The sequence below is a fragment of the Euprymna scolopes genome, chromosome 40, assembly GCF_053919585.1.
Source record: "Euprymna scolopes isolate OS-2025 chromosome 40, ASM5391958v1, whole genome shotgun sequence".
In the NCBI taxonomy this organism is placed as follows: Eukaryota; Metazoa; Mollusca; class Cephalopoda; order Sepiida; family Sepiolidae; genus Euprymna; species Euprymna scolopes.
In genome coordinates this window covers 43,456,708-43,730,941 of record NC_136521.1, presented here as the reverse complement: position 1 = coordinate 43,730,941, position 274,234 = coordinate 43,456,708, and the positions used below count along the sequence as shown (strand labels likewise).

Sequence of the window (274,234 nt, the reverse complement as noted above, 5' to 3'; positions counted from 1 at the left end):
TCAGTTCTTATCATTTTTTTAAAAAAATACTCAAGCTGAGATCAAAATCTAAAGACAATGAATCCAGTACGATAACCATTAGGCCAGCTTGCCACGTTTAAAAAATCTTTTCCAACTTACTTATTCTTAACATAAAGAAGCTGTCTGGTTTCACAACCACTCATGCACATTCGTGAAGCAGGTGACAAACAGATAAAAATCCACTGACTCCCATGTACTAATTTTTCAATTTTTACTCCCTTAGCAGCCAATTTTCTGGATGAAAATTGATTTAAAAATTTTCCACATGTCTGAATACCTTATATACCAAATTTCAAGTCTGTAGATCAAAAATCCATTGAGTATATAGGTTGAGAAGTGTCCTCACACACGCACATTCTTATTTTTATAGATATGTAGAAAACACAAAATGGAACTTTATGGCTAATCGACGATCTCTTGCAGGATAAGGGAGCTAATTCTAAATAATTCAGACGTTTGCAAGATTTTAGAAAACCATTCTTAACATGGGGAGGGAGGGCATTAGAAAAACTCAGATTTGCTTAAAAATGAGTTTCTTTATAAAAGTGAAACTTGATCAATTTATGTAATTTTTTTGATGTACAATATTTTATTTCTCTTGTCGGCATGTATACCGCGCAGATATTTCTTTATTTTTGTTTTTTCTCGGAGTTGGGGGGGGGGGTATGAACAAGGAAAAAGATTTTTTTTCTTTTTATAAAACAAGAAAAAAATAAAATATTTTTCTATGAAAAAACTGTTTCTTTCTATTTTTTTTTCTCCACAGATTTTAAGTGCTCTGTGCTTTTTTTGGATGATCATTATTAAACAAATCAATTTGCATCTTTGCAACAGCTGTTTACCATTGAGTTCTTGCTAAAAACAAGTAATGGCATTCTTTAAAATTTGAGTGGCAATAAGCGTTCTCAGGATTCCAGTACTCTTTCTTCCTTCCCTTCCAGTCAAGGTCTGGATCATGTTATCATCCCCCACCCACCCCCACACACACACCAGTTTTTCTATCTTCTCAAACCCTTCAGTTATTTTCTGTGGTACCAACCATTGTTGCTGCCGCTAAATATTTTTTGTGAGTAAAAGCTGTGTGGAGAGGCACAAATTATTATTTGTATTAGTAATCTTTTTTTTTTTACATTTTCACCCCAAACAAGGCACAGGGGTACAATGTAGGGAGTTGGGCAACAAGATGTTGGTTCACGTTACATTTGAACATTCTAGGTGTTTGTGTATTTTTCAAGTTTTAATCTGACATACAAACTTTTGCTCTTCTTAGCAGAGCAGAGGGTGGGGGGGGCGACCTTGCTGGTTGTAAAATTGTGCTAACCAGCAAGATTTTAATCCATATATTTCTTTTGCTAATGTCTTTTCCCTCTGGGGAGAAGAACCTATCTTTGAAACTCCGTGGAATAAAGAATTTTTTTCACATTTATCTCGTATTCCTTGTTTTGAATAAAATATTGTAAATTTAATTCTATAATATCATGACATCTTTTATTTATATATATATATATATATATATATATATATATATATATATATACTAGCAGGGAGAACCGAAGTTGCCCGGGATTCAAATCTTAAAAAAAAAAAAAAAATGACTTTGGTGCCATCAGCTAGAACCAAATTATTTAACTATCCAGCAGTGTTCTCTACCGTTTGAGCTAACCTGACAGGGTAGAGTAAAATTAAACCAATTCTATCTATGATTGTATCCAAATAAATAGTAATTGATTTCCCCTATATTGGATCAATTACTGAATAGATACTACCCGGTCCAAAGGCCAGCCGTTTGCGTTCAAATAGTTTCGCTTTATTTGTACAAAAAAGACAAACAAACACTGGGGATTTTTTTAACTTGATCAAAAAAAAAAAAAGGAAAGAAAAGACGTCTGTTTGCAAATGCGAGATATTACGATCTGGGAAGTATGTGAAAACTTTTTGCGGATTCTAACCGACACAAGAAGTCTTTCATGGACATACACAAACGCTTGCGCCCATTTTGCCCTTTATATAATAGACTAGCAGGGGATACCTGGCGTTGCCCTGGTATTTGTAGGTGTGTGTGTTTGGGGGGGGGGTAAATCAGAACAAAAAGGAAACTTAACGATAGCGATTTAAAAAAAAAAGATGGGAGGTTGGTGGCATGTGGGCTCGAACACGGAGCCTTGAGGCCTATAGATTGAGCCTGAACACCTGCGCTACGGCGACAATGTTAATGTAAGAGCGATTAAAATGAGTCAAGTCAAGGAGGTTTGATTGACAGGTGACCACTAAATAAGGTCATTGCAGGAGTGTTACGATGACGGGGCAGTTTTTTGGCGTTTGTTTACTTTGTTTCACTGCAGGACAGTTTGGGCTTCCCCAAGATGATGGGAGGGCGGGGAAACCAGCTCCCCATTAAAAGGGGATTGTCCAAATTGAATAGCAATTGTCTGATATAAGGAAAAAACCGCATTGATCAAAGCTGATTGCCTTTGGACGTTCCCGGCGATCGTGCTGGGAACAATGCAACAACCTTCGTATTAGTTTTGCTTTTATTATACGAAAAAGGTGAATCTACACACGCCGATCGAAAAATGTTGAATATTTAGCTTTTGAAAGTCGGGCAAATTAAATACACACGCGACCCCCGTTCATAACTCGTAGTTATTATGATTTCAACGTGATATAAAAAGTTTTAAAAATGAGCGACAGCCTCGAGAAGCCGTCAGAAAAAATCCTTTTGCGGACATACACAAAAAGCGGACATACATACATACACAAATTTTCGCTTTTATATATATATAGAAGAAGATGGTTGAATTCAGGTTAGGGAGGAGGGTGCATTGATTATGATGATTTCTTTTTGTTGTTTTTTTTTTTTTGTTTGTTTTTTTCCAAGTGATTGGTTACCATGGAACTTTCCTGTGAAAATTTTAAAAACACTTGTATGTTACTGATCACGAGTGTAATTAGAATCATTCAAGGATGCTGGGACGGAAGATGTGTCTGGTAGGGATTAGCAGGTTACATTAGTCAAAAATGGGAGGAACAGGAAGTTGGAGAGAGTGCGAATCTGAGAGAATGATGTCATTGGAGAAGTTGAGATTTTTCAACTATAACATTCTTCGCTAAATAATACCAACCTCTTTCTGGATCTGCCCCTGTATGGAAACAAGCCTGCATTTTATTTTAATAAGAAAAAAATAAATAAAAACTGAAATCGTCAGATATAGAATTGTTCAGACTTTTTAGCTTTTTTTTTTTGTTTTGTTTTGTTTTTACTTTTAAAGTAAGGAAAACATATAAATAAGAATGACAAATAAATACAATCAACACACATACGCGACTAAATAATGCAAATATGTTAAAGAACGTCTTTCAAAGTTATAAAAGAAGATTATATATATATATATATATATATATATATATATATATATAGGCAAAATGTTCGAAATTAAAAAATAAATATCAGATATAAGTACTGCAGTCTGACAATATCTGGGTATTTTTTTTTTTGTTTATTTTTTTTTTTTTAACCCAAGGTACTCTTTTTTTCAATTTTTGCTTGATTTTTTTTTTCTATTCTTTTTGAGTCTGACGATATCCGGGTGTTTTATTTTGTTGATTATTTTCAGTTTATTTAATTCAATTTTTTTTTTACCCAGATGTTTTTTTTTTTTTTTTTTTTTTTTAAGTTTTTTTTTTTTAATTATTGATTCATGAGTTGACAAATTTAGTCCATGCATTCTGTCAATCTTTGGGAAATACGTGATTGTTATTTATTTGTTTGTTTGTTTGTTTTCTTTTTTTTTCAATGGCTTAGTAGTAATATGTATGTATACCATGGTATAAAGAGTTCCTTTTATATTTATATGTATATATATACCATGATATAAAGAGTTTGTTTTATATATGTGTATATATATATATATTAATATATTTTAGAGTATCATGTCCACGTTTGCTTCATATCTAGCTGTATATTTATATGTATATGAGTGTAATTAATGAACAGAAATTCATAAGCCCGCACAACTGTTTGAAAAACAAAATTTTTTAAATACAGAATATTGTTAAAAAAAAAAAAGAAAAGAAATTGACAGAATTATTTGGTAGGGAAATGTACATACACACAGGCATTTTCACTTTTCTAGATATATTTTAATGTTTAACCCATTTCAAACTGATATACATTATTTCATGGTGAAAATAATTAAATTAATTATTCAATCAAGTAAAAATTCCGCTTTTTATTTGATTACTAAAAACGGAATTTATACCTGATTAAATAATTCGAAATAATGAAAAGAAATTGAGATTTACCTTCCTTTTCAAATCGTCCAATACACACAGCACGAAATGTAAGTTACATGTTTGTTTGTTTGTTTATTATTTTATTTTTTTAAATTTTTCTTAATCACTTGTATACTTACCATTATTCATTGAATGATTACAAACACTCATATATATATATATATATATATATATATATCTCATAATTTAGGAATTTAAATTTTATGACTTAAAAGGGTTAAATTTCAAATATAGAATTTTTATTGTATGCAAAACAAAGAATGCAGTTTAGTAAATATATTTCCTTAACCCATGAGTTTTCGATGTTTATTCATCTCCTCAGAGGAAAAATATTAGCAAATATTTTTATTGGTTTGCACCTCATTTGCTGAAGGTAATAAATATAGAAAAATTTTTGGATCTGAAGCTCAATATCCTTTTTTATTCTGCATCAATATCTAATTTCCCTTATTCTATGTAGCTAAAATAATTTTAAAACTTTCAATTTTTCTATGTTTATTACCTTTAGCAAATAAGATGCAAACCATTTATAACATTTGCTAATATTTTTCCTCTAAGGAGATGAATAAACATCGAAAACTGTTAAAGTTAAGGAAATATATTTATTAAACTGTATTCTTTGTTTTGCTTATAATAAGAATTCTATATTTTAAATTTAACCGTTTTCTAATCATAAAATTTAAATTTCTAAATTACGATTTATCTGGTATATTGAGCAATTTTATTTAGCTGGGATTGTCTTATATAAAATATTACATCCAATAATATTTTGTAAGACCTATAATCACTGGATTTGCATACCAGTAGATTTATTGCATTACTAAGGTTAGTGGGAGTGATCCCAGCAGTGCTTGATTATTAAGAACGTTTTAAAAATAAGAGTGTAATATTTATTCATAATGTGTTGCTGAAGATCAGAACCACATCAGTATCGTCGGTTTCAAATCCAAAGAAACAAGTTTTATTTTTGGTCGCCCATGTCAGACTCTCTTCATCCTCAGAGGCAAGGCAGATATAAACAGGAACTGAAGAGAATGCGACAGAGCCGACCTAATATTGGTTCCCTTTGTTTGGATTTAAAACTGACGGTACGTATGTTCTAATCTCCTGTACCCCCCCCACACACATATATAACAGCAGCAATTAAAATGACTTATAATTACATAGATATAATAAAGTTTGTGACAATTTTTTCATTGTTGAAAGGGTTCACAGTTGCCTACGTACTTTAATTGCCGTCTTCAGAAAATATTATAAAACCAATATTTAGAATTTTCAGTAAATTATAATGCACTATAGAATAACAAATAATATAATACACTACAGCTTAAATAATTTTTATAGTTGATTGTATGACTTAAAATAAACTTTGCCTTGAAACAGCTGTAAACATGTTGAATTATCTAAGGAAAACGATATTAAGTATCCGTCTGATCACAATTAAATTTTTTGAGTTTGCTCTTTCAACAAATAATTGTTAGAATGATCAAAAAATTAAACTAAAAGAAATCATAAACATTTAATCAGAGACGTTTATTATATATATATATATATATATATATATATATATATATATATATATATATATATATATATGTGTCTGTGTGTCAGTAAAGAGAAAAAATGAAGGTATAAAAACTATATAGTAATATCTATATAGATTTATTCATTTATTCAATAAAAGTATACATCAATCACGGGTTTGGGGGTAAAAAAGAAACACTTTATACCATGGTATTTCAAAGCCTAGTGCTTCTCATCAGAAGAGTAGAAAAGATGCTAATTAACATAATGGGGATGCAACGTCTAGCAATAGTTTCATTTGGAGCGAAATAATTTATTGAGTCTGTTTTGGGGAACTATATTGATCTCTGTGATAGGGGAGGAGTGTAGCTTGTAATATATTATGTTGTAAGTTGGTGTATAGCATGTCTATCATGGTGAGTTTAATGTATAATAATAATGTATGTGGACAGTATGTGTGTTTAAACTCTTGGGGAGAATATAAGGTAAGTTGCAGGAGGCTTCTTTTTTAGCCATGTGTAGATGTGTTGTAGCTATGGGAGGTTTTTGCATGAGATATGAGGTTTATGCTAAGTCGGAATTTTTTGCAGGGTTATCTGAGATCACAACAGCACTTAGAAGAGTTATGTTAGAACTCTTTATGCCATGCTATTTCGAAGTCTAATGCTTCTCATCATATTACTATATAGTTTTTATACCTACATTTTTTCTCTTTACTGACTCCTATATAAGCTCCAAAACAATTTGTTGAGCTTTGTATTATCCTGATAAGTCTCCTTCTCTTAAAGAATCGATTTTATTCTCTTCCTTTAACTCCCCCATATGTGTGTCTGTGTCTGTGTGTGTGTGTAATAGAATAGTTCGCAAAATTCCAAAGGTCAAGTTTTTTCTTAAGGTATACATTACAATATTGTTTCATTTGCAACTAACAAGTTGGAAGAATTATGTCTTTAGTTGTGAACGCAACAATATTGTAATGTATACCTTGAGAAAACAATTACCAACAGGAAAAAAAAAACAAAAAAACTAGATCTTTGGAATTTTGCAAACTATTCTATTTCACTATATATGCTCTGGAATCACAAAACATATTCATTGCGCTTGAACTTTTTGCCTTTATAAAAAATTTTATTGATTAACATTTCAAGTAAATTATCAACCTATGTATATATATATATATATATATATATATATATATATATATGAACAAATGATTAATAAAACATGTTAAAAAACATCTTGAAAAAAAAACATATTTAATTTTAAAAAGGGAGCACAAGATAAGTGGATAGTCCTTAATCCGTGGAGTTTCGAAGAAATACTCTCCTTCTCATCAGAGGGCAGGAATTAGCAAAATGCGGGATCGGATTTTGCATGTAAAAGTATTTAATGAAACCACAAGCTTCGAAACTCCGCGGATTAAGGACTATCCACTTATCTTGTGCTTCCTTTTTAAAATTAAATATGTTTTTAACTCTTTTTCAAGATGTTTTTTAACATGTTTTATTAATCATTTGTTCATATTATAAGCTCTATTTCCTTTTCGGTTTTATTGAGCTTTTACATCTGGTTGAGATTACTTTACTTGTAAATATTAACTCTTTAATATTTATAATATATTTTAAGTTTACCATTTTGATTACCTTGGTAAACTTATTGTAATATATATATATATATATATATATATTTATATTTTGAATGTTTTCATACCACTGGTTTCGTTACTTAGAAATGACAAAATGACAATTATCCAATTTGCTTCAGATTTACGCATTCATTTCTGTTCAGTGTAAAAAAAAAAAAAAAAAAAAAAAAATGCAGTTCTTAATTTTCAAGTTCCTTAAAAAAAAAAAAAAATACGTAATCACTGGTATGGGACAACATCCAAAATGTAAAGATCTTTATCAATAAATATATTAGACGCTTTCTTTGGTAATTGAGCACTCTGGGTAATTTTTATTTGAAAAAAAAAAAAAATATATACATAGATGTTGGAATTTGATCACCAACAGTAGTTTTTAAGCTTTAAACCGTTACCAATTCTTTCAAGACTTTTTCAATGTCACCCCCTTCCCATCATATTTCCCTTTCAAACTAAATCCATGACACTGTAATAACATCTTAAGCATGCATTTTTAGATGGAAAAATACGAAAACAAAATACGGTCTTCCAGGCAAATTACATAATAATCACTCACAACAAACACTTAATTTCATAGTCGTAATCATCAAGTACAAAGGGAGATAATTTTAAAGGATCAGATAAAGAATTCTCTCCCTTTGATCCTACTGAACTTTTTTCTTTTTCTTTTTTTGCATATTTGTAAGAAATTTGTTTTTCTTCTTTTCGTTTCTTTGTATGTTGTTTCTTTTTAAGAAAGCAATCCATGGTAACTGCAGTAAATACGTTGTTCTAATTTAATCTCATGCAGAATTGTTATGATGTAGAAAAGTAATATTTAAAATTTTATTTTTTTTATTTGAGATTTTCAAATTTTAATAGCTCGCTCTTTGAAGTTCGTGCAGTTCCATTTTGAATAATTTAGATTTGATCTCCATTTGGTTTGCCTCCCCAAGAGGTCAGTTTTACACGTAGAGAAACATCCAGCTTCCCAAAAGGGGTACTTTGGACCAGGACAAAAATCAAAATTTACCTCACACAAGCATTTTACCTCTTCCTGACCGTAGACAAAACAGATACTACACTTTGATCGTAACCCGAGAGGGTGCGGTAGTGGTTCAGATCAAATTATCTTCTTTTTGCAAATTATTACGTACATTTGGATTTTCTTCATGTGAACGTTCAAAATAGTAGCCATCCTGAAAAACGTTCAAAATGATAGCCGTCTAGAAAATCGTCTCCAAAATGAAGGTTTTCAACATACACTTGTTTTCTTTTGCTATAATTTTAAATACACGATAAAAAGCCTGCATGACATAAAAAAAAGATCGTAATTAGTGAGGAGTGTTATGCTTGTACAAAGAGAGGTGACGGATCGATTTTTTTTTTTTTTAATATGTCGTTTTAAGCAAAAAATAATATTACATACTTAATTGTCATGTCGAAAATAGTGATATATCCAAAAATTACGAAAATTCATTGAGTGCAACCAACAACTGCTATTGTGATTTTAGTTTTAAAAAAAATCTATTGCTATCGCCTAAACATGTTAATAATCACCATTATGATATAATCTAAAATATGCTTTCTGAGTTATGTCCCTTGTTTCTGCAATCTTCATGGTTTACTTTAAAACATCAAAAAAAAAAATGCAATTTTCCCAATTTTCCATAAAAATCACTTTTAATAATAAATAACTTTCTACTTGATGAATTTTCATAATTTTTTAATGTATTACTTTTTTTTTACATGACAAGTAATATTGCTTTTGTTTAAAAGGGCATTTTTTGTTGTTGTCTTTTGAAAAATCGATGTCATCTCTCTATATATAAACACCGAATAGTCAAATGTGTTTAAAAAAAAAAAAATAAATAAAAATAAAATAAAATTGACAACCCCCCCCCGACTTTTATATATATATATATATATATATATATATATATATATATATATATATAATCGAGGTTGTGTTTCCCCCGGAATATTTTCTTGATCAGTATTTCCTCTAATTACTTTTCTGGTACTTTTGCAGTTTACGGATCATGCTGAAATAATGTTATTATTTAGAAAACCATTCTTAACATGGGAAGGATGAGGGATTTGTTAACTATTCTGTACTTTCACCTAATAATTTAATTAACAAAAGATATCACAAAAATTGAATTTAACTTGAAAATTCCATCTAAAAAAAAATAAAAATAACACGGTCCATAACGTAAACTGCACAAGTACCATTAAAAAAAAAAAAAAAAAAAGCACACAAAGTTATCTGTACAGGCATGGCTGACGTAAAAGTAGGTGTAATCTCGCATCTATGATACTTTGTGTCATAATACAAGTTTTTGATTGTTGCTTGTCCCATCAAACATTTATGCAAATAAAAATAAGCAATGAAAGACCTACTTCCACTGCCTTATGATATGCGGATTATTTTCTTATTTTATTTAACGTGACACACGATGGCTCACTTAAAAGTAGGCCCGATTTTCCGATGTTTTTTGTGTCATTATTTACTTAGCTCGCCACAAGAGCAGTCAGGCACAAAGTCAGTTTTGTATGTGGAAGAAAAATCATGCTCCCCAAAAAGTGGCGCTCTAGATTAGACCTCTCGCCAAATAAAATTGCCTCAGTCTAGATGGACCTTTATTTCATTGACTGAGCATATTTCTGATTGTGTAGAAAGCTACTTCGAAAAGTAATAAAACTTTGTCTATGTGCAATATAGGCAAAGGGACAGTGTGTGGACCATTTTATTATTCGACATTTGGGTGGCCCACTTAAAAGTAACCTGACCTCTAATTTATGATATCACGTGCGTCTTTTTACGTGTCTCTCACAGAGAGACACGTAGAGACAAGATTAGTTTTTCATGTGTACAAAAATCCAGCAGTAGTACCCTTCCCCCCAAACTCTGGATTACCCAAGTCTAGAAAGGCCGGTCCTTCTCTGACTGAGGAAAGAAAAGATGAAGTATACAATCAGAACAAATACTACACTTTGATCTTAATCCACAATGAAAGATCTACTTCCACTGCTTTCATTATTAATCAAATTCTTCTAGTTGATTAGTATTCGGGCTGTATTTAAATGGGCCAGCCCATATAAAACATTGTGTTTATAGACCAAATCAACTCATCATCGTTCAAATGTTGTATTGATAACGCAGATAAATGGACAACAATCTTAATTCTGTGTTATTTACGGTTTTATAATCAGGGTTTTACATTGCGAGTGAAACGGTCGCATTTGCTAGTGATTTTTTTTTTTTCCAAGTTGAGTATAGAAATAATAAAACACTTATTTTTTGGCGATATTTTTTTTATTTTTATTTTTTTTCTGACAATCTAAAAAGCTCATTACTAAGTGAAAAATATCTTTTCAATTTTTATTGCATTTTTTTTTTTTTTTTTAATAAAATGAGCACAATCCTAACCTAAAGTTATGTGATAATAGAAACCAAGTGAGCTATTTTTTAATAGCTTACTAATCCATTTATTTATTTATTTTTTTAATCAATGTGTTGTGCCTCAATATGTTCGAATATGTAACATTGAAGGGAGGTAATTCAGAATATAACACAAGAAGCAGCTGATTCAAAGTACAGATTCAACACCGATTTTCCGGCATTTCTTTTAATTTGGAATAAACTCACAAGAAGGATCTTAATAATCCATCTGCTGCCAGGCTAGTTTACTTACGGTGCTGCATATAATTTATAATACTGTAATAGTTAGGTTATATTATTATGACATTGTTTGGTTATTAAATTATTAATTGGACCAAATTTTTATAAAATCATAACCAATTTAGTTCAGATAAGGTTGTTTCAATGGCAGCTTAATAAAGCTGAAAAGTTCAAGATAACCATATTTTTCATTCAGAAAGAAATTAAATTTCATCATGGAAACCACTATGCACACTAGTACCAAATATCAAGGTCTCATGTATGATATGAAAAGGAACTGGAATCTTAGAGAGATATCAATCATACCAGTTATTATAGGTGCCACAGGGCTTATGAAGAAGAACCTGAGGTCCTACCTAATTAATATACCTGGTGAACCAAGTGCAAGAGAGATCCAGACAATTGCACTTAAGGGAACAACGAGGATACTAAAAAGAGCTCTCGGTTGGTTTAAATAAAAAGCAGGGCAATGTTGGCAGCTGGTTTGGCTGTCCCATACCCAGCATTACAATCTTCAAAGAAAGAAAATGTAAAAAAAAAACAAATGTATGCCTGTATTGTTTCGAGGGAACACTGATCTTCACCCAATTCACCTTTGAAGTGGGAGTGGGGGGGGGTCATTACTCCCAGGTTAAGAACCAGTGAGTTAAAAAGAGATTGGGAGAAAAAGTGAATGAGTCATTTGTTAAGAGACAGTGGGATAGCGAGTGTTTCATTCATAACCCATCAGGCTCTGACATAAAAAAAAAGAAATGGAAAAAATACATTTATTATGAATAAAAGAGGCTCCAGGGCATTAGGCATTTACAATAAGAGAGAGAGAGAGAGAGAGAGAGAAAGAGAGAGAGAAGAGAAATTTGTGGAAGTAGTTGGTAGAAATTAAATGTCAGATGCCATTTTATATATATATATATAATGAAAATTTTGTTCTAAAGATGGTCTTGTGGTGTAAGAAATTTTCTGGTTCATTGTACAACTTAAAATAAACTTTGCCTTGAAACAGCCGTAAATAACTATAACTTTGTCTGCCCTTTATTTGGAACTTGATTGGAAAAATCATTAAACACACTAATGATCATTCTGTTTGCCTAAATTGAATAAAGCAATATCTTGCTCTTTTTAACCTCATGAAATTCAAATGGTTTTTACTTTTGGATATTTTAAACCTTGAACAAATGCCCAATGGTTTTGTTAGTATTATTATTAGTTGTAGCAATATTAATGAAAACTATTTAATAAAAAAGGCTAGCATTCTGAACAAAAATTTCTAATTAGATTATTTTGAAGATCAAATGACAACTTCCAGTTAAGTTTACTCAGGAATACATTTACACACATTAACAATGGTACTCATCCTTGGCTACTACCCAAGTTTTTCCATATGTGATATGTAAGAAACGTTGAAAATCAACCAACTGTATAACAAAGATTTGAATTTTATTTAATTTTTTAAAGTATATATATTTTTTTTTTACAGTTTTGAATTTTTGAGATGAGGGCTAATTGTTTGCATTAATTGTTTTGATCAAACTATTATTCTCATCTTGAGTGTTTGTGCAACGTTTCGGTTAGTGTAGCCTTCGACCATTGTCAGGCGAAGGCTACACCAACTGAAACGTTGCCCAAATTACACTCAAGTTGAGAACAATAGTTCGATCAAAACAAATAATATATAATTTATTTTTTCTATTTACTAATTTTTCTTTTCTTTCATTAATGTTTTTTTTTTTTTAAATATATGTTATATGGTTGAAAATTTGTTTCCCATGTCCAAATGGGATGCTGGCGAATTTTTTTTTTTTTTTTTTTTTTTGCTAGGTGTATCTGAGACCTGTTGCATCATAACCACTGACACTATTTAGTTTGGAAATTACTTTCTTAGAGTGTTATGGAGAAGGTCTGGGTAATCACTAGAACACAAGGAGTCAATCCCAGGAATAAGGTGATCTGTAATAGTGTTATGGAGAGGTGTCCAAGCAATCAAAAGAACACAATGAGACAATCCCGGAAATAAAGTAACCTGTATTCATGGTGCCTAGAATGCGTCAATATTACGTCAATTGGCCAGGAAAGCTAACCGATATTAAATGGGTCAGACCAAAACCAGCAAAAGTACAATAAACAAAGCTGGTGAAAATAAGGTAATCAGGTCAATTGACACAGGAACTCTGCCCCAGAGAGTTTGGGAAACAATAAACAAAGCTGGCGAGAGAAAGGTCATCAGGTCAATCGACATAAATAAAAAAGAAGAGAAAGATTGGAGGGAGACACAAAGCGAAATACAGGTCGACACAGAGTTCTGCAAACCCACCCTTTCTCCACTAACCTCCACCGTTGCTGTGTAAATAAACAAAGCTATATTGAAATAATAAAAAGTGTCTCGTATCCATTTTAAAGCAAAAATAACTTTTCGTTTGTACGGCCAAGAGAACTTGATGATCACAGCCCATTCATATACGTAACAAGAGTCGTCCAAGACATGCGAACATATGAAACAGACGTTAAATAAAATGATTATTCTAGTTTGATGTCATCCGAAACTTCATATACCATCTTTTATGAATTCTTCTTGCATCATTAAAAATAAGTCTCTAAATAATCCTTATTATTATTATACGAGGCTACTCGTGACTGTTGGGTCAGTATATGTTATAGATAGCTATGGAATAGTGAGCATATTAGTTATGCCAAAAATATGCATGCTTGCACGCATAACAATGGCCACCACTTTTAACACAAGGAATTATATTGCTTAATATCTGGAAAACAACTTATTTACAGAAAATTCAAATGCGATATTCGTTTTCAGTATACCCGAAAACCTATAAAAGTCGTCATTTTAAAGGAAAATATTAAGGTGGAAACCAAGTAAAAATTTACCGCTTTAAAAAAAAAAAAAATTTTTTTATTTGTAATGCAAAACAATTTTGGTTTTATTTATTTATCAATATTGTAAGGAGCGCAGAAAAATAAAAAGTATAAATCTATTTAAAAATAAATTAAATAAGAAAGAAGATGATCCTATGAATTGTTGATTGAAAAAAAAAAAATTTTTTTATTTGTAATGCAAAACAATTTTGGTTTTATTTATTTATCAATATTGTAAGGAGCGCAGAAAAATAAAAAGTATAAATCTATTTAAAAATAAATTAAATAAGAAAGATGATCCTATGAATTGTTGATTGAAAAAAAAAAAAATTTTTTTATTTGTAATGCAAAACAATTTTGGTTTTATTTATTTATCAATATTGTAAGGAGCGCAGAAAAATAAAAAGTATAAATCTATTTAAAAATAAATTAAATAAGAAAGAAGATGATCCTATGAATTGTTGATTGAAAAAAAAAAAAAAATTAAAAAAAAAAATTTTTTTTTATTTGTAATGCAAAACAATTTTGGTTTTATTTATTTATCAATATTGTAAGGAGCGCAGAAAAATAAAAAGGTATAAATCTATTTAAAAATAAATTAAATAAGAAAGAAGATGATCCTATGAATTGTCGATTGAAAAAAAAAAAAAAAAAAGAAGCTTTTATGGCTTTGTTTTTATTTATTTACGTATGCACAGAATTTTTGGAAACTGGAAGTCGTAAACCGAAACTTGTAAAGCGGAAGCTGATGGGCGGTTTCAACGCCCAAGCAAGACGATTTGAGTTTTATAGTATAATAGACAGAAGCATTATTATCATGTCGAAATATTATTAATCGAAAGGTCAGTAATAATAAAGATAGACAATGGTATAATAAACAAAAGTATGTTACGGAAAGTATACGTCTGATTCTGTGACCATAACTGCCATCAATAATTACCACAGCTTAGTCGTAACTGCAGTTATTGTATCTGAGTAAATCCATTCACTCCTGAATTATTTTTATGTGAATATATTATTTTTATTATTATATCGACTGTACCGAAACGACACTCAACCTAGGCGGGTTGAACTAGCTTCTTCCAAAGAAAAAAGTTTCATGGGAGTATTAAAGTCACTTATAGATCTCAGTTAAGGGAAACAATGATTTTAGGTTCTTGCAGTTCTTGCGAGAAGGTGTCTATGTCCTCCTACATACAGCACCTGGTATTCCCAAGTGGTCGTCCATTTAGTATTGAATTGGGTTAACATTGCTTAACTTTGGAGATCTAACATGACCCAGTGTGTTACCTTGATTATGATGTATATCATTATGTATAAGTATTATTATTATGATGATGTATATCATTATATATAAGTATTATTATTATGATGATGTATATCATTATGTATAAGTATTAGTAGTAGTAGTAGTATTAATATTATGTATAAGTATTATTATTATTAGTAGTAGTATTAATATTATGTATAAGTATTATTATTATTATTAGTAGTAGTATTAATATTATGTATAAGTATTATTATTATGATGATGCATATCATTATGTATAAGTATTATTATTATGATGATGCATATCATTATGTATAAGTATTATTATTATGATGATGCATATCATTATGTATAAGTATTAGTAGTAGTAGTAGTATTAATATTATGTATAAGTATTATTATTATTAGTAGTAGTATTAATATTATGTATAAGTATTATTATTATTATTAGTAGTAGTATTAATATTATGTATAAGTATTATTATTATTAGTAGTAGTATTAATATTATGTATAAGTATTATTATTATTATTAGTAGTAGTATTAATATTATGTATAAGTATTATTATTATGATGATGTATATCATTATGTATAAGTATTATTATTATGATGATGCATATCATTATGTATAAGTATTAGTAGTAGTAGTAGTATTAATATTATGTATAAGTATTATTATTATTAGTAGTAGTATTAATATTATGTATAAGTATTATTATTAGTAGTAGTAGTATTAATATTATGTATAAGTATTATTATTATTATTAGTAGTAGTAGTATTATGTATAAGTATTATTATTATTATTAGTAGTAGTAGTATTAATATTATGTATAATTATTATTATTAGTAGTAGTATTAATATTATGTATAAGTATTATTATTATTAGTAGTAGTAGTAATATTATAAGTATTATTATTAGTAGTAGTATTAATATCATGTATAAGTATTATTATTATTAGTAGTAGTATTAATATTATTATGTATAAGTATTATTATCATTATTATTATTATTATTACTAGCAGGGAGAACCGACGTTGAATGATGATCAACGAATGTTTCACACTCCCATATTTTTATTGTCATCGAAATCAGTGAAATCGCCCATTTTTTAATCAAATCGATTGATTACCTGATCTAGTTGGGGATCCATCCTGGTGCACTGGGAGGAAGCTTCACATGCCTCCCCGCAGTGACTTAGTCAACAATAAATACATTATAAAGAACCTGCGGTTAATTTTATAGAATTATTTTTATATATAATGGCTTGAATTAAAGTTAAAAATGCAAAAGTCAAGTATCATGGTTCAATTGTGTTCCAAACAGAAACAGTTATTTCAAACGCACTCCTGTCATATCAAAGAACCTACTGTTGATTTTATATGCTGAGCCTTTCTGCTTGCGTGGTAATAAAACTTTTTAAATGCACTTGTGATGTTAGGATGTATAAGATGTTAACTTTGGTCAAAAATCGCCTCTTCCTTCTTTCATCGGATTTTTTCAGTTGTCGATACTTATCGTAGACATTCCGATAAAAACCTATTTAAGAACACTGCCAGATACATAAATGACATACATTTGTGTGAAATTTCATAAAAACTCGACCCAGACATTTCGGAGTTCATAGGGAACAAACTCTCTCTCTTACACACACACACACACACACACACACACACACTAACACACACAAAGTTCCTTCTATATAATAGTAGAGATTTAATCGTATGTTTTTTGAGATGAGGATTCCTAATTTGTATTACTTGGAATTTTTTTGGATGGATTTTCGTGTTCGACAAGATGCACCTGATGAAGGTCAGAGGTTACATTTGCATTACATTGTTTGAAATGTTTTGAGAATAACAACCAAGACGAGAAGAGTAGTCTAAATAATTAACCCAAATTTAATCTTATTTTTTTTATATGTTAAGAATTTTGCTGTTCTGGCATGTATCAACTTGGATGTTGAAAAAAAAAAAAAAGGGGGGGGGGAGGAAATATAGGATTTGGAAGCAAACGTTTGGTGCATCAAATTATACAACACGTGAGACAACATCGTTTGTTTGAAGCAATCACAAAAGCAAAATACAGCATTGGCTTGAGGTTCTGTCTCATTAGTTTCTTGTTTTTCCACAGACTTTTTTTTTTTCTTCTTCAGAAAGAATGCGATTATTTATCTATATATCTTTAAAAGTGAACGCGTCTGTGTGTCTGTGTGTGTCTGTCTGTGTACATTTCCTTATGCAATAACTCTGTTAATTTTCAGTCTACAGACTCGAAATTTGATATACAGGGTACTGAGATTTGGGAAAATCTATGTGATCGGTTTTCGGTCAGAAATTTGGCTGTTAAGGGGTCAAAGTTCAACGATTTGACCTTTGAGAACTCTACCAAACTCCTCCGACAATTTTGGGTTTAAACACTTGAAATTTTAGATATAGGTTCCTTGGACATGTATCTAACTTAATAACTTGATTTGAGTCCAAAGCATTAAATGTTAAGGGGGCATAATAGGGATCAAAGTTAAAAAAATTGACCTTTTTTTTTTTTTTTTTTGTTTTTTGCTCAGCATACACCTCCAAACACCCGGGCAACGCCGGGCACCCATCCTAGTATGTATATATATATATATATATATGTCTGAAACATGGATCTAATACCATAACTCACGACAGAAATATTCTTTAGATTTTTTTCAGATTTATGCAATCATACCCATTTCTTTTTAAAGTTAAAAAGTTCCTATTTTTCTAATGAGTCAGTGTGGAAAATATTAAAAATTGACATAATTACATGATTATTTCTGCGCTACGAAACAGGTGGTGTCAAAAACAAAACAAAAAAATGGATGTTTTGACATGCTGAAAGAAATAGTAAGATAAACAGCATCTTGAAATTTGAAATATAGCTGTTTTGTCATATATATGTATATATATATATATATATATATATCAGAATCCTGAGGCGAATCGGAACACAAATTAATGAATCCTGTGGTATTGAGTTTTATATAATATTACCTCCTAAAAATATTTTGTAAGACAATCCCAGGATTAATACGACACCCGGATACCATAATTTCATATCTTTTCTTTGTTTCTACATTTATTTTCTTTATCTATGTTCCTTAAAAAGATGTAATTTTTAATATATTTTCTTTGTATATGCTGAATACCAAAATGATTTCAAATTAGATCTAATATTTGCTAATGACTTTTCCTCTGAGGAGATAAGCCTACATCAGAAATGCATAGGTTAAGAAAAAAAAAACTCTGAATTGTATTCTTTGTTCAAATAATAAATTTCCGTTCTGAAAATTTATATTTTTCTGAATGAAATTTAAATTAAAAAAAAAAATATATATATATATATATAATATATATAGTCTTGGAAGTTTTTTAACCTTTAAAATTATAAAAAAAACTTATTTTTATACTTTTTTTATCATTCGTTGGAAAACTATTTAGTCAGTAAGTCATTTAATCACTATTTAGAAAACTATTTAGTCAGTAAGTCATTTAATCACCTCCAATCGTTGCATAAACTTGCTTCCTCAAATGCACAATAGTCCTAATGTTATTTAAGGAATCATCAGTTGTCTACCATGAAACACAGTTTCGGGGATATAAAAACAAAACAGTATATTAAATCATAGCTCCCCAGCAGTGTTGATCAAACACCACCTCCCTTAATCACAAAAATATATTCCAGATATTAAATCCAGTTTCCTGCTCAAGATCAATTTGGCTAACCTATTCATGTTATCAAAAAAAAAAAAAAAATATCTTCCTTACCTGTGAGATTCGTCCCTATATCCAAATTCAAAATGAATATAGTTTTTAATTTACCTGTGTTGTATTTATACAATTCGGATTAATCCGTTATACTAGTTATCACCCCCTACTATTATTAGTAATTTTTTTTTTTTTTAATTTTTACATTCTAATTCTATTATATTAAATATATATATATATATATATATATAATTTTGTTCATCAAAAAATATTTGTAAACTGAAAAATAAATATTTAATAATCTTTCCCTATATTTAGAAATCGAAAAAAAAAAAAGAAAAAAAAAAACAGCTGTTTTATTATGTCGATCACTGTCAACATTGAAAATTATTTATATCTACTTAAAAAATATTATCAAAAATACAAAATGAGTATTTTTTTTACATAAAATATTTGTTGTAATGGTGCGGAGAGGTATAGAATTAAGCGGACACGGTTTGCATGTGCCTACTGTAGGAAAGCAAAGACGTTTGTACCTTGAACCTTTCATATACAAGAACAATGCGATTATGCAAATTTAGACACTGCTTGGAGTCTGATATGACTTCTGCTTTGCTTATTTTGTGGGGTTTTTAAAATCTAATTAATAAAAAAAAAATAAAAAAAAAAATATCAGTATTATCTTTCACAGAGCCATCAGAACCTTCTGTCCACAGTCTTTATTCTAAATAATAAGTGTCTCTATATTACTTTTTTTCACACTTATGCATAGATAACAATCCTGTAGCTAACAGATTTAAATCTAAACACTGGACCTTAACTTTTGAATCAATTAATTATTTTTTTTTTTTTAAGTGAATTGCTTTTTATTAAACTGTTCACAAACAAATGTGAGGAAGATGATATTTTAAGAATTAATGCTAAGTCAATATTTTAGTTATCTTTGTTATGTAGAAGTTTTAAACTTGTAATTTTAAAACTTTTGGTTGTTGTAGTCTACAGCTTTCTTCAGATGTCTTTTTTTTTATAGTGATATAATAATAATAATTATAATAATAATAATTATAGTGCTAGAAACGGTATTTTCCAAGGTTAACCCTTTACCGTCAGAATCTTTTTATTATGCAATAAATAATTTTTTTTTTAATCATGAAACCCACACGTTATGGAAGTTAGCATGCAACTGACACATGAACATAAACAAAACCCTCATTCACTTGTTGAACCATACACAGGCCTATACTTTGAAGACCAGTTGGGCTAACAAGCCATAGCAGTAAGAAATATTTCCTGTACAGGTGTTTTTTTTTTAAAGACAACTTGAAAGTACAATTTTGTGGTAAAAGGGTTAAAAGTAAACTGAGAAGTGAAAATTTCCATTTGAAGTTAAAAAAAAAAAAAATTAAATTAAAAGTTATGGCTATGATATGACGTTACAGACAGGAAGTTTGAGATGAGACGTGGCAAAGGAAAGAAAAAAACGTCTTTTTCTTTACCAAGTGAATGGATTGAGTTCAGCCCCCCCCTCCCCATTACCTTATTTTTCAATATATTATTCAAATAGTCAACATGAGTTATTTTTCCTTAATGTGTTTTGACATCAAATTATCAAAATATGTATTTTCTTCTCTACAAAATAATTCTCAAACAATATCCAATTATCTTTGTCTTAAACAAACACAAAAGTTCCATTATAGTTAATTCAAACTGAAACAACTTTTAAACATTCTACATCCTATTTTTTCAAGGTTTTGCTTTAATTTCAATGATTTAAAAATTGTCACCTCTATCAAGATAGGAATTATATTTTTGGTCAAGTTTGTTTTTGTACAATCTAAAATCTACATAGCTTGACCAATTGTCACCAAACTTGGTCAAAATATTGGAATGATCTAGTTTTAGGTCAATGTCATGGAAAAAGGTGAAAGTCATATTTTCAGGAATAACAGGTTCTGTTCATTGTAAAGACTCACTACTTGGCACATATTGTAGCCAATGAAGTCCCACATCATAATGCCCCTGACAAGTATAAAGAATTTTGATGGAATTTTTACTTTTGATTTTTCCAAACTTGATGTATTGATCTAATGCTCTTTTATAACAGTAATCACGCTGCAAAATTTTAATGTTTCCATGGCAAAAAGGCAGGAATACTTCATATAATATGGAGAAAAAAGATCCAGAAGATTTTTGCTTATCCTTGCCAAACAGAGGTATGTAGTCTTATGAATGACGTATGCTTTTATTTTGACTATTTTAATGACTTCATGTTCACATGTAATCAAAACTCTTTCAGAGTACTCAATATTAGATTCATTTTATTTATTTATTCTTTTTTTTATATAAATCAAAGTGTAAAAATTATTGATTTATATATGTAATACTTGCAAATAAACCGCCATTGTCCAGGAACAATTTTTAAAGTTGAAGCAATTTTGTTACAAATATTTATTTGGAGTTTTATTGATTTTTTTTTTTTTTTTTTTTTTTTAATAATTTTAAATTTAAATATATCTTTTTAATTTGGGTTCTTATTTTTAATATTTCTAACTTAAAGAGTTTTCTTTTCAATAAAGAATACACAAAACTAAATTTTTTTAGATAAGGCTTGATAATTTATATTATTTTGGATTATTTGGACTATCATTTTCATCTTGAGTGCGGTTTTCATAATGTTTAAGATGATTTACCCTCAGACCTTCGTCAAGTGTGTCTTGTTAAACTCGGCAATCTTTCTGTCAAACTCGAGAATCCACAAGGACCCATGGTCTAACGGATAAAGTATTAGATAAAATTCAGTTGTAAATGACATTCTTCTGGAGGTTGAAGGTTCAATCCTCACTGCGGGCAATACTTAGAATACAGTTGCAAATTACTTAAAACTTCTACCCGGTTGTGGATGATAGAACGAGAGCATGCTACTGCTTCTCCCATGGATTAAATAAAGGGTTGCATTCGTTATTGCATGCAAAAAGATTTCAAAGTTCGACAAAATACACCTGAAGAAGGTTGGAGGTTATATTGAGCACAATACTTAGCCTTTCGGCCAGGAACAAAGTGCAGTATTTGTTCTTATACTGCACTTCACTTTTTTTTCGTCCTCGGTCAGTGGAGGAGAAATCCTTCATGACTAAGACAATTTTTATTTTTGTTTCTATCCAGAGTGCCTCTTTTTTGGGGAGCTGGATTTTCCCTATATTAAAAACCGACCTTGTGTCTTACTCTTCCCTCGTGGGGAGGCAAATAAATAAGAACACTCAAGATGAGAACAGCAGTCCAAAGAATCCAAATAATACGGACATAAGACAACTTTCTTTTATGTGGATGTATACATGTCTTTGGCATGACGTCATTGTCAAGTTAGTATTCGGCCAGGTCTGGTTTGGCCCATGTCATTCTAAAAACCAGAGGTTGATTCTGATCCCGGTGTCTTTCTGTTTGCGAAGCCTTGGATTGGTTGAAGAAAAACAATAATAACAACAACAACAACAACAAAAAATGCCTTTGCATGGAAGAGCGGTTGACAATAATATTTAGTGCTGAGACCAAAAATGAGACATGCTGTGAAGATGTGGCAACTTTGGATGAGATACGGAGGAGACAGTGGCTGCTGGAACATTACACAATGCAAATGAAAGAAATTGACAAAAAAAGGGAAGGGGGTGGAAATTTGGGATCTGTGCTGGTGCTGAGAACCTTTTATTTAATATTTAAATAAATCAAATCCTCATTTAGTTGCTATATATATATATATATATATATATATATATATATATATATATATATATCATTTTATTCAATTTAGGTAAAGAAAATTACTATTCATCACTACGATAGATCTATTGTTTCAATCTAAAAAGGTTTAATCCAGCAAACATAGCCTCAGGTTATTTTCATTAAAAGACTTGCCTCAAGAACAACCTAACATTATGATTGTCTGATGAAACCTTTTTAGATTGAAACAGTAGGTCTATTGTAGTGACCAACGGTAATTTTGTTTACCTAAATTGAATAAAATAATATCTTGCATTTTTTTTTTTTTATTGAGCATTATCAATAACCTCGTTAAATTCAATTTTTTTTTTTTTAGGGAGGGGGAATATTTTTAACCTGGAATAAATATTCTGTATATTTAGAGTAGACAGAGTTTAAATGTTTCTTTATATTTAAGCTATTTAATATAACTTTTCAAATCTAATTTAGCAAAATATTCAGACCTTACAAGTAAATCATAACAGAAAAATACAAATCAATATCAGGTATGATGAATCTGACATCATATTTTTATGCAAAAAAGCTTTTTTGTTTATCTTTCATACATGTTAGAACTACAATTTCCTCAGGCAAAGAAAGTCATTCTTTCCTTTAGTTGTTCATATTGAAATTTAACTAAGCCATTGGTCACTTTTTTTTCCCGTGAATAGATTGTAAAAGGGTCGACATGTAAACCTTCGAAATGCGAAAGTGGTATTGAAAACCTTTCAATTTTCAGTTAAAAAGTAATCTATATATATAAAAGCGAAAATGTGTGTGTATGTATGATCGCTTTTTGTGTATGTCCGAGAAAGAAAGGCTTTTTCCGAGAAGCGATCGGTCGGCTTACTTCTTAAAACCTTTTATATTACATCTAAATGATAATATCTACGAGTTAACAATGGGGGGGGGGGTCGCCTGTCTATTTAATTTGCCTGAGTTTGAAAAACTAAATATTCAACATTTTTCGATCGCTGCGTGTGGATTGGGCTTTTTCGTATAATAATAAAAGCGAAACGAAGCTTAAGACATCCTGGAAACGTCCAAAAGCAATCAGCTTTGATCAATATGGAGTTTCTCCTTATATCAGACAATTGCTATTCAATTTGGACAATCCCCTTTTTATGGGGAGCTGGTTTTTCCCCCAACATCCTGGGGAAACAAAAAAAAATCACTAAAGAAAAGCTGCCCCCGCAGTAAATAAAATATTGCCCCCACAGTGAAAGTTAACCTCATTAAGTCATTAAGTACGGGCACCTGCCAATTCTTGATACTTAAATAAATTCAAACATGTTTCCGTTACTATTTCATGGTGGCCCAGTGGTTAACGTCGCGCATTTTTTTTCCAACTTCGCCTCAAGGGTTTGGGTTCGATCCTTCATACTTACCTACCAAAACTTAAAAAAAATTTTTTTACCCCCCCCCCCGACACAAACACCCGGGCAATGGTTTTTTTATTATTCTTTTGTTTTGATTTACCCAAAACCACACACACACACCTCCAAACACCCGGGAAACCCCCACCCCTGCTAGTCTATATATATATATAAAAGGCAAAATGTGTACACATTTTTTGTATGTCCGGCAAAGGCTTTTTTGAGGGGGGGGGGGTTCTCCATGGGGTTACTACTTTTAAAAACTTTTTATATACCGTCTATGTCATAATATCTAGGATTTGCGAACGCGCATCATGTCGAGATTTATTTTTACAAAATTCTTGCTATTTCGGCTCTCCTCGTGTGTGTTCGTTTTTTTCGTATAAAAGCGAAACTAATCTGAAGCGAAGACACTTTCCCGGCACCCCCTTTAGGTTTTTTTTTTTTTAACAAAAAAAGTCAAGTATTATGATTCATTTGTGTTAATGAACTAAAAGCAAGTGTGAATATTTGCACGCAACTCTGTTGTACCAAAGACACCATTTTCTAAACTAAATGCCTATTTTATAAAAGTAAAGCAAATACATTAATTTTTTTATTTTAAAGAGTAAAAAAAATTTGTTAAAATGGTCTCCATGACAACAGATGAACTGGTTTGTTGACATGTTTTAAATTCATTTTAACTTATCTCCCTTACATGTGTAGCTTTTCGTAAAAAATGTGCTAAGTTTATGGTGTTTTATACTTAAGACCAATGGTTCTTGCTCAGAATTCCCGTTGATTAGAGAATCAAAACTAAAGAAAGACCCGCATGATGCATGTATCAATAACAAAATGAAAATATATTCCAAAAAAATGTAGTTTTATTTTCATAACGAAAATCATTTTTAGCACTTAATGGAAGTTCATAGGCATTATATAAATCTTGCAAGTTTGAATTATTGATTTACTTGCCCCCCCCCCACACCTTTTTAGATTGTTTTCAAAATGGCGGATAATACAAACTGTTCTTCTGTTACTCAAAAAATTTGATTCTCTTATTTAAAAAATAAAAATTCTTTATCAATTTACATGATTTTTGGAATACGATATTTTCGTTTCATCATGGGTACATACATCAGACAGATTTAAAAAAAAAAAATTCAAAACATAATTAAGCCAATTTAATGCAGATTTAAAAAAAAAAATAAAAAGATTTATCCGTTTAGAAATCAAAGTACTTCTTCATCAGGATAGACAGTTTTTTTCATCGTACTTATGCCAATAAGAAAAAGAAAACCCATTCGGTGTTATCAACGGTGACTATACTGATAAAGACCTTATTACGTCAAAAAGTACTTTGATTTATAAACAAATAAATCTTTATTAATTTATTTATTGCGGACTATCATTCTCATCTTTATTAGTTGTTGTTTCACGGTGTTTCGGCCAATTATTCCTCTGGCCTTCGTCAGGTGGTAACTGCAACGGATAGGAACTCCGAATCTCCTAACTGCATTCTCAGCAATTACTGCCAGCCAGAGTTGTTGTCGTCTCACCACAATTTGACCAAGTAAGCTTCTTTGAGCAGGATTGAAACTACTATCTTCAGACAATTCTCATTTGGAACCATAGAGATTCAACACCTCTATCAACTGCGCCACGGGGCCCGAAGGGCGATCAAGGTTTGGATTTTTTTTGTCTTATAAATCTGATCTTCCATGGTCAGGTCCGTACCGAATGGTATACATATTTTAATTGGAATTCATTATTGAGATGAGTATTATTTATATTAATTTATTTATTACGGACTATTATCCTCATCTATTCAGATGAGGATAATAGTCCGCAATAACTACATTAATAAAATAATACTCATCTCAATAATGAATTCCAATTAAATAATATGTATACCATTCGGTATGGACCCGACCATGGAAGATCACATAATATCCTATTATCCTCATCTATTCAGATGAGGATAATAGTCCGCAATAACTACATTAATAAAATAATACTCATCCCAATAATGAATTCCAATTAAATAATATGTATACCATTCGGTATGGACCCGACCATGGAAGATCACATAATAAATAAACGTGGATTTATAAAATAAAAAAATCCAACCTTGATCGCCCTTCGGGGCCCCGTGGCGCAGTTGATAGAGGCGTTGAATCTCTACGGTTCCAATAATAATATAGAAATCTTTGTTTATTTAAAAAAAAAAATAATAATCTGCGGTGAATTGGCTTACTAAACTTACATTTGGAATTTGCACTTAAATAATAGTTTTATCACAAAGAAAACATATCTCCACATGAAAAAAATTTTTTTTGTTTTTTTTTTAATATAGAGGAAATTCTGGGCAAGAATCAGACCAACTGCTGGTGAAACTAAGGACCAGAAGTAGAAGCCTATTTCAAAATGAATTTAATTTCAAATATCTAACAAATTAAATTTTTTACACTTAAATTTTATGATATTAACTTTCCATTACAAAATTCTTAATTTCTTTAATCTTCCTGTAAAAAAATAATTTCCTTTTATGTTTTTATGTATACATTGCCTAAAGCAGATGATTTAAAACCCAATACAGTGATCAAGATATAAAATGCTTACATAAAATATCGTCAAATCAATATTTTAAATTCAATTTAAAAGTTCTTTAGTTTTATTTGTTATAGAAATAATCTAAAATAATTGCACATAGTTAATTTATCTCTTATCCTTTTTTTTTGCTTAAATCTTTCAAATAAAATGTTTAAATTCGATAAGACAATGTTAAATGTTTAAATCCAATATGACTGCCATTGTCATAAAATTCTCAAAATAAAAATGATTAAAATTTAAAAGGTTTTAAAATATTATGAACACGATAAAATGTTATAAAATATTTAAAAAAAAAAAAAAAAAAAAATCAATATTTCTTTTGTAGCAAAATATAAGTGTATAGATGCTTATTTTCTTTATAACTGATTAAATTACTTTTCTTTTTAAATTATTTTTTTTATATTAGGGAATGAAATAAATAACCACGAAATAAGAAAAGAAAAATGAAAAAGCCAAAGATAAAACATTGACAAAAAGAAGAAAGCTTTAATAGAACCACAATTTTTTTTTTTCCAAATATTTTTTTTTTTCCTTATTTATAATTTTTCTCCTTTTTTTTTTTTTTACATTGCTACAAAATAGCATTTTAACAAGCAAAAAAAAAAAAAATATTCAAAAATGGATAACATGCATTTTATGAATTTCTTTCCTTTCATGTTTGTGTTTTTCTTCTTTTTTTTTTTTTTAATTTTTTAAAATTTTCTCATTCCATTTTCTAGCAGTGTTTGTCAAAATTGGAGGGTGACTTTTGTGAAGGAGGGTAGGGGTAAAAAAAAGTTGTTTTTTTTTTTACCCCTTTTACAGGTTTAAAGGTTGTTTTTTTTTTAAACAAGTGAAAAAGGAAATGAGACAAAAAGATGGTGTGAGTGATTTGTTGCTTAAAAAAAATAATAAATAAATAACCAATAAAACAAAAACATTGCATAAGGAGTTATTTGCAGATATATATAAATATTTTTTTGGTTGTCATGTATTTTTTGTTTTCCTTTCTTGAATTGTAGTAAAAGAAGGCCAGACATAAGACATAAAGCAATCTTTACCGACACATGCATAAGTTTTATATTAAATGCAAGTTTATCAGGCATATTTGCAAGGAAAGGTGGATCACAAAGTGGATTATGCTGTATAAAACCATTTCTGAATTTTATTTTTTAAAGATTTTGATGGCAGGCTACAGAAAAAAAAAAAAAATTAAATAAGAAAACAGAGCTTTTCAGACAATTTTTTTAAAAACCTTAAACAATATACCATATTTAATGTGTTATTTACTGGATACATAACTAAACACAATTTATTGCAGATTAACTTTTTATGACTTGAAAATTATATATATAAGGAACAAACCAAGTCACACGTCCATCAACGTTTTGTCCTTATTGTAAGACGACTTCTTACAATAAAGATGAAACGTTGATGGATGTGTGACTTGATTTGTTCCCTTTTTTTTATCACTCTCTCATCGGAATACCATTTCCATTATTCTTATCATATATATATATATGAAAAATGAAAACCAAAAAGTGCTTATATTTTCGTTGAGATTTCGTCTTTCTTGTTCAAAGACTTTCTCAAGATGATAAAGACAAAACGTTAATCTTTGGTTTTCCTTTTTTTCAATATATTGAATTATTAATACTCATAATTATCCTCAGCATTATATATATATATATATATATATATATATATATATATATATATATATATATATATATATATATGAATGATAGGCATATATATAGTGTTTAATGTTTACACAATCTTCAGTAATGTTAATTACTGCCAGTAGAAGGATTTGAACCCAGTTTCAAAGTCAACTTTGACTTTACAGACTGATATTCAACCCCTAGGCCAACATAAATTAACATGTGAAAGAAGAGAATTGAAACTATATAATGTTAAATAAGCAGGACATATCATAGATGGTAAGCTTATATATTTATATATATATATATTAAAATAAAAATTACAATTTACCAAAATGATCCAAGATGGTAAAATTAAAGTATATTATAAATATTAAAGAATTAATATTTATAAAATTATCTCAGGCAGATGTAAAAGCTCGATAAAAGTGTTTTTTAACATATTTTATTAACTGTTTGCTCATATATATATATATATATATATATTGATTATATATATATATATATATATATATATATATATGAATATATATAGTTATACAGTGATATATATAGTCATATAGTGATATAAACATGAATATATATATATATATATATATAAAATCATATAGTTACATCAATATTAATGTAATCATTTAAAAAATAATAAATAAAAATGGTTGCATACATTAGCCGAGACATGAAACAATAGCGACAATATTGCACATAAAAGGCTAGATGCGTGTAATAGCGGGGTTTTCACCCCCCCCCCCCATGAGTGATCTGCATCATCTCTTTCTGGTTTGTGCAATTGTAATGGGAGCCGCAGCAACATGGTACACCCTGCATGTAGGTATAGGGAAGATATGTATAAAAGAAAGGGGAGGATCAAGGAGAAAATATAGGATATTTGGAGGGGCAGGGATAATACAATAATACATATCTGCCAAACAAACAAGGACATCAATATTTTTTTGTGTTAATGTGTGCATATATATGTTCATTTATACCAACATTATTGACTACATATGTGCATACATATTTCTATAGTTTCTCTTTTAAGACACACTATGTAATCAGGCCAAACGTACTTCAAGATCATATTGAAGTTGAAAACAAACTACAGAAACATGTATGCACATATGTAGCCAATAATGTTTGCATAAATAAACATACTATAAACATGCTCTGTTTATTCATCGAGCACTTTTTTGATAAGCACAAGAGTTTCAGTCGATGTACATCTATGAAACTAAAAATATACAACATAGTCACTTAATGAATTAAAGGAATAAATTGTAAGATGGTCAATCTTTTGTCATTCATTCATTATATTGCTCTGTAATTACATTGAGCTTCTTAAATAACGATTGGTATATATTATAAGGAAATAAAGTATATTTCCACAGAAATATGTGTGTGCGTGCCTTAAATCAATAATTGCAATGTCTTTACCGAATGAACTATTCAGTGTTAATGTTATTTATTATCTTACATATTATTTAAAGATGTGATTTTATAAGACTTTGAACAAATCATAGCATTTTATTACAAACATTATATTATAACTGCTCTATTGTACTTAGTATTAAGCACTTTTGGATTGACTCAAATATATTACTAACAAGTAAATGTCTAAACTGATCCATTGAGACGACAAGCCTGAGAAAGTTGTATTTCAAACGAAATCACAGCTGAAATATGTATGCACACATGTAGCCAATAATGTTAGCATGAATAAATAAATTTATGCTATGATACTACTCTATTTCATATTGAGCACTATTTTATAAACACCAGAGTTTTATTGAATTATACACCAAGGAAAACACACCAATACAATTATATATCATTTTATTCGATTTAGGTAAAACAAATTACCCTAAGTCGCTACAATAATTCTACTATTTCAGTCTTAAAAATGCATTGTCAGGCGACAATATACCTCTGTTCTTATTGGAAGCCAGTCATTTAATGAAAATCTTTCATTAAATAAATTCTCATTAAATGTATGGCCTCCAGTAAAAACAGAGGTATATTGCCACCTGGCAATGTTTTTTTAAAGATTGAAACAGTAGGTCTATTGTAGTGACCAATGGTAATTTTTTTTTTTTTTTTAAACCTAAATTGAATAAAATGATATCTTGCTCTTTTAATTCAGCACTATCAATGTTTTTTACTTTTAGATATTTCTAACCTGGAATGTGTGTGTGTGTGTGTGTGTGTGTGTGTATATATATATATATATGTGTGTGTGTGTGTGTGTGCAGATATCAGAATAATGAGATGAATTAGATCACAATAAATTTTTGTTTTGAAGTTATATTTTTTCTGAATGAAATTTAAATATAAAAACTATATATATATATATATATATATATATATATATATATATATATATAAACTAGAATGATTAAAAATAAAAATTACATTATTGATTAGTTCAAGTCTAAACTGATTTGTAGAGACTTGTGGCCTACACAAGTTGGATTTCAAAAGAAATCGCAGCTGAAATATATATGCACATATGTAGCCAATAATGTGTTATCAAAAGTTTAAACAAGCAATGCAAGAAAAGATTTATTTCTATATTCTGTATTCTATCTATATTATCGAGGATCCATTCATTATGATACGATAAAATATTTGTATGGTTCAATATGTGTGTGTGTGTGTGTGTGTGCGCATGTGTGTTTCTGTATTTATTTCAACAGTATTCAATACAAATTATACTTATCAGACACAAACAAAAGAGAAACACTGTATTTCATGCCAAGAAAGAAACTCTTCAGGATTAACAAATATTTCTGTGTAGTTTGCTTGCCATAAGTATATTTTCATACTACCAATGAGTGTGTACATATATGTACATATATATATATATATATATATATATATAATGTGTGTGTGTGTGTGTGTGTGCTTGTATGTATAGATATAGGTGTATGTCTATATGATAAAAAAAAAAAAAAAAAAAAAAAATTTTCATAATATTCCCATATTGTTTTGGGTTGGGGCGAGCTAAATGAATTTTATTTATACATTTATTCCCCCACCCTGTGCTTTGGAAAACTTCTTATATATATCTCAACTGCATGTATACATATGTACACACATGCCCACATTCTTAGAATCAACAGCATAAACCCATAACAGCAGGAATTTACAGATATATACACACACACATACAACATCATAGAAGAATATGTTCCCTTTATGTTCATATTTATTTCTAATATTTCTATCGGCAAGTCCAATTATTTTTTGGTTATGTGAACATTTCACTTAAATACACATCAATCAAACACACCAGGAATCCAAGCAAAAGAATTTTAGGGTAGGAAAAAAATAAACAAAAAATATTCTTATAGTCCTAAAATTGTTTATAACTAAATTATGGATAAAAATACTTATAGACAAAAAAAAAAAGAAATCGATTAAAGCTAAAAGAAATTATTTTAATTTAAATTATAGTTAAGAATACTTACTTTTAAAAATAGATATTATTTCTAGCTCAATTGATTTTCAATCTTTCTCAAAGATTAGGGAGGTATTTTTTAATAGACTTTTAGAGATATAGCCAAGGATGATAAATGTATATTGAGTTTAGTTTTAAAAAGCTGTCTGATTTTTCCCATGATGCAACAGTGTAAAGATAAAATTAATTTAAAAACAAAGCAAAATATGTTCAATTTTTAAGATATTAAACTTTTTTTTTTAAAAATAAATGAAAAACTAAAAGAACAAACAAAAAGAGAAAAAAAAGTAGAGAGGACAGAGAGAAAAAAGGGGAGGAAGAGAAAGAAAAATCAGAGAGAAAAAAAATAAAAAAAAAGGAAGAGAGAAAATGAGAAGGAGAGAGAGAGACAAGACAGGAGGAGGAAGAGGGGAGAAAAAAGAGAAGAAAGAGAAAAGAGGGGGAAAAGGAGGAGGTTTGGTTGTTTCGTTTTACGGCATATCAATCCTTTTGGGGTTATTTAATGCCGAATCCAGTGATTTTGGAAACAGTTTTTACACTTCAAGTTCGTTATATCTTAAAATATTTATTTGTAGAGTTTGGTTTGGTTGTTTTGTTTTACAGCATATCAACCGTTTTCAGGTTATTTAGTGTCGAATCCAGATATTTTGGAAATAGAAATTTATTAACACAATTTAATTTAAAAAAAAAAAGAAGCATAATCTGTTCAATTCTAAGATTTTAAACATTCATGTTGCATCCAGTTATTTTGTAGAAGGTTTTTATTCTTCAAACTCTTTGTCTCTTCAATCGCTAATTCGTAGTGTTTAGTTTGATTGTTTTATAGTGGATTTTATCGTTTTTGTTCCCTGTCCCGCAGAACATGAATGAGTTTTGCAATGGGAGAGGGAAAAGGGTTACTGTATTAATGTTTGGTACATTTTAAGTTAGAAAACCAGTCAGGAAGTGGGGGAGATAGAAAGGGGAAGTGGGAAGAAGGAAAAGGGGGGGGGAAGACGAGTTGTTGTTTTTGGTTTTGCAGAACATAATTAAGTTTTGCACAAGGAAATAGAAAAACAAAAAGCATCAATGTTAGGTGCATTTCGTCTCAGGAAGCCAATATATTCAGACAGCCTGATCTGGTAGTACCAGGAAGGAGGAGGAGGAGACAGAGAGAGAGGGAAGAGATATGGGAGGAAGATAAATATGGGAGCGAAGGAAAAAAGATAGTGGGGGGGCGAAGGAAAAAGATATAGGGGGAGAGAAGGAAAAAAGATGAGGAGAAAGAGAAAAAAGATGGGGAGAAAGAGAAAAAAGATGGGGAGAAAGAGTAAAAAGATGGGGAGAAAGAGTAAAAAGATGGGGAGAAAGAGAAAAAACAAGAAAATTTAAGATGTTCTTTTCAAAAAGCGAAATATATATATATATATATATATATGCACATACACACTTTTTAAGATGTTCTAAAAATGTAAATAAATAAAAAAAAATCTTGGTTATTATTTGAAAAGTGATTCTTTTAGCAGTTTTAGAATTATAAAAGTAAAAAAGTCATTAGTTTTGACTTGTATTAAAAAATATTCAAGTTCCAACTAAACTTACATCCAACCATCTCAAAGCAGAAAGTTAAAAAAAAAAAAAAAATAAATAAATAAAAAAAAAAACCTGCCGACAGAAACATTTTACAGAAATAAAACTTTGAATAACTTACTTCCCACAACATAAACTCATTCTCTTTCTCTCTCTGTCACTAATATATACACTCCTTCATACACACGCACGCACACACACACACATAAGAGAGAACACAAGTGCGTAACACACATGCACACACACATATGTATAAAACCATACATATGAGTGTACGCATGTACGATGCCCATTTTTAACGTGTGGATAGCCTCACATTGTGTTTACGTCAGATGGAGCGCCTGCGGGGGTGAGAAACAACACCCATCCTACTTGTCCCCTGCCATCAACTCGGAGACGCCATTTCCACCAGCCCCGGACTTCTTCTTCGCTTTGGCCGGAGAGGTTGACTGGAACACACTACTTGCCGCCATCAAGTTTTCTATGTACTGGCCGAGGACCTGGTTCTCCGACTTGAGCTTCAAGTTTTCTTCCTTGACGGAGTCCACGCGAGACGAGAGGTCATCCAGGGTGTTCTGAAGCTCAAGGACCTGCGAGATCAGGCGGTGCTTCTCCTCCTCCTCGTCTGGGTTCATGTCGGGGTCCAAACTCAGAGTGCTGAAATAGATGCGAAATTGAAAGACATAAATAAATAAAAAAAAAAAAAAATAACAGTGGCGATTTCAGATATAAGTTAAATATGACAACAGTAATTTCATGCCATGCAGGTGCAAAAATAAGATTTAACCCTTTGAAGATTTAATTTGTTTAAAATTAGCAGAGATAGAGCCTCCCACCCCACCGTTTCTCTTTCTGTGATACTCTGGTTGACCTATGGCCGTTAAGGAAGGAACTAGGAAAACAAATAAAGTAGGAAATAGATTTTACAGAATTGGGACGAGATTTTGCAGTCAATAAATGGAGTTTTCAGATGAAAAAATAAACAAGTTTTTGTCAATTTTAATGAGCCACAATAGCAGCTTTCAAATTATGTAATTGAAATCACCTGAATATTACGGAATCATTAAACAAAACAACTTTAATCGTGTTAGCAGGTGAAAATTTTCCGCCATCTTGTTTAAACCAAAATGGAAAATTACCTCCCTTTTGAATTCTGTGTTTTACGATCATTTTCATCAAATTTTATTTTTTATTTTCTTTAATAATTAATTTTTCACCTTATCAATTTTCGTCATTTTTTTTTATAATCATCTTGACAATATGAGGACTACGCAGATACCATTGTTTTTCATGTGAAATTCAGTTTTACGATTTCCAAAATTTCGTCCCAATAGTGTAGAAGCACCAATAGATTTATCAATAGACAATGGACAGAAATTTCTTAACATAGAGAAAGAGAGATAAAGGTAAATTTAATTTTGGGTGTGACAAATGATCAGGCGACCAAATGACCGATAGGTAGAGAACAATTGACTAGTAAGCATTTGGTGGGGGGAGGGAGGGTTACTGTGAGTCAGAGGAACAATAAGGATGACAAAGCTGGACGGAGTTGGGACTTTAGAACAGTTAGAGTTAACCCTACCAGACCGAGTTACAGATATACTGGCAATTTCCGAAAATGCTGTACACGAGTTACCACTAAACTGATATTTTTCCGACCACGTTTTTGTGTGGCCAGGGAGCTAAAAATAACTACCCAATCGTAGCTTAGCATCAATTTAGTGCAAGTCTAACGTTCTGCAAATGGCTTCCTTTGTTTTGGCAGAGTTGTGAATTGTTTTGTAGACTGAAGTAGCCATGAAGTGAGCTAGTGATTAACCAAGCATTTTGACAGGTAAAAGACTGAGACCAAGGAGTTTCACGGTGCAACAAGTGTTGGATAAAGTGACAAATTCTGATTCAGATGAAGGCGAATTTGATCAGGAATTTGTTTCTGAATCAAGTAATGCTAGTGAGGATGAATATATTGAAGGAAAAAGTGATGATAATTCTGATGCAAGTAGACGGGCTCCACCTGTCGGGCGGATTGGCATACGAAGGCTGAATGCTGGCGGTAAAAAAATTATGGAAGTGTTTAAATTTTTTTTCACGATTTTGCCTAGGAGGCCAGGAAGAGTGGCAAATTAAGTTCAGTAACTCAAGTCTGGTACGGTTAGGGCCTAAACTCTGAGGTGAACAGTTAGACTTTGACTGCAATTGGAGACAGATCATGGCTTGGTCCAGGTCGGGAAAGCTTTAGGAGATGGGGAAATGAGCTGACGACAAGTGACTGACACAGCCTCGACAGAACGTATGTGTGGACTAGCGTATAGAGGGTTGATGGGTACACACACACCTATAGTTCTCCTCCTCCTCCTCCTCCTTTCTGGTGCTACCAGATCAGGTTGTCTGAAGATATTGGCTTCCCGAGATGAAATGCACCTAACATTGATGCTTTTTGTTTTTATACTTCCTTTTGCAAAACTTAATTATGTTCTGCAAAACCAAAAGTAAAAACAACCCACCCTTTTCCTTCTTCCCATTTCCCCTTTCTATCTTCCCCACTTCTTGATTAGTTTCTTGACTTAAAATGTACCAAACATAACTGTAACCTTTTCCCTCTCCCATTGCAAAACTCATTCATGTTCTGCAGGGCAGGGAACAAAAACGATAAAATCCACTATAAAACAACCAAACCAAACACTACAAACTAGTGATTGAAGATACAAAGAGTTTGAAGAATAAAAACCTTCTACAAAATAACTGGATGCAAGATGAATGTTTAAAACCTTAGAATTGAACAGATTTTGCTTTTTGTTTTTAAATTGTGTTAATCAATTTCTATTTCCAAAATATCTTGATTCAGCACTATGGGTATGCTTGGTCCAGGTCAGGAAACTTTAGGAGATGGAGAAATTGGTTGGGTACACACACACACACACCCATAGTCCAACTGTGAATGAAAAGTATCAGAGTCTGTGTTCATCTTGTTTCCTTGCGTTTATTTTATTTTTATACTTGTGGATCCATGTATCCCCATCGACAGTCGCCAGTGTGAAAAAGATAACGACGATGACACGGTCAGAACAAGAGCGATGAAGATGAAGGAGAAATCCACTGCACACGATGTCTGGGGTCAGCGGTGCGTTAATGGTATCATATTTTTTCTCTTTTTTTCTTTCATATCAGTTACGAGATAATGAATAGATTTAAAAAATATCTATATGAAATTTAAAATCTCATTAATGGGAATTAGAAATATGTATTGACGAGAACAACAGGTCTCACATTGATGGTTTGGTTTACTTGGTGGCCTTTTATTTTCGTAAATTAAGTTTTTAAGAACATGAAATTGGTAAAAGAATCTAATTAAACCTTAAACCCTTCTCCTCCTTTTTGTTATGAATAATTTAGAAATAATATCTCCTAGTATTTTGTTTGATAACTTATTGCTTTTATCCTTAATTTTACTTTTAACTAGAACCCAAATACTTAACCTCAGAAGTATAGAGTTACCCCTCCTCCTTTACCAAAATCAAACATGGCGACTTATACACCTGAAGAAGATCGGAGATTACATTGACTGAAATGTTGTGCAAATAACATTTAAGATGAGAACAGTAGTGTGAATTAATCCACATAATACAAACAACCATACCACAGCTCAAAAAATAAAAACTGAAATTACAGAGATACTTCAGATCTTGGAGGATTAAATCTGGACAGTATAGAAAGATGACCTCAGACGAAAATTTATTATTGGTTGTGAACTACCCAAGAGCCCAATCTCCTTCAGGGGGAAAAAGCAGGATCAAACTGCCTACGGTGAGTGCCATTGCAGCAACCACATTTTTTATACCAGCGTTTTTCTTAACTGGGGGGGGGGGGCATGCTGTGCCGACATGGAGCCGCATAAAAGAGGCTTTGTCACACAAGCTCAACAGCAAATGTGTCATTTTCAGCAAAAAATTTGCACTTTGATTTATAATTTGCAGCAGCTGAGAATGAAAGAAAGTGCAAGAAAAAGAGAGCGAGTGTAAAACAGAGAGAACGAGTAAGAAAGAAAGAGAGAGTGTAAGAAAAAGAGAGCGAGTGTAAAACAGAGTGAGTAAGAAAGAGAGAGTGAGTAAGAGAGAGTAATAGTGTAAGAGAGAGAGAGAGAGTGTAAGAGAGAGAGAGAGAGTGTAAGAGAGAGAGAGAGTGTAAGAGAGAGAGAGTGTAAGAGAGAGAGTGAGAGAGAGAGTGTAAGAGAGAGAGAGAGAGTAAGAGAGAGAATGTAAGAAAGAGAGGGAGAATGTAAGAAAAGGAGAGAGAGTGTAAGAAAAGGAGAGAGAGTGTAAGAAAAGGAGAGAGAGTGTAAGAAAAGGAGAGAGAGAGTGTAAGAAAGGGAGAGAGAGAGTGTAAGAAAGGGAGAGAAAGTGTAAGAAAGGGAGAGAAAGTGTAAGAAAGGGAGAGAAAGTGTAAGAAAGGGAGAGAGAGTGTAAGAAAGGGAGAGAGAGTGTAAGAAAGAGAGGGTAGAAGTGTGAGAGAAAGAGAATAGGGAGAAAGAAAGAGACTAAGAGAGACAGAATGGCTTAGTAACTTTGAACTGATACAAACGAGCAGGATATACACAGTACACGTTCATAACTCAACAATCCTAGTCAAGGGTTCATACCTTCCCGACCAACAATATTAGTGCATAAATAAGCAGAATAGATCAGATTTGTTTTGAACCCGGCTCAACTGATCACATAGGCTGTGATGGTATCCATTGGGCTAATTACATGACCAACAACCTCTAATACATACAAAGACTCAATTTCTTTTGCAGCTAGAAACTTTGCTCCCTTTCCCATCACATAAAACACACAGTAACTTTGGATTAATGAGAACCGGATTAGTAATTAATTAAATTCATTCAGACAAATTAATATTTTTGTCAAGCAGATAAAACAAATATATATGGAACACGTTTTTTTTTTTTTTTTTTTTTAAATGTCAAGTGAAATAGTACAGAATTATTGACTTTTGGCAATTTGTACAGCTTGAATGTTTTTCATATTTGCACTTGGATTTTGTTTTATGTTAATGTTAGCGTTAGAAACAAATACAACTCTCAAGTTCGTTAAAAAAAACTAGTTAGAAAGAGGAAGACAGTGTAGGACAGCTAGAGGAAGATAGAGTAGGAGACAGACAGAGAGAGAAACAGAGAGAGAGAGAAACAGAGAGAGAGAGAGAGTAGGGGAGAGAGAGAAACAGAAAGAGTAGGGGAGAGAGAGAAACAGAGAGAGTAGGGGAGAGAGAGAGAGAAACAGAGAGAGTAGGGGAGAGAGAGAGAGAAACAGAAAGAGTAGGGGAGAGAGAGAGAAACAAAGAGAGTAGGGGAGAGAGAGAGAAACAGAGAGAGTAGGGGAGAGAGAGAGAGAAACAGAGAGAGTAGGGGAGAGAGAGAGAAACAGAGAGAGTAGGGGAGAGAGAGAGAAACAGAGAGAGTAGGGGAGAGAGAGAGAAACAGAGAGAGTAGGGGAGAGAGAGAGAAACAGAGAGAGTAGGGGAGAGAGAGAGAAACAGAGAGAGTAGGGGAGAGAGAGAGAAACAGAGAGAGTAGGGGAGAGAGAGAGAAACAGAGAGAGTAGGGGAGAGAGAGAGAAACAGAGAGAGTAGGGGAGAGAGAGAGAAACAGAGAGAGTAGGGGAGAGAGAGAGAGAAACAGACAGAGTAGGGGAGTGAGAGAGAGAAACAGAGAGAGTAGGGGAGAGAGAGAGAGAAACAGAGAGAGTAGGGGGGAGAGAGAGAAACAGAAAGAGTAGGGGAGAGAGAGAAACAGAAAGAGTAGGGGAGAGAGAGAAACAGAGAGAGTAGGGGAGAGAGAGAAACAGAAAGAGTAGGGGAGAGAGAGAAACAGAAAGAGTAGGGGAGAGAGAGAAACAGAAAGAGTAGGGGAGAGAGAGAAACAGAAAGAGTAGGGGAGAGAGAGAAACAGAAAGAGTAGGGGAGAGAGAGAAACAGAAAGAGTAGGGGGGAGAGAGAAACAGAAAGAGTAGGGGGGAGAGAGAAACAGAAGGAGTAGGGGGGAGAGAGAGAAACAGAAAGAGTAGGGGAGAGAGAGAAACAGAAAGAGTAGGGGAGAGAGAGGTTATAGGGGAGAGAGAGAGGGTAGGGGGAGAGAGAGAGGGTAGGAGAAAGAGACTGTGGAGGAAAGTGTGAGAGTGGGGGTAATGGAAGAAGTAGGGGTAGAATCACAACAGTTTTGTTTTTTTAATGCAGCGTGACTGAGGATGTGTTACACAGAGAGAAGTTTAAAAAAAAAAAAAGAAAACAAAGATTCTGGACACACTTAAAAGAAACCCCAAATTCTCCTTAAGCCTAGGCAACACCGGAGAGTTGTGCTTGTTCCTAAGATGTGTTTATTCAATCTGCATGCATATTGCTTAAAAGCGCTATTTTAAACTTGTGACAGACAGACTGAGCCTTTCATAGGGTTTGCGAAGACACAATGTAAAAACATTAAATTTGGATTATCAGATTAAGAGATTAGAGGGAGATTATCCTTTCATTTTTAATGGGTCAATTGCTCTCATGCTGAAATTAGTTCAATCCATTAAGGAAAAAAAAATCTTAAAATACAAATTTTACAAATCAAGTTTCCCCTTGCTTTCATGTTTTAGTGCTTCTACAAATTGTTTTCAGTTTTCAAAACAAACTGGTACTGAAGTTGATATAGTTTACTTGAAGCATTGTTTAGTATGTATATAACGTAAATTTATAAAAAGCAATACAATGCAGAAGTGTAAAGGATAGATACAAACTGATGTGAATCAAAACATAAAAGGCGGAATCAGATATCTCATTGTCGATGCAATTCTCTACTTATATAAAAGCCAGGTACGTCCAAGGATGGAGTACTGTTGCCACATCTGGGCAGGAGATGCTAAAAAGACTTTATTCTGTCTTGACAGAGTTCAGAATAGATTTCTTAGCCTAGTGGAGGATGCCCTTTTCTCTTCCCTGCAGCCTCTTTCCCACAGAAGAGGCGTTGCAAGCCTGTCTCTGCTTTATCGTTATTTTTCATGGCAAGTGTTTGTCTGAGCTCCAATCTATGGTCCCACCTCGCCAAACTTTCAAGGAAAACACTCATCTAGCTGAAACCACTATCAATAATTTTCCCTCACTCTTTATCTGTGCCTAAACCTAAACTCAGATTCCATGAACAAAAGGTTATTTCTTAAACCTGCATGCCTGTGGAACTCTGTTCCATTTGCCTGCTTTTCAGCTGACGTCATCTTCAAGTCCAATGTAAACAAATTCTTGTTGAACCGTCTCATTAAGTAATCCAATTTACCAAATTCCCACTACTAACGATTACTATGATATTATCCCATTGACTACTGTACATATGTACTTTTTAACTCTTATCCTTGAGTGGCCCCCGGGCCTTGATAAGTGGGGACTCCTATGTAAAAAAAAAAAAAAAGCTATGCAGATTCACCTTTATTAATACAGTAAACCGTATTCTTTCACGCTATTCTGTGAGGGCTACGTTCATTAAACCACCTTCATATTTCCCACGAATAGCGTGAGAAAAATCCTGCTAATATCAGATGCAATTTTAAAACGTCTACATATGAGACTATATACAATACTAAATGTTTTCCAAACACTTTCTAAAAACACTCTTACTCATTAATATAATAACTAGCGGGACCTGTGGAAATTCCACAGAGAACTCATTCATATGTAATATATTGATGTTAGCATTCAGTACATGTTCAGTGTAAATGGAGATGCTCTGATATTATTGTACCTATTTACTATTCCTCCCCACGGTACAGAGTTAGACACCAGAGTCGTTTTTTAACGTGGAGAAAAGGTACAAAAATAAAAAATTGTCTCAGTTGTGAAGGACTGATCCTCCACCAAAAGAGAACAAGAAATGGAAGTGCAGCATCTGAAGAACAGATACTACACTTTGATAAAACTGCAAAAGTATTTATCTTAGCTAGCATGAACGCCCGACAAAGCCCAGTCGCAAAGTACGCTTAAATATGATATTTTAATTCTTGCAGATTTTGTATATATTATTAGAGTTAATGTTCTATCGATTTTTATATATTATAAAGTTGCGATTTAAAAAAAAAAAAAAAAAATTATATATATATATATATATATATATATACACACACACTGAGATAACTTTATAAATATTAATTCTTTAATATTTATAATATACTTTAATTTTACCATCTTGGATCATTTTGGTAAATTTAACTGTAATTTTTATTATATATATATATATATATAAATATATATATAACTTGAGTGCATTAACTTGAATCGAAACCGAAATAAAACTTATGAAAAAAAATTATGTATATAACTGAGTTCCTTCAGCTATATTCTAACCTGAAACCAAAACTTATGAAGATTTCTTGGTAAAATTATTTATGACAAGAAATAAAAGTACATAACAATTAAACTACCCGGATGTAAGCATGACACAGAAAATAACACACGCGCTATCGTATTAATATAGTAATGACGTAGTAATATTGTATGCAGTTATGTATTTTCATGTAGTCATGTAAACATTTTAATTTTGTAACTGATCTGATCTGTCACTTTATGGGTAATTCAGTACAATATTTGTCTACATTGGACTTGAAGACAGCCAAGTTGTAGTCTGTTGGGAAACATCCTCATGGTATTTGTTTTAACAGATAAGAGGTTCTAAGAAAGAACCTTTGTTCATGGAAGTTCTGTTTGGCTTTGGACACAGGAAAACAGAAAGGAACGTTCATTGCTGTGGTTGTTGAATGGTTGGTTTTTCAACAGCATATCGACCCTGTTAGGTAATTTAATGCTCTGATAGATTATTTATCATGGATTATTATGTGTAGGTTATTTGCATTAGTGTTAAGTAATAATTTTCTTTCATTCTTTTTTTAACATAAAAAAGTATTTGGAAAGTGTGTAACACAATTTTTGTGTTCTGCAAATTTTCATGTAAAGATAGACAAATTACAGAAAACAAGCTGCGTGTGCGTGGCCCCCCTCTTGTGCTGCATGTGAGATGACGCCACAAAAAATAGTGAAGAAATGATGAATGTGAGAAGTGTGAAGGGCCAACGTTGCCTTCACATTTTCGCCAAGTTTCAGAAAAATCTAATGGCTAGAGCAAAAGTTATAGGGTAAAAAGTGTCATTTTTTGCAATTTTGGGGCATTTGTGACCCCTTTTGAGCTCCTGGGAACGCCGAATCCCAGTGAAAAAGGACAAATGATGCAGTTTCATGCCGTAAGGCATGTATATTTGAATTCAGCACCATGGAAAACTACAAGTTCTTGAGTAATATGAAAAAAGAGCTCCAAAAAGCATGTTTTTTAGCCCTAAAAGTCCCAAAGTGATGCAAACTAGACTTTTGCCAGGGTCACCCATACTGAATTTATATTAAGAACAATAGCCTCCACATTTTGGCCAAGTTTCAGGAAACTCTAATGGATGGATCAAACACTACGGGGCAAAAAGTGTCATTTTTGGCCATTTTGGGGCAGTTTTTACCTCTTTTGAGACCCTGGGGCCACCGAATACCAGTGTAAATGGATTAACGGTGCAGTTTCAGGCCTTAACACATGTATATTTGAATTAACTACCGTGAAAAAACACTATATAGTCAAACATATCAAGTTTTTTGAGAAATATGAAAAAAGAGCCACAAAAAGAGATGTTTTTAGCACTGAAAGTCTCCGGGGACGCGAACCAGAATTTTGCCAGGGTCACCCATACTGAATTTATATATATTTATATATTAATGGGCTCCACATTTTGGCCAAGTTTAAAAAAAGTCTAATGGTTGGATTAAAAATCATGAGGCAAAATGTGTCATTTTTGGCCATTTTGGGTCATTTTTAACCTCTTTTGAGCCCCTGGGGGCACAATGGGAATTTTTGTAAAAAACATTTTTTTTACTGTGCACATTTATTTAATGAAATACAATTTGTGGCAAAATTTCAGGAAAAACTAATGGACGGTTATCTGGCAATAGTCTGGAATAACAGACGCATGGACACACTGAAAACATAGGTCCCTCTCCAATAAATCGGGGAACCAATTATATATATATAGTATTCACTTACTATTCCCAGGAGTTACCTTCTTAACCCCCCCCCCAAAAAAAAAAAACAAAAAAAAAAAACGAAAGTAAGTATGAGGATCGAACCCGAACCGTTGAGGCAAAGTTGTAAATTAAAGTGTGAAAAAAAAAAAAAAAAATGTGCGACATTAACCATTGCCCCATCGCGATATGCTAACGGAAAGACGTTTGAATTTATTTAATTACTTGGATTTGGCAGGTGCCCGTTTTAATGAGTTAATGAGGTCAAGTTTGACTGCGGGATAGTATTCATTTACTGCTGAACGCTTTTTTTTATTTTCCCAAGATGTTATAGGAAAAAGACTAACCCACATGCGGCGAGCGACAAATGTTGAATATTTATGTTCCCGAAATCGAGCAAATAGACAGGCGAGCTTCGTTGTTAACTGTGAGATATTACGATTTATATGTGTTTTAAAAAGTTGTGAAGCGACCGGCTGCTTCTCTGAAAGAAGCCTTTTGTAGACACACAGAAAAAGTGAACACACATACATACATTTTCGCTTTTATATTTATAGATTTTTTTTTTACAAGGAGTCACCACCAGCCATACAGATTCACTTTCATCAATACAGTATACAGTATTCCCTCACCACTCGTGGGGTGGGAGGAGGGGGTGGGGTGGGCTGTTACGTTCTTTACCCCCCCCCCCCAACTTTTGAGAATAGCAAAAATAAATAAATGCGAATATTGGATGCAGTTTTAAAATATCTACTTATGAGATTATATACAGCACTAAACGCTTCCCAGACACTTCAGACCCTCTGACTCATTAATACAGCAATAACATAGTAACGTTACATGCAGTAGTGTATTTCAATAATTAATGTAGCAATGGTAATGTTTGATACAGGTTCCGTTGCTGTTAGTTTCATCCAAACCAATGACCGTCTTCAGTGTCATGTCTGCTTGAAGGTGTGGAAGTCGCTGGTAGGACTGAAAGGTTATCTTTGAGCACATGGACTTTCAGTGACTGAGGGAGTGGCACTCCTCTGACAAGACATCAAAATCATCATCAAATATTTCCCAAACACTTTCTAAAGACACTCTTGCCCTTCAGGCCTAGATCAAAGTGTAGTATCTGTTCCGGCAGATACTGCAAGCAAAGACCATATGTGGGGGCAACCCCACATATAAGACCTTGGTCAATGTAGGGGCAACCCTTCATACCAATTGTCACTATCCAGCTCCCCTACTCCCCGGGGAGTTGGTCCCCATTTCCCCTTCACTCCTCACTTTAAAAATCGGCTTTGTGCCTAATTTGCTCAGTGGGGGAGCAAATAAATACCTCAAAGTGTAATATCTGTTCTTCAGATGCTGCACTTCAATTTCTTGTTCTCTGTCAGTGGGGGGAGAAATCCTTCACGACAGACAATTTTTATTTTTGTTCCTTTTCTCCACGTTAAAAAACGACCCTGGTGTCTACCTCTGTCCCGTGGGGGTAGACATTGTAAATAGGGACACTCTTACTCATTAATACAATAATAATGTAATAATATTGTATGCAGTGAAGTATTTCAATAATGTAGCAATGATAACTTTTTTTTTTTTTTTTTATAAAGGAGTCACCACTAGCTATGCAGATTCACTTCATCAATACAATATACAGTATTCCCTCATCATTCATGGGTGGGGTGAGGGGAATTTCGTTTTTACCTCACCCCCACCATCTCCCGAGAATAGCAAAAATAAATAAATGCGAATATTAGATGCAGTTTTAAAACGTTTACATATGAGATTATATACAATACTAAAGGCTTCCCAGACACTTTCTAAAGACACTCTGACTCATTAATACAGTAATAACTTAATATTACATGTAGTTATGTATTCCATTAATGTAGTAATGATAATGTAAACACACTTTAATGTTGTACTGCAGCAATATTTTAATCAAACAGAAACCCAAGTACAGGAGGACAGTAACACCACGTGTAGTATCTGTTCTGGTGCTACACTTCAATTACATAGTATTTGCAGCCCAAAATAACATCTCTTCAGTATGGTTAGCCCACAGTAGCTTTTATAAGCAATGGTGCACTTTCTCCTAGTGATGTTACATCAAGTAAGATCAAAGTGTAGCATCTGTTCTGATGCTACACTCCAATTTTTTGTTCACGGTTAGCGGAAGAGAAATCCTTCACGACTGAGACAATTTTTATTTTTGTTCCTTTCCCCACATTAAAAACCGACTTTGGTGTCTAACTCTGCCCTCACAGGGAGGCAAGTAAATAGTAACACCACTTAGCATAGTCACCCATACTGTAATAGTGTACTGTAAAGTCATTTTCTTTGTGTGCAACATATGTATTAGAATTTGACAGAAAGTGGAACAGATTTAAAGGCAAACTTAGATGAATACAATATGCACAGTTCAGGAAATAACAATATAGTACAATACAGTAATAATATGCAATTAAAAACATTATTAAAAAAATATGCACTGTACATACAGTGTATACATTTATAAAGAAACAATATGTACTGTATCGCAATAATAATGGAAAAAAATATATATTGTTTGTGCATTCACGAATTATGAATGATAATAAAATAATAATGAGCCTAACCCCTCAATATGCAGGGCCGCGAACTGGGGAACTGCGAACAGGTGAAGGTTTATCAGAGCTCTACAGACAAATTTATATTTGGTTGACCTTTGACAACTAAATATTTTCGTTTACTAGCCAAATAGAAAAGTTAAAGCCCATATGATTTTTAGAATATGACACCTTAGTTCTGTGACGAGTATGTACATCATAAAGATTGTTTTTTTAATAAGTGTAATTCTAAATATATACTGATTTTTATGTTGATACTTGAAAGTATAAACATTCTAATTACTTCAGATATTTTTTTAAACAGCCTTTAAAAAAAAAGAAAAATAGAAAAAAAAGAGTATATTGTTCTATTAAACTTCTATTGTTTAAATAATTTAACTTTGTTCGTTTTATATATAAAAAAAGGTTGAAAAGATATTCAGAAACGTAAGATATTTTTCATTCAGTAGTGAGTTTTGGAAGATTGTCGGTGAAAGAAATACAATCGCCAAAAGATAAGCGTTTCATTATTTCTAGTCGTCACTTTGAAAAATCACTCGTATATGCGACTGCTTCACTCGTAATGTAGAGCCCTATCTATGTATTTTTCCTTATATTTGCATTAGAATTGTCAGGTAGAAGTTTCATGTTGTATAATATTTTGGGGAAATTCTCCTTCATCAGATATGTTTGACTTTAGTTCAAACATCTGATGAAGGGATATTTTCCTGAAATATTATACAACATGGAACTTCCATCTGACCATGCAAGAACACAATACAAGAATAAAATACAAGAAACACGGATATTATATCAATAAAAAGTGAATTTGTTTCTGATTGTGTTTATCCGTTGCACCTCTGCATTATATTGCATTTTATAAATTTCCTTTGTATAGATTAGAAATGGTTGAAACAGTTTATGATTTGAACGCTGTGGGGAAAAAAAATGTAAAAAAGGCAGGCAGCACTAAAGCATACAAATGCAAAACAAGTTTTAAATTTTTTAGCCCCCCCCCCCTCAAATGAAGTTGAAAAAAAAGAAAAAGTTTATGTACTTAATGATTTTAAAATTATTTTTAACATGAACGGGGAGGGAGGGAGGGAGGGGGATGAGACCATAAACTTATGTCAGTTGTTTCTTTCAATATCGGTACTAAGTGACTGTGCAGAGACGGCTCAACCATTTCTGGTCTGTTTCGTAAACTGTAATAATAGTCAATAGAAGCGCTCTGAATAGTCAATAGAAACTGTAATAATTGTCAATAGAAGCGCTGTTTAAGTTCTAGCATCTTTTTAAAATTAATATCGAAGTTGAAATAGTTCCTCATTAAATATTATTTTAAGAACACGAAACCATTTTTATTGCAGTGCAAATCCAGAATTCAACCTAAAAAAAAAAATTAAAAAAAATAATGATACAAGAAACAAAGAAAAATCTTTACTGAACAAAGATATCATATTACGTATATTGATCAAGTAGTTTTTTTTTGTTTTTTTTTTCAACTAAGAAAATCAAACTTTATGAGGAAATGAAACGTATCTGAAACTTCCATATTTAATAAAGGGAGACAACTCAAGTCAAATTAACGTCATCAAGATCAGTCTTGTAATGGCTACGATTTACTATTAAAATCACTAAAAAAATTATTTTCTATACAAAAAAAAAAAAAAATATATATATAAATAAATAAATTTACATAATTTTGTGAATATTACATTTTTATCCCATGGCAGGTATGTACATCATAAACATTTTTCTGTATATTTTCTTTTTAAAGGTTGAACTCTGGAATTGTACCTTTAACGCCTATCCACAATTTTGAGGAATGTACAAGTAAATGTTAGCAAAGGTAAGATAAATTACTCTTCTACCTACCGGGATAATTTATGTGTTTAAACCTATTTTAATGTTTATTTACTTTGAAACAAAAGTAGTTTCAAGTCTGTTGAGTTAGAATTTAAAAAAAAAAAAAAAATGGTAATTTTAGTGCAGCATTTGGATGCACTTGCTTAAAAATCGAAAATTAAACAGAATAGTAGAAACCCACCCGACAAATGTCACCAATCACGTGAGAATGTCATGCTCTATCAGTATTGTTTCATTTTCGATTTTTGAGTTGTCATCGAGAGTCCAAATGACTGTAACGAAACCGCCATCGTTTTTTTTTTGTTCTAACTCAGGCATAACCCTGTTTTTGTTTCAAAGTAGACAAACACTTTAAAATAAGTCAAAACACACACAAATTATTTAGGTAGGTAGAAGTATAATTTATATTGACTTTGGTAACATTTTTTGTTGTATATTTATTTTTTTTCCACTCCTTTTTTTTTGTTTAGTTGCCTATTGTAAAAAAAATAGCCCTATTTTTTATTGGATTATGCTTACCCCCTCGAACTCATCATTTACTAAAGTTTTAATAGAAATATTTTACATTCTTGTTCTGAGCAATGCCGGTTAACCCTGCTAGTATAATATAGTTTGATTGGTTATTTTTGGTTGATCTGAAATACAGTTTTTTTTTTTTTTTTTTTTACATAAAAATTAATAGAAATCAATGCATAAAGATGTCATACACAAATCACTTGATTCGTATTTTTATTATTAACTAGCAGGTCTTGGGGTGCCCAGTTTTGCCCGGGCGTAAAATACGCTTAAATATGATATTTTAATTTGTCCAGATTTCGTATATATTATTATAGAGTCGTGATTTCAAAAAGTATTTAGGTGCCATCAGCTAGAATCGAAACCAAAACTAGCATTCAAAGCTGGTGACGTTACCACCGTACCAATGTGACATGCATATAAACTGATTAAAAATAAGATAATTGTACAAAATGTTTAACGATTTTTACAATTTTGACCCTTTTTTCACCCCTTAAAAATAATTTTAACTGGCTGAAAACCCATTAAAAAATGGCCCATAAAAAATCCTATCATTTGATGCCCCTAGTGCTGCTCTGCGACTTTTAGTTTCAAAGGAGATAGCGTTTGGAAATATGGAGACAGACAAACAGACATATAGCCATTTATATATAGATTTAAACTATTTTTTTTAACTCCTCACAAGAATTTTACTTGCCTCTTAATTACCTTATTGCATATATGCTGTTTGGTAGGTGTCTTGCATACCCGACAATATATATTCAAAATGTAAGTTTACTAAGCCAATTCAATGCAGATTAATAAATAAATAAATAAACAAGCATTTATTTATAAATCAAATTTTTCGACATCATCGAGTCCTCGTCAGGATAGATCAGTTTTTTTTTCCTCTTTTACTTCCCTTGTGGCATGATGCCACTAAGAAAAATAAAATCCGTGGGGTGTTATTCAATGATGATTTTTAAATATTCAAGTCATGAGATCGTGCGTGGAATGTAATATAAAGGTTTCTTTTCCCTCCCTCTATGATAAAAGAACGGTCCATAAAAAATCCAATCATTTGAGGTCCCTCGTGCCGCTCTGCGACTTAGTTTTGGAGGAGATAGAGTTTGAAAATATGGAGACAGACAGACCAACAAACAGCCGTTTATATATTAGATTTAGTATTTTTTAACTCTTCAGAAAAATTTAACTTGCTTCTTAATTACTTTATTGTATATATGTTGTTCGGTACAGGTCTTGCATACTTGACAATATATCTTCAAAATGTAAGTTTACTAAGCCAATTCAATGCAGATTAAAAAAAAATAAATAAAAGATCCGCGTGGCATTTCCCGGCCACGGCGCCTCAGACAATTAGCAATAAACTAAACCCTACTTAAAGAGAGAAGGCAAAGCGTTGGAGGGTAGACCGCCTAGAACTGCACAGAACCAGCATTACATCACAATTTTTGTGGGGTGGGCTAGACAATTGTGTATGTAAAACCAGGTCATTATAGGAATGGTCCAATCTCAGTTGATTTTCATGCCGAGGGGTTGAAATACTTCAGGGAACAGATGTAATCAATGTGCTATGCAAGCTAATTTTGTCAGTGAACATCATCTATCAGGGGAAGTTCTTTGTGTACAAAAATAAGTCTTCATTTATAATTGCTATGCATACACGTCTATAAGTGAACAATAAACTTAATATTCTCATTTTATTTTGTCATAATTATTAAAAATAATATTAAAATAAAATATTTAAAAATAATCAAAATATAAAAATACAGTATTTATACAGAATATGAGCCATGCTGAATAACGCTATCATTTAGAAACCCGTTCTTAACATGGGGAGGGAGTGTTAACTATTCTGTACTTTTACCTAACAATTTAATGAACAAAAGATACTGTAAAAATTAAATTTAAATTAAACACCATATCTAAAAAAAACAAATAGCATCATCCATATTTTGCACAAGTACAAAAAAAAAAAAATATTGTTCTTTCAAAATTTTATTTTTAAATTGAAAAATTAAATAATGAAAAAAAATAAAAGCTAAAAATTTTTTTTTCAAAGGTTTGATTTTTTTTTTAAACATCAAGGTGACAATTTCAATTTGTAAAAATTAAAATTCAATTAAAACCGAGCATGCAGTGTCTCCCTCTACGAGGGACAAATTTACTTTCACCATAACTAATGTTTGTGCAAAACTTTTTAAAAATCCAAGGCATGGTTATTGAGCAAAGCATGAACAAATGAACGAACGATTTTGGATCAATTTTACCCCTATAATGGCCCCAAGGGAGACAACCAGAATTATCCTGGAGAATCCATTCTGGCAAAAATTTACTTTCACTGAGTAATGTTTGTGCAAAATTTCAAAAGAAATCCAAGGTGTAGTTTTTGAGAAAAGTGCGAACAAAGGAATCGTAGTGAATCCCTCCTTTGTTAGGAGACCAAAACAAAATTTCTAAACTTTAGTAAAACTCAGAATTACAAATCCGTCAAGGTGACATCTATATGAAGTCTGATAGTCTTGAAAAAATATTTATAAAACAATAGATCTGATAGGACTTAAACTTCAGATTGAAATGGTTAACCAGGCATCACTCCATGCACATATAACATGCACCCCACTGTTAATTTTTTTCCATTTTTAAATGAGGTGTTTGTCTCACATACTCGTTATAAAATGGTCATTGACATCATGACAAGATTATAATGGTCCAGAATTATAAAACATTTTTAAAACACTTTAAAATATTACCCTTTTATGTGCAAAAAAAAGTCCCACCACTAACTAAGTCTGAATGACAAGCCCCCCCCTCACCTTAAAAAACAAAACAAAAAAAAAAAAACTCTTGTAAAAGTATACACAATTGTCTAGACCACCCCACAAAAATAAAGAAATGCACAGAATTTATATCTTACAGCAAAAAATTGCTGTTCGATTAATTTCTCTAAAATGCTAAAATTTATAATTTTGCGCTTTACGTTTGGCAAAATCATCATGGAGCAAATCTTAGGCAATGACGCCTGGTGGAGTCTATCCTTCTCTAGGCCTGGCCACGGCCGGTTTTCCCCAACTTGGAGGCTTTTCCGCCCTGATTGGTAATCTGCTTCTAGGAGATCCTTCGCCCAGTGGTGCAGTGTTAAAACCAACCCCTCATCTAATTTAGCCCGCCAGCTGAAGCGGTGAACCAGGGTGTGATGCTTAGAGTCATCATGTGAGAGATTCCTTTCACCATAATCAGGAAGCGCAAACTAAAATGCTTTGGCCAAGTAACAAGAGGAGAGAGGCTTGCCAAGACAGTGCTCCAGGAAACAGTCAGAGGAGGAAGATAGAACAAATGGGAAGATAACATCACAGAATGGACAAGATTAGTTTAGTGGGGGATGCCCTTTTCTCTTCCCTGCAACCTCTCTCCCACAGAAGAGACGTTGCAAGCCTGTCTTTGTTTTATCGTTACTTCCATGGCAGGTGCTCGTCTGAGCTCCGATCCCCCCCCCTTGCCAATCTTTCACGAGAAACACCCGTCTGGCTGAAACTACTGTCAATAATTTTCCCCACTCTTTATCTGTGCCTAAATCCAAACGTAGATTCCATGAGCAAAGCTTCTTTCTTAAAACTGCACGCCAGTGGAACTCTCTGCCGCTTGCCTGTTTCCCACCTGACTACAACTTGGACGTCTTCAAGTTCAACATAAACAAACTCCTGACAAACCGCCCCCTTAAGTAAGACACTATCTAAACACCCAATACTAATGATTACTACAATACTATCTCATTGATTACTGCAATAACCCTTATCCCTGAGTGGCCTTCGGGCCTTGATAAGTGAACCCCATGTAAAAAAAAAAAAAAGATTAAAGCCGAGCGAAGCAGTCAAAAGGGCGGAGGACAGGGAAGAATGGAGAGGACTTGACATGTCATCTGTAGCACCCCAACGACAACCGCCATGGGCCAAGTGAAGGTGAAGATTTGGCAAAACTGAGCCCCCACTTTTAATTAAAAAAAAAAAAATATTTCTTCTTTTCGCCAAGTTTATCAGTGTGTTCGCCTATAATCGCCTAAAAATAATAAACCAAGAACAAAAGAGTTGTGCTTATATAGATCAGTATCCATGGCTGTCAAAAATGGTTCCGTAAAAATTAAAAAAAAAAAAAAAAAAAATCCAGTAACGAGTACAACTGCAAAGGAGGGGGGGGGGGGTCACAGACTAAAAAGCTGTGTGTGCCAAGTTCGAATCCAATTTGTTCCACATAAACACTTCTATTTTTACTATGCTCCAACGAACTACAAGCCCTTGTACCCCTTCAACATAAATATCCTCAACAAACCCGACAAACAGTAAAATCCCACCTCTACGCAGTAGCGATCCCCATATGCTAGAAAGCCTTCTACTCTAACAGTTTCTTCCCCAGAACTGCTAGACTTTGGAATTCCCTTCCGGGTTCTTGCTTCCCCGACTGTACTGACATGCAGAAATTCAAGTGTAATGTAAACAGACATCTTGCTGCTCAACTCCCTACATAGTATCCCGGCAATCGTGCCCCAGATAGTAGCCTCCAACATCAAAGTGACACCCTGCCTTGTTTGTTTAAAAAAATAAATAAAATAAAGTTGTTTTTTTTCAACTCCTGATTTTTGTTAAGTCTTGCTTATGTTATACCGAGAAAAAGTTCCAGTACTTCTATATTGAACTAACGAATCGGAATATTGAATTTCACGTAAAACGAATGATACCTACGTAATTGGCATGGCCCAAATAGTAACATATTCAAAATGTATGAAAAACAAAGTTAAAAAAAAACAATTATTAATGAAAAAAGAAATTGGCGAAAAGGAACGAAATCGCTATATTATGCTTATTCGTTCCTTTTCGCCAATTTCTTTTTTCATTAATAATTGCTTTTTTTTCTTTTACTTTGTTGTTTTTCATAATTTTTGAATATGTTACTGCTTACTAAAAAAAAAAAAAAAAATAAATAAAATAAAAATAAATAAGTTGGCAGGGGAGATAATTAAGTTCCGTTACCCGTTACTTACATCATGTGGCGAACGTAATTGAAAATGTTGGACCAAAACTTTATCAAAATTGTTTCTTATTAATACTTATTTTTCTACCTTACTGTTTTCTGTAATTTTTTAATATGCTACTATTTACGACATGACACTTACGTAGGTACTATTATTGTTTTACATTAAATTCAATATTTTGATTTTCGTTCGCTCAGCATAAGCACCAAAGTTCCTTCTGATTTAATATTTACGTAAATTCTAGTTTAATTTTAAAATTGCATAAAGATTTTTTTTTATTAAGTTTTTACTTTGAAATGATTATTTTCGGGTTGTTTTTTTTATTTTTAATCAAATTTTTTTTTGTTCCTCTTTATACGAAAATTTTTATAAACTTTAAATTTCCTAATAAAGAACATATTCTTTTAATATATAAAACAATTCCGGACCCCCCCCCCCCAAAAAAAAAAAACCCCTATAAAGTCTAAAAGAATATATTTTTATTATAACATATTTTATGTAATTTATTCCAGAATAGAGAGAATAAAGGAATATACTGAATAGGTTATGAGAATATAGTAGCAACATTAATTAGGTATCATTGAAGGAATGATATTCTATTATTCCGGTTATTCCGAATACGTAAACACGTTTCAGCAATCTGAATCATCAGACTGAGAAAGATCAACTACCCAATTAAAATGTCAAAAGGTGAAAGGTCACTTTCATTGAGGTTGACTTTTGACATTTTAGACGACATTTAATTAAGTCAGTTAGGATGAAATAACGAAGTCATCTTAAAAAAAATTTAATATATGAAATATAGTTACGTTAAAATGTGATCACTATAATCGCGAACAGTCCAGTCTATCTTTTGTTGTTTTTATGCCTATGTATCTATAATAGTGGCTTTGTATGCCGGTCGGTCTGTGTGCTGATTTGTTATGCTTTAATTTTAAATTACACTTTTATCACTAAGTGTACAGATTGGATGGACGCAACTTATTCTGTATGTTATTGTTGGTCTGTCACTGTCACAAATAGCATCTTTGTCTGTTTGCCAAACTTAGATTTCAATTTTTACGACGTGCCCCAGCTATTATAAACATCCCAACCTCCATGTTAAGAACGGTTTCGGAATAACACCCCTCAACCTCGAAAAACTGTTCTTAACATGGGGAGATTGGGTTGTTTATAATACGCTGGGGCACGTCGTAAAAATTGACCAGATTTAAAATATAGCATAATTTTTCAAGGAGTCCACAAATCTCAATAAATAAATACTCCTGTCTCTCCGTTTGGTCTGTCAATTCCTTAGATATGTGTTCATTTGTTTTCCCCTCGTGCCTGCTATAAAGAGTGGTGTCATCAGCAAATATTCCCATCTCAGAGACAATTTTATCAGGGAGGTCATTTATGAATATCAAGAACAATAAAGGTCAAAGGATAGACCCCCGAGGTAGGTGTGTCAGAAACTTTGTGAAAAATATTGAATAATTCGACCCCTGTCTTTCCAAGCTTATAACTACTCGAAAAATGTAATTCAAACCCTAATTTTTTTCAATTAAAGGACCAAGGACCAAGGTTTCATTTAAAAAAAAAAAAACTTCGTTTGTTTTAAATTTGAATATATTATTTATTGATCTTTTATCTTCAATTGGTGATATATAAAACTTTGGTTAGTAAATTATTTACTTTTTAATAGACATTTCAAAAGGGGGGGGGGCGTGAATTAAAAAAAAATGTTTGTCTAAAATATTATATTCGGTTTATTGGAAAGAGCATAACATTTCACATTGACCACGAAAATATCGTAAAAATAGAATCAATAGAAAAATTTTGATAGATTTTTAAAGTTTAAAATTCAATTGATTTCATTACTATTTTTTTTTTTAAATAAAAAATAATATTTCTATTACTTTTTATACAACTTTAATAGTTTATTTTGGAAGTATAATCCATAAAGAAAATAAACAACCCACTTTTTAAAGAGAAATTACGAGTTTTTTTATATTTTATTTGCAGTTTCGTGTTAGAGGTGTCAAAAATTCCTAAAAAATTCTGATACACCTACCCCTGAGGTACTCCCGCATTTTTATCATATTGTTTAGATGTACGACTGTCGAGGACAACCTGGATTTTTCTCTTAAGAAGGATTTGATTACATTATGTATTCTTCCAGTGATACCATATGATCTAATTTTCCTTTGGAGACCATCATGCGATACCCTGTCAAAAGCCTTAGATATATCGAGGGCTACCGATCTACCCTCCCCTGTTTTGTCCAGTGAATGGTATATACGTTCAGAGATTACAGTTAGGATATCATGCAGTTTTTAGTTGTTAATCAAATGAAGCAAAAAGAAAATTGGGGGATTTCTTTTTTATGTAAAACAAGAAAAAAATAATTCTTTTAAGTGTTCACGCTTCTTTAGAATTAGAGTTATTTAAAAAAAAAAAAAAATACAAAAAAGTAATTTTTTTTATTTAAATTTTCAAAATGCTGAAAAATCTTTATGATGTACGTCTTTTTTTTTTTTTTTCAATAAAAGTTTCATATACACTAGCGGGACCTGTGAAAATTCCACAGCGGACTCATTCATATGCAATATATTGATGTTGGCATTCAGTGTAAATGGAGCCGCTCTGATATTATTGTAGCTATTTTGTTAAAACTGCAAAAGTATTTATCTAAGCTAGCACAAACGCCTAGCAAAGCCCAGTCATAAAGTACGCTTAAATATGATATTTTATTTTTTGCAGATTTCGTATATATTATTACAGAGTTAATGCTCTATTGATTTTTATATATTATAAAGTTGCGATTTCAAAAATAAAAAAAAAATATATATTTACTAGCATTTCAGCCTGGCGTTGCCCAGGTGTTTGGAGGTGTGTGTTGAGCAAAAAAAAAAAAAAAAAAAAAAAAAAAAGTGGAAGTAGGAAGGCAGGCTCGAACCCGTACCGCGAAGGAGGAAAAGAACGGAAAAACCTGAAGTCTTTGCAGTTACGACCACCACCAAACTGGAAGTGACATAGGTTTAAATTAAGGCTAGACACTCGAAAAGAGGGGATGACTTTTGAAAATATCGGTGAAAAAAGCGACCCCTCCCTGTAGAAAAGTGTCCAGTTGAGGGTGAAGAAAATGTTTTTAGCCAATTTTTCGGTATTCGTCTGAAGGGTCGAGCTTCAAAACAATACTGATCTTGTGAAAATTCGTCACCTCTGTCAAAAGTTTTAGACAGACATGCAAACATACATACATGCATTTATATATTAGTAGCTCAAATTTTCGACCCAAACCAATTAAAAAGCTTGCCCTATCTCGGAATACTCTTTATGCAAAATTTCAAATGTTTAGACGAGAAATTGTCTGAGTAATTTGGTAGAGACTGCAGAGGTCAATTTTTTTTTACTTTGACCCCTATTATGACCGCTTAACATTTGTTTTGGGCTCTAATCAAGTTATTAAGTTAGATCCATGTCCAAGGAACCTATATCAAAAATTTCAATTGTTTATACACAAAATTGGTGTAGGAGTTTGGTAGAGTTCTCAAGGTCAAATTGTTGAACTTTGACCCCGTTAACAGCCAAATTTCTGACCGAAAACGGATTACAAAGATTTTCCCAAATCTCAGTACCCTGTATATCAAATTTCGAGTCTGTAGACTGAAAGTTGACAGAGTTATTGTGTAGGGAAATGTAGACAGACAGACACATTCACTTATATATATAACTTGAGTTCCTTCAGCTATAATTGAAACCGAAACTAAAACTTATGAAGAATTCTTGGTAAAATTATTCATGACAAAAAATGGAAGTACATAACAATTAAACGACCCGGATGTAAGTATGACACAGAAACTAACACACCCGCTATCGCATTAATATATAGATTCTTTCTTTTTTAGAGTACTTATGGAGAATACGGATCGTGCTGAAATAATAACCTTATTATCTTAACCTGGAGGGGGAAAGGAGTTTTGTAACTATTCTATGCTTTTACTTAATTTTTTTGTTCACTTTTATATTATAAATAACAAAAAAAATATTAAGTAAAACAAATCGTCCCTACGTAATTGTCATGTCACAAATAGTAACATATCCAACAAACGATAGGGTAGGAAAATAATTATTAATGAAAAACAGTTCTAATCAGAGTAAAAATGTTGGGTAAGATTACATGCTGAGTAGGACATATAGGGTCACATGACATAAGCAAAATGGGAAGTACCTCAGTTGATAGCAGACAGAATTTATTCAGAAAACAAAAATAAACATGACACACACACATATATATATATATATATATATATATATGTGTATGTTTGTGTATTCTTTTTTTCAAAACACTTCTTGTATTCCTACACGTCAACACACAGGAAATAAATACAGAAAAGATATAAACATTTATATATTTTTCGTATTGAGTTTTTATTCACACACACACACACATATATATATATATATATATATATATATATGTGTGTGTGTGTATATATATACATATATATAATTTGTGATTTTTTGAAAAATAACTTTTAACTGTTTTAATTTTTATAAAAGAATAACTGGGTAAATGTGTAGTTAGTGGTGTAAATTATTTGACAGACAACAAATCATACAAACTATTTATTTTTATATAAAACATATTAGACCCAAAGGCTGTAATAAAACCAGAAAAAAAATTTCATGTTTATTATGTTTTCATCATTTTTTATTAGACTAAAATGTATGACATTCGAGGTCGCCATATTGCTTTTGAAATTTGGCACTTTTTGGTTTGACAAATTGGCATTTTTAAGGCCAAATTTGGCCTTTTTTACGCTCTTTCATTACAAAAAAAAAAAAAAAAAAAAAAAAAAAATATAGCGGCCAAAAATATGGTTCATGAAAGAGCATAAAAAAGGTCAAATTTAGCCTTAAAAAGACCAATCTGTCAAACCTTAGAAATGCCAAATTTTAGAAGCAATATGGCGGCCTGGTATGTTGTACATTTAGTCTAATAAAAAAATGAAAAAAAATAATAAAAATGAAATTTTTTCAGGTTTTATTTCAGCCTTTAGGTCTAATAATGTGTTTTATATAAAAATAGTTTTTTTTATAATTTTTTGTCTATCAAATAATTTACGCCACAAAAACTACATATTTACCAATAACTGATTGAATTTCAGAAATTGAAAACTTACTTCCTGTTAACTTTCCAATTCAAATCAGTAGATTTTGAAACCAAATTGCTAAATTTTATAAATGTCTTTTTTGATTAATAATTGTTTTTCTACCTTATCGTATTCCGTAATCTTTGGATGAGTTACTATTTGCGATATGACAATTATGTAGGTACAATTTGTTTTACTTGAAATTTAATATATTTTCGTTATAATATAGAAGCACCCCATTTTTAATAAAGAAAGATACTGTAAAGATTGTTTTTTTTTTTCTGTTTTTTTCTGTACTACAGGGTGATCTCATATAGGTTTATGTAATCTTATTGAAATAATAAATTAAATAATAAAAAATAGCATAAAGTAATAAGAGAAACTTTTAAAAATCCCTCATCCTGCCAAGTAGTAACATACTAGCAGATATACTCGCTGTTGCTGGTATTAAACATAACGTTAAATGGCTTAATTAAAAACACAGAAAGAAAACGAGACATGTGCATGCAAGTATTATGTCTTTTTCTAAACAGTTTACTTCTTGTAAGTAACAAAAAAATATATATATACTCGAGCTGAGATCGAAACCAAAAGACAGTGAGTAAAGTACGATAACCATTAGGCCAGCTTGACACGATCTTTATAAACTGTTTTCAAACCTACTTATTCTTAACATAAGGAAGCTGTCATGGGAGCGATTCGTGCATGTGCAGTCGTGAAACAGTTGACAAACAGCTAAAAATCTGATTACCCCCCCCCCGTCATAAATACTAATTTTTCAATTTTGAACCCTTTTCTGGATGAAAACGGATTAAAAATTTTCCACATGTCTAAATACCCTATATACCAAATTTCAAGTCCGTAGATAAAAAATTTATTGAGTATATAGGTTAAGAGTTATTCTCTCACACGCGCACACACATTCTCACTTTTATAGAAATACAGATTACTGCATTATTACACAAAATATGTACTTTCACAATTTCACTATTCATTCATCTGCCGTTATTAGAGGAGGGGTGAAATCTAACAAGACAAACTGCAGTTACCTCCCCTGTTTATTCTGTTTATTATTTAAGTATAACCTGCAATTTCTTTGAAAAATATTTTTCTTACCAATTTTCTAGTTTATCATTTTTCATAATTTTATGTTATTAATTTGGACACGACAATTAAGTAGATACCATTAGTTTTAATTCTTATCCTAAAAAAAAAAAAAAAAAAAAAAAACGTTCAAAAATGTTTATTTAAAAAACATTTGCATTGTATTAGCGTATTTAACTTACAAATTTCAATTCAAATAACACTTTAAAGACTAGTATGGGTGCCCAGCCTTGCCCGGTTGTAAAATACACTTAAATATATTTTAGTTCATGCAAATTTCGTATTTATTATTACAAAGCCAATTCTCTATTGAATATTATATTGTACCTAATATAGTGCTGATTTCAAAAGGTTATTTAAAAAAAAAAAAAATGATTTGCATGCCATCAGCTAGAATCAAAACCAAAACATTTAGCGCTCCAGCCATGTTTCCTACTATTTGAGCTATCGACAGATAGATAAGATTTAAAACCACTTTAAGCTATGAATGAATTTGCACATGCACAAAAGTAATAGAAATATATTGGCAAGTTAAAATGAACATCTTGAACTTCAACTTGCCGACATATTTCTCTATGCATCATTCATCCAAAGATTTTACTCGTTATAAACCTCGGTGTATGATTACAATTTCCTGTTAATTTCAGTGTTATGTGACCAGTAGTTTAAGAGTTTATCTGTTAAATATTTACATGCAGACAGACACATACATGTTTTATTTAGATAGATCAGATAGATATATTTTTGGATTGCCATAAAACCCTGTGTAGTGTGTGTGTATATATTTGTGTTGAACGATTAATCAGAAAAATTGGAACTTTTGGGGGTATTGAATCAATATTAGAAAAAATTGTACCTATTTTCTGATGCCAAAATTATTATTTTCGTTGTCTTTTTTTTTTTTTTTTTTAATTTTGTTAAACAAAATTTGCCACTGTTGGTACAAATGGTAAAATAAATATTTATCGTCAGGGGTGTGAGTTCTGTTATAGAAGCGTTTATTTAATTTGAATAAAATATGCATCAAGTGCGCTTACAAAGCAATATTACGAAAATAAATATTTTACTTGTTTGAAATTTATAATTTAAATATATTTCGGAGTCAAACTCCATCCTCAGTATTTTGTTTGTCTCTTTTTTTTTTTTTTTTTTTCTTCTGAGAGACAACGTGCGGATCTTTACTACTGACTTTTCTTCCTCCAACTTTACAGCATAGCAAGAAGGAAGGAGAAAAAAAAACAACATACTGAGGAAGGGGTTTGACTCCGAAATATATTGAAACTATAAATTTCAAACAAGTAAAATATTTGTTTATTTTCGTAAAATTGCGTTGTAATTTGGCTTTCAAGCACACTTGGTGCGCATTTTATTTTATTCAAATATTTATTGATTTTAAACTACCAGTAAAAAGAAAAATCTATAGATCACCCCCACGCATGCATTTTTTACATCTACATCTGCACATTTAACATGTTTTTATGGTAAACGAGAAAATAACAACTTTATAGTTAAATATTAAGAGATTTATAAAGAATCGGAATTAGTAATTATTGGGGCTATGACAACAACAGATTCTTTTCATTGTTTTGACTCTCGAGTGAGTATCCGTTGATATCTTATATGCTTTTATATAGAGTGATGTGGTTCTCGGTTAATTAACTGTGTGGGATATATACTCGAGAATCAAAACAATGATAAGAATATGCTGTTGTTATAACCCTAGTAATTATATCTGAATCGTTCCATCACTAGTATATATATATATATCTTCGCAAAAGTATAAATATGACGAGAGTGGGGAATGCACGTACATTACACTTTCCTGCACTTGGTTCACTGGGATATTTTCCAGGTACCTTTTTTCAAATTCATTCTCATGAGTCCAATTGTTTCTATAATTACCGGAATGATGAAGATCTTCCTAAGATTCCAATTTCTTTTCATGTCGTACATAAAACATCGGTATTTCATTATCTTTTCCCTCTCAGCTCTGTTTTACACTGGATCATTAAAGATACTAACCTCTAAAACTGCTTCCTTCTCCTCTACCATGCCCCCCCCTCTTTTTTTTGTTACATAGGGGTCACCACTTATCAAGGTCAGGAGGCCACTCAAAGAATAAAGGTTACTGAATGCACAGTAGTTAATGGGATAATATAGTAATCGTTAGTAGTGGAAATTTGGTAAATTGGATTAGTTAAGGGGACGGTTCATCAAGAATTTGTTTACGTTGGACTTGAAGGCAACCAAATTGTAGTCAGATGGAAAGCAGGCAGACGGAAGAGAGTTCCACAGGTGTGCAGTTCTAAGAAAGAAGCTTTGTTCATGGAATCAAAGTTTTGGTTTAGGCACAGATAAAGAGTGTGGAAAATTATCGACAGTGGTTTCAGCTAGAAAAGTGTTTTTCGTGAAAGTTTGGCGAGGGGGGGGACCATAGATTGGAGCTTAGACGAGCACTTGCCATGGAAATAATGATAAAGCAGAGACAAGCTTGCAATGTTTTAGCCCTGTTTTCTAGATAGGTGACCCTAGGAATTACATAGTCATAATAGTTGGTGCATGACTTACTGCCAACTTTTTTTCTGGTAGATGTCCATATCACTTACTGCTGCATTTGATATTAAACTTTTGACAGATGCTCTTGTATTAATATTTATACACGATCGTATATTGTATATGCTTAAATATCTATATAATAATAGGATAGCGTGTGTGTTATTTATTTCGTGTGTCACGCTTACATCCGAGTGACTGTCGTTTAATTGTTATGGACTTCCATTTCTTGTAATAAATAATGTTACCAAGAATTCATAAGTTTTGGTTTCGGTTTCGATTATACATGGTGGCCCACTTAAAAGTAGCCCAGAAAAAATGTAGTAGAGAGGAGGAACATTCTTTTATTGTTTAAATTACCGTAGTATTGTTTAAATTATATGTAGTGTTAGAAATGATGCTGGAAGTGCTCCCCGTTGACATCTATGCATTTCTGGACACAATGTTTGCAGATACCGTCTGTAGATCTTCTCTGCGTTGGTAATGTTCTTATGTTGGTCTAGATTGTGAGGATTATTTGCATAAACTTTTTGTTTTGAAGTAACCCCAAAAATAAAAATCACATGATGACAAGTCCAGGGAACGTAGAGGCCATAACCCTTTGCTTCTGTAAGCATGTCATGAACTCGTGTCAGTGATCTGTGGGACATGTGGCATGTAGCACCATCTTGTATGAAAAAGAATTACATTTTGTCTTGTGGTGTCAGTTGGTCATTAAGAGAAAGATTAGATTAGGTCGTGTAGCTGAAAGCACTCCAGTAATCTATTTTTTGATAAATAATTTTATCAAGAATTCTTCAGAAGTTTTGGCTTCGAGAACCCACTTCAGTTCCTGTTGTAATCTGCCATTATGTGTTCATACTGCAAGATCTACACGCTGCTCTTTAAAAATCTTACAACTATCCCTGATGGTTTTTTTACAGTGATCGATCTTTCACTTGCGTTTCTCAGTTATGTATATCCATCTCAAGTATTTTCAACTTATTTTTCAGAGAATCCTTAAACCTTTTTCTTGGTTTATGTTGTGGTCTTTTACCTTTAGCTATCACATCAGAAAAAAGTTGTTCAGGGTTGGTTGGTTGGTTTTGTTTTACGGCATATCAACCCTTTTCGGGTTATTTAATGCCGAATTCAAAGATTTTGAAGAAAAATTTTTTAATAGAATATATTTGTTGTTTTCAAGTCGGTTTCTATTTAACCCATAGTTGGGACCCTAACAGGTACTACCACTCTGGGTCAGAGTGGACCTGGGAGCAATGGTAATTAAAGGGTGGCTCCCCAAAGCCCGCAAGCTGGGGCCTCACCACTGGATATAGTTTAAGGTCATATCCAGGACCAGTTGTTTAGGGAGTTTATTGTCCTCCATCTTAACCAAGTGTCCAGTCTAGTGCATCTGATTTTGAATGATTTTCATTTCAATACTATTACTATTTGATCGTTCAAGAACTACAGTGTCCGGCGTTAAAGTCCTCCAGTTAATATTAAGTATTCTCCGAATACAACTTTGGTGAAACCTTTCCAATAACTTGAGATGCCTTTTATATATATATAATTTAGGAATTTAAAATTTGTGATTTGAAAAAGTTAAATTTAAAAAATATAGAAATTTCATCGCATGCAACACAAAGAATACAGTATAGTAAAATATATTTCTTAACCCATGAGTTTTCGATGTTTATACATTTCCTCGGAGGAAAATATTAGCAAATATTATAAAAGGTTTGCACCTGATTTGCTAAAGGTAATAAACATAGAAAATTAAATTAAATGTTTTTAAAGTTTTTAAATTTTCTATATTTATTACCTTTAGCAAATCAGGTGCAAACCTTTTATAATATTTGCTAATATTTTTCCTCCGAGGAGATGTATAAACATCGAAAACTCATGGGTTAAGAAATATATTTTATTATACTGTATTCTTTGTCTTGTATACAATAAAAATTCTATATTTGAAGATTAACCATTTTCTAATCATAAAATTTAAATTCCTAAATTATGATTTATTTGCTCTATCTAGTATATTGAGCAATTTTATTTAGCTGGAATAGTCTTATATAAAATATTACATCCAGTAATATTTTGTAAGACTGATAATCACTGGATTTGCACACCAGTAGATTTATTGTATTTCATTATTATATATATATATATATATATATATATATATATATATATATAGATATATATATATATATATATATATAATAAAAATAAAAATTACAATAAGTTTACCAAGGTAATCAAAATGGTAAACTTAAAATATATTATAAATATTAAAGAGTTGATATTTACAAGTAAAATAAACTCAGCCTGATCTCCTATTGCAAACATATGTCCAAGTTTAAATATGGTAAATTTGAAATCACATAGCTATTAATTTAACCCTTCAAATATATATCTTTTCCCATAATTTTTTTTTTTTTTTTTTTTAATAATCTTACCTTCTAAGCTTTTTATATTTTTAATTTTATTTGTTTTTCTTTATTTCTTTGGCCGGTTTTCCATCTGCTGTCTCCGTTTTATGGTATAAGTATACCTATTAATTAAATATATATATCAACCTACTCATTTTTATTCTATGTATTTGTTTACTTATATTTCACTATATGCATTTACATACACATTTATTTGCCTTATTCCGGAGTTTGTAGACACCGGCCTTTCCCTCCCCTTATTTTGTATGTAAGTATGTATGTTTTTGTTTAACTTGTATATGTTTTTGAATATGTGTATATATTTATGCATGCGTGTGTGTTTGTATATATATGCATATATATGCATGTGTGTGTTATTGTATATGTATACATATATGTATATATATATTTATATGCGTGTGTGTATGTATATACATGTGTGTCTGTATGTATGTATGTGTATATATATATATATATATGTATGTATGTGTGTGTATATATATAATTTTCTATTTTTTATTTATTTTTTTATTTATTTACTTTCACTTTTTTTTTTTTTTTTTCTTTTAAACCTTAATTTTTTTGATTTATCCAGCCTTGACAGACGTGTTTTAAATTTTATCTCCAATGCTTTTCTTTTAATGATTTGGAATTCATTCCATTTGCGCTTTTTTCCAAGGAACTCTGCCTTTTGGATTATTTTGGACCATTTGGAATTTACCCATTGGATTGAAATTTTAAATTTGACCGTTTTGGATTTACCATTTTTGGATTTTTACCCTTCACCGGAATATCCATTCATGTGAAATCTTTTTATCATTTTTCTTTTGCCTCCTGTTCCCCTTACCTCACCCTTTTTTTAACCAAGTAAGATCTGTGACTTACTTGTAGTTTCATTAAATACTTTTATATGCAAAATCCGATCCTGCATTTTGCTAATTCCTGCCCTCTGATGAGAAGGAGAGTATTTCTTCGAAACTCCGTGGATTAAGGACCATCCACTTATCTTGTGCTTCCTTTTTTAAAATTAAATATGTTTTTAACTCTTTTTCAAGATGTCTTTTAACATGTTTTATTAATCATTTGTTCATATATATATATATATATATATATATATATATATGCACATACATAAGTGGCAGACCTTTAAGCCAGATAGAAAGCAAGTGGGGAGGAGTAGAAAGAGACAGATAGGGTGGAGGGGTAGAAAGAGAGAAAAATAGTGTGGATGAAGGAAAAGAAATTAATAACAGAAAAATCCGGTCAGGAGAGGGAGAAGGGAGATTAAATAGTTGAGTAGGTAAACAAAAAAAGTATAAAACATAGAAACAAAATCAAAAAAAGGAAGAAAATATGAAGAGTAAAATATTTGGCTATGCAAAATCAATGTAAATTTTCGGGGCTTTTGATATTGAATTCATAAATAATATAGTATATCATTTGAACAGAATTGCTATCAGGTGATGCTGATGATTCAGAATAATAAATAGAGTCACTATTTCAGCTACCTCTTGTCCAGGTTTTGTTTTACAGCACACAATTCTTTTTAGATTATTTAATGACGAATTTGATCATTTTGGTAAAAAAAAATTTTTCAATAGATATATTCTAAAAAAAAAAAAAAAAAAAAAAAAAAAAAAAATGGCAAGAATCATGGAACTTCTGTTTGGACAATAAATTATATCAAGTGACACAAGACATACCAATAAAAGGATGTCCAGAAGATTGGATTCAGTTGTTTTGTTTTACGGCATATCAACCCCTTTCAGGTTATTTAATGCCGAATTCAGTCATTTTGAAATAAAAGTTTCATGCTTCAAGTTCTTTATATCTTCAAATATTTATTCATAATGTTTGGTTTAGTTGATTTGTGGAAGAAAATTGCTTTTGATGCGTTCATTCCTTTTTTGCGAACTATTCTTGTCAACTTCATAAGACCATAAAATCCAACCGTGATCGCCTTTTCGCGACCTATGTCGCAGAGGATGAAAGCACGGAGTTTCTACGTTTCCAGGTGAGCATTGTTGGAATATAACGGTTTCAATCCTACCCAAAGCACTCCAGAGGATTAGTTAGCCAAAACGCGGTGAAACAACAACAACAATAAAGGCAGTAATAACTAGGGATACAGACACTAGACTCAGCATTCCTATCCCGCCAGGGTTAACCACCTGAAGAAGGCCAGAGGATGAGTTGGCTGAAACGTGGTGAAACAACAATTATGAAGCCTCACCTCAAAGAATTCAAAAAAAATCTTTTAAAGTAAAAAATAAAAATAAAATAATATATGAAATTGTTTTTGTTTTTTCTACTTTGCAGAACATGATTGCGTTTTACAAAGGGAAATGAAAAACAGACAATAACATCAACATCTGATGCAGTTTAGTCAAAACGCAAAGAGGTGGTAATGACCAGGACCATGACAACAGCATATTCTTTTCATTATTCTGATTCTCGAGTATATATCCGATACAGTTAGACACAGTTAATTAACCGACAACCACATCACTATATAAAAGCATATAAGATATCAACGGATACACACTCGAGAGTCAAAGCAATGAAAAGAATATGCTGTTGTCCTAGCCCTAGTAATGACTAGACTTCGAATAGGACATACCTATGCCCCCCCCCCCACTCGTACTGACAGAAAGGTGAAGAAGTACAAATCTGCATACCATGCCAAGAACCCAGTGCATCAAATACTGACAAACGTTACAGATTTGAACATACTCAACCGAGACACAATCAAGAAAATAACCTAAAGGAGATCACCAACAAGGTTGAACCCAAATATTTTTAAATTTCTAAAAGACACGAAGCTATATAACAAGAGTAGTAGGGAGACTCAACGTTGCCCAGGATTAAACGATGATCAACAAATGTTTCACCCTCTCATATTTTTATTGCCATCGAAACCAGTGAAATCACCCATTTTGAAATCAAATCGATTGACCGCCTGCTCTAGTTGGGGACCCATTGCAGTGCACCGGGAGTGAGCTTCACGTGCCTCCCCACAATAACGTAGTTCAAAATATATTGTAGTCTACATTACATTGTAGAGAATCTACTTCTGATTTTATAAAATTATTTTTATATAAAACGGGTGCAATTAATGTTTAAAATGTAAAATTTAGTATTACGGTTCAATTGTGCTTTAAAAACATTCATTTTGAACGCGCTCCAGTCATATCAATGAACCTATTGTTGATTTTATATGTTGGTCTTTCGGCTTGTGCGGTAATAAAACTTCTCAAATGCTGCACTTGTAATGTTAGGTTGTATAAGGTGTTAACTTTGGTCAAAATCGCATGGTCTCTTCGCTCATCTGATTTTTTTGAAGATCGATACCTATCGAAAACATTCTTATACAAAACCTATCTCAGAACACTGTCTAAAAACACTGCCAGATACAAAGTACATTTGCGTGAAATTTCATAAAAATCTGCCCAACTGTTGTGGAGTCTATAGGGAACTCACTCGCACACACAAAGTTCCTTTTATATAATTGTAAAAGGTTGCTCTGAGACATTGACATTTAATTTTCATACACCATACTACAGCTAATGTTTCAGCATTCTCCAGGTGTGACAACAGTACACCATGTGAGAAAGAGGTAACAAGGAAGAGAAGAGGACATCTTCCACTAAATTTTGAAGTCAGTTTTGTACTCCAAGTGGCACCTCTCCAGGTTTGGCAACAGCATTCCATTTTAAGACGTATCCGACTCTTACAAATGGAGGATTGTTTCAGGAGTCAGATACTTTCTGTAGCGGTAGGAAAATCCAACCATTTTTCCAGCAACTTTAGAAACAGATTTGATGCAAGTCTTCCATTTGAGGTTTGGCGTGAAGGCCAGTTTTTGAAGCTTATAAAAGCAGGGGGGACCTCCTCAACAGTAGAGTCATTTATGTTGATTGGGGTAAAATAAGGATCAGAGCATTGGTGATGAAAGGAGAGAAGCTTGGTTTTAGATGTATTAAAAGTAACCAGCCACTATTTTTCTTTTATTATTTACTCTTGTTCACCCCAAACAAGGCATCGGACATAAGGAGCTACTATTACATGTTTACAGGGGACTATATAAGTGAAATGTCTGTTTACATTTAAACTTCGGCATGTCAGTAGAGTCAAGGAAGCAGGGAGGAAATTCCAAAGTCTAGCAATCCGAGGGAAGAAGCAATTAGAAGTAGGCTTTCCAGCATCTACGGACCTCTATATGCTCCAGGTTGTAAGACTACAAAACAAAGAGGTCTTGATCATTAATGCTTTTGGAAGTGTTGCCATTGTTACCTGCAGTATTAACGCAAAAAAAAAAAAAAAAAAATTTAGAATGTAATTTTCCATTGACAGCATGGAAACAGGATAAAGATTTTACCATATTTTTTATAATTAAAGCCGACTTTCTCTAAAACTGATCCAGATTATTTAAGAGGTATCCAATATTATTTACTAGTGGACTTCCTGAGAGCTATTTTATTATCTGTGAATTCCATATATGGTAGTGATGGGACGATTCCGATATTCCCCCCCCCCGATTCCGATACAATTACCGATTCTTTATAAATCTCTAAATATTTAACCATAAAAGTGTTATTTTGTCCAGTTTACTGCAAAAACATCTTAAATGTGCCTATATTTTCTCAAACGTAAAAACACACTTGTGAAGGGATGATCTAGAGATTCTAGTCTTACTGAAAGTTTAAATCAATAAATATTTATTACTTTTTATTACTACAAGCAGTGGAAGTTGTTTTTTAAACCAAAATTGAATAAAAAAAGATAATTAAAAGAATTGGTTTTGGCATCGAAAAAAAAAAAAAGGGGCAAATTTTTCCGATTCCAATACACCAAAAAGCTCCAATTTTTCAGATTCCCGATTAATCATGCCAACACTAATATATGGATATATAAACTTTGACAAAAAGGACTCGTCTAGCTACAACCACTATCAATGATTTTTCTCACTCTCTATCTGTGCTTAAATCTAAACACAAATTCCACGAACAAAGCTTCTTTCTTAGAACTGCCCGTCTGTGGAACTGTTTTTCTCATCTGCTTTCCGGTGACAGCAACACAAGTGTATTTGAGCATAATTAGAGTTTGTTTTCGGTAAATTTCTTCTCCTTGGAACGGATTAATTTTGTTTATTTTATTTCAAATGGGAATAATTATTTTGAAATACGATTTTTTCAAGATATGTCGGCAGTGATGGAATGAATTAAATTCATATCAAGGTACTACTGTAATCTATATGATTATAAAAATGCGCACTTTGCTTGTTTGCATCTTTTCTTCCAAAATCGAGCTATTCCATCTTTTAAAAAAAGGAATATATGTGTGTATGGGCGTGGCTCATGCCTGCTTGAATCTTGTCTTTTTGATTGATTCTATCTTTTAAAAAGGTGAATTTCTATATATAAGGACAAAGAATTAATAAAATATGTTGATGAACACTTTAGCAAGAGTTAAACGCATTTATTTTTCAAAAAGGAAACAAATAAAGTGGATTGTCATTAATATACGGAATTTCGAAAGAAATACTTTCCTTCTCATCAGAGAAGAGGAGTTAGCAAAATGTGGAATGAGATTTTGCTTGCAAAGTATTTAATGAAACTGCAAGTAAGCCACAGAACATACTTGCATACGCATATGGGTGTGGCTCAGAGGCTGAGAAATAAGGATGGAGAGTTGTATGTTTTGGTTTCAATTCTAGCTGATGGCACCCAAGTCATTTTGATCTCACTACTATATATTAGGTATAATATAATAACCAATAGAAAATTGTTTCTATAATAATAAATATGTAATCCGTACGAATTATGCTATCATATTTAAACGTATCTTATGACCGGACAATGCCGGGAAGGCAACCTGCTAGTTTAAAATAAAAATTGGATATTTTGCTTTTGGCGTCTTCTGCATTTCAGTACAATTGGGGAAGCAGGAACCTGGATGGGAATTCCAAAGTCTAGTAGTTCTGGGGGAAAAAACTATTAGAGTAAAAGGCTTTCTTATATCTAGAGATCTCTACTGTGTAGGGGTGGGACTCTATTGCTTGTTGAGTTTGTCGGGGGTATTTACATAGAGGGGGTACAAGGGCTTGTAGTTCGTCAGATTATAGATTTTAATTTATATTTGCATCATGGAAAAAAAAAATCTTGTTTCATACGAGTTATTCTGATTAGAACATATATGTGAAAAAAAAACAAAAAAAAACACCATCGAAGATTATACAGACTTTAATTTTTTATCAGGTCATGAAGAAGGACAGAGAAAAGAAAAAAAAAACACAAACTGTTTCTATGCCCGAAGATGACATTATACAGTCGAAACTAAGTTGATTTTATATAAACACTGGCTGTATACACCCGACGTTGCTCGGTTGAAACATATTGCCAAGTGAAGGGATTAGTCACTATTACAGATACACCGAATATCCCAACTTGTTACAAAAAGCGATAACATGTTGAATTTAGTGAAACGTAAGACATCCATCTTGGTTTATGAAAATCAAACGCAAAGCAATTCTCATAGCTTAAGTGGGAAATAACTCTCATAGCTTTAATAAATAAGCCTACTTCCAGTTTTAAACGCAACTGTTGTCAGCTATTGATAAGTGAAAATAAATTAAATATGAATTAAATTAAAAATAAATCATCTCTGAATAATATTTCTTAATAGAACAATTAAAACGATTCTATTACAACAAACAATCAGAATCGAACTAACAATTAAAATAGATTTCCTTTCATGTAATATGCAAATTGTATAAAAAATGTTTATACAATAACTTGTTTGTACTGCAGCATTGCTTCCAACAAAGCCTTATCAGATGATGACTCTCGGTTCAGGCATGATTTCAAGCCGAAGCATCACTACCACTAGCCCAGAGCGCCCAACACTACTTTGTTGGACTGTCGTCATTCTGTGGGATTGCCATATCCACGCTGGTGCAGATAGAGCTGTCTCATATATTCTCTATATATTTTTTCTTGTCTGACGGAGAAAGACTAAGATTATTCAAGAACATGAAGGTGGAGTTCGCAATAAAACCTCGGCATCCAACTACGATTAGAAATACAATTGTTTTCCTGTCATTTCTGACGGTCCTGGATATGACCTTAAACTATATCTGATGATGAGGCCCCAGCTTGCGGCCTTTGGCGAGTGTGGAGCCACCCTTTAATTGCCATTGCTACGAGGTCCACTCTGACCTGGAGTTGTAGTACCTGTTAGAGTCCCAACTATGGGTTAAATAGAAACCAACTTGAAAAAAAAAAATTCTATTAAAGAATTTTTCTTCAAAATCACTGGATTTGGCATTAAATAACCTGAAAAGGATTGATATACCGTAAAACAAACAACCAACCAAACAGCCATTTCTGACACATTCTTCTCGTAGATCCTCAAATCTTTCCAGCTTATGCTGGTGTGGCCAGTCAAAATTTTCTTCAACTGGAACTATTAATTCAACAACAAAAACTTTTTTCAAATTAACAGACTAAATGACGATATCCGGATGCTGATCCATTAAGGTTATTTCAGTTGGAAATATGAGCCGGTGTTCTAAGTCGAATGCAACGCACCAGCCCATACAGCCATCAAACCATGACGATCTGTCTATTTTTACATAAAGATTTTGAACTATTTCCTTCTTTAACAAAATGAACTGCCCTATTGGTATTTTAATAAATTCTACGGTATTAACATTCCAAACAGAGTTACTTCCCTTGTATTTACATTGCAGGTCGAAAACAAATATAGCTGATCCTTGTATCATGAACGTACATGTTCTATGACAATGGTTAAATTTATGCAAAGTCCCCAGACGCTTGCTGCGGACCTATCATACTAAAATCAAATATAAGAAAATGTATCCAAGACAAAATATTCCCAAAATATATATTTAAAAAAAAAAAAAAAAATTCTAATAAATCTTAATTGTAAGTAAGAAAACTTTTGGGGGAATATTCTGTATTGGATGCATTTTTTTTTACGATGCTTGATTTTAGTCTGACAGGCCCGCAGCAAGCATCAGGGGACTTTGCTTGAATTTTACCGAAAATTAATTTTCTTTTAACTTTGTTTTTTTATTACATTTTCACCCCAAACAAGGCACAGTGCATCTTTGATGTAGGGGGCTACTATCAGGGACATAAGTTGCAGGGATACTATGTAGGCGGTTGAGCGGTAAAATGTCTGTTCACATTAAATTTGAACTTCTGAATTTCAGTACAGTTGGGGAAGCAGGAAAGCGGAAGGGAATTCCAAAGTCTAGTAGTTCTGGGGAAAAAACTATTAGAGTAAATGGCTTTCTTATATCTAGAGATCTCTACTGTGTAGGGGTGGGACTCTATTGCTTGTTGAGTTTGTCGGGGGGGTATTTACATAGAGGGGGTACAAGCGCTTGTAGTTCGTCAGAGCATCCACCATTAAAATACTTGTAAAACAGGCAGATGGATGCAACATTTTATCGATGAGACAGAGGTTGAAGCTTAGATGACAGCTCAGGGCCTATCAGATAGACGACTCTCTTTTGAACCTAGTCCAGGAGCGAGATACTAGTAGCAGATGCACCAACCCAAATGTGACAACAATACTCCATACATGGTGGCCTTGTAGAGGTACAGAATACTTTCAGCTGTAAAATTTGATTTTTGTTCTAATACCGGAGAAGTGCTGAGGTTTATATTACATATATATAGAATAGGAATGCTGTGATTTATTTTAACAAGTATAAATTACCAGAGTGCTCAATTATATATGTAAAAGCATAATATTTTATTACAAATAACGATGCTTGTGCAGTTTACGGACCATGCTATTTTTTTTAGATAGGATTTTCAAGTTAAATTAAATTTTTATGGTATCTTTTATTAAACTGTTAGGTGAAAGTACAGAATAATTATGAGAAAAAAAACAAGCCTCCTTTACATGTTAAGAATGGATTTCTAAATAACATTATCATTTCAGCATGTTCCGTAAACAGCACAAGTGCCTACATAATGCTATACATTAATTTGAGCAATTATCGATACTGGCAATTTGTGCAGATTAGCGGTGTTTTAAACCAACACATTTCAGGTGAAAACATTATTGCATACTTACATGTCACGTGGAAATTAGTATACATTCCAAAAATTTATAAAAATGATCCAGTAGAAAAATAATTACAAGTAAAAATAGAATTTATCAAATTATCAAGTTTTATCATCTGATTAGCAGGCAACCCGGCATTGCCCGGTTGTAAAATATGCATAAATATATTTTAATTCATACAGAAACTGAGACGGGCATTTTCACTTTTATAGATAGGAAGATTTAATGTAAGAGAGTTGTGTGACCAATTCTGCAGGACAAACTGATTTATCTCCCTTGATTTAAAGAGACGTTGCAAGCCTATCTTTGTTTTATCGTTATTTCCATGGCAGGTGCTCGTCTGAACTCCAATCTCTGGTCTCCCCCCTCGCCAATCTTTTACAAAAAATCCCCGTCTAGCTGAATCCACTGTCAAAAACTTTCCCCGCTCTTTATCTATGCGTTAATCAAAACGTAGATTCCATGAACAAAGCTTCTTTCTTAGAACTGCACGCCTGTGGAACTCTGTTCCGTCTGCCTGCTTCCCTCCAGACTACAACTTGGATGTCTTCAAGTCAAACGTAAACAAATTCCTGATGAACCGCCCCCTTAAGTAGACACTTTAAATATCCACACTAACGTACTGTACTTACAATAACACTTATCCCTGGGCTTCCGGGCCTTGATAAGTGGTGACCACCTTGTAAAAAAAAAAAAGGTCTGCCATTTTTAAACACAAAATGTCAGGATGTAATTGTGGCTGATTTTCTGGTTAAAAATGCATCTAGCACATCTACTGGATCATTTTTTGTAAGTTTTGGAATTTATATTGATTTCGGCATGACACATATGTAATAATGTTTTTACCTGAAATGCATTGGTTTAAAATATCATTAATCTGCACAAGCACCCAATAAGGGTATGTTTTACTACAGACAACAAACTAAAAAAAAGTGTCCAAGAAACGAATACATAATAAATAAATGTTACCAACGGCAAGGTAAATTACTCTTGTACCTACCTGGAAAAGCTTTTTGTGTTTTAACATATTTTAAAACGATCATTTAATCAGAAACACAAGTAGTGCGGAGTTGCTGAGTTAGAACAGCAGCAAAATGGCCGATATGTTGTTTCCACCTTTGAAATCTCTATAATGGCCCCAAAATCAAAAATAAAACCTAATACTGATATAAACCCGCTTGATAACAATCACCATGGCATTTATTGAGTTATTTCTATCAGTATTTTATTTTTTTAATATTTTTGAGCCATTATTCAAAGGAGATAGCATCATGTCAGCCATTTTGTTGTCGTTCTAACTTAGTAACTGTACACTATTTGTGTTTTGGATTAATTAAATGTCTTAAAATAAATTAAAAATGAACTTAGCCAGGTAAATATGGTAAATATAGTAAAATTAGCTTGCCTTTCGTAACATATATTGGTTCTTCTTTGTTATTCTAGCGAAATTCGAAAACTGAAATATTGAATTTCAAATGAAACCAATGGTATCTAATGGATTATCATGTCACAGTAATGAATACACCCAAAAATTAAGAAAGACGATAAAGTAAAAAATTAACGAAAGTGAATTTTTTACTTTCTTTCCACCTTAACAATCACCTTCAAAATTACAAATTTTTTAGGTTTTCGGGTATGTGGAAAATGAATATCGCATTTAAATTTGCCGCAAACAAGTAGTTTTCTCCAATATCAAGTAATGTAATTCCTTATGTTATCACGAGGTTTGGACAAAATGAATGCTGATGCTCCAAATGTATTGATAGAAAAAAGTCCACTAATATCGGCATCAATTTTTTTTAATAAGCACAAAAGTGTCAATTTTAGCCATTTTAACCCGAAAGGCACCCCTAGAGGGGCAACCAGAGTTTGCCCAAAAAATCAATTCTGTTACTTTTTTACTCATATCATGTTCAATGTTTGTGCAAAAAATTCTAAGGCATAATTATTGAGAAACGTGCGGACAGATGAACGGACAAGGGTGAATTTACAGATTCACCCTTCTTTTGTCGAGGGGACCAAAAAAAAAAAAAAAAAAAAAAAGAAAAGACGTTGTTAATTCCTGTATTGATAGAACAAAGTCCACTGATATCGGCCTGCTGCTACGAATTCAGATGAAGGGCATGTGAGCAAGAAAAAGCAAAAATAGTTCAGGAGAATCAAAAACAGTTGACCTTGGCAGGCTAAGTTAAGTAAAGCCGGTACCCCATTGTTACTTTTGTGCATACGCAAAAGTAAGCATTCATAACACAAAGCCACTTGTTTTTTAGCATTTCGTATCCAGATTGCAACGACGCTGGAGCGATAAATAAAGACTAGATACGGGCAAAATGAATGCCGACGCTCAAAATGGATAAACATTTTCACCTCTCCCTTTACTTAAAAATTCAACAAAAATCAGGAAATTAACCAATTTTAATAAAATGTTCAGTATTTATCAAATAATGATCACGGAATATAATGAACTAATTATTTTTTATTTAAATCTTAGTGGAAATGTATTATTTTGTTTAAACAAAAAATACGTTTACTAAAGTTATAGCTTTCAGTAATAAATAAAATACGCAAGAATTTATTTTTGCTTTTTTATATAAATAAAGCATTGTAATTTGTAACAATAAAAATAAAATAATTTTTACAGGAACATTACGAAAAAAGCCCCTAAAGTCCGTATTAATGAATTTGATATAAATCGAAGAAAAATTAATTTCTCGAACTAAAGATATTACCATTGAATTGCGCATTGTTTATTTAACATTTTCACACAAAAAAATTATAATTGTAAAAAATATGTCTACTTTTTTTTTTTAAATTACAGATTTCGCATGATTTTTATATATATAATGTCCTTGCTCGTAAGAATGTGAAACTTTCGGCGTAACATATTTGTTCTATAATATTGCACAATAATTAAAAGAAAAATTTAAAAACAGGAACATAGAAACATAATTAAATTAAAAAATGGAAAAATTTATACAAACGTTTAGAACAGAAATGTACGGATACACGTCTGGGGGAAAAAAAATTATCACACCCCCTTCCTCCCTATTGATTATATGACGTCATTTTCAGTCTTTCGACTGGCTGAAATTTTGGGCCTCCGTATATTCCGTGTTTAGAAAAACTTTAGCTTGTTGTGTTTTGCGAACGGCAGAATCACTCTGTTTTCGGATAATTTAGGTCTTGTACAAACAAGGCGTATTTTATTTTTATCTTATTCAACATCTTAGGACTTTACTAATTATCTTTTAAATAGATCCAGAAAACCAATATCTATATATATAAAGGCAAAATGTGTGTGACCATTTCGTGTAAGTCTTTCAAAAGCTTTTCGAGCACACGCTCCCGGGGTCGTTACTATCGCTTAAAACTGTGTATATAGGTCCTATATAATAATATCTAAGAATTAGGAAAGCGCGTAGCGTATAGATTTATTTACGTTGATTTTTACAAAATTATTGCTATTTTGGCTTCTCGCATGTTGATTGGGGTTTTTAGCATAAATAAAGTGAAACTAAACTCAAACGACATCTTCTCGGCATTGCGCTGAGAAAAACGTCCAGAAGCAATCAGCTTTGATCAGACAGTTCTGGACAATTGGGAGCTGCTTCCCCCCTCCCCAATATCTGTTGGGGGAAGAAACAGTTAAATTTGAGTAAACAAACCCAAACGCTGCGTGACTTCTATTTGACCTGCTTAATTAGGCCAAATGGAAGCAGCAGAGTTAACTTTTATTGCGCACGTGTGTTTTTATAGTATAATAACCTGGTTAATGTTGTCTGTCGCCGTGGCTCAATGGGTAACGTAGTACGTTTTTTTTTTTCACACATTAATTTCCAACTCAAGGGTACGGGTTCGATTCTCATACTTACCTACCAAAACATTTATTTTATTATTTAACCCCCCCCCCCCCGGTTTTGATTTAAAAAAAAAAAAAAAAAAAAAAAATGCCGGAAATTATTCTCTAGAGTAGATAAACTTAGGACTTTATTTAAGTAGTATACTTAATATATACTATTACTGCAAGCTTGCCTGTATTGAAAATTCTTTCTTCTTGTTTTCGAATCCTACCTTATATAGTTAGCCTTATGTTCAAGTACATTCGAAATATAATACAGTGCAAAGAAAGTCACTCATGAAAACGGACCTCCTAAACTAAAACCTTGAATAATTATTTAAACCCTAATGTAAATTAATATTAAGCAGTCTTTACAAATTGATAATAGTTAATTATTGGATTTTAATTAATTATAAGATGAAACTTTAATGATTCAAACGAGATAGATAACCGACAAACTTCCACCCATTAATATGGGAGGGGAGATTATCACCAAAAGTGTCATGAATTATTAAGTTCGCACCGGACTTACTACTTAGATATAAGTTACTTGTACCCATTCCCCTTTCTCCCCCCCCCCCTTTTTTTTTTTTTTTTAAAATGGAGAGTAGATAATACAGTGGATGTGTTATCGGCAGCTCCAGTAACTCTCGCTTCTCCTATTTTGTCATTCAGTCCTCATTCAATGAGTGATGTTTCTGACAAAGGGTGAAGAAAAAGCTGCTTAAAGGTCGGTACTACTTGGTGACCAGTAGTCTGAGATGTCGGATATTTTTCTGTCTTTGTCTGTCCTTGTTGCCATGTCACTAGTAAGGGTGCTGGAGGTAAACGTTTTGTCTGGGCTGACGTTATCCGCCTGATAGTCAGGGACCCGAACCTTGGATTAACCACTAAGGAGGCTGTCCTATCAGCAGGCGCAAAGTACTGGGACTGCTGTATCGCCATTTGGTGAGTGGATCTGGACCATGCAGTAGTCTCTGGTGGGGCCTCTCGATGCCATACTAGTGGGTAATTGTTACGGCTTTACCTTTTCGTGTGCTACAAATAAAAAAAAAATTTTTCCTGTCTTTTTCTCTCTTACTTTCCCTCTCTGTACTGCTCTAACCAAGTATGCCGACCTATTCCACAAATCCCAAAACCTCAACATGAAATATCTCCAGAATAAAAACTCGATTAAACCTAGAACCCCATCTTCCATCGTAGACCCCTACTACCAGGTCTCCTTCTCCAATATCAAGGGTCTACGTTCCAACCTTCCAGAGGTTGAAACCCAATTACAGGAGACGAAACCGGACATATTATTTCTATGTGAAACTGGAATAGGGCCGACCACTTCCCTAGATGAGTTCATAATTAATGGATACTCCAATTTAACAGCTAAATCTGACTCCCAAGATCGCCATGGGCATGGAATATGTGCCTACATTAAGGATGGCTTCCCATGTGGCAGGGATATCTCTAGAGAAGATCCTAATTTACCCTATATGTGCTTCAGGGTTGCACTTGCTAACACCACTGTATTTATATTTGCCCTCTATAGGCCCCACAACAGCGGAGTTACTATCTTTAAGAGCATATCTGAGAAAATAGACCACATAATGTCTTCACATCCCTCGGCTAACATCCACATCTGTGGTGACTTCAACGTCCATAACGTGGAATGGCTAACCCATTCAAATAAGACAGATGATGAGGGGAGGTTTTGTCATGATTTTGCCATTGCTTATGACCTCACTCAGATTGTTCGCGAACCCACCCGTGTGCCCGATACACCCAATCAATATGCAAGCCTCTTAGACCTTTTTCTTTCAACTTCCCCTGAGCTATGTTCATGTACCGCTCATTCTCCTTTAGGATCCTCCGACCACTCCGTCGTATCAGTTAAGATAAAAACAAAATGTAAGAAGCCATCAGACGTACCCCTCCACCGTACTGTATACCGATACTCTATGGCTGACTGGGATAGCTTCCGTACATTCATATCTGATTTATCTCTGCACTCCATGTTTAAAAAGGAAGTGTCCTCTATAGTATCAGATCTGACCGAATGGTTAATTGTAGGCATAGACCAATTCATACCATCTAAAAAATTCCAACAAAAACCTAACAGCCAGCCATGGTTCTCCCCAGAATGTGCTGCTGCTATCGCGCACAGAAATCACTTTTTCCATAACTACCAACGTAATAGATGCACTGAGACTAAAGCTGCTTTCAGGACTGCCAGCAACCACTGTAAAAGAGTAATAAAAAATGCAAGAGAGCTATATGCCCAGTCTGTTAAATCCAAGGTAGCTGATCAGCGGCTTGGTTCCCACCAGTATTGGCAAATAACAAATAGGATCTTGAACAGAAGTGTGCGTTCTATCCCAACCATTATCAATGGACCAGAGGTTATCTCGTCAGCATCAGACAAGGCCAAACTATTTGCAAAGAACTTTGCAGCTAATTCTACCCTATGCGACGAAGGCCATCAACTCCCCATATTTCCTCCTATAACACAGAACAAGCTAGGTAACATACAAATATCCGTGCATGAGGTCGCCAAGCTAATAAAAAACCTAGATTCCAGTAAAGCAACTGGCCCTGATGGCATCCCAATTATAGTGTTAAAAAAGCTTCAACCAGAACTTGCTCCCATACTTACGAAACTATTTAAGCGCTGCCTTAAGGAGAAGTGCTTTCCGACCCCCTGGAAGACCTCCTCAGTTTGCCCTGTATTTAAGAATTCAGGTGATAAGTCATCTCCCTCTCAATACAGACCAATAAGTCTTCTCTGTGTTATGAGTAAGTTACTGGAATCAATATTAAATAGAGAAATAGTAAACCACCTCAGCAGGAATAACCTTCTTAGTGACACACAATATGGTTTCCGCTCTGCAAGATCTACCGCAGATGTGCTGACGGTTATATCCCACAGGATTAGTGAATCTCTTGACAAAGGCTTCCTTTCTAGGGCAATTGCTCTCGACATATCAAAGGCCTTTGACAAAGTATGGCATAAGGATCTACTTCACAAGATTTCCAGCTACGGTATAACTGGAAATGTTTTCTCAATCATTAAATCATTTCTCTCTGATAGGCTCATAAGAGTAGTGGTAGATGGACAAAAATCGGAGGCCTGCAATATAAATGCTGGAGTCCCTCAGGGGTCAATCCTGGGCCCAACTCTCTTCCTGATCTACATCAATGACCTCCCTAAACACATACTTAAATCATTCGTTGACATCTATGCTGATGACACGACCATCTACGGCAACACATCAAAGGCTGTAAATGACAAAGTTCTCTCGGATTCTCTCTCCTCTGATCTCGAGCGCGTGGTTCAGTGGGGGAAGATGTGGCTAGTTACCTTTAATGCATCCAAAACCAAACTCCTATCCTTACATCATCAACGCTCTGATCCCCAGCTGGCATCAATTGTGATGGATGGCTCTCGTCTGGGTGAGGCCCCGTGTTTTGACAAGCTTCTGGGTTTGACCTTTACTCCTGATCTGAAATGGAACACGTACATCAAGTCTATGGCCAAGGTCGCAGGAAAGATGGTGGGATCCTTCTACCGCTCCAGAAGATATCTCACTACTGATGCAATTCTCTATCTATATAAAAGCCAAGTACGGCCAAGGATGGAATACTGTTGCCATATCTGGGCAGGAGCTGCCAAAAACAGCCTATCATGCCTTGACAGAGTACAAAATAGACTTCGTGGTTTAGTGGGGGATGCCCTTTTCTCTACCCTGCAACCCCTCTCCCACAGAAGAGACGTTGCGAGCCTATCCTTGTTTTATCGTTATTTTCATGGCAGGTGCTCGTCTGAACTCCAATCCCTGGTCCCCTCTCGCCAATCTTTCACGAAAAACACCCGTCTAGCTGAATCCACTGTGAAAAATTTCCCCCACTCTATATCTGTGCCTAAATCAAAACGCGGATTTCATGAGCAAAGCTTCTTTCTTAGAACTGCACGCCTGTGGAACTCTGTTCCGTCTGCCTGCTTCCCTCCGGACAACAACTTGGATATCTTCAAGTCTAATGTTAACAAATTCCTAATGAACCGCCCCCCTAATTAAACACTTCATAAAATCTCCTCACTAACGTGATGTACTTACAATAACCCTTATCCCTGAGTGGCTTCCGGGCCTTGATAAGTGGTGATCACTGTGTAAAAAAAAACAAAAAAAAAACCTCAAGACACCCGGGGCATCGCCGGGTACTCCCCGCTAGTTTATTTTGTAAAGGATTTTTTGCAATGAATTTATTTAACTTCAAAATTTAGCTGAATTGAGTAGCTCGCTATGAAAACATTTTTCATAACTTTCTTTTTTTTCACGTGTACAAATATTTATTTTGCTTTTGGAAATTAAGTTTAGTCCTTAATCTTTCAAATGCAATTAAAAAGTAGTCGGAAACCTACAAAAAAAAATTATGATAAATCGGCTTTCAAAACTAGGCCCCCCTATCGTTGTCCACCCATTTTTGCCCGTGCCTAGTTATCACTGAGTGGACAAAGACAATTAGCAAAAATTTGAGTTTTGCAAAATAAAAAAAAATAATAAAAAAAAAAAAAGAATAAAGAATAGTTCGCTAAAACATGTGATAATATTTGATTTTCTTAAATAAAAAAAACAAAAAACTACTTGATCGATTTACGTGATATTTGGAATATGACATCTTCATGCAGTGACAAGTACGTACATTATAAAGATTTTTTTCAGATTTTTCTTGTAAAAATTTTTTTCTCGGCCCAATTATAGACATGCAGTATGCACCCTGTTTTCATTAATAATTAATTGGCGGACCTGAATGAGCTGCCCCTCCCTCTCCCCCGCCATAAAATTATCGTCAATAATAGACTTGAGCAGGAATTTTTTTTTTTTATAGGGTTTGTATTACTGCACACATAGATTCGGTAAAGTTGTCAAAAAAACAAATATATAACAAATAAATATTATCAAAGCAAGATAAGTTACTTTTCTACCAAACTGGATATGTTTTTAGTGTTTATATTTAATGTAACATGTTTATTCAGCTCGAAAAACAGTGTTTACCGATGTATTGGAAAATTCAAAATGGTGGCCGACTCTTTCTCGGAGACGGTAAGTTTGGGAAAATGAGTTGTAAATAAAAAAACAGTCAAAACACTGTTAAAACCCCACCGAATATATGTCAACCTATGTCACGGTAACATATATTGAGCGAGTTTCTAACAGTATTTTGTCTGTTTTTTTATTTATAACTCATTTTCCCAAACTTACCGTCTCAAAGAGAGAGGAGTCGGGCGCCATTTTGAATTTTCCAATACATACATCGGTAAACACTATGTTTTTCAAGCCGAATAAACATGTTACATTAAATATAAACACTAAAAACTAGGCACCGCCAAAAATGGCCGAAAAATCAAGTTGTTGTTTTTTAAAACAAAATTACATTTATTAAAATCAATTATTTCTGAGTAACTTTTTTTTTTCCAGTAAGGAAAAACCCTGAATTTTATTATATAGAAAGCAGAATAATGTAAAACTTTTTCTACTATTTTTAATTAAATTTTAAATGTTAAATTTTCCCCAAAAGTTAACAATTGGCATTTTTTGTTTTGTACAAAAAACGTATATAAATAGTTAAAAAAAAAAAAAAAAAGGTTTTTGAAAGAATTAATTTTTTATTTCTTGTCTAAGATTTAAGGTGATTTTCTATGAGAATATGCAAAAATATTATAATATAAGTACCTGGATTTTAAATAATTCCACTTATTCATATAAGCAACCAGTTACTTCGAGTCGATTTGATTACTGTTTACATTTGTACTTGATAAAAAGCAAACTACGGAAGACCAAAAAGCAAAAAAAAAAAAAAAAAAAAACTTATTTTTCAGTGACGAAAATTTCAATGTATTATTAACGCTGAGGCCGGCCAGTACCAGATGGGTGACCATTTGTATGAGTTTGATTTTTTAATGTGCATGTGTAGGGGGGCCAGGCTCTCCAAAATGGGGAGGGGAGCAATTTAAAGCAGAATAAAAAAAATTATTTCAGCGCGTTTGGTCCACCGTAGTCGAAAGGCAGCAAAGGTTTCCAAACTTGATCGAAAAAATAATGATATTTTTAACACAAAGGGCACAATATTTATCTATTTTTTTTTTTTTATCAATTCTTCAAAGCATGCCCTGTTTAATAATAGTCATGCATTATTCGGCTCGCTAAAAAGAAATTGCTAATTTATTTATCAAATATTTTAAAATGGCTTTTTTCGTATAAATACTAAAAAAGTTTTGGGTTTGTATTACTGTACACATAGATTCGAAAAAGTTGTCAAAAACAAATATATAACAAATGTTATCAAAGGCAAGATAAGTTACTTTTCTACCAAACTGGATATATTTTCTGTGTTTTTATTCAATGTAACATGTTTATTCAGCTCGAAAAACATGCAGTGTTTACCGATGTATTGGAAAATTCAAATTGGCGACCGACTCTCTCTTTAACACGGTAAGTTTGGGAAAAAGTGTTATAAATAATAAACTAGACAAAACACTATTAAAAAAAATCACCGAATATATGTCAAGTTATGTTACGGTAACATATATTGAGCGAATTTCTAACAGTATTTTGTCTAGTTTATTATTTATAACACCTTTTCCCAAACTTACCGTGTTAAACAGAGAGTCGGGCGCCATTTTGAATTTTCCAATACATCGGTAAACGCTATGTTTTTCGAGCTGAATAAACATTTTAAATGTAATAAAAACACGAAAATTATATCCAGTTAGGTAGAAAAGTAACTTATCTTGCCTTTGATAACATTTATTTGTTATATATTTGTTTTTTGACAACTTTTTCGAATCTATGTGTACAGTAATACAAACCCAAAATTTTTTGTTTTCTTTTGCTTAACTTAAATTAACTATTTTACTTAACATATTCACCGAATTTCACACTTCAAAACTCAAAAGCGGGATAATTAAACACAATCGAAGTTCTGATATTCAGACATCAAAATAAGGTATGCAAACAAGTTTTTTGTTTTTAAATCTATAATCCCATCCCTTACAACAACATAATGTTTTGTTCAGTTTCAGATGATTATTTTAAGCATATTTGGAACCCCCTCAAAACAAGGGGGTTGTAAGCAAAAAAAAAAAAAAATAAAAATATATATATATATATATATATATATATATATATATATATATATATATATATATAAATATTGTTTATGAAAAATAAGTACACTGTTATAAAGTTCATTCTTCTCTTAATAATCGCTGAAAATTTCGCATTGATTGGATAATTATCTCATTTTTTGGTAGATTTTTAAATAGACGGTCCGTCAAAAAGTACTTACCTGCCCCCCCCCCCCAGTTTTGGCGGTGCCTACTAAAAACATATCCAGTTAGGTAGAAAAGTAACTTATCTTGCCTTTGATAACATTTATTTGTTATATATTTGTTTTGTGACAACTTTTTCGAATCTATGTGTACAGTAAAACAAACCCGATATCCCCCCCCACGTTAAACGTCATTAAATAAACTTCGTAAAAAAATTTTCCTGTTAATATGAAAGTTAAGTCTGTTATCGACGATGATCATCCGCAGAAAAAATTTAAAAAAAAAAAAAAAAAACGTGAAAAGGAATTTTTATGGCAGTGGGGGTCGGGGGCTCGTTCAGGTCCACCAATTAATTTTCTATCTTATCGTTTTTCTTAATTTTTGGATATTTTCATTACTGCGACATGACAATGCAGTATTGCAGTAGATATCGTTGGTTTCACCTAAAATTCAATATTTCAATTTTCGAATTTCGTCACAATAACGCAGAAGAACCAATTTATTTGTTATATATTTGTTTCTTGACGCTTTTTCGGTTTGTTGTATACTGTAAAACATACCCAATAATAGTAATTGTCTGTATTTTTGAGATGAGTTGTTTTCATTGATTGAGATTGTCGGACTGACTTCCTCATCTTGGTTGTTATTGTCACAACGTTTCGGCCGTTTTGCCCTCCGGCCTTCGTCAGGTGAACCCAACCCTTTATTATTATTACGGGGGTACCGTGTTCGGACTCCAGCTAGGCTGTAAACTTTGATACAACGCCTAGGACCACTCGGTGGTCATAGACGTTGTATCAAATTTTACAGTTACCCAAAGGTGCTGAGTTCAATCCTGAACGAAGGCAGTGAAAAAGTAACATTGAAAAACAGAGAATCAGCAACTATGTCCCAAAGCCTAACTGGAGTCCGAACATGGTACCCCCGTAATAATAATAATAATAAAGGGTTGGGTTCGAGACTCCTAACAAACCGTTCACCTGACGAAGGCCGGAGGGCAAAACGGCCGAAACGTTGTGACAATAACAACCAAGATGAGGAAGTCAGTCCGACAATCTCAATCAATACCCAATAATGTTTTTAATGACTGCGGTATTATTAAAAAATAAATAAATAAACATACAAAGTCGTAGCAAATAAATAAATTAGAACAACAAAAATATACTGGTAAAAAAAAAATTGCATAATTAGAACGTCTAATTCCATTGACTAAACATGGAAACCAAATTAAGAATAGTGTGTTCGGAATAGCAGATTCATTTTCCGAAACGAAAGGAATACCGTATTCGGAATGAAAGAATAGCAGTTGGATTTTCCGAACGGCCCAACACGATGACGTCACCTGTTGTATTGATTTTAATCGAGTCAGTTTCATTCATTCGTCCAGAGGAAAAAAAGGAATGAATTTTTTTCTCCTCGTTTCTCGCACAATAATATTTAAACAGGAATTACTTATTGAATAAAGCAATAAATAAAATACGCTAAAGTGATGACGAACTTTCTAAAACATTCAGCAGTATACTATATCTGAGTATAGATAACAAAACGAAAACGTGCCTTTAAGAAATAAACGTCATCAACGGCAAGATAAGCAACTCTTCTACCTCCCTGAGTATTTTTTTATTTTAACTTATTTTAAAGCATTTATTTACTTCGAAACATAGGCAGTGCCAAGTAGTAGGTTAGAACAAGATAGAAATGAGACGGTTATCTGGGAAGTCTCAGTAATCGCTCAAAAATAAAAAATACTATAGAAACTCACACACAAAAAATGTCATGGTAGTATTAAAAACTTTATTTGCAATTAGATTTTATGACTATTACGAACACTTCCTGGTTAGGATCAAAGTGTTTCTGATGCCACACTATCTTTTCGGTCCTCTCAGTGAATAAGAATCTTACTAGACCATGTAATTTAAATTTTTGTCCCAATCCAGGTTGCCTCTTTTTGGAGGAGCTCACATTAAAAACCTTGTCCTCATGCCCCCCCCCCACGAGGACAAGGTTTTTAATGTGGGAGGTAAGTAAAAAGAAAAATCTCTTAAAAAAAGTTATATACATTTTTTTTAATTTTCAACTCATTAATAAAAAAAAAATGGTACTTCTACACTTATGTTACCGTGCTGAAATAACGTTATTTATAAAGCAATTCTTAAGATATGGAGTGGGAGGGTGTTTTTTTGTAATTATTCTGTACTTTCACCTAAAAAATTTAATAAAAATGATATCGTAAAACTCGAAAGTACTATTAAAAAAAAAAACAGCACGGTAACATAAGTGCATAAGCATGAAAATAATCATTTTAGAATAATAAAAAATGGTCTTTAGTTTTAAATTATTTCAACCGCAATTCCACGGTATGTCCGGTCATTAGAAGAATCTTCGACTAGCATCAATTAATAACGATAATGTGATAGGTACGATGAAACTGCAGATAGACCAAACGAAACTGCGATGAACGTAATAAAACTTAGCACTTATATTAAGTCCATTATTTGTTCAAGCTTTATCTTAATTCGGTTCGATTCCATTTACTAATAATAATTCATAATTTTTTTAAAGTGAAATATATACAGTTCCATATTCATGACAAAACAAATTAAGTATGAGTCATAATCTCTTTTATACACAATATGTGCGTAGTAGTAGTAATCGTATAATATATACTTATGACAAGTAAGCTACACAAAAACGGTTGTTTCAATTTAGCCTGACAAGATCCTTCGGGAGATGAAACAAACATAATATAAGGATATATTTTTAAATACTACGTAACTCTACCACTGTAATGAGTAAATACCGAAATAAAATATACAGTGCCAAGGCTACCTCCTTTTCTCATAATATTAATCAGTACTAGGACTTCTACTTTTTGAGGGCATACAATCAACGCGTCGCATCATCACTAGACTTCGGCCACAACTAACGAGACCTATCCGGATATAAGAAGCCAAGCCCAACATATGAAGGTGGAGCAACTGGAGCAGTGGAGCATACACACTTAAGGGCCTCTGCACGTCATTGATAATATGTCATATCTTGACCGTACAAATAATTTTATTGATAAAAGTAACCAAATAATCCTATACATGAATGTGATGGTAAAAAACATGATTATCGGACACACCGTGGAACTGCAGTTAAGTGCTGTTTTTTTTTTTTTTTTTTTTTTAATTAGGTATGTAGAAAAAAATTATTAAAATGAAGCCATTTTTTATTTAATAAGCGATTAAAACAAATATTTCCATAATGTTCATTTTGGCCTTCGGGACAAGATCAAAGTGTAGTATCTGTTCTTCAGATGCTGCACTTCCATTTCTTGTTCTCTTTCAGTGGAGGAGAAATCCTTCACGACTGAGACAATTTTTATTTTTGTACCTTTTCTCCACGTTAAAAAACGACCCTGGTGTCTAACTCTGTCCCGTGGGGAGGCATAGTAATAAATAGGTACAAAAATAAGTAAATGGTAGTTTGTTTGAAGCATTGCTGGTAAGGAATATATATGGAAATTTTAAAAGCAGAGAGCAATGCGGAAAGGACTGGAGTCACAAGAGGAAAAGAAACCCAAATAGACGGGCATGTACGAGTAGAGAAATGTCTAATTATTTATTCATTTATCACTCCTCTTATTACATAATTATTTGCAACTAAGTTATTGGTATGTCCGGTGTATATTAAGTCCGTTGGTGGTATGGAACTTTGATTAATTTCAGGAGAAAGTACCTCCCTTTTTCAAAAAAAAAAAAAAAAAACAAGAGTATATTCAAGATGGCGAAAGAGACTAGGACCACAGATAGAGGTTGTTTTTAAATACACTAATTCTTAACATAAGGAAGCTGTCATTGTGAACGATTCGCGCATGTGCATTCGTGAAACAGCTGACAAACAGATAAAAATCCAATGACCCCTTAGCAGCCGTTTTTTTCCGGATGAAAACCGATTAAAAAGTTTTCCACATATCCGAATGCACTATATACCAAATTTCAACTGTATAGATAAAAAAATTGTTGAGTATATAGGTTAAGAAGTGTCCCCTCTCACACACACACATTTTCATTTGTGTGTGTGTGTATAAAAAAAAAAAAAAAAATTAACCCGTTCTGATTTTACAGTCATAATCTCATGACATTCGGTCCGATGACCGCATAGTTACCTTCATGCAAGTGAATGAGTATGCACGTGTCTGAGGATAAGCACTCTTCAATGATGATTTTTTAAAAGTCAAATATTTTTTATTATAACTCATAGCGAATATAGTATATACCTGAACCGGATATCAAGCATCTTCCTATAAAAAGCACATATGAAATGATCATCTTCAACTATCTATAATAATAAAGAAATAACTTATTGCACAAATTCGATCCATGGCCGTTTGGCCAGGAACAAAGTGTAGTATCTGTCCTGATGCTGCAGTTGCTGCACTTATTTTATTCTGTCCTCAGTCAGTGAAATAGAAGTCCTTCTAAAACCGAGGTATTTTTTTTTTTTTTTAATTTATTTTCCAACCCAAAGAGCCCATTTTTGAAGGGGCTGGGTCTTCCCTCATTAAAAGCGACCCTAACTTTGTTCTCGTGAGGAGAAGAAGTAAATAGGAATCTCGGGTTTGTATTAAAACCCACAGAGGTACGAAAAAGTTTTCATATATATATATATATATATATATATGTTCATATTTCGTTTATATGTTCAAATTCAGCCATTTTATTTGGCTGGGATTGTCTTTTATGAATATTTCCTAGTATTTTATAAGACTTGAAAACATTAGATTCACCCACTTGTAATCTAATTCATTTCAATACCTCAAAGTGTGTGTGTATATATATATATATATATATATATATATATATATATATATATATCAAATAAATGTTATCAAAGGCAAGATAAGTTACTTTTTTCTGAGTAAGTTTTTAATGTTTTTATTTACGGTAAAAATTTTATTCGATTCGAAAAACAAGTAATATTGAGCGCTACCCGGAAAAAAAAATGACCGCGATGTCTCTTTACATCTTTGAAGTCTCGATGATTAGTTCAAAATAAGAAATAAAACAAAATGCTGGTAGATACCCACCCAATAAATAACATTTATTAGGTGGGTTTGTTTGATTTTTTATTTTGAACTAATTATCGAGACTTCAAAGACAGACATTTTGATTACATTTATTTGCTATATATTTATATTTTTTTTGACAACTTTTTCGTACCTCCGTGGGTTTTAATTTAAACCCCGAATTTCTAATTTAAAATTGGCTAATCAGACGAATTAGTCAAAAACTATTTATTTTGAATTATCTACTCATCTGTGGACTATTTGCATTACAAAATAATAATAATAATAATAATATTTCGTAGAAATTATTAGTCTTTCAGCATAAATATCGATTCTGAATAAACTATCACCATTTCTTTTTTAAGTCATTAACGTAAACAAAATGACTGGAAGTCATAACCGTAAGTCACCATCAAGTAGACTGTTTCTCTTTTGTACCAAGCGATCATCATAATATATTTAAAGACTCACATAAAAAATGTTTTCAGTTATCTTTACGCTTACGGTTTCCACTTTACTTCCGGTTACCCCTCCCTGTGTTAAGAAATTTGTTTTTTGAATAATAACGTTACTATTTAGAAAAGCCCCTCTTTATTCTGTACTTTCACCTAACAAATTAATAAACAAAAAATACTGTAAAAAAAAAAAAAATCAATAAAAACGAAGGAGTAACCGGAAGTGAAGTAGAAACAGTAATCGTAAAGATATTTATTTTTCAGTAAAAAAAAAAAAAAAGTTAAGTAAAAATGGAATTTTTAATAAAAACCATGAAATAATTTAAAACTAATAATCAACTTTTAAAATATTTTTTTCTTTTTTTAAGTGTAAAATTAATTATATCGATATCAAATTATACTTAATAAGTATAATTGGATATCGATATAGTTAATTATTACTTATAAACGTTATTTTTACAAGAGAAATAGCCCATTAGGGGAAATTATGAATTTTTACGACATGCCCCAGCGTAGTATAAACACCCCCAGTCACCTCATGTTAAGAACGGCTTTCGGAATAAACACATCCCCTAACCTCCCCATGTTAAGAACGACTTTCGAGGTTGAGGGTGTTTATTCCGAAAGCTGTTCTTAACATGGGGAGGTTGCGATTTTTATAATACGCTGGCTGGGGCACATCGTAAAACTTTACCGAAATAATTTTTTTTTTTTTTTTTTTTTTTTTACTAATTAGGGATTTTATAAACACGGATTCTAATTTTAGATACGACGGTCATGCTGAAGTTGCTACTTTCTAGTGTACAAAAAACACTGATTTATTTACATTGATGAAATTTACATTATCCCTCCCAATAAAAATATTTTCTGGATTATTGGAATTGCGTAAAATAGGCAATAATAATAAAAAAAAATATCCGCGTGACTTAAAAAAAAAAAAAAAATGGCAAACGAATACAATGCAACAATATAAATAAATCAATTATAAGAAATTAATATACTGCGTGCACTCCACTGCAGTAGTGCACTGCATTGATTGCATTGGAAAAAAAAAAGTATTTTTCCCCGTTATTCTTGTATCCATCCATTTAGGAAATAATAGAGTGCTTGCGAAAACATTATCACGTCATGTCATGTTGAAATTAGTATGAATTCCAAAATTTACGAAAAATGATCCTGTACATATGCAAGATGTATTTAAAAAAAAAAAAAAAAAAAAAAAAACATCACGCACCGATTGCGTTCTGAGATTGTGTTTTTAAAAATGGCAGACCCTTAATTCAAGTCAAGGGAAGATAAGTTAGTTTGTCATACTGAATTGGTCGCATAACTCTTCCACATTAAAACATACGATAAAACTTATACTTCGATAAATTCTATTTTTTCTCATTATTTTTCTACTGAATTAGTTTTCGTAATTTTTGAAATTTATACTAATTTCGCTATGACACCTAAGTACATAATGTTTTCACCCGAAATGCGTTGATTTACAGCATCATTATTGAGCTACGCAAGCACAAAAAAAATATTTACCTATTTTGTTCTATGCGATCATTAACTGGATGATTATTTAATGTTTTTGGCTATAGTTAAAAGATCCTTCCCTCACCCTCATTCTATAGTCTGTTTTTTTTCCCCCACGTCAATAGATTGAGAGAAAAAAAAAAAAAAAAAATTCTTAACGCATTTATCACTAAAACAAACCGAAAAAAAAACAAACATATATAATAAATAAATGTCACAGTGACATTTCGCGAATTTCTATCAGTATTACGTTTCATTTTCGAATTTTGAGCGATTATCAAGACCTCAAAGAAAATCAATGGCTTCATATTTGCCATTTTGCTGTCGTTTTAACTTAACTTAGCACTGCTTGTGTTTCAAATTACATAAATGCTTAAAAAAAAAAAAACAAGTTTAAAAACACCAATAACTTATCCAGGTAGGTAGAAGAGTAATTAATATTGCCTTTATTTGTTATACAGTTCTCTTTTTCGACACTTTTTTGGTTTGTTGTCTATAGTAATAAATGCCCAAATCTTTTTATTTTTCTATTTTGATAGCGTGGGGTCAGAGGGTAAATTCTTAGTGAATCCGTTTTAAATATAGATCAAAAAGTAAATGTGGTATTGTGGTGACTGGTGAAATGAACGTCATAAGCAAATGGCGAAACCATGAAAGGAACTGTCTGAACGAACGAGTCAAAAATGAGTCAAGTAATAGAGTCAGATAGTCAAAGGATGACTCCCCCCTCCACACACACATATTTTGATGGTCCTGTGCCTAATTTGATATTGGAATTTTATTTTCCAACGTGGAACTTCTTCCCTGCAAACAACAACTTGGTCGTCATCGAATCCAAAGTGAATAAAGATTTGTCATAACCCTTCCCCATACGTAACTTGTCTTTGTTCATTCCGATAATCATTACTCGTCATTGAACAGATAATCGATTCAACTCATTATCCTCGAGTGGCTGTTGGCCTTGATAACAGCGACTCAAATCATTAAAAAGAAAAACAGCACTACATCTACTCTCTGTGCCAGCCTATTTAAAATATCCTTAATCGTTTGAATTCAATTTTGATAAACAAAGTATATGATTAGCAAGCCGCACAGTGTTGCCCGGTCGTAATATACGCTTAAATATATTTTAATTTATGCAGATTTCATATTTATAGAGCAAATACTCTATTGATTTTTATATTGCACCCAAGAGTAATGATTTCAAAAGTAAATAATATGGTAACTCATCATGCTCGTTTTGTGTCGCGCTGAAATAATGTTATTTAGAAAGTTGGAGAGGGGAGGGTGGTTTGTCACTATTTTGTCTAACAATTTAATAAAACATAAATCTTCCTTGTTTCCCGATTTATCTCCCTTGTTTGATATGTCGTCTTTCTTTGTACAAGCACTGAAAATAGTTTTTGTTGAAAGTTGAAATGAGATTAGTTAAAAAAAAAAAAAAAAAAAAAGTTTTTTTTTTTTTTTTTTTTTTACGAGAGTACCCAGCAGAGTATAAACACTACCAACCTCCCCATGTTAAGAATGGCTTTCGAGGTTGGGGGGGGGGGGGTTATTCTCAAAGCTGTTGTGAACATGGAGAGGTTGGGGGGGGTAATACTACGCTGTGTACTCTCGTGAAAAAAAAAAATTTTTTTGTACTAAATGTACTTATTTTACCGTGCGGAAATAATAACGTCATTATTTAGAAAGTCATTCTTAACATGTGGAGGGAAGGGATTTTGTAATTATTCTGTACTTTCACCTAACAATTTAATAAAAAAAGATATCGTAAATATTGGATTTAAATTGAAAATAATACTATTAAAAAAAAAAAAAAGAAAAAAAAAGCACGGTAACATAAGTGCATAAGCACCACAATCAATTCAATAGTTCTATTAGGCATAATCAATAAAATAAATAAACCCCCACGCACGGTAGACATTGGAGATGATTTTAAATTTCACTCTTTGTCGAAAACGTCCGCTTCATGCCACCATCAACCATCTCCATCTTTTTATTTATTTTTTTCTTACCTGTAAGTTTCACTACGTGTGTCACTGATGATGGTGATATCCTCTGTGGTTTTCATGCTGCCCGGGGTTGAGATGATAGAGTTGCTAATATTAGAAGATCCTCCCAGAATTGAGGAAAACAAATTATTTGAGGATGAGGAAGATGTTAACGTCGAAGTCGGGGTATCTCCGGTTTCACTATCACTGGACAACGGAACATTAAAGAGCTCCCGATCAACACTGACTGACATTATTAACAAAAAAAAAAAAATAAATAAATAAAATAAAAAGAAGCACTAATATAGGCTTCCTACGGTTAGTATTATTATTAATTCAATATTAATAATGTTAGCACAGAAAAGCTTGTGTTAAATTTAAAAGGCCTGACTTTATCAGATATATATCAACGTCGTCAGTTTCTTTCTGCTACTTGTTTTTTTGTTTTTTTTTTTTAAAGCAAAGCAGTTTAGTAAATGTTAGTAAGGCAGAAAGCTAAAGCTTTCGAGGTGTTAATAATGTGCCAGTAAGATATATAAGGCAAACACATTTACCAATATGTCGTTTTCTGTTTGAGGGGAGAAATTAAAAAAAAAATTTCGCAAGGGTGAAATATCCTCGAATTATATTTTGTGAGGTTGATTAAGAATGTCGACCACTTGCTTGGCCTGCCACCAAACGGATGATTCATAAACTAATTAGTATTGAAAATACTCGACGCAAGGGCAATAACTCTCACTGACTTATTCGTCACAGTGTTTAAAAAGGGTCGATAGTTTTTCTTCTTTATTTACTTGTTGGTTCTATCCGGCGTTGGTCAGAAGTTTGCTTTCGCAAATTGCCCATCTTCTCTTAATTTCTTGTAAAATAATTCTTGTCCAGAATGGCTCCAATATTAAAAAAAAAAAAAAAAAATGAAGAAAAGATCTGTATGATGTTGTAGGGTAGGGGTGCAAGTTTAAGTGAAATGAAATCTCTTTGCCCAAACAAAATAATAATAATAAAAAGAATGAAACAAAATGACACCTCTTTCTGATTTAAAATGAACCGCATTTATTTTTCAAAAAAAAAAAAAAAAAACAAAAAAAAAACAAGGTGAATAAACAAAGATCCGATCGGTTAAAGTTCTTTCGAAGTCATTATGATTAGAATGTTAGATGAAAGTCCTTCGTGGAATCAAGGAGTTTAGAAGGTTAAAGTCCTGTGTGAAAATAAGGAGATTATTTTAAACTTTGTGTTTTATCTAACGAAGTGCGCCTGCGCCTTACTTAAAAGTCCCATGAGGAAAGTAATTCGGTGTTATTAATTAGAAAATGTACAGAATGGATGCGTGTGAGCACAAGTGATTTTCGAGTGTCCGCATGGTGTGTGTAATCATGGTGTTGACGGCTTTGGCAGTGACAATGTTGAGAAGACAAGAGGCATGTTCTCGTGCGTCGTCGGAGCGAGAAGAAAGGAAGAAGACTGAAATGACTGAATGAACGAAATGAATTAATTGTATTCACTCTAGAAGAGTGTTTGACTGTTTGATGCATTTTTATACATTTTGGGTCGTCTCCAAGAACAAGATTGCTACTGCTGATATTTTGGTTTTTGGAAAACTGTTAAAAAAGCAATCTTCTGAATTTTCTCATTGGTTGTTTGTATCACGTGATACTGTTGCCAACTACGTCCGCCAGAAATATGTTCATTTTACTTTTGTTGTTGTGAGAGAAGTGTGTGGGTGTATTTGAAATTGTGCCTTTGCTGGAAGAACTTATTTTATGCAAAATGCGCGGGGAAATTGAAATGAATAAAGGTTCGTTTATTTGCGCGGGAGCGTGTGTGTGTTGTGTGAGTGACTGCACAATGTACATCATCATGCAGTCTGTCAGTCTTGACGATGACTTGTTGGGGCCTCAGTGCTTTATCCCTCGTGTTGACGTAGTCTCACTCCATCACCACAGGACTTTCCACTTTGGCTACAAAATTGCTTGTGCAGTTTAGGTGCAGTATCTGTTGCGCATCAGATAGACACCCTCTGAACCTCCAATGCTCATGTCCAGTTGAGCGAACCCATGACGACTGGCAGCAGAGGAGGCTGCAGCTTCTGGCCGAAAGTAATCTCAGCGAGGTAAACAGTCGCTCTATTGTGTTCGCTACTCTGCCTTTTCTTTCTTGATGAGGTTCCATAGCCTTTTAAAGAAAACTGCAAGGCAGCAGTAGGATTTGAAATCAGAGTTTCCATCTCTTAACCTTTTGCTGTGATAACAAGGAAGTGGTGTTTGATTTTGGGGTTGGTTCCCCTATTCTCCACCCAACCAAAGGCACCCAAAAGACAGTGGGGTAGGGGTTGGTAATGTGCCAAGGCATGTTTACACATCGGTGGGCCATAACGCATTACCTCTGGGGTCCCCTACTAATTTGAGATCTCCTAAAAGTTTAGCCTGGGGCCGCAAGGTACCCAGTTCTCATGTGTGGCCAATGTGGAAGCACTGTAGGAGTCTTGATGATGGAGAGGCTATGTACTGGCAGGGAAGACTTATGCATAGCTGCTCCCTTTTCACCATAAGGTTAACCAGTGGTGTTAGCTGGAAGCGAGAAGGCATACAAGCATGAACTTAACACTAACTTCTACCTAACATACTAGACACATCAAATACACCTGCCGGATTAAGAATCCAAACGCACACACTGTATGATGTACGCACCTGTGACGAAACGAAAATATCATATTCCAAAAATCACATAAATGGATCAAGTAGTTTTATTACTACATTAGAAAATCAAGTTTTATGAGTAATAGAATAGTAATAAAAGTTTTGCCTGCTGTTTTGAAAAGAATCTTTAAAATTAAAGGGAGATAACTCAACAATAAGCCATACTTGCTAGACTTATGTTGTAATGTCTATGAATTCCCATTAATCATTAATCACTTAAAAAATGATCTTATTTTTAAAAATAAAACTACTTGATCAATTTATGTGATTTTTGGAATATGATATTTTTTGTTTCGTCAGAGGTACATAAATCATACAGATTTTTCTTTAATTAGTTAATTTTTTTTTTTTTTAATATATGGGAAATTCTGAACAAGAGACCAATATTCTCTCACACACAAATTGGGTTTACAAAAAAATCAATCGAACATCTTACAAAATGTTGGAATTTAAATCTCAAATACTTTTGGATTTTTTTTTTTTTTTTTTTTTAACTATGCTGTTTGTTTTTTTATCATTTTTTAAATTTAAATAAGATTTTGAAAGTTAAATTTAATTACTCCAGCATCGTTTAATGATTAATTCATTAATCGAACCAAATTATTATAAAATTATAATTAATTTTGCTAAATGTTGTTTTAAACTCTTATACAATTATTGTAAAAGGCTTCCAAATACATGAAATGACTTTCTATCCGACAACTTAAATGCTTGCAAATTCCTTACAAATTTCGAAAAGTCATAGAGTAATTCATTCATTCTTTTTTTTTTTCTTAACTATTAAGAAATTAAAATGTTAAAAAAAAAAAAAAATGTATTTTGGTGAATTTAATTTTGTAAATAAATTTTTGTAAATAGGATTTTAAAATTATATTATGCTATGATATTTTTTTTAATTTCAATAAGTATTGAATTAATTTCTATCACTACTATTATATAAAAAGAACTTTGTGTGTGTGAGAGAGAGAGAGAGAGAGAGAGAGAGAGAGAGAGAGAGAGAGAGAGAGAGAGAGAGTTCCCTATGGACTTGGAAACGGCTAGGCCGATTTTTATGAAATTTCACATGAAGGTACCTTATGTGCTTGGCAGTGTTCTTAGATAGGTTTTGTATCGAAATGTTTTTGATAGATATCAATAATTGTAATAATCTGATGAAAGAAGGAACAGGCCATTTTGATCAAAGTTTACACCTTACACGGCCTAACATCACAAGCGAATTTGAAAAGTTTTATTACCATACTAGTGGAAAACCCGACATATTAAATCAACAGTAGGTTCTTTGATATGGCAGGGGTGCGTTTAAAGCACAATTGCCCCATGGTACTTGACTTTTTCATTTTAAATTTTAATTCAAGCTATTATGATCACGCAAGCAGTAAGGTGAGGCATATAAAATCAACAGTAGGTTCTTTGATATGACAGGGGTGCATTTGAAATTAATGTTTCTGTTTAGAGCACAATTGAACCATGATACTTGATTTTTGTATTTTAAACTTTAATGCAAGCCATTATATATATATATATCTATAAAAGTGAGCGTGTGTGTGTGTGTACATTTCCCTACGCAATCCTCTGTCGATTTTAAGTCTACATCTATAAATATAAAAGCGAAAATGTATGTGTGTTTGTATGTGTGTTCGCTTTTTCTGTATGTCTACAAAATGCTTTTTTCAGAGAAGCGGTCAGTCGGTTCACAACTTTTAAAAACTTTTTATATCACATATAAATCGCAATATCTCAGAGTTAACAACGGAGCTCGCCTGTCTATTTAATTTGCTCGACTTCAAAGATAAATATTCAACATTTGTCGCTCGCCGCATGTGGATTAGTCTTTTTCCTATAATAAAAGCGACAATTCTGGCTGTATTTTCCGTCTATCGGCGGAAATGTCCGAAAGCAATCAGCTTTGATCAATATGGAAATATTTTCCATTTATCAAACAATTGCTATTCAATTTGGACAAGGGGAGCTGTTTCCCCCTACCCCCAACGTCTTGGGGAAAAAAAAAAAAAAGCATTCCCGCACTAAAATGAAATGCTACCCCACAGTCAAAAGTTGACGTCATTAAAATGTGCACCTGCTAATTTAAGTAATTAAGTTCAAACGTGTTTCTGTTAGCATCTCATGGTGGCACAATGGTTAACGTCGCACTCTTTATTTTTTCACACTTTAATTTCCAACTTTGCCTCAAGGCTTCGGGTTCGATCCTCGTACTTACCTACCAAAACATTTTTTTTTATTTTATTTTATTGGATTTACCCAAAACTACACACACCTCCAAACACCCGGGCAACGTCGGGTATCCCTCGTTAGTATATCTATAAAAGTGAAAATGTCTGTGCGTGTCTGTTTGTGTACATTTGCCTACCAAAAAACTGTCGATTTTTGGTCTACAGACTCGAAATTTGACATAAGGGGTATTGAGATTTTTAAATGGGTTTCGTCCAGAAATTTGTCTGTTAAGGGGTCAAAGTTCAACGATTTGACCTTTAAGAACTCTGCCAAACACCTTCGACAATTTTGGGTCTAAACACTTGAAATTTTAGATATAGGTTCCTTGGACATGGATCTAACTTAATAACTTGATTTGAACCCAAAACAATAAATGCTAAGGGGGTCAAAGTTAAACAAAAATTGACCGCTTTTATTATTTTTTTTTTTTGCTCAACATACATATCCAAACACCCGGGCAACGCCGGACTGAAATGCTAGTATATATATATATATATATATATATATATCATATAAAATCAACAGTAGATTTTCTACAGTGCAATATAGACTACAATGTATTGCGAATTAAGTCACTGCAGGGAGGCATGTGAGCTTCCTCCCAGTGTACCATGATGGGTCCCCAACTAGAGCAGGCAATTAATTGATTTGATTGAAAAATGGTCTATTTCACCGATTTTGATAACAATAAAAATATAGGAGTGAAACATTCATTGATTATCATTCAATACCGTGCAACGTCAGGTCACCATGCTAGTAGTAAACAAAAAAAAAAAGAAAAATATATCACTTATGTAGATGCGAGGAAAACATGCATGTTTGGCGGGTCCTTTTGTGAAGAAAATTTTTTTTGGGGGGGGGGAGCCGGTTTTAGAGAAACAGTTTTAATGAAAACTGGTTACAGTCAGTTAACAGACTTCCTAACTTCTGGCATAACTGCTACTGGAAGCAGTGGCAAGGCAAATCAGTTCCTTCGCTTTTTTTTGTCTCATATCTATATCCCCCCTGTGCACATACTCTTTATTTTATTATTTCTTATTAAGAGTACAAGCACAGGGAGATATAGGCATGAGAGAAAAAAGCGAAGGAACTGATTTGCCTTGTCACCGCTTCTGATAGCACTATGCCGGAAGATATGAAGTATGTTAGCTGATTATAATCAAACTTTTCTTTCTTTCTATATTAAAATCAATATTGAACTAACAGGAAAAAAAGTTTCTTTCCTAGAACATCCCATATGTGGAACAAGATACTGCTTCCCAACTGACTACAACAACAAGTCCTGCACTCATATTTACGGAGGTGCTGTTCAGAGCAGTCTTTTCTGTTTTGACAGATTATAAAATCTACTTCACAATCTAGTGGAAGATGATGTCTTCTCTTCCCTACAACTCTTTACACAGAAGGGACGTTACTAGGCTCTCTCTATTGTAGCGAAGGTGTGCCACTGAGTTCCAATACTTGATTCTCTTACCCCCCAGAGGAAAACCTCCCCAAGCTTCAACCACAAAAAATAACTTTCCTTGTTATAGTCAAGATTGTCCACTCTTTTTGACTGCCGGTTTCTGCTGTTCACTATAAGACATCGTCAAGCAGACAAGAAAGCTATTCTTAACATAAGAAAATAGGGGAAGAGGAAGATCAGAGGGGGGGGGGGATCATGCTGTGCTTATCACAGTCATCTTGTCTGTGGAACAGAAACCGGAAGCCAAAAAGAGCAGAGAATCTTGACTGTAATCCTTTTCTTTTCTCTCATGAATAAAATTTCTTTCCTATAGAATAGATATTGCCAACCTCTGTAGCAACAGCAGCATATACTCACAGCTTAAGATTTTGAATATGTTTTATTTTGTAACATCATTGCTGATTGGTTGTAGCAGTCAACTTCCTTTCTGGCTTGTCCAATCAAAGACCATCACTCAGATGAGTTGGTCACGTGATTGAGTTTATATAACGTTAACCCCCATTGCAATTTTTTTTTTTTTTTTTTTTCTTTTCCCGGCTCTTGCTTATAAACACACTCCTGTGTTAAGGTGCAACTTCGCCCAGGACCAAAAGCCTGGGATCAACGAAAAAACGAACAAGCCAACATGGCTATCTCCGCACGTGAACTTCAATGTGGTACACACATAAACTCTACTTCTCCCACGGTACTGTCTAATCTTGTATCTACGTTTCTACACAGGAATTCTTCCTAACTCTTATCTTCAATTCTACACCTCTCTCTATGCGTTTAAGGTAGGTGCTCGACAGAGCTTCGATCTATGTCCACCTCCGTCCAAAAAAAAAAAAGAAAGAAAAAAAGGAAAAAGAAAAGAAAAAAGAAAAGAAAAAAGGAAAAAGAAAAAAAAAGGAAAAAGAAAAAGGAATAAAAAGAAAAGACAAAGAAAAAAAGAAAAGAAAAAAAAAAATTCAGCATTCCGGCAAATGTATAATAATATTTTGTATTTATTAATATTTTATATGAAAATCCATCAAGACATTTCATTGTTGCATTACCTCCTCCGTTTTCTAGATGGTGATGGAGGATTCAGCGTCCCCAGTGAAACATTTTCCAACAGATATTATGTATTATAGTACATATTATTTATTAACGTTTTATATGAAAACATGTGGAACAATGTGAACAATTCTTACTTTTATTTAAAAAAAATGTGTAATATTTGTTTCTCGTAACTGTTAACTTTCTTTTTCTTGTGAAACATTCAGTAAAAGTAAATAAACATTTTTTACAGATAAGTTGATACTTTTCTGACGCCAAATTTCTTATAATACAAGTACTACTACTACTACTAATAATAATAAGATCTGTTGGAAGATGTTTCGTCAGGGACGCCAAATCATCTCTCACCATCTAGAAAATGGGAAGTAATGAAATGTCTCGAGAAATATACCAGAATACCAAAAATTCATAGCGTAGAACTTGTCTAGCTACAAACATAGTTAAAACATTTTCCTTTTTCTCTTTCTTTCTGTATCAAAACCAAAATTGAACATGAACAAAGTTTCTTTCCTAGAACAGTCGATCTGTGGAACAAAATACCACAATACTACTTCCCAACCAACCAACATAATAGATGCACTAAGACTAAAGCTGCTTTCAGGACCGCCAGCAACCACTGTAAAAGAGTAATAAAAAATGCAAGAGAACTATATGCTCAATCCGTTAAATCCAAAGTAGCTGAGCAGTGGTTTGGTTCCCACCAGTTCTGGCAAATAGGATCCTGAACAGAAATGTGCGTTCTATCCCAACCATTATCAATGGCCCAGAGGTCATCTCGACAGCATCCGACAAAGCCAAACTATTTGCCAAAAACTTTGCGGCAAATTCTACCCTGTGCGACGAAGGCCATCAACTCCTCATATTCCCTCCTATAACAGACAACACGCTATGCAACATACAAATATCTGTGCGTGAGATGGCCAAGCTAATCAAGAACCTTGACTCCAGTAGAGCAACTGGTCCTGACGGTATTCCAATTATAGTGTTAAAAAAATTACAATCAGAACTTGCCCCCATACTTACCAAACTGTTTACGCGTTGCCTTAAGGAGAAATGCTTCCCAACACCCTGGAAAACCTCATCAGTTTGCCCTGTATTTAAGAATTCAGGTGATAAGTCATCTCCCTCTCAGTACAGACCAATAAGTCTCCTGTGTGTCATGAGTAAGTTGCTGGAATCCACAATAAATAGAGAAGTAGTCAACCACCTCAACAGAAATAATCTTTTTAGCGACACGCAATATGGTTTCTGTTCTGCTAAATCTACAGCAGATGTGCTAACGGCTATATCTCGTAGGATTAGCGAATCTCTCAACAAAGGCTTCATTTTTAGGGCAATTGCTCTCGACATATCAAAGGCCTTTGATAAGGTTTGGCATAAAGCCCTACTACACAAGATTTCCATCTACGGTATAGCTGGAAATGTTTTCTCGATCATTAAATCATTTCTCTCAGATAGGCTCATAAGAGTAGTGGTTGATGGGCAGAAATCAGAGGCCCACAGTATTAATGCTGGAGTCTCTCAGGGGGTCCATACTGGGCTCAACTCTCTTCCTGATCTACATCAATGATCTCCCAAAACACATACTAAAATCTTTCGTTGACATCTATGCTGATGACACTACCATCTATGGCAACACATCAAAGGCTGTAAATGATGATGTTCTCTCTCCTCTGATCTTGAGCGCGTGGTGCAGTGGGGAAAGAGGTGACTGGTTACCTTTAATGCATCTAAGACCAAGCTCCTATCTCTACATCATAAACGCTCTGATCCCCATCTGGCATCAATTGAAATGGATGGCTCTCGTCTAGGGGAGGCCCCATGTTTTGATAAGCTTCTGGGTTTTACCTTTACTCCTGATCTTAAATGGAACACATACATGAAGTCTGTGGCCAAGGTCACTGGGAAAATGGTGGGATACTTCTACTGCCCCAGAAGATATCTCACTAATGATGCAATTCTCTATCTATATAAGAGCCAAGTATGTCCAAAGATGGAGTACTGCTGCCACATCTGTGCGGGAGCTGCTAAAAACAGCCTAGAGTACAAAATAGACTTCGTGGTTTGGTGGGTGATGCCCTTTTCTCTACCCTGCAACCTCTTTCCCACAGAAGAGACGTAGCGAGCCTGTTTTTGTTCTATCGTTATTTCCATGGCAAGTGCTCGTCTGAGCTCCATTCTCTGGTCCACTCTCGCCAATCTTTTTCAAAAAACACCCGACTAGCTGAAACCACCGTCAATAATTTTCCCCACTCCTTATCTGTACCTAAATCAAAACGTAGATTCCATGAACAAAGCTTCTTTCTTAGAACTGCACGCCTGTGGAACGCTGTTCTGCTTACCTGTTTCCCCTCACGAATTCAACCTGGATGTCTTCAAGGCCAATACAAACAAATTCCTGATGAACCGCCCCCCCCCCTAAGTAATGACACCTTACCAATTCTCCAATACTATTGCTACACTATCCCTTTGATTACTGTACACAGAATAACCCTTATCCCCGAGTGGCCATTGGGCCTTGATAAGTGGTGAACTCCATGTAAAAAAAAAAAAAAAAAAAAAAAAAAAAAAAACTACAGCATAAAGACCTATCCAGAGACGAGTTAGTTTGTAAGTCAATTTCTAAAAGCTGCCCGTTCATAACGTTCATGTACCATAATGCTCACCCACTTACTTCATCCAGAAGCTCCACTTCCAAGAGGCCAGTGTCCCTTTGCAGAAGAGTTTTGACTGTAATTTGAAATCTTTCCACCGCGTGGTAAAAAGCAATCAATACACTATCTCTCCTCGAATGTCAGCTGAGCCTTCTTGTACAGAAGGTTCAGCTGATATCCAAGATCATTTTTAACAGTGAAGCAGTCACAAAGTGCAACTAGCACAAAAAGTCTGCATTGAACAACTGCAGATATGCATGTAAGGCAACCATAAAGCTTTTTTTTTTTTTTTACACAGGAGTGACACCACTTATCAAGGCTCAAAGGGAATACGGTGGTCACCAGGACAACAGCATTATAATCATAACTGGTGGACGTTGGGTATAATTTGATTATTTAAAGGGGCCGGTTCACTACAACCTTGTTTACAAAATATAAGTTTAGTAAGCCAATTCAACAGAGATTTTTTTTTTTTTTTTTTTTTAAATAAGCCGAGCATGCAAGGTATTGATTGAAAAAATTTACTGCCATCATGACTAATGTTTGTACAAAATTTAAAAATCCAAAGCGTGGTTATTGAGAAAAGTGGTAACAGACAAACGATTTGGGGGCAATTTTACCTCTATAATAACCTTTCGAGTTTTGAGTCGCTCTTTTTGTAAGTACAGAGTTTGCCTTCTTTTCCTCTTTCGTGTTCGAGTCCAGACACTGCGGTTCATTTTTTTAATTTTTTTTTTTAATTGCACAGGCACTTTCTGCTATTTTGATTGAAATAAAAGTTGTTTTGATTTTTTGGGGGGGGGGGGACTTTAAGACAACCACATTGTAGTCAGCTGGAAAGAAGGCCAGTGGAAGAGTTCCATAGGTGGGCAGTTCTAAGAAAAGAAGCTTTGTTTATGGAATCTGTGTTTAGATTCAGGTACAGACAGAGAGCAGGAGAAATTGTTAATAGTAGTTGTAGCTAGGCGAGCGTTTCTCATGGAAAATTTGACAAGGGGAAGGGACCACAGATTGATGAGCATTTGCCATGAAAATAACAACAGAGTAGAGACAGACTCGCAACATCTCTTCTGTGGGAAAGAGGTTGTAGGGAAAAGAAAAGCGGATCACCCATCAGATTTGATTCTTATGCAGAATAATGATTTTTTTTAAATCAACGCATTTCAGGTGAAAACATTACGTACTTACATGTCATGTCGAAATTAGTATAACTTCCAACATATTACGAAAAATGATCAAGTAGAAAAATAATTTATCGAGTTTTATCGCATGTTTTAATGTTAAGGAGTTGGAACGATTCAAGGGAGATAACTGGAAGCAATCATCTTGACTAAACAATTATAATCTGCCATTTTTAAACACAAAATGTCGAAATGTGCTTGTGGCTGATTTTTTGTTAACACATCTAGCACATCTCCTGGATCATTTTTTTGTAACCTTTTGAATTTATACTAATTTCAGCATGACATGCAAGTACATAATGTTTTCACCTGAAATGCGTTAGTTTAAAAACACCACTATTCTACATAAGCACTTTTTGTTTATACATGATCTTGCCACAATATGTTGTAGACAATGCACTGAAAACAGCTTCGTGTGATATTGAGCTAGGGTTGCGTTCAATTAAAAGATGAATTCTAGATTTGAAATTTTTGTAGTTTTATCATCTATTCCAGGATTTGCAAAATAAAAACTTTACATCCAACGGAATGTAACGGCTGCCTATAAGGCATTTGCTGTGATGATGCATGGAAGAGAAACCTGTGAGGTCAGAAGGCTTAATCCGGATGACCTCAGAGAAAGATTAAATCTGGACAGCATACAGAGATATGCAAAACAGGACTTCAGTTTGTTTTGGCTACATTGAAAAAAAAAAAAAAAAAAAAAAAAAAAAATGGAGAGTTCTTGCGTTAGCAGATGTAGAACAGTTGAGGGAGCAGGGTCAGTTCACAGGGGAAAGTCAAGGAAAATATGGAGGAAGTGATAAAAATAAAACTGAAGGATAAGTAGGTTATTTTGAAAATTAATTGGTACTTTGTGCACCAAATTTCTGTGATATTGGCTCAGGCTCGACTGGCAGCTGATGTAAACCACCAGAATATGTCAAGTGCTAATCAAATTAGAAAACGTGAGGAAAAAAATATATATATATAAGATACTAATTACAATGTAAACAAAAAAAAAAAAAAAAAAAAAAAAAAAAAGAAAAAAAATGGGAAAGCGATAAAATACAACCAACTGCCATAAGTTTCATGAATAAATAAAGCAACTGCCCCTGACGGTATTCCAATTATAGTACTAAAAAAAACTTCAACCAGAACTAGCACCCATACTTACAAAACTGCTTAAACGTTGTCCTAAGGAGAATAGCTTCCCATCACCCTGGAAAATCTTATCAGTATGCCCTGTATTTAAGAATTCAGGTGATCGCTCATCCCCCTCTCAGTACAGGCCAATAAGGCTCCTGTGCGTCATGAGTAAGTTGCTGGAATCTGTTAAATACAGAAGTAATCAACCATCTCAACAAAAATAACCTTCTTAGTGACACACAATATGGTTTCCGTTCTGCTAGATCTACAGCAGATGTGCTTACAGTTATATCTCATAGGATTAGCAAATCTCTCGACGGAGGCAACCTTTCTAGGGCAATTGCTCTTGACATATCTAAGGCCTTTGATAGGATATGGCATAAAGGTTTACTTCACAAGATCTCTAGCTATGGTATAGCTGGAAATGTCTTCTCAATTATTAAATCATTTCTTTCTGATAGGTTCATAAGAGTAGTAGTTGAGGGGCAAAAATCAGAAGCTCACAGTATTAATGCTGGTGTCCCTCAGGGGTCCATCCTGGGCCAAACTCTTTTCCTGATCTACATTAATGATCTTCCAAATCACATCCTTACATCATTCGTAGACATTTATGCTGATGACACTACCACTTATGGTAGCACATCTAAGACAGTAAACGACCAAGTTCTCTCAGATTCTCTCTCCTCTTATCTTGAGTATGTGGTACAGTGGGGTAAGGAGTGGCTGGTTACTTTTAATGCATCTAAAACCAAGCTTCTCTCTTTACATTCTGATCCACATCTGGCATCAATTGAAATGAATGGCTCTCGTCTTCAGGAGGCCTCAAGTTTTGACAAGCTTCTGGGCTTGACAATTACTCCTGATCTTAAATGGAATGCGTACATCAAATCTGTTGCCAGGGCCGCTGGAAAAACGGTAGGATCTTTCTATCGATCCAGTAGATAGATCACTGCTGATGCAATTCTCTATCTATATAAGAGCCAAGTACGTCCAAGGATGGAATACTGTTGCCACATCTGGGCAGGAGCAGCTAGAAAGAACTTGTCCTGCCTTGATAGAGTTCAAAATAGACTTCATAGCCTCGTAGGAGATGTCCTTTCCTCTTCCCTGCAACCTCTATCTCACAGAAGAGATGTTGCGAGCTTGTATCTAATGTATCGTTATTTTTATGGAAAGTGTTCGACTGAGCTTCAGTTTATGGTTTCCCCTCGCCAAACTTTCACAAGAAACATTCGTCTAGCTGAAAACACTATCAATAATTCCCCCCACACTTTATCTGTGCCTAAATCTAAACGTAGATTCCATGAACAAAGCTTCTTTCTTAGAACTGCACGCCTGTGGAATTGTCTTCCGTTTTCCTGCTTTCCAGCTGACTACAATATGGTTGTCTTCAAGTCTAACGTAAACAAGTTCTTGATTAGCTGCTCTATATAAGTTAACAAATTTACCGAATTTTCATCATTAATGATTACTATATTTTCCAATTTCTACTGTACACTCTTTAACCCTTATCTTTGAGTGGCCTCTTGGCCTTGATAATGTGGTGATGCCTGTGTAAAAAATTTTTTTTTGTTTTTTGCCATTTTAACGGAATAGAAATATTTGTTAGGGTTAGACTGATTAAATTTGTGTGATTAAAAAAATAAGTTTCTTTCTTCCAATTTATTGAACGTCGTCTGCTTCAATTTTTATTGGCTAAGCATGTTTGTTATCGCCTTTTCATTGGCTGATCAGCGCTTGGTACATTTGTGTGTGATTAAAAACACAATTTTTTTTATTCCAATTTATCAAAGTCGTCTGCTTTGATTTTTATTAGCTAAGTACAATTTTTTTATTGGCTGATCAGTGCTTACCAAATTTTGTCGGTTTAAGTCAGCTGCCAGTCGAGCTAGAGCCAACATTTACAAAAATCTTGTGTGCAAAGTGCAAAAGTACCAATTAAGTGATTAAAGTCATCCAACATGTAAAACAAGCGTTAAACTGAACATGATGATTATCACCATCGTTAATCTAATATATAAACAACGATTTGTCTGTATGTGTCTGTTTCCATATTTTCAAACTGTCTCTTCCAAAACGAAAAGTCACAGAGCGGCGTTAGGGGCCTCAAAGGATTGAATTTTTTTTTAGACCATTCTTTTATGGGTCTTTAGCTGGTTAAAATTGAAAACAATTGTTATGCATTTTGTACATTCATTTTAGTTTATTTTTAATCAGTTCATATGTGTGTCACGTTAGTACAGTGGAGCAGTAACATCACTAGCTTTGAATGCAAAAGTTTTGCTTTTGATTCTAGCTAATAGCACTCAAATATTTTTTTTTTTTTCTTTTGAAATCACGACTAATAATATATACAAAATCTGGACAAATTAAGATATATTTAAGCATATCACATAAATTTCTTAATTTTTTTTTTATTAACTGCAAAAAAACCTTATAAGACTTGAAAATTTAGGGTTTTTTTGTTTTTTTTTGCATGACGTGGTCTGTAGGTTCCGACCCCGCACGTAAATTTCTTAATGTTCTTTTTTGTTAACTTGAAAGAATTTTATTTATAAGATTGAAAAATTTACATGTGTATATTTTTAAAATATCTTATTTTTGTAAATAAAATATAAAATCAACAGTAGGCTTTTTGATAAGACAGAGGCGCGTCCAAAATGAACGCTTCTATTTATAGTATAATTGGACCATTGTATTTGACTTTTGCATTTTAAACTTAATCCAAATCATTATATAAAATTAAAAATAATTTCATAAAATCAACAGTAGGTTCTTTACATTGCAATGTAGACAACAATGAATTGTGGACTAAGTCACTACGGGGAGGCATGTGAAGCTTTCTCCCAGTGAACAACGGTGACTTCCTGACTAGAGCAGGCAATCAGTTGATTTGATTGACGAAGTATTTGAAGTGTGGAACATTTATTAATCCTCTTTAAATCCTGAACAATGTTGGGTCGTCCTGCTAGTGTGTGTGTGTGTATATATATATATTTTTTTTACATGGAGTTCACCACTTATCAAGGCCCAATAACCACTCGGGGATAAGGGTTATTGTGTGTACAGTAATCAATGGGATAATGTAGCAGTAGTATTGAAGAATTGATAAGGTGTCATTATTTAGGGGGGGGGGGCGGTTCATCAGGAATTTGTTTAGTTGGACTTTAAGACATCCTGGTTGAAGTCGGGAGGGAAACAGGCAAGCGGAACAGAGTTCCACAGGCGTGCAGTTCTAAGAAAGAAGCTTTGTTCATGGACTCTACATTTTGATTTAGACACAGATAAGGAGTGGGGAAAATTATTGACAGTGGTTTCAGCTAGTCTGGTGTTTTTTGAAAAAGATTGGCGAGGGTGGACCAGAGAATGGAGCTCAGACGAGCACTTGCCATGGAAATAATGATAGAACAAAGACAGGCTCGCCACGTCTCTTCTGTGGGAAAGAGGTTGCAGGGTAGAGAAAAGGACATCTGCCACAAAGTCTATTTTGTACTCTGTCAAGGCAGGATAGGCTTTTTAGCAGCTCCCGCCCAGATTTGGCAGCAGTACTCCATCTTTGGACGTACTTGGCTCATATATATATATAAACTTGATTTCCTTCAGTTAAAATCAAAAACTTAATTCTTGATAAAATTATTTATTACAAGAAATGGAAGGTCATAATTAAATGATAGATACTTGAAAGAAAAAAGATGCAAACGTGACACAAAATAACACGCACACTATCGTATTAATATATAGACATATCCATGATAAAGCTGATTTTGATCTCTATAGTTCAGATAGAGTTGACTCCCTCTTATTTAACATGGCTGATAAGAACCTATGTCGTGCTTCATAAAATTTGATTTTCCTAATTAAAAAAAAACTTGACCAATTTAAGTGATTTTTGGAATATGACATCTTTGTTCTATGACAAATGTGTACATCCAAGATTTTTTTTTTGTATTTTTTGCTTTTAAATTAATTGTAATTCTAAATAAGCACCATTGTTTATTATTTCTTGCATTGACAGTTATACTATTAATCCCATATGTAAATGAATTTCTGTTAAATCAATTGAAAGAATGGCTCTTGTCTTGGGGAGGCCTCATGTTTTGACAAGCTTCTGGGCTTGACCTTCACTCTTGATCTGAAATAGAACACGTACATCAAATCTGTTGGCAAAGCCACTGGAAAAATGGTGAGATCCTTCTATCGATCCAGTAGATATCTCACTGCTGATGCAATTTTCTATCTATATAAGAGATAAGTTCATCCAAGGATGGAGTGCTGTTGCCACATCTGGGCAGGAGCTGCTAGAAAGAACTTATCCTGCCTTGATAGAGTTCAAAATAGATTTTGTAGCCTCATAGAGGTTCTTTTTTCTTCCCTGCAACCGCTATCTCACAGAAAAAATGTAGCAAGTTTGTCTTTGCTTTATCGTTATATTCATGGCAAGTGCTCGACTGAACTTCAATCTATGGTCCCCCCCTCGCCAAACTTTCTTTCTTAGAACTGCACGCCTGGTGAACTGTCTTCCATTTTCCTGCTTCCCAGCTGGCTACAATATGGTTGTCTTCAAGTCCAATGTAGACAAGTTTTTGATAAGCCGTTCCCCTTAAGTTAACAAATTTACTGAATTTCCATTACTGACCATTACTATATTGTCCAATTGACTACTGTACATTCTTTAACCCTTATCCTCGAGTGGCCCCTGGGCCTTGATAAGTGGTGATGCCTATGTAAAAAAAAAAAAAAAAAAAAAAAAAAAAATATTTTACTCAATAATTCCCCCAAAATGTTTTTGGTCCCGACAAAAGGAGGGTGGACGTGTAAATTCACCCCTAGCCGTTCATCTATCCACACTTTTCTCAATAACTACGCCTTGGAATTTTTTGAAATTTTGCACAAACATTAAACATGATATGAGTAAAAAAGTAACGGATTTTCTGGGAAAACTCAAATAGTGCAGACTGAAAAAAAGATGAAGAAAGATGAAAAATATGCAAAAAAAAAAAAAGATACAAAAAAAAAAAAAAAAAAAAAAAAAAAATAAAGAGTAAAAAAAAAAAAAAAACTAAAAAGACAAAAAACAAAAGATAAAAATAAAAGTACATTTTTTGTAACACCAAAAGTAAAATATGTTAACATTTTATTTGATGATTAATTAAAAAAAAAAAGTTATGTTTACAGTTAAAAAATAAAGAAAAAAATTTAGGAAATGTAAAAAAAATAAAATAGAAAAGGAAAAAAGGAATGTGAGGAATAAAGGAACAAAAAAGAGGAACAGAGAAAATGAAGAGAAAAGAAAAATGAAGAGAAAAGAAAAATGAAGAGAAAAGAAAAATGAAGAGAAAAGAAAAATGAAGAGAAAAGAAAAATGAAGAGAAAAGAAAAATGAAGAGAAAAGAAAAATGAAGAGAAAAGAAAAATGAAGAGAAAAGAAAAAGAGAAATGAAAAAAAGAGAAAAAAAAATGAAAAGAAAAAGAAAAATGAAAAGAAAAAGAGAAAAGAAAAAGAGAAAAGAAAAAGAGAAAAGAAAAAGAGAAAAGAAAAAGAGAAAAGAAAAAGAGAAAAGAAAAATGAAGAGAAAAGAAATAGGATAGAAATGATAAAAGAGGAAAATAAATGCAAAATAAAAATGGAAAGAAATGAAAAAAAGAAAAAAAAAGGGAATATAAAAGCTCATGATTTTATCTCATAATTTTCTGTTGCAACATTCTTTCAGGTGTTTTGTAAAAAATGGTTGATTCTCATGAAATGCCATAGCACATGAAAATGGCGATAACATTCAGCAGGATTCAGAAATTTTGTCATTCAGGGAAACATGATACTTGTTCAACTGAAAAAAAAAAAAATAAATAAACATTTGTCATCGGCAATAGACATTTTAAGTTGCTTTTTGTTAAACAGTAATTACATGTGCTACTATATATCTATTGATTTAGGTCCCCAGGGCAGCATCCATACATATACAAGATACGAGGATCACAGGATCAGAAAGAATGCACTCAACTAGGTATTTATGCTAATTTTTAGATAGAATTTTCAAATAAAATTAAATTCTTACAGTATCTTTTATTAAATTGTTAGGTGAAAGTACAGAATAGTCACAAAATACCTTTCCTATGTTAAGAATGGGTTTCTAAATGATAACTGAATTTCAGCACAGTCCACATTCTCCCTAAATACCTTCAAATATCCCCTCAAATTGATAACCCTAGATCACAATAGAGATTGATGGCGCCCATCAGGACGATTCTTCGTTATGGCTGCAAGACCTGGCCAGTGAGAGCTGCAAATCTCAATAAGCTGGAAGTGTTCAAGCTACACTGCCTCTCCCGGTTCACTGGGACCATTTTGTTTCCAATATCCAAATTGGGACGTAATGCAGGATCTTTAAGAGTCAGAAATCAAAATGTAAAATAGCTTAAACACTGCGATCTAACACATATTGACAAAAAATTTGAACATTCTTGCTTTGAGTAATTTTTATGTGATACGACGTTGGATGAATGAACATTTGACATACAAAAAATCATGGCAGTCGACTGAAATACTTGTGTTGCAGCATTATTTAGACACCTTTTCTATTTATTCAGTTGGTTAAAGAAATTCAATTCATTCGGCAAAAACTAAAACAAACGTGATTCGATGACATTGAAAAATAGTGAAAATTTACAGAAAAGCAGACACAGTAGTTCAGCACTTGAACAAATTTACGTTGCATCGTTGGTTCATTTGTTGCTTCACCTGTACCCCTCTCAACGTAAATACCCGACAAACAAAGTCCCACCCCTACACAGAGATCCATAGATGTATGAAAGCCTTCTATTCTAATAGTTTCTTCCCCAAAACTACTAGCGCATGGTATCATACAGTGGGTGTCTATTCATAAACAAAACTAAGTATTATACTGGTATTTAAATATAGCTTTATTGAGAATAGGCATTTTTCTGTCTCGTCACCAAAGGAGAGCTAAATCCGAGGTGTAGCCATTGAATTCCTCAAGAAAATTTATGGCTGGTATTTACTACTCCCTCAAAGAAAAAAAAAATTGAGTAGATATGAATAAACCGAAGAAAATTTTTAATATACATTTTGAATTTCTGTAAAAGATGGAAATTCTCATAGTTGACTAGAACTTATGCATTTGGGACCAGTCCAATTTTCTAAATCCTCTCTATCTGGCACAAAATATACTCATATTTTCTGAGATGCAGCCATAAATCATACTCTACATGAATCCTCAAATGCAGCTTCCACAATACCAAGATACGAGGAATCCTGATAAGCAACAACTATATATTCACCAGTTGATGGTAATTTTCGTCATTTCTACTCTGTTGTTTTACTGAAAATTCAATCATGTAAACAAAGAAATAAAAACGGTAAATTTTTAGCTTGTTTCCACCATAACATTTTTTTTAAAAATGACTACTTTTACAGGTTTTAGAGTATGCTGAAAACGAATATAGCATTTAAATTTTCTGCAAATAAGTAGTTTTCCGAATATTAAGCAATGTCATTTATGTTATCACTGATGGTCATCTTGATATGCGCGAAACCAAATATTTTGTTATTAAAAGTGATTTGAAAAACAGTGAGAATGGACACGTGTCAAGGGCTGACATTATTTTAAAACCCTTGACGTTTTTTTTTATGCATTTATTTCTGTGATACCGAAAAATTAGTTGCTTCGATAGAGAATTTCATTGTAATGAGTTTTAACCTCGCCCCCCCCCCCCCCAACCTACTTTTGTGATTTCTCTCCTGCTATTTTACCGCACTGAGATATTGTTTGTGAAAATTTACCTCTTATTAAAAAAAAAAAAAAAAAAAAGAAAAAGAAAAAAAGAAAAAAAGAAAAAAAAAAAAGAGAAAAAAAGAAAAAGAGAAAAAAAGAAAAAGAGAAAAAAAGAAAAAGAGAAAAAAAGAAAAAGAGAAAAAGAAAAAGAAAAAAAAAAGAAAAAAAGAAAAAGAAAAAAAAAAGAAAAAAAGAAAAAGAAAAAAAAATAAAAGAAAAAAAAGAAAAAAAAAATGAAATTATTTATTAAAAATACAATTACATATTTTATTTTTATTTTATAAATGAAATAGATAAGATATTTAGATGAAAAGACGTTACCTATATTTTTTTCATATCGTAAAGTTTTCCGATATAAAAAATATAAAAAGGTGAAGAAACGGTTATTATTGTTTAGATATCCTCAGCTAAAAAAAAAAAAAGTCTTGACCATGAGTTAAAAATAAAAAAATATACAATATACTATTAAAAACCCACCAAATAAATGTCTCCAGGACATTTATTGGTTGGGTTTCTAACAGTATTTTGTAAATTTCTAAGTCATTGTCGAGATTTCAAAGACATGAGATACCACACGTCGTTATTTTTCTTGTGCTTGTGTAACGCTCGACACTACATACTTTTCGAAATAAACATTTTACATTAACTAAATAAACTAAAAACTTATCCAACTAGGTCTCTGGTAATATTTATTTGGGTGGTTATGCACTTATGTTACCATACTATTTTTCAAATTAAATTCAAATTTCACGATATTTTTATTTTTTTTTTTTTTATTAAATTGTTAGGTGAAAGTACAGAATAGTTAACAAAACACCCTTCCCTTACCATTTTAAGAATGGGTTTCTAAATAATATTATTTCAGCATGGTAGCATAAGTGCACAAGTACCTTTTATTTGTTATATATTTGTTCCCCACACACACACACACACACAGTAAAAAACAATTCTACCTTAAGTATAAATAAGTTATAAATACCATGATAATAGAAATGCAAGCACTAAAAATGTTTAAAAAAAAAAAAAAAAAGAAAAAAAAAAGTTTTGGCTCAATATTGATTGGAAATAAAATAGGAAAAACTTGAAAATAATTTTTTAAAATTGACAAACTGAGTCTCGTAAAATGAAAGCAGTAAAACAGTTTTCTATTTTTAAGAGAATACAAGTGAAACTCGTTAATACACTAACTGTAGGCTGGTCAGCGCATTAAGTGTAGCGAGCAGTTTTCCTATTAAGCAGATTTTAATTTCTATAAAAGATAACATTTTAAAGAAATTTCCACACAACTAATAATTATCAAATATTTACATATTATACATGAAAATAATTCTGAAACTATTATCTATATGAAAATGGATGATATATGCCGATTTATCTTATCAATTCTGAAATATTCTTTGTCAACTTTGCTTCCTGGGGTCGTAAAAATATAAATCAAACTCCAGTAGAGATAGACTTCTATGTTTAATTAGTTTGTAAAATTTCAGCCATATCCAATCACATTTGACCCCGCGCATATGTATCCAAACCTAACATATGAAATGTAAACATTGAAAAAAAAAAAAAGTTTCCCTTTTTGCTGCCATATTTTACCATTTTTTTAAATTTTAACTTGGAGCACAAAAACATTGAATGCATAAAATCCAATAAATTAACATCATTGGAATGCTTATTCCATTCTCTTTCCATCAATGTAAATTTTTTAAAACATTGACTCACAGATAAAAAAGATATGACTTGTTGAAGCACATTAGGTATGTAATATTGCCGATGTTCACGGAAATATAGCATGCGCTTGTAATGCTACAGAGCTTAGTCAGCTTTCATGTGAGATACGGTGAATTTATTGGAAGGAGCCAGTTTTATCGATAGTTATCCAGAGTAAATCTCAAATTCACCAAAGTGAATTTTATCGATATTTATCCGGAGTGAATATAGACACGAAATAAAGTAACTTTGATAAGACAACTCTGCAAGAACTGCTAAAACGTAATGTCATCATCTCCCCTTGGAGACTTGGGACCGCTTGTGAAATTAATATTCCCATGAAACTTCCACTTTTGAGGGAAGTCGATTTAACCCACCTAAGATGAATGCTGTTGTCTGTACCATTTGTTTGTGCATATGAAATGTAGTTTGCACTGTTCCCACTGGACTACCTTTCCACCTCAGTCATGTCTTCTGATTGGGAAAGGAGGAAGATTTATTCATCCTAGTAATGACATCTAGTCGAGTTAACTTTTGAAAAACTTACGCCATCCAGAATGTTCTTGTAATACATCATCAGCACATTGCGCTGGTCAAGCTGTTTGTTTCTCAGAGATTCAATCTTTTCCAACCACATTTCTTTCTCACGTTTCAATTTCTCCTTTTCAGTGCTCAGTGCATCGACTTTTGTCGTAGATACTTTTTTCTTCCTGAAAAAGCAAAACAATATTTTTCCTTTTAAAGCACAAGCATTCATTCATTCGAGGGGGGGGGGGAGGTTAGAAATAAAAAGTACCTTCTGTCCATTTTGATTTTTTTTCTGAAAATATTAGGTATAAACTTACAAAAAGGCCATAACACCAATGACAAGCTATCAAGCAAAGCCATAATAGTAATAAAAGACCATCAAGCAAGGCCATAACAGTAATAAAGGACCATCAAGCAAGGCCATAACAGTAATAAAAGACCATCAAGCAAGGCCATAACAGTAATAAAAGACCATCAAGCAAGGCTATAACTAATAAAAGACCATCAAGCAAGGCTATAACTAATAAAAGACCATCAAGCAAGGCCATAACAGTAATAACAGACCATCAAGCAAGGCCATAACAGTAATAACAGACCATCAAGCAAGGCCATAACAGTAATAACAGACCATCAAGCAAGGCCATAACAGTAATAAAAGACCATCAAGCAAGGCCATAACAGTAATAAAAGACCATCAAGCAAGGCCATAACAGTAATAAAAGACCATCAAGCAAGGCCATAACAGTAATAAAAGACCATCAAGCAAGGCCATAACAGTAATAAAAGACCATCAAGCAAGGCCATAACAGTAATAAAAGACCATCAAGCAAGGCCATAACAGTAATAAAAGACCATCAAGCAAGGCCATAACAGTAATAAAAGACCATCAAGCAAGGCAATAACAGTAATAAAAGACCATCAAGCAAGGCCATAACAGTAATAAAAGACCATCAAGCAAGGCCATAACAATAATAAAAGACCATCAAGCAAGGCCATAACAGTAATAAAAGACCATCAAGCAAGGCTACAACAGTAATAAAAGACCATCAAGCAAGGCCATAACAGTAATAAAAGACCATCAAGCAAGGCCATAACAGTAATAACACGCCATCAAGCAAGGCTATAACAGTAATAACACGCCATCAAGCAAGGCTATAACAGTAATAACACGCCATCAAGCAAGGCTATAACAGTAATAACACACCATCAAGCAAGGCTATAACAGTAATAACACACCATCAAGCAAGGCTATAACAGTAATAACACGCCATCAAGCAAGGCTATAACAGTAATAACACGCCATCAAGCAAGGCTATAACAGTAATAACACGCCATCAAGCAAGGCTATAACAGTAATAACACGCCATCAAGCAAGACTATAACAGTAATAACACACCATCAAGCAAGGCTATAACAGTAATAACACACCAAGCAAGGCTATAACAGTAATAACAGACTATCAAGCAAGGCTATAACACCTTTTTTTTTCTTTACTCCAGAAAATTGCATACGGAGTGAGATATACTAATAACATTTTTTTTCAATGATAATCTACATAACATTAAACAAGATCATAATAAAACTACTTGATCAATTTATGTACCTTTTGGAATATGACAATTGTTTTTTTTTTTTTAAAGGTACATACTTCATCCAGATTTTTAGATTCTTCTTACATATAACAAAATTCGAAATATTGGATTTCAAGTAAAACCAGTGACATCTACTCAATTCTTATCACACAGTAATGAATATATCCAAAACTTACAAAAATGATAAAGTAAAAAATTACTTATTAAGGAAAATAGTTTTTGAAAAAAAATAAAAAAATAAAAAAAAGTGCAATTTTATTTTAATCTATTTTTAAACAACTTTAAAACAACACAGTTGAAGGGAAATAACTCTACCAGACGTTGACATTTATATCTGACTAGCCTAGGTGCCTGGCGTTGCTTGGGTGTTTGAAGGTGTGTGTTGAACAAAAGTCGTAGCAGGCAGACAGGCTCAAACCCGTGATTAGAAGGCAGAAAAGAAAGTGAAAGAAAATCTGACATCTTACTCCTACTTCATGACACGACCAGAAGTCAAATTTAACGTAGTCAATCAAAAACAAAAGATGACTCGCAGAAATGGCGTTGCTTTTAAACCTCCCACAAAGGTCGTTTTTAATATGGAGGAAAAGCAGCTCCGCCCCAAAAAGGGGGCACTCTGGAAGTATCCAAATAAATAGTAATTGTCTCAGTATTAAGGGTTTCCCCTACATTGTCCAAGGATCAATTACAGAACAGACACTACCCAGGTGAAGGCTAGGCGTTTGCGTTTGAATAGTTTCGCTTTATTTATACGAAAAAGGCAAACAGTTGAGAGGACTGCAGTGGGGATTTTGTTTAACTCGATCAAAAAAAGATGTCCGTTTGTTAATCGGAGATATTACGATCAGGAAAGTATGTGAAAACTTCTTGCGGAATTTAATGGACGCAAGAACCCCCATCCAAAAAGTCTTTCATGGACATACAAAACGCTCGCGCCCATTTTGCCCTTTATATAATAGACTGGTGGCATTGCCCGTATGTTTGTCAGTGTAAAAGAAGAGAAAAAAAAAGTTTTGGTAGGGAGGTGGGCTTGAACCCAAAGCCTTGAGGCGAAGGTGGAAAAGAAAGGAAGAGAAAGCTGGCATCTTACCCGCTCGGCCACGATGGTTGAGGAATGAAAAACGTTTTAATTTAACGATTAAAAACTTAATGGAACAGGTGCATGAATTTAATGAGGTCAAACATTACGTCATAGAGGGAATGAAATCCAGCACTTAGCATTTGCTGCAAGGCAGTTTTTTTTGTTTTTGTTTCCACAATTTTAGCAACGCGGTTCCCCAAGACGTAGGGTGGGGGTGGGGGAAACCAGTTCCCCATAAAAAGGGGAGTAGTAATCATCTCATATAAGGGGTTCCCCACCGCATTGATCAAACCTTTGCTTTTGTGGATTTCCCTAGCATGAGTGGTAGGAATCTGGCTTTGCTATGGATCCAGTTTCATTTATATACGGCAAAGCCAAAGAAACAAGCGGCGCAAGATAGGCGCAACCTCATTTTGTAAATCGTAGATATTATAATCTATGTAGCATATAAAAGATTCTAAGAAAGAGTAACAACCGCCTGAAGCTCCCCCTCCCCCCCTCCAAAAGCCTTTGCTGGACATACACAAAAATGCACACACAAACACATTTTGCCTGTGGTAAACACGGTCTGAGGTTCGATCCCTAGAAACAGTCTAAATATGCTGACGAGAGGTAACTACCTCGAAACACGCGTGTACGTAGATTAGTTTTAAAAATAAATAAAATAAATAATTATATATATATATTATATATATATATTAAATCACACCAGACAAGGCATGAAGAAAAAATGTAAATTCTACTTACTCTGCAGTTGCTGAGTAATAAGCGTCAAGGTCAACTGTACGGGCCCGTTTCTGCAATTGCACTTTCTGAAGGCGATCCTGGATGAGGTCAATGGACTCCATCAATGACTCTTCTTGCATTTTAATTGCTTTTCGTTTATGTGCATTCACCTGGTACGATTCATTTAGTGCTTTAATCTCTTCTTCATGCAATCTACAAAAAATAAAAGATTTTTTTTTTCATACCATTCGGATTATTCAGACTACTATTCTCACTTTTCTGATGCTACAGGATCAGACTGTTTGAAGATATTGGCTTCTTGTCCGCAAATACATCAAACATTAATGTTATTGCTTTTTTTTTTTTTAACCTTTCCCCTTGCAAAACTCAATCATGATCTGCAAATCAGAAACAAAAACACTACTACAAAACAATCAAACCAAACACCATAAATAAATATTTGAAGATATAAAGAACTTGCAAAATCAGTTTTTTTTTTTTAGAATTACTGGATTCGGCATTAAATGACCTCAAAAGGGTTGATATGACGTAAAAACAAAACAGCCAAACCAAACTGTCCTCATTTTGAGTGTTATTTGTATAACATTTCGATAAATGTAATCTGAGCTTCTTTAGGTGTATCTTGTTGAACCCAGAAACCTGCATGGGACTTCAAACGGAACCCTTTATTTAATCCGTGGCGGTAGCATACTCTCATTTAAAAAGCCATATCTAGGTAGGAGTCCTAAGTAATTCACAATTATATTTTGAGTATTGCTCCCACTGAGCATTGAACCTTCAACCTCCAGAAGAGTGTCACAACTGAATTTGATCAAGTACTACTTGATCCTCAATGCAGGATAATATAATACATTAGAGGAGTGCTACCTTCCCCCCAACTCTACAAAAAAGATAATCCTGGGAGAATGGTATCATGAAGAATGAAAGTATATTGCACAATTAAAGAAGTGGGTATGTTTTACTGTCGACAGTCCTTCGAAAAAGTGGTAAAATATATACATATATATATATATATATATATATATATATATATACACACACAAGTTAGAAAAGCATTTCATCCAAGGCATGCAAATTATTAAAGAAAATGTTTTTACTATAGGCTTTAAAAATAAAGGTACAAGATTCAATTTGAAATTTATTTATCTTTAAAGTGCACTTTTATAAATTTTACAAAGTAAGGTATAAAAATTTAATACCTTACTTTGTAAAATTTATGAAAGTGCACTTTGAAGATAAATAAATTTCAAATTGTATCTTGTACCTTTATTTTTAAAGCCTATAGTAAAAACATTCTGTTTAACAATTTTCATGCCTTGCATGTCCTTTATTAATGAAAACTTGAAATAATATTTGAAAGTCTGTGTTTGTAACAGATATAAATAAAAAGAAAATATCACAAACTCCTCCTAAAAAGCAATTGAAGGGAAAAGTCATTTAAAAAAAAAAAAAAAAAAAAAAAAAAAAAAAAAAAAAAAAAAAAAAAAAAAGAGAAAAGAGAGATTTTTGTTTAAATACTATTTGACTTTTTTTTTTCCAGTATTCCAGTCAAAGTGAGATAGTACAATACATTCAGGATATTGCCAAGGCTACTGCAAATAAGGTGGGATCTCTCTACCATGCTAGAAAATTACTCTCACTTGAGAGCATTCTATCCCTCTACAAAGTCACCATGCGCCCATACATGGAGTATTGTTGCTACATCTGCACTGGTGCTCCTACTGCTAGTTTCTCAAAAAAAGTCTCCAATCTAATAGGTTCCACACTATTAGCCAAGCTTCAACCTCTGTCCCATCACTGCAATGTTGCATACCTGTACCTGTTTCACGAATACTTTAATGGAGTGTGCTCTTATTAACTCATAGCACTTGTGCCCCCTCGACGTACATACTCCCGACAAACTTGTAAAGCAGGAAAATCCCACCCCGTCAATGTTGAAATCTTTAGATACTGGAAAGCCTTTTACTACAATAGTTTCTTTACTTGGACTGCCAGGCTTTGAAAAAGAAAACAAGGAAAAAGAAAACAAGGAAAAAGAAAACAAGGAAAAAGAAAACAAGGAAAAAGAAAACAAGGAAAAAGAAAACAAGGAAAAAGAAAAAAAACAAGGAAAAAGAAAAAAAACAAGGAAAAAGAAAAAAAACAAGGAAAAAGAAAAAAAACAAGGAAAAAAAAAACAAGGGAAAAGAAAACAAGGAAAAAGAAAAAAACAAGGAAAAAGAAAAAAACAAGGAAAAAGAAAAAAACAAGGAAAAAGAAAAAGGAAAAAAAAGAAAAAAGAAAAAGGAAAAAAAAGAAAAAAGAAAAAGGAAAAAAAAGAAAAAAGGAAAAGGAAAAAAAAGAAAAAAGGAAAAAACAAGGGGGGAAAAAACGGAAAAAAGAAAAAAAAAGGGAAAAAGAAAAAAAAAGGGAAAAAGAAAAAAGGGAAAAAGAAAAAAGGGAAAAAGAAAAAAGGGAAAAAGAAAAAAGGGAAAAAGAAAAAAGGGAAAAAGAAAAAAGGGAAAAAGAAAAAAAAAGGGAAAAAGAAAAAAAAAGGGAAAAAGAAAAAAAAAGGGAAAAAGAAAAAAACAGGGAAAAAGAAAAAAACAGGGAAAAAGAAAAAAACAGGGAAAAAGAAAAAAACAGGGAAAAAGAAAAAAACAGGGAAAAAGAAAAAAACAGGGAAAAAGAAAAGGGAAAAAGAAAAGGGAAAAAGAAAAGGAAAAAAGAAAAGGAAAAAAGAAAAGGAAAAAAGAAAAGGAAAAAAGAAAAGGAAAAAAGAAAAGGAAAAAAGAAAAGGAAAAAAGGGAAAAAGAAAAGGAAAAAAGGGAAAAAGAAAAGGAAAAAAGGGAAAAAGAAAAGGAAAAAAGGGAAAAAGAAAAGGAAAAAAGGGAAAAAGAAAAGGAAAAAAGGGAAAAAGAAAAGGAAAAAAAGGGAAAAAGAAAAGGAAAAAAAGGGAAAAAGAAAAGGAAAAAAAGGGAAAAAGAAAAGGAAAAAAAGGGAAAAAGAAAAGGAAAAAAAGGGAAAAAGAAAAGGAAAAAAAGGGAAAAAGAAAAGGAAAAAAAGGGAAAAAGAAAAGGAAAAAAAGGGAAAAAGAAAAGGAAAAAAAGGGAAAAAGAAAAGGAAAAAAGAAAAGGAAAAAAAGGGAAAAAGAAAAGGAAAAAAGGGAAAAAGAAAAGGAAAAAAGGGAAAAAAGGAAAAAAAGGGAAAAAGAAAAGGGAAAAAAAGGAAAAAGAAAAAAAGGAAAAAGAAAAAAAGGAAAAAGAAAAAAAAGAAAAGGAAAAAAAGAAAAGGAAAAAAGAAAAGGAAAAAGAAAAAAAAGGAAAAGAAACAAAAAAAGAAAGAAAAGGAAAAAAAAAGGAAAAAGGACAAAAACAAAAAAGGAAAATTACATTTTTTATGCCTGATTATTTTACTTCAACAATTATAGATATACATGCACAAAAACTCAAGACTTACTTTCTTTTTTCTACGTCTTCCACAATCGACTGAATAAAGCGTAGTCCCTGTTCCACAATGCCATGCCGTGTCTTCAGCTCGTCCAGTCGTTTCCGTCGTGCGGACACAAGCTCCAACTTTTCAGCCTGTAACTGTTTTGCAGCCGCAACTTTTTCATGCATGCTGTTCAAGTTGTTCTTTAGTTTCTGTGGAGAATGGACAATGTTCTGTTCCAATTTCTTACATTCCTCCGTCACTTTCATTAGTTGACACTTGACCTCATCCTAAAAAAAAAAAAAAAAAGACAAAAGTCAAAACTGATTTTTTGAATGTAAATTAGTGATTTCATGGCCTCTTACTAAAAGTTTATTTTTCTTTTTCTTAATATTAAGTTTTTCACCCCCCTCCCCATCAGAATTCTCTTTACGATACAAACTTTTACTTCCTACATTGTGGCTACTTGTTTCATCCGACAGCCAATTCTAATTTTCTTTTTCTGTTTATGTCTGCTCTTATGAATTTTAGTAAACAAATATCTCAACATTTTTTTTTTTTTACAAATGGGGAAACATTGAATTAATTTTTTTTAATTACATTAAAAACAATTTAATAATGCTGTTTGGCATCCAGTAGAATGCCTCATCCCCAAAGTGATAAGTAAATTCAGTATTTTTTTTTTTTTATACTTTAACTGCAACTCCGCATTCATGTTAATTGACAACGTTTAGAGGTTTTCTAAAACGAATATCACATTTAAATTTGGGACAGACAAATAGTTTTCTGGATATTAAGGCATTTATTATTCAACATAAACCTTTATATTTTCACTGGCAGCCATATTTTTTCCAAACTGAACAAGCACTATTGTGCATGTGTGCTAAAAAAATACCCCCTATACCCCATGTTAAGAATGGTGATAGCTGCTAACATTCATTAAGTAATGCATTAGAAAAAAAAAAATCCTAATATCCAAAATACTACTTGTCAGCACGAAATTTGAATGTAATATTCGTTTTCAGCATAGGAAAGTGTCAAAAAAAAAGTAAAATTTTACTGAAAATTTTAAATAATTTACCAGGGTTTGTGCAGATTTTTACTTTGATATGTAATTTTTTCAGAATGATGTTATAAGAAAAAAAAAATACATTTAAAAATTTTACATTAAAACAGTTTTTATTTTAAAATGTTTTTTTATATCTTGTAATAATCAATATTTTTTTTAGTTTTTACATTGAAATTATTTTTTTCCAGAATGATTTCATAATACATTTTAATTTTACATAAAAATAATCTTTACTTTGAAATGCATTTTTGAAAAATATCTTGCAACAAAAATATATTTTTTTTTAGTCTTTACTTTGAAATGTTTCCTTTTCAGAAGGATTTTATATAATAAAAAATACATTTTAAAATTGATTTTGCCAAAGAACATCTTGTAGATGATTATGAAAGTTTCCCCCTTGCTTGCCCCCTACCAATTAAACTCACATGTTTAAAAAAAAAAAAAAAAAAAAAAAAAAAAAATGAAATTCTGAATCCTAATTCAATAAAATATTTGTAATATAAAATAAACATTTCATATCTAAATAATTTTAATTGAGAAAAAATCTAAAAGATCAATTAACGTTAAATTTTCAATTATAAGGTTGGTTGGTTGTTTTACGACATATCAACCCTTTTCAGGTTATTTAATGCAGAAACCAGAGATTTTGAAGAAAAATGTTTTAATAGAATATATTTGTTATTTTCAAATCGGTTTCTATTTAACCCATAGTTGGGACCCTAACAGGTACTACCACTCCGGGTCAGAGTGGACCTGGGAGCAATGGCAATTAAAGAGTGGCTCCACACTTCCAAAAGCCCGCAAGTTGGGGCCTCACCATTGGATATAGTTTAAGGTCATATTCAGGACCTTAATTATAAGGAAACTGGAAACCAGTATGCAAATATTAATTGGAAGGGACATTTCCTTGGTATACACTGGCATGACTTTCGGTAAACAGAAAGCAGAAGTCAAAACAACATAAGTTTTTGGAATTCAGTCATATCTATATATAAACCAGCAGAGGTGAGAGGGGATGAATTCTGGCCATCTCAGAGAGAGAGAGAGAGAGAGAGTGGTGGGGCTTTTTATCTAATGGTTCAATTGGACTTAGGTTTCAATTTGGTTGAACTAAGAATTCTCATTTGCAAGTCCGTTGTTCAATAAAAGACTGACCTTCCCACCCCACCGGCAAACAAAACTTTTGTTATTCGTTTTAAGCTGTTAAGAGTTGTATTTTTATTTGCAGGGTGAATTCTTCCCTTGCAGCAATGACAAAGACCACAAAATTAATACTGTGACTAGTGTCGAAATCAAGCAACAAACTTGGACCAGCGGAATGAGCAGACGATAATGGTCCTTGCAATACACGCACACAGACGCATGTTGACAAGTTTTACATACCCGATGGACTCTTGCCTTGGAAATCGACTCCTTCTTTGCAGAGATTTTGGTCAACATATTCTGACTATCTTTTTTAATTGCCATCACATTCTTGTGTATAACCATAATCTCCTCTTGAACCTTAAAAAAAAAAAAATAAATAAATAAATAAATAAAAAATAAACATTAATGGTTGCTCATAAAATTTATGACATCTTTTCTTGTTGCCTAAATAAAATTAAAAAAAAATAGGCAATCATGTAGTATGGTTAACAGCAGAAATTGGAGGGAGGGCAAAATATACAACTAACTAAAGACAAGTGGTTCAGTTAAAACCATTGATAGACTAAAAATCTTAAAATAATTGAATGACAAATAATAAAAATGGGGTAGCAGTAGCAATAATAGTGTAATATGTGAATAAGTTGATGGTATTAACAAAAAATTAGGAGACAGAAAAAGGAAGTAGCAGCAACTGTGTTAGAGAGGTCACGGTAAGAGGATAAAATTAATAAATGAATAATGTAAAGAAATTGAAGCAGTAATGCGCATTTTAAAAATATTAAAATAATTGCAAGTTAGAAAATTTTTCTAATCCTATCTTCAGAGATGATCAGAAATTGTGTTGGATTTTAAAGGTGCTTATACAGATAAAAACAGGTGAAAATTGCATTACAAATAAAAACTCTTTGATATATTTATCAAAAACAAATATCTTCAAAAAAAAAATCAGGAAAATTATTCAATAGAAGTTTAAAAGTAAAAACTAATTTTATCATAAACTGCAGTTGTATCATTAAATCATTTTCTGAAAACAAGGGAGACGATTCAGTTCATCGTTTTGGCTAATGTTAACATTTGTCTTGAAATGGAAGACAAAAAAAACATCTGCATCTTTATATGTATTAACACTGATTTTATTATTTGGGAAAAAACAAAAATAAACAAACAAAACGATTTTTAAACATCCGTGTTATGTGGTTGCACAGTGTTATTGTCTTGGTTGTTGATAAATTCAAATTTCTAGCACTGAATAAGCATCAGGGGAACGCCCCCCCCCCCCATCTATCGGTCAAAAAAAAAAAAAAAAAAAAAAAAAAAAAAAAAAATTACATCTGGTTTAAAAACATAACACAGGATTAACCATATTGAAAAACAGCAACCTTTTAGTAATTGTCTGTATTTTTTTTGAGATGAGGTGTTTTCATTGAGATTGTCAGACTGACTTCCTCATCTTGGTTGTTATCATCACAACGTTTCATCCGTTTTGCCCTCCGGCCTTCATTATACAAACCACCTGATGAAGGCCGGAGGGCAAAACGGCCGAAACGTTGTGACGATAACAACCAAGATGAGGAAGTCAGCCCGACAATCTCAATCAGCAACCTTTTAGTTTCATAAATATTATGTTTCTAAAAACTTACAATTGGTTAATGGATTTCATTCGAATGAACTTTCATGAATCATTTCTTAACACTCTGGACTGGGACATCCATAGTAGCACACTTAAATCCTTCCTAATTTAATTCACTAGTTTCAAATTTTTTTTTCTCTGGGCTGCATTCTCAAACTAAAACTTTGTGTATAGCATAAGTTTTTTTTTTTTGTTGTTAAGAAGCAAACATCAAACATAGAATTCCTCTGCTTGATTATATACCTTTTTTAATTTTTAAATTTTGATTTCAAAATGGTGTAATGGAAATATTACAAAGGTATTTGCAGCTTCTCTTCCAATTTTCGTATTTTAAATCATGTCAAATCACACTATTTCCTTATGACGGATTGATTGTTGCTATTTCTTCTGATAAGTTAAGGGCATAATAGATTCACTGATTGATATAATTAAGTGATTGTTTTTGCACTACGAAAAAGATACGGTCAAGAATTGTTAATGTCAACTGAATTAAAGGAATTATAAGATGGTCAACATTATGAATTTTGGAATATAGTTTTTTTGTCATTTATTCTCGATTATATATATATATATATATATATATATATGAAATCAAAGGCATGTAGTGTTTATCTGATAATACGCAATGGTAAACTTCAAACTAATAAATAAATAACTAATAAATTTATATATAGAAATTTAATCCCAACCGAATGAAAAAGTTCAATACGCAATAGAGAGTAGAGATTATAAGAAAATTAAAACTGTAATTTGAACTTTACAATCAAAATTGTTCGACTGAATACTCCAAAAAAAACAATTTACAATGATGAGAAGAATAACAAGAATAGCATTCTTTGAAACTCCACAGAATAAGAACTTTGTAAATTGTTTTTTGGAGTATTCAGTCAAACAATAATTTTGATTGTAAAGTTCAACTTACAGTTTTAATTTTCTTTTTCACACACACACATCGCAGCATACTTTAAAGAACTGGTTGAATAAATGTGACTTGTGGTCCCACAATAGGGCCAAGACCATACTTATAAAACAAATGCAGGTATACAACATTGTGGTGATGAGACAGAGGTTTGAACTTGGTTAATAGTGCAGGACTGATTAGATTGGAGACACTTTTATGGAGAGAGAGAGAGAGAGAGAGAGAGAGAGAGAGAGAGAGAGACTAGTAGTTGATACACCAGCTCATATATGGCAATATTCCATGCATGAGTGCATAGTGGATTTGTCAGGTATGAGTATTTTTCTAGTGTGGTAGAGGAAGCCCACTTCACAGCAACCATGGCAATGTCTTCTATGTATTTATTCTAGTTCATGGTACATGTGGATGTCAGGCTGAGGTGTTTGTGGTTTTGTTTAATTTTTAATGTAGAAAAGTATGCATTCATGACCCGAGAGATTCATCTCTCTGTTGCAGATATTGACAGTATGATATTTAAAACAAGAACAGTAATCTGAAGAATCCAAATAATGCAAATAACCTATCCTCATCTCAAATATTCAGAAGCGTATAAACTTTTAGTTCTAAGTCCATTGGAAAGCTCTTTTGTTTGTAAGTCAATTAATTAAAAAATTCAGAAACATAACCGTGAAAAAGAAAAAAAAATATTTTTTTTTGAAGTTTAACCTAAGATCACGCAAACAATGTAGGTTAATTAATAACCTTTGTTAGTTAATTAGGAAGTAAATAAAGAAAACATACCTTTCTTCTTTAAATAATCTTCAAACGGGAAGTAATATCAATGGTTGACAAAATAAAAATCAATATACACAGATGCAAAAGACACGTCCGTTTATTTATATGGTTACAAAACGAAGAGAGAAACAGCACACGTCATCCACTTGTTTTATACAAGTCAAAGGACAGACAGCTCCAAGTTACCCCAAACGTTAAATCACGTCAGTACAAACCAGAGGCAACTCTTCACAACAAAGAAAATGAAAGACAAAAACTAACCTGTTGAATCTTATTCTCCCTTTCATTATGCTCATTCATTTCAATGGCAATTCGATTTTTTAATTCTATGTTGGTCTTTTTAATTTTATCATATTGGATCTTGGAACGGTCCTGCAATGATAATCATGAAATAAAATGCAATTAAATAAAAACCATCAAATCATTAAATAACACGGTTATTTTCTACAAAGGGATTTAAAATAAAATAACAATCAGAGCATGCGAGGTCCTCTTCCACGAGTGAATAAACCTGTCGCAGCAAAATTTACTTTCACCATGACTAATGTTCGTGCAAAATTTCCAAAAAAATTCAAGGGGTAGTTATTGAGAAAAGTATAAACAAATGAACGAATTGGGGACAATTTCACTTTACTGAGGGGGCGGGGATGTGAAACAAGAGTTATTCCAGAAAATCTTTTCTGTTCTGGCAAAAATTTACTTTCACCATGACTAAGGTTTATTGTGAAAAAAAAAAAAAAAAAAAAAAATCCAAGGCATGGTTATTGAGAAAAATGCAAACAGATGAACATGAATGAATTACTAAGTCAATTCCTCCTTTGTCGGGGGAATAATAAACACAAAGAAACTGCATCAAACATACAAATTCCTTTTCTTAAAAAAGGATTTTTAGCGATTTTAATAGTAAATCATAGCCATTACAAAGCTTCTTCTCATCTCAGTAGTTCGAATCGAGTTTTTTTATATTTAGTAACTATGGTGAATGAAAACAATGTTCGCGTATCCTCATAAAATTTTATGTCCTTAGTTATATAAAAAAAGTATTTGATCAATTTGTGATTTTGGAATATGACATTTTTGTTACGTGACAGGTACGCACACCAATGATTTTTCTTTATTTTTTCTTATTTAAAAAAAAAAAAAAAAAAAAAAAAAAAAAAACTAGGTTGAATTCTGGACTTGTACCAATTTGTTTCCTTTAGCTGATTAAACCTAATAACTTATAAAACTCAGTGTATGTCTCCATTTTTTTCAAACTACGAAAGGTCAGAGCGACACTAGGCGGCTCAAATGATTGCATTTTTGTGAACCGTTTGTTTTTATGGGTATTTAGCCGGTAAAAATAGCTGCTAAGAGGTCAAAATTGAAAGAAATTGGAACTTGGCAGGGATAAATCAACTTAGTTCTCTTGCATGCATGCAAAAATATATATATATATATCATGGGATCCAGATTTCATGTCTCGCTAGATGCTGAATTGTAGACGACGAAACACGTGTCAGTGGATAATTATATTTTAAAAATAATATATATGCCGCTCCCCATTAAAGGGGGTACCAAACGGGTCAAAGGAAAAATTACTCCCAACTCGCATTTAGGTAAAAATGCAATTTCGCATAAATAATTGAATTCATTCAAAAAGTATCGCTAACAAAAACAAATAAAAACATCTACATAAAAAAAAAAAAAAAAGTGATACATTTAGTAGTCAGGCGAGGCAGTCGTGTGGTAGAGGTTTAGGCTTCTTATCATAGGGTCCCTGATTTCGAGTCTCGCTAGATTCAGCCACTCTGATGAGTCGTAGATGACGAAACACGTGTCAGTGGAAAGTTATATCTTAAAAACAATAATAATATATATATATATATATATATATATATATAAAGAAATGATGGATTCTTTCGTTGATTTCGACATATGAGCTTCTGCCACAACAACTAAGTAACTCGGAAATCCACACAGATGATTTGTTTATAGTGATGAAGGCTTTGTGTAGATACTACTGCTAACTTTTGTCTGTGCATATGACTGTCACAGGACAGAGTATACAGTAAACCGCAGTTTTTTTGTTTTTTTTGTTTTTTTTTACATCAGAGTTTCCTTCTACTAGATACATGTCTTAACGAAAATCTAGGAGTGCATCTCTCCCAGTGAATTAATGCGGCCTCAGATACTAACCTGGAAATTTCTATGACAGCGCAGTACATACAGCGCCTAGACTTCCCAAATAGTCACCCATCTGGTACTGGCCAGGCATAATGTTGCTTAACTTCAATGATCTGACAAGAATTGGTGTGTCAACGTGATTGTATCATCACACACACATTAACGTTTGTTCATTTTTAGCTATTTCTTATCGAACTGATGATAGCTCAAATAGTAACAACTGAGACCACAATGCTATAAGTTTTAGTTTCAATTCTAGCACAGAAGCCATAATTCCCCCCCCCCCACTTTTGAAATCACGATAAATTAGGTACAATATGTAATAATAGATAGAGAATGGACTCTAATGATATATATTAAATCTACATAAATAAAAACATATTTAAGTGTATTTTACAATTAGGCAGTGCTAGCCACCGCTTGCTAATAAAATATAAAATTCATTTTCCACACATTTGATATGCATGTCATTACATTGGATTGAAGTTAATCGGGTCAAAAGTTCAAATCATTCAACTGGCAGTATAGTTACATTAGCCACACTGATGATTTCTAGCAAGGGAGTATGAAACGTATGTTCACAAGGATGATAAACATTTATATATTACTAGCCTGGGTGCCCGGCATTGCCCGGGTGTTTGGAGGTGTGTTGAGAAAAAAAAAAAGAATGTCTTTGCTATTGCACCCATCACCAAACCGGAAGTGGCAAAAGTTTAAATTAAGGTGTGTATTTAATTTGCCTGACTTTCATACGCTCTTTTTCCCCAGAATTTTAGATTGTTGCGTGTATCTTTCATTTTTCAGTATAAAAAAAAAACAAAAAAAAACAAAAAACTGGGTTCGAATCGGCAGTTCCCAGTGGTCTCCAGAAAACGATGTAAACGTTTGGTCAATGTCGGCTTTTTTAGCGTCATATCAAACAATTTCTTTCGTCTGGACACTCCCCTAATAAATAAACGGGGAGCTGGTTTTCCCCAAAGTTGGGTAAAAACAAACAAACAGAGTTATCGACCTCATTAAAAACTGTCCCGCAGAAAATGTTAACTGCTGACTAGCTACTGTTTACGTCGTCATAACGCTCACAGAAAATGTTAACTCCATGATTTCCACTTGACCTCATTAAGTCATTAGGTGCCGGCACCTGTCAATTCTCTTCCTACTCAAATAAATTCAAACGTCTTTCGGTAACTCTTTCTTGCTGGCCAATTGGTTAACATGTCATGTTTTTTTCACATTTTATTTCCCAACTTCACCTCAGGGCTTCGGGTTCGATCCTACTTACATGCCAAAACTTTTTACCCCCCCCCCCCGTTTCTTACACGGGCAACGCCGGGTACCCCCGCTAGTCTATATATATATATCTATATATATATATATATATATATATATATATATATATATATAAAAGCCAAAATGTTTGTATGTATGTGTTTGTATGTCTCGCAAAAACTTTTGACATTGGTCATGGATTTTCGCCAGATCTGTATCATTTTAAACTTTCAACCTTCGCCTGACAAATATCGAAAAATTGGCCAAAAAACGTTAATTCTTTCACCCTGAAATCAGTAGTTTTTTACAGAGGGGTGTGGGTCAGCAAAAACCGTACTCTCATGATGAGTTTACGCATGCGTCACATGATATCGTAACGTGATTTACTTTAAATATTTGAAAAAGCGACACAACGTCGTCTTAGCTCAGTTGCTTAGAGCACGGCCTAATTATCTAAAGGTTTTGGGTTCGAATCGTGGTGTGAGATGTCTTCTTTTTTTTTTTTTTTTTTTTTTTTGCGATTTTTTAAATTTTAATATTGAAGCAGAGTTATTTAAGCCATTTTTCACGTGTTTTTTTTTGGAGGGGCGGGTATTTTTCATGTTTGTTTTTCTGTTTTTTTTACTTAGCTTATCCTTAGGTTTTCATTAACACCCCAACCCCCGCCCGTCCACACACACACACCAGAAAACACGAGTACGCAAGTTTTTGTATGTCCAACAAAGGCTTTTTTTCACCGGGCTTCTCATGGGGGAGGGGGGGTTACCATCGCTTAGAATTGTTTATATACCCCCTAGATAATAATATCTAGGATTTGTGAACGCGTGTCGCATCCAGATTTATTTACGTCAACTTTTACACGATTCTTGTTATTTTGGCCCTTTTCGTGTGGATTCGGCTTTTTCATATAAAAGCGAAACTGATGTGTAACTAAGATGTAGTTCTCAGCCTACGGGGCAGGGGGCACCCAGAAAGCAATGGATGTTTGGTCAATGTTGGTGAAAACCGTCATATCAGACAATTGCTTTCATTCAGACACTCCCCTAATAAAGGGGAGCTGGTTTTCCCCAACACGTTGGGAAAACAAACCAGACAAAGCTGGGTAAAAAACAAACCCAAAAGAACCATCCCGCAGTTAAAATTAAGTACGCAATTTAATTTCCTTTGACCTAATTAAATTCGCCATGCAACTGCCACTTGTACGTTTAAAATGTTAAATTAAAATTTGTTTCAGTTACTTTCCTTTCGTGGGCAAACGGTAACTTATCAAGTTTTTCACTTCAATGTTCCGGGTTCGATCCTACCTACCAAAACTTTTTTTTTTTTTTTTTTTACTTTACCTTTTCTTTTTACATCATGTTTGCTGGTTTTTGTTTTTTGTTTTTCCAGTTTTTTAAAAGTTTAACCACAGGGTTTGGAAATATAAATTTTAGAACTTAAAATATTGCAGCATAAAGAATTGATTATATAATGTTATAAATTGAATTTTAAAAGAAATTCTTAATGCTGCAATATTTTATTTTTTACTAGACTATCTTGTCCTTTTCTTTAAGTTTTAACAACTAGTCCTTTACTTTTCCATGGTTAAGCTTAACCATATTACTTTTCATGCTTGCATTTTTCTTTTATAATGAATAATTTATCCAGGTTTTCAGTAAATTCACTTGTTCTTTGTTGAATTTCAGTCTTATTTTTTTTTGCTCCCATAAACATAATATACACATATGTAATAACAATGTACAGAACTTGTCTGCTTTCAATAAAATCCCCCAATTATCTCCCTTTCATACTTTCATTCCGGTTTACTTGTTACTTCTCTTTTCACGAGAGCAGTGAATTGGTAGCAACATTAGTCACTACGGACACCAGTCATAAAAAATGTCACTCTCCCCCTTCTGGTTTTTACAATTTTGAACATCAGAAAATTCATAACTTGCTTTACGGAGCGAAAATTGAAAACTTTTTTTTCACAATATAGCTGAGGTGAACTATAATAATTGTTTGAAATTTGGTCGAAAAAATGAGTGAAGCGGTGAAACTTTAAAGCAGTTCTAAATGATTAAAACTGCCACTTAACCATATATTCAAACACGGTAGTGTTTGAATGAGATATATATATAACTTGAGCTCCTTCAGCTATAATTGAAACTGAAACCAAAACTTATGAAGAATTCTTAAAATTATTTTTTACAAGAAATGGAAGTCCATATTATTAAAAGGCAGTCACTTAAGTGAAACCAATGATATTTACTGAATTGTCATGTCACAGTAATGAAAATATCCAAAAATTGTGAGCCCCCCCCCCCAAAAAAAAAACCGATAAGGCAGAAAATTAATTATCAATGAAAATAATTTTTGAAGAAAAAAAAAAGGAGATCGGAGAGCTCTAATCATAAAAGGAGGGAGGTAAATATTTTCTTAAAACTGAACATTTTTGGTAGTGGTGGGACGATTAATTGGAATCGGAATCGTTAATCGTAAGAATTGTGTATTTTGGGAGGTATCGGAATCGGAATCGCATCGTTAAAAATACCTTAATTTTCCGATTCCTTCATTACGATTCTTTTAGTCTGATGTTGAAAAAAAGAAAAAAATTTCCTGATATTTCTAACCGCAAGAGAAAAATAAAAAGAAACCAAAGAAATTCATTATTAACAGGGCAATGCTTAGTGCCCCTCCCTTACAAGGTTCATTCATTCAGATCTATTGTAATCAAAACTACAAAAGAGTTAACTTGAAAAGAAGTATGCAGGGCTCTGCATTGCGAGTAAAAATAAAAAAAAAAACTGACAAATCTTCTAATAGTGAATGAAAATGCTTTTTCAACTTATATTTTCTTAAAATAAAACGAGCAAAGTCAAATTATTTAAACAGTAAAAGGTTTAATAGAACAATATACTTTTTTTTTCTTTTTTTAAAAGAAGGCTTTTGAAAGAAATATCTCTAAAATGAAATTGATCACGTTGTATTATTTCGCAAAGTTTTGACAGTAGTCGGTTTCTTTTGAAGTTTCAAAAAAATCGACCCCATACCTATCTCTTCCAAACCTAAAGTTATTAAATAACCCCTTCGTTAATTTAAGGGTAATTAATTCAATGCAGTCAAGTTTTTTTTTTTTTAATTTAATTGAAATAAAATCCATAATTTTTTTTTTCTCCAGAAAGATAAAACCCTGAATTTGATTATATTAAAAGCAGAATAATATAATCTTTTTTCTAGAATTTTAAATTGAAAATTAAAAGTGTTTTGTGCAGTTTTTTGCCGAATGAAAAAGAAATTAATATATATATTTTTAAAAGGTTTTGTAATCAATTAATTTTTATGTCTAAATAATATTTACGATTAATTAAATAATTTCATTTTAAAAAGTATTTATAAATAGAATTTTACTAAGGACTTATAGTTTAGCAATATTGAACCGCATCAACCATGTGTGAATTGAACACAGTCAACCAAAAAAAAAATTCAAAAGAAAATGCGGGTTTGTATTACTGTACACATAGATTCGAAAAAGTTGTCAAAAAACAAATATATAACAAATACATGTTATCAAAGGCAAGATAAGTTATTTTTCTACCTAACTGGATATATTTTTCGGGTTTTAATTCAATGTAACATGTTTATTCAGCTCGAAAAGCATACAGTGTTTACCGATGTATTGGAAAATTCAAAATGGCGCCCGACACTCTTTAACACAGTAAGTTCAGGAAAAGATGTTATAAATAATAAACAAAACAAAATACCGCTAGAAACTCGCTCAATATATGTTACCGTGACATATTTTGACATATATTCGGTGTTTTTTTAATAGTATTTTGTCTAGTTTATTATTTATAACACCTTTTCCCAAACTTACCATGTTAAAGAGTGTCAGGCGCCATTTTGAATTTTCCAATACATCGGTAAACACTGCATGTTTTTCGAGCTGAATAAACATGTTACATTGAATAAAAACAAAATAAATTACCCAGTTTGGTAGAAAAGTAACTTATCTTGCCTTTGATAATATTTGTTTGTTATATATTTGTTTTTTGACAATTTTTTCGAATCTATGTGTACAGTAATACAAACCCCAAAATTTAATAGTAAATTATTTGTTTACAGATAAACTGAATTTTCTAATATGGCCCAAAGTCCCAAAAAAAGTCTTTTTGAAGATGATGAGTTGAAACCCATTTGCAAAGTCTGTCAAATTAAAATATCACGAGGAATAAAACCATCTAACATGACCACAACCAACATGTTAAAACATTTAACTATGAAGCATTCAAATAAATTGGAGGAGCAAAATAAAAAAGAAAAGGAACAAAAAATTACCAACTAGTCACTCAGAGCAGTTTTATTAGTGAGGGTCGAAATCGCAGTGTCTTTTTTTTTTTGCCTACGTCACCATCTAGGTGTCACCAATTTTTTTAACCCTCCTTAATTTCAAAGAGTAAATACAATATATACAACTAAAAAAATAATTTTTAAAAATGCTGATTCCATTCATGAAAAATTCTTTTAACTAGAAATTAAAACTTAGGTAAAGATAGCTGACTGACAGCAACTGGAGCACTGGTTAACTACTGAACCACGTGGAAAGGTGGGGGGGGGGGAGGAAAAAAAAAAGGAAATTAAATGATAATAAATTATGATAACCGTCTTTGAAAGGCACTAAACTCCTAAAATTTACTTCTTTAAAATTTTAGGCGGCACTCCCCGGCGATTTTAAAGCACTCTCTCTCTCTCTCTCTCAAAAAAAAAAAAAAAAAAAAAAGATTTAATTTTTAAGTTAATTTATGAGATAAGTAATTTTTCAATGTTTAATATGTTTTTAAAGTTTCAATTATCAATTAAATTTTTTTAATTGCATTTATTTTTCAATTTATTTAAAAAAAAAACAGGGTTTTAAATGTATTTTTCAAGGTAACAAGCTTCGAAAGAAGTCTAATAAAAAAAAAAAAATCACTTAATTTTTAATTTCGACAACCCTGAGAATTTGATTATTAAAAAAATATTGAAATGTGACATTTTTTTATTTAACATTTCTATTAGTTCAATTAATTTTCTTTCAATAATTCATTTCACTCAACAAACTTCACCATTTTTTGTTTGTTTTTTTTATCTTTTTCTGTAATTTTGGCAATTATGTTTGCTCAATTTTATCTAGTATTTCATTTGTTTTTTATAGTGGTATCATTTTTATATGTGTTCTTTGATATACCCTATTTCAAAATTAGTTTGGCTAAACTTATTCTTCACGTTAGAAACGTGTAAAAGCAATGAAAAAGTAAGAAAAAATAATAGGTGTTAACTACTCCTTATGAATTATGGAGGTCTGAAGAACTGCCGTCACAAATACAACTATCAATAGCTAAACAAAAAATTGTTTTTGAAATTCCTTTAATTGTAACTTTTCGCTATACCTACCTTTTGGTATAAAACACAAAAACTTTCGATTAATGGTATTTCTCATATATGGTCGTTAACTTTGGAAAGGTTATTTTGTATCTACGGCGCCATGTCACGTGGTATATTGTTTTTTTTTTTCATTACGCACGTTCATTTATAAATTATTAAATCAAATATTTATCTTTTTTATATTTAATTAGTATATATTTTCTTTCTCTTCCGCTATATTTTTTTTATTTAATTCATTAAATCTGTTAATTATGAGGACCAAAATAATGAATCGTGTGTATTTATTCTCTAATTTTCTTGTTTTTGTTCTGTTATATAAATTCTATTTTATTTGTTTTTTCTCTGAAGGATAAATTCTATTTTCTTGGAGTTTTTTTTCTGTATTCCAATTAAGTAAAATAAATTTTCTCTAAAATAAATTTTGCTAATTTTTCCGTTTAGTTTACTATATAATAATTTTATTTAAACCAAAACACGACGGTGTAGACATAAAATATCTCTTCCAAAGTTAGGGAACATATTTGGGAACTACCGACCATAAGTATAAAACTACCTGGTATATTTCAAAACAATAAATTCCCTAGGAATCGGAATCGTACTTGGTATCGGAATCGTTAATCAATATTTTCCTGGAATCGGAATCGGAATCGTATAAAAATTAGGAATCGTCCCAACACTAATTTTTGGCCAATTTAGCAAAATTTAATTTTCGTTGTATTTGAAAACTATTTTCATTGATAATTAATTTTTTACTTTATCTTTTTTTGTAATTTCTTTATATTATTACTGCGACGTGACAATTCAATAGCCGCCATTAATTTGACTTGAGATTTAACATTTTAAATTTTCAAACCAATTTTTCTTTAGTTTTTTTAAAAAATTTTTTAAATATAGGGGGAATTTTGGACAAGTATCAAAACATTCTTTGGTACTAGCGCACTTATTGATCCGTGCTGAAATAACATTTAAAAAGCCATTCTTAACATGAGGAGAGGAGGGCGTTTTGTACCTATTATGAACTTTAACCTTACAATTGAATAAAAAAGAAAAATTTTAAAAAGTGTGGATCAGTAAGTGCATTAGCACCCATTTTTTAAAAGAAAAGAAAAAATATAATTGCCAACAAAACAAAAACTAAGTTTAATTTGCTACAAGAAAACAAAATAAATAACTTACCACTTTTTCCAAGATGGACTCAACAATTGGGACGCGGTTTGCTTTGAAGCGCATGAAGTTAACGACTGCACTGCAGATGAGGATGCAACGTTTTTGCTCTGTAAAGGGAGACACAATGACAATATTTACACAACTTACAAAAAAAAAAAAAAAAAAAAAAAAAAAAAAAAAAAAAACTTTTTTCCAAAAAATCTAAAATGACTTACTATTGCGCAAGAACCTGATAATTTGCTCAACATCAGTAATGCTGTGTATTTTTTCAAACACCTTATAGGGAAATGTGTCTCCACAAACAATTCATATATCAGCATATATTGTCAGCTTACATATCGCCCGTCTTCTGATAGCTTCATCTACCAACATCTAGTATTACACGACACCCCCAGAAATGAATTCAGAAATATATCAATAAAAAATACTGCCATTTTAGCCACCTCATATTGTAACTTGAGCTTTCCATCATAGAAGCCCTACTCAATCGCATAAACAAACACGCCATAAGGCTCAATGAGGGAGAGGGTATGATTTTAATTGACTTTTTCAACAAACTCAATTTTTTAATTCAATTCATCACACACCTGAAGATGACTCATGGGAATTGAAAACGTTTGCAGCTATACAGAATTTCTTTTTACACTCAAACACAATAGTCGAACATTGTCCCATCATCTCAAGAGAAACAAACGGAAATTATTCCTAGTGTTCAACAAAACAAAAATGTTGCCCAAACGTACCAATATATATATATATATATATATATATATATATATATATATATATATTGGTACGTTTGGGCAACATTTTTATATATATATATATATATATATATATATATATATATAAAAATTGGAAGCATATATCTTATTAAATAATCACTTGCATATGCCACAAGAATTCAACACAAACAGCAATTTTATGTACGATCCTTTCTGAGTCGATATTAGTTTTATTGGTATCAAGTCTCATCACCAGCACAGGAAACTGACACCAAGTTCAAAGTTAAAGTATAGCACCATGACTAATGTGAAAGCAGCAAACAGTGACACATTAAACGCAGAGAAAAAGATACACCAAGGTAATTACATCCTATGCAACAGTGGCAGTATACAATACACATGTCTAACCTCTTGCATGTGTAGGAAACAGATTTGCAAAATCCTGGTATCAGCAGAAGCTTGCACACACACAGACACAACCCACTAGCAACTTCCAGTTAATAATAATCATATGGTGAGTACCTTCAACAAGTTTCAAAACTTTTTGCATGAGTATTTTTATTGATAGTACACACATTAAACTCTAGTCCTCTTTGAAGTAATCTCCTCAGACTGCAATGCATTCATTGTACAATTCCACCAACTTCTGAAAAACTCCATGGAAGTCCTCTTGTATGAGGGTGTCGTTTTCCCTCGTCACGGCCTCTTTCATCTTCCCAATCGTCTCATAATGACAACCTCCATGGTTTTCCTTGAGCTTAGGGAATAACCAAAAGTCACAGGGAACAAGGTCTGGACTATAGAGAGGACGAGGAACTGTCTTGATACCCATGACATCTTTGGGACAAACTTCACAAATCTTCAGTTCCTCGCAAATAATTATATTCAGTTCCCAAACCGACATCAAACTGTGCACTAATTGTCTCTATAGACATACGACAGTCCTAATCCATGAAATTCTTTATTTGGACAACTAACTTTGATATTCTGACTTTCTTACTATTACCACATCTCATCCCTCAGACTCCCTACCTTCCGTGAATCTCTTATGCCACTCGAAAACTGATGCTGGATTCATACAAGATGGTCCAAAAGCAGTCTGAAACATTCCATATATCTCTGTGGCATTATTTCCAAGTTTAAAAACAGAATTTTATTGCATATCTTTCTTTTAAAGTGTCCTCACGCCCAGATTACATTTTTCAAATTCACCAGCTGTGACAATCAGGCTTTAGTACAGTGTATTCCAATTCCTGCTGTAGCTGTTCATTTGAACCTGAAATCATAAAAATTGACAAGTCATCTCATAAGATGTATAGCAATAACATAATTTTCAAGAGTCTATGACAATTTTAAATGCCTGTACAAAAATGTCAGGAAACTTATTGAAGGTACCATCGTAGCACCACAAACTTCATTTTGCCCAATACATTCAAGAGTCAAAACCCTGAACTCCATATCTTGACAAACATCAGTTTTAAAGCTAAGACTATTCTGATCAATGCCTTGGGGCATCTCGCCACTTGTCGCCAAATGCCTTCTCTAAGGTCAACGGGTCGTAATTGTAGGAGCTGCGGAAATTAATAAGTAAGGTTTGACATTCAAACATTTACAAACTGTATACTTCATTCATAAGTAAAAATGTATGGCTGTCATATTTGCATCGTTTTCACGGTTTACACAAAACAATAATACTTGTAATCAAAATGTAGAGACTTGTTTCTAAATCTCAATTATCCTCTCATCTTTTTTTTACTACATGGCTGTGAGACGGGATGCCAAAATGACACGATCCTGGCTACAGTGCACTGGCTGGAGAAAATTGCCTGCCACACTCAACAGGTTCCCATGAGAAAATGTCACACAACGACGCTTCAATTGGCACGGCCATGTCATCTGCTGTTAGTCATACTAAACTTTTCAAAGTGACCCACATTGATGTCGATAGCTCAAAGCCATATAAGGATGGGATGTATGGGGGAGGGTGCTTAAAACATGAAAGAGATTAATTGATGGTGATCTGATCCTGATATGTAGCACAAGCAAAATAACAGGGAGGAAATAACCTCAGCGTGAAACAAAATGAATAGTGAAACCAAGGGAGATAACTCGAATAAGTTATCTCCCTTTCTGACAACTAAACAAATGTATAAAATAGTTTTAGTTCATATGGATTTACAGTTTCCATTTTTTTTATACAAGGGGGGTCACTGCTTATCAAGGCCCGAAAGCCACTAAAGGATAAGGGTTGATTGAGCGCTAGGTGGTTGGTGAGACACCACTGTAATGATCAGTAGTGGTGGAAATCGGGTAGGATTTGATTATTTACAGGACGCCTCAAGTCCCATGTAAACAAGTTCTTAAACTTGTTTACATGGGACTTAAAAACAACCATGTTGTAGGCAGCTGGAAAGCAGCCTCACAGTATAGAGTTCCACAAGTGGGCAGTTCTCAGAAAAACTTCGTTTATGGAATTTGCGTTTTAGGTCAGATAGAGAGTAGAGGAAATTATTGACAGTGGTTGTTAGCTAGACGAGTGTTTGTTGTAAATGTTTTGCGCATTTGACATGAAAACAATAGAGCAGAAATAGACTCACAAAGTATTTTTTTGTAGGAGAACTGCACGTGTGTGGAACTTTCATTTGCCTGCTTTCCAGGTGACTACAACTTGGTTGTCTTCAAGTCCAACATAAACAAATTCTTGAACCGCCCCCTTAAGTAATCCAATTTACCAAATTTCCATTACTAACAATTACTACAATATTGTCCCACTGACTACTCTACACTATAACCCTTATCCTAGAGTGGCCTCCGGGCCTTGATAGGTGGTGACTCCTATGTTAAAAAAAAATAAAAATAAAAATAAAAGAAGAGAACAGAGATAGACCCACAAAGTCTTTTCTGTAGGAAAGAGGTTGCAAGATATCACCTACTAGATTTTGAACCCTGTCAACGCAAGGAAAGAGAGCGCCAAGGAGCTTTTCCGAGATATGGCAACAGCACTCCATCTATGACACATTTTGGCTCTTATACAGGATAGAGGATTGCGTCAAGAGAAAAAGTTCTTAATAATTTTGTTCAGTTTTATGCGTTCATATACATTCGTGATGAACATAATTTTCAGACGCAAGAAACTGGTAGCTGTCAACAGCTCCATGTACCTTACAGGGTTCGTACAGATTTTCAATGTCCATTTTCAAGAACTTTTCAAAGTTTTTCAAAGCCTTCTTCAGACAAAATGTAATGATACTTACTTGGTTCTCTCATGTCTTTGAATGTGAAGTCACTGATACCACAGTCATAAAATAACTGCTGCCTAAATAAAAACAAAAACAAAAAATAAATACAATTTCAAATCAAAAAATCCTTTTGTACATTTTAAGTAGAGACCAAAAAATTAAAAAGAGGTTTAATTGGAGAAAGGTTTGGATGTTGGTAGGATCAACTCTTATCTCAAAGTTGATTATTTTGTAATTTTCCAAGATTATTTGTCACTTATAGTAAAATGTGCCTAGGTGCTCGGAGGTGTGTGTTGAGAAGAAGAAAAAAAAAAAAAAAAAAGAAAGAAAATGGTAGTAGGCAAGCAGCCGTGAACGCATACCGCAAAGGAGGAAAAGAACGTTTAAAAAGTGACATCTTTGCTGTTGCGTCCATCGCCAAAACAGAAGTGGCAAAGGTTTAAATTAAGGCCAGTTAATCGAAAAGAGGGGATGACTTTCGAAAATATCGGCGAAAAAAAGCGACCCCTTCTTGAAGAAAAGTGGCCATATGAGAGTGACGGAATGAATGTTTTCAGCCAATTTTTCGATATTTGTCGGCTGAAAGGTCGAGCTTAAAAACGATACCGATCTTGTGAAAATCGGTCGTCTCTGTCGAAAGTTTTAAGCAGATATACAAACATACATACGTAAAAATATGGTCACACAGTTTAGAAGACACTTATTTTGAATAAAATTTAAATGAGAAATTTGAAGACTTTAAAGCGTCAGAAATAATGAAATCATTTTATTTACTTTTATTGTTATAAGTCTGATATATTTCGTTATAAATAGCTTCATCAGGGTAGGAAGTCCGGTACGTAGTTTTTTTTTTACCTTTGCAGAACATGATAGTTTTTGAAAAAAAAAAAAAAAAAAACATCAATGTTTGGTGTTTGGTCAGGAAGCAGATATCTTCAAACAGCCTAACACAAGTAGAATGAACGGTTGGTTGGTTGGTTGTTTTTGTTTTACGGCATATCAATCCTATTCAGGTTATTTAATGTCGAATCCAAAGATTTTGAAGAAAAATTTTTTAATAGAATATATTTGTTATTTTCAAGTCGGTTTCTATTTAACCCATAGTTGGGACCCTAACAGGTACTACCACTCCGGGTCAGAGTGGACCTGGGAGCAATGGCAATTAAAGGGTGGCTCCACACTCCCCAAAGCCCGCAAGCTGTGGCCTCACCACTGAATATAGTTTAAGGTCATATTGCAGCCATGACAAAAGTAATCTAAAATATTCCTGTCGGAGTTATGTCCCTTTTGTATACCCTCCTACTGCCTAAATGCGATTTTACTAAATTTTCTGTAAAAATTACTTATGACTAGAAATAATTTTCTTTGATTTTTCGTAATTTTTGGATATATTACTATTTTCAACATGACAATCAAGGTAACATTGTTTTTGTTAAAATATAAAAATGGCGCTTATACAGTTTAGTCAAGATATTAAAAAATGAAAATATTGAAAAAAGTTATATGGTACGTACTTGTTATAGTCTGAAGTTCTCTGAAATAAAATTTCACTTAATTTCATCAAGTAGTTTTTATTTGACAGCGAAAAAAAACAATAGGTTCGATTTTTAGGAAGAAAAGCTAATAATAAAGAATGGGAAGGGGTGATGATGCTTTAACTGGAGTTATCTCCCTTTGGTGTGTTCAACAAATTTCGTAATGGCTGACTTCAACGTGCTCTCATAAAAACGTGTTTTTCTGCTATAAAATAAAAACTACTCGATCAAATTAAAAAAAAAATTTTTTTTTTTTTTTTTTTTTCGGAGACCTTCAGTCCAAAACAGATATGTACAATGTAACCTTTTTTTTTTTTTCTCTCGGTATTTTCATTTTTTAATGTCTTGACTATACTGTACAAGTACAAAAAAAAAAAAAAAAAAAAAAAAAATCAATCTCAATAGAATCTTAACAAGCACTGAATTTCCCAAGCTTTCCTTCTCGCCTGTGTTGGTGGGGTCATTATAATTATTAAAAATAAAAACTGCCTTCTTTAACCAATCTCATCGACTAAGCTCCAATCTATGCCCCCCCCCACCTCCCAACATCAGCAACAACTAATTGTCTCGCTACAACAACTATCAATAATTTCCCTTACTCTCCATCAGTACGTAAAACTAAACGGAAATTCCATTAACAAAATTTCTTCCATAGAATCGTTGGGCTGTGAAACAATACTGCAGGGCTGCTTCCCAGCTGACTATAACATGATTGTTTTTCAAATCTAATGTAGATAAGTTCTTATTGAGCCGCCTTCTTAAATAATCAAACCCTACCCTAGAACTGTCTGTAGTACACAATATCGTAGGACTGCTTCACAGCTTACTATAACATGGTAGTTTTCAAATCTAATGAAAATAAATTGTTGTTGAGCCATCCTCTTAAATGATCAAACCTTACACAAGTTCCACCATTGCTGTTAATCACAAGGTTGTTTTTTTTTTTACAGTCTACCTGACTCGTTAACTCTTAACCTTCAGCTTTGATGAGCAGTTAAGTACATAATAAAAAAAAAAAAAAATTCTTGATTATAACTGCATCTATTTACTGCAATTCAGCTTCATTTATAGTCAGTAGTGATGGGATGATAACCATATTTTTCTCCCCCATTCAGATATATTTACTGATTTTGTTCTGAATCTCCAACTTCAATTCCATTTCTTTTAAATTTCTAAATATAGAGTTTCTTCTGTTTCTTTGTTTTTTTTTTTTTGGGGGGGGGGTACCACAAAAGCCATAAAAATATGTGCCTACACAGAATTTTTATATTCTTGCAATAAACTCATGTCATGAGTAAGGCTGTGATAACATATTCTTCTCATTGTTTTGACTCTTGAGTATATATCTGTTAATATCTTATATGTTTTTATACAGATGGATGTGGTTCTTGCTTGATTAAGTGTGTCTGTGTTGGATATATACCAGAGTCAAAAGAATGAAAAAAAAAAAAAAATTCTGTGGCCACAGCCCTAGTCATGACTTAGTGACTTTGCCATAAAAACTTGGCCAGCGATAGATTAGTTTGGGAGTCAAGTTATTAAAACGGTCCAACACATGTCAGCATGTAAAACTAACGTTAAACTGATTATGAAGAACAAGTTATCCATCAATGATACTGAAGTAAAAGTTGATTTTTTTTTTTTTTTTAAAAGAGAAAAAAAAAAGCCCCCCCCCCCCCCCCCCGCTCCATAATTTGTAAACAGAAAAAAGGTTATAGTCAGCTAATGTACTTCCTAACTTCTGGCATAGTGCTACCGGAAGTGGTGACAAGGCGAATCAGGTCCTTAACTTTTATTGCTCTTGAAGTATTTCTCTTGTGAAACAATTTATTGGATTAAAATATAAAAGGACATTATTGAAAAGCATACAATAAAAATTAAATTATACAGATAAAAATAACACAATTAGTTTTATTTGCACTTTTAATTACAAAATTAAAAAAAGATTTTTTATTTGAAATGTTATTAGAAATATATTTATGAAATTATAAAAATGTTTTTCTTTTTTAATTTTAAAAATAAGTTTATTTGAATTTTTCAAATCTAATGTAGATAAGTTCTTATTAAGCCGTCCTCTTAAATAATCAAACCCTACCCTAGAACTGTCTGTAGTACACAATATCATAGGACTGCTTCCCAGCTTACTATAACATGGTAGTTTTCAAATCTAATGAAAAAATAATGAAAGTATAAAAATAAAATAATTGAAATCCAAGTAAAATTTCAAGTATCATAAAAAAACATACCCAATACATAATATTTCTAAAATAGTTTTTGTAAAGATTTTAAAAAGTGTTTTCAATAATTCTTAAAAACAAAAAATAATATAAAAAATAAAACTCATTTCAATAATTCTTAATTAAAATAAGACGGAAAATTTTTTTCAATGATTATTAAATAAAAAGAGAATGATCGGAAAAACGTTATTAAAAAAAAAAAAAAGTATATAGGCGTGAAAGAAAGAAAGAAAAAAAAAAAGTGAAGGAACAGCTTTGCTTTGTCACCACTTCTGGTAGCAGCAACGCCGGAAGTTAGGAAGCATATTAGCTGACCATAACCAAAAAATATGTATTAATACTTACAATACCAGGGTGAACCAGAGGATACAGCTGGCTTCTTCAAAGAGTTCAATATTTTCAGATTTGCAATATTTTGGGAACAGAAGTAGGGCTTTCTGGAATGTAAGAAAAACAATTTATTTCGACAATACTGCATCGATTTAAGGATATCATCATATCTGATCATGCCAAGTTTTTATTACTTTTTTTTATTTTAATACTTTTTCTTTTTAGTGAGAGTGCATCTTAAAGAATATGGGAGATGCTCAACCGTTAAACAGCACATGAAACGCTAAATCATTAAATGCCCTATTTTTATTGTATTGAACAGTTCTTTTAAATGAAATTCAGAGAATGGGGTCTCACATCAGCAAGGGAGAGGCCTGATATGCAGAAAAGCAGTCGAGAGGAAGGTCCCTGAAACAGTGCATATTTTCTCCTCATGATCCGACATTATCTGGAGGCCAAAATGAAAAACCCCATAAGTGAAAACAGCTGATATACACAATTATATACACGTCTACAAGTGAAATAACCAAAAAGAGGAAGGTCCCGAAATGGTACATATTCTCTCCTGATGACCCAACATTATCTTGAAGCCGAAATTAAATACTTCATAAGTGAAAACAGCCGATAAGCATGATTATATATAAGCCTACAACATAAGCTGTTCAAAACAATATCTTCTGTCATCCATTTGCTTCATAGAGTTACTGCTGCTGTTTTGGTAGTAAATTTCATTGGCTATCAAGTTTACGTCTGATCTCTTCTTCCAACCCATCTGTGCAATTGTCAGACTCTTCTCTTGCAACTTAGTCCCCTCTACTAAATCATCATCTCTTACCATGCCAATACTGAATCAATTAATGAGCATCAAGGTTAAAGCCTTTGTTAGTATAAATTGGTCCATCATTGCAGCCACTGAGGAGGTGTTCCATTTTCTGTCTGAGATTTCCACAAGGGCAATTGCCTGTTGTTGCCCCCCACCCCACCCCACCCCACCTTTGGCGGTTGCTGGCTATCCTTTCAACCTTTGCTCTTACTTGTTTCATGGTCACTCAATCCTTACTGGTAACAAAGTTTCATATGCTGTCACTGTTAACCTTGACAGTTTTTTTAAACAAATAGTGGCCAATCACTACACTACATTTATTACTGGTGGTAAAAGAAAGGAAGACTTTAAGGATTATGAAATTAACTAGACATTTTAGCCCATTAAAAAAAAAAAACAAGAAAATATTATAGCCTATTGACAGAATGAGTGTTTTATGTTAAATTGATGCTTGAATATGATTAAATTTGTGCTCATTTTTGCATTAAATACTAATTTCTATTAATCTTTAACTGGGCATTAAACAGATACCATAATACTTGGTTCGCTGCACCTTATCATAATAAAGGTTCATACAAAATTTCAGTCAAATTGGCCCAGTAATTTCCGACAAAAAGTCAGAGTAAATGTGATATTGTCATCACTAATCAGTATCAATCCCCATGCATTGAACAGATACCATAATACTTAGTTTGCTGTACCTTATAACAAATGTCGATACAAAATTTCAGTCAGTACAGCCCAGTAGTTTCCGAGAAAAAGTGGACAGTCTAAAAGAAATATAAAAATCAGCAAAATTATTTTCTGTTTCTTTGGATGTAAGTAACGCCACCAAGATTATTTGGATTCTTCGGGCTACTGTTCTCATCTTGAGTGTCATTTTCACAATGTTCTGGTCAATGTAAACTCCGACCTTCTTCAAGTGTATCATGTCAAACTCAGGAACGTTTCTGTCAAACGTAGGAATTTGGATAGAATTTCGAACAGAACCCTTTATTTACTTCATGGAGGTAGCATGCTCTCTTTCCGTCAGCCATGACTGGCAAGTAATTCGCAATTGTATTTTTTGGTCGGCCACACTGAGAATTGAACCTTCAACCTTTAAGAGAAAGTCACTTTGACAATTAATTTTTCCAAATACTTTAACCACTGCGCCATGGATCCAACAAGATACACTTTAAGAAGGTCGGAGGTTACATTGACCGAAATGATGTAAAAATGACACTTCAGATGAAAACAGTAATCCAATGAATCCAAATAATACGAATAACCATTCCTCATCTAAAAAATTCAGAAACTAAGATTATTATCCGTTTCTTTGTAAACCAGCCAGCCATTTCTTTTTTTCTCCTAAACAACATCGGATAGGTAAAGTTAGTATTAAATACACTTACCTCTTCACCATGTTCGGCTTTTTCGTCTGTCAAAGATTCATATAACATGCCATAGATGGTACACCAACGATTTGGCTGAAAATAAAAAAAATTTCTTCTATAATATAAATCTCACCTGTCTGTTTAAATGTATATATGTCTGTCAGGTCATGTCATATGCTACTGGTAACATGTAACCCAGTACTACCTGCCTCATGGTCAGTCACCGGCGACTAAACTGGTTCCCCCACCAGATTTGTTTGGTGAGGAGGGCAGCTAGTCTCCCTGAAGAATTAAAAACAAGACCTTCCAAAGGGCGAATGAACTCTTTTTCTGGGTCAACGGCTAACTAGCACCGTGTATATTTGTGTGTGTGTATATGTGTATTGGGGTGGAGAGGCCTCCCGTAAGCCGTGGTGAAGGCAACCTTTCTAGGAGAAGCAAATCTCTGATTTAAAAAACCATAAAGCGGAAGACCGGTACCCGCATTAAGCTGGTCTGCAGTTTAATTTGTTGCTGGCTATCTTGCTCTTGCTTGTTGCTGGATCTCAACATTTTGAACCGAGAGAGAGACTTAACTGTCGTACAAAGCTAAGACTCTGTAACATCATCTTTGTATAGATACTCCCTCAGGTATTTGGGCTCATGGATTTTAAATGTCTGAGGGAGTGGCACTCGTCTGACAAGACGTTGCAATCATCATGTATTTCTGTCAGTCTAAAACTTTCGACAGACGCAATTGATTTTCACAAGATTAGTATAGTTTTGAAGCTTGACATCTCGGACGATAAATATCGAAAAATTGGCCAAAAACATCAATTCCTTCACTCTTAACTGGGCAGTTTTCTACAAAGAGAAGGTTCATTTTTTGCGTGCCATTTTTGCAAGTCACAGGTTGGATTGACTTTGCCTAATTTTAACATTCCAAACTTCCAGTCACATCATGGAGTAGCAGTAAGATGTCAGATTTTCTTTCATTATCTTTTCTGCCTTTGCGTCACGGGTTCGAGCCTATTTGGCTACTACCACTTTTTTTTTTTTTTTTTGCTCAACACACACCTCCAAATACTTGGGCAACGCCAGGCACCCAGGCTAGTTTTATATATTAGAAAGAAAAAATGCTTTTTTTTTTTTCTAAACATTAGTAAAGGGCAGACGAAGAAATCTTTAGTATTAGTGGACAATCGCCTAGAGATGGTATCTCGATAAAAACACTAGTCCTCATCACCTCATTGGATTGCATCAAGAAGATTATTCAACCTACTAAAAATTTGCTTCATGGTTTTGGTTGTTTTGTTTTTATGGCATATCAACTTTTCCGGTTATTTAATCGTGATTCTGGTCATTTTGGAAAAAGGTTTTAAGCTTTAAGTTCTTAATATCTCTATGATATAAAAAGAAGAGTTTGTTCCCCATGGACTAGTAAATGGCTGGGTCGATTTTTATGAAATTTCACACAAATGGAACTGTATCCGACTTTACAGTTTAATTACACAGCAAGTTTCATATATGAAACTGCATATTATCAGTCTCCCTCTGGTAAAAGGAAAAGAGCTCCGAAAACACGCCTGGTTTCTTCCAGACCCAAATCCCAAAAGACTAAATTAAACAACATGTAGCAGTCGAAATTGCAACAAGCAGGAGCTAATTCTCACAGCTCGAGACTTTAAATCTACTTTCTCCCTGGCTTGTCCAATCACAAGCCAGCTCTCAGTCATGTGACCGAATGTATAAAACATGAAACTGGCAACTACTGCTGGCAGCAGACATCGCCTGGGCCCTTTTGCTCCAGGCTAGTATGAGTACATACAAGACAACCTGGCTATTGTCAAACACCAACTTTCTTCCACGTGCAGTTCACACACATACTCTCTTTCCTACCATGGGACTAATCCTTTAGCTCTGTCTCTACATGGGCGCATGCTCCTACAGCATGTATACACATGAACACTTTTCTCATTTAACCGGCTTGTCTAATCTATGTCTCCACATCAGAAACTCTTTTCACAACTACTATAGATACAAGCGCGCACGAACACTGAATAATTCTCTTTCATTTTTGTACATTTCCAAACAAGACCCCCCCCCACAAAACTTTCACGATAAACACTCGTCTAGCTGAAAACACTAACAATAATTTCCCCCACTGTGCCTAAACCTAAACGTAGATTCCATGAACAAAATTTCTTTCTTAGAACTGCACGCCTATAGAACTGTCTTCGACTATAATATGATTGTCTTCAAGTCCAATGTAAACAAGTTTTTGATGAGCCCTTCCATTTAAGTTAACAAATTTACCCTATTTCCATTACTAATGATTACTATATTGTCCAATTGACTACTGTACACTCTAACCTTTATCCTCGAGTGGCCCCTGGGCCTTGATTAGTGGTGATGCCTATGTAAAAAAAAAAAAAAAAAAAAAAAAAAACTTTCAGTTACTAATCAATTTCTCTCCTAACAAAGATAACCAATAAAGTTGTTTTTAAATGTTAAAATAAGACTTCCTTTCGTTGTCTTCTTTACACAATCTTGTTTGTCACGGCTTACTCTCACCTTTCCAATAATAATCATCATCATAACCGTTATAAAAATATTTTAGGGATGTTAGTGTGACCCAACTAGCCATGATGGTAGGAAACTACCTCAAAAGGGAGATTAAGGAGAGTTGAATTAGAGCTATAGTTGAAAATTGCCCCAAAAGGGGGCCAACGAAAGATGAATTGAAGCCTCTTTTATTTAGATAACAATCCCAGAGGATAGCAGATGATCTTGCAGTTAAAAAGAGAAAGCGTTTGATTGCCGATATGAAATACATTTGCTTTGTAAAAGAAAAAAAAAAAAAATTGAAAATATTAAACAATATTTCTATGAAAAATGATAAATTGGAAATATCTAGCCATTGTTTGGTCTAGCTGTGTTTTTGAAATTCAAAGGTCACAGCTGTGAGTGTTGGCAGGTGCACGAGAAAATCATCGATGGGACATTTTGTTCTGTGGAAAGTTACCTAATTCGTGTGTATGAGGGAAGTGACCAATTCTCCAATCAGGACAAGCCAGAGTGTAGCATGGTGAATTAGGATTGGTTGGATGGAAAACTCCATCTTGGCCAGATGCAACCCACTCTCCTCCCATATATAAGGAGTTGCAGAGTAAGAAAAATCAGTTGGAACTCTAGTTTTTGAGGAATCTGAAGTTTTGAGCAGAGGTCCACTTCCCGACACCCCCAAACTGCATGAAAGCACTTGTCCGTTGACTGATTGATAAACAAGAAAAAGTTCCAGTTGAATACTATTGAAACTACAAGAAAAAGAAAATTATAATAAACATTTACATTTTTATTCCTTTTATTTTATTCTCCTGTGAAAAACTGTACATAATTATTATTACTAGTGAGAAAAACCACCAATTATTATTACTAGTGAGAAAAACCACCAATTATTATTACTAGTGAGAAAAACCACCAATTATTATTACTAGTGAGAAAAACCACCAATTATTATTACTAGTGAGAAAAACCACCAATTATTATTACTAGCGAGAAAAACCACCAATTATTATTACTAGCGAGAAAAACCACCAATTATTATTACTAGCGAGAAAAACCACCAATTATTATTACTAGCGAGAAAAACCACCAATTATTATTACTAGCGAGAAAAACCACCAATTATTATTACTAGCGAGAAAAACCACCAATTATTATTACTAGCGAGAAAAACCACCAATTATTATTACTAGCGAGAAAAACCACCAATTATTATTACTAGCGAGAAAAACCACCAATTATTATTACTAGCGAGAAAAACCACCAATTATTATTACTAGCGAGAAAAACCACCAATTATTATTACTAGCGAGAAAAACCACCAATTATTATTACTAGCGAGAAAAACCACCAATTATTATTACTAGCGAGAAAAACCACCAATTATTATTACTAGCGAGAAAAACCACCAATTATTATTACTAGCGAGAAAAACCACCAATTATTATTACTAGCGAGAAAAACCACCAATTATTATTACTAGCGAGAAAAACCACCAATTATTATTACTAGCGAGAAAAACCACCAATTATTATTACTAGCGAGAAAAACCACCAATTATTATTACTAGCGAGAAAAACCACCAATTATTATTACTAGCGAGAAAAACCACCAATTATTATTACTAGCGAGAAAAACCACCAATTATTATTACTAGCGAGAAAAACAACCAATTATTATTACTAGCGAGAAAAACAACCAATTATTATTACTAGCGAGAAAAACAACCAATTATTATTACTAGCGAGAAAAACAACCAATTATTATTACTAGCGAGAAAAACAACCAATTATTATTACTAGCGAGAAAAACAACCAATTATTATTACTAGCGAGAAAAACAACCAATTATTATTACTAGCGAGAAAAACAACCAATTATTATTACTAGCGAGAAAAACAACCAATTATTATTACTAGCGAGAAAAACAACCAATTATTATTACTAGCGAGAAAAACAACCAATTATTATTACTAGCGAGAAAAACAACCAATTATTATTACTAGCGAGAAAAACAACCAATTATTATTACTAGCGAGAAAAACAACCAATTATTATTACTAGCGAGAAAAACAACCAATTATTATTACTAGCGAGAAAAACAACCAATTATTATTACTAGCGAGAAAAACAACCAATTATTATTACTAGCGAGAAAAACAACCAATTATTATTACTAGCGAGAAAAACAACCAATTATTATTACTAGCGAGAAAAACAACCAATTATTATTACTAGCGAGAAAAACAACCAATTATTATTACTAGCGAGAAAAACAACCAATTATTATTACTAGCGAGAAAAACAACCAATTATTATTACTAGCGAGAAAAACAACCAATTATTATTACTAGCGAGAAAAACAACCAATTATTATTACTAGCGAGAAAAACAACCAATTATTATTACTAGCGAGAAAAACAACCAATTATTATTACTAGCGAGAAAAACAACCAATTATTATTACTAGCGAGAAAAACAACCAATTATTATTACTAGCGAGAAAAACAACCAATTATTATTACTAGCGAGAAAAACAACCAATTATTATTACTAGCGAGAAAAACAACCAATTATTATTACTAGCGAGAAAAACAACCAATTATTATTACTAGCGAGAAAAACAACCAATTATTATTACTAGCAAGAAAAACAACCAATTATTATTACTAGCGAGAAAAACAACCAATTATTATTACTAGCGAGAAAAACAACCAATTATTATTACTAGCGAGAAAAACAACCAATTATTATTACTAGCGAGAAAAACAACCAATTATTATTACTAGCGAGAAAAACAACCAATTATTATTACTAGCGAGAAAAACAACCAATTATTATTACTAGCGAGAAAAACAACCAATTATTATTACTAGCGAGAAAAACAACCAATTATTATTATTAGCGAGAAAAACAACCAATTATTATTACTAGCGAGAAAAACAACCAATTATTACTAGCGAGAAAAACAACCAATTATTATTACTAGCGAGAAAAACAACCAATTATTATTACTAGCGAGAAAAACAACCAATTATTATTACTAGCGAGAAAAACAACCAATTATTATTACTAGCGAGAAAAACAACCAATTATTATTACTAGCGAGAAAAACAACCAATTATTATTACTAGCGAGAAAAACAACCAATTATTATTACTAGCGAGAAAAACAACCAATTATTATTACTAGCGAGAAAAACAACCAATTATTATTACTAGTGAGAAAAACAACCAATTATTATTACTAGTGAGAAAAACAACCAATTATTATTACTAGTGTGAAAAACAACCAATTATTATTACTAGTGTGAAAAACAACCAATTATTATTACTAGTGAGAAAAACAACCAATTATTATTACTAGTGTGAAAAACAACCAATTATTATTACTAGTGAGAAAAACAACCAATTATTATTACTAGTGAGAAAAACAACCAATTATTATTACTAGTGAGAAAAACAACCAATTATTATTACTAGTGAGAAAAACAACCAATTATTATTACTAGTGAGAAAAACAACCAATTATTATTACTAGTGAGAAAAACAACCAAATTAAGTGATCTTTTTCAGTGGCCAACAAAAAAGAGAGGATCGTCAACTATCACATCCAGCACCCAGACAGCAGTGTCATATCAACTGTTTTCATGGAAGGGACCGAGACGTCGTTGGATCTACGATCTCTTAAGCACCTGCTTCTCTCTGTGCTCCAATGGTATCACCACGGTAGCAACATTTCTTGACAACCTCAATAGCTTCGCTAGCTTGATCATCATCATACTATACAAATTCAAAGATTCTTTTGTTGGTATTGGTTTACCCGATATTTTTCTAGTCAGAATTCTTCTGGGTACTTACCAGACCAGAGGGACCACGAGAACATCTTAAGTTAAAGTGATTTTTGTGGATTGAACTGGATTCGAACTTGGAACACCTAGGTCATCACTGTGCCATTAACCACTAGATTACCCCCCCCCCCACCACCACTATGCTATGTAGATATACTTTGTCCAAATCCAAAAACAGACAAAAAAACAGGGGGGAAAAAAAAATATAAAAAAAAAATCTTACGTCCAGTTTTCGAAAATCTGTGTCCTTGACAAACGCCAACGATGAAGTAAGATCATCAATAGAGAGAATCGGAAACATGTATTCGGACATCGTGACAATTTGCCGTCAACCTAGAAAAAAAAAAAAAAAAATCTGATATGTTTATAAGGTTAAAAAGGAGTCACTCTTAACCCAAAATATAGCCAAGCATTTCCACACAATTGATAGATCTTTGACTAATTTGCATATTGATTTAAAAAAAAAAAAAATAAAAAATAACATCATTAATTCACTATTATTATTTTCTAATTCAGTGACTATTTTAATTTTATTATACCACCATTTTTGAAATACCAGCATATTTTCTCATTAAAAAAAAAAAAAAAAAAAAAAAAAAAAATGGAGGATTTAGCAGGGAAGCCAATAAGTATCACTGACATTTATATCGTAGATTTCTATCAATATTTTGCTTATTTTTGGACTTTTAAGCCATTATTGACACTCCAAAGATTGTGTTTTTGTCAGCCATGTTGATTGCCGGTTTAACTTACGAATCCGACACTGCTTGCTTTTCAAACCAAATAAACGCTTAAAATTCCGTAAAAACCACACTAAACTTATCCAGGTAAGTAGAAGAGTAACTGATCTTGTCTTTAGTAACATTTATTTGTTAACAAGTTGGATTTTTTATCCTTTTTGTTCATTTTTTGGGTTTCCTTTCTAAATATGCAAAAAGGGGGTTTCTTCAGATTCATAAACAGACTTTTACTCCAGAAAATTCACGTCCACACCAGTCTATGCCTATGAAACTTGCCGGACGAGAGCAAATGACCTACGAAAACTGGAGTTGTTTGATTATTAGTGTTTGTGTCACATCCTTTGTATTCACTGGCAGCAGTTCATCTCAAATGCTGCTGTTCATTCTCACTGCAATATATCCTCTTTACAAGCTCTCCTATCAAGACATCCTCGCTGGTTCGGTCACACTCTTCATAGTCACCCAGATGATTTCATCTATGAAACCATATGTGTTTAACCTTGAATGTAGATTCTATGAACAAAACTTCTTTCTTAGAATTACACGTCGGTGGAACTTCCATTTTGGGCACTCTGGTTACCAAAAATAATAATTGTCCCAGTATAGAGGGTTTCCCCTCCATTGACTGGTACAAATTATTTTAAGTGCAGCATCTGCCGGAACAGATGGTATTTATTTGCTCCCCCACTGAGCAAATTAGGCACAAGGCCGTTTTTAATGTGAGGTAAAAACCAGCTCCCCTAAAAGGGGTCACTCTGGTTACCAAAAATAATAATTGTTCCAGTATAGAGGGTTTCCCCTCCATTGACTGGTACAAACCATCTTAAGTGCAGCATCTGCCGGAACAGATACTACACTTTGATCCCGGCCCGAAGGCCAAGTAGGTATTACTAAGACTCTTTGCAATAATGGTTTTCCATTGCAAATCGTAGAATCTACAATAAGAAATAAAATTTCTAATTTCAATAAAATTAAACAGGCATCTGTTGACAAAAGCCCTATCTACCTACGCATACCTTGGCCGGTAATATAAGCAATAGGTTTGCCAAGCAAATTTCTTCTGTCGTACAACAATGTTATTTTGTATCAAATACCAGTGTTGTTTTTTCTTGTAGACCCATTTTATCTTCAATTTGCAAACGTTCTCCGCTCACCCCCACCATAACAATTCCATTATTTATTTGTTCAGATGTAGTTGCGGTGTGCGGTCAAATGTCTTCAAAAATTAGATAACAGGGTAAAACATGTTACATCCAAAATTCGGAATCAAAATTACTTACCTTCAGACATTTTGAGCAATACCCATGGCTAATAATCGTTTTTAAGACAATATATTGATAATTCGCGGATATGGTTGTTTTAGCAATGTTGTTTTTCTGTTTTTTGTTGCAAATAAAAAGTAATCTAATAATCATTTTTATGACAACAATTTATTGATAATTTAATGATTTTAAATTTTTCTCACAATTTAAAATTTTCTTTTAAATCGTACAGAAGTTATATTGATAATATTAATTTATAATAATGCTACATCGTTTTACATATGGGGAGGGGAGTAATTCTGTGGTGACTTTTGGAGGTACCAAGCAGTCACCCGCAATTTTTATAGAACCAGTAGCAGCTTTAACCTTGCGAATGTGTGTATTTTAATTGCAAGAACTGTCGATAGAGGGCATGTGTCCGCTGAACAGGGGTCGATAAATTGCATCACTCCATTCATTGGGGGGGGGGGGAGAATAAAAAATAAATAAAAATTTCTATGATTTTTTATAAATAAAAACTCCTATATTAAAATTATATTTTGTATTTTGTTCTATTGACAAACCAAAAATTATATTTTGATGTTCATACAATCTTTCTGTGAAAAAAAATTCTTGTAATGTTTCATGTTTTTAAAATTATATTTTGCTACAATTATATTTGATATATTTTTATACGGTCAATGTTAAGTTTCTTTCCAACTCCCCCAAAAACTTAAAAATGACGACTTTTATAGGTTTTCGGTGGTGCTGAAAACGAATATCACATTTAAATTTGGGGCAAATAAGTAGTTTTTAAGATGTGAAGAAATTACATTTTCAAAAAGTGGGGGATCACTTCACTATATAAATTTAACATAAAATTTAACCAATTTAACTTTTTTGAACCTTGAACATTACCTTTATTAATGCTATATAGAGAATATGGCTATATTGAAGATCTTAACTGTAAACTAAAGCTCTCAAATATTTGCGTTTTTTAATATTGTTATGCTGAAGATTGGGTTGACTTTCTTCTAATGGGTTGAGGGTACCGGATTGACAGTTCCTGGCTGCTGTTCCTGACTGGTAGTACAGGTGCCCTAACTCTTTGGTAGCGCTTAGAGCGGCTGCTCCATCAACAGTTGAATAATATCGGGTTGTTTGTAGTGCCATGACGCGCATGGAAAGGGACCCTGCACTCATCCCCGGTGGGCTTTCCTGAGGCCACAATCCTAATTGGAGAAAGGTCGGCTGATGGTCTACTTGTGATGCATGTCTGATGCTCTGCATAACCTCTTGTTTAGCTCCCTCTTACCTAAACCGAAACTCTTTAAAAATATGACTACAGTACAATCTAAAAATAAGCTTAAACCAGGCTTAGGGACAAACAAATTCAACTTGACTCCTCCCTTGAGGCTTGCATTCACAAATATCCGTGGGCTTAGAACTAATTTAGCTGATGTTGAAGCATTTCTCTTAACAAATACCCCAGATATCTTAGCACTAAGTGAGACTAACCTACACTCCTCCATCCCCTCTAACCACTTTAACATACCTGGATATCTCCCACTCTGCCGTACGGACTCTGACACACGTGCACGGACTTGGATTTTACATTCTTAATACCCTCCCCCTGACTAGAGAAACAAACCTAGAAACGGATGCTTTAGACTAAACTTGCAACACAATATTAGCTACTTTTATTTTCTCTACCGCTCTCCCTCGACTCAGGACTGCACCATAATAAACAAAATCTGACAGCATAGACACGGCACTGTCACTCGACACAATCGCACAAATACATGTATTTGGTGACTTTGATGTCCACCACAAAAACTGGCTTGCATTCTCTACTTACAGATGCAGCGGGCAGCACAACTGATAGCTTCACTATATCTCACTCCCTATCACAAATTGTTACATTTCCAACCCGTTTCCCTGACCAGGAAGAACAACACGCACCACTTCTAGATCTGTTTTTGACCACAGTTCCTGATGACTGCATAACGAAGGCCCACAGCCCACTCGGGAACGCTGATCATGCAGTGATATTGGTTGAAATCACCCTAAACTCTAGAGCCAAAACTGAAGAGCCAGTGCTCAAAACAACGAGATATTATAAAAAGCCTGATTAGGAAGCCATCAGGGAACTAATCAGAGAGGTCCCATGGAGAAATATTTTTTCTCTCCCTGCTGAACAGTGTGCAAACGAGACCACTGACTGGTTCAAAACTGCAATCGAAGCGCATGTTCCCATGCGGAAATTTTATAGTAAGCCCCACTCTCCCCAATGGTTTACGTTGACTTGCGCAACTGCCATTGCTCAAAAGCAGCATGCATACCACAGATTTAACAGACATAAGTCCAGTTCAAACAGACTGAAGTATATAGAAGCTAGAAATAACGTTAAGAAAGAAATAGCGACAGCTAAGAGAGAATTTACGGAAACCACTAAAAAACACACCGAAGCACAAAAACTAGGAACTCGAGACTTCTGGAAAATCTACAACAGTGTAGTAAATAATGAGCAATCAACAATTCCCCCACTAACCAACAATCACGAGGTTGTCTCCTCAGCAACCGACAAGGCTAACATGCTTGCCAGTCGGTTTGCCTCAAACTCCACACTGGACCCTTCCAACCACCCCCTACCTGACTTTCCTATGCGGACAGATGCCACGCTAGACGATCTGAAAATCACCCCTGCTCAGGTGCATGCCATCATAAAAACCTTGACACTTCAAAAGCATGTGGACCCGATCTCATCCCAGCTGTGCTATTAAAAAAGTGCTCAGCCGAAGTAGCTCCAGTTCTCTCCAAACTCTACAACAAATGCCTTAATGAAGCTTGCTTTCCGGGCTGTTGGAAAACTGCTTCTGTTGTACCAGTATTCAAGAATTCTGGCGAAAGGACTGACCCATCAAATTATCGCCCCATTAGCCTCCTGCCACATTTTGCCAAAATATTTGAGACCTTAATTAACCATGCTCTAGTCCATCACCTTACAGATGTTAAACTTCTGACTGACCAACAATATGGATTTAACAAGCCTGTTCCACAGCAGACATCCTAACTAATCTCTGAACGTATATACCATTCACTGGACAAAGCGGGGGAGGGCAGAGCGGTAGCTCTAGATATATCTAAGGCTTTTGACAGGGTATGGCATGAGCGTCTCCTCAGGAAAATTAGATCATACGGTATCACTGGTAGAATACTTAACATAATTAAATCCTTCTTAGATAAGAGAAAAATCCAGGTTGTCCTCGACGGTCGTACATCTAAACAATGATATAAATGCGGGAGTGCCCCAGGGTTCTATCCTTGGACCTCTATTGTTCCTGATATTCATAAATGACCTCCCAGACAAAATTGCCTCTGAGATGGGTATATATGCTGATGACACTACACTCTATGGCAGGCACGACAGGAAGACGAATGAACACATTTCTAAAGAAATGGCAGAAACACTAGAGGAAGACCTCTAATCTGTAGTGGAATGGGGACAAAAATCGTTGGTCACGTTCAATACCGCCAAGACTAAACTAGTTTCATTCAATAATTACAAGAAACCCTCTCTTACCACCTATAGCAATGGCCAACGACTCTTTATCTGAGAGTACATCTTTCAAACTCTTTGGCCTAACGTTCACAGGAAACACGAGTTGGAACAATTACATTGAAGGCATTGCCAGGGCCGCTGCAAGAAAGGTGGGCTCTCTCTACCGTGCTAGACAACTACTAACACCCGAAAGTATCCTGTACCTCTATAAGGCCACCATTCGCCCATGTATGGAGTATTGCTGTCACATTTGGGCTGGTGCATCTGCTACTAGTCTCTCACTCCTTGACAAGGTTCAAAAGAGAGTCACAAACCTGATAGGCCCTGAACTGGCATCTAAGCTTCAGCCTCTGTCCCATCGACGAAATGCTGCATCCCTCTGCCTTTTCTACAAGTATTTTAGTGGTGAATGCTCTGACGAACTGCAATCACTTGTACCCCCACGACGTGAGCACCCTCGACAAACCCGACAGGCTTCTAAATCCCACCCCTACACTGTAGAGATCCCTAGATGTAAAAGATCTTTCTACTCCAATAGTTTCTTCCCCAGAACCGCTAGACTTTGGAATTCCATTCCAGGTCCCTGCTTCCCCAACAGTACTGACGTGCAGAAGTTCAAGTGTAACGTGAACCGACATCTTGCTGCCTAAATCCCTACATACTTGTCCGTATTAATGAATTCGATATAACTCGAAGAAAAATTAATTTCTCGAACTACCGATATTACCATCGAATTAAGCATCGTTTATTTAATATTTTAACATAAAAAAATTATAATAGCAAAAATATTTCTACTTTTTTAAATTACAGATTTGGCATAATTTTTATATGCAAGATTTTAATAATTTCCTTGCTTGCAAGAACGTGAAACTTTCGGTGTAACATAATTTTTATATAATCTCGGACAATAATAATAAAAAAAAAATTTAAAAACAGGAACATAAAAAATAATTAAATTAAAAAATGATAAAAATTGATACAAACGTTCAGAATAGGAACGTATGAATACGTCCGGGGGAGGAGGAGGAAAAAAAAAAAAAATCTGACAACCCTACCTCCTTTTACTATCATGACTTCATTTTGAAACAGCGTTTCAATTGGCTGAAATTTGGGGCCTCCTTATAATGGTGTTTACAAAATTTTAGTTTGTTGCGTTTTTGTCGAACGGTAAATTACTTGCTTTTTGAGGGCTAATTAAGTTTTTTTTTTTTTTTTTTTTTTAAATTTAATTCAGTATATTAGGACTTGACTAATTATCTTTGAAATAGACCCAGAAAACTAATATTTATCTTTTAAAGGATTTTTATAACGAATTTATTTAACTTCAAAATTTAGCTGAATTAGCTCGCTGTAAAAACATTTTTCATAACTTTTTTTTTTTTTTTCACGTGTACAAATATTTTTTTTCCTTGAGAGACTAAAGTTAATTTTCTAATCTTTCAAATACAATCAAAAAGTAGTCGGAAACCTACAAAAAAAATTATGATAAATCAGCTTTCAAAACTAGGTCTCCCTATTTTTGTCCGTACCTATATAGGAATCTGAGGGTTCGGAGTTAGAAGAATTGGAAGACAGAGGTGAGAGTCAAGAGTTGATGAGAGATAGTCTGTTGGAGAGGAGAGCCCTTTAGAAGCGAAAGGTAGATTAGACCATGTAAATCAAAGTTTGAATTCGTGACGTCACCGATCGGTCGATTGAATAAAAAACCAAATATGTTTGTAACTGTTCGTCTCGTCATGTGTTTTTTTTTATTATCTTATAACGAACTTTGTGTAAACCCTTTCAAGTTATGTCCTCCCCTCCATCATAAGTGAAGTATCTCCTCCTCACTACATGTGTATAAGAACTGTTGTTACATATATTATGCAGTCTGTATTAATAATAATCGCTAAGAATTGTCATCGTTATATATGTGCCCCCAATATGAATCCCCGTTAATGTGTCCGCAATACGAGTCCCCAGCTACACAACAATAATTCTAAAAACATGTTTCATGTTTTTAACATGTATTTTATTTTCACGTATAAATCACTCGTTTAAAAGAAATAATATTAAAACATTAAAAGTATATTTTTTATACAATAAATATTTCGCTTTTCTTATATTTCTTTGTTATTTATTTCGTTTTAATATATTTTTGCGTTCTCGGAGACACTTGTTTATATTTGAGGTTCAGAGTAGAGAGCATTTCTCATTTAAAGAATAGTGGTCGATAACTCGTCTCAGTTGCCTCACGACATTGTCATGCAGAAGTGCCAAAATAAATAAACTTTTTACTCGAAATGACTCCGCATGTTATAATGATTAAAATAAGAAACATTTTTATTCCCGGTGCAGACTTATTTTCTTATATCACCCACAAACCCTATTTAGTGACATTACCGGAGGTTTAATTCCTTAAAAGTTGTAAACAAATTACTTATTCTACCTTAGTTCGAGTTGCACTCCCAAATTTAGAGTTAGTAGCAGTCATAGATTTTTTTTAATACAATTTTTCAACGGTTAAGCGGCAAGCAACCAGTTATTAGTATTATTTGGATTCATCGGACTACTGTTCTCATCTCGAGTGTGATTTTCACAACGTTTCGGTCAACGTAACCCCCCGACCTTTGTCAGGGGGTATCTTGACGAACTTGGGAATGTTTCTGTCGATCTCAGAAATTTGGACGGAATTTTGAGCGGAACCCCTTTATTTACTTCACGAGTTCAACAGAAATGTTAAGAATTTTCCTTTAAATTCAAGTTATAAACATTTACATAATCAATTCTTAATGCTGCAATATTTTAAGTTGGGTTTGTAGGTAGAAAAGTAACTTATCTTGCCTATGATAACATTTGTTATAAATTCGTTTTTTTTTTTTACAACTTTTTCAAATCTATGTGTACAGTAATACAAACCCAAAAACAAATATATAACAAATGTTATAGGCAAGCAAGATAAGTTACTTTTCTAACTAACTAATCTAATATTTTAGCGTTTTTATTTAATGTAACATGTTTATTCAGCTCAAAAAACAGTGTTTACCGATGTATTGGAAAATTAAAATGGTGCCTGACTCTTTTTGACACGGTAAATTTGGGAAAAGGAGTTAAAAATAAAAAACTAGACAAAATACTGTTAGAAACTCAATATATGTTACCGGGACATTGGCTGACATATTCGGTGGGTTTTTAACAGTATTTTGTATATTTTTAACTTCTTTTCCCAAACTTACTGTGTCAAAGAGAGAGTCGGGCGCCATTTTTAATTTTCCAATACATCGGTAAACATTGTTTTTCGAGCTGAATAAACATGTTGCATTAAATAAAAACACTAAAAACATATCCAGTTAGATAGAAAAGTAACTTGCCGTTGATAACACTTATTTGTTATATATTTGTTTTTTTGACAACTTTTTCGAATCTATGTGTACAGTAATACAAACCCTTTAAGTTATAAATTTATTATATTTTTTACTAGAATATCTTGTCCTTTTCTTTTCCAGTTTTAACAACCAGTCCTTTACTTTTCCATGTTTAAGCATAAAACCATATTACTTTTCATGCTCGCATTTTTCTATTGTAATCCATGTTTTTTTTTGTGTAGGGTAGGAAGTTAAAATATAGGGTTTTTCTTTTTTGGAGATTTTGTTTCAATTTAGTGGTTTTTGAAAATTTCAGATGGCAAAAGTTACAAATCTAGCAATTTTCTGGAGATTTCTCTTCCCTGATCTAGCGGATCTTTAAAAATCTGTTGGCAACACTGGAACGTTATTATTTTAGCACGGTAACATAAGTGATTAAGTACCAATAGTTGTTAATTTATTATTTGATAAATACTGAAAATTTCACTAAAATTGGTTAATTTCCTGACTTTTGGTGAATTTTTAAGCAAAGGGAGGGCTCAAAATGTTTATACATTTTGAGCATCGGCATTCATTTTGCCCATACCTACTACTTTTTCGATATTTTCATTTTTGAATGTCTTGATTAAACTGTACAAGTACCCAATGTTTATAAATTCTTGTAAACTTAGCTTTCTATAAAAAAAATAAAGAAAATTCTTTTTTTTTAATGGAGGTAATGAATTTTGCACCGAAAAGTCTTTGTGTCATGATACTTTAAGTCATCTCCTGATGACAAACACGACATTGCATCTACGATGCAAGTATTTTTCATTCTTTGAGGAAATTATGAGAAGAATCAGTCCTTTGTCCACTCAAATAGTTGCGTAAGCGTTTTTTTTTTTTATTGTTATAAATGTACACAAAAATAAAAAAAAATAAAAAATATATATATATATATATATATAGTGGAGAAAAAATAAAAATAAATTTAAAATAAAATAAAAACAAGCACAAAATAAAAGTATGAATGAAATTTACTCAAAGAAAAAAAAAATCGGTGCTAGTGCACTTCTATGTGTGTCAGAAACTTCGTGAAAAATATCAAATAATTCGACCCCCTGTCTTTCCAAGCTTATAACTACTCAAAAAATGTAATTTAAACCATAATTTTTTTTTCCATTAAAAGGGGCAAGGACCAAGATTTGATTAAAAAACAAAAATACAAACAACGTGTTTTTTTTTTGTTTTTTTTTAAATTAGAATATATTTATTGATCTTTTATCTTCAATTTGTGATATATAAAGCTTTGGCACATTAATTATTTACTTTTTAATAAATATTTCAAAATAGGGGGGGCGTGAATTAAAAAACACGTTTGTCTAAAATATTATATTCAGTTTATTGGAAAGAGCATAAAATTTCACACTGACCCTGAAAATATCGTAAAAATTGAATCAATAGAAAAATTGATGGATTTTGAAAGTTTAAAAATTGAAAAATACTGAACTTGCAAAATTCAATTAATTTCATTAGTTTTTTTTTGTTTTTTTTTTTTAATAAAAAAAAATATTTCTATTACTTTTTATACAACTTTAATAGTTTTTGGAAGTATAATCCATAAAGAAAATAAACAACCTACTTTTAAAAGAGAAATTACGAGTTTTTTTTTATACAGTATTTTATTCGCAGTTTCGTGTTAGGGGTGTCAAAAATTCATACAAAAATTACTTCCGCGCTATTTTTTTAAAATCGTATTTCCAAGTTTAATTAAAGTTTTAGGATATTTAATTTTTTTTATTATTCAATTGTAAGGTTAAAGTATAGAATAGGTAGAAAACACCCTCCCCTTCCCATATTAAGGACTTTTTAAATAATAACGTTATTATTTCAGCACGCACGGATCAATAAGTGCAGTGTTTGCCGTTTTGATTTTTTGGAACTAGTGTACTTAAAGTGCACTAGTACCAAAAAAATCGAAACAGAAAACACGCTCAATTAATTCGGAGTTTAAAATCAATTTGGCATTGTTTTTTTTGGGGGGGGGGGGCCTGAAAAGGTTTTTCATGGCTAAATAGACCAATGTTTGCGAAGGTTCCATACTCGTCATCAAATTTCAAGACCTTTATTATCCCATGTATTCCGTATCGTATAATAGTCATGTTTATTTTTACGCGATAAAATTTGTATTAAAGACGTCGAGTGGCTCTAAAATGGGTGATCGATTTACTTTAACATTGCATTAGAAACTGAGGACACCCCTACAAATACTTATTTTATTTTTTGATAATCTGGTAGATTAATGTCCATTCTATAATAATCCGCTGAAAAAAAAAAAAATAAAAATAAATAAAATAAAAGACGAAAATTAAAAATATAGAGGGGGTTACCGCTCGTCGTACACGTGAACCAAAAAAACAAAAACGTTAAAAATTATAAACTGAAACAATTTTGTCGTCAAAAATTAAAGAATACAAACAATTTTCAGAAATCCTTAAGTAATTTGAAAACACATTATGAAAATAAAACCTCAAAAGTTTAAAATAAATAATAATAATAATAAAAAAACAATTTAAAATGATTACTTTTGTTTTTTTTACCTTAGAAAGATATGATGTTGAAACAACTGTTAACGTTTCAAATTTGGCGCAGTTAGGGGCAGATAACTCTAAGATTTTATTGGGTGGCGCCACTAGTCGTTCGGAGTTTTCAACGCTGTTTATATTCTCGTCATAAAATAAAAAAACTGCGCTTGTTTGGAATAAGAACGAAAATCAAAATAATGAAATATTCACCAAACGAATTTTATTAATTTTTTTTTTTTTTTTTTTTAATTTTACGTATATATATATGTGTTATTTATTTATTTATTAAAAGAAAAAAAAATAATTGGATTCGAAGACCCCCCCCTCCTCTCCCTCCCGGTGTGTTTGCAGTATCATGGTGGCTGAATGAGAACTCTGTCTGGAATCGGATTAGCATAGACGAACAAAGGTACAGTGACGAGGATCACCATAGACCCGCTCCCCAATCTTCTGAATGACCTTGTACTTAATTTTTGGGGCATTCCTGTACATTCTTTGGCCAGCATCTTTACACCCTCAAAAAATCCTTTAAAATGACCAGAAAATAGGTTTTCGAGAGTGCTGAAAACAAAAATAACGTTTAAAATTTCAAGAAACAAGTAGTTTCCAAGATATGAAAAACTCATAGTTTTAAAAAGTCGGGGATCACTTTTCTATATTAATTAAACGTACAATGAACACCCACTTTATGGCCATCATTATTGCTTAGTCAACGTAAAATGAACACCAATTAACGTTAAAAGGGTAAAAATGGCCTGGTTGACCAACACTAAACCTACCGTAAAAAAAAAAAAAAAAAAAAAAAAACTTATTTGTAGGTTTTCGGGTGTGCTGAAAACGAGTATCGCATTTAAAATTGGGGCCGACAACTAGTTTTCACGATATTCAAAAGATCCTTAATAAAAAATATATGCGCTTCGCTTGCGTCCGTAGGTGTGTCAGAAATTTCGTGAAAAATAGTGAATAATTCCACCCCGTCTTTCCAAGGTTATAACTCCTCGAAAAATGTAATTCAAGCCCTAATTTTTTTTCAATTAAAGGAGCAAGGACCAAGGTTTCATTAAAAAAAAACAACGTGTTTTTTTTTTTTTTTTTTTTTTTTAAAGGTTTTAAACTTCGGACTTTACAGGTAAATTTCTATAAAAACACTACTTTTTTTTTGTTTTAAATTTGAATATATTATTTATTGACCTTTTCTGTTCAATTTGTGATATATAACACTTTGGTGAGTAAATTAATTATTTACTTTTTAATAGACATTTCAAAATGGGAGGCGTGAATTATTCGACCCCCTGTCTTTCCAAGCTTATAACTACTCGAAAAATGTAATTTAAGCCCTAATATTTTTTTTTCAATTAAGGGAGCAAGGACCAAGGTTTCATTAAAAAACAAAAGAAAAAACAAACAACGTGGTTTAAAAAAAAAGGGTTTTAAACTTCGAACTTTACAGGTAAATTTCTTTGTTTTAAATTTGAATATATTATTTATTGACCTTTTCTCTTCAATTTGTGATATATAAAACTTTGGTGAGTAAATTAATTATTTACTTTTTAATAGACACTTGAAAATGGAGGGGGGCGTGAATTAAAAAAAAAAACGTTTGTCTAAAATATTATATTCAGTTTATTGGAAAGAGCATAAAATTTCACATTGACCCTGGAAATATCGTAAAAATAGAATCAATAGAAAAATTTTGATAGATTTTTAAAGTTTAAAAATTGAAAACTATTGAGTTCGTAAAATTCATTACTGTTTTTTAAAAAAAGAAAAAAAATATTTCTATTACTTTTAAAACAACTTTAATAGTTTATTTTGGAAGTATAATCCATAAAGAAAATAAACAACCCACTTTTAAAAGAGAAATTCCGGGTTTTTTTATATTTTATTCGCAGTTTCGTGTTAGGGGTGTCAAAAATTCCTACAAAAATTCTGATACACAATGCGCATACAACAATGGCCACCAAAATATAACAAAGAATTACCTTGCTTATCCGGAAAACTGCTTATTTGCAGAAAATGTAAGTGCGATATTTTATGTTATAAGTGGTGGCCATTGTTGTACACGCAAGCGCACACATATTTTCTATTACAGGAACCTGCAGAAAAGTACCTTCAGTATCGTGAAAGCTAGTTGCCAGCCCCAATTTTAAATGCGATATTCGTTTTCAACACACCCGAAAACCTTTAGAAAACCCTTTTTATGGTAGGTTTTAGGCAACAAAAAAGGTGGCCATAAAGTTGGTGTTCATTTTACGTTTAATTAATATAGAAAAGTGATCCCCCACTTTTTGAAACTATAATTTCTTCATCTTGGAAACTACTTGTTTCTTGGAATTTTAAACGTTATTTTTGTTTTCAGCATCCCCTAAAACCTAGAATAGTGGTTATTTTATAGGATTTTTTGAGGGTGGAAAGATTCTGCATCTTTACTGAAATGTCTCAAGGAATATGTCGGAATACCATTTTTTGTTTTGTCTTGTACTTTTCAAGAAAATAAAAAAAATATATAACTAAAAATATTGAATTTCAATTAAAACAGTGATATCTACTTAATTATGTCGAAATTATGATATCCGAAAATTACAAAAAATGCAAAAATACAAAATTAATTATTAATGAGAATAATTTTCGAAAAATTTGCAAGTTGTACTTAATAAACAGATTCCAAACGTTGAGTTACTTCCCTTGTTTAAGTTACATTTCAAATATAATGCTGGCAGATCAATGGATCTGAAATCGTGAAAGTACAATGTTTTGAAAACATGTACTTTAACGATTTCACAAATAATGCGTTGTGAGAAAATCCTCACATAGGCATTTGTCCTTGACAGAATGGAAGAAAACCAAACAGAATTACAGCAGACTCACCGTAAATTTTATTAAAGCAAAAAGATCCATAGTGCAAAAGATGCGTCATCATCAGCTATCTGCCACTATCGGCTGGTAACGTCTCCAAAGGGATAATAGTTCGTCTTTGATAAAACCTGGGTAGAAAATTCCACCGACAAAGAACTGCGCAGGTTGAAGTGTTGAGATATCTTCCAAGATGGATACTGCAAGTCTGGTTGCCTCCTGGTGTCCTCTTTGATTCAGTCCAATGGCGGACAAGGCAGGTCAAACAGTAGACCTTAATTTCGTCTCTGACAGACATTAATTTGTAAAGAAGAAAGTCAATTGATTCACAAAGCACAAAGTGTGCAAGGATATAATAATTTGCCCAACATAAGGGCATTGGTGCTTGCAAATGATAATATTTCGCTCCACATTTGGGCATTAAAATGTCTCAAAGTAACAAAGTAATTTTGCTGCTTCGAGTAAGAATTCGAGTCCATTCAACCCTGCATCCTTTTGAATTCTGGTGATGTGAAGGGATAATTTTGGCGTCAAGAACATTCTTGTTATAACATGCAATTTGATTGATTCAAACAAATCTGTGCGCGGACAAACCGTCCAATAAAGAGCCTGCTTATTTCTGCAGAATTTCTTACAGAGTAAAATATTGGCGATTTTACACATGAAATGAGATGTGCCCAATGTTTTAAGTTGGTTGTTTGGTTGGTTTTGTTTTACGGCATATCAACTCTTTTCAGGTTATTTAATGCCGAATCCAGTTATTTTAAGAAAAATGTTTTAATAGAATATATTTGTTTTTTTCAAGTCAGTTTCTGTTTAACCCATAGTTGGGACCCTAACAGGTACTACCACTCTGGGTCAGAATGGACCTGGGAGCAAATGAAAATTAAAGGGTGGCTCCGCATTCCCCAAAGTCTGCAAGCGGGGGCCTCACCATCGAGTATAGTTTAAGGTCATATCCAGGACCAATGTTTTAAGTAATAATCTATATAGTAATCTATATAATTATAAAACTCGAATGACCTTGTAACAAGTGTTGTAACCCAACATCCATTTTATGACATCTGGTTGCGCATGCATACATAAACATAAACCCATAACAGCATAAACAAATAAACACAAATCACTGGACCGGTTTTGTTTGAACAAATGGACGTCTTTAGAAAAGCGAATATCTTAAATTTATTGAATAAAAAACTTCAAGATATGGGAAGCATGATTACAAATAATATGTATAATCATCAACCTGTTTCATATATACAATATATATTATACTAAATAATCAACGCGACATTAAAACGTATTGTTTTACTTTGTACGTTTTCAGGGTCCCAATTTTTTTTTTGCGTTTAAATTATCCAAATAAAATTGTTAATACTTTCTGCTTTTTTGTTTACATCGTTCATTTCTGTATTATGTTTTAGTTATTTTAACGCAATTTTCTTACAAATAAATCTACTCTAACCTGTTGACAACCATAAGAGCATTTTACAACGACGATTTATCCACTGCCTTCCTTTTCTTTAATTTATTCTCCATTTTTTAATACACCTTTCTTAAAAACATTTATACATTTTCTTCTACATTATCAACATAAATAAATAACCCTGAAAAAATTTTTTTTTTAAATTGCATTACAAATAAATAATCAACGCAACAATAAAACATATTGTTTTACTTTGTACGTTTTAAAAGTCCCAATTGTTTTTGTTTTTTTTCACGTTTAAATTAAGGTATATCAAAATTTGAATGTAACTTTAAGTATTATGGTATCTGTTCAGTGCACATTTACCTATAAGTATGGCAAACCACTTATAATTCAATGGCTTTTTTTTCCTCAAAAATAAGCAATTATAAACAGAACGACTCATAGAAATCCATCTATATTCTTTTTTAATTTTAATATACTTTCATAGAAATGTTTCTGTTATGCCACAAAAAGCTATTTTCTTTACGTCACAAGTGTCACGCTCGTACATTAATTCCATAGCTAATATAACATACTAGGTAGTCTAGTATATTACTAATTACGGCATGACAATTTAGTAGATAGCATTACTTTTAGTTGAAATCGACACAAAAATTAAGTAGAAAACATTGTCTTTTTTTTTTTTTTTTTTTTTTTTTACACAATGATCACCACTTATCAAGGCCCGAAAGCCACTCAGGGATAAGGGTTATTGCAAGTACATTACGTTAGTGTGGAGATTTGATGAAGTGTTTACTTAAAGGGGCGGTTCATTAGGAATTTGTTAACGTTGAACTTGAACACATCCAAGTTGTAGTCCGGTGGGAAGCAGGCAGACGGAACAGAGTTCCACAGGCGTGCAGTTCTAAGAAAGAAGCTTTGCTCATGGAATCTACGTTTGGATTTAGGCACAGATAAAGAGTGGGGGAAACATTTGACAGTGGATTCAGCTAGACGGGTGTTTTTCGTGAAAGATTGGCGAGGGGGGACCAGAGATTGGAGTTCAGACGAGCACCTGCCATGGAAATAACGATAAAACAAGGATAGGCTCGCAACGTCTCTTCTGTGGGAGAGAGGTTGCAGGGTAGAGAAAAGGGCATCCCCCACTAAGCCATGAAGTCTATTTTGTACTCTGTCAAGGCAGGATAGGCTGTTTTTAGCAGCTCCTGCCCAGATATGGCAACAGTATTCCATCCTTGGACGTACTTGGCTTTTATATTTTTTTTTTTTTTTTTTTTTTTTACAAAGGCGTCACCACATTATCAAGGCCCAGAGGCCACTCAAGGATAAGGGTTAAAGAGTGTACAGTAGAAATTGGTCAATATAGTAATCATTAGTAATGAAAATTTGGTAAATTTGATAACTTATATGGAACGGCTCATCAAGAACTTATTTACTTTAGACTTGAACACAACCATATTGTAGTCAGCCGGAAAGCAGGAAAACTCTATATAGATAGAGAATTGCATCAGTAGTGAGATATCTTCTGGAGCGGTAGAAGGATCCCACCATCTTTCCAGCGACCTTGGCAACAGACTTGATGTACGTGTTCCATTTCAGATCAGGAATAAAGGTCAAACCCAGAAGCTTGTCAAAACACGGAGCCTCACCCTGACGAGAGCCATCCATCACAATTGATGCCAGATGGGGATCAGAGCGTTGATGATGTAAGGATAGGAGTTTGGTTTTGGATGCATTAAAGGTAACCAGCCACATCTTGCCCCACTGAACCACGCGCTCGAGATCAGAGGAGAGAGAATCAGAGAGAACTTTGTCATTTACAGCCCTTGATGTGTTGCCGTAGATGGTTGTGTCATCAGCATAGATGTCAATGAATGATTTAAGTATGTGTTTAGGGAGGTCATTGATGTAGATCAGGAAGAGAGTTGGGCCCAGGATTGACCCCTGAGGGACTCCAGCATTTATATTGCAGGCCTCCGATTTTTGTCCATCTACCACTACTCTTATGAGCCTATCGGAGAGAAATGATTTAATGATTGAGAAAACATTTCCAGTTATATCGTAGTCAAATCTTGTGAAGTAGACCCTTATGCCATACCTTGTCGAAGGCCTTTGATATGTCAAGAGCAATTGCCCTAGAAAGGAAGCCTTTGTCAAGAGATTCACTAATCCTGTGGGATATAACCGTCAGCATATCTGCGGTAGATCTTGCAGAGCGGAAACCATATTGTGTGTCACTAAGAAGGTTATTCCTGCTGAGGTGGTTGACTATTTCTCTATTTAATATGGATTCCAGCAACTTACTCATAACACACAGGAGACTTATAGGTCTGTACTGAGAGGGAGATGACTTATCACCTGAATTCTTAAATACAGGGCAAACTGATGAGGTCTTCCAGGGAGTCGGAAAGCACTTCTCCTTAAGGCAGCGCTTAAATAGTTTCGTAAGTATGGGAGCAAGTTCTGGTTGAAGCTTTTTTAACACTATAATTGGGATGTCATCAGGATCAGTTGCTTTACTGGAATCTAGGTTCTTGATTAGCTTGGTGACCTCATGCACGGATATTTGTATGTTACCTAGCTTGTTCTGTGTTGTAGGAGGAAATATGGGGAGTTGATGGCCTTCGTCGCATAGGGTAGAATTAGCTGCAAAGTTCTTTGCAAATAGTTTGGCCTCGTCTGACGCTGACGAGATGACCTCTGGTTCATTGATAATGGTTGGGATAGTACGCACACTTCTGTTCAGGATCCTATTTGTTATTTGCCAAAACTGGTGGGATCCAAGCCACTGATCAGCTACCTTGGATTTAACAGACTGGGCATATAGCTCTCTTGCATTTTTTATTACTCTTACAGTGGTTACTGGCAGTCCTGAAAGCAGCTTTGGTCTCAGTGCATCTATTACGTTGGTAACTATGGAAAAAGTGATTTCTGTGCGCGATAGCAGCAGCACATTCTGGGGAGAACCATGGCTGGCTGTTAGGTTTTTGTTGGAATTTTTTAGATGGTATGAATTGGTCTATGCCTACAATTAACCATTCGGTCAGATCTGATACTATAGAGGACACTTCCTTTTTAAACATGGAGTGCAGAGGTAAATCAGATATGAATGTACGGAAGCTATCCCAATCAGCCATAGAGTATCGATATACAGTACGGTGGAGGGGTACGTCTGGGGGCTTCTTACATTTCGTTTTTATCTTAACTGATACGACAGAGTGGTTGGAGGATCCTAGAGGAGAATGAACGGAACATGAACATAGCTCAGGGGAAGTTGAGAGAAAAAGGTCTAAGAGCCTTGCATATTGACTGGGTGTATCGGGCACACGGGTGGGTTCGCGAACAATCTGAGTGAGGTCATAAGCAATGGCAAAATCATGACAAAACCTCTCCTCATCATCTGTCTTATTTGAATGGGTCAGCCATTCCACGTTATGGACGTTGAAGTCACCACAGATGTGGATGTTAGCCGAGGGATGTGAAGACAGTATGTGGTCTATTTTCTCAGATATGCTCTTAAAGATAGTAACTCCGCTGTTGTGGGGCCTATAGAGGGCAAATATAAATGCAGTGTTGTTAGCAAATGCAACTCTGAAGCACGTATAGGGTAAATTAGGATCTTCTCTAGAGATATCCCTGCCACACGGGAAGCCATATTTAATGTAGGCACATATTCCATGCCCATGGCTATCTTGGGTGTCAGATTTAGCTGTTAAATTAGAGTATCCGTTAATTATGAACTCATCTAGGGAAGTGGTCGGCCCTATTCCAGTTTCACTTAGAAATAATATGTCCGGTTTTGTCTCCTGTAATTGGGTTTCAACCTCTGGAAGGTTGGAACGTAGACCCCTGATGTTGGAGAAGGAGAACTGGTAGTAGGGTTCTACGTTGGAAGATGGGGTTCTAGGTTTAATCGAGTTTTTATTCTGGAGATATTTCATGTTGAGGTTTTGGGATTTGTGGAATAGGTCGGCATATTTGGTTAGAGCAGTACAGAGAGGGTAAGTAAGAGAGAAAAAGACAGGAAAATTTTTTTTGTAGCACACGAAAAGGTAAAGCCATAACAATTAACCACTAGTATGCCATCGAGAGGCCCCACCAGAGACTACTGCATGGTCCAGATCCACTCACCAAATGGCAATACAGCAGTCCCAGTACTTTGCGCCTGCTGATAGGACAGCCTCCTTAGTGGTTAATCCAAGGTTCGGGTCCCTGACTATCAGGCGGATAACGTCAGCCCAGACAAAACGTTTACCTCCAGCACCCTTACTAGTGACATGGCCACAAGGACAGACAGAGGTAGAAAAATTTCCGACATCTCAGACTACTGGTCACCAAGTACTACCGACCTTTAAGCAGCTTTTTCTTCACCCTTTGTCAGAAAAATCACTCATTGAATGAGGACTGAATGACAAAATAGGAGAAGCGAGAGTTACTGGAGCTGCTGATAACACATCGACTGTATTATCTACAATGCAAATTTAATTTTTTGATTTTCGTTCTTATTCTGAACATGCACTAAACTGTAATATTTTAATGCAATCCCTTCTTGGAGAAGGAGCTAGGGTGCAAGCCCAGGGTGCAACCTAATAAAAAAAAAAAAAAAATACCGAAAATTTTTATTAAGTACGTTCTCATCACCAAATGAAATTACCATGGCTCTTACAAGGCTGATTTTGATCTCGGTTGTTCGAATTGAGCTGTTTTTATTTAATAAATATGGTGAACTCATAAAATTTGATTTTTTGGTTTCCACCTTAACATTTTCCTTTAAAATGACAACTCTATAGAGTTTTGGATATGTTGAAAACGAATATCTCATTTAAATTTTAATTTCCGCCAAATAGCTCTGTAAGTTAAGAAGTGCCACTCACTTTTTCATATAAATTTTTATTAAAATGATCCCTCATTGCTAGGACATTTTAACTTTTTGGGACAGGTAACTAATTTTTAATATCTGTCTAACCCTTATCTGACTCGCAATGTTGTAAAATCACCTTAAAAAATAAAACCTGCAGAATTTATCTCCCATAACAAAAAAAAGTGCTTAACAATTTTGAATCCTAAATCATTAAAAAGCCTTCATTAAATTGGGCAACACTTTTCATGCCCACCACCATTCACAATTGAGTATATTTTTTTCTGCTCTGAATATTAAAAAAAACAAAAAAACAAATACGATTAAAATATTTTCCAATATTTTTTTATTTTCGGTTTATTTGCATTATTTTTTTTACTTTCCCGAATAAAATTAATGTTAAAATATAGTATCTGTTCTGATACTATACTCTATCTTTTCTGTCCTTTTGTAAACGAAGAAAAACTTCTTTAAGATTGAGGATTAAAAAATGTGGCCCCAATCTCGAATGCCTCTTTTTGGGAGTGGCAGGGTTCCCACTACATTAAAAACTGACCTTGTGTTTAATTTTGCCATCGTAGGAAGGCAATTAAATATATTTTTTTTTCACAAGTAGAAATCTTTCTGCTTTTAATGTTTACTCAAAAATAAACGCAATAAGATTCACTGAGGTGTTAACATATACTGCATCTTAGCAAAGGTGGTTCATGCTGACAGTTAAATGTAATAATAAACGTTGAAAAAATTAGTAAAAATAAGTAAAATTATGAATGTTAGCTCTTCAGAGAGACAAGTAAGTTGGAACAGCACATGCATTCGTTAAAGTGTAGAATAGTTAAGTCGAGAAATTGTAAATGATAACAAAAATCAGTAAATACCTTTTACCAAATGCAGTAAAATTCAAGTATCTTTTATATATGCCAAAACTGTTTACTTTCTTTTTATTTCATTTCTTTTAGCTGTCTTTACAACAAATAACTTGTTGCTTGTCACTTAAACGTTGTGGACTTCATTCTTGAAAAATTGTACATAAAAAAAAAAAACTGTGACTACCATTAACTCTAATTTTGAGAGTACAACTCGAACTTAGAGTTAGTAGAGAATGAGTCATTTGTTTACAACTTTTTAGGAATTAAGTCTCCCCACCTGTTAAGCGATAAATAGATATTTGATTATTTATTTTTTTATTAGTTTTAGCACATTAAAAGTATACAGGTCGCTAGATAACTAAATTCTACAGCGTTTGGTATAAGTGTTTTTGCTGTTGTTGCTTTTTTTTTTTTTTTTTTTTTTTTTTTTTTTACAAAACCACATTGAACAACTGTTACGTGGAGATAGGTAACCAACCCAGAACATTCTACATAAGGAACCGAGTCACCGGTTTTTACCGTACCCTTGTAAAAAAACAGAGAGTTCCTCCCTGAATGTTAATACGCTGTATTTGTCTCTATGTAAATACATAAATAAACTTCTCTTTCAGTATTCAAACCACTGTGTATATTTATTTATTCCTTTCACGGAATACTTTATCTTTGATATGTCCGAATAATAGGCCGCCTTAGGACATATCAACAACATATTTTGAAAATAGAAAAAAAAAAAATAGTTTTTGCACATTAAAAGTATACAGGCTGCTAGATAACTAAATTCTACAGCGTTTGGTATAAGTTTTTTTGCTGTTGTTGCTTTTTTTTTTTTTTACAATTTTGACTGTTAACATTTCTACACTTTTACCAAGTGAATAAGTACTTTTAAATTAAGAGGAATGCTAAACTTATTTAAACTATAGACTGGAACGCTTCCCCATAAAATGTACTTGGAAAAATTTATTTTATAACAAGTTTTAAGAATGGTTAATTGAAGAAAATGTCACAAAAAACAAAAACAAAAAAAAACAGTCAATAATTGTTACCAAAGGCAATAAATGCTACTTTTCTACTTATCTGAATGAGATTAGTTTATGCTTTAAAGTATTTTCAAACACTTTTCTTTATTTTTTAAATCTAAAATCGCAAATGTGTCGATGTCAAATATCTCCAGATTTTCTAGAGAAAAAAAAACAAAAAACGCTAACTGCTAGATCAAAATATTACCTGCTAGATTGCAAACAAAATCTCCAGATCTAGCAGGAAAACCACTAAATTGGCAACACTGCACAAAACCCAGCTCATAATTTTCTAGTTACGAGCAGGAAACTTTTTTTTACTTTTTTTTTCAGGTAAAAAAAAAAAATGCAAGGAAAAATAATGCTTTACCATTTTTAAAAAATGGTTCCCTGTCTATAAAAATAGAGAATAATGAACTTGAATTGGTCATTATCATTAGTCTCATCTCTATATAAATAAAATGAACTCATTTTTTCCGGTCGGATTTTGACCTTAATAGGATTAAAAATCAAGATATTTCATGCAAATATAATATGCACAAACGGCAGAACAATATCTGAGGTGTGTTATAGGCTTATTATTTCTCAAATTCCTCGATAATCTTAGATTTCTATACTTTTTCTGCTGAGAAGTCACGGCCAAAATCCGTTAAGATCAATGGAAGTGGTAAAATATTTTCTCTCTAATAAATTTCTCCTCCTCCTGCCACCACTTAACACCGTTTGGGGATCGTTCACAAGGAACAGTTGAGAAGAGAACACTGGTTTGGCTTTGTAGTTCTTTCATGTGTAGTTATTTAAAATCACTAAACTAAGCTGTAGTGCTCTGTGGCGTAGTGGTTAGCGTGCTGGACAATTCACATTATATTTTCACGTTCGCGCCGACCTACCGTAGTCGTTTTTTTTTTTTTTTTCCTAAACAACTGGAATGGACTTTTTCTTGGTGGCCGAACTGTTAACGTTGCAGATGTTTTTTTTTGTTTTTTTCTCACACTTTATTTTCCTACTTTTACTCATGACTCCGGGTTTGATCCTTCCTACTTACCTACCATAACATATTTTAAAACTCCCCCCCCCCGTCCCGGAAACAAACACTCGGGCAACGCCGGGTACCCCCGCTAGTTGTTTATAAAGATGGCTACTGTATTTTTCCAGCTTAGTTTTCATTGTTGCATTAAGAAAAAAATGAGAAGAATGCAGAAATCAATTTCACTCTAAATAATTTACATGACTGAAACAGGAATTAACCAACCTATCTTGTTTAACTTTGCTCTCATAGAGAGCCAAGTAAATACACATTTGCTGTTGATTATGCAGTATAGTTATCAAATGCAAAAAAAAAGGGGTCCAAAATAGTGGTGGGACGATTAATTGGAATCGTTAATCGTAAGAATCGTGTATTTTGGGGGAATCGGAATTGCATCATTAAAAAATACCTTAGATTAACGATTCTTTCATTATGATTCTCTTATATTTTTAAGTTGAACTGTTTGTTTGAAGTGAGATTAATGCTCTCCAAAATTTATGATAAAAACATCATAGAACTTTTCATATTTGATATGATGTACAAGAATTTTATTTACTTTAAAGGCAATCTTTATTTATCTTAATGAGTTTCGAAATTTCTTTGAATTTTTTTCTTTCTTTAATTCTTTGAATTAAAAAAAAATTTCTTTTTTACTTTTAGCTTAACTTGCTTTTATATTTCACCATTTCGTTTTTTAGTAATAAATGCTTCTCTACATTATAGACCTTGTGTCTAACTCTGCCCTCGTGGAAAGGCAAGTAAATAGGAAGTAATATGGAGGCTGAAAAAGGTTTTTCGACCACCATAAAAGCATTACAATACATTTAAATCCTGAAGAATTTCTGCCATGCGCACTTGTTGTTCTAAGTTAACTAACCACTACTTGTGTTTCAAACTTAAAAAAAAAAAAAAAACGGAAAAAAAGCGCTTTAAAATAGTAAAACACTAAAGCATTTTTCGTTTTGGAAAGGAGGTTTCAGGCGCCCCTATTATCCCAAAGAACCAGCTATGTAAACACTTTTCAATATTTTCCAATAATTATTTAAAATAATTCTTTATAATCAATTTTTATTTAAAATTAAGAAATTATTTTCTAAAATATTTTGTTTATATATGTTTACATTTTGTTTTTAAGTAAAATTAAAAAATTAATTAAAAAAATATTGTTTATATCCATCTTCATTCAAAAGGGTTACTTTTTGGTAGCTTCACCGGGTGTTAATCTAAATTTTATGAATGTCAGAACGTGGCTCGTCTGCCGGACCTACTTATCTAAGCTTCACCGATTTTTGCCAACCAATGAATCCAGGTGAATAAAGGGGAGGAAGATCAAAAATGAACTGAAAGCAGACAATCGAGAGATCTGAAGCTGGAGGGATGCTGTAGATCTAGTTTCAGGTCGAAAACAATGGTATATTCATATTATTATTCATTGGCCTACTGTTCTCATCTTGTATGTGATTTTCACAATGTTTCGGTCGATGTAACCCTCGACCTTCTTCATGTGTATCTTGTCGAACTTGGGAATGTTTCTGTTGAACTCAGGAATTTGGATAGAATTTTGAGCGGAACTCTTTATTTACTTCACAGGGGTAGTGTGCTCTTGTTCCATCAGCCATGACTGGATTGAGGTCCTAAAAAATTCGCAAATGTATTTTTTCGGTCGCCCACGCTGAGGATTGAACCTTCAACCTTCAGGAGAATATCACTTTTACAATTGATTTTTCCCAGTACTCTAACCACTGCGCATCGGGTCCTTGCTTGAAGTAAATAAAGGGTTCTGCTTGAAATTCCGTCCAAATTCTCGAGTTCGACAGAAACATTACTGAGTCCGACAAGATATAACTGAAGAAGGTCGGAAGTTACATCGACCAAAACGTTGTGAAAATCACACTCAAGATGAGAACAGTAGTCCGATGAATAATAATACAAATAACCAATCCCCATCTCAAAAATACAGAAACGTTGAAACAATGGTATACTTTGACTGTTTCATATGTTGTAAGATGCAGGAGTTCCTAAGTTTAAATCTAACTCTGCAAATGATTTATTACCTTAGCCAACCACTGATGTTTCAAGGTGAAAGTATCCTGTACCTCTATAAAGCCACCATGTATGGAGTACTGTTGTCACATTTGGGCTGGTGCATCTGCTGCTTGTTTCTCACTCCTGGACAGGGTTCAAAAGAGAGTCGGCAACCTGATAGGTCCTGAACTGTCATCTAGGCTTCAGCCTCTGTCCCATTGACGAAATGTTGCACCCCTCTGTCTGTTCTACAAATATTTTAATGGTGAATGCTCTGACGAACTGCAAGCACTTGTACTTCCTCGACGTGACTACCCCCTACAAACCCAACAAGCAACTAAGTCCCACCCCTTTACAGTAGAGATTCCTAGGTGCAAGAAAGCCTTTTACTCCAATAGTTTCTTCAGCAGAACTGCAAGTCTTTGGAACTCCCTTCCAGGATTCTGCTTTCCCAACTGTACTGATATGCAGAGGTTCAAGTGTAATGTGAACAAACATCTTTCTACCCATCTCCCTTCATAATGCCCCTGCAAATTATGTCCCCGATAGTAGTCCCCTACTTCAAAGTGGCACTGTGCCTTGTTTGGGGTGAAAATTGAATAAAAAAACAAACAAAAAATGGCATATTTTTTCATTTGGAAGCAAGCTGTTGGCATTATAGCAACATCATGATAGACGCTTGTACAAAAGTAATACTACACTTGGATTCATCTTATATATTTTTTTATCGAAATCTCTCTAGACGAGGTATGAAGCCACTTGATGTAAGGAGCTAAAAAGAATATATGAGGGTCGTTACAAAAGTAAGGCCTCCTATTTTTTAGCTCATAAACTAAAATGTTGAAAGGCTACAAAGACGAGAGTGGTACCATTAAAATGAACGACCTTTTGTGTTCCAGAATTTATTTTTCTAAATAGTCACTACCATTCTCAATGTACGTTTGCCAACCTCTTTTGATGCCTCAGTCGTAAAAGTCTGGAGCATGCTTCGTCACTCACATCTCTATCGTCACTCTGAAATCAACGAACCCATCTCTTAACTGTGCTGACATCAATTGCATAAGCTTCATTGATCGCTTCAATAAATTCAATGACTCATCTCTGCTTCTGATACACGTTCATGACAGGGCTTGCTTTCTTAGTCTCAGATTAGCAATAGCTGACACAGGGAGTTGAAACTTTCAAGTTGTGAATGCATAAGTTTAATCATCATAACAATGCAATTTGCTATCTTCTTTGATCTATTCTGGCGGAATAAAAAAAGCGACATTATTTTTGGTACGCTCCTCATGCTATTTCAACGACAAACTAACCAACAATAAGTCTTAGAATAGATTCTGACTCACAAAGCAGCAATTCTTCCCCCTTTTTCAGAAACACCACTCATGGAATGTGAGGACTAAAGGATCAAATACGGAAAATGAGTTATGAGGCTGTCGAGAGTAAACTCAGGGTCCACTTTCTATTCTCATTAAATTTTACGCAAGAAAAATTGTAGTTGATCTTGGTATAGGTCTTTGTTTTCTATTTTATCCTTGGACAAACAAAGATTTGTTTTTGTTAACACGTGACTGAACTATGAGTTGGTCTTTTGGCTCAGAGCAAAGTACAGTATCTGCTTTAATACTACACTTTATCGATCTGTGGGCGCAAATACTTCTAGACTGAAGCAATTTTTTTTTTCTTAGTTCAGAGTGCCCTTATTTTGGGGAGCTATATTTTTCCGGCCTTGTGTCTAACTCTGCTCTCTTGGGTAAGTAAGTAAAAAAGAAAGTGAACTATGCCTTTTTTTCCTGCTTTGAATTTCTTTGTTACCATAAAGAATGTTTGAACAAATGAGTCCATCTCGAAACAGCCAATTGTTTATTCAAGCAAGTTAGCGAGACTAAGTGAACATGTGGTAATAAATAAATACCCCCCCCCCCCACTTCTTTGGATGCAAAGTTTTCCGTTGTCTGGGAAACGGAGTGACTTCATTATTAACACTACTCAACTCTGCGTGTAATGTTGTCCAGGAACCAACACGTTATGGCCTCAGTCACAAAGTAGACAAAGAATAGAAAAAAATGGATAACACACAATTAACGATACTGAAAAAGTACATAGCAAGCATACCCGGTGAACCAAGTGCGAGTGAAATACAAACGATTGCACTGAAAGGGACGGCTAGAATCCTGAAAAGATCTCTTGGTTGAACTCACTAAAATAGGGGTAAATGTCAGACATCTGGTTGGATGTCCCATCCCCTAGAAGAAAAAGTTTAAGAAAAATGAAAAAAAAAAAAAAAATCAGCAACCTCTTAGTTTTGTAAATATCATGTTTCTAAAAACTTACAATTGGTTGACTAGCTTAATTAAAAACTTTATCACAATAAGTTAAAAATTTATACGCCTCTAGGGTTCCCTGATAATAATTATCAGGGAACCTTAGGAGTATAAATTTTTATAATTTGTGTAAACTTACTTTCAACTAGATCAAAAAATTTGAAACCTTACAGTACAGAGCTAACCCCTTTTTTTTTTTCTGCTAAAACGTGGCGACTTTTACAGCCGAGGAAGGTCGGAGGTTACATCGACCGAAACGTTGTGCAAATAACACTCAAGATGAGAACAATTGTCTGATTAATCTAAATAATACAAAAAGGAAACAACTTCAACTCACCTTTCCTTTGTAACTGTAGTTTTATGTGCATTGATTTGCATGTCAATAAGGCTTTGCCCCCAAAAAAGACCTTATAAAAAAGACTAAAGTCAAGAAGGCAGGGCAGTCGAGTTCTTCGAACCGAATTGAACAGGTTGAAATTTAGAAATGGCGCTTCTACAGAATTGGGATGAGATTTTCGGAAATCGTAAAACTGAATTTCACATGAAAACAATGGTATTTACGTGTTCCTCGTATTTTTAAGATGATTATGTCAAAAAATTACCAAAATTGATAAGGTAGAAAATTTTTTATTAAAGAAAATAAAAATTAGATGGAAACGATCGTAAAACACAGGAGAGTTCAACATGGAGGTAATTTTCCGTTCAAATTAAACAAAGATGACAAAAATTTTTCACCTGCTAACATGATTAAAGTTATTTTGTTTAATAAATCAGTAATATTCAGGTAATTCCGACTGCATAATTTGGAAGTTACCATTGTAACTTATTAGAATTGACAAAAAAAATCAGTTGAAACCATTGTTTTTTTTCTTTCTGAAAACTCCATTTATTGACTACAAAATCTCATCCCAATTCTGTAGAAGCACTGAATCTTTTTGGTCCCGCGACAAAAGGAGAGTGGACCTGTAAATTCACCCTTGTCTGTTTGTCCGTCGTCTGTCTGCACTTTTCTCAATAACTACTACTTGGAATTTAAAAAAATTTTGCACAAACATTAAACATGATATGAGTAAAAAAGTTATAGAACGGATTTTCCGGGAAAACTCTGGTTGTCCCCCCTAGGGGTGCCTTTCGGGTTAAAATGGCTAAAATTGACACTTGATGCCTTGGATTTTTATAAAACTTTCTGAAAAGTTGTAACTAACTGATTTCTGTATAATTTTGTTTGTCTATACTTTGCGATAACTCTTGGGTGTGTAATGTTTTAGGACTAATAAAAACACTCCATTTTTGGGACTATTTTACCATATTTGTCCAGAATTTTCTGTGTGTATCTATTTAGCAGTTTTGCATGGTGCTGAACTCAAATTTAAATATGTTAAGGTTTTGGAGACTTTTGGGGATAAATGGGGGGTGGCAAATGATGGACTTAGCCATTTCTTTTTTTGCATGGTGCACAACTCAAATTTACATATGTTAAGGCCTAAAACTGCACCATTTGTTCATTTTCACCAGGATTTTACGTACCCTGTGGACTTCTGGTGCTAAATGGGGAGGGGGGGCAAATGCTGAACTTTGTCATATTTTTAATTCCTTGTTCACTGTGCAGTCACAGGGGATCATGCATGCTTCGCCGTTTTTTTTTTTTTTTTTTTTTTTTTTTTTACAGTAACAACGGCATTTATTTCCTCCTTGTTATAGCCGTAACATCACCCATGTGATCGTTCCTCAAACGAGATTTTGAACGTTCCCTCATTCTGTGCTCCACGTCTCTCCCATGAGTGTCCTCCTTTTCTTTTCATAGTCTTTTTTTTTTTTATCGGTGACGTTATTTCGCATACATTTGCATATAGCCATCCACGCTATGTTACATTTGTTCGTTTTGTTATAAATCGTTCTTTTAAGTTACAAGAATAAAGGGTAAGTGTCTGAGTATTAAAAATGGTTTCATGCTGTGTTTTTTTTTTGTTTTTGTTTTTTGTTATATATGGAATCATTTCTCGTTAAAATCCATTTAGCATTATGCATGTAAACTTGAAAAAACAAAGCATGCTTAAAAGATGTCAACATTATGTCAATAAGCAAAATCAAAACAAGATGGCGACCGAATTTGACCTGATGTTGTGTTTATCTAAAAGCAAAATAATGTTGACAGATTTCAAGTGTTTTTCTCAAGTTTACAGGCATAAAAATGAGTGAATGATAAACTCAAAATGATTTGTCATTTATTAATGCTTAACAAAAAAAAAAAAAAAAACAATTTTTATTTATTTATTTTTATTTTGGAGTCATCATTTATCAAGGTCCGAAGACCACTCAAGGATAAGGGTTAATGAATGTAAGATGGTAGTGTAGTAATAGTTAATGGTGTAAATTGGGTAGAATTTGATTATTTATGAGAACGGCTCAACAAGAACTTGTTTACATTGGATTTTAAGGCTACTATGTTGTATTCAATTGGGAAGCAGACCAGCATAACAGTGTTCCACAGGTAGGCAGTTCTTGGAAATAAGCTTTGTTCATGGAATCTGCATTTATCTGCACAGATAGTGGGGGGAATCGTATATAGGGATTGTAGCTAGTTGAGTGTTTTTTTGTGAAAGTTTGTAGATTGGAGTTCAGTCGAGCATTTGCCATGAAAATAATGATAGAGCAGAGACAGGATTGCAGCGTCTCTTCTGTGGGAAAGAGATTGCAGAGAAGAGAAAAGGGCATCACCTTCTAGGTTTCGAAGTTGGTTTTAAACTCTACCAAGGCAGGATAGGGCGCGCTGAGCAGCTCCTGCCCAGATGTGGCAACAGTACTTCATTTAGGATGTACCTGGCTCTTATACGGAGGATTGCATCAGCAGTGAGATATGTGCTGCTGCCATTGCGCACAGAAATCACTTTTTTTGTTGCTTCCAATGTAATAGATGTACTGAGATTAAAGCCACTTTCAGGACTGCCAGCAACTACTGTAAAAAAAAGTAATAAAGAATGCAAGAGAGTTGTATGCTCAGTCCGTCAAGTCCAAAGTAGCTGAGCAGCAGCTTGGTTCCTACTAGTTTTGGCAAATGACAAACAGAATTCTAAACAGAAGCGTGTGCTCTTTCCCAACTATCATCAATGGATCTGAGGTAATACCGTCAGCATCAGACAAAGCCAAACTCTTTGCCAAGAACTTTGCAGCTCATTCTACTCTTTGCAATCAAGGCCGCCAACTCCCAGTATTTCCTCGTGTATCTGAAAACACGCTATGTGTTATACAAATATTTGTATATGATGTTGTCAAGCTAATCAAAAACCTTGATAGTGATCCAACTATTTTTTCCAGCGAACAGATTTGATGTATGTACTCCAATTCTGATCAGGAGTGAAGGTCAGTCTCAGAAGCTTATTAAGAGATGGAACTTCCTCAAGATGAGAGCCGTTCATTTCAACTGGGGCGTGATAGGGGTCAGAGCAATTATGATGAAAGGAGAGAAGCTTGGTTTTCGATGTATTGTAACCCCACTCTGCTGAAGCTCGGCTAGGACTCCTTTTTGACTGGAAACTCCCCTAAGGTCATCCCTGTCAGTCCGACATCTGGCTTTTGAGTTCGTCAAGGCCAGAAAGTGTTATGTTATTATTCTAAGTTCCTGCCATCAATTTTAAAGGCAAAATATATTTCTCTGACTTCCAAACAATATCTATTTTGACAATGAAATAAAATATATATTTATATTCTCTAAAGCCTCGGGATATCTGCCGTCACCCGGGAACGGTTTAAAGCTATCTTACCATAATTATTCGGCCTTCCTCAGGCTGCTGGGGGGATCTAAAGCTCCCCAATGAAGGGCAAATTGCTCCCTCAGGTTGATTACGTCACAGTATTAAAATAAACCCGCCACCTTTTCCCCATTGCACCACATTCTATACAACATTTCTTTTTTCTCGTATTCTGCTCTGGCTGTGATCTTCAGTGCTTACCAAGTTAAAAAGACTCATGAATTGTAGGAGGGGAAAAATGTTTCTGATAAAGGAGGAAGAATTGCTGTTTTCTTAGTTGGAATCTATCCATCTAATTTGAATGATAGAAAGTGGACTTTAGATTTACTTTCGGCAACGTCATAACTCTCAGGTAATTTATTTTGTTCATTAGTCCTCACTTGCTGTCAGTGATGTTTCTGACAAAGGGGAAAGAATTACTGTTTTCTGGGTTGGAATCTATCCATCTAACATTTATCGGTAGCTAGTGATCTTGAAATAGTATACATTTTTTAGCTCCTTACATCAGGTCACTTCATGCCTTGTCTAGTGCAATGTCCATATATATATATATATATATATATATATAGTGGGGGTACCTAGCGTTGCCCGGGTGTGGAGAGGTTTTATGGTAAGGGGTCCCTAAAAAAATGTTTCAAAACACCCTAAAAAATGAAAATAGCAGGTAGGTCCTCGGACGTACCTCTCCATCATAAAGTATATTGATACTCTATGGCTGACTGGGATAGCTTCTGTACATTTATATCAGATCTACCTCTGCATTCCATGTTTAAAAAGGATGTGTCCTCTATAGTATCAGACCTGACCGAATGGTATAGACCGTTTCAGACCTTCGAAAAAGTTCCAGCAAAAACCTAACAGCCAGCCATGGTTCTCTCCAGAATATGCTGCTGTCATTGCACACAGAAATCACTTTTTTTTGTTGCTTCCAATGTAATAGATGTACTGAGACTAAAGCCACTTTCAGGACTGCCAGCAACCACTATAAAAAAAAGTAATAAAGAATGCAAGAGAGTTGTATGCTCAGTCCTTTAAGTCCAAAGTAGCTGAGCAGCAGCTTGGTTCCCACTAGTTTTGGCAAATGACAAACAGAATTCTGAACAGAAGCGTGTGCTCTATCCCAACTATCATCAATGGATCTGAGGTAATATCGTCAGCATCAGACAAAGCCAAACTCTTTGCCAAGAACTTTGCAGATAATTCTGTTCTTTGCAATCATGGCCGCCAACCCCCAATATTTCCTTGTGTATCTGAAAACACGCTATGCGACATACAAATATCTGTATATGATGTTGTCAAGCTAATCAAAAACCTTTATTCCAGTAAAGCAGCTGGCCCTGACGGCATTCCAATTATAGTGTTCAAAAAGCTTCAACTAGAACTAGCACACATACTTACAAAGTTATTTGATCTTAAGGAGAAATGCTTCCCAACACCTTGGAAAATTTCATCAGTATGCCCTGTATTTAAGAATTTAGGTGATCAGTCATCTTCCTCTCAGTACAGGCCAATAAGTCTCCTGTGCGTCATTAGTAAGTTGCTGGAATCTGTGTTAAATAGAGTAGTAGTCAACCATCTCAGCAAAAATAACCTTCTTAGTGACATGCAATATGGTTTCCGTTCTGCTATATCTACAGCAGATGTGCTTACAGTTATATCTCATAGGATTAGCGAATCTCTCAACAGAGGCTTCCTGTCTAGGGTAATTGCTCTTGACATATCAAAGGCCTTTGATAAGGTATGGCATAGTGGACTACTTCACAAGATCTCCAGCTACAGCATAGCTGGAAATGTCTTCTCAATTATTAAATCATTTCTCTCTAATAGGTTCATAAAAGTAGTGGTTGATGGGCAGAAATCAGAAGCTCTTAGTATAAATGCTGGAATCCCTCAGGGGTCCATCCTAGGCCGAACTTTCTTCCTGATCTACATTAATGATCTTCCAAATCATGTCCTTACATCAGTCGTAGACATTTAGGCTAATGGCACTACCATCTATGGTAGCACATCAAAGACCATAAACGAAAACGACCAAGTTCTCTTTGATTTTCTCTTCTCTGATCTTGAGAATGTGGTACACAAAAGGGAAAAAGGTGGCTGGTTACTTTTAATGCATCTAAAACCAAACTTGTATCTTTACATCATCAACGTTCTGATTCCCATCTGGCATCAATTGAAATTAATGGCTCTCGTGTTGGGGAGGCTCCATGTTTTGACAAGCTTCTGGGCTTGACCTTTACTCTTGATCTGAAATGGAACATGTACATCAAATTCATTGCCAAGATCATTGGAAAAATGGTGGGATCCTTCTATCACTCCAGTAGATACCTCACTGCTGATGCAATTCTCTACCTATATAAAAGTCAGATATGTCCAAGAATGGAGTACGATTACCACACCTGAGCAGGAGCTGCTAGGAAACCTTATCCTGCCTTGATAGATTTCAAAATAGACTTTGCCTAGTAGGGGATGCCCTTTTCTCTTCCCTGCAACCTCTTTCTCACAGAAGACACATTGTGAGCCTGTCTCTGCTTTATCGTTATTTTCATGGCAAATGCTCAGCTGAGCGCCAATCTATGGTATCCCCTTGCCAAACTTTCATGAGAAACACTCGTCTAGCTGAATACACTATCAATAATTTCCCCTACTCTTTATCTGTGCCTAAGCCTAAACGTAGATTGCCTGAACAAAGTTTCATTCTTAGAACGGCATGCCTGTGGAACTGTCTTCCATTTGCCTGCTTTCCAGCTCACTACAATATGATCGTCTTCAAGTCCAATGCAAACAAGTTCTTGATGAGCTGTTCTAAATTTCTCAAATCTCCACTACTAACGATCACTATGATTCTGATACTGTACACTCTTTAACCTTTATCCTTGAGTGGCCTCTGGGCCTTGATAAATGGTGAATCCTATATAAAAAAAAAAAGTTTTTTAAATAAAAACACACAAAAAATAATTGATCAACAGAGGCCCCCTCCCCAAATTAACCAACCCCCTGAGAAAAATAAAAATAGCAGCGCAAAACAAAAAAAAAAGTAGTAAGCAGGCAGGCAGGTAGGCAGGCAGGCTCGAGCCTGTAATGCTAAAAGGAAAAGGAGGTGAAAAAAAGGTAACTGTTTAGTCGTCTGCCTATGTGACTTGGGGTTTGTATTACTGTACACATAGATTCAAAAAAAGTTGTCAAAAAACAAATATATAACAAATAAATGTTATCAAAGGCAAGATAAGTTACTTTTTACTGGATATAATTTTCGTGTTTTTATTCAATGTAACATGTTTATTCAGCTCGAAAACCATACAGTGTTTAACGATGTATTGGAACATTCAAGATGGCGTCCGATTCTCTCTTTAACACGGTAAGTTTGGGAAAAGTTGTAATAAATAATAAACTAGAAAAAATACTGTTAGAAATTCACTCAATATATGTTACCGTGACATAACTTGACATATATTCGGTGGTTTTTAATAGTATTTTGTCTAGTTTATTATTTATAATACCTTTTCCTGAACTTACCGTGTTAACGAGAGAATCGGCCGCCATCTTGAATTGTCCAATACATCGGTAAACACTGCATGTTTTTCGAGCTGAATAAATATGTTACATTGAATAAAAACATGAAAATTATATCCAGTTTGGTAGAAAAGTAACTTATCTTGCCTTTGATAACATTTATTTGTTATATATTTGTTTTTTGACAACTTTTTCGAATCTGTGTACAGTAATACAAACCCGTGACTTGTAATGTCACAGGTGTTAGAAATAACATGTTTTATGCATATGTCGATGTTGCAAGGCGTGAATGACTTTGCAAAAATATTGATGAAAAACGTGACCCCCCTCCTTGTAGAAAACGGCCCAGTTGATGGTGAAAGAATAAATTTTTATTCTATAGATAGGCACTAGACCAAGTCATCCGGAAGTAGAAATCTCCTGTCACTCTAGTAAGCCATATGCTAGGTAACAGTTGATAAAAAACCGCTGGCGGAATCTCTAGTGCAAAAACGTTAAGTATTTTTATTTTTTAGTTTTTTTATTTTTATTTTTTTCTAAACTAATCCTAAATGTTTTGTTACATTGTTTTAAATTTACTTTTCGTGTTTTATGTATTTTGTCTGTATTTCTCCTGTCTTTTTGTCTGTATTCCGTCTTATCTGTCCCCCCTCCTGCTACAAAGCTGAACGATGAAAACAAACAATCAAAATGCCGGCAACTAACGAAAAAAAAAAAAAAATAAAATAAAAATGCCGGAAATTATTCTCTATTAGAGTAGATAAACTTAGGACTTTATAAAAAAAAAAAAAAAAAAAAAGCTAGAATTTTTTTCATTTTTTTTTTGTTTTTTAACAAAAAAAAATGTAAATTAGATATTGTTTACACATAGAAGCGTTACGACTTTTATTCTATAGATAGGCACTAGACCAAGTCATCCGGAAGTAGAAATCTCCTGTCACTCTAGTAAGCCATATGCTAGGTAACAGTTGATAAAAAACCGCTGGCGGAATCTCTAGTGCAAAAACGTTAAGTATTTTTATTTTTTAGTTTTTTTTATTTTTATTTTTTTCTAAACTAATCCTAAATGTTTTGTTACATTGTTTTAAATTTACTTTTCGTGTTTTATGTATTTTGTCTGTATTTCTCCTGTCTTTTTGTCTGTATTCCGTCTTATCTGTCCCCCCTCCTGCTACAAAGCTGAACGATGAAAACAAACAATCAAAATGCCGGCAACTAACGAAAAAAAAAAAAAATAAAAATAAAAATGCCGGAAATTATTCTCTATTAGAGTAGATAAACTTAGGACTTTATAAAAAAAAAAAAGCTAGAATTTTTTTCATTTTTTTTTTTGTTTTTTAACAAAAAAAAATGTAAATTAGATATTGTTTACACATAGAAGCGTTACGACTTTTATTCTATAGATAGGCACTAGACCAAGTCATCCGGAAGTAGAAATCTCCTGTCACTCTAGTAAGCCATATGCTAGGTAACAGTTGATAAAAAACCGCTGGCGGAATCTCTAGTGCAAAAACGTTAAGTATTTTTATTTTTTAGTTTTTTTTATTTTTATTTTTTTCTAAACTAATCCTAAATGTTTTGTTACATTGTTTTAAATTTACTTTTCGTGTTTTATGTATTTTGTCTGTATTTCTCCTGTCTTTTTGTCTGTATTCCGTCTTATCTGTCCCCCCTCCTGCTACAAAGCTGAACGATGAAAACAAACAATCAAAATGCCGGCAACTAACGAAAAAAAAAAAAAATAAAAATAAAAATGCCGGAAATTATTCTCTATTAGAGTAGATAAACTTAGGACTTTATAAAAAAAAAAAAAGCTAGAATTTTTTTCATTTTTTTTTTGTTTTTTAACAAAAAAAAATGTAAATTAGATATTGTTTACACATAGAAGCGTTACGACTTTTATTCTATAGATAGGCACTAGACCAAGTCATCCGGAAGTAGAAATCTCCTGTCACTCTAGTAAGCCATATGCTAGGTAACAGTTGATAAAAAACCGCTGGCGGAATCTCTAGTGCAAAAACGTTAAGTATTTTTATTTTTTAGTTTTTTTTTTTTTTTATTTTTATTTTTTTCTAAACTAATCCTAAATGTTTTGTTACATTGTTTTAAATTTACTTTTCGTGTTTTATGTATTTTGTCTGTATTTCTCCTGTCTTTTTGTCTGTATTCCGTCTTATCTGTCCCCCCTCCTGCTACAAAGCTGAACGATGAAAACAAACAATCAAAATGCCGGCAACTAACGAAAAAAAAAAAAAATAAAAATAAAAATGCCGGAAATTATTCTCTATTAGAGTAGATAAACTTAGGACTTTATAAAAAAAAAAAAGCTAGAATTTTTTTCATTTTTTTTTTTGTTTTTTAACAAAAAAAAATGTAAATTAGATATTGTTTACACATAGAAGCGTTACGACTTTTATTCTATAGATAGGCACTAGACCAAGTCATCCGGAAGTAGAAATCTCCTGTCACTCTAGTAAGCCATATGCTAGGTAACAGTTGATAAAAAACCGCTGGCGGAATCTCTAGTGCAAAAACGTTAAGTATTTTTATTTTTTAGTTTTTTTTTTTTTATTTTTATTTTTTTCTAAACTAATCCTAAATGTTTTGTTACATTGTTTTAAATTTACTTTTCGTGTTTTATGTATTTTGTCTGTATTTCTCCTGTCTTTTTGTCTGTATTCCGTCTTATCTGTCCCCCCTCCTGCTACAAAGCTGAACGATGAAAACAAACAATCAAAATGCCGGCAACTAACGAAAAAAAAAAAAAAAAATAAATAAATAAAAATGCCGGAAATTATTCTCTATTAGAGTAGATAAACTTAGGACTTTATTTAAGTAGTATACTTAATATATACTATTACTGCAAGCTTGCCTGTATTGAAAATACTTTCTTCTTGTTTTCGAATCCTACCTTATATAGTTAGCCTTATGTTCAAGTACATTCGAAATATAATACAGTGCAAAGAAAGTCACTCATGAAAACGGACCTCCTAAACTAAAACCTTGAATAATTATTTAAACTCTAATGTAAATTAATATTAAGCAGTCGTTACAAATTGATAATAGTTAATTATTGGATTTTAATTAATTATAAGATGAAACTTTAATGTTTCAAACTAGATAGATAACCGACAAACTTCCACCCATTAATATGGGAGGGGAGATTATCACCAAAAGTGTCATGAATTATTAAGTTCGCACCGGACTTACTACTTAGATATAAGTCACTTGTACCCATTCCCCTTTCTCCTCCCCCCCCTTTTTTTTTTTTTTTTTTTTTTTTTTTTAAATGGAGAGTAGATAATACAGTGGATGTGTTATCGGCAGCTCCAGTAACTCTCGCTTCTCCTATTTTGTCATTCAGTCCTCATTCAATGAGTGATGTTTCTGACAAAGGGTGAAGAAAAAGCTGCTTAAAGGTCGGTACTACTTGGTGACCAGTAGTCTGAGATGTCGGATATTTTTCTGTCTTTGTCTGTCCTTGTTGCCATGTCACTAGTAAGGGTGCTGGAGGTAAACGTTTTGTCTGGGCTGACGTTATCCGCCTGATAGTCAGGGACCCGAACCTTGGATTAACCACTAAGGAGGCTGTCCTATCAGCAGGCGCAAAGTACTGGGACTGCTGTATTGCCATTTGGTGAGTGGATCTGGACCATGCAGTAGTCTCTGGTGGGGCCTCTCGATGCCATACTAGTGGGTAATTGTTACGGCTTTACCTTTACGTGTGCTACAAATAAAAAAAAAATTCCTGTCTTTTTCTCTCTTACTTTCCCTCTCTGTACTGCTCTAACCAAGTATGCCGACCTATTCCACAAATCCCAAAACCTCAACATGAAATATCTCCAGAATAAAAACTCGATTAAACCTAGAACCCCATCTTCCAGCGTAGACCCCTACTACCAGGTCTCCTTCTCCAATATCAGGGGTCTACGTTCCAACCTTCCAGAGGTTGAAACCCAATTACAGGAGACAAAACCGGACATATTATTTCTATGTGAAACTGGAATAGGGCCGACCACTTCCCTAGATGAGTTCATAATTAATGGATACTCCAATTTAACAGCTAAATCTGACTCCCAAGATCGCCATGGGCATGGAATATGTGCCTACATTAAGGATGGCTTCCCATGTGGCAGGGATATCTCTAGAGAAGATCCTAATTTACCCTATATGTGCTTCAGGGTTGCACTTACTAACACCACTGCATTTATATTTGCCCTCTATAGGCCCCACAACAGTGGAGTTACTATCTTTAAGAGCATATCTGAGAAAATAGACCACATACTGTCTTCACATCCCTCGGCTAACATCCACATCTGTGGTGACTTCAACGTCCATAACGTGGAATGGCTGACCCATTCAAATAAGACAGATGATGAGGGGAGGTTTTGTCATGATTTTGCCATTGCTTATGACCTCACTCAGATTGTTCGCGAACCCACCCGTGTGCCCGATACACCCAATCAATATGCAAGCCTCTTAGACCTTTTTCTTTCAACTTCCCCTGAGCTATGTTCATGTACCGTTCATTCTCCTTTAGGATCCTCCGACCACTCCGTCGTATCAGTTAAGATAAAAACAAAATGTAAGAAGCCATCAGACGTACCCCTCCACCGTACTGTATACCGATACTCTATGGCTGACTGGGATAGCTTCCGTACATTCATATCTGATTTACCTCTGCACTCCATGTTTAAAAAGGAAGTGTCCTCTATAGTATCAGATCTGACCGAATGGTTAATTGTAGGCATAGACCAATTTATACCATCTAAAAAATTCCAAAAAAAACCTAACAGCCAGCCATGGTTCTCCCCAGAATGTGCTGCTGCTATCGCGCACAGAAATCACTTTTTCCATAACTACCAACGTAATAGATGCACTGAGACTAAAGCTGCTTTCAGGACTGCCAGCAACCACTGTAAAAGAGTAATAAAAAATGCAAGAGAGCTATATGCCCAGTCTGTTAAATCCAAGGTAGCTGATCAGCGGCTTGGTTCCCACCAGTTTTGGCAAATAACAAATAGGATCTTGAACAGAAGTGTGCGTTCTATCCCAACCATTATCAATGGACCAGAGGTTATCTCGTCAGCGTCAGACAAGGCCAAACTATTTGCAAAGAACTTTGCAGCTAATTCTACCCTATGCGACGAAGGCCATCAACTCCCCATATTTCCTCCTATAACACAGAACAAGCTAGGTAACATACAAATATCCGTGCATGAGGTCGCCAAGCTAATAAAAAACCTAGATTCCAGTAAAGCAACTGGCCCTGATGGCATCCCAATTATAGTGTTAAAAAAGCTTCAACCAGAACTTGCTCCCATACTTACGAAACTATTTAAGCGCTGCCTTAAGGAGAAGTGCTTTCCGACCCCCTGGAAGACCTCCTCAGTTTGCCCTGTATTTAAGAATTCAGGTGATAAATCATCTCCCTCTCAATACAGACCAATAAGTCTTCTCTGTGTTATGAGTAAGTTACTGGAATCAATATTAAATAGAGAAATAGTCAACCACCTCAGCAGGAATAACCTTCTTAGTGACACACAATATGGTTTCCGCTCTGCAAGATCTACCGCAGATGTGCTGACAGTTATATCCCACAGGATTAGTGAATCTCTTGACAAAGGCTTCCTTTCTAGGGCAATTGCTCTCGACATATCAAAGGCCTTTGACAAAGTATGGCATAAGGGTCTACTTCACAAGATTTCCAGCTACGGTATAACTGGAAATGTTTTCTCAATCATTAAATCATTTCTCTCTGATAGGCTCATAAGAGTAGTGGTAGATGGACAAACATCGGAGGCCTGCAATATAAATGCTGGAGTCCCTCAGGGGTCAATCCTGGGCCCAACTCTCTTCCTGATCTACATCAATGACCTCCCTAAACACATGCTTAAATCATTCGTTGACATCTATGCTGATGACACGACCATCTACGGCAACACATCAAAGGCTGTAAATGACGAAGTTCTCTCGGATTCTCTCTCCTCTGATCTCGAGCGCGTGGTTCAGTGGGGGAAGATGTGGCTAGTTACCTTTAATGCATCCAAAACCAAACTCCTATCCTTACATCATCAACGCTCTGATCCCCAGCTGGCATCAATTGTGATGGATGGCTCTCATCTGGGTGAGGCCCCGTGTTTTGACAAGCTTCTGGGCTTGACCTTTACTCCTGATTTGAAATGGAATACGTACATCAAGTCTGTTGCCAAGGTCGCAGGAAAGATGGTGGGATCCTTCTACCGCTCCAGAAGATATCTCACTACTGATGCAATTCTCTATCTCTATAAAAGCCAAGTACGGCCAAGGATGGAATACTGTTGCCATATCTGGGCAGGAGCTGCCAAAAACAGCCTATCATGCCTTGACAGAGTACAAAATAGACTTCGTGGTTTAGTGGGGGATGCCCTTTTCTCTACCCTGCAACCCCTCTCCCACAGAAGAGACGTTGCGAGCCTATCCTTGTTTTATCGTTATTTTCATGGCAGGTGCTCGTCTGAACTCCAATCCCTGGTCCCCCCTCGCCAATCTTTCACGAAAAACACCCGTCTAGCTGAATCCACTGTGAAAAATTTCCCCCACTCTATATCTGTGCCTAAATCAAAACGCGGATTTCATGAACAAAGCTTCTTTCTTAGAACTGCACGCCTGTGGAACTCTGTTCCGTCTGCCTGCTTCCCTCCGGACTACAACTTGGATGTCTTCAAGTCTAATGTTAACAAATTCCTAATGAACTGCCCCCCTAATTAAACACTTCATAAAATCTCCTCACTAACGTGATGTACTCACAATAACCCTTATCCCTGAGTGGCTTCCGGGCCTTGATAAGTGGTGATCACTGTGTAAAAAAAAAAAAAAAAAAAATGTTTTTGGACAATTTTTGGATGCTTGTTGCCCGAGTGACTGAGCTTTCAAATGACACCAATTTTGTCAGTGTTGATCGCATGTGTTGAAAGTTTTAGCGCAACATACCAACATACATACATACATACACACACTAACAAACAGGTGAAATTTAAATAATAAATGTTGTAAGTATTAGTCTTTAGTTAATTTAATTAACCTGAAATAGAAAATACTTAACAAGTATAAATAATGTATAATCACTAACTAGACTGGGTCCAAGTACAAAGATACACATTTATTATGTATATGTGTGTGTGGGGACACTTCTCAACCTATATACTCAACGAATTTTCGATCTACAAACTTGAAATTTGATATATAGGGTATTCAGAAAACTTTTTAATCGGTTTCTATCCAGATATAAAAGAGCTACTAAGGGGTCAAAATTGTGGATCATCAGAGTTTTATCTGTTTGTCAATTGTATCACGACTGCGCATACATGGTCATGAAACATGAGAGCTTCCTAATGTTAAGAATAAGTAGGTTTGAAAACACTTTTTAAAGATCGTGGCAAGCTGGTCTAATGGTTATTGTACTTTATTCACTGTCTTAAAGTTTTGGTTCCGATCTCAGCTCGAGTAATTTTTTGTTTAGAAAAAAAAACATTATACTTGCATGCACATTTCAGTTTCTTTCCGTTTTTTTTTTTTTTACTTAATTTCTTAAAGGAATTTCGCTTCATACCTTCTGTATTTCTGCTTATAATAAATAAGAAATCTGCATTAATTAAAATATAATTCAGGGTGGCCCACTTAAAAGTAGCCCAGAAAATGTAGTAGAGCGGAGGAACATTCTTTTATTGCTTTGATTACCTGTAGCGTTATAAAAGATGCTGGAGTGCTTCCCGTTGACATTTATGCATTTCCGGGCATGTTTAACAACGTTTGCAGATACTGCCTGTAGATCTTCCCTGGTGATTCTCCTGATAACATTGGCAATGTTCTCCTTTAGTTAATCTAGGTTGTGAGGATTATTTTTTTTTTATTTTTTTTTTTTTACATAGACGTCACCACTTATCAAGGCCGATAGGCCACTCAAGGATAAGGGTTAAAGAGTTAGAGTAGTCAAAAGGACAATACAGTAATCGATAGTAATGGAAGTTCGGTAAATTTGTTAACCTAAGTGGAACGGCTCATCAGAAACTTGTTCACGTTGGACTTGAAGACAACCATATTATAGAAAGCTGGAAAGCATTTGCATAAACTTTTTGTTTTAAAGTCCCCCAAAGATAAAAATCATATGATAACAAGTCCAAGGAATATGGTGGCTATAACCCTTTGCCTATTGTTCTCCTTTCTGTAAGCATGTCATGAACTCATGTCAGTGAGACGTGTGGCATGTAGTGCCATCTTATTGAAAAAAGAATTGCATTTTGTCTTGTGGTGTCAGTTGGTCATTAAGAGAAAGATTTGAGAGATCAGGCTATTTTTAAGTGGGCCGCATAATCTGAAAAAAAAAAAACCCCAAAAAAAACAAAAACATTGTAACTTATTAGAATTGACAAAAAAAAAATCAGTTGAAACCATTGTTTTTTATCTGACTACAAAATCTCATCCCAATTCTGTAGAAGCACCAAGAATTCAATTGCATTATTACTTTTGTGCAAGAGTCTATATAACGCTTCCGAATGACAAAATCCACCAGTTTTTATTCACCTGGAAACGTCAGTGATTGGCTAATAAAATGAATCTTTTGCATACCTGACATTTATCATTGGCTAGTTTTTGACCTTCAAGAAGTATTTATTTATTTACTTGCAGGGCTACCCGGCATTGCCCGGGGGAAAAAAGTGTGATATATTTCTATTTAAATTTCTATCTATCTACCTCTCTATCTGTTTCACTATCTTTCTCTCTTTCCCCCTCCCCAATATCCAATTTCTCTCTAGCTGAACAGACATGCAGAAAACTCTACTTTATATAATAGATTCCTCATGAAATAGGTTGATATCTTCTAAATTAGTAGATAATAGCAATGAAAAACCGATCTCTCCTTTGATAAAACCTGGTCGAATTGATTGCCAAAGAATGAATAATTTCTTTTCAACTTTAGATATTATGTATCCAGGGCAATACCAATTAAGAAAACACCAACTTTGTGGGTATTTGTTTCATAGAAAGAGGTTTGTGTTTACTATAACCTTTATATGCAAATATTATGCGAGTATAAATCATGTAGAATGTCTGCATGAATACAGTTACACGTAATAGTTAACTAAAGATGATTATCTCCTAAGAAAACTGAAAAACTAATAGGGAATTAATAAAAATGAATGTTTAAAAGAATATGCAAATTAGTTAGGTCTTTTGCTAGTGAATGCAATTCAACGACGCATATATCACAAAGTTGTATTTTCTTTTTAAATAAACAGAAAAAAGGTTCTTATTTTTCTGTTATCAGAGTGTAGTATCTGTTCCGGCAGATGCTGCAATCAAAGTAATATGTGGAGGCAACCCCACATATCAGACCATTGCTCTTGAGCAATCAGTTTTGGTCAATGTAGAGGAAACCCTTCATACCAATTGTCACTATCCAGTTCCCTCTCGAGGGGAACTGGTCCCCCTCTCCTCACTCTCCACATTAAAAAAACGGTCCTGTGCCTAATTTTCTCAGTCGGGAAGCAAATAAATAATTAAATAAATAGAAAAAGGGCTTTCCTTTTTTTTTCTGTTGTTCTTGGCCTTTGGGCCGGGATCAAAGTGTAGTATCTCTTCTGATGCTGCTCTTGAGTTGGTTTGTCCTTGGAGGGAGGGCCTCTATACTGAGACAATTATTATTTTTGGTCCCTACCAGAGTGCCTCTTCTGCCCTTCTTTTGGGGAGCTGGTTTTCCACCCACATTAAAAACGATCTTGTGTCACATTTTGCTTTTATGGGGAAGCAAATAAATACCAATAAATAGAAAAAAAGGGTATTTAAAGGGAGTTTTTTTTTTCAATATGAATATCAATACACAAAAAATCCAAATTTATAGGAGAATAGGTATCTCACATACCTAACTTTATATATAGAAAGAAGAGATAAACATTTTACATTTTGAATTGTTTGATAACGATAGTCCAAGTGCACCCAATTGTTGACACCGTTTCCCCACTGTTTACCCAGGTTGGGGGGTTTGCTTCTGAAAACCTTGCTGGGCAACCTTTCTTGCTTTCATCTTCTGTTAAGGAATTTCTTCTTCTTCTTCTTCTTCTCTCTCTCTTGATAGATAGATAGAAAGTTTGGGTGGAGATCTCTCTCTCTCTTTCTATCTATCTATCTATCTATCTATCAAGAGAGAGAGAGAGAGAGAGAGAGAGAGAGAGAGAGAGAGATCCACATGACTTTCATTTAGAAATCCATAGAAATTAAACAAGACAGCACAAACAAGAAGGTTGCCTACAAGCAATTGTATACGCCGCAGATAAATCATACGAAAACACAAGAGAAGTTTAAAAAGTAAGTCTTGCATAATGTCACAAAAACAAATACATACTACTCCATATTCTAAGGACACAATGCAAAAAAAAAAAAAAAAAAAAAAAAAATCATGCAATTACAAACTTCCGTATGAAGACCCTATTTTTTACCTAGCGATTATTTCAGTATATGTACACATTTCAAGCAGTTTTTTTTTTTTTCCAATTTTCTTCGTTTGAAGATTGTAATGCTGGGTATAGGGCAGCCCAACCAGCTGCCAACATTGCCCTGCTTTTTATTGAAACCAACCGAGAGCTCTTTTTAGTATCCTCGTTATTCCCTTAAGTGCAATTGTCTGGATCTCTTTTGCACTTGGTTCACCAGGAATATTAGTTAGGTAGGACTTCAGGTTTTCTTCATAAGCCCTGTGGCACCTGTAGTAACTAGTATGATTGATATCTCCCTAAGATTCCAGTTTCTTTTCATATCATACATGAGACCTTGATATTTGGTCTGTTTCTCCCTTTCAGCTCTGTTCAGACCTCCATCATTAGGAACACTCACTTCAATCAAGGTTGCTACTCTTTCTTAAGATTACAAGATGTGGTGCTTATTAAGATACTGTCGACAGATCGTTTTTTTTTTGTTTTTTTAATATGTTGTTTAAAAAAAAAAACATATTACGTACTTAATTGTCATACCGAAAATAGTAATATATCCAAAAATTACGAAAAATCATCAAGTACAAATTTATTTCTAGTTAAAAATAATTTTTATGGAAAATTGGGTAAAATCATATTTTTTCTTAGACATTATAAAGTAGGTAGTAGGAGGCTATACACAGGGGATATAACTCTGAAATGAATATTTTAAATTACTTGTCATTGCTGCAATATACAAATATTGCATATAGTGATATACTTTCTGTTTTTTACTAAAAACTTAATAGCAGTTCTACTTGATGAATTTTCGTAATTTTTGGATATATTACTATTTTCGACATGACAATTAAGTACGTAATATTGTTTTTGCTTAAAACGATATATTTAAAAAATTAATTTGTTGACTATAGCTTAACAAGACCATAGATTTTAACTCGAAATGGCTCCTCATTTACTAATATTTAACAAAAACTATAAGATAAGATAATATTTATCTCCTATACACAATTTTTCATCATATCATGTTCAGGCCACTCAACTGCAGTTAGAGATTTTTATCCTGAGTCCTCAAAATCAACAGAGATTAGACCGTTCCTGTAATGATCTGGTCCCTATTGATTTTGTGGTGTGAGTTTAGTTCTGTGCAGTTCTAGGAGTCCACCCTCCCAAGTATTGCCTTCTCTCTTTGAGAAGGAGTTTATTGTTAGTCGCCTGATGCGCCCTTATCGGGGAGTGCTGACGGGGCTGTCCAGGAACTTTTTGCAGGTTTGAGTGCCCCTCCTCGTGAGGGAGGGGGGGGGGGGGTACTGACTTCTGAATCCCACTTTCCGACCCTGGTATCTTAGTTCTTGCAGTGGGAGAGAATTAAATAACCACTAAACTGCAGATTTACCAAATCGACAATATATGTTTTTCGAACCAAATAAAGGTTTTAAAGTTAATGTCCAGAAATATTTAGCACATATTTAGGGCAGATGATTCGAAATAAATTCTGTGTTAGGAGAAAAGAGAAATACTCTGAAAAAAATTGTTCATGGTTTCTTGGTAAGGTAGAAATTTCTGGTAAAGATAGTCATTCATGTGTATTTATTCTGGGGCATGCAGAATCTATGGTAAAACCTTTTTACATCTTATGATGAAGCTAGGGGCAAATAAAGTTGCTAAATGATTTGTTTTTCTTGTGAAATGGTATTTATAGTCGGGATTACAACATTCTTAAAAGTATCCATACATACAAAGACAAAAATTAGTTCACATAGTATTTACAAAGGCTTGAGACGGAGAACACATTGAACACTACACTATTTGTTTTACGTGGGTGAAGCAGTGTTCTTCTTAGAACTGACGCCATGAAAATAATTTTGATGAGGTTATCTCCCTTTGACTGTTCAGACATAGTGGATTCGTCTGTATGATGACAATGATTGTTTTAACAGTAGCCATCTTAAAGCTGAAATCTTCAATATAACCAATATTAATCTTTTTATATAGCTAAAACATGAGTTAAGTAAAATAAAAACGTTGTTGAGAAGAAATCCCCGAACGATTTCACTTAAAAAAATTTACGTGACTGAAATAGGAATTAACCCCCCCTCTTTTTTAAAAATGAAATTTTTCTATTTAAATGTAAAAAGAAACAAAAATAGAAAACCCCTTCCCCAAATGATATCCGGCCTGTCGTGGTTTGTCAGCTAACCACTCCTATCTTTTTAAAAAAAAACACACTGTCACTGAAACTTAACCCTCTCAGAAATACACCATGACCACATGTGTCAAAAATAGCAACCATTTTCAAACAACAAAGAGAAAACACAAAAACTTAATCTGTCACAAATTAAACAAAAATAAAAGACTATTATTTCAAATCTAAATTAAAATACAGTTAATAAACACAAAGACATTTTTAACTGTAAGTAATATGGTGTGAAATTAATTATAGACATTCTTTGTTTAGCAACACCGTCACTGATCATGGAACCCGTCCCACAAATGGTTTTACATAAAGTAAATCACACCAAATCTTCAGTTCTGCTCAGGAGCTAAGAGAACTCCCATCTCTACTTGACTCTTGTCAAGTCAGTAGATCCAGTCACTGTGGGGACCATGGCCAGCAGCAGCAGTGCCTTAACAGCCCTTTTCAGGGCTACTCAACAAACTAATGCAAATCACAAACCACCTTCTTACACATTTTTCCTGCCTCCTGAAACTCCCCTTTCAGCCTGCCACACCAGTCTCTGCAGCTTCCAGCACCTCCAGCTCACTCCTGCATCTTCCAGCAACTTCTGCAGCGACTCTAATGTACTTCTGCAGCTGCAATGCTTTCAGCCACCGGTTCCATTACCCATTGACGTTCAGCTATCTGTACCAATGCTCGCTGACGTCCAGCTACTCATGCCAAAGCCCACTGACATCCAGCTACCAGTTTCTACCTCAAGAACCCAAGAATCTTAACCTCACAAGACGCCATTTCTTGCTCCAGCTGATCCATAATCCATTGCCATACATTTTACCTGTTTTCCCCGGTAAAAATAAAACGCGGTACACATCGTCTTTAACCAGTCAACTGTGTTTGGCATTCTTCTTTGCATTGCTGTTACTTCCATGCCTTGTTTCTACTTTATCAGTTGCATGGTCGATTGGCACCGTCACGGCTTTCACCCTCTCTGCAACAATGCCTATATTCCCATAAGAAAGAGAGAAAGAAAATATAATAGATAACTGGGGTTTGTATTACAATTCACAGAAATATAAAAAAGATGTCCAAAAAGCAAATATTATCAAAGGCAAGATAAGTTATTTTTCTATCTAACTGAATAAGTTTTTAGTCTTTTTATTTAATGTAAAATGTTTATTTGGTTAAAAAAAAAAAAAACAAGTGCCGTTAATGCACTTACTGATCCGCGCTATTATTAAAATCGTATTTCCAAGTTTAATTAAAGTTTTATGATATGCTTCTTTACTCAATTGTAAGGTTAAAGTACAGAATAGGTACAAAACACCCTCCCCTCCCCATGTTAAGAATGGCTTTTTAAATACTAACGTTATTATTTCAGCACGGATCAATAAGTGCATGAGTACCAAACAAGTAATATTGAGCACTACCAGAGAACAAAAAAAAAAATGGTTGCAATGTCTCTTTACATCTTTAAAGTCTCGGTAATCACTTCAAAATAAGAAATAAAACAAAATGCTGGTAGAAACCCATCCAATAAATGTTATCGTCACGTTTATTGGGTGGGTTTCTACCACCATTTTGTTTTATTTCTTATTTTGAAGTGATTATCAAACTTCAAAGATGTAAAGAGACATCACGGCCAATTTTTTTCTTTGTTCTCAGGTAGCGCTCAATATTACTTGTTTTTCAAACCGATTAAACATTTTACATTAAATAAAAACACTAACAAATTATCCAGTTAGGTAGAAAAGTAACTTATCTTGCCTTTGATAACTTTTATTCGTTATAGATTCGTTTTTGGAGAACTTTTTCGTACCTCTGTGGATTGTAATAGAAACTCGGGAGGACGTACAGGAGTGAGGCCCCTATTGTGAAATAGGCATTGACTACAATATTGAACGCAGCGCGTTGCAGGGAGCGTTCATCAAACAAAACAACAACAACAACAACAACAACAACAACAAAAATGCATGTGTGCACGATCCCATTTTACTTACATTTTTATCTAAAAAATAATTTTTTTTTAATAAGCAATTTTCAGCAGTCGTGCACGTGCAGTTAACCCGACAAACTCAAAAGTAAGTTCGACAACTCTAAAAGGGTTATATCAGTATTTACACCGTCAAATCACGATATTATGAATTATTTAAGTTTTAAATCATAAAATAAAAAATATTTTATTAATATTTGATAAAAAAATATTTTTATTTTCTTTTATAGGCACAGAAAAGTTTCATGGTTTAAAACAAATATTTTAATATTTTTAAAAATTTAATTCGAGGGTAAAGCCACGGCCACCGAGAGTAAGAAGACTGCACGAGCCTTTTCTAGTCTCACACAAAAACACGCGTTCACATTTCAAGCTATATTACGTGTCACATACATACGCGCACACAAACATACGTGCCCACGTCCACACACGTACATATATTCACGTTCGCGTACATACACTCACATTCACGTGTATACACACACACACACACACACACACACACATGGATAATGTCACTTCCCCTTTCAAAGGAAATCCACACATGCGCAAAAGACCAGTGGAAACACCTATAAAAGCAAAAGCAATAAGCAGCTTCTCCTTTTTCAGATCAGCCTCCTAGCTGGACGGTCTACGGACTGACAGCGTGCCTTTGCCTTATCCGTCGCGGTTACCACCTGACGAAGGCCAGAGGAATAGTTGTCCGAAACGTTGTGAATAAACAAACCAATAAAAGATGAAAAACAACAACTGATAAAGATGAGACTAATAGTCCAAAATAACAAATAAAATAAATTAATAAAAATTAATATATATAATGTTCATCTCAAAAAATGAATTCCAATTAAGGAATAATATATATATATATATATATATATATATATATATATATATTTATATTATTTCAAGTTTTACGCTTTACGCACGACAAAGTTTCAGTTTTTTTAAATATTATATTTTGTTCTGTTAAGTCTTTCTTTTTTCTGTTAAATAAATAATTATAGATATATAAAAATGTATATTTTGTTCGTTTTCTTTATTTAATCAAATGGTTACTTCCAATTCGTTCAATATAACTTTCTTAACAAAATAACACATGATTTGACGGTGTAAATACTGATGTGACCCTTCTAGAGTTGTCGAACTTACTTTCGAGTTTGCCCGTGGCAGTAGCCACGGTTTGCCCTGCTTAACTGCTAGACTGCCCAATTTTCGAGTTTCTAATCAAGTGCTAATCTGGACTTGCACCAATTTTCCTGTTAATTTAGAAATTGTATACGTTGGATGATGAAACGGGTTTGTATTAATGTACACATAGATTCGAAAAAGTTGTCAAAAAAACAAATATATAACAAATAAATGTTATCAAAGGCAAGATAAGTTACTTTTCTACCAAACTGGATAATTTTTTTGTGCTTTTATGCAATGTAAACATGTTTATTCAGCTCGAAAACCATACAGTGTTTTACCGATGTATGTATTGAAAAATTCCAGATGGCGTCTGACTCTCTCTTTAACACGGTAAGTTTGGGAAAAGGTGTTATAAATAAAAAACTGGATAAAATACTGTTAAAAACTCACTCAATATATGTTACCGTGACATAGGTTGACATATATTAGGCGGATTTTTAATAGTATTTTGTCTAGTTTTTTTTATTTATAACACCTTTTCCCAAACTTACCGTGTTTAAGAGGGAGTGAGGCGCCATTTTGAATTTTCCAATACATCGGTAAAGATTATGTTTTTCGAGCTGAATAAACATGTTACATTGAATAAAAACAGGAAAAATATATTCAGTTTGGTAGAAAAGTAACTTATCTTGCCTTTGATAACATTTATTTGTTATATATTTGTTTTTTTTGACAACTTTTTCGAACCTATGTGTACAGTACAAACCCAAAACATACGTAATATGGGACCGTGACACGCATTGTTTGCTTAACGAACGCTCCCTGGAACGCGCCGCGTTCAACATTGTAGTCGATGCCTATTTCGCAATGTAGGCGTCACTCGTTGAAACAATTATCAGTGATTAAAGAACTCATGGCCAGTAACAGATTTTACACACTTTAATAGGCAAACTCTGTTTTAAGAAGCAAAAATTAAAAAAATAAACAAACAAAAACAAACAAAGCAAAAAAAGGCTTGCTCTTATTTTTAAAAGTATTCTTTAAAGTTCTGTAAATTCAACAAAATTGAAGGTTAGTTAATTTAATTTAATTTTTTTTAAATGCCATGTTGGTAAGTTATTTTTTAAAATGTATTTTATGTAATAGGATGGCCATTTAATTTTAAGGCGCAGTCCTTTTTGTTTTCTTTTTTTGGTGCTAATGCAGAGAGTGATCCGCGCTATTTTTTTAAAATCGTATTTCCAAGTTTAATTAAAGTTTTATGGGCTTTTTAAATAATAACGTTATTACTTACGTCCGGAGTCCTGCTGCACTGCAGTAGTGCACTAGTGCAGTCAGTGCTGACCTTTTTTTTTTTTTTATAAAGAAAGGAAACTTATTTCATAGGCGCCTATTTCAAGTCCAATATATAAATTGGAACTTTTTAACGAGATTCTTGATAAAAACAAAGAATTAAAAAAAAAAAAAAATGAATTAAAAACTTATTTTATCTGTTTTTGTTTCGAAATAAGATTTTCGAAATCAGACACGCCTCCCATTAATTTTGCAACCTCGAAAGCCTCGTTGTTGTTACTGACGCATTTATGTTATGAGGGGTTTATTATAAATTTACGAAATGAATATTAAATTTCTTCGGGTGCTTATTCAAATTAGCATTTATGGCGGCAATTAAAGGCAGTTTAAAGAAGACATTAAAACAATGATTTTTTAATGTCTTGATTAAACTGCATAAGTACCCAATTAAAAGTAAAGAAAATACGGTACTTCTAAAGTTATTCGCCGAAAATGGAGACGCAATTTTTTTTCGCGCACCTGTAGGATTTTAATCCGAGGGAGAAATCAGTATTTTAAACCCTGACCGGGTTTGTATTACTGTACACATAGATTCGAAAAAGTTGTCAAAAAAACAAATACATAACAAATAAATGTTATCAAAGGCAAGATAAGTTACTTTTCTACCAAACTGGATATAATTTTCGTGTTTTTATTCAATGTAACATGTTTATTCAGCTCGAAAAATATGCAGTGTTTACCGATGTATGTATATTGGAAAATTAAAAATGGCGGCCGACTCTCTCTTAAACGCGGTAAGTTCGGGAAAAGGTTTAATAAATAATAAACTAGACAAAATACTGTTAGAAATTCGCTTAATATATGTTACCGTGACATAACTTGATATATATTCGGTGTTTTTTTTAATAGTATTTTGTCTAGTTTATTGTATATAACACCTTTTCTCGAACTTACCGTGTTTTTTTCATAGTTCTTTCCGGAAGTAATTAGGTGCCCGGAAAACTCGTCTCCGGAAAACCCGTACCCGGAAAAATCCCCCCTTTTTGCTAGGTAGGAAAACTGGTCCCTTATTGAATAAATACCGATTGAAAACACATTTTATTGCCGTTCTTGAAGGAGATATTGTTTTTAAAAGAGACTATGCACCCCCATAATATTTTAAAAAAACTATTTTTAACTATTGCTTAAAAAAAAATAAACTTGATCACCGAGTTAAGATACGAAAAACGAAAATACGTATTATCAAAGAAAACAAGTATTTTATTTAGAAGAATTAATTCAGTTTAAATAATTCTTGTGTTATTACAAAACAAAAAAGAAAACACGGTCCTATGTAATTTTGGTACCGCGCTGAAATAATAACGTTATTTCGAAAACCATTCTTAATATGAGTAGGGTAAGGTTTCGTTTAAAAGTCATTTCGGGAGCACTTGTGCAGTGTGCACTTGTGCTTGTGCAGTACTTAAAAATATACAAATTTATTTTCTTTTGGAGGTGGGGGAGGCTCGTTTGAAAACTATATTTCTTTAATTTTCGGACATTTTTTTTGTTCAAAATTATTTACTAAGTAATGTCGAGTGCGACCGACATTATTACTTGTTATTTCTTTTTAATTAAATAAACTCTTTAAAATAAGTTTAAACACCAAAAACTGACAAAGCTAGGTAGAAAACGAGAACTTAGAAAAATCAATTTAATTTTTTTAAAACAATAAGCATGTAAAACTATATTTTAAAATATTATGGGATATGCATTGCATTATTACCTAAAAATATACAAATTTATTTTCTTTTTTTTTGGGGGGGGGGGTCGTTTTAAAACTATATCTACCTTAATATTTTCTTTAATTTTCTATTTTTGAACAATTATACTCCTAAGACGTGATCCTCTTATGTCGGACATTTTTTTGTTCATAAGTAACACTCGACATTACTTTTTTTTTTTTTTTTTTTTAACTAAATAAACTCTTTAAAATAACTTGAGAGACCAAAAACTTTCAAAGCTAGGTAGAAAACGAAAACTTAGAAAAATTAATTTAATTTTTTTAAAACAACAGTAAACAAGTAAAAATGTTTAAAAAAATATTATGGGATGTGTATTCTCTTTTAAAAACAATATCTTCTTCAAAAACTGTCAAAATGTGTTTTCAATCGATATTTATTCAATAAGGGACGAGTTTTCCTACTTAGCAAAAGGGGACGAGTTTTCCGGGGACGAGTTTTCCTAAATTCAAGTAATTAATATCTAGTTTAATTTTTGGGTTTGTTTTACTATACTCGATTCGAAAAAGTTGTCAAAAACAAATATATAACAAATGTTATCAAAGGCAAGATAGGTTACTTTTCTACCTAACTGGATATTTTTTTTTGGTGTTTATTCGGCTCGAAAAACATATAGTGTTTATCGATGTATTTGAAAACGCAAATGATGGTCGACTCTGTTTTGAATATGTAAGTTTAGTTAAATAAGATAAAACTAAAAAGCTATACAAAATACTATTAGAAACCCACTCAATATATCTTACCGTAACATAGGCTGACAGGTATTCAGTGGGGTTCGAACAATATTCTGTATAGTTTTTTAGTTTTAACCCATGTTCCCAAACTTACGTATTCAACAGAGTCGGCTGCCATAAACACTGTATGTTTTTCGAGCTGAAAAAACACGTTACATTAAATAAAAACACTAAAAAATTATCCAATTAGGTAGAAAAGTAACTTATCTTGCATTTGATAATATTTATTTGTTATATATTTGTTAACGAGCATCTCTCCCCCCCCCTCTCTGGCTTTCTTACTCTTTCTATTTTCTCTCTCTGTGTCTCTATAAGAGAATAGAGAAGGAGAGAGAGAGAGAGAGAGGGAAAGAGAGAGAGGTGAGTAAACGTGGAGGTAGACACGTTTACCAGAACCAAAGGTCAGCTGACCAAATTACGTATGTGTGACGTGGTTGGCTAGATCTGTGAGATTTGATTTGAGCTTTGAAGAAGACGGACGTTTTTCCGTGGTCTTCCCCTCTTAACTGGGGAGGGGGGAGACTAATGCTGACGTGTGTGAAGAAGAGCCCGCACAAGCGATTTCACTTCCACTTCTGCAGAACCTCTGGGGAAAGTGAAATAAAAAACTATAAAACCATTTCATCGTCTTGGAGTGATAAATCTTCGTCAAACAGGTATCAAGTCTCCCTCCAGGATGAGAAATTTCCAGATTGTTCGTTTTGAAGAAGCAGAGGTAGGTTCAGAAATTACATGTCACACACACGATTCCCTTTATGATAATCAAACACACAACCATTTATATTAGAGACAATCACACGGAATCTTTGATGTTATATAGTGTATACACCCAAACGTAAAAAGTGCCCCTAAATGAAGAACTCTATATAACATATTCAAATGTAACGAAAGCTCAATTTGGTCCCCCTCAAGGATAACCTCGATGATAACGAATATATAACATATTTGTTTTTTGACAACTTTTTCGAATCTATGTGCATAGTAATGCAAAACCTAATTTTTTTGTTATTTATTTCTAACTTCGGTCATAGTTTAAAATACTGATTTCTCCCTCAGATTAAAATCTGACAGGTGTGCGAAAAGATGGCATCTTCATTTTCGGCGATAAACTTGTAGAAGTATCAAAAATACAGAAATGTCTGTATAATATGTTGTTGTTACATATTCCAAAAATTATGTAATTTGATCAAGTAGTTTTTTTAAACTAAGAAAATAAAAATTTACCATTCTTAGTGATTTTACTGCTAAATTGTATTGAACATAGAGGTGATTATTTTTTAACCTTGACTTCAATTTGAGTTGTCTCCCCTTATTTATTTCACCAGATTTTTTCATGAACGCCGAGAACATTACAACGTTTACAGTAGTAATCTATATAAATAAAACAGTAGACATGTGTGTGTGTAAATATCTAACAGGTAAACTCTTAAACTATTGGTCACATAGCATTGAAATTCTCAGGAAATAATATTCATGTACCAAGGGTGGTTTATAGCGAATAATATATTTGCTTACATGCATGTATATCGCATACATACATTGGCAAATTTACATGTAAAATGTTCATTAGGTACCTCCAACACACGCCACAGTTTTAATCCCCCTCTATATGTAACACGATGTAATTGTAATTTAATTTAATATTTATCATCCTAACGTTTTTACCATTTAATAGAAAAAGCTTCAAATAAACTGCTAATATTTTAAAAAAATTTTTTACAGCATACAGAAATAATGAAAATGCGAGACGAAAATCGTGTTTAGATTATCGACGCTTTAAAACCACGTTCCTATGTTTGTGACGTTTTTTAAGCCGTTCACGCACCCATGTTTTAAAAATCTAGTAAAAATCAAATAATAATCATATTTTCCTGAAATTTTCCGATATTCAGTCATTATTAAATAAACTTGCATATTAAAAGTAGGTTTCGATAAATATATTAGCGGTAATATATTTTTTTAAGTGTTCTACCCCCCCCCCCCCTCCCCCTATTTCATGGTCCAAAAACTAAGCAAAATAAATGTGGGTTGCTAAAAGTTTCAACATTTTTTAAAGCTGAAAAGATCAAATAATTAAAAAATAGTAATTATATATATATAAAATCCTGTTATTTATTTCACTTACCTCAAAGTTGTAAATAAAATTGGACATAAATTCAATATTATGTTAAAAAAAACCCCAAAAACAATACTTTCTGGATAATTTTTTCTCGGTAATATAATTATTCGAATTACAACAAAAAAAAAACAATTCTAAAAAATAATTATTTTTAAAAAGCTTTAAATTATGCTAAATTCAAATATTACGCGATATGAAGTTTAAATGGATTTTTTTAATAACATGTTTCCAATAATAAAAAAATATATTCATATAAAAGAATATAAAACTATTGAGATAATAAAAATTGTAAATCCAAAATCAACCTAAAAAAAAATTCGTTTTGATTTTATTATTTAAATTGATAGAGGTGGGTCCTTATGTTTGGCGCTTTTTTTTAAAAAAAATGTACGGAGGCTTGTAAAGAACATTGTTTTTAAATACATGTGTCAACAGAAGAGGTTAAAATTAATTTTGTTTTATTAACTCTAGTTTGTGTAGTTCGTTAATAAAAATGTATTTGTTTTACAAAAGGTAAGTTTTATATTATTTTTTATCCATAGCAAAAAGAAAACGTAACTCCATTAATAATTATAACGCGAACGCTTATCCATAGAAATTAACACAAACACACGAAATGATGACGTCACGATTAAAATTTGTATTTCTAACGTTTTACACATCGCCGTGGAGGTACCTAATGTTCATTAAGCATTAGCTGACATTTTGTTTCTTTTGTGCGCATGCGCATACATTTGTTTTTTTTTTTATCAGGCTGGAACACTCGGTTCTTTTTAATTTCAATTCTAACTGATGACACTAACTCATTTTTTTTTTATGTTTGTGGGTAAATGTTTTCTTTAACTACAACAGAACACCAACCAATAAAATTTGTTTTTATTTAGGTTTTCGGGGTCGCTGACAATGAATCTGATATTCAAACCCGTCGCAAATTTACCGTTTGCATGGTATTAACCCCTGAACCCTCACACTATTTTGTGCCAATTCACTACCATCGTTTATGCTATTCTTACATGATGTGTTTGCGCATGGACGCACCGCGTAGTAAGGTGACTTGTCACATCGCGGAATAATTTTTTAGCAGACATTTAAAATAAACAAGAAACTTTTCAAAAACAAAATGTGGTTCATTTTTCTGTGTTTACATAGTTTTTGATGCTTTTTTTAATTGATCTAAAAAATTAAGTTGTCACGAGCGGTCTACAGAAGCATTTTTATTTTTCGTTTTTTTATTTTTTTTGGAGTGGAGGGGGTCAATTACAACATTTAACAGGTGCTTCTACAGTTTAATTTACCGTTTTTCCATAAGTAATGCGCCGACATACACCAAGCAGAAGAACTGTTTAATTTTTCACAAAAATTCTGTTTACATTGGGGAGTAGGACGGTGGAGGGGCTAGGGGGACAGGTTGAAATAAATAGGATCTCTTGATTGAGTAATTTATAATCTGGGAGCTCTGACACACGTATGTAAGTACGTACGTTAAAGGTACTATAGTATTAATATATAGATAACGTGTCAAAACTATTAAATTGAAAATTTGGTAAAATTTGTGAGTTCAAAGAATGCAAGGAATGTTCCTGAGTGAAAAATAGGTGTTTTGTCTGAAAAAGGAAAAATTGAGTATACATGTTTGTTTCAGCATGTAAAATGTGTATATATTTTTGTGTATCAGAAATCTTTGTCTAACGCAAAGCAGCAAAACTTTTTGGCTAAAACGTCAAGCAGAGGTTCGCTAGTCACAAGTTGAGTCGAGTTGAGTTCGTTGTTCACAACACGAGATACACGTCGACATTCTCTATTCGCAGGTCTTAAACGCTTCTCCCACTCCTCTCAGCGACTTGCCTTTTATAATGTTTCGGGCAAACCCAATTTGCATATACCACACGAGACTGCTCGATATCTACGCGTGACCGGAGGCTTTAAAAGACAACAGCCACCATCTTGGGCGTCTTTTTTTTCTTTTTCTGTCTTTCAGCCTGCTGCCGAGACAGATTCTTGCCCGTTTCTGAGGTAGCTCCTCTCTATCTCTATCACATTTTGCAAATGTAAAAATACACTTATGGGTGTGACATAGATTTTACTGGTAGTTTAAAAATTAATAAATGCTTATCATTCAAACACGGTAGTGGCAGTTTCGTTCAGTGGCAGTTTTAGTCATTAAGAACTGCTTTAAAGCTTCACCGCTCACTCATTTTTCGACCAAATTTCAAACAATTATTACAGTTTATAGATCACCTTCTCAGCTATATTATGAAAAAAAATTTTCAATTTTCGTTCAGTAAAACAAAAGCTATGATGAATTTTCTGGTGTTCAAAGCTATAAAAATATGTAAGGAGGTGAGCGAGGCTTTTATGACTGGTTTTCATAGCAACCACATTGCTTCAACGAATACTGTTGCTACTAATTCACTGCTGTCGTGGAAAGAGAAGCAACAAGTGAAACAGACAGAATGAAAGCATGAAATGGAAATAATTGGGGGAATTTTATTGAAAGCAGACGAGTGCCATACATTGTTATTACAATATGTGTTTATAAGTGGCAAAAAATAACTTAAATTAAACAAAGAACAAGTGAATTTATTGGAAATCTGGAAAAATCATGAATTACAATAGAAAAATGCGAGCATGAAAAGTAATTTGATCAAGTTTAAACATGGAAAAGTAAAGGACTAGTTGTTAAAACTGGAAAAGACTGGGTGACCAGGTCTGGGAACTGTTTCCACAAACTTCTGGCCATGTTTGAATTTACGACGCCAGCATTTTACAAGGTCATATGATGGGGCATTATCACCATAAGTTTCTTTCATTTCATCAAAAGTCTCCTGTGGTGTGCGTCCTTTCAAATACAAAAACCGGATCACTGCTCGACATTCAACAGGCTCCATTTCACACCTGACTCAGTTCAAACACCTGTAAAACAGAAACCACAATTAGTTCAGAGCTGTAATTTGCCACATAACCCGTAGAGATATAAATCATTGCACATGCAAAATTTCAGCTAGATCAGACAACTGGAAGTGGGTCAGGGGCATTACTTATTGCACAACCCTTATCTTATCCTTTTCTTTTCCAGTTTTAACAAGTCCTTTACTTTTTCATGTTTAGGCTTAACCATATTACTTTTCATGCTCACATTTTTTTATTGCAATTGTTTCATCATTAATATGAGCCAAAGAAAATTAAGTTTTAAAAACAAGAACAAAGAAATAAAAATGGTAAAATGAATCGTTTTTGGCATCAGAAAATAGGCACCAATTTTTCCAATACCAATTCTGATACTCCAAAAAGTTCTGATTGGAAAATAATTACAAATTTTTCCGATACTCCCAAAAAGTTCCCATTATTTAAATTCCCAATTCCGATTCTTATTAATTAGCCCAACACTAGCTTTTATACTCTGCACCGATATTGGGAGTGAATATTTTTGCATTTTTGATTTGTTTAAAGAAACTGCTAAAGTGAGCTTTTGTAAATTATTTGGCAAAATTAAAATTACTTTTCTCTGCTATCTCATTAGGTTCGTTCTACATTAACATTATCTATTAAAGGTGATGCTTTTATAGATTAACCCCCATGGCTGCCAATGTTGTAAGCTTGAGAATCGACACATGATAACAACATTTGCTGCTACTTCAGATAAATTATTTCAGCGTCTAGCCGAATCCACTGTGAAAAATTTCCACCACTCTTTATCTGTGCCTAAATCAAAACGTAGATTCCATGAACAAAGCTTCTTTATTAGAATTGCACGCCTGTGGAACTCTGTTCCGTCTGCCTGCTTCCCACCGGACTACAACTTGGATGTGTTCAAGTCCAACATTAACAAATTCCTAATGAACCGCCCCCTTAAGTAAACACTTCATCAAATCTCCACACTAACGTAATGTACTTGCAATAACCCTTATCCCTGAGTGGCTTCCGGGCCTTGATAAGTGGTGACCAATGTGTAAAAAAAAAAAAAAAGAAAAAAAGCATACAAGAATGCCCCCACATTTGTTAGCTTCTCTTTTCTTAATCACACAAATAAAATTTGTCTCCCTTTAAAAAAAAAAGTTGCCTGTTCATAAAGCGAGAAGCATAACAAATAAAAAAAAAACAATCTGCCACCGCACACACGTAGTATACAGACTAGAATGCTCTGCCTGCGGAAAATTCTACGTGGGCAGCACCACAAGACCTCTACACATAAGAATCAAAGAACACATTCAAACACAAGCATCATCATTCCGCAAACACCTCAACACCTGCAGAAACACTAACAAATCTATTAAAGTCGATATTTTAACCACAGAACGCAATATTGGGAATCTTTGCATAATAGAATCGCTACTAATATCCAAATTACGGCCAGAACTCAATAACAGACTGGAGCTCGGATCTTCATTCATACACACGGCTCCCACCTAACACTTACCATTACAACCATAACCCATTAGAACAGATACACCACTGCACACAGTTCACAGCCCACCTCACATTCCAAACAGGACATTACCACAACCTCCTCCCATATAAATAATATAAAAAAAATAAATAAATAAAATAACAATAATACACTAAAAGAAACCTAATAAATAAAACAGCAGTATATATTTAAAAAAAAAAAGAAAAAAAAAATTTTTGAATTAAAATTAAAAGTATCTGAAGTAATACAAACCAACTAAAATCAAAAGTTAATACGAACCAACTAAAATTAAAAGTTAGCTGAAGTAATACAAACCAATTATAAAAAAAAAAATAAATAAATATAAAAATCTACTACCACTCATATATATATAACTCTACATACGGCTCCCACCTAACACTTACCATTACAACCATAACCCATTAGAACAGATACACCACTGCACACAGCTCACAGCCCGCCTCACATTCCAAACAGGACATTACCACTACCTCCTCCCATATAAATAATACAAAAAATAAAAAATAAATAAAATAACAATAATATACTAAGAGAAACTTAATAAATAAAACAGCAGTATATATTTAAAAAAAAAAAAATTAATTAAAATTAAAAGTTACTGAAGTAATACAAACCAACTAAAATCAAAAGTTAATACAAACCAACTAAAATTAAAAGTTAGCTGAAGTAATACAAACCAATTAAAATAAAAATAAATAAATAAATAAATATAATAATCTACCACCACTCATGAAAATAAATAAATTAACAACTCCCAAGGAATGTCACCCCTATTCCCCTTCCCTTCCCCTCACCTATCTTCCTACCCCCAGCAACACTAACCTAAACACCCAGCTGCCGACCCGACCTCTCCTCCTCTTTCACATCCCGCCCCTACAGTAGTCGACTGGACGCAGCCCAGTAGCGACCCAAGCGACCCAGAAAAGCAGAGACACCGAAACATCAGCAGAAAAAAAAAAAAAATAAATAATAGTAATAATGATAAAGACAACATAACAGAGAACAATAAAAAAAGCTCACGCTAAAACAAGTTATAAACCAAAAAAAAATAAATAAATAAAATAAAAATAAAGACAAATAAATAAAAATTAAAATAGCAAATTTATAAACATGTTAATTACCTAATCATACCATACATAAATCCCCTACTCACATTTGCCCCGAGGCCTCACATAGCTACACAACTACGGCCCTTCATCCAACATGCTTTGAATCGATCTGTTATGCACACCATTTGAAAAGGGAAAATTTTTCCGAAATTAATAATGGAATACGTCGCATGGACTTACAAGTAAGACATTTTACCATACAACTGAATAAATATATATATAAAAAAAAAATATATATATATATGTATGTACTTATTGATTTGTAAATCGCCACTTGTTCTCGTCTCCTCTTACCAACAGCGACAATAATTCATTCCTCGCATTGTGACAGCCTTCTAAATCTCTTTTACACATTTAAATATTTTTATTTTATAGAAATTTAAGAAAAAAAAAAGAAATATCTTTTTTTTGTTTTTATAGTTGTGCTGTGTCTAGGAAAGGATAAGAAAAGATGTCATCCAAAATTCTTCCAAGTACATTCCGTAAGTTAGTGGTCACCAAACTGACCAATAACTTTAGAGAAGCTGTTGCAGTCAAAGAACTTGAAATGGTGAAACCTGGAGCTGGAGAAATTCTTATTCGAAACAGGTATGCAAAGAATCGTTTGTTGCATCTTTACAAATTTTGGGGTAGTCCTACATTCTTAGAATCTCAATGTCTATCGAAGTGCTTCTATAGAATTGATACATATTTGTATACTTTTCGTATTTTTGGTCCTCCGACAAAAGGAGAGTGAACCTGTTCGTCCGTTTGTCTGTCCGCACTTTTCTCAATAACTACGCCTTGGAATTTTTTGAAATTTTGCACAAACATTAAACATGATATGAGTAAAAAAGTAACAGAACGGATTTTCTGGGAAAACTCTGGTTGATCCCCTAGGGGTGCCTTTCGGGTCAAAATGGCTAAAATTGACACTTTTGTGCTTATTAAAAAAAAATTGATGCCGTGAATTTTTATAAAACTTTCTGAAAAGTTGTAACTAACTGATTTCTATATAATTTCGTTTGTCTATACTTCACGATAACTCTTGGGTGTGCCCCAGGGGCTCTTTTAGGGCTAATAAAAACACTCCAGTTTTGGACTGTTTTACCATATTTGTCGAAAATTTTCTGTGTATGTTTATTTACCAGTTTTGCATGGTACTGAACTCAAATTTAAATATGTTAAGGCCTTGGGGATTTGGGGGGCAAAATGAGGGGGGGGGTGCAAATGATGGACTTAGTCACTTCTTTTTTTGCATGGTGCAGAACTCAAATTTACATATGTTAAGGCCTAAAACTGCACTGTTTGTTCATTTTCGCCAGGATTTAATGTCCCATGGGAATTTTTGAACTAAATGGGTGGCGGGGGGGGGGGGGAAATGCTAAACTTAGTTATTTTTTTTATGCCTCATTCACTGTGCACTCACGGGGGACCATGCATGCTTCACTTGTTTTTTTATTATTTATTTGGAAATCATTCTAGACAAGGCATGAAGCTACTTGATGTAAGGAGCTAATAAGAAAGACAGATGATGATTGCAAAGACATGAAATGTCTGTTGACCTTAGTCTTGAAAAGATCAAGTTTAAAGGTAAGAGAAGCAGGAAGAGAGTTCCACAAGCATAATGTTCTAGGAAAGAAGCTACTGGAATATGAAGCTGTATTCCAATGAGGTATCAAAATAGTGAACTAATGAAGACCACTAGACCAATGAGTCAAACGAGCTGGAACAAAGGAAGCAGAGAATAGATCAGACAATTCTGAAGACCACATGCCATAATAATCTATAATATAAACCTTATCTGTCTGTTTAAATGTATGTATGTATGGCTCGCAAAAACTTTTGACAGAGTTGACGGATCCTGACAAGATTGGTATCATTTTGAAGCTCGACGTCTCATATGACAAATATAAAAAAATTGACCAAAAACATTAATTCTTTCACCCTAAACTCGGCCATTTCATACAAGGAGGGGGTCAATTTTTTTTTTCCGACATTTTAGCAAGTCATTGTCACCATTGAATTGACTTCGGTTAATTTGAATGCTTTTAACTTCCGGTCGCATCATGGAGACATCAGCTAAGACATCAGATTTTATTTCGGTTTTGATTCAAGCTAATGCTCCCAAGTCATATGGATATAATTTTTTTATTTTTGAAATTGCAACTTCATAATCTATATATAAAAGCGAAAATGTGTGTATGTATGTTCGCTTTTTGTGTATGTCTACAAAAGGCTTCTTTCAGAGAAGCGGTCACTCGGTTCACAACTTCTTAAAACTTTTTATATCATCTATAAATTGTAATATCTCAGAGTTAACTACGGAGCTCGCCTGTCTATTTAATTTTATTGACTTTCAAATGTTAATTATTCGACATTTCCCGCATCGGCACGCGTTACATTTGGTTTTCGGTAAAAAAAAAAGCGAAACTCGACTCTAATCACTGGCCGAAGGCCACACTGGCCTGCGCGCCCTCCGGGGCCCGGGCGACAAGATCAAAGTGTAGTATCTGTTCCGACAGATGCTGCAAGCTATGACTAGCAAAGACCAGCTATGACTAGCAAAGACCAGATGTGGGGGCAACCCCACATGCTTGACCTTTAACCAGCTCCCATTTCCCACCTCTCGGGAGCTGGTCCCCTTTTTCCCTTCCCCCTCCCTTCACTCCTCACATTAAAAATTGGCCTTGTGCCTAATTTGCTCGGTGGGGGAGCAAATAAATACCCACTGGCCGAAAGCCAGTGGTCTCTAGAGAGCTAAGTAATGTTTGGTCAATGTTGACATAGTCAGATCAGACGGTAGCTTTCATTTCGAGACGAGACGCTCCCCCTAATAAACAGGGAGTGGGTTTTTAAAAACAAACAAACCGATTTATTAACCTCATTAAAAACTGTCCCACACAAAATGCTAACTGCTGAATAGCTATCGCCGTCACATCAATCAAAAACGCGCACCTGTTTTTTTTTCATACTTTACTATTTTCCAACTGCGTGTCCTCAAAGCTTCATTTTTTTTTCATGGGCACCTGTTTTTTTTCACATTTCGGGTTTTTTTCACACACACCTACAAACACCCGGGCAATGCCGGGTACCCCTCGCTAGTCTATAATATAAACCTTATCTGTCTGTTTAAATGTATGTATGTATGGCTCGCAAAAACTTTTGAAGCTCGACGTCTCATATGACAAATATAAAAAAATTGACCAAAAACATTAATTCTTTCACCCTAAACTCGGCCATTTCATACAAGGAGGGGGTCAATTTTTTTTGCCGACATTTTAGCAAGTCATTGTCACCGTTGAATTGACTTCGGTTAATTTGAATGCTTTTAACTTCTGGTCGCATCATGGAGACATCAGCTAAGACATCAGATTTTATTTCGGTTTCGATTCAAGCTAATGCACCCAAGTCATATGGATATAATTTTTTTATTTTTGAAATCACAACTTTATAATATACTAGCGAGGGGTACTCGGCGTTGCCCGGGTGTTTGGAGGTGTGTGGGAGGGGTTTAAAAAAAAATAGTAAGTGTGAGGATTGAACCCGAACCGTTGAGGCAAAGTTGTAAATGAAAGTGTGAAAAAAAAAAAAGTGCGACGTTAACCATTGCCCCACCGCGACATGCTAACGGAAACACGTTTTAATTTATTTAATTACTTGGATTTGGCAGGTGCCCGTTTTAATGAGTTTATGAGGTCAAGTTTGACTACGGGATAGTACCTTCATTTACTGCTGAATGCTCCCCCCCCCAAGATATTATAGGAAAAAGACTAACCCACATGTGGCGAGCGACAAATGTTGAATATTTATCTTTCCGAAATCGAGCAAATTAAACAGACAGGCGAGCTTCGTTGTTAACTGTGAGATATTACGATTTATATGTGATATAAAAAGTTTTAAAAAGTTGTGAAGCGACCGACCGCTTCTCTGAAAAAAGCATTTTGTAGACATACAGAAAAAGCGAACACACATACAAACATACATACATTTTCGCTTTTATATTTATAGATAATAATCGATAGAATGTTAACTCTATAATAATATATACGAAATCTGCAAGAATTAAAAAATCATATTTAAGTGTACTTTACGACCGGGCTTTGCCCGGCGTTCGTGCTAGCTTTGATAAATACTTTTGCAGTTTTAACAAAATAAAGCTACAATAATATCAGAGTGTCTTCATTTATACTGAACATCTACAGAATGCCAACATCAATATATTACATACTAGCGAGGGGTACCCGGTGTTGCCCGGGTGTTTGTAGGTGTGTGTGAAAAAAAACGCGCATAGTAAAATGTGAAAAAAAACAGGTGCCCATTTTTTACAAGTTAAAAAAAACTGAAGCCTCGACGCGCAGTTGGAAAATAGTAAAGTGTGAAAAAAAAAACAGGTGCGCGTTTTTGACGTGACGGCGATAGCTATTCAGCAATTAGCATTTTGTGCGGGACAGTTTTTAATGAGGTCAATAAATCGGTTTGTTTGTTTTTAAAAACCCACTCCCTGTTTATTAGAGGGAGCGTCTCGTCTCGAAATGAAAGCTACCGTCTGATATGACTAAGTCGACATTGACCAAACATTACTTAGCTCTCTAGAGACCACTGGCTTTCGGCCAGTAATTAGAGTTGAGTTTCGCTTTTTTTTATACCGAAAACCGAATGTAACACGTGCCGATCGGAACATGTCGAATAATTAACGTTTGAAAATCAAAAAAATTAAATAGACAGACGAGCTCCGTAGTTAACTCTGAGATATTACAATTTATAGATGATATAAAAAGTTTTAAGAAGTTGTGAACCGAGCGAGCGCTTCTCTGAAAGAAGCCTTTTGTAGACATACACAAAAAGTGAACATACATACACACATTTTCGCTTTTATATACATAGATGAATGAGTCCCTTTTGGAATTACCACAGGTCCCACTAGTTAACTTTAATCAAATTAATTTGTATAAATTTATGTTAGTTCACTTTCTGAAGACCAATATAAAATCGTTTAGCTACAATATATTTTAGTTTGAACATGTTAATGTGGCTCTTTTGAAGCATTGTCTAGTTTATATATAAACATTATTTATAGAAGGCAGAGGTGAAACAGATGAACACAAATGAAGGAAATGAAGACATAATGGTGGAATAAACTATGTTGATTCACATTTTATTAATATAATATATATATTCATTTAAAAAAGATTTTATACTCACATTGTATTCTTACTTATGTCAGTATGGTCAGATGGAAGTTTTTAAAGTGTGATATTTCGGAATATTTCCTTTCGTCGATATGTGTCAGTTTGTGTCTATTTGTCATACTTGAAATTAGCTTCTATAACTTTCCTTATATATATATATATATATATATATATATATATATAAATTGAGAATGTGTGTATGAGGACACTTCTCAACCTATATACTCAACAAATTTTTGATCTACAGACTTGAAATTTGGTATATAGAATATTCAGATGTGTTAAAAACTTTTTAATTGGTTTTCATCCTGCAAAAAAAAAGCTGCTCAAAGGGCAGAATTGAAAAATTGGTACTTGGAGGTAATCAGATTTTTATTTGTTTCACGAACGCACATGCACGGCTGTGAAACATGCAACTTCTTTATGATAAGAATAAGTAGGTTTGAAAACACTTTGTAAAGAACGTGTCAAGCTGGTCTGATGGTTATTGTACTTGACTCACTGTCTTTAGGTTTTGGTTTCGATCTCAGCTCAAGTCAATAACTTAAAATATTGCAGCATTAAGAATTGATTATATAATGTTAAAATGAATTAAAAAAAAAATTTAATGCTGCAATATTTTAAGTTATAGATTTATTATATTTTTTTACTAGAATATGTTGTCCTTTTCTTTTTCAGTTTTTACAACTAGTCCTTTACTTTTCCATGTTTAAGCTTAACCATATTGCTTTTCATGCTTGCATTTTTATCTTGTAATCCATGATTTTTCCAGGCGTTCAATAAATTCATTTGTTCTTTGTTTAATTTCAGTCTTAATTATTAGCTCCCATAAACATAACATACACAATAACAATTTACGGCACTCGTCTGTTTTCAATAAAATTCCCCCAATTATTTCTCTTTCATACTTTCATTTTGTCTGTTTCACGTGTTACTTCTCTTTTCGCAACAGCAGTGAATTAGTAGCAACACTAGTCGCTGAAACAACATGGTTGCTATGGAAACCAGTCAGAAAAAACGTCCCTCACCTCCCTACGTCTTTTTACGATTTTGAACACCAGTAAATTCATCATAACTTTTGTTTTACTGAACGAAAATTGAAAACTTTTTTTCACAGTATAGCTGAGAAAGTGATCTATAAACTGTAACAATTATTTGAAATTTGGTCGAAAAATGAGTGAGCGGCAAAGCTTTAAAGCAGTTCTAAATTACTAAAACTGCCAATTAACTATATATATACACGGTAGTGTTTGAATATATATATATACTAGATGTCTTAAATAAGTTTCCAGACTTTTTTTGTACAGGCATTTAAAATTATTGTAGACTCTTGAAAATTTAGTATATTATACAAAGGACTTGTCCTGCCTTGATAGAGTTCAAAATAGACTTCGTAGCCTCGTAGGAGATGTCCTTTTCTCCTCCTTACAACCTCTATCTCATAGAAGAGATGTTGCGAGTTTGTCTCTGATGTATCGTTATTTTCATGGAAAGTGTTCAACTGAGCTTCAATCTATGGTCCCCCCTCGCCAAACTTTCACAAGAAACACTCGTCTAGCTGTAAACACTATCAATAATTTCCCCCACTCTTTATCTGTGCCTAAACCTAAACATAGATTCCATGAACAAAGCTTCTTTCTTAGAACTGCACGCCTGTGGAATTGTCTTCCGTTTTCCTGCTTTCCGGCTGACTACAATATGGTTGTGTTCAAGTCTAAGGTAAATAAGTTCTTGATGAGCCGTTCCATATAAGTTATTAAATTTACCAAATTTTCATTATTAATGATTACTATATTGACCAACTTCTACTGTACACTCTTTAACCCTTATCCTTGAGTGGCCTCTGGGCCTTGATAATGTGGTGATGCCTTTGTAAAAAAAAAAAAAAAAAAAAAAAAAAAAAAATACACATCTTATGAGATGACTGACAAATTTTTATGATTTCCTATTCCAATAAACAGCTACAATAAGAATTGGAATACATCCTGCTAACACGTGATTGTCACAGCTAGTGAATTTCAAAAATGCAATCTTGACACGAGGACACTTTAGAATAACGATAGGCAATAAAATTCTGTTTTAAACTTAAAAATGCTACAGGAATTTATGAAATACTTCAGTATTTATGGAATACTTCAGTATTTATGGAATACTTCAGACTGCTTTTGGACATGAATCAAACATCAGTTTTTGAATGGCATAAGAGATTCAAGGAAGGCAGGGAGTCTGTGAGGGATGATGAGAAGTGTGGGAGGAGTAAAGAAGTCAGAACACCGCACAATTTTCAAGGAACTGAAGATGCGGAAGATTTGCTTAGATTAGAAGATCAAAAATAAAGACGTTGTCATAACAGAAGGGAGATGGTTAAACTGATCAATTCAGATTTCACAGTTCTTGATGCTCTGGTGACCTGTGATGAAAACTGGATCTACTGCTATGACCCAGAGACCAAGTGTTTTTATTTTATTGCTAAATATTGCTTTTTTTGTTGCTAAATATTGCTTTTTTTGTTGCTAATATTATTTTTTTTTGTTGCTAATATTGTTTTTTTTTGTTGCTAAATATTGTTTTTTTTTGTTGCTAAATATTGTTTTTTTTTGTTGCTTAATATTGTTTTTTTTGTTGCTAAATATTTTTTTTTGTTTTTGTTGCTAAATATTGTTTTTTTTGTTGCTAAATATTGTTTTTTTTGTTGCTTAATATTGTTTTTGTTGCTAAATAGTTTTTTGTTTTTGTTGCTAAATATTGTTTTTTTTGTTGCTAAATATTTTTTTATTGCTAAATATTGTTTTTGTTGCTAAATATTGTTTTTTTTGTTGCTAAATAGTTTTTTTTGTTGCTTAATATTGTTTTTTTGCTTCTAAAAATTGTTTTTTTTGTTTCTAAATATTGTTTTTTTTTGTTGCTAAATATTGTTTTTTTTTTTTTTTTGTTAAAGGCTTTTTTGTTGCTAAAAATTGCTTTAATTAAAATTTTAATGAAATTTAATGAAGACAAATTGCTGCATAGTATCTTGATTCCCAAGGGTTATATATTGCGATTAGGATATGAAATGAATACTTATTTGATAGAAATGAAGAAAATGATAGAAATGAAGACTTATTTGCTCAGATTATCAGTTCTATTCTGCATGGAACTGGACACATCTCATGGAGATTCTCTATTTTTTGCTGATACTTTAGATATAAATAATTATTGCAAAAGTATGTGTTTTTATCATCTTCAGTACATATTGAGAGAGACAGACAGACAGACAGACAGACAGAGAATTCATAGGACAAAATTTAATTTTTTTGCTGATTTAGATATAAATAATTATTGCAAAAGTATGTGTTTTTATCATCTTCAGTACATATTGAGAGAGACAGACAGACAGACAGACAGACAGACAGAGAATTCATAGGACAAAATTTAATTTTTTTGCTGATTTAGATATAAATAATTATTGCAAAAGTATGTGTTTTTATCATCTTCAGTACATATTGAGAGAGACAGACAGACAGAGAGAATTCATAGGACAAAATTTAATGTCAGTTTTTCTCTTCCAATAAATTCTGCTCGTCGATTACATAGTCTTTCACTTCCGCTTCCTGTTCTCATGCATGTTATTTCTGAACTTATGTCCTCCATGACTACTTATTCCATATCTGTCTTAATCAAGGCCACCTTTTATATATAACAAAGTGATAAATCGAATGTGATGAATTTTGGTTTATTTAAAAAAATTTTTTTTTCATTAAAATATTTACTTGATAAAAATTGACTAAATCATTAAATTGGTGTTTTCGTTATCATGAAAGAAAAAGAGAGGAAGATTAATGTTTATGCCAGTACTACTCTTTATGTATGACCAATTTAGGCACGACAAATGTATGACAAATTTAGGCACGATAAATGTATGACAAACCATGATGACTGCTCCTGCCGCGTCTCTGTGCGACTTAGGAATTTCATTCGAGCAATCCGTGACAATGGGCAATATATATATATATATATATATATATATATATATATATATATATGATGATGATGATGATTTTGCAACATCTTGTCAGACGAGTGCCACTCCCTCAGACATTTAAAATCCATGATTCCAAATGTCTGAGGGAGTATCTATACAAATATGATGTTACAGAGTCTTAGCTTTGTACGACAGCTAAGTCTCTCTCTCGGTTCAAAATGTTGAGATCCAGCAACAAGCAAGAGCAAGATAGCTAGCAACAAATTAAACTGCAGACCAGCTTAATGCAGGTACTGGTCTTCCGCTTTATGGTTTTTTAAATTAGAGATTTGCTTCTAGAAAGGTTGCCTTCATCACGGCTTATGGGAGCTCTCTCTACCCCAATACACATATACAGACACACAAATATACACGGTGCTAGTTGGCCGTTGGCCCAGAAAAAGAGTTCATTCGCTCTTTGCAAGCAATCTTGGCATGTAAACAACAAAACAATATTTAGCCACTAAAACCTCAAAAGATATTTGCCAAAAACTAAATTCTCGATTTTTTAATCTGAGAAAAGAAAATAAGAAAAAAATTGATTTAAATTTAGACGGACGAGCATGTTTTTTTTTGTTTTTTGTTTTTGCATTAAGATTTTTTATAAAAAAGCTAATAGTAAAACCCATGTTTATGTTTTTATTTTTTTGTAGGTTTGTCGGTATCAATGCTTCAGATGTCAATTTTTCAGCAGGAGCATATGATCCAACGAAAAAGCCTCCTTTTGACTGTGGATTTGAGGTAAATAAAAATAAAAAATTAATTTTTTCTTTTTCTTCGTCATGATGATGATGCTGATTATCATCATTATAATCATCAATTGGTTGGTTGTCCATTGGATCCGATGATAATGTTTTGTTTTGTATCTCATCTATGAATATGGAGGTGGCTCTGCAACTCCAGCCTAGAGGTACAAAGTCTTGAACAGTGGGGACATCGAAAGTCAGTTGTGATCACTACTGAGGCTGCTCTGCAGTGTCTCTCTCTGGCAGCAGTGAATTTCTGGCATCGAGCGTCTTCAAAATTGGGTGCGGCTCTATGAACTGAGCCTCGTTATTTTAGTCTGTCCATGGCATAACCCTCCAGATCTTTCGGTTTGATGCAGCACCACTGGAGATTGGCTTTGACTGTACCCTTATACTACAGTTTTGGTTGACCTTGGTTTTGTTTGCCAGCCTGGAGCTCCCCGTTCATCAGGAGTCTCAGCATCCGACACTCTTCCATGCGAATCACGTGTCCAACTCATTGAAGTTGGCTTGATGATGGTGGCCTCTATGCTGGTGGACTTTGCTTAGCCAAGGACCTCCATATCGGTGATGTGGTCCTGCCACCTGATTCCCAGAATGGAGCGGAAAGCTCGCATATGGAAAAGCTCCAGTTTCTTGATATGCCTCACAGCCACAGAGAAGAGAGGGAAGAACCACGGCATTGTAGACCTTCAGTTTTGTAAATAGGCAGATATTGTGTCCATTGAGCACTCGATTGTAGAGTCTGCTCAGTGCTTGACTTGCCATCTGGATTCTAGTGTTAATTTCTCTGTCCAAGAAATCATCACAGGATATGGTGTTCCTCATATATTTGCAATGTTCCACATTGGCAAGTGATATGTTGTCAATGGTAATGGTAGGAGGAGAGGAGTGGGAGTATGGTGGAGCACCTCAGTCTTTCTAAGACTGATTGTCTTGACCAAAGCCAAAGAGCTTGGATGCTTCAGAGAAGCGGTCCAACATCCGCTGCAGGTCTTGTTCTTGTGGGCCACTAATGCGCAATCGTCAGCAAAGAAAACCTTGTGGAGGAGAGTTTTCAGACTCCACGTCTTTGCTGTTAGTCGATGCAGGTTGCAGAGAAATCTGTCCAAGCAGTAACAAATGTAGGCCCCCTTCTTCAGATCTTGGACAGCATGGGACAACATACAAATGAAAACTATATTGAAGAGGACTGCGGCTAGTATGCAGCCCTGCTTCATGCCATTGCTGATCTCAAAAGCATTGATCACATTGCCATTGGAGAAAACCTGATCAGTTGTGGAATGGCCTGATCATGAACACACACTTTGGAGGACTCCCAGACAGTGAGCTGAATATCATGAAAGGCCCCAAGATCATCGGGGCCTTGTAGATCTCAGCAGAGATTGGTGAATCACCTTCTTGATCTCCTCGATGGTAGGGGGTTTTGCAAGTGAATCTTGTATGGGCTGTTGGGGGATCTGATTCAGGGGATTTGAGTCAGCTAATGAGGGTCAGTTCAGCAGACTGGTGAAGTGTTCCTGCCAGTGCTTGGTGAGACCCTCCTGGTCCTTGATAAGTGTTTTCCATCTGACGATAGTAGTGGGGCACTACCAGAGATAGAGGATTTGAAAAGTTTTCAGTGAGCTGAAAAATTTATTGGTATTGTGAGTGTTAGCATAGTGTTGGACTTCAGCTAATTTGTCCCTCCACTACTGGTCTGCGTTGCTCGGAGATCAGTCTGGACTTTGGCCTGGAGGGCCTTGAACTTCTCGCATTTGGAGACAGAGGATGGGTCATTCAGTCACTCTATGTAAGACTTGTTCTTGACATGTATTGCTTTTTAAATTTTTTTTTTCATCATTCTCATCGAACCACTCTGCGTAGGTTCTGGTCTTCGCTTCAAGGACTTCCTTCAGTCTCGCTGACTGTTTCCTTGAAAGAAGTTTCTCTGTGCTGCCTTTGGTGATCACACGATCTTGGAGCTTCTGATCTAGCACTTGCTGGAATCGTGCCCAGTAGGATGGATCCTTTAGCCTGGCGACATTATATGAGACCCTGATAGTCTTGGGGCAATTTCCATGGAGCGGTGCAATGTACAGCGCCGATACAGCCTTGACCAATCTGCAGTCAGGCCAGCATGGCATGGGTTACACGGACATCATTGATGTCTCAGTGGATGATGAAGTCAGTCATGTGCCAGTACTTGTCTGCCATCCTGAACAAGGTGTTGGTGATGCAAAGGCTGTGCCCTGTACAATTGCTAAGGAGGAGCAGGCTGTTGTTATTGATCTTGCCTACTCCGTGTCTGCCCAGAATGCTTTCCCAGCTGCTGTAGACTCTTCCTAGTCTTGCATGAAAGTCTCCAAGGATGACTAGTTTGTCGCTAAGCGGGGGTTGACCTGATGACTTGGTCAAACTGTGCATAAAATTGCTCCTTGGCATCATCTGGGCTTGTAAGTGTAGGGGTATAAGTACTGATGATTCTTATGTATCTGGTCTTGCTGAGAGGGATGCGCAGTTTCATGAGGCACTCATTGATTCCAACTGGTAGTGCAGGCACGCTCCTCAACAAAGTTGTCCTAATGGCAAACCCAACACCATGTATCCAGTCTTCTGCTTGTGGTTTTCCTCTCCAGAAGGTGTAACCACCTCCCTCTTCTTTCAGGGATCCCTTGTCCACAAACCAGGTTTTGCTGAGTACGATTATATCTACCTGGTGACACTGGTTCTCCTTTGCAACAAGCACTGTTCTTCTTTCAGGTATTGAAGTAATAGTTTTATCCAGTAAGGTTCAGACATTCCATGTCCCAAGGATAATCCTTTTCTGTTTCATTTTTTGCGTTGTTTTTCGACTGCTATGAGGATAAGTCCATCAACTATGATAAGCTGACCAGACACTAGAAGGGCAAGCATTTGGCTGGGGTACTTTTTCTAACCCCTCCCTCGTGCTAGGTTGGGCAGTGCTGTCCTAGAGAGGCTGCCCAGTAGCCTATAGGTAATGCTGAACTCTTCTGTTGTCCTTGGATTCAGGAAGTAGAGCAACCATTTGCTCATGGACTGCCTACGTACAGGTTTGTGACTGCAACTGCCAGTGTTCACCTACACCTGTTGATTTCACCATGTTTGCATCGCTGCAGGATTTGAAGGGTGTGTGTAGACAGATCGGTGATCGATGATGAGCTGCAAAACTGACCTGTGCATTAAGGTTTTATTGTGAGAAGACCTGTGCACAGGGGCAATCCCACTCTCTCGACCTGGAAAGTCTTGATCCAGTAGTACGGAGAATCATTAAGACGGAGACTGCCAGGCTGTAGTGGATGACTAGGACTTCTTTGGGTACCACATCCTGCTCAAAGTGCTCCAATGACACTTGCTACCACTGCCTTCACAACCGTTGGATCTTCAGGTGAGTTCTTCCGCTTATTCTAACGCAGTAGGGCTGACACAGCCTGATTCTAACTCTTTTTGAGACCTGTTGATTACCCTAACCTGGTTTAGCAAGCTTGTGGCCACTGTTGCATGTGACAGCTACGGGGAGCCACAGGCGAGAGCTGAGTGTCAGGTGAGGCCCAGTGGCAGACAAACTGTCCAAAGAAAAGAACATAGCGAGCCCCCTTACCAAAGGTACTAACCACTCCCTGAACAACCCAAATACCCCAAAATCATGATTATTATCATCATCACCATCACCATGATGAGGATTATTATAATCACCATTATAACCCCTACAGGCCGGCTCAGATGCACAGACTTAGGTGAGAGGTGCAACTGATGCCTGTCCCTGTGGCATCACCTGTGTTTCCGTCTAGAGGCCGAATTCATCCCCGTCGCTGTGGTCTGCTCACTTGTTTCCAACTTGGATCCGGCTTCCAAACTGTCAACAGGGCTGGTCTGAAGAATACACTGCACTCAGCAACGGCGTTTTCAAAACAAAGAAAAGAAGTCAAAGATTAGCATAGAATAATTATTGCTTTCAACTTTACGAATAGCATATACACGACTGCCTTAGTTACTTCTACAGATCTGGGGCTGGTGTTTTTTTAACAAAGTTCTTTGTTTTTCTATCGTCAGTACATGGGGAAGAAAAAGTTCACAGAGACGCATGTTATTGGGAGGAGGGTGTCGCCCAAGATGCGTGGCAAAGTGTCTGTCTTCAGATGTCTTCACTTAACATTATATCAGTATCGGTTGGTTGCAACCCCGCCCCTCCCAATACATCCTCAAGTGGCTGTCAACCAATCAGTGATCGCACTTTTGTTTCAGTAACGTCCCATTCCCTAAGGGTGGGAAGGAAGGTTCAAGCATTTCCCACTGAACTCTAAATGCCCAGACGCAGAAGAAAGCAAAAGAAATAAAAAAGAACGACCTTTAAAATTATCCAAGAGAAAAGGGTGTTCGGTTTTAATGAACCTCATCGCTCACTGCTCCCTCTTGTCAGTGATCCCAGACTAAATTACCACGTCAGTAAGGACAGGTTATCACGGTCAATTACCACTCAAGGGGTCCCCTTGACCTGTTTCCTTGGTGGTCATCTAACAACAGATAATTATTATTTCCGTCAAAGCAACAAACACCAGGTCCTGTGGATCAGCGACTTTTATGGCCTCACTGTCAGCTGTCACATAACATTTCCCCCCTCCTTCGTCAAGCAGCATTCAGGGTTAATTTCCCCCAAACTAACCACTTGACAGAATGTTATTATCTCTTCCTTGGAGGTTTGTTAATTAACACAAGTGCCAAGCTTTCTCTGCTTGGGAATTATTTTTATGACTCATTTCAGGCCTAGATACCCTTTGACTATCCATTCTGGTGGGGGTGGTGGTGGTGGTGAGATAATTTTGATTATCTGTCAAAAACACTTTCCTCCTTTCCGTCATCACCATCATCATCATCTTCATTAGATTCAACTGTGCGAAATCTGAATTCGTGTCAATGGGATCACCCAGGAGACTGCTCCGCAACAAGCAAGTCAACCTGGTGTTGTCCGGTTCCCATCGGGTCACACCATCATCAAAATCATGATCGTCATCATGGGCTAAATATCTGTTTTACATGCTGGCATATGTGGAACCGCTTTTAAAAATTGACTTCTAAAGTAACCTATCACTGGTAAAGTCTTTATTTATCTCTTGTTTTCTCCAAATATTCTTATCATATTATAGTCTTCCTTTGCCTTCCCCTTGTTGTATTACCTCCTTTCCAAGAGGAGGTTTAATATTTCATATTTTACAACCAAATGAAATGTATGTTTACTCTCAAATGCAATTCAACAAATCATAACAGTACACAAAAAAAAAATGAAATAAAATTAACAACAACAAAAAAAAAACAGCAACTACTTATTTGCAAAATGTACACCTAAAAAAAATAATTTTTATACAAAACCTATGTGTGATTTGAGCATAAAATTCCTGGATACTGTTGGGTGGCAAAGAAACAATAATTATGATTTGTCTTTGTTTTACAAAAAAATAATAATTGTGGTTTGTCTTTGTTTTACAAAAAAATAATAATTGTGATTTGTTTTTGTTTTACAAAAAAACAATAATTATTATTTGTCTTTGTTTTACAAAAAAATAATAATTATGATTTGTCTTTGTTTTACAAAAAAATAATAATTATGATTTGTCTTTGTTTTACAAAAAAATAATAATTATGATTTGTCTGTTTTACAAAAAAATAATAATTATGATTTGTCTTTGTTTTACAAAAAAACAATAATTATGATTTGTCTTTGTTTTACAAAAAAATAATAATTATGATTTGTCTTTGTTTTACAAAAAAACAATAATTATGATTTGTCTTTGTTTTACAAAAAAAATAATAATTATGATTTGTCTTTGTTTTACAAAAAAACAATAATTATGATTTGTCTTTTGTTTTACAAAAAAAAAAAAATAATTATGGTCTGTCTTTGTTTTACAAAAAAAATTAAGAAAATACTTATTTTATGATGTTCCCAATTATTGATTCTAGTTGCTTGACTGACAGACCTTTTGTATGTATTGCCTTACAATCGACACAAAGTGGCAATTGAAAAATTGAAAGTCTATTATAGAAATTTCCAAGATTTATGTAACAACAATTTAAAACTATTTGTCTATTTTTTTGCCTTTCTTTCTTTACTTAATATTTTTCTTAAAAAATTTTTTTTTCCAGGGTCTTGGAGAAGTCGTTGCTGTGGGAGAGGATGCTAAGTTGCCTGTGGGTCAGACTGTTATGTACATGGTTTTTAAAGCATTCTCGGAGTATTTGGTAATTTATTTTAATCGATTTGTTTTCTTTTAATTTATTTACAACTAGTTGGGCTCCTAGTGTTGCCCAGGTTAAAAGTGTAACATATTTAAAGTTTGTAATTTTTTTAGATGATTTAGAAAAAATAGTCATACCTTTACCCTAAACTGGCACAACTTTCGTCTGGGGGAGGGGGGGCGATTTTCTAACCAGATTATGTACTAACTAAAGGCAAATAGCACTCAAGATGAGAACATTAAGACAAGTAATGTAACATATTTGTATCAAAACTTCTATCTTTCTACCTCTCTCTATCTTTCTCTCTATCTTCCTTCCTCTCCCCAACTCCTCTAACTTCTTTGCCCAGCCCATTCCTCTCACTGGACATACACACAAACAACTCGTTTTTATAGATTCCTTGAAGAATGAGTCAGAATAAGCCAATTAACTTATTGATAAACAGAAATCATAATATGGCTAGAAAATCCCCCCCCCTCTGACCGGACAAAAGTTATTCCAGTTTAGAGTACAGTAAAAGTATGAATACTTTTCCTAAATCTTTGGTGCTTTTCATCTGGGGCAACTTTGTAGTTATTTGCTTTGTTGTTTTTTACTTTTAGCTAGATATACAAACATACACATATGCATACAGACAACTGTCCTTGCTATTATAGATCATACAGAAAAAGGCTGTTTATTTTTTTTTTCTTAATAGAATGTCCAATTGTATGAGAGGCCTCCATTCAACCTTGAGAAAGAATAGATACCTCCTGTAACAGTGTCTGTATCGAGAGTCTATAAAAAAGCAAGAGTTGCTCAATCTCCAATAGCGCTGCTTCTGAATCAGCATCACTTGAGTCCATTGGCAAGAAGAATTCGAGAACAACCAGAAATAATGCCAGAATAAAGTAGAAAAAGAGTAGTGTAATTTCAGACTTTTTGTTCCCCCTCCCTGGACTAGTTGCCCCACTAAATTCAAGCAAAGAATTTAAAATATTGATCGTTAATCCATAGATTTTCTATTGGAATCATTCACGTTACTTTTCCATTTTTATTCTTCCATTTTCAAATTGCTTCTCTGAATATTTGCATGCTGGAAAAATGGTGGGATCTTTCTATCGATCCAGTAGATATCTCACTGCTGATGAAATTCTCTATCTATATAAGAGCCAGGTACGTCCAAGGATGGAGTACTGTTGCCACATCTGGGCAGGAGCTGCTAGAAAGGACTTGGCCTGCCTTGATAGAGTTCAAAATAGACTTCGTAGCCTCGTAGGAGATGTCCTTTTCTCTTCCTTGCAACCTCTATCTCACAGAAGAGATGTTGCGAGTTTGTCTCTGATGTATCGTTATTTTCATGGAAAGTGTTCGACTGAGCTTCAATCTATGGTCCCCCATCGCAAAACTTTCACAAGAAACACTCGTCTAGCTGTAAACACTATCAATAATTCCCCCCACTCTTTATCTGTGCCTAAACCTAAACGTAGATTCCATGAACAAAGCTTTTTTATTAGAACTGCACGCCTGTGGAATTGTCTTCCGTTTTCCTGCTTTCCGGCTGACTAGAATATGGTTGTCTTCAAGTCTAACGTAAATAAGTTCTTGATGAGCCGTTCCATATAAGTTATCAGATTTAACAAATTTTCATTACTAATGATTATTATATTGTCCAATTTCTACTGTACACTCTTTAACCCTTATCCTTGAGTGGCCTCTTGGCCTTGATAATGAGTTGATACCTATGAAAAAAAAAAAAAAAGAAAAAGTCCAATGTGAACAAGTTCTAATTGAATCGTCCCCCTAAGTAATCCAAGTTTCAAAATTCCCACTGTTTACTATGCTAAAATCACAATGACTAATGTATACCTATTAACCCTTATCCTCGAGTGGCCTCTGGGCCTTGATAAGTGGTGACACCCTTGTAAAAAAAAAAAAAAAAAAAAAAAAAAAAAATGTTTTTGAAACTTTCCTAGATACTTTTTCCTTTAAAAAATGTTAAAAAAAAAGATATTAGAAAATGATTTTGTTTGAGATTTTTCAAATTTATCTTAAATAGTAATTTGTTATTTTATTGTTTTTTTTTCTCCTTCTGATGAGAAGAGTTTATCTTTGAAAACTCATGGATTAAGGGCCTGTTTATTCATATTTTTTGCTTTGCTTGAACATTGAATGATTTGATAAATTTTGTAAATTTTCCAATTTTTATTTTTCATCATTTCAACATTTCTCATATTAATGCTTTACCCACAATATTGAGCATCTCATTATCATGATAGGGTCCAATATAAAACATTATCTTTATATTATTCTAATTTATATATTATATATAATCTTGTGCTAATTGATACTGGCCCAGAGGTAACGTCCTAGCCATTGGAGTCAAAGGTGACTTTATAACTGGGTTCATATTTCTGGACCAGCAGTAATTATCATTTCTTGCACTGATGATAGTGAAAGCATGGAACATACACACACACGTACATGTACATATATAAATCTCACACATATAAAATAAGCATACTTATGTACACATGAGAAGCCACCCCCACAATATGTATATATATTTAGGTAGCATTTTTTCTCTTAAGCGTATTTTATTAAATAAAATACTTTTTTTTTTTTTTTTTTACATTTTACATGGTAGTCACCACTTATCAAGGCCCGGAAGCCACTCTGGGATAAGAGTTATTGCGTGTATAGTAATCAATGGGATAATATTATAGTAATTGTTAGTAATGGAGATTTGATAAACTGTCTTAGTTAAGGAGACGTTTTTTTTTTTTTTTTTACATAGGCATCACCACTTATCAAGACCAAGAGGCCACTCGAGGATAAGGATTAAAGAGTGTACAGTAGAAATTTGGAAAATATAGTAATCGTTAGTAATGGAGATTCAATAAATTTGTTAACTTATATGGAACGGCTCATCAAAAACTTGTTTACGTTAGACTTGAAGACAACCATATTGTAGTCAGCTGGAAAGCAGAAAAACGGAAGACAATTCCATAGGCGTGCAGTTTTAAGAAAAAAGCTTTGTTCATGGAATCTACGTTTAGCTGTAGGCACAGATAAAGAGTGGGGGAAATTAGTGATAGTGTTTTCTACTAGACGGGTGTTTCTTGTGAAAGTTTGGCGAGGGGGGATCATAGAATGGAGCATAGTCGAACACTTTCCATGAAAATAACAGCTGAGCACTTGCGATGAAAATAACGATAAAGCAGAGACAAACTCGCAACATCTCTTCTGTGAGAAAGAGGTTGCAGGGAAGAGAAAAGGACATCCCCCCACAAGGCTTAATTATCAATCATTATCTCAAAAATATACATTTATCATTCAATTCTTATTTTACTTTTTAACTTTTTTGTCATTGTCCATACTCCTGGACTTATTTCCATTATTAGCACTCATATCTTTTATTACATGTTAATGAGGGTGCTGGTGGGTTGATCATATCATTTGCATGGAAGAATATGACATGCCAATGCACTTACTTGTATTGTAACGTGGTTGTTACATCGCAAATGGAGAAACAAATAAAACAAACAAGTGCATGATCCCCGTGAGTGCATAGTGACCGATGCATAAAAAAATTACTAAGTTCAGCATCCTCCCCCCTTCCCCATTTAGCCCCAAAAGTCCCCAGGGGATTTCAAATCCTGGTAAAAATGAACAAACGGTGCAATTTTACACCTTAACATATGTAAATTTGAGTTTTATGCCATGAAATGAAAAGAAATGACTAAGTTCATCGTCCCCCCGCCATTTAGCCCCAAGAGTCTCCAAGGCCTTAACATATTTAAATTTGAGTTCAGCACCATGCAAAACTGCTAATGAATAGACATACACAGAAAATTTTGGACAAATATGGTAAAATAGTTCCTAAAAATGGAGTGTTTTTATTAGTCCTAAAAGAGCCCCTGAGGCACACCCAAGAGATATTGCAAAGTATAGACAAAATTATATAGAAATCAGTTAGTTACAACTTTTCAGAAAGTTTTATAAACATCCAAGGCATCAAATTTTTTTAATAAGCACAAAAGTGTCAATTTTAGCCATTTTAACCTGAAAAGCACCCCTATCATTGAGTAAAATATTTAACAGAAATTCATTTACATGTGGGATAAATAGTATAACTGTCAATGCAAGAAATAATAAACAATGCTGCTTATTTAGAATTACACTTAATTTAAAAGCAAAAAAATACAAAAAAATCTTATTGAGAAAAGTGCGGACAGACAAATGGACGAACAGACGAGGGTGCATTTACAGGTCCACCCTCTTTTTGTTGGGGAACCAATAAATAAAATATCCGAGTTGGCATTTTTTTCTTTTTCAACAAAAGTTTTTTATTACCTGTTGGGTATGCCCCGCCTACTGCCTGGAATAACGAATTATTCCATGACGTCACTTCTTGGTAATGAGAACCAGTTTACCAAGCCACTCAGAGACGGACATGCAGAGAGTATGGTTGTCACCCACTAGTCCAGCAGTTGAGCAAAGATACCTTTTTTTTTAATGTATTTTTGTTAATACATATTTAGTTAAATGTTACTGTCTTCTTCCTCTTCAATTATTCAAATGCTAGCACAACGACCACTTACCATTATAAGAAGTTCCTTGCTATCATCCATCTTGCCCAGTGTACACTTTTTCTCTCCGATCCCACGCTGGCCACAGCCAGCCATTAGTCACCTTCACTTTACATGTCTTTGACATTGACTTTCTTTTTGCTTAAGCATGTCTTGCATTTTTTTTACTTCTTCTTTTCACGTACACTTCCTAATTTGCATATGCAGTTTTTCGATTGCTGCTGCTGCTAATCTCTTCACATGCTGGCCATCCTTTGCTGCTGCTGATATTTTTCACCGTGCTCATACACGTTCTGTTATAGTCAGAAAGGAAAGAGAAACCATGGTCAGTCAAAAAATTCTACAAGGACACGGTCAAGACTAATCTACAGTGGTATGAACTTGGACCAAAGGAATTAGAGGATTATGCCAGTGATCAATCAAACTGGTGAACCACCACCCACAAAGCTACTATCACCTTTGAGGATGCTTATTGCCAGAGGTTCATTGCTACCAGAGATCAATGCCATTGATACAAACTGCAGACTTATGGTACCCCTACTATGCCAGATCTAGTGCCTCTAGCCCGGGGTTGCACAGCCACCCCTGAAAACACAGGTTTATTGCTAAAGTGTAGAGTCTTTTTCAAACATGGACTACCATCAATGAAGATGCTTCAATAAAGTTGTTTTAAATATTCAAATGAGACTCTTTTTTATTCTACATATATTGTGTTTATTTTATAGAGCTTTTCTTCATTCACTTTTATTTATTTATTTTTTTTTTGAATAGGTGCTTCCGGCTGATAAAGTATTTCCTGTACCATCTGCCAATGCAGAATTCATTCCTCTCTTGATCAGTGGGTTGACTGCCAGCATTGGCTTAGATCAGGTAATGGACTGTTTTTTTTTATCCACCACAGACATCTCTTGTCTTTATGTATAAAGCGTGTTGGAGCTTCTGCAATTACCAACCCATACTTTCCACAAAGATTCTTGGGGTGTGCACGGCTGCTGGCAGAAATAATCGGAAATGGCTGATTTGCGAAACATTAAACCACTACGAGAAAATTATAATGATAAGCAAGAAAAACATGGAAATACAATAAATAAAATTACAAACATCTATCTAACCCTAAACCCTGACCCTAACTCAAACCCTAACCTGCGCAATTAATATTAATTTTTTATTTCTTCCAATTTCTAAAAAAATAGAGTTCATAGATTCATATTAGCTGAAAACAGAGAATGCATTTGTTTAAAATTAAGGAACGCTTGACTGAACTTTTTTGGTTATTTCTGTCAGCTGCTGAGCAAGCCTGAACCAATTTTCTGAAAATTTCAGGTCGGTAAATGCAGAATACCAGAATATTTCATCAGTTTAGATTTATAAAAAAAAAAAAAAATCAGTTCTGATTTTTAGAATAATTACTTCTGCAATATCTACGGAATACTATTGTTTTTTGTTTTTTTTGTGGGAAGTTTAATATCACAAATAGCCCATGATACTTTATTTTTTGAGCTAAAATTTACTTTTGAATTAATATTTTAAAGGCATCAAAATCACTGTCAGTTTACAATTTAAAATAATCATGATGATGATGAGGAGGATAACAGCTTCCGAACTAATCTATAACTGACCAGATCATTATTCCAAACTAATCTATCATTAGCCAGATTGATATTCCAAACTAATCTATCACTGACCAGATCATTATTCCAAACTAATCTGTCACTGACCAGATCATTATTCCAAACTAATCTATCATCGGCCAGATCATTATTCCACACTAATCTATCCCTGACCAGATCATTATTCCAAACTAATCTATCACTGACCAGATCATTATTCCACACTAATCTATCATTGGCCAGATTAATATTCCAAACTAATCTATCACTGACCAAATCATTATTCCAAAATAATCTATCATTGACCAGATCGGTCCTGGATATGACCTTAAACTATATCCAGTGGTGAGGCCCCAGCTTGTGGGTTTTGGGGAGTGTGGAGCCACCCTTTAATTACCATTGCTCCCAGGTCCACTCTGACCCAGAGTGGTAGTACCTGTTAGGGTTCCAACTATGGGTTAAATAGAAACCGACTTGAAAACAACAAATATATTCTATTAAAAATTTTTTCTTCAAAATCTTTGGATTCGGCATTAAACAACCCGAAAAAGGTTGATATGCCGTAAAACAACCAACCAACAACCAACAATCATTGACCAGATCATTATTCCAAACTAATCAATCACTGACCAGATCATTATCCCAAACTAATATATCATTAGCCAGATTAATATATAAATATATAGTAAATGCATGTATAATTCATATAACAGATCACAGGAAACATTCGTTTTAAGATGACAGACAGTTTTTTAACAAACTTTGAGAATTAAAAACTCTGTGACCATCACAGAGAAAAATATTGTCCCAATTTTTTTCTCAGTGATGGTCACAAAGTATGTGCTCAATTTAGTAGAAAGTTATAATTGAAAACTGATCCCCGACGAGAAAAGTCATAAAAAAATTAAAAAAATTTTTTTTTTCAAATCTTAAAGTTAAGTTTGTAATCAATGAGATTAGCATGAATAAAGAAAAGAAAAATGTAAATTGTGGAATTTAGGTGTTGGAGGGGTCAATTTACTAAACGTCCGCCGGTTAGGGTTAAAAAACACTTAGTCTTCCCCCAAATAAATAAAACTGAAAATACAAATAAAAAGAAATGAAGTTGATTCATTTACTAATTTGAAAAAAGTTTCTCTTCCAATATGTGATTTACCAAATGCTTTCTAACCCTAACCCTTTTGGTCAAGAACAAAATGGAGGGTTAAAGATTTTGGCCTATCAAACCATTTGCAGGGTGTTATGGGAGAATTAATCAAACAGATGAATATGAAACAGTTCTTTATAGTGGACTGCTAACTTCAATCTCAATATGCAGTTGTGACAGTAAAAACTTTTATACATGTGTGACGTACGGGCCAAGGGGGAACATACCTTATTCATGGTTTTCTTTTTCTCTGGTAGTTGACATCTGCTTGAGGTTCTGTAAATGAATTTATCTTCATCCAAACACCATGACAACAGGTCATATTTTATATAGCTTTATTTCTTTGATGTTTCTTGTCTCGGAGTTTGTAATGTTTCTCTTGGTTTCTGCATCCTGCTATATCACCTTATACATAACCGTGGATGTAAAAATGATGACCAATCGCTGAGTTGATACGCAGTAAACTGACTGACTGACTGACTTTCCCGACTGTTTACGTGAATATATCATAACCATTTCTTTGTTAGTTAAGCACTTTACATAAAAAGTTCAATCTTATTGTTAATTGTAAACGTTTATTCTAACATTATATTGTTGAACTAAAGCCCAAGTTCTTGTTATCATAAACTCTGCAAATATTTTATTGCAACTTTAAAATATTTGACTTATCGGTAAATTCCAAATCTGTTATTGTTTTAGATATTAATTTTTAAACCTTAGCTTATGAAATATTTTATATTTCACTAACATTGTACATTAACTAGATTGTCCATCGATACCTGTAGTTTCATGGAAACATTGGAAATCAAGCCTGCAGGGCCCTGATATATAACATAAGGCCAAATGTCATTCGAGGATGAGGGTTAATGGGATTGATGAATTGGCATTTGAATGATGAAGAATATTATGGGAGTATTAAAAATGTTGGATGGAATGAACAGAATTTGATTACTAATAAAGACAGTTTATGATAAGTTTAAAAGAAATTGGTTTAAGAGAAGAGACTTTGCTGGTTCTGCCATGCTGCATGCAGCAACCAAAAAAGTTCATCCACAAATAGTTCCAGAGCCACTCCAAGGTTGGCAACAATGCCTGGGAGGCCAGCTGAAGATGTAGTTATACACTATCAAAACTGACGTTGAACCTCTGGTGTTCACCACTGGCTGCCTATCATTGTCTTGGCCACTGTGGACCATCGTGCATGATTCATGGGTTCTACGAGAGGAGTCGGCTCAACCCATCCTGGGTGAATGTCGCCTCAAGTCCAGTCAAGTATGCATTGATATTAGATGTGAAGGCAACTATGTTGTAGTTTGTTGGGAATCAATCCTGCGGAAATGTGTCCCATAAATAGGAAGTTATGTCTCTGAATTTGAGATGAGGATTGATTATTTGTATCATTTGGATTTTTCGGACTACTGTTATCATTTTATTTTCCAAATGTTTCTGTCAATGTAACCTCCAACCTACTTTAGGTGTACCTTCTCAAACTCTGGAATCTTTCTCTCGAATTCAGCAATCCTAATGTGGCATAATGAATAAAGTACTAGGTAAAGTTCTTCTGGAGGTTGAAGGTTCAAGCCTCAGTGTAGGTCAGGCTCAAAATACAATAGCAATTTACTTAATACTTTTACTCAGTCATGGCTGATGGAACAAGAACATACTTACCCCCGTGGATTAGATAAAGGGATCCATTTGAAATTCCGTGCAGATTCTCAAGTCTAATGGAAAGATTTTTGAGTTTGACACAATAAACCTGAAGAAGGTCGGCGGTTACATCGATCAAAAAATTGTGAAAATAAGACTGAAGATGAGAACAGTAGTCCGAAGAATACCAATAATACGAATAGGAAGTTCTTGAAAACAAACTCTGTTCATGGAAATTCTTTCTCCTTTCAGGTTGGACGCATGAAATCAGGGGAAAATGTGTTGGTAACAGGTGAGTTGTTTTTGAATACTACTACTGCTGCTGCTGCTGCTACTACTACTACTACTACTACTACTACTACTACTATTATTCTTATTATTCTATTTAATAAGTAAGAACAAATAAAAACCGGTAGTTAAAAGTGACTATGTATTCTTTAGTAACCCTTTAAGATACTCCAAAGAAACTGAAATTTAAAGAATATTTATTACTAGCAGTTCAACACAGCTTTGCTAGGGCCCTATGTACTGTTCATAACTTTATGTGTATATGTATATATATATTAAAAAGTTTGACTCATGTCCAGGTAACCTACATCTAAAATTTCAAGTGTTTAGACCCAAAATTGGCGGAGGAGTTTGGTAAAGTCTGCAAAGGTCAACTCTTTCAACTTTGACCTCTTGGCAGCCAAATTTTTGCCTCAAAACTGATTAAAAAGCTTGCTGCATGTCTGAATACCCTTTATGTAAAATTTCAAATGTTTAGACCCCAAATTAACTAAATATTTTGCTAGAGACTGCAAAGGTAAAATCTTTTGAACTTTGACCCCTTGGTAGTCAAATTTTCGGCCCAAATCCAATTAAAAAGCTTGCCCTATGTCTGAATACACTTTATGTAAAATTTCAAATGTTTAGACCAAAAATTGACTGAGAAGTCAATTTTTTTTTAACTTGGACTCCAATTTTGACACCCTAACATTTATTGTTTTGGGCTCAAATCAAGTTAAAAAGTTTGATCCATGTCCAAGTAACCTACATTTAAAATTTCAAGTGTTTAGATCAAAAATTGACGGAGAAGTTTGGTAGAGTTTTCAGAGGTCAAATCGTTGAACTTTGACTCCTTGACAAATTTCTGGCCAAAAACCAATTAAAAAGATTTTCCCAAATCTCAATCCTCCTTATGTCAAATCTCGAGTCTGTAGACTAAAAATTGACAGAGTAATTTAGTAGGGAAATGTACACAGACAGACATACAGACAATTTTACTTTTATAGATATATAGATTTAACACCTATTGTTTACATTTCACAAAAATTAGGAGTATCTGAATTTTTACAAAGATCTTACACCCCCACCTTTTACTCCTGTTGCATAAAACCAACTGAACTAAATATAGCCCACTTTACCACTCCTTACGTCTAGCAGTAATTTTTCAATATTCATAATGATTGGTTAATTAGTTCAGGAGTCAATCCTGTACATAGAAATATATAAACATTTACAAACGTATCTAACTTGATATATGTACATAGAAATATATAAACATTTACAAACGTATCTAACTTGATATATGTACATAGAAATATATAAACATTTACAAACGTATCTAACTTGATATATGTACATAGAAATATATAAACATTTACAAACGTATCTAACTTGATATATGTACATAGAAATATATAAACATTTACAAACGTATCTAACTTGATATATGGCAAAAATGTGATATTAGCATTTATATATGGATATTATATTCCTTTCTTGAAAAATTCTGTTCTTTGTCTTTTTTCCTGTACATAGAAATATATAAACATTTACAAACGTATCTAACTTGATATATGGCAAAAATGTGATATTAGCATTTATATATGGATATTATATTCCTTTCTTGAAAAATTCTGTTCTTTGTCTTTTTTCCTGTACATAGAAATATATAAACATTTACAAACGTATCTAACTTGATATATGGCAAAAATGTGATATTAGCATTTATATATGGATATTATATTCCTTTCTTGAAAAATTCTGTTCTTTGTCTTTTTTCCTGTACATAGAAATATATAAACATTTACAAACGTATCTAACTTGATATATGGCAAAAATGTGATATTAGCATTTATATATGGATATTATATTCCTTTCTTGAAAAATTCTGTTCTTTGTCTTTTTTCCTGTACATAGAAATATATAAACATTTACAAACGTATCTAACTTGATATATGGCAAAAATGTGATATTAGCATTTATATATGGATATTATATTCCTTTCTTGAAAAATTCTGTTCTTTGTCTTTTTTAGCCGCTGCCGGGGGAACCGGTCAATTTGCAGTGAGTATTGACTATATGAAAACTACTAGAACACAGACTCTACAATATTATTGTAAAAAAAATTATTGCAAGAACATATATATGAAAATATATATATGCCTATTCATTTAATCACATAAATTAATATACAAAAGTATACTTTTATGCGTAAACTTAAAAGAGCTAGGTAGTAAGTTATAAAAATATATATGGCAATTATTCTACACAGAATATTCCATGTTTCATCCATGCTAGGATTCGTTAGGCTTATGCATACATATATATATAATTTATTAATTTATATATGTATATACATCTAAAAGTGAAAATGTGTGCATGTATGTTCGCGTTTTGTGTATGTCCAAGAAAGGCTTTTTTCCGAGAAGCGGTCGGTCGGCTCACAACTTCTTAAAACTTTTTATAGCACATATAAATTATAATATATATGAGTTAACAACAGAGGTCGCCTGTCTATTTAATTTGCTCGACTTTGAAAAGATAAATATTCAACATTTTTTGCTCGCCGCATGTGGATTAGTTTTTTTCGTATAATAAAAGCGACACTAATTCTGGCGGTATTTTTCCGGTAGCGATCGCCAGAAATGTCCGAAAGCAATCAGATTTGTATCAATGTGGAAATATTTTGCTTATATTAGACAATTGCTATTCAATTTGGACAATCCTCTTTTTATGGGGAGCTACCCCCCCCCCGACGTCTTGGGAAAATGAAAATAAAAAAGCGTTCCTGCAATAAATGAAATACTACCCCGCAGTCAAAGTTGATTTCATTAGGTCATTAAAACGTGCACCTGCCAATTCTAAATAGTTAAATAAATTCAAAAGTGTTTCTGTTAGTATTTCACGGTGGCCCATGGTTAACGTGGCACGTTTTTTTTTCACACTTTAATTTCCAACTTTGCCTCAAGGGTTCGGGTTCGATCCTCATACTTACCTACCAAAACCTTTTTTTATTTTATCCCCCCCCCCTCCGGAGTTTTGATTTACCCAAAACCATACACACCTCCAAACAACCAGGCAACGCCGTGTACCCCCCCTAGTATATATATATATATATATATAATTAATTTATATATACATACATATATATATAATTTATTAATTTATATATATATATATATATATATATATATATATATATATACATATATAAATATATATATACAGTCCTGATCAAAATCATAAGACCACTTAAGAAAGTAAGCGTTTACGCATAATATCGAATTTTTAATCAAACAAATGGTTGAAACCATTGCCAAAAGGGAAAATATGATGGAAAAAAATGAAATCCGCTTCATTCGAAACCTTAACCCTGGTCTAATAATTATTTTTTAAAAAACAAACATTTTCACCTGGTCAAAATGATAAGACCACTTTAATAAAATCGGCTAGTTTTGAAAAAATGAATACGAAAAGCTTTCTATGTTACTAAAAGCAACTTGTTAGTTGATAAAAAACATCTTACTAAATTATAAATGGCAAAAGGGAAACCATTATCAGAGTTTGAGAGAGGAAGGATCTTTGAGCTTAATAGGGGTGGACTCTCCCATAGATCCATTGCAAACGAAGTGAATTGTAGCAAAATGGTCATCAAAAATTTTTTAAGAAATCCAGATCAATATGGGCACAAAAAGAGTCCAGGTTGACCAAAAAAATGACCTCATCACTGGATCGCCATATCAGAAGTTAAAAAAAAAACTCCAGTATGAGCTCAAGTCGATTGAAAAGCCAAACAACAGCTGAATGTAGTCCTAAAACCATCAGAAGGGTTTCAATCATTTAACGCGATTGCAGAAACCACATCTTCTTGAACAACACAAAACTAACCGACTTAAATATGCCGCCAAAAACCAGACTTGGGATGAAGAGAAGTGGGAAAATGTAATTTTCTCTGATGAGAAAAAGGTTAATCTAGATGGTCCAGATGAACTTCAACACTATTGGCATGATAAAAATTTGCCCAAAGAGACTTTTTCAACTTGGCATAGTGGAGGAGGGTCTTTAATGATCTGGAGTGCTTTCTCGTCAGCTGGGACCCTAGAGTTGCAAGTAGTGAAAGGCCGGCAAACATCATTGAAGTACATTTCAATGCTTGAAAATGCTTCTATCAGGATTGAAGGTCCATGTCTGTGTGGAAGAAATTGGATTTTCCAGCAAGACAACGCTGCGATACACACTTCTCGACAAGCACAAGAATACTTTTCTTCAAATAATATAGAATTGTTAGATCATCCAGCATGTTCTCCAGACCTCAGTCCCATTGAAAATCTTTGGGGATGGATGGCAAAAGAAGTGTTTAGAACTCAGTATGATTCGATAAAGTAACTTTCTGATTTAGTTTTCAGTACATGGGATAAAATTCCTTCACAACTGATAAAAAGCTTAGTCGCAAGCATGCCGAAGGGAATTATTGAAGTAATTCGTAATAATGGAGGCTATACTAAATACTGAGACCCTTTTTAGTAATTTATAATTGCCTTTTGTTAGATAAATTATCAGTGGTCTTATCATTTTGACCAGGTGAAAATGTTTGTTTTTTAAAATAATTATTAGATCAGGGTTAAGGTTTCGAATGAAGCAGATTTAATTTTTTTTTCCATCATATTTTCCGTTTTGGCAATGGTTTCAACCATTTGTTTGATTAAAAATTCAATAATATGCGTAAACGCTTACTTTCTTAAGTGGTCTTATGATTTTGACCAGGACTGTATGTATATATATATAATTCTGAACATTTATTAAAAACATTATTATAACCTTATATTTAAGCGAAATTCAGATTTATAATTTTATTCTATTTTTTATTCTAAACCCATATGACTTTGCTTATCAACTCTAACAAGTAAATATTTTCCTTTTTATTTTCATTTTTTCCAGATATATCTGTCTTACTTAAAAAATTGCTAGGTTTATTTATGGTGTCTTTTACATATAAAAAAAACACTCCCAATACTTTTGCTGATGAGGAAACTTTGTTTAAAAAAAAACTACATGTCAAAATTATTGTCCGTGATTAATGTCTATCACAATAAAAACATCGTTTCCGAAACGATTGTACAAATTATTGACTTTGTTGTTGTTCCTTCTTATGAAACAGATTTTTAATTCTAATTTGAATTTTAAATTATCAATCACATTACTAAAAAAATATATATATATATATATAATTTATATATATATATAATTTATATATATATAATTAATTTATATATATATATATATAATTAATTTATATATATATATATATATATATATATTTGATTTGATCTTTATATATACATATTAGTGATGGGACGATTCCAATATTTTTCCCGATTCTGATACAATTACCGATTCTGATTCTTTATAAATCTCTAAATATTTTACTATAAAGTTGTTATTTTGTCCAGATTTCTGTAAAAACATCTTAAATGTCCCTATATTTTCTCAAACGTAAAAACACACTTGTGTGGGGATGATCTAGAGATTTTAGTCTTACTGGAAGTTTAAATCAATAAATATTTTTTTTTTTATTATTACTACAAGCAGCGGAAGATGTTTCTTTAACAAAAATCAAATAAAAAAGATAATTTAAGGAATCAGTTTTGGCATCGGAAAATAGGCTCAAAATTTTCCGATTCCGATACCCCAAAAAGCTCCGATTTTTCGGATTCCTGATTCTGATTAATTGTCCCAGCACTAATACAAAGATATACACACATATGAATAGATAGATATACACACATATAAATAGATAGATATACACACATATAAATAGATAGATATACACACATATAGATACAAAGATATACACGCATATAAATAGATAGATATACACACCTATAAATAGATAGATATACACACATATAAATAGATAGATATACACACATATAAATAGATATACACACATATAAATAGATAGATATACACATATATAGATACAAAGATATATACACATATAAATAGATAGATATACACATATAAATAGATAGTTATACACATATAAATAGATAAATTATTTTATTTAAAAACCATACATTACAGTTTCTATTAGGTTAACCAGTTTATCATTGTTATGGAAAGATGGTTACTGACTTAAAATTCTATTTTTTTTCTGCTTGTCTCTTCAAATCCTCAGCACCTGGAGAAACAAATAAAAATGGTTTTTAAGATTAAGTTTCGTTCCTTGAAAAAAAACTTTAAATGAATATTTTTTTCTTCCACTGTTAGCTTGATAATATACGTACATGCCACTAAAAGTCTCAGAAAAAAAAAATTAAATGATTTTTCATTTAAGTTAGCAATCATCATCATCATCGTCATACCGTATGAATCTGAAGATTCTGTTGTTGGCATTGGTTTCTCTGATATTTTTCTTGTTAGAATTCTTTCCAGAAAGATATCGAGGGGTTATGGGGAGAACCACGTGAAGGTTGGCAATATTCAAAGTGAAAGTGATTTTTTTTTTTTTTTTTTTGAACGAACGGGATTTGAACTTGTGACATCCAGGTTGTCAGTCCATGTTGGTAACCACTAAACGACTGTCACCTCCTATTTAATAAACAATTATACAGCATTACTTGGTTTACTAAAATATTCAGATTAACCTTACAAAATAATGCTGTCAAAAGATGTAATTAACTCATTTTGTTCAATTTTCATGCCAACCATGCAACACACATCAGATTTGATTTTAGTATGCAATCGTCTAAGAGATTGGACGTACAATTTTTCTCTTCTCGGAGCCACCACTCCCAGATTGGGGATCATGATTTTATTTTTGTTGTTGTTGTTGTTGTTGTTCATCATCAGCAGCAGCAGCATCAATAATAATAATAATAATAATAATAATAATAATAATAAAAGAAAAAAAGAGAAGTGGAAGAAACAACAGATGATGATGATGACCATAAATTGTATCTTTTGATTAAATCTTTCTTTTTAAAAAACATTTGTTATTTTTATTAATTACTGTTTATAATTTATGTTTAATATTATTACATATTTATAATTATTATTTAGTACTTATAATTTATTATTATTTAATACTTATAATTTATTCATCATTATTATTATTGGCTCACATGGAGCTTTCACACAAGTCAACAAACGATCTGATTGGAAACCTGTGGTGTTCTCTGGAAGCTGAGTGACAACAAGTCTCCCCAGACGCCCAGCTCTCTCCACCTCCTTCGATAGCATTTGCAAATGAATTTGCATCATCGCAACAGCCGCTTACCATTGATTTCTCGCTGGTAGTGGCCATTGGTTTATACTGGAATTTGAGTGGCACAGCCTCCCCAAGGTCCCAGTTCTCTTTGCACTTGTCCAGCCGAGGTCTGGTTGGCGCTCGCTCCTCGGTCTTTCAGTCCTTATTGACCCTTCTCGGCCCTTTGGTATCACTTTTTTATTGGGGGGAACGGTGATGAAACAATGAGGGGGATGCATGATGGGGGCGGTGTAGAACTTGTAGATATGCAGCTTCGGTGTTCTTCATTCCCTGTAACGCTTATTCATTATATTGTCTTGTATTATTCTCCGCATTCAAGAGTTTTCCTTAAGAATCATGATGATGACCGTAAATTGTATTTTTTTTGATGAAATTTTTATTTTTTGAAACCTATTCTTTTATAGGTTCAATGGGCTAAGAAAGCTGGTTGCAAAGTGATTGGCACTTGTTCATCTGATGATAAAGTTGAATTTCTTAAGGTATCTATTCACTTTTTGATTCAATTTATTGAATAAGAAAAGAACTAAAAATATTTACTTTTTTTCCAATTTATTTTTTCTTATAGTGACTGATAGCTACAACAGCTAAAACCTTATATCTAGAATCCTAATTTCAATTTTCATGAAAAATCCATTGCAGGATTTTGATTCTAGAAAATGTGTAAAATTTAAGACTTAAAAACAAATTGAAATTAAAAGAACCTTGATTAATTAATATGTAATTACTATGAATGAAATTTAATGAAAATCTGATAGATTTGAAATTTAAGATGGGAAGTTGTTTTTTTTTTTACACAGGCATCACCATATTATCAAGGCTAAGAGCCCACTCAAGGATAAGGGTTAAAGAGTGTACAGTAGAAATTGGACAATATAGTAATCATTAGTAATGAAAATTCGGTAAATTTAATAACTTATATGGAACAGCTCATCAAGAACTTATTTACGTTAGACTTGAAGACAACCATATTGTAGTCAGCCGGAAAGCAGGAAAACGGAAGACAATTTCACAGGCGTGCAGTTCTAAGAAAGAAGCTTTGTTCATGGAATCTACGTTTAGTTTAGGCACAGATAAAGAGTGGGGGAAATTATTGATAGTGTTTTCAGCTAGACGAGTGTTTCTTGTGAAAGTTTAGCGAGGGGGGACCATAGACTGAAGCTGAGTCGAACACTTTCCATGAAAATAACGATACATCAGAGACAAACTCGCAACATCTCTTCTGTGAGATAGAGGTTGCAGGAAGAGAAAAGGACATCTCCTACGAAGCTACAAAGTCTATTTTGTGTCAATATTATGTTCTCTAAGCATTCGCTAAAATACTACAAAGAAACTGAAATTTGAGGAATGTTTAATTGACGTTTGTTAGATTTTCACATAGAGTTCCATCCACTCACTTTTTAACCCCTTTGCATAAAAGTAAATTAAAATAAATATAGCTCACATTACCCCCCCCCTTATGTTTGACAGCTGTGTAAAATAATTCATAATGATTGGTTAATTAGTTTAGGAGTTTATTGTATCCTTGCTGGGCGGTAATAATCAAGATAAGCACAGTTCAAGTAAAGAAACTTTGTTCATGGAATTTGTGTTTAGTTTTTGGCACAGATAGTAGGGTAAATTGTTGACAGTGGTTGTAGTTAGACGAGATTTTGTTGTGAATGTTTTACAGGGTCGAACCATAGATTGAAAAAGAACCTAGGTTATCCTCGATGGTCGTACGTCCAAACAATCTACATATATAAAAGCGAAAATGTATGTATGTATGTATGTGTGTTCGCTTTTTCTGTATGTCAACAAAAGGCTTTTCTCAGAGAAGCGGTCGCTCGCTTCACAACTTTTTAAAACTTTTTATATCACATAGAAATCGTAATATCTCACAGTTAACAACGAAGCTCGCCTGTCTATTTAATTTGCTCGATTTCGGGAAGATAAATATTCAACATTTGTCGCTCGCCGCATGTGGGTTAGTCTTTTTCCTATAACATCTTGGGGGGGAAAAAAGCGTTCAGCAGTAAATGAAGGTACTATCCCGCAGTCAAACTTGACCTCATTAACTCATTAAAACGGGCACCTGCCAAATCCAAGTAATTAAATAAATTCAAACGTCTTTCCGTTAGCATCTCGCGGTGGAGCAATGGTTAACGTCGCACATTTTTTTTTTTTCACACTTTAATTTACAACTTTGCCTCAACAGTTCGGGTTCGATCCTCATACTTACTTTTCCACAGACACCCTCCAAACACCCGGGCAACGCCGGGTACCTCTCGCTAGTATGATATAAATGCAGGTGTACCTCAAAGGTTGATCCTTGTATCTTTATTATTTCTGATATTCATAAATGAACTGATAAAATAGTGTCTGAGATGGGTATATTTGCTGATGACACCATGCTCTATAACAGGCATGAGGGGAAAAAAGAATGAACACGTATCCAAGGCAATGGCAGAAACCCTAGAGGTAAACCTCTAGTCTGAAGTGGAATGGGGTCAAAATGTATGGTAACGTTCAATACTGCCAAGACTAAGCTTGTTTCCTTTAATAATTACAAGAAACCTTCTCAACCACCAATAGTTATGGCTAAAGATACATTACCTATAAGTATTTCATTCAACTGCCCCGGCTTAACATTCACAGGGAACATGAGCTGGAACAGATACATTAAGAGCATTGCCACAGTTCCTGCAAGGAAAGTGGGCTCTCTTTACCGTGCTAGAAAGTTACTTATGCCTAAAAGTATTCTGCACCTCTGCAAGGCCACCATGGAATATTGTTCACATTTTGGGCTGGTGCATCTGCTACTAGTCTCTCACTCCTGAAGAGGGTTCAAAAGAGTCGCCAACATGATAGGTCCTGAACTGTCATCTAAAGCTGTCTCATTGACAAGATGTTGCATCCCTCTGCCTGTTTTACAAGTATTTTTATAGTGGATGCTCTGACGAACTACAAGCCCTTGTACCCCCTCAACATAAACAGCCCTGACAAGCAGCAAAGTCCCACCCCTACACAGTAGAGATGCCTAGATTTAAGAAAACCTTCTACTCTAATATTTTCTTTCCTCAGAACTGCTACACTTTGGAATTCCCTTCCGGTTTCCTGCTTCCCTAACTGTACTGACATACAGAAGTTCAAATGTAATGTGAACAGACATCTTGCTGCTCAACTCCCTACATAGTATTCCTGCAAGTTATATCCCTACATCAAAGTGGCACTGTGTCTTGTTTGGGATTAAAATGTAATAAAAAAAAAGTTTACTCGAGCAGTTGCCATGAAAATAATGATAGAGCAGAGACAGACTTACAATGTCTCTTCTGTGTGAAAGAAATTGCAAGGAGGGGGAAAAGAATATCGCCTACTAGGTTTTGAAGCCAATTTTGAGCCCTGTTGAGGTGGGAAAAGGTGTTCTTAACCATATTACTTTTCATGGTCGCCTTTTTCTATTGTAATCCATGATTTTTCCAGGCTTCCAATAAATTCACTTGTTCTTTGTTTAATTTCAGCCTTATTTTTTTGCTCCCATAAACGTAACATACACATATGTAATAACAATTTATGGCACTTGTCTCCTTTCAGTGACCCCCCCCAATTATCTCCCTTTAATCCTTTCATTCTGTTTCACATGTTACTTCCTCTTTTTGCGAGAGTGGTAAATTGGTAGTTGCTGAAGCCATGTGGTTGCTATGGAAATCAGTCATAAAAACGTTGCTCACCTTAAGATTTTTACGATTTTGGACACCAGAAAATGCAACTAAACTTTTCTTTTACTGAACGAAAATTGAAAATTTCTTTTTTCACAACATAGCTGAGAAGATGATCTATAAACTGTAATAATTGTTTGAAATTTGGTTGTGAAGCTTTAAAGCAGTTCTAAATGACTAAAATTGCCACTTAACCATACCGTGTTTGTATGAGATTCAGTAGTAAATTAGCTCTGTCATGATAAATATGAAATCTGCATGAATTTATATATATATATATATATATATATATATATATATATATATATATATATATATATATATACGTAAGTAAATTCTTGGTACAGCAAAATGGAAGGAGAAATATCAGAGGAAACATAGTTTAATTTAAATACCAGAGAAACAAAAAAAAACGGGCAGGTGAAATTATTAAAATTTCCTTAAGGCCTTATCGTCTGACCCTCTAAGAGGAAACGTCAGAATGATAAATTAAAAACTAAGAAACGAATGAGGAAAGAAGGGAATTTGGTTTCAGTTGGAAGACCAGTGAGAAAAAAAAAATCTCACTGTTCAGGTGGTTTTAAATCAATAAATATTTCCAACTGATGTTTCAAAATCTTTTGTCTACGCATATATACATATATATATATATATATACATATACATATATATATATATATACATATATATATACATATATATATATATACATATATATATATATACATATATATATATATACATATATATATATACATATATATATATATACATATATATATATATATACATACATATATATATATATATACATATATATATACATATATGTATATACATATATATATATACATATATATATACATATATGTATATACATATATATATATACATATATATGCATATATATATATACATATATATACATATATATATATACATATATATATATACATACATATATATATACATACATATATATATATACATATATACATATATATATATACATATATATATATACATATATATATATATATACATATATACATATACATATATATATATATATATATATATATATATATATATATATATATATATATATATATATATATATATATATATATCAACCGGTGTTAATTGTGGCCCCCTGCACTAATGATTCCCAAAATGATAAAACACTAGTGCCTGCAGGTATATTTAATAATTATTATAGTAAATAAATTTATATATAAGCATGAATGGATGCCATGACACTTAGTTCACTGCACTTTATCATAAAAAATGTTTATACAAAATTTCAGTCAGATCGGCCAGTAGTTTCTGAGAAAAAGTGGAACTGACAGGCACACTAAGAGAAATATATTATAGATATATTGTTATTTTATTTGTTATTGTTTTTGCGATACATTTTGAATGAATTCAATTATTTTCACAGAAGTGCATTTTTACCTAAATGCGTGTTGGGAATAATTTTCCCTTTGACCAATTTGGTACACCAAAAGGGGAGCGGCCTATAGTTTTTAAAATATAATTATCCACTGACATGTGTTTCGTCGTCTATGATTGCTGAAAGGACAAAACACTAATGTCTGTAGGTATTTAATTATTGGTCAAAGGGAAAATTATTCCCAACTCGCATTTAGGTAAAAATGCACTTTCATATAAATAATTGAATTCATTCAAAACGTATCACAAAAACAAATAAAATAACATCTACATAAATCGCGATATATCCAAACAGTTGTGCGAGGTGGTTCAGCGGTAAGAGTTTCAACCACTCTGATGAGTCGTAGACGATGAAACACGTGACAGTGGATAATTATATTTTAAAAACAAATTATATATATATTAAAAACAAGTTATAGATATATACACATGACAGTTTTTGATATAATACAATTTTGTTTTTCCTTAGAGCCTTGGATGTGACCGACCCATCAATTACAAAAAAGAAAATGTGAAAGATGTCTTAAAATCTGAATTTCCTGTAAGTGTTTTGGTCTATTCTCATATTTTCATTTTGATTTATTCATCAAAATAAATAATTGTATTGAATTACAATACAAATAATATTCCTGAAATTTGGACTCGGGGGGAAAATCGCCAATAAACATTTAGGTTTAAGAGTTTAATATCTGGAAATTCATTAGGTTTTGTATTTAATATTTGTTACTCCTTTTTTTTAATATATATTACTCCTTTGGGTTTTTACATTTCATATCTATTACTACTTTGTATTTTGTATTTAATATTTGTTACTTTTTTGGATTTTGTATACACTTGTTTAGTTTTTGTTTTTGATAGCTGATACTCCTTTAATTTTTTGCATTCAATATCTGGTTAATACTCATGTAGATTAAGTTTATATATATATATATATATGTATATATATATATATATATATATATATATATATATATACTAGCAGTTCAGCCGAGCTTTGTTCAGGTCCTATGTACTGTCCATAACTTTATGTGCATATGTATATATATATTAAAAAGTTTGACTCATGTCCAGGTAACTTACATCTAAAATTTCAAGTGTTGAGACCCAAAATTGGCTGAATAGTTTGCTAGAGACCGCAAAGGTCAAATCTTTTGAACTTTAACCCCTTGGCAGCTGAATTTTCTGCCAAAAACCGATTAAAAAGCTTGCTAAGAGGTAAATTTTTTTAACTCTGACCCTAATTTTGACCCCCTTAACATTTGTTTTGAACTTAAATCAAGTTAAAAAGTTTGATCCATGTCCAAGTAACCTGCATTTAAAGTTTCACGTGTTTAGACCCAAAATTGGCGGAGGAGTTTGGTAGAGATTTCAAAGGTCAAATCATTGAAGTTAAACTCCTTGACAGCCAAATTTCTGACCGAAAATCGCTTAAAATGATTTGGCCAAATCTCAATACCCCTTTTGTCAAATCTTGAGTCTGTAGACTGATAATTGATAGAGTAATTTTGTTGGGAAATATACACACACAGACAATTTCACTTTTATAGATATATATATATTTTTTTCAATCACCATTTTTTCGTCAGTGTCTAGGCACAATATTTTATAGCTTTTCTTTGTCCTCTGAAGATGTCAATTGTTTTCAGCAAACTAAGTTTTCTCCTTATTCTTATTTCAGAATGGAGTCGATGTTGTCTACGAATCGGTTGGTGGTGAGATGTTTGAAACCTGCGTCAACAGGTGAGTCCATCATTTCTATTTTCAATTTGCCTCTTCATCAATTTCCCAACAACTTTAATAATAGCTTTAAATAAAATTATCCAGATATACTTTGTCTACATCTGAGTTCTCAAAATTGAACCTTTTTGGTTCTTCTTCGTTATTATTGCGAGATTCAAAAATTTAAATATTGAATTTCAAGTGGTATCTACTGAATTGTCATCTCACAATAATGAATATATCCAAAAATTACGAGAAATGAAAAGGTAGAAGATTAATTATTAATTAAAAATATTTTTAAAGAAAACTGGCAAAAATTGTTTTGAAAAAAAAACAAAAAAAAACAGGAGAGTTCTAATTGTAATAAAAGGGAGGTAAATTTTTTTCTGAAAACTGAAAATCTTTGGCCAATTTAGCAAAACCTAATTTTTACTAATTGTGTTCAAAAACTCTTTTCATTAATAATTAATTTTTTAATATATCGTTTTTAATTTTTGGATATTTTCATTACTGTGACATGGCAATTCAGTAGATACCATTAGTTTCAATTCAAATTCAATATTTCACTTTTTGAATTTTGCTACTATAACAAAGAAGTAACTTTTTAATGTGTATATTAAATAAAATTGTTTTGTATACTAGCCTGAGTGCCAGGCATTGCCCGGGTGTTTGGAAGTGTATGTTGAGCAAAAAAAAAAATAAATAAATAAAGGCAGGCAGGCTCGAACCCATGCTACGAAGGAGGAGCAGAATGTGAAAAAAAAAAAGTGACGTCTTTGCCATTGCGTTCATCGCTAAACTGCAAGTGGCGAAGGCTAGTCAATCAAAAAGAGGGGACGACTTTCGAAAATATTGGTGAAAACAGTGACCCCTCTCTGAAAAAAAAGTGCCTAGTTGAGGGTGAAGAAATTAATATTTTTAGCCAATTTTTCAATATTTGTCGTCCGAAGGGTTGAACTTCAAAATGATACCGATCTCGTGAAAATCCGTCGCCTCTGTTGAAAGTTTTAGACGGACATACAAGCATACATACATACATACATACATACATACATACATACATTTAAACAGATAGATAAGATTTATATTATAGACTAGCGTGGGTGCCCAGCATTGCCCGGGTGTTTGTAGGTGTGTGTTCAGAAAAAAAAAAGAGTTGTAGTAGGCAGGTAGGCTCGAACCCGAAACCTTGACACGAAGGTGAAAGTAAAAAAAAAACCCTGACATCTTACTGCTCAGCCATAATGGGACAGGAAGTGAAAAGCATTCTAATTTAACGATTAAAAAGTTGACATGCAGAAAGTGAAAGTGAATGAGTTCACGCAGGAGAAAAAATGAAATCATGCACTTATGTTTGGCTGGAGGGGGAAATCAGCTTCCCCCTCCAAGATGGGGGAGCTCTGGCAGTGTCTTAATGGATATTAATTGTCTGATATGAAAGGGTATTCCCCACAGTGATTTAAGCTGATTGCCTTCGACACCTGCTGGCCACAGAGGCCAGCGGCTCGATTATTTTTTTTTTTTAATTTGTTTCACTTTTATATGAAAAAGCCAAAGAAACATGCAGAGAGTAAGAAATATCGCGAAAATAGGGTGTAAAAGTCGCTCAAAAAAAGATAGTGACCTCCTTTCGTAAATCAGAGATTTTATAATCTAGGGAGCATATAAAAAGTCTTAAGAATTAGTGTCCCCATCCTGAGACCCCCCCGACCCCCCCCCCCTCCAAAAGCCTTTGCCGGACATACAAAAAATGTGCACACACCAACACACATTTTCGCTTTTATATTTTAGATTACTGCCATTTAAAAATATGTTTTTGTTTTCTGAACATCCAGTGCAATTGCAGACCCTTTAATATTATTGTAGTCATGATTTTGTTCAAACCAAACAGACTTATTTAAGTACTATGGTCAATGTAGAATCAGCTTATGGGAATCTATCCCCCAAACTTTTATAGGAGTTTTTGACATATTTTCATTTTGAAATGTGCTCTGACGTAACCTGAATTAATACGAAAATAGAAACGACTCCATGCTCATTCCATTTCATAAATGCACCACACATTTTGAATTCTAATGACAATATCTTGTTTGAAAAAGAACAAAAATATTCTTTCTCCCAATTTTTTGATTATTGTTTTTTACTGTTAAGAAGAAAGAAAACGATCTGCACACATCATGACATTGAAAGCGACAGCTAAAGAGAGAAGAAGAGAGAGAATGATTTCTAGGCATCACAACTGTTACTACATGTCATTAACGCAACAGGGCTGTTGTCTAGACACTGCCAGCCAGACATTTATTGGGGCCTGAAAAATTCTCGACAGCAATGCAGCATTATTTGGATTATTCAATGTTAAGAAAAAAAAATGTAACGTGCCATGGTTAAGGTTATTCTTATCTTGATTGTTATTTTCACAATGTTTCAGCTGATGTAACTTCCGACTTTATTCATGTGTCGAACTCGGGGGGGAATCTTTCTTTTGAACTCAAGAAGCTGTACAGAATTTCAACAAAACCTTTATTTAATCCATGTGAATATACTCTCATTTTGTCAGCCATGATTCCGTAGAGGTCTTAAGTAATTTGCAGTTGTATTCTTAGTATCGCTTGCACTGAGAATTGAACCTTCAACCTCTAGAACAGTTTCTTTTACCTTTTTATTTATTTATTTATTTTTTTTTTTTACTCATGTTCACCCCTAACAAGGCATATCACCACTTGGATGTAAGGGGCTACCATTTGGGACCATACCTAGGAAAGATTAACAAGATTTTGGTTTACGTTACATTTAAACTTCTGCATATCAGTACAGTCAGGGAAGCAGGTAGCAGGAAGGGAATTCCAAGATCTAGCTTTTCGTTTAACTTAGAATTGAATTTTACCTAGCACTTTATCTGTTATGCTAACGGTTCATACAAATTCCCGAGTTCAACAGAAAGTATAGTGAGTTCAACAGAAAGTATAGCGAGTTGACCAGATACACTTGAGATTACATCAGCCAAAACATTGGGAAAATAATCCTCAAGATGAAAACAACTCTCCATAGTCCCCTATTAGACACTATCTCAAAGAATAGTCCCTTATGTTCCTGGTGGCAATGCACCTTGTTTGGGGTAAAAAAAAAGTAGTGGTCCTAATTTTAATTGTCCAAATTCTCAATTCTCATCTAAAACTTCAGCAAAATAATACAACTTCCTAAATTGTCAGGATATGAAAATAGATTATTTCTTGCATGTGATCAACCTCTAAACACAGAGAGAGAGAGAGAGAGAGAGAGAGAGAGAGAGAGAGAGAGAGAGAGAGAGAGAGAGAGAGAGAGTATGATATCTAGGAATCTTATCTATTACTCCATTCCATCCATTAATAACTATTACTACATGTTATTAACGCAACAAAGCTTTTGTCTAGAAACTGCCATTCAAACATTTATTGAGATCTGAAAAATTCTTGACAGTAATACAACATTCTAAATTCAGCCTGATCTGGTTCTACCAGAGTAAGTTTGAATGGAAATGTTTGAGTGACACCTAGGGGTCACAGGTTATCTCAGAAACGGAAGTCAATGAAAATATGTGACTTTCAAGAAAAGAGTATTCTGTCTCTTTGAAACAAAAAATGATTTTCATTGTTTCTTGAATGTGAGGAATCTAAGGTTTGTGAAGATTGCAACATTTAAAAAATTTTTTTTTTACTCATGTACGCCCCTTACAAAGCATATCATCACTTGGACGTAAGGGGCTACTATTTGGGGCCCTGTCAAGGAAAGATTGACAAGATATTTGTTTATGTTACATCTGAACTTCTGCATATCAGTACAGTCAGGGAAGCAGGCAGCAGGAAAGGAATTCCAAAGTCTGGCTGTTCGAGGGAAGAAACTATTAGAATAGAAAGCTTTCTGACATTTAGGAACATCAACAGTGAAGGGGTGAAATCTTGTTGCTGAGCGGGTTTGTCGGGGATATGTACGTCGAGGAGGTGCAAGTGAAACGAGTTCATCAGAACACATTTCATTAAAATATTTCTAAAACGGGCACAGTGATGCAACATTGCAGTGATGAGACAGGGGCTGGAGCTTAGCTGATATAGTGGGACCGATTAGATTGACAACTCTTTTTTGGACCCTATCCAAGAGAGAGAGATTAGTGGTAGATGCACCAGCCCAGATGTGGCAACAATACTCCATGCATGGGCGAGTGATGGCCTTGTAGAGGTACAGGATTCTCTCAGGTAAGAGTAGTCTTCTAGCTCGATAGAGGGAAGCCACCTTCTTTGCAGCAGCCTTTGCAATGTTCTCTATGTATTTGTTCCAGTTCATATTGCCCTCAAATGTTAGGTCGAGAAGTTTGAAGGTAGAATTCTCAGGTAGGGTGCTGTCTGTCATTATACTAATCCTGCTCCACTTGTCACCTGATTTCATGCTTGACTTTTATCTTGCAGTTTGGCCATAAAAGGAAGACTCGTGATTATTGGTTATATCTCCCAGTATACCAGTGAAAAGAAACCTTTGGAAGTCAAGCCAGACCTTCCTCGTAAGGTAAAAAGAATATATATACATTTATACAAAATGATACAGCTGAACGTTGCTTAACTTTGGTGATCTGATGGGAACCAGTGTGTCAACATGATTATGCCATTATAAAGTGGTAATATACCATTAAATATGCCATTAAATTATAAAGTGGTAATATACCATTAAATTATAAAGTGGTAATATGCCATTAAATATGCCATTAAATTATAAAGTGGTAATATTGTAGAGTTGAATGTAATAATCAAAGAAAGCGCCCGTGTGTGTGTGTGTGTGTGTGTGTGTGTGTGTGTGTGTGTGTGTGTGTGTGTGTTTATACAACTTGCCTTTGGATGGGATCTGAGAGAGAGAGAGAAATTAAAGATGGCAGCCATGGATTTATAAGGTGTAGTCTCGTAGAATCTCACGAGATCTCATCTTCCACTGCACATGTATGCAAATGGAATGGGGTCAGTTTTCTAATAAAATGCCTGTTGGCAGAGGTGGTTGGGAGAACATGTGCTGGAAGTTGAGAGAGAAAGTTGACAGTGACGAATTCTAGCTGAGCTTTTGCTTATTGTATTTATTTTATTTTGTTTTGCTGCTTACCAGATCATTTAACTGCAAGTATACCATTAAATAGACAACTCCAATGAACTGAAAACCTGTTAAAAAATGACATTTTCTAAACTGTTCGATTTTTACTTTTTTTTTTTTTCAGCTACTGACAAAGTCGGCCAACATTGGTGGGTTCTTCATGCCTCACTACAGCAATTTGATTCCTGAATATGTCAAGAAATTGGTGACTCTGAAAATGAAGGGTGAGATTGTGAGCTGCGTTGACCAGGGAATTAACGTGCCATCCAAATTTGTCGGCATTGACAAATTGATAGATGCAGTTGAGGTAAGTCTTTGTACCCATGATACATATCTTCCTTTTTTGTTTTAAAACTCTTTTTCACCTCGAACAATGCAGATTGCCACTTGAACGTAAGGGGCTATTATTTGGGATTGTGTCTAACAGGGACTGCGGGGAGTTGAGCAGCGAGATCTCTGTTCCCATTACATTTAAAACTGTGCTAGTTAGTACAGTCAGGGAAGCAAGAAACAAGGTGGGAATTCCAATGTCTAGCAGTCCAAGGTAAGAAACTATTAGAGTAGAAGACTTCAACAGTGAAGGGGTGTGATTTTGCTGCTTGTGAGGTTAGTTGGAAGCATGTACATTGAAGTGTCACGAATTCTACAAGTTTATCAGAGCACATTCCATTAAAATAGTAGAACAGGAACAGAAATGCAACATTGCCGCAATGGGACAGAGGTTGGAGTTTCCTCGTATTTAGTGAGGACTCTGGAATTAAGTGAATATAAAATTTTGAGCATCGAATTGACTGTTTTGTGTCTAAAGTGGCAGTAACAACATTTGTTCACAATGCCCCAACTCTAATTAGGCCTCGTTTCTCAGTGTTTTGTTCGAATGAAATGAAACTTTGGTCATAAATAGTTTATTATATTCAAAACATCACATCAAAACACTAGGGTCTTTGACCTTTTTTTCTCCGTTCTACAGCATATGTTCTAGATGGTCTCCATTTAGCTCCGTGCATTACTTGAGGTGCAGCACGAAGTTGTCTATGACGTTCTTACAGACTGAATTGGTAATGGCTCTCCTCCCCTCCCTGGGGGGCTTAGGTCCAGGCTATAGGGTGCCCACTCAAAATCAGTCTTGAGACTGATCACTCGGCCTCCGAAGTTCTCTTTCAGCCAATCTTGGGACAGGTTTGAGGTGTGAGAACTTGCTCCGTCCTGCTGGAACCAGAACTTGCTCATGAGCGATGGGTAGATGGTCTGGAGCTCACTCTTGAAGGTGTTGAGGACCTCCACATACCACTCCTTGGTGACTGTCACTGCTGTGCCAGATTCTTTGATGAAGATTGGTCAGATGATGCCGCTGGCTGAGATTGCAGCCAACACTATGCACTTAGGAAAGTGCAGGGGGTTGGTGGCTACTTCATTGGGTCTGGAGGACCCCCAGAAGACATTTGTCTTGGAGTTCGCCTTTCCATCAAGATGGAAGTGGGCTTCATCTGAGGTCCAAAGAAGGTTAAGGAAACTTGGTGTCTCCTCGATCTTCTCAAGCATCTTGACTGCCATAGCCCTCCTCTGCTTCTTGTCTGAGGCTGTAAGGGTCTGCAGCATCTGTGTTCTGTATGGGTAAGCCCTGATATCATTCACCAGCACTCTGCAAGTCTCACGGGACATACCGAGAGACTGACTTCGCTTATGCACAGAGCGTTTTGGACTCTGCCGGAGATACTCTCTCACTCTTTTGACCAGCTCGGCTGTTCGCTTCTTGGGACATCCCGAGTGGCTTGGGCGGTTCTCTCGGCAGCATTGAGGTTCTCCACGGTCCCATACTTCTCGAAGTGGTCCACCCAGTTCTGACTCTCGATGCCATACTAGTGGGTAATTGTTACGGCTTTACCTTATCATGTGCTACAAATAAAAAAAAAAAAATTCTTCGTTTCTTTTTCTCTCTTAGTTTCCCCTCTCTGTCCTGCTCTAAGTAAATCTGACGACCTAGTCCACAAATTCCAAAATTTCATCATGACAAGTTTCAAGAAAAAATACACGATTAAACCCGGTTCTCCAACTTCCAACGTAGACCCCTACTACCATGTCTCCTTCTCCAACATCAGGGGTCTTCGTTCTAACCTTCCAGAAGTTGAAACCCAATTACAGGAGACTAAACCAGACCTTTTATTTTTAAGTGAAACTGGCATTGGACAGGCTATTTCCCTAGATGAGTTTGCAATTACAGGATACTCTAACTTAACTTCTAAATCTGACCCCCAAGATCGCCATGGGCATGGAATATGTGCCTATATTAAAGATAGCTTTCCATGTGGGAGGGACATCTCCAGGGAAGATCCTAACTTACCCTATATGTGCTTCCGGGTTGCTTTAGCTCACACTACTGCATTTATATTTACTCTCTATCGCCCCCACAACAGCGGAGTTACTATCTTTCAAAGCATATCTGAGAAAATTGACCAAGTCCTTTCTACTTATCCTTCAGCTAACATTCACGTATGTGGAGACTTCAATGTTCACAACGTCGAATGGTTGACCCACTCAAACAAGACCGATGATGAGGGAAGTTTCTGTCATGATTTCTCCATTGCCTATGACTTCACTCAGATTGTTCAGGAACCTACCCGTGTGCCCGATAATGACGGCCAGTATGCGAGCCTACTAGACCTTTTTCTCACAACTTGCTCTGAACTATGTTCAGTTTCTGTTCTGTCGCCTCTTGGATCTTCCGACCACTCTGTTGTATCAATTAAGATAAAAATGAAATGTAATAAGTCCCCAGACGTACCTCTTCATCGTACAGTATATCGATACACTAAGGCTGACTGGGATAGCTTCCGTACATTTATATCTGATCTACCTCTGCATTCCATGTTTAAAAAGGATGTGTCCTCTATAGTATTAGACCTGACTGAATGGTTAATTGTAAGTATTGACCATTTCATACCCTCTAAAAAGTTTCAGCAAAAACCTAACAGCCAGCCATGGTTCTCTCCAGAATGTGCTGCTGCCATTGCGCACAGAAATCACTTTTTCCACTGCTTCAAACGTAATAGATGTATGGAAACTAAAGCCGTTTTCAGGACTGCCAGCAACCATTGTAAGAAAGTAATAAGGAACGCAAGAGAGTTGTATGCTCAATCTGTTAAGTCCAAAGTAGCTGAGCAGCGGCTTGGTTCCCACCAGTTTTGGCAAATAGCAAACAGAATCCTGAACAGAAGCGTGTGCTCCATCCCAACTATTATCAATGGACCTGAGGTAATCTCGTCAGCATCAGACAAAGCCAAACTCTTTGTCAAGAACTTTGCAGCTAATTCTACCCTTTGCGACCAAGACCGCCAACCCCCAATATTTCCTCCTGTATCAGAAAACACGCTATGTGATATACGTATATCTGTACGTGATGTTGTGAAGCTAATCAAAAACCTTGATTCGAGTAAAGCAACTGACCCTGATGGTATTCCAATTATAGTACTCAAAAAACTTCAACCTGAACTAGCGCCCATACTTACAAAACTGTTTAAACGTTGTCTTAAGGAGAATAGTTTCCCATCTCCCTGGAAAATCTCATCAGTATGCCCTGTATTTAAGAATTCAGGTGATTGCTCATCCCCCTCTCAGTACAGGCCAATAAGTCTCCTGTGCGTCATGAGTAAGTTGCTAGAATCTGTGTTAAATACAGAAGTAATCAACCATCTCAACAAAAATAACCTTCTTAGTGACACTCAATATGGTTTCCGTTCTGCTAGATCTACAGCAGATGTCCTTACAGTTATATCGCATAGGATTAGCAAATCTCTCGACGGTGGCAATCTTTCTAGGGCAATTGCTCTTGACATATCTAAAGCCTTTGATAGGGTATGGCATAAAGGTTTACTTCATAAGATCGCTAGCTATGGTATAGCTGGAAAAGTCTTCTCAATTATTAAATCATTTCTTTCTGATAGGTTCATAAGAGTAGTAGTTGAGGGGCAAAAATCAGAAGCTCACAGTATTAATGCCGGTGTCCCTCAGGGATCCATCCTGGGCCCAACTCTTTTCCTGATCTACATTAATGATCTTCCAAATCATATCCTTACATCATTTGTAGACATTTATGCTGACGACACTACCATTTATGGTACCACATCTAAGACAGTAAACGACCAAGTTCTCTCCAATTCTCTCTCCTCTGATCTTGAGCACATAGTACAATGGGGAAAGGAGTGGCTGGTTACTTTTAATGCATCTAAAACCAAGCTTCTCTCTTTACATCATCAACATTCTAATCCACATTTGTCATCAATTGAAATGAATGGCTCTCGTCTTCAGGAGGCCTCAAGTTTTGACAAGCTTCTGGGCTTGACCATTACTCCTGATCTTAAATGGAACACGTATATCAAATCTGTTGCCAAGGCCGCTGGAAAAATGGTGGGATCTTTCTATCGATCCGGTAGATATCTCACTGCTGATGCTATTCTCTATCTATATAAGAGCCAGGTACGTCCAAGGATGGAATACTGTTGCCACATCTGGGCAGGAGCTGCTAGAAAGGACTTGTCCTGCCTTGATAGAGTTCAAAATAGACTTCGTAGCCTCGTAGGAGATGTCCTTTTCTCCTCCTTGCAACCTCTATCTCACAGAAGAGATGTTGCGAGTTTGTCTCTGATGTATCGTTATTTTCATGGAAAGTGTTCAACTGAGCTTCAATCTATGGTCCCCCCTCGCCAAACTTTCACAAGAAACACTCGTCTAGCTGTAAACACTATCAATAATTTCCCCCACTCTTTGTCTGTGCCTAAACCTAAACGTAGATTCCATGAACAAAGCTTCTTTCTTAGAACTTCACGCCTGTGGAATTGTGTTCCGTTTTCCTGCTTTCCGGCTGACTACAATATGGTTGTGTTCAAGTCTAAAGTAAATAAGTTCTTGATGAGCCGTTCCATATAAATTACCAAATTTTCATTACTAATGATTACTATATTGACCAATTTCTACTGTACACTCTTTAACCCTTATCCTTGAGTGGCCTCCGGGCCTTGATAATGTGGTGATGCCTTTGTAAAAAAAAAAAAAAAAAAAAAAAAAAAATTCTGCTTTTGGATGGAGCCTTTTCACATTCAAACTGACATATGAAACTGTCCTGGGTTTTCTTAAACGAGCCTGTCTTGTAGTAAAATTTAACACAGTGTATTCTTTGTCCCAGCTCCCACTGGGGTCTTGGTGTACTCACAGTTGTTGATTCTGGCATGTCCTGTAAAATAAGGACAATAGGTAAATAAATAAAGGAGATATCACATAAAGTGTACACGGGGCCCGTTTTTTTTGGGGTCACCGTGTATATAAAACTGGCTAGGCATGAATGTCACAACCCCTTCTTTCTATGCATCATCGCTCAAGTGAATTGATTTTTTAAAAAAATTTCTTTATGGTCTTATTAAAAACAAAAGAAAATGCAGGTTTTATCAAAATTTCACAAAAGTTCATCTACGAATAAATGCGGAAGTTTTGTCTTGTGTTTACAACCAATTTTTTTATTAATACATCTACCACTAGTCTCTCTCTCTCTTAGACAGGGTCTAAAAATGAGTCTCGACTATCAACCAAGCTCCAACGTCTGTCCTATCACCAAAATGTTACATCCCGGTGCTTGTTTTACGAGTACTTTATAGAATTTGTACTCCCTCGACACACATAGCCCCAAGTAACCTGACATGCTGCAAATTCCTATCCATCCACTATAAGATCCCTAGAAGGTCTACAATGCTTACCATTTTTCGACATTGTTTGAATATGATTTCTGTGTGCTTTCTAATCTCGCAGACGCTAAAACGGCAAAACACTGCTCATGTGATCAGACACTGACTCTAAAACTTCTTGGTCGTTTGTTGTCGTCAAATCTTAGATGCATTGCTCTTTCTGCTTCTACAAAAATCAGTTCTATGTATCATTGTAAACATTTTCTCACACCTGAGACTTTTCTCTATCTCTATAAATATACTATCAGAACATGTATGACATATTGTCATATTTTGGCTGGTGAATCTCTCTCTCAATTGAGGGTTCTTGATAAAGTGTAGAAACCTATCTTCAGAATTGTCTGATCTATTCCATGCTTCCTTTGTTCCAGCTCGTTTGACTTGTTGGTCTAGTGGTCTTCATCAGTTTGCTATCCTGATACTTCATTGTAATAAATAAATAGACTTTGTGGCTTAGTGGGGGATGCCCTTTTCTCTACCCTGCAACCTCTCTCCCACAGAAGAGACGTTGCGAGCCTATCCTTGTTTTATTGTTATTTCCATGGCAGGTGCTCGTCTGAACTCCAATCTCTGGTCCCCCCTCGCCAATCTTTCACGAAAAACACCCGTCTAGCTGAATCCACTGTGAAAAATTTCCCCCCACTCTTTATCTGTGCCTAAATCAAAATGCGGATTCCATGAACAAAGCTTCTTTCTTAGAACTGCACGCCTGTGGAACTCTGTTCCGTCTGCCTGCTTCCCACCGGACTACAACTTGGATGTCTTCAAGTCCAATGTTAACAAATTCCTAATGAACCGCCCCCTTAAGTAAACACTTCATCAAATCTCCACACTAACGTAATGTACTTGCAATAACCCTTATCCCTGAGTGGCTTCCGGGCCTTGATAAGTGGTGATCACTGTAAAAAAATAAAAAAATAAAGCTTCTTATTCCTGTAGCTTCTTTCCCAATCTTCTGGAACTCTCTTCTTGCTGACTGTTTTCCTCCTACATACAGCCTTGGTCTTTTCAAGACTAATGTCAATCGGCATTTCCTGTCTTTGCGATAATCATCTCTCGTTCTTGTTAGTTCCTTAGGTCAAGTGGCTTCACACCTTGTTTGGAGCGATTTCCATTAAAAACAAGTGAATCATGCATTGTTCCTGTGAGTGCACAGTGAATGAGGCATAAGAAAAATGACTAAAGTTCAGCATCCCCTCCCTCTCCCCATTTAGCCCCAAAAGTCCCCAGGGGATATCAAATCCTGGTGAAAATGAACAAACAGTGCAGTTTTAGGCCTTAACATATGTAAATTTGAGTTCTGCACCATGCAAAAAAAAGAAATGACTTAATTCATCATTTGACCTCCTCCCTCCACCACCACCATTTAGCCCCAAAAGTCCCCAAGGCCTTAACATATTTAAATTTGAGTTCAGCACCATGCAAAACTGCTAAATAGACATACACAGAATATTTTGGACAAACATAGTAAAATAGTCCCAAAAATGGAATGTTTTATTAGCTCTAAAATAGCCCTGGGACACACTCAAGACTTATCGCGAAGTATAGACAAACAAAATTATATAGAAATCAGTTAGTTACAACTTTTCAGAAAGTTTTATAAAAATCCAAGGCATCATTTTTTTTTAAAATAAGCACAAAAGTATCAATTTTAGCCATTTTAATCCGAAAGGCATTCTTAGGGGAGCAACCAGAGTTTTCCCGGAAAATTCATTCTGTTACTTTTTTACTCATATCATGTTTAATGTTTGTGCAAAAGTTTTAAAAATTCCAAAGCGTAGTTATTGAGAAAAGTGCGGACAGACAAATGGATGAATGGACAAAGGTGAATTTACAGGTCCACCCTCCTTTTGTCGGAACAAAATAAAAATTAGAATCAGTGATATTTTTTCATTTCTTAAAAAAAATTTTATGTGGCTCTCCAACCAAGAGCCTAACTCATAATGACACTTCTTCTGTGGTCAACAATTCAAGCAGCTCATGAACAAATGGGATGTCAACTTCCATAGAGACCATCAGAAAATAGTATCACAGAAAAGTGTTTTTTTTTTTTTTTTTTTTACTCACATCCACCCCTAATAAGGCATATCACCACTTGAACGTAAGGGGCTACTATTTGGGATCATGCCTAGGAAAGATTAACAAGATGTTGGTTTATGTTACTTTTAAACTTCTGCATATCAGTACAGCCAGAAAGGCAGTTAGCAGGAAAGGAATTCCAAAGTCTAGCTGTTCGAGAGAAGAAACTATTAGAGTAGAAAGCCTTCTGGCATTTAGGGAGCTCAACAGTAAAAGGGTGAGATTTTGTTGCTAAGTGCGTTTGTCAGGGATATGTACGTTGAGGGAATACTAGTACGAGTTCATCAGAGCGCATTCCATTAAAATACTTGTAAAACAGACACAGAAATACAACATTGCAGCGATGGGACAGGGGTTTGAGTTTAGTTGACAAAGTTGGACCTATTAGATTGAAAACTCTAGTTTGAACCCTATCCAAGGGAGAGAGGCTAGTGGTAGATGCACCTGATGTGGCAACAGTACTCTATGCATGAGTAAATGGTGCCTTGTAGAGGTACAGGATACTCTCAGGTTTGAATAGTCTTCTAACTCAATGAAAAAAGTGTTATTTTTATTCCATAACTAGCCTGGGTGTTTATACTACGCTGGGTACTCTTGTAAAAAAATACCAAAAAAAATTCAAAACACCTGTAAGCCTTGAAGTCAAAACAAGGCTTGCTTCCCAAAGAAAAGCTGCCGCCATTTTTTTTTTTCAAATCCGCTTGGAAAAAACTGAATTTTTGAGATAAAATAAAGAGCAATAAAAACTACTTGAACCAAAGCAGATGAACCAGGTAGATATAAAATGAACTTTTATTGGCTACAGTAACATTTATTTTTTGTATATATATATATATATATATATATATATATATATATATATATATATATTGTTGTAGTTGTGTGTTGGCTTCTCTGCTAAATACCCCATCTTTAATACAAATGATTCATCACTAATATTAATTATGAGATTATTTGTTGGAAAATAACGAATATTATGAGAGGATTGGAAACGATAGGCAGAAGGGCAAGATTAAATTAATAATTGAAAAATTGAATCTTTTTTTATTTACAAAATATAAATTGGCGCTTCTACAGAATTGGGATGAGATTTTCATAAATCGTAAAACTGAATTTCACATGAAAACAATGGTATTTACGTGTTCCTCGTATTTTTAAGATGATTATATCCAAAAATTACGAAAATTGATAAGGTAGAAAATTTTTTATTAAAAAAAATTAAAATAGAATTTGATGAAAACGATCGTAAAACACAGGAGAGTTCAAAAGGGAGATAATTTTCTGTTCTGAATTAAACAAAGATGGCGGCAATTTTTCACCTGGTAATTTTTTAATAATTCCGTAATATTCAGGTAATTTCGACTGCATAATTTGGAAGCTACCATTGTAACTTATAAGAATTGACAAAAAAAATCTGTGGAAACCATTGATTTTTATCTGAAAAATTCCATTTATTGACTACAAAATCTCGTCCCAATAGTGTGGAAGCACAAAAAATTTATATTTGAATTTTATTAAAAGTCAACATTTTTTTCTCTTTTATTTTTCAGTACATGTATTCGGGAAAAAGTCAAGGCAAAGTTGTAGTGGAATTGAACCCTCCATCTTAAATGCAACATTCTGGAAAATAAAATAAAGCAAAGAAAACAAAAACAAAATGTACATTTTTTAATATTTATTAAAATTTGTGGCATATTTCAATCTAAAATGGTTTACTGTTATCTCTGTACATTCACCTTTTCTATTTTGTCCATACACACTCTGCATTGTCGTCCATTTTCTCCTTAATTTTATCATAATCTTTTTCTCCTTTAATTCTTTCATGGTCCATTTTCTCCCTAATTCTATGTCAATCTTTTTCCCCTTTCATTCTTTTATTGTTCATTTTCTCCCTAATTCTGTCACAATCTTTTTTTTGCCTTTAATTTTTTCATAGATGGTCCATTTTTCTTAAATTCATTCGTGGTCCATTTTCTCTTTATTCTACAACAATCTTTTTCCTCTTTAATTCTTTTATCATTCATTTTCTCTCTAATTCTATTATGGTTCATTTTTTAAAAATTCTTTCTTCATTTATTTTCTCCCTAATTCTATTATGGTCCATTTTTTTAAAATTCTTTCTTCATTTATTTTCTCTCTAATTCTATTATGGTCCATTTTTTTAAAATTCTTTCTTCATTTATTTTCTCCCTAATTCTATTATGGTCCATTTTTTTAAAATTCTTTCTTCATTTATTTTCTCCCTAATTCTATTATGGTCCATTTTTTAAAAATTCTTTCTTCATTTATTTTCTCCCTAATTCTATTATGGTCCATTTTTTAAAAATTCTTTCTTCATTTATTTTCTCCCTAATTCTATTATGGTCCATTTTTTAAAAATTCTTTCTTCATTTATTTTCTCCCTAATTCTATTATGGTCCATTTTTTAAAAATCCTTTCTTCATTTATTTTCTCCCTAATTCTATTATGGTCCATTTTTTAAAAATCCTTTCTTCATTTATTTTCTCCCTAATTCTATGTCAGTCCTTTTCCTTTTTAATTCTTTCATGGTCTGTATTTCTTAAATTCTTTCTTGATTCATTTTCTCCTTAAATATATCACAATCTCTTTCCCTATTAATTGCATCTCCCACTAGTCTTCCGCTCCTAGATTGGGTTAAAAAAAGAGTTACTAACCTAATAGGTCCCACATTGTCTGCTAAACTGTCCCATTGCCGAAACTCAACATCTATGTGCCTGTTTTACAAGTACTTTAATGGTAAGTGCTCAGACAAACTCAAAACACTAGTATCCTCTTGACGTAATTACTTTGACAAACCCGATAAGCAACAAAATCCCACTCCTACTTTGGAAATCCCTCCCAGGCCCCTGCTTCCCTGACTGTACTGACATGCAGAATTTTTTTTTTTTTTTTTTACAAAAGAGTCACCACTTATCAAAGCCTGGAGGCCATTCGAGGATAAGGGTTAATGAGTGTACAGTAGTCCATAGGAAAATGTCGTAGTAATCGTTAGTAGTGGAAATTAGGTAAATCGGATTACGTAAGTGGACATCAAGAATTTGTTTATGTTGGACTTGAAGACAACCAGATTGTAGTCAGTTGGAAAGCAGGAAAATGGAAGAGAGTTCCACAGGCGTGCAGTTCTAAGAAAGAAGCTGTGTTCATGGAATCTACGTTTAGGTTTAGTGGGAAAAATTGTTGATTGTGGTTTCATCTAGACGTTTTTCATGAAAGTCAGGCAAGGGTGGACCATAGATTGGAGCTAAGATGAGCACTTACCATGAAAATAATGATAAAGCAGAGACAGGCTCGCAACGTCTCTTCTGTGAGAAAAAGGTTGCAGGGAAGAGAAAAGGGCATCTCCTACAAGGCTACAAAGTCTATTTTGAACTCTCAAGGCAGGATAAACTGCTTCTAGCAGCTCCTGCCAAAATGTGGCAACAGTACTCTATCCTTGGACGTACTTGACTCTCATACTGGTAGAGAATTGCATCAGTAGTGAAATATCTACTGGAGCAAGAACAGACATCTCACTGCCCAACTCCCTACATAGTATCCTTGCAAATAGAAGCCTCTTACAACTTAGTGCCACTGGCTTTTGGGGTGAAAAAAAAACCAGTAAAAAATTTTTTTTTATTAATGGTTCATTTTTTATTGATTCTATCATTTTCTTTGTAATTCTATCATGGTCGCTTAATCATATCTGTCTATTTTCTCTCTAATTATTTCTATCATAGTCCATTTTCCTCTAATTCTATTGTAGTGTGGATCAAATTGCCCCCTAATTCTATTGAATTTTTTTCCTTCTTTTATCAGAATCCATTTTCCACTGGATTATATCTTAATTCTATTTTCTCTTTTATATCATGGTACATTTTTTTAAACATATTTCTCCTTTACCACTGTTTGTCTCGGCCATTCTTTCTGAATATGTTTTTTCCTGTTTATCTATAGTTAGATAACAAAAGATGGGGGAAGCTCTAAAAGCAGAAGTCAAGCAATCACACGACTTCTGCCATAGAGAGAGTGGTTTTGGTA

General features: G+C 33.7%; 3 protein-coding genes across 6 annotated transcripts; 1 reads left to right on the top strand and 2 right to left on the bottom strand.

The window, feature by feature from the left end:
- Nucleotides 1–31,318: 31,318 nt before the first annotated feature.
- LOC145265506 (short coiled-coil protein B-like) lies at nt 31,319–94,660 on the bottom strand. 2 transcript variants are annotated; one of them, XM_080121406.1, is made up of 2 exons: nt 94,509–94,660; nt 31,319–34,060 (listed from the first exon to the last, which is right to left on the bottom strand). In XM_080121406.1, exons 1-2 carry the CDS (start codon nt 94,643–94,645, stop codon nt 33,772–33,774), a joined length of 426 nt encoding a protein of 141 aa, XP_079977532.1. In that variant the 5' UTR covers nt 94,646–94,660; the 3' UTR covers nt 31,319–33,771. The 2 variants fall into 2 exon arrangements, with proteins under 2 accessions (XP_079977532.1, XP_079977531.1); XM_080121405.1 differs by having other exon boundaries at nt 93,979–94,628.
- A 16,779-nt stretch (nt 94,661–111,439) lies between these two features.
- Nucleotides 111,440–167,000, bottom strand: LOC145265505 (uncharacterized). The gene is made up of 12 exons (XM_080121404.1): nt 166,875–167,000; nt 155,632–155,741; nt 149,034–149,108; nt 146,832–146,923; nt 142,730–142,791; nt 138,760–138,857; nt 129,007–129,117; nt 125,660–125,779; nt 123,235–123,497; nt 119,797–119,988; nt 116,396–116,558; nt 111,440–112,176 (listed from the first exon to the last, which is right to left on the bottom strand). Exons 2-12 carry the CDS (start codon nt 155,719–155,721, stop codon nt 112,126–112,128), a joined length of 1,317 nt encoding a protein of 438 aa, XP_079977530.1. The 5' UTR covers nt 155,722–155,741; nt 166,875–167,000; the 3' UTR covers nt 111,440–112,125.
- Nucleotides 167,001–167,186: 186 nt separating this feature from the next.
- LOC145265507 (prostaglandin reductase-3-like) lies at nt 167,187–271,904 on the top strand. 3 transcript variants are annotated; one of them, XM_080121408.1, is made up of 13 exons: nt 167,187–167,268; nt 218,171–218,338; nt 227,575–227,662; nt 233,809–233,904; nt 239,244–239,342; nt 243,129–243,168; nt 245,179–245,207; nt 250,818–250,892; nt 256,030–256,101; nt 257,239–257,300; nt 261,719–261,815; nt 262,510–262,692; nt 271,747–271,904. In XM_080121408.1, exons 2-13 carry the CDS (start codon nt 218,202–218,204, stop codon nt 271,804–271,806), a joined length of 1,038 nt encoding a protein of 345 aa, XP_079977534.1. In that variant the 5' UTR covers nt 167,187–167,268; nt 218,171–218,201; the 3' UTR covers nt 271,807–271,904. The 3 variants fall into 3 exon arrangements, with proteins under 3 accessions (XP_079977534.1, XP_079977535.1, XP_079977533.1); XM_080121409.1 differs by lacking the exon at nt 167,187–167,268 and adding an exon at nt 200,741–200,866; XM_080121407.1 differs by lacking the exon at nt 167,187–167,268 and adding an exon at nt 206,302–207,356.
- Nucleotides 271,905–274,234: the final 2,330 nt, after the last annotated feature.

Excerpts from the sequence above, each read along its gene's own strand:
- LOC145265506 (XM_080121405.1), bottom strand. The coding sequence starts at position 94,208 with ATGTCAGTCAGTGTTGATCGGGAGCTCTTTAATGTTCCGTTGTCCAGT. Across the intron at positions 34,061-93,978 it reads ACACGTAGTGAAACTTACAG|CACTCTGAGTTTGGACCCCG; the intron begins GTAAGAAAAAAA and ends CATCTATTTCAG.
- LOC145265505 (XM_080121404.1), bottom strand. The coding sequence starts at position 155,721 with ATGTCCGAATACATGTTTCCGATTCTCTCTATTGATGATCTTACTTCA. Across the intron at positions 123,498-125,659 it reads CCAAGGCAAGAGTCCATCGG|GATGAGGTCAAGTGTCAACT; the intron begins GTATGTAAAACT and ends TTTTTTTTTTAG. Across the intron at positions 116,559-119,796 it reads TATTACTCAGCAACTGCAGA|GAAGAAAAAAGTATCTACGA; the intron begins GTAAGTAGAATT and ends TTGCTTTTTCAG.
- LOC145265507 (XM_080121408.1), top strand. The coding sequence starts at position 218,202 with ATGTCATCCAAAATTCTTCCAAGTACATTCCGTAAGTTAGTGGTCACC. Across the intron at positions 243,169-245,178 it reads GGAAAATGTGTTGGTAACAG|CCGCTGCCGGGGGAACCGGT; the intron begins GTGAGTTGTTTT and ends TGTCTTTTTTAG. Across the intron at positions 256,102-257,238 it reads TCTTAAAATCTGAATTTCCT|AATGGAGTCGATGTTGTCTA; the intron begins GTAAGTGTTTTG and ends TTCTTATTTCAG.